We start from the raw sequence: 223,962 nt of genomic DNA on the forward strand, positions 1-223,962 counted from the left end.
TCCGCGGTATGCCCGTCTCGCAGCAATGGTGGCGGTGACACGGACGCAAAGCATTCCACCGCGAATAAAATTATGTGCTGCATTCCTAAATAATTTTTATATGATTTGCATAGTGGAATGCCGTACAAACTTATTATAATTACATTCATGAAAAATCAAATATTAGTTATAATAGTTAAGGTTTTGTTACTTAAGGCTACTGCACCTTTCAGCCAGCAGTTTTTGAAAAACCGTAGCGCTGTTTTAGATCACAATACGGTTGCCAAAAAATTTATTAGTAATCTTGAGGCCTTTCTCTAGTAACTTTATCGATTCGAAACCTGATTTCTTGACTTTTGCTCGATATAATCACGAACATAGATTTGTAACAATGTTTGCACAAAAGCAAAAAAATAGATAGTTGGCGGGTATAAAGCTGTAATTTTAAATGATAATTTCGGCAAAAGGTGATACTATTTCTTTTTTCAATTCCATTAATACATTTACCTATTTGTCGAAAAGCAGGTAGTGTTAGACCAAAAAAAGTCAGAAACGATTTTGATAGCATACGCGTTGCAGTGTTATTTATACGTCATAATTTCATAGAAGTTTGACCATGGAGACTATATAAAGGAGCCAAATCTCTATGTACGAAAAGTGTCCATCAAAACACAGTAATTAGGGGGCGCCACCATACACCGAAATACTACCAAAAACAACCTACGTAATTTGGTTATTTGTTGTCTTATATGGTTCATGTTATACTCATGTCCCAGAGCCTAACTATCGCCACCGGAGAGATTAAGAACTATTATTTACAGCTGAAAGCTGGTCACTTTTGCAATAGTTCTGCTGTAAGAGATTGTCGTCCTTTCTATACCGTCCATAAGTTTGACGTTTAAAATAACGCACTGCATGTGCTATCAAAATAGTTGCAGGCTTATCTTAGTCTAAACTCTACAAACAGATGTTAAATACAAGATACATAATTAAGTACTCCACTTTTTACACATATTTTAAACTTTATTTGTGAAAATTTGTATTTATTAAATACGAGTAAGTATTAATAGTGGGCGTGGTGTTATTTATGAAATTTAAAGAATTGTTAAATATGAAATGTCGTCATAGTACATTTTAGCTCTGCAGAAATTCTTAATTATTGTCACCCTACATACTTGTAAACAGGTATAACTAATGACAGTTAATTTGCGGTCTAGACACTGGACGCAACCACTTCACTAGTGGTTTTATTCCTTTCCTTTAAACCATCCGTGAGCATAACATGCTTCATTCAAGTTTGAAGTCGATTTCACAAAGTACCATATTTTATGGTTGTGTTGTGTGGTCCGGAGTTCGAATTCGGTTAAGAGAATTTATTTGTGTTTATATGCAAAAAGAATTGAAGATCTCTAAGTTGAGTAGATATTTGTATTTCTAAGATTTTTTGAAAATTCAACATGATACCTGGGGTATCCCAAAATGTGTGACAAATTTATTATCAAAATATTTAATATAAAGTAAACATTAAAAGTAATAATTTTGGTTGAGAGTTGTAACAAAATTAGTTAAATAATTTTTCGTAGATTGTTCGTGGCCCGCAGCATTACGGCTGTTCTAGATTTTGCAGCCACGTCTTTGGGCATACTAAATATTCCGTGAAAATTTGGTTTTTGTTACATTTTTTTGATTCTAAGTCACATATAACATTTTAAACTTTCGCGGTTTGAACACATATTAAATCACATTTACAAATTTTTTTCTAAGTCACATCTTTACGATTGCTTGAATAGAAATATTGTTTTTCAGGAACATTGTTGGGATCCGCTGGAATATCGAGAGTGTTAGGAGTCACAGGCTGATATGGCATTAAGACTACAGTCGAGAACGAAAAATTTCCTTCTTACTGCAGCGTCGCGATTAGCGGTGGTGTCGCACACTGCTAGAGTTCAAGCAGTGAAGTTGTTCAACAAGTTGCCTATCGAGTTTAAATCTATGAAATGTCACAAGAAATTTAAAGCGAAACTTAAATTATTTCTGTTGGAAAAAATTTATTACAGCGTTGACGAGTTTTAACTTTTATTATTTGAATTTTAATCATGATTCGACTATTGGCTATTTATTTTTGACATATTGTATTATTTTGACATTTTGTATAATTGTAAATGAAATTATTTGTAAATAGGCATGTTTTATTTAATAATGTAAACATTCAAACACAATGTATTATTGTATATGAGTTAAATGAAATGAAATGAAATGAAATAGAGCTGAAGTTTCATCGTCAACAAATGGTTGAGTACTTTCCTCAGTTGACTGTTAAACTTCGGCACCCTCGGGCTTTAACATGTTTTATGTAGGTACATTATACTTCAAAAAAAAATTGACATGTAATCTCTAATAATATTCTAAATATAATTGAAATATTATTATTTTTTTTATTATAAAATAAACCACGTAAGGTATCGAGTAGTACATATCATCATCATCATAATTTTAGAGCATGGCTCTTGTCGGTGGAGTAGGGTAAGCCGGTCTAAGAGCACGCATCCGATAAGAGTACGCTACACCAAAATCCACTTGCCGGCGACTTTATTTGCGTGGAATTAGTAATTTGGGTACCTTAATTATTTTTTTAAATCTGCTTTTTAATCTATCCTTTTTTTCACCCCCAAATTGATCCATTCTATAAATTTCCATCCCATTTTTTACACTCTTACGAGATGATTTTGAAATTATTCTATTCCTAAGCAAGCTCAAACTATCCCCGTACCAAGTTTCATCTAAATCGGTTCAGCGGTTATTGATTCCCTGTACAAATTTCCACCCCCCCTTTCACCCCCTTGAGGGGTGAGTTCTGGGATAAAAAGTATTCTATGTAAATTTGAACTAAATCGGTTTAGCGGTTTAAGCGTGAAGAGGTTACAGACAGACATACAGACACACTTTCGCATTTATAATATTAGTATGGATTGCAGTAACTGTGATTTAGGAAGTAAACGATCTGTTTGAAAAAAGAAAAATGTTGAGACTGTTAGTTTATTAAGCCCTTTGTTACTCCGTCATCTCGCAGCAATAAAGAATGTATTATCACACCGATGCGGATCTCCGGTGTGTGAGCGAGACAGCGCCATCGCTTTGCAAGTAAGTATAAAGCGATGTCCCGCTCGCACACCGGAGCGGCGTGCGGATCGCCATCCAATGTAAAGATCGGGGCATTAAGTATGGGGGATTAAGTAGCGGCAATAGCAGTAGTGTGACAAAGTAAAAAAAACAACGTCCAAGAGTCATAATATATTTAAACTTAACTAAATCAAATATCACAATTTCTCTAGAATGCTGGCGATGGAGGCAGCCACGCCGGACACCATGGCTACGGTTGCCAGCAGCACAATGATGGTGTTCTTCACGACGACCCAGTAGCAGCAACCCAGGTCCTTGCCCCAGCGCCAGACGGTCTCTGAGATGGCCGGCAGCATCAGCCCCATAAAGGAGAGGCATACGGCTCCCACCAGCTCCATAAACAACTCCAGGCGCGGAACTGCGCTGGCTAGTCCAACTGTTGACAATTAAAATGAGGATCAAATTTGGATCAAGTCAAGGAAGTGGAGTCAAGGTGCCTAGAAGGCGATTCTTTTTGCATTCAGAGAGGTAATTCGGCCATTCTTCGCTGAATGGCGATACTTATACGCTGTGTGAAATAGTGGCCACTGGCCAGCCCTCAAGGTCGCAAGGTTTCAAGGCCTTTATTAGGCGCGCTGACAAATCATTATATAGGTACAGCCGATGCGCACTTGGCCCCCATGGCCCTAAACTATCAACGCCAAACGCCGCAAATAAAACTTCTAACTAACAGAAAAATAAACCTAAAACTGAGGTCCTGGTTAAATGTGTCGCTTAACCTCAAACTGGGGTAATCCATCTGTTAGATTAGATTTTGGTATTAAGAAAAGGTAACAGGATTCATCGTAGTAGGTATGTTAAAATAAAATCTTTGAACTTTTAAAAATCTCCACTTAATTTAATATCCATTCTGCAAAACTAGCTTATATCCAGTAGTTAATTAAGCGCTCTTACTGAACAATTCAATTTAAATATTCCATGTTTTTTTTTTCTACTGTTTCTCATGGAATCCTCATTAGGATGGTGCATAGGAGAAGAATAAAATTATTCCGTATCTTTACTACTTGATGGCTTGCTACAAAATCGACGTCTACAAATGAAAACAGGAATATGGAAACAATATTTGGCATAACTTTAGTTCTAATATGCCGTTAAGCTCACAGCCAGTAACATAATCATTACAACATCAAAATACTTCATAATTGGCCGATGTACATTATCTCTATGTCTATGAAAATATGACGTTTATTCTCGCTCTTCTGTACTCTGGCGTACGTCACAGGCTAATTAGTACGTACATATATTGACATCAGAATGTTATCGGTTAGTTAAATCAAAGAGGATATAATAGGATAGAGTGGTACTGTCATAGTGAATTTTGTAACCACAGTAAATTCATTGCCATCTATCGACATACTTTAAAACTAAAAATTAAGATTTATAAAAATACGATAAAATGTATTTAAATATGGATAAATGATTTTTTTTATTTGCATTAATTATTTTTATATGATTTTGACCCATGTTCTTTCACTGATATGCGTTAAAATTGTTAAATACCAAACGAAACCGTCAACGCCCTCTATACGAGAGTCGACCAAAGGTAGTGGCGCCATCTGATCGAGAATCATATTTTCGTGATTTTCGAGGCACGTTTTTTCCTTACACTGTATCCATCTATTACGGAGTTATATCTGTCTTTGGTTAAATAGTATATTAGAATTGTACGATATCTGATTGAATCATTCAAATGTCATTCTGATATCAGTGTACGTTCGAATTGGCCTGTCAGTTGGTTCAGAGTAAGCTTATACGGACTGTATTTGGGGTTGAAACGGCCATGAGCAGAAGTTTTACTTGCAAAACTTCAACTCGCCCTATTTTTTTTGTATCACAATTTCTAGCCACGAATGAATATATCATACATAGCTGTATATGTTACTTTTATCTTCATGCCGAATGTTATATCAACATGTCGTTTTATAACTATTAAAATGTAAAAAATTAAGAACCCCCTATTCTATATGCAAAAAAAAACTTTGGAAAAGAGCTAATACTCTTCAAACTGCTGGCCCGATTCCTATCCAACACAGCTAAGAACCACTGCAAGGAAACTCACTATCACGCAAAAACCGCATCGAAATCGGTCCATCAGTTGGAGAACTACGAAGCCACAGACAGACATATATGTGGTATTTTCTATAAAAAGAGACCTTATTGTCGATGGCGCTTACGCCATTATAAACGATGCTCAGATATAAATACAATGCCGCGCGACGCTGTGCGGCGTAAGCGCCATCGACAATAAGGTCCCTTTTCATAGAAAATGCCCCATATTGCCGTCAAATATATAACACCCCTCTTTTTGCGCTGGGGATTAAAAATGCGAGTAATCTCTTAAGTCAACCCCACCTATGTTTAGTTGATATGTAGCCCTACCTATTAATAAGGTTCCAACGAGGCGGATCCCAGCGATCGCCCACCGGTGCGCCCGCGCCGGCACCTTGGGCTCCACGCGTCGCCACACCACGTCGAAGGGGACGTAGAAAATCAAGGCGAACGTCAGCAGCATCACGCACGCCACCAGGATCTTAGCCGATTGAGCCAGGCTGAAACGAATGGGGTTGGCAACTGTCAAAGGTTTGCAGAGATGACGCCATCATAGCTTGCCCCTTATTCTATGAGATTTGGCTTAAATGGCTGGCATTCAGGGTATTAAAAAAACAAAAAATTGACACAATTTTTAGGGATTGACAGGGCAAGCTATGCTGGCGCCATCTGCTAAATATTTCAACCGGCCAACCCCATTGAGTAAATGTGGTATTTTCTATAAAAAGGGACCTTATTTTCGATGGCGCTTACGCCATTATTTACGATGCTCCGATATAAATACAATGCCGCGTGACGCTGTGCGGCGTAAGCGCCATCGACAATAAGGTCCCTTTTCATAGAAAATGCCCCAAATATTTAAGGCCCCGTAGGTTCGTGTTTTCTTCTCACTCTCACTGAGCGTGAGCGAGATGTATGTGTATTCTCGGAACCGCGAATATCATGCTTTTCAATTTTAATTTTTAACAAAAAAAACGGTTGGTTCCCTCAAAAATGAAATCGCGCAGTTTTAGAAGCAATTTTCATACTTTTAGCTTTTGTGCATAAATCGTTACAAATTTTTAAATGACAACTGATATGATTCCAATATCATTCTAGTATGTCAGTGCACGCTCGAATTGGTCTGTTCACTAGTAAATTGCACTCAAATTGCAGAAAATTGCAGTCGCCTGAAGTGGTTTATCCATATTTCCGGTAGACTGCTTCTGTTTCAAATTTTAAGAGTAAATTAACAACTGTTTAAACTGGAGGCCACATTTATTACGAGTAGTAGCGCAGGCTGCACCTAGTTACGTTAAGGCACCGTGGGTTGAGGTCGCAGCTCGCTTAGCACAGAATTTTCATATTTGGCTTATGTGCAAAAATATTACAAATTTTTAATGGTGCGTTTTAGACCCAATTATACTCGTGATTTTTTTCTATCGAGCGAAAGTTGTTTAATCAGATTTCGAATCAATGAAGTTACTAGAGAAAGCGATAAAGCCGTAAACCTCAAACGTCGCAAGTTCGATAGTTTGCGGGGTTGAAATGAAACCCTGGCGCCGTGGGGGCCTAGCGCACGTCGCGTCGCCTCTATACTATGAGAAGCTATTTTATTATATATTATATTATAGAGGCTTCTGGTGACCAGAGGGCTGGCTAAATTTCGCTTAGCGGATCAGAATTGCTATCCAGCGGGGCAATGCGGTCAGCCTTCTGGGCAACCGAGCGACCACGGCTCATTATGTATTAATAACCAATAAACTTACCTCATTCTACTCAGCCGATGGGAAATTTTACAACTGTCAGAAATCATCTTAAAAAGAAGCTTTTTGCCATTTCTGGACCAAACTGTGTACGGAGCTACAGAGCGTAGCGTGGCGATATTACCCGAAATTCTCCTAATGTGATACCTAATTATCGCAAAGAAAATGGATATAGAGTCAGAAGATGCAAGCGGTGAATTCAACCTACTTGGTACTTACACCTTCTCTCTTGTGACCAGTGAAATCACGGTAGTGCCTAGAGGATTTATGTGAACATAACCAGAACGAAACTAAGTATAACTTCAACAATGTCGTATCTACTTGATCATTTGTCAGAAGGCATATTCTCAGCGAATATTGTTTCTTGACATTTTATGTCAGCCGGCTTACATTTCATCTTGAGGTAGGTTTAGTGTGAGACTTCCACGCACGTCATCCCCGTACTGCACATAGCCGGCGAATCCCACGCAGCCGTACAGTATTGACACGGTCACCATGGCGATGTTCAGCACCCCAGGACAGCCCAGGAACTGCGTCGGTTTCACCATCTCGTTCTCGACCGGCATCACCACGCCAATGCCTTCCATTGCAAATAAGCTCGTGCTGAAAAACAAAAAAACAATTATAGTTTGGCAAGAGTCACTTGTCAGTGGAGCATTGTGATGATAAGGAACCCTTAAAGTAAGATTTAACTCGTACTGACCGGTATTTTTTCATGCCATAGGAGTTCCAGTCCCGCTCGGCTAAATTACAAGACGAGCCATAAAATAGATAAAAAAATTAATTGACCTTTAGAATTCCCCCAGCCGTTGAAAGGGTGAAGAGTGCACACCCTTTTCACGTTGGGTAAATGCGTTTGCGCATTCCTCCTGGTCTGGGGGAACCAGGAGGAATGACGGACTAACCAGTGGTAGGGCTACCGTCTAGAACCAACAACGAATGCCGACTCCGCCATGTGGTGCGCCGCGGGGTCGCTATCAGCATTCGATCTCGTGCGCTCCGGCGGGCGGCCTATGGTCCGCAGACATTGTGGGAGCCGCCGGAGTCCTGCGCAGCCCACTACATAATGCATGGCTCTGAATAAAACCAGTGAAAACTCACCTTATAAAATTAGGAATCCCCGTTATAGGGGCAGCCAATTTTCTTTCCGATAGATCGGGCGGGTCCCTTAAGCAGTAGTAGACAGAGATGCCGATGGCCGCGGCCCACACTAAGTTGGCGAGAGCGGAGAACGGGACGAGGTACTTCAGCTTGTTGATTTGGGTGAGTGGAACCAGAACCACTAAAGTCAGCGCGCAGTAGACGGTGACAGACCAGGAAGGACCCCCGTATTCGTCTGATACCTAAAAATATATCGATGCTGTTCACCGGCATATAATAAGTAATAGTATTTCATATAATTATACGCGTATAGAGCGTGTACGTGCTCCATCCCGCCTTGAGTGGAATTACGTCAACCGCGGGAGAAGATTGTCTTAATATTGACAGCATCTTAGTTCCATCAGCAATGCTATAACCAAAGTGCAAAATGTTGTGCCACGAGTCATGTACCTATATGTCGCAGTCAAATTGTAAAAAGTCCGCATTTTGTAAAATATGAAATTAACAGCGCCGTTTGCAATTTGCCGCAGCATTTTGATCGAATTAATTTTTTAATCTACTAATGCGATATATATAGGTACATACATAACTATTACACACCCTGGCCCGGGGGCTGGGGTTTAAGGTGCGGGAATGATTTCGTGTATTTTTAATTTTATTTATTGTAAAATGGTTCATAATCAGGTAGTACTTACCTAAGCTTCAAATGTGCTTAGACATTATAAAATACATAGTTTCTGTTTTTGCAATTTTTACCAATTTTTTGGCTATTAACACATAGTTAAAACATTTCCGCACCCAAAACGCCGGAGTAGGTGTAGGTATGTTATCTATGTAAATTATTTATCCGCGCTTGTCAGTTTTAGCATGTTTCAGTAAATAACAACTGTTACTTCTACCACGTTGCCATGATTATGATTACAAGTGCCTACTTGTAAATACTTCGGCGTAATCATGGCAACGTGGTAGAAGTAACAGTTGTTATTTAGGGTAGTCACCTAAAGTAAAGGTAAAGAACTGAATTAGGCCTTCATTGATGCGTAAGTATACAAATATTTTATGTCGTGCGCACATTCCCTGATCGTATATTAGATGAAATAATGCAAATATTGACCTAGTTATTTATTTCCAGTTCCACCATATCATAAGAATAATAATAAGAAATATTTATTAGCACAAAATAGTAGACATTTCTGCCGAGGTAGTTTGGCACTCGAATGCAGTGCGTGCGCGTTGTGTGTGTGTGTGTGTGTGTGTGTGTGTGTGTGTGTGTGTGTGTGTGTGTGTGTGTGTGTGTGTGTGTGTGTGTGTGTGTGTGTGTGTGTGTGTGTGTGTATGTGTATGTGTATTTGTAGGCACGATTGCCTAAGTGCTACAATTTTTGTTTTTGTAGCAGAAAATTCCGGAGTTTAACTTTAAAAGAGGCGTTCCAGCACTGTGTGGCAGCAAAACGGAAGCTGCTACGAAAGGCACCCGTGCAGTGTGTAAGTCGTGTTGCATGTCTCATACCACGTTGGGAAAAGTTTATTTTTGTCATAAAGGTATGAGGGTTCTCTATTTTCTATAGAAACTTTTTGGAGTTATAACTCCAAAAAGTAAGATCGCTAAATGGAGAGATCTACGAGAGGCCATATTCATCAGATTGTATCATGTTGGGTCTCATCGTTAACATTGATATCAAAATCGTTAGAGATTCCTCCTAATTTATTTACTCACCTGTTTGAAGGATTCTGCCACTACCACAACATAGACACAACAAGCGCCTATGTGAGTTACGGCTAGAGCCCAGTCTGCTAACTCTCTGTAAATCAAAAGCCCCGAATCATTACATATCCTTCAAAAAATTCTTACGTTACCACTTATGGTTATTCTACTTATTTGAAAGTAGATAGGTACCTCGTTGAGGGTAATCTCGTGGTTTTGACGTTATCTTCTGAAGTAAGTACTGTAAATGCGATTTATTTGCTGTTTACTTCTCCAGTGATTATTTATTGTATTTATTAAACTTTACACACAAGTTCCAAAGCACTTATGTGGTATCAAGGTAACACGAGTCCGACGCGCACTTGGCCGGTTTTTTAAGCTCTAGTCAGGCTTTTATAGTTATTCTAGTTTGTTGAGTTGTAGCAACAGGTTACCTGGCAAACGAGGAGAACCTCCGCATGGGCTTGGGGCCCATCTGGAAGACCAGGTCACACGTGTCTGCGTACCCCAGAGCCGGCCTCTTGAGCTCCACGCACAGTTGCTGTGATGTCCTCACCTGTCCGATAGCAATAAGTTAGATGATATTGATATTTCAAAGACGGTTTCTATAAGAAAAGGTATTTGTAATGAAAATTAATACAATTAATGAAATCCTTAAGCGATATATGAATTATATGATCAAACAAATCACGCAGGATTGTCATAATGGCCGCTCCATTTTGTCATTTTCTAGAAAAATATCGTCAAATGATCTTTTTCTAGACAAAACAACAAGAAACTTGATAATGATAAATGTTACTCCCAGCCTCTCATCATCGGCTAAAGTCGCAAACCCCGTAACTCAACCTGACCAAATTTTACAGGAGGCACAAAAAACTTCACTAGGTACAAAAACAATTGTATGAAAACTTGCTTTGTTTTTTTTTTTTTACATAATATTAAGTTAAATGTAGCCGTCAGATTGTTCACATTCATTTAATAATCTTATCTGAACCCAGAAAAAACGGAGTAAAGAGTTTTTCTTAAGAAAATTGTACGGATATTGTTTGGTAAAAATGGGAGTTAGGAGTTTTGCTATAAAAAATAGACGAAAATCATTTAATCCGAATAACATATTGTAGACTTGTAAAATAATAAAAATACCTCAAATTTGTGGGTTTGCCACTTATTTTACACTCGGACCTCGGTTTTAGTGTTCCTTGTTTCCTCTTTGCTTTTACTATAATTCCATACATCGCGTTCCTTTTTCCCCTAGTTATTGTTGACCCTTTTCCTGCAATTATTTTTGTTTATTATTTTCTCAATCGCTTTTTTCTTTATTTTGATTTCTTTCGTCGTGGAATATCTTTTAAATCCTTATCCTCTTCTATACTAATCTTTCTGTAAAAGTGCTTAAACGACTTGGTTGCGTTGGACGCCATCGCCAACTCTAGGTACTGAGGGCCTACCGCGAACCACGTTCGACGTGTTGCTTCCCTTTCACACTTACGTACGAATTTACAAGTGCGACAGAGAGGCAACACGTCGAACGTGGTTTGCGGTAGGCCCTCTAAGCGGGGGGAGATACGTGATTTTACTTTAATAAAATTGCGGTCGGGAGTTGCGAGGTTTTTGCTTTTTAAATGTAAACGTTTCTCTTGGTATTTAAGTTTTGCCATTAATTGCGTTCAGAATAGTGCCATCTAAAAGTGTCAAAACATTATTTAAAAAAAATGGAGTTACGTCTCCTTTTCGTAACGTTGGAGTGCGGTGATATACCTACCGAGCAATAAATTTATTAAAAACTTATGTATCTACAAGCCAATTCGAACTGTCACGACTTTAAATACTACGTTCATGAATTTAATCATGAAGGGTATTAAGTTATCGTGCGTCTCGCTCGCGCTAATTGAACATTTACGGACAACAGAACTATGACCGATATGCACTATTTAACTGAATAGCATGATTCAAATTTATATCATTCTGATGTCAGTGTAAATTCGAATTGGCCTGTTAGTGCAGTAAAACAAACTAGAACCCAGTTGAGCAAACGCGTGGATCATTTGTACGTGACTTATCTAACGGGAAAATAAAGTAAAAAAGTAATTGGTAATTCTATTTCCTAATAGGTAATACAAGGTACATTTATGACGCAAAGCCAACAACGTAACAACGCGGTGAATTATTTTATTACTTGTCTATGATTCAATTTATACATACTAGTGTTAGGTATTCAAGATGAACGACCATATTTAAATAAAATATTTAATTGCCTCTTAGAAAAAAGTGAGTGTCCTCATCCTCAAAAAGTTAGTATATGTATAATAACGGTTAACGGTTATAGTATGTAATAACGGTTTATTAATTTATCAAAACTGCACTCAGCATATTATTATCAGCCTTCTATAGCCCACTGCTGAGCATAGGCCTATCTTCGAGAACGCCACTTATCCAGAAGTGACCCGCAACCTTCCGAATGTCGACCACCCAACAAGCCAACGCACTATTTTAAATTAACTATTAATGCATACAATGCAATATTCTGTGATTTGTGTGCGGTTTGTGTTTGTGGTTACGAATTTAGAAAGTTGTGTCTTTATTAACAATGCACGAAACGAAAACAAAACCTTATATATTGTTCTTAAAACTCACAATCGCTTGTGTCGTTAATTTTCTAGTTATGTATGTACCATTGTTTGTTTCCTCGTTTTGTGAGTGGCACAAGTTGGGCAGAAGTTTCACTTGTGAGCTTAATTTGACAATTAAGAAAAGAGGTCGTGACGTAATGCAAATCACGTGTAACTATAGGCATAATTGCAATCAGCTGATGTTATATCGGAGCAAACAAGGAATGGCACGTAACAATCATAAATATACCTCGATTTTTCTCTGGTAGAAACAAGTGCTTGACAAAACGAAACATCCATTTTACTATAGTCAAAGACAGATATAACTCCGTAATAGATGGATACAGTCTAAGGAAAAAACGTGCCTCGAAAATCAAGAAAATTTGACTCTCGATCAGAGGGCGCTACTAGCTTTGGCCTACTGTCGTATAGATGGCGTTGACGGTTTCGTTTGTTATTTAACAATTTTTACGCATATCAGTGAAATAACATGGGTCAAAATCATAAAAATAATTAATGCAAATAAAAAAAATCATTTATCCATATTTAAATACATTTTATCGTACTTTTATAAATCTTCATTTTTAGTTTTAAAGTGTGTCGATAGATGGCAGTGAATTTACTGTAGTTACAAATTTTACTATGACAGTACCGCTCTAGTATAAGTTACTCTATGCTATAGTCTAACGCATCTAAGAAGTCAATTTTGACAGTTATGAATTAACTCTTATAATAATAATTATGTGACACTTGCTACAAAATTTACTATCACAGTACCGCTCTAGTATAAGTTACTCTATGCTATAGTCTAACGCATCTAAGAAGTCAATTTTGACAGTTATGAATTAACCCTTATGATAATAATTATGTGACACTTGCTATCAGTTAAACGGTAAAGCTATAAGGGTAAATACTTAAATGTCAATATTGATTTCTTAACTTACCGCGACTATAGAGTGACACCGAAAAATGTCGTAATATTGTGTACTTCTTCGCTGTTTGCGTCGTCGATCCGAATGTATAGAGGCTTAAGGTACCGTTCGAATTCAGACAGAACACACCAACATCACTGCTGCAGTAGGTATTGCAGCAAGACATTACTGTAGACTGCATAGCTGCCGAAAATGTCAAATCTCCAGGCAGCAACATCGATCTTAACATTTGTGTCAGTAGGTAATGCAGTTGGCTGTAATATCCCGTTGCAGTTATGTTATATTGCCAGTTGGTTAGAGCGCTGGTGGCTCAGCGGTAAGAGCGTGCGACTTTCAATCTGGAGGTCGTGGGTTCAAACCCCGGCTCGTACCAATGAGTTTTTCAGAATTCGTGTACGAAATATCATTTGATAATTACCATTCGCTTTTCGGCGAAGAAAAACGTCGTGACGAAACCGGACTTAGCCCAATAAGGTCTAGTTTACCCTTTGGATTGGAAGGTCAGATGCGAGGCGCTTTCGTAAAAACTAGTGCCTACGCCATTTCTCCCCAGGCTCCCATGAGCCGTGGCAAAAATGCGCCGGGATAACGCGAGGAAGATGGAGTTATTATATTGTCGGTTGTAAATAAGATCGTTATTTACATGAACCTTTATTACAATGACGCCTTATTGACTACCATCAATAAGAACAGTCGGTCGCCGTAACGCAGCGTACTACGTAGGCGAACGACACGCGAACGCGAAGCGGCGCGGCACGACGCAGCGCGGGGTGAATCAATCCTATAGAAGTGTCCTACGTGGGCGATCTCGTTGCGAACGCGAACGCCATAGGCCCGCCGCGCTGCGCCGCGCCGTTTCCCTTCGCGTTCGCGTGTCGTTCGCTGCGGCGTTATTGAAGGTTCGATGTATTCTAACATTTAGATGCATCGAAGCGGCGTCGGTGCTTAATAATATCTGAATTATTTATTCTCTTTTAACGTCTTGATGAGGCTTTGTTCAGATATTTGTAAACACCTTGGTCGCTGGTTATACAAGTTATAAGGTAGACAATGAGATGAGGTAACGACTTTCTTGCGCTAATTCTTTTGTTACTCATACACTATTTATGACGTAAGGCTATCAAATGATACGAATTTCCTATTTGACCAGGCCACACATGAACACGTACCTATAGCTATTGCATACGTATTACATAATGCCAACTGATTAGTTAATATTATCGTAACAATCTTAAAAACGGAACTTACTCAAAACCTTCTCATTTAAATTTTTCGCAAGAATGCCTACGTCACAAATTGTTAAACTGCTTAAAGGATGACTCACGTTAGGCCGGGCCGTGTCCGGGCCGTGTCCGGGCCGGAGCTTCCGGCGCTTACTTTTCTATGACATGACAGGTGATCACGTGAAGCTTTCCATAGAAAACAAAGCGCCGGAAGCTCCGGCCCGGACACAGCCCAGTCTAACGTGAGTCATCCTTAAACAGTAAAATTTTGCATCTCGTCAAGTGGCATACGTCGTTTTTTAAGTTGTTGGAATTTTGATTTTAATTTTAATAATCAAATTTCAAATATAAATGACGTAATCGGTCGGGAGCCGACGGCCCGGCCTACCACTTGCATTTGCAATGACAAAGTCTGATAATGTCGTCATTAATGTCAAACTTCTATGAAAACATGAAGTTTATAACGCCACTCCCTCACTTTGTTCTGTTCCAATCGGTGCAAAGTTAGCTTAGACGGACATTACGTACATACGGCTTTATTTAATGTACATTTATGACACTGGGATATTTTACTTCGTTCTTTAAGCATTAGAAAAAGGGTAAACAATCTTAAGGGTCCCCGGTCCCCGGCAAGCTCCGTTCTCCATATACAAACGTAGTTACGCTCTCATTTTGCTTTGAAACTTTGTACTTACAATAGGGTAAGGTATATCTATGTCTGTAATTAGTTTATGTAGCTTCAGATACCATAGTTAAAAAAATATAGCGAATTTAAGTTTCTCATACAAAATTAGTTTTTGCTCTATTTCGTTTGTTTTATAAACTAATTACAAACATAGATATACCTTATGTCATTGTATGTGCAAAGTTTCATTACAATCCAACACGTAGTTTTAAAATGAGAACGAAACTCCGTTTGTATGGGAAGGTGAAATTCGGCCGAGCTTGCCGGGGACTCTTAACATGGCTTTTAATAGAAAAACGCTTTAAAGAAATAGTAAGTATCACACTTATGAAACCAAAAGAATATAAATATATATCTTTGCTGTATAATTGTTATATATATTTGCTGTAAATACCTTAATTACGACCCGATTATAACAATGCTTATAAGAAGTCACAGCGGTACGATACCGTATTACGATCAGTGACGTTTTTTTTGTTGAAGAAATTTAATGTCACTTTTGACACTGACAGATCGGCATCGTACCGCTGTGAACTATTACAAGTATTGTTCGAATCGGGCCGTTATTTTTCAAGCGTGTTTTTTATTAAGACACGTCAAGATTGTTTACCCTTTTTCTAATGCTAAATAAAAAACGAGGTACTTAATTTTAAAGAGAGGTATGGGCACTGTGAATGACATCTCGCTTTGTGTGGTAGGGCACAGGACAGCGGATGTCATTCCAGATCTAGAGCAGAGCCCAACTGGGGAGGTACCTCCACCTTACAGAAAACCGCAGCCAAATAACACTAGACCCTACTAATAGTGTTGTGTTCCTGCCGGTGAGTAAGGTTGCCAGAGCTCGAGGGAGAGAAGTGTTAGGGTCGGCAACGCGCATGTAACTCCTCTGGAGTTGCAGGCGTACATAGGCTATGGAGACTGCTTAACATCAGGCGGGCCGTATGCTTGTTTGCCACCGACGTAGTATAAAAAAAAAACTTAGTGTACAAAAATCTTTTTGTATTTTTTTCTTTTGACCTAACCTAAAGATATGTATGCAGGTTGAGACCGAGGTGAGTTGTGACAGAGGAGAGTTGTGACATCGTTGATTACCTACTAAATCGGATAAATTAGGTGATTCCTAATTAATTTATTGGCTTTCCCTGCTGCACCTCTGCAGCAGTATTGCTGCCACAGTTGCAATCGCACAGTCGAATGTAAACTTAAATATGATTTGAAAAAAAAAAAAAGGACGGATTGGAATTTCAGACGTGAATTCCTTAAATATAGGTTACTTACTGTGCCTAGGAATTATACTGTCATTGTTAAAAGCTTTCGCCGTAGAATGAATTTCAGAGATAAAAATATCGTGAAGAAATAGCAGATTTGTACATTCTTTTCTCGATATTCACGTTGTTGACAAAGGTCCCTCCATCGAGACTTAAAAAACTTTGATAGCTGGCTAACTTGATAAACGGTTGTTTGGATGTTAGGGTTCCGTAGTCGACTAGGAACCCTTATAATTGCATAACTTTTTTTTTCTTTAACCTAAAGTGGAGTGTTGTTGGATAAATAAGAGCAAAGATAGATATAACTCCGTAATAGATGGATACAGTCTAAGGAAAAAACGTGCCTCGTAAATAAAGAAAATTTGATTCTCGTTCAGAGGGCGCTACTAGTTTTGTCCTACTGTCGTATAGATGGCGTTGACGGTTTCGTTTGTTATTTAACAATTTTAACGCATATCAGTGAAAGAACATGGGTCAAAATCATAAAAATAATTAATCCAAATAAAAAATATAATTTATCTATATTTAAATACATTTTATCGTATTTTAATAAATCTTCATTTTTAGTTTTAAAGTGTGTCGACAGATGGCAGTGAATTTACTGGGGTTCAGGGCTCGGAACCGGTATTTTTTAAAAACTCCGATATAGCCCAATATTTTGCATTTTTTTATGCTCATTACGTAGGACTGAATCACGTATTTAGGAAACAATTTTGCATTATTAAAACGTCCCATTAAAATGAAATTATAAACAAAAGAACGAAAAAGAACGTTATTACGTTCTTTTACCGTTGTATTATTATACCGGTATTTTTGTATGGAGCAAATACCGGTTTCCGACCCCTGCTGGGGTTACAAAATTTACTATGACAGTACCGCTCTAGTATAAGTTACTCTATGATAAGAGTAAGTGTTTTCAATAAATGTAAATAATCGCTCAGATGTCTGTATGTGAAGATACCTACTTTTGCTTGTCATGTCCATAATTTCTACAAAAATATCTTTTTTTAGTCTGTCTATTGCGACAATGGATGGCAAGCGCGGGCGAGGAAAAGCACCCACGAGATGGTCTGATGGTGTGAAGAGGGTGGTTGGCGGCAACATGCAGTGCGTCTCATGTGGCTTATGACTGCACACTATGGAGACGGAGCATACATGGTCGCGATCCTTAGCAATGAGGGACCGAGGAAGAAGAAGAATATTGCGACCTGTGGTGATTTAAATACTTCACTCGAACTTTGTAATGAGTCACTGATTTAAACTTTCACGATTTCTACACATCAAATTGTAAAATGGGACTTAACCGCCATCATCACCATCGCGGGGTCATTAGTAAATGTAGGAAACGAATATCGACAGTCGATAAATCGAATATCGTTAGCGTTGTGTATCGACAGAGTAACATCCATAGTGTGCAAAACGTTCAAGCTGATAAACAAGACCAAGTGCTGGTAGTTTGAAAAACTCTTGCGGCTAGAAGATGTTGATGTCAACTTTAGCCAGTCTCCTCCGAGATCACAATCTAATAATTGTAATGAATCGTCTGCCATAAGCATTACAGACAGACAGACAACTACTTGATCCTACACTGAGAACGATCCTAAATGCTCTGGGCCTGTTTTTCTATTTTGACCACAATAAAGGTAGGTAAACATTTCAAACAACTTGACTTCGTTCTAACTTCACTCTTCGTTTTCCTCATGTTTTCCTCCGCAAATAATTTTTATTATTTAGACCACATTTCAAACTTTTTCTTTATTTTTATGGAAATAACGTTATGTTAGAATTGGTACACTGAACGCTTCTGACAGATCTTCGCTGTTGACTGCACCTTGTTTACGTTCTGTGATTTTTGTGTCAAACAAAAATAAGTATTGCTTTGGTAATCCGCGAAATACTCACGTACTAATCAAACGCAATCCTTTCTTGCGAACGTGTAAAATATTAAAAGAGTGATCCGCAGACAAAGTAGCAAATCAGTTTAATCGATTTCTAACATACATCGGTGTATTTTACGACTGTCTGACGTGTCTGTGACGACGATTTGGCATAAAAAGAACAAATCATATTTGGCATAAAAAACATCTATAAGTCAACATATAATTAAGTCTGGCCTTACAAGTATGTGTATGGCATGTGCGCATATGAAACCGATGAGCGCCATGCCGATGGAGCCGACGAGCAGCCCGGCGTTCTTGAACGCAAGAGGCATCGCCAGCACGCCGGAGCCCAGAGAAGCCTTTAGGAGGTGCGCCAGCGCACCCACGGTCCTGAAAGAGAGCGTAATTGAAAAGTAAGAAACCCAAGTAACATTCAGAGGACTGGTAGTAGCTGTTGCGCTATCCAATCCAACATCATACTGCTCCATCGATGCTATCGATGATTTGGCCAACGTCTAAGTGAGAACAAAGCAAATAGTTTAGACAGTTGTACGTGATACATAAATAATATTATTAATGATACAAACAATAACGGACTCTGGCTAGGGCCCTAACCAGAATCGGTTGGAGGCAGAGAACACCATACCTAATTAGAAAATTTAGAAATAAGAGAAATAATAGTCGAGTGCAACTTTACTGCTGCGGAATTCACGCGGGAGATGTCATTGACAATTTCTTTTATAAAATGAATGATGGATTAAACGTTCTAATCGCAACAGTAAAATAATGCAACGACATCAACACAATTTATCATGGAAATTAACATTGACATCTCCCGTTTCAACGCCGCAGCAGTAAGCTGCTGCATTTGTCATCCGAATGGCACCCTGTAATAGTAATTTATTGCACTTAAGTGATTTTGGTATAAATTAATTAGTTTGATACTTTATGGTACTTAATAAAAGCACGTGAAATTTAAAGTACGGTTAAAATTGTCGACATTATTTTCTAAAGGAACAGAAAAAATTTAAGAGTTATGTTGGAAATTCCAGTGAGTATAAATTAGCGCTGCCAAATTTTACGAGAATATTTAATTTTTGATTGGGAAATTGATCTGGAATACTATCAAGCGCCTATCATACTTTAATATGCGAAAACTCGTACGGAATTCTCATTATTTATTACGAGATCAGCAGAGGTTGGCCAACAAAAAGGTCCCGGGTACAAAGAGGGTCTGTTATACGGGTTTGTTTTCGTGTCCGGAGTTCCGGAGCACAGACTAAACAGACGCTGTATAATAAAATGTTAAAAACGACATTATAGACAGGTATAACTTCACATACAAAATGCTACGCTGCGAACAGTACCCAGACACAATGGCCACGCGCTCACAGAAAATAATCAATGGCTTTTATTTAACAGATTAGGGTCTTAGGCGTAAAAATCATTTGAGAAGATTCATACTATTACATAGGAACTTACGATCGACCTGATTTTACGATCGGCCGCTGACATATCCTCCATTTTATAGTTTAGGTGATCTGTGGCATGAAGTTTCCATGCCGACTTAATTGTAATCTGTGTCTAAAAGATGCGATTAAACTGGACTGAGTTGTTGTTTGACTTAACTTTTTGTGAATAAAGGTCCTTAAGGAAACGTACCCTTAATGGAAAATTAAAAGAGCATTCCATGAAATTGTATACCGTTGTCCCGTACAAATGCGTATTTTATGAAGATTCGCAAGTATGGGCCAATAACTTGTTTAGTATAAGTTAAGGTTATGCGACTTTCCTCAAGACACCATAAAATAAACTAACTTTAAAGCCAAATTTTGGTACTTTTTTCCCTTAAAGACATGTTTAAACCTTTTACTTCCTAAATTATGATAAAAGTCTTTGAAAAATGTATCCAAATAGTTAACTCTTGGAATGTCCACAGAAAAAACGTCGGTTTTCCCGAACGCTTTTGACCCGTGTAATGATACTTTTTCTGTGACAATGGACCAAAACTACGCTAAGAAAAATTATAATCGATTCGTATCCTTAAATATCAAAATAAATGTCGGCCTAAATCGCATACCTCGTAACTCCATTTTTTTTGAAAATCATGTTTTGACACTTTTAAATAGTACTATTCTGAACGCATCGAACGGCAAAACTTTTAAATACCAAAAATAAACCGTTTGCGTTTAAAAAGCAAAATAGAAAACCTCGCAACTCCCGACCGCCACTCCCTTCACAGTTTGCGATGGCGTTGTAGTATTTAGGAAGAAACGGGTGCTGAATACCAGGTAAGGTTTTACGATTTTACTGATTGTGTATTCTTGATAGATAGGTACCTATTTATGTATTTATCATATTTAAACACACACATTATTAGTGCCGTGGACAATTGGACATACGAGGTTTGCTTCGCGTGTATATGTACGTATGAAGATTAGTTACGTGGTTTTCTATGCAAATTATTTAATTTCTCTGTGACTTTGGTCGAGACTTCATATCGTGTGGCAATAATTAATTTATAAATCCCGACGTTTCTAATACGACGTTATGTCCGTAATGAAAGTAACCGATCCCGGTGGTTTTGCCGCTGAAAGTCATGAAAATGTATCTAGGCAAAAAACTTAAGTATGTAGTTGTGACTTGTTCAAATAGACATCTGTTTTGTTTTTGTCACTATTTTAATTCATGTTATATCTAGTCGAACTCGTCCCATACTTATCTATAAGTTTGTAATAAATATTATATTGGAACTTACGATGTGTTTGAGGCCAAAGGTCTGTGGTCTGCCGGTACGTAGGGATCCAAGTCTTCTCGTGAGCCATTGTATGCCAATTCTATTCTGTAACAAAAATTTTCAATATATCATAAATAAAAATAAGTAAGTAAATATTCTTTATTGCACCAAAATTATACATTTTACATACATGTAAAACTACAAAGAAATATAAAAATAAGATAAAGATAAAAGATAACTTATTGTCACACACAGACACAAAAGGAATAGGAAAAAATATTACAACTTTACACAAAACATTAATTGAATTTGAAATTACTAAATATAACCCTTAAATTAAATCGACAGAAAACGCGGAAGGTCGTGAGTTAAAACCTCCTCGGCGCTGAATAGTAGCAATAATTTTGGTTCAGAAAAAAATACAAAAAAGAGGGTCAAAGGTTATGTCAAGTATTTTGGATGTTACTGAATTAAGGGATGTCTTAATTACTTGACTTTGAGAACTAGGAAGTACTAAAGAAAATCCAACAAACGAGTCACGGTAACGGAGTAGTTTTAACCAAGTTTTTCATATTTTTTTTAAATTGTTGTAGGACCCATTTAAAATATCAAATAGTATAGTTTGTGAGAGTGATGGTTTAAACATAAAACTGAGAGGTAATTTAATATTTATTATACGACAAACGTTGCGCGTCTGTTGAATTCATAAAAATATTGTCGGGGACACAGTTTGTTGTGGATGTCATATTTTTACTGAGGCTGTCAAATCACCGTACAATTCTAGGCTGACAACTAAAAATAGAGTACGGAGAAGTTTTTCATTAGTCAGGTAACAAAACTATCAAGACCTCAAAACTTAGACAAGGTAAAACACCGGTGACCCCTCACATTGACATACTTGTGACATATTCTCTATTGCTTTGAATCGTCAAATTGTCGTTGTGAAGGTTTACTATCCGGTTGTCTTATTCGCAGCGATACAATATAAAAACGCGAATAGTTATGACCATGCTGCACGGATATGATGGCCGCCGGTTATCGACGTGATAGAGCAAATGTCACTTTTTAACACCGCGCTATTGGAAGAGACATTGTTTTTACCACGCTACTACGTAATATTCCCACTTTACTTCGTCGCATGTCGCCACGGTATTGCCTTTTTTTTTACTTTTTGCTTTAAAAATAATTAATCTTTTATTGCGTAAGTCATTTGGTCCCTGGCTTAATTGGAAAGGTTTGGTCTCAATTAAATTAAAGAAACGACTGTTGAAAAATGAATAATTGTAGTACCCGTATAGTTGTGGCATTAATTTCAAACCATTAGATTGAATCTTCGGCGTAAACTGATCCATCTTCAATAGGTTCGTATTTGTTTAATGTAAAATGAGTAGTTTCCCGATGTCGCTGTTCGATTTAACAAACGTGAAACCACACTGGACGTAACGCCGTATTGACGGGCACTTTAGTTAATTGATACCGATTGAACCCCAATATATACAATGAGTAAATTGTGATGAAACGCGTAGTTTTCATTGCATCATCTAATTTTATAAGCTTTCAATTATGATTCTAATAAGACATCGACTATGACACATATATATCAGAACTTAATTTTATATGGGAAGTAATTAAATGATCAGCGATTTTTAACATACAAATATGTTGCCGGCAATAAATAAAAATCGAGCTGCAACTCTTGTTCAGCAAATAATTCACAAACGGTCAACATTATAACCAATATCCATCTGCTTAATAAATAGTTGAGCTGCAAAATTATTATTTGGTCAGCAAGATTTAAAAATTGGTTGGCAGTTTAATTGAGACGTATGCATATTAAACAAATAGTAATCTGATATAATAAGATGGGTTGCGTTTTATTTGAAAAATCGGCAGGGTTGCAGGCGGAGCGGAATCGTGCGCGTGCATTTCATTCGATGATTATTAGTAGGTTAGGTTAGAACTGCGACATTCACAGAAACAAACTGCTACTAGAAAAGGGGGTTAGGTTAGGTTAGAACTGCGACCTTTACAGAAACCAACTGCTACTAGAAAAGTGGGTTAGGTTATGTTAGAACTAATTTTTGCGGATCAGTTAAATTGTAACCCAAAATGAAATAATCCGCTTACCCACCGACTGCTTAACAAAATTTGATTAATGGTGGATCACTTACTGCCGATCAAATAATTAATTTGCCAACCAAATTAATATTGAGCAGCTCAATAAGTTGCTGATCAAATATACATTTTGGCTGACCAAATATATATTTTTGTTCATCAAAATAGGAATATTTTGCAGATCGATTAAATAACACCCATTTTATATATCATCTAGTGTATATAATAATATGTATAAAATAACATCGTCAGGCCATTTTCGCGGTAGGGCTTCTGAAATTAATGTAGTACCTACATTCTAGAAACTGAAACTGGAGACATGTAGCTGCAAATAGGGATAGATGGAAGTCCTTGGAAGAGGCCTTCACCCGATGAGGGGTTCTTGTCCGCAAACTACATTTTCGTCATAAGATTATAATATCAAATTACTTAATAATATATGTGAAAAATTGACTTATTTAAATTGACATACTAAAAATACATAAAATTTATTTATAAATACTTTACTGTAACGAAACTGACTTATTTAATGTAATTAACTTGGACTCGAAATAAAAGGCTTTTTTATTTTTATTTTTTTATTTTTTATTTTTACATTCTATTAGCGACGTAAAATTGATTTCATAAATATGTATACATTTCTTCACCTTAATCCATTGCAATAAGGTGAAAAAATGTATACACATTAATAAACTCGACTGTACCTAGCTTAATTAAAACCGTAGGCAGGGCCGTAAATGAAGCTGTAAACTCTAATATAATTAATATTGATTAATCAAACTGGCAACGGATATGTTCAATCGAGCATGAAATGATGTAATGAAACCATTACATACTGCCCCATCACGTAACAGGGATTAAGAAATTCGTTGTTTTATTTTACCGTATTTGACTTATAAAAAGAAGGAAATACGAAATAAATTGGTTCGAACGAGATTCGCATTTGCGGCTTGATTAGCTTATCCGTCGGCTGCGAATAATTTCATCATATATAATTTTCATATGCGCCTTTCGTCTTATATCAGCACAGACGAAATCGTTTTAGTGTATAATATATAATTATTGTGCGCATGATACGTCTGTTTGTACGCATCAATGAGCCAGTTCGAACTTACATTTTGAGTTTTGACATCAAAAAAATTTAAGCTGTATGTGCACGTATGATATCCTTACAAGTATATACAAGTAGTTATAGACGCGCCACCGAGCGACCGGTGGTAAGAGAAAGAATTTATAGGAATCGCAATAAGACTATCTTTCTCTATCAAAGTGTCAGGCCCTTGTATAAAATTATATAGTCTGATTTTATTAAGCAGTATTCACACGATCATACACGACGGTCTTGTAAGAACGAGACATGTAAGGTCGTTTATCTTACTATCTCACTCTATCCTATAGATTTAAATGATAACTGACCGAGTGACCGGGTCGTGTAGACGCGGCCTGCGGCTATAATAATTGGCTGTTTGCATTTTTCTTAGTAATACATATTTTTAAAAAGTAAAAAAACAATACCGTAATATTTTCCCGTTCGCTAAAACAGGAATAATGGTTTGATTTTTTTAAATTTGAATTTGACCATAAAGGAGAACTCCCCGTACTATTTTTGCTAAAACAAAAAACAAATATTATAATGACGTGGTTAGGTTTTTATTGTCCACGACAATTGTCACAATTTAAAAGTTAAAAAGCTTTAGTCTTGTACTGTGAGTAAATAAACTATTAAGTAAACGTATTTTGTTTTACTGTTTGATCAACCTGCCTACTATGTATATGTAATAATGCTTTTTATGATTCCATAAATGTATTTCTAAATACATACAACTTTTAGGAAGTGGCACCCCACGCAATAACGCACGCAAAAGTTAAAACAATTTTCTTTTTACCCTATCTATCTAAAAGTTATAAAAAAACATTAAAAAGTTGTGTTCGCTATTTAGCAAACTTTCAAATGTGTGGGCGAATTGAGGTAAATATAGTAAACTTACAGCAGTTTGTCAAAACAAGGTGTGTACTAAACAGTTGTCATGACAAACTTTTGCATTGAAATATTTAATATTTATTAACAAGGTCTCGAGATATCTCTCAAAAACGAATTAAAACTTCAAAGTCGATTTTCTCCAAACAGGGTTCTTAGAAATACAGCAGATAGTCATAAGGTCATGACAATGACATGGAAAATGTGAGTTACGTCCTTTTGTCATTTGCATTTTCTCATAATATAAGAGATATTTTCACTTGTTTACTTTATTATACTTGGGGGGTATCAAATAAATGCCGTAGGACCTTGTTACCACTACAACAGACTGTACAACTTGTTGTTGTTGTTATTATGTATCTATAGTTACATCAATTAGTCATGACACGGCAGTGTGCTGTTTTGTTAAGTGTCTATATTAAATGAATTATTTTCTAGCTCTATTTTATTTGCCTCATTATGAATTACGGTATATACATGGTAATAATGCCCTAATAGAATTACATTGTTTTAACATAATAATATTCATCTTAGACTTGTCGGTACTGTCCGTAGTGACCAGCCGTCGTAGCACGGTACGCTTATCACCATGCCTGTCATGTTCTAACAAGTATGTGAGTGCGAAAGTGACGGACTTAGTGATAGGGGAACCATGCTGCGTGGGCTGGCCTACTAAGCTTGGAGGTCCTGGGTTCCAATCCCGGGAAGAGTATTTGTTTGTGTGTTTATGTGTTCTTTGGGCGAGGAAGCTACCAGCTCTACGATTGCCGGTCCGGTGACGTCTGATAACCTTTTGGAAAATTCTTCCATAAGTGTAAGCGCGTTCGGACCCCACGGGCCAAGGGTCTCGACGTCAAAAGGTACGAAATTGTATTCGGTGCCGAGACCCCTACATTCAGACATTTTAAATACTAACTTGGAGCTGTAGTTGTCCGCAACTTGGCGCGGTTCCAGCGGCGGCGCCGAATGCTTCTCAGTCTTCGCCATCTTGTGTTAGGAGAAAATGTCAGTGATTTCTTTTGATGTTTTTTGGGTTACATCGCCACGGTTCCTGGTATTTCGTCTGAGAAAAAAAAAATCTTATTTTAAAGGATGACTCACGTTAGACCGGGCCGTGACCGAGCCGGAGCTTCCGGCGCCTACTTTTCTATGACATGACAGGTGATCACGTGATGCTTTCCATGGAAAACGAAGCGCCGGAAGCTCCGGCCCGGTCACGGCCCGGTCTAAGGTGAGTCATCCTTAAACCAGCTTCTGCCTGGAACGAGGCGCAAATGATGGTTTATTTTAAGATAAGAATTTTATTTTAAGATACGAATTTACTCCATCAAGCCAAGGTAATCCGAAAGTTTTACCCCATACATTTTCCCAACTTACCACTTTTCTATTCCCTATAATCCCAACTAAGGGGTGAGGTGGGATTTCGCAATATTTTGTGCTTATCATCAAAATTATGAAATTAAACGACAGATAATCATTAAAAACCTAATCCACACGGCCGGACAATTTTTTTATTTTATGTAGGTATTAAATCAACGTGCCACATATAAAAATATTTTTATCGAGCTTTGAACGTCTGTTTTATCCTTACTCGCCCTATTTTACGGTACCTCATTACTCAGGGTTCAGGCCGTTTATGAAAACTACATTAATAAAATGATTTTTTGCAGTCAAAGTCGTTTTCGTCATAATATGAATCCACCTTCCAAGGTGCTTCGTTACCAGTTTTGTGCTATCACGTTTGAGGTTTTTTTACTAAAACGCTTTTTCTATACATGAATATTATACTTAACAATAAAAGCAAAGTTAATTTTGCCAGCCTATACGAAAAGTCGTGTCACAATTTGTAGTTTCTTAATTCCGTACTCATTTTAGCCCAAGCAAGTCTAAATCTCACACGATTAATTAAGTAAAGGCAAATAAAGATTTAATTACGAAATCAGCCAAACTGATTAAATTGGTTGATACGTATAGACGTACATTTTCCATAGCTACGGGTATCAGCCAATATAAGTTTTAGTTGTACTCATAATTTCAATGGAAATGGTGTTCAGTTTTATTGCATGTGTGCAGAGTTAAATTTTACTACTTTAATGGATTAAGCAATTTTGTTTATCCGTGTCTTTATGCTACAGGCATAAAATGTACAGTCGAGTTCATAAATATGTATAGGTAAATTTCTTCACCTTATTTATTGCAATGGATTAAGGTGAAGAAATGTATACATATTTATGAACTTGACTGTACTACAGTCAACAGCAGAATTAAGCATATTACACTAAAACCTAAGACAGATTTCCCAGCATCGAACCAAATCATACTCGAACTTGCGACCTTTCGGAACACCAGTCCGATCTCTCTTAACCAACTGAGCTACCGAAGCTTACTAGATGCGTGCGAATCTTTCCATTCCTTCCTTTTCCTTTCATACATTATGACGGTTGCAACAAGAGTATGACTTCACACTTAGGTATGTACAATTTTATTTTGTTATAGGCGTGTCAATTGGAAAGTACACAAATGTCAGGTTTTGAAACTTATTTCTTTTGTATCGCCTTAACGCAGTTTTATATATGTACATGTACATTTTACTCTCGTTAGAACTATAATAAATTGACATCATGAAGAAATCTACTCAACAATGTATAACGAGGCACTACCTCTGAATCTTTTCATAAAAGTTTGCCGACCCCTGATCTTGGATCTATACTTATTCTAAACTATGCAAATATTTCAAGGTGGCTGTAAAAGGCGCTTTAATTATGTACATAGGTACAAAGGTATTAAACGCACTATACTAGAAGTATGTAACTTCTTATACCTACATAATTGGCATTGCCATTTACACAGCGGCGGACCAGGCTGCTTCCTAATTTACTTGTTAAGCCAGAGGGAATATACTATATTTCCCTCAATGAACTTGAACTTTATTTCAAAGTGATAGGGTTCAATTAAGTATAATTTCTGACACCCTTATTCCCGTTAAAAAGGTTTAACCAGTCCATAAATCTAACATTCCGGATGTTCGCGTATAGGGAAAACAGAGGAGGGTTGATTTGCTTTTTATTTTCCCCTTCAAGTTTTTAGGGTTCTGTACCCAAAGGGTAAAAACGGGACTCTATTACTAAGACTCCGCTGTCCGTCTGCCCGTCTGTCCGTTTGTCAGTCACCAGGCTGTATCTCATGAACCGTGATAGCTAGGCAGTTGAAATTTTCACAGATGATGTATTTCTGTTGTCGCTATAGCAACAAATACTAAAAAGTACGCAATTTATTCTATTTAATAATAGGGATGTTACATGTATTTAAAATAAATTATTTCACACCATGCACGAAATAAAGCACCAGAAATATAAAAAAAACCTGGACCGCAGTTATTTTCAGAACCTACAATCTATATTTAATAAAACAAAAAAAAAACTATACAGAGTAGGTAACTTGACAGTGACGTCATTGTTCTGTTTTTCATATAAATTCCATAGTAGCTAATCGTTTTGAAAGCTCGAAAAAAGAAACTGATTTGACTAGTCAGTAAATTACCTTATTATGTCGAAATAAGCAGTTACCGATTATAATTCTGGCCTCGAAGTCCATACGGTCGGATCGGATGTCAAGAGAGCCAAAAAGTTGACACTTGATGCCAACAATTTAGATGCTTAGTCTCGAGTTACTTAAGAGGATAGTGGACGACCGATTCTCCATACGAACTTAGTCCTCATTTTCCTCTTTGGATATAAACATTATAGAAAATATTTTAAAGCAATTTCATGTACAAGTATATGTTTGTATCGAAAAGCGGTCGCCCCTTTTTGTTTTAACAGTAATAATATTAATAATAAGTATATAATATTATATACATATCCGTACAAGAACGAAAAACAATTGGGAGGCAAAATTATGGAAAAAGACGGATGTGACATTAATGCCAAAGATAGATATAACTCCGTAATAGATGGATACAGTCTAAGGAAAAAACGTGCCCCGAAAATCACGAAAATTTGATTCTCTATCAGATGGCGCCACTAGTTTTGGCCTACTCTCGTATAGAGGGCTTTGACGGTTTCGTTTGTTATTTATAATTTTAACGCATATCAGTCAAAGAACATGGGTCAAAATCATATAAAAATAATTAATGCAAATAAAAAAAATCATTTATCCATATTTAAATACATTTTAACGTATTTTTATAAATCTTCATTTTTAGTTTTAAAGTATGTCGATAGATGGCAGTGAATTTACAGTGGTTACAAAATTTACTATGACAGTACCGCTCTATCTTATTATATCCTTTTTGGTTTACACAAATAATGTCGACACACCTATCTTATGAATAGTGGCGTGATTTAAAAACACCGTTTCGTTTGTATACAGATTATCTAGACTAGTGAGATAATGCAATGATATCATGAATATGTTTCTTGTATGCCTCGTCATTTGATTTCTGTTACGAGGTGACATAATTATACCATAGAGTAACTTATACTAGAGCGGTACTGTCATAGTAAATTTTGTAACCCCAGTAAATTCACTGCCATCTGTCGACACACTTTAAAACTAAAATTGAAGATTTGTAAAAATACGATAAAATGTATTTAAATATAGATAAATGAGTTTTTTTATTTGCATTAATTATTTTGATGATTTTGACCCATGTTCTTTCACTGATATGCGTTAAAATTGTTAAATAACAAACGAAACCGTCAACGCCATCTATACGACTGTAGGCCAAAACTAGTAGCGCCCTCTGAACGAGAATCAAATTTTCTTGATTTTCGAGGCACGTTTTTTCCTTAGACTGTATCCCTATTACGGAGTTATATCTATCTTTGATTATACTTATTTATGGGTACAAATATAATGACCACCAAAAAATACTTTGGTACCTTAAATAAAATAAAAATCTCTTACCAAAAAATATATTAAAGAGCAAAAAAATAAGGTCTAAAATAACAAAAGTACCTGCCGTTTTAATCACAACTGCACTTCAAATTGTATTCAAACACCAAATAGTACGGAGTTCGCAGGCTTCCTCACCTACTAACAAATTATATAATCCGCAACAGGCTTTGCCAATCTTAAACACTAAAATAAACTAGACCAAGTCCCCACTTCGGACCGTAGCCGGCCCAAAAGCACCCATGACACTGGCATTATTCAAATTATTTAGTTACACAGCTGGTTACACAGCATTACATATATTATTTCATATTTCATTTATTGTATAGTCATGAACATAATTACCTACACAATAAGATGTTACAGATAAGTTAGTCAATTCATGACACCCTGTTAGGGCACAACAACAATGTTTAACTTACTATCTAATATCAAAGATAGATATAACTCCGTAATAGATGGATACAGTCTAAGGAAAAAACGTGCCTCGAAAATCAAGAAAATTTGATTCTCGTTCAGAGGGCGCTACTAGCTTTGGCCAACTGTCGTATAGATGGCGTTGACGTTTTCGTTTGTTATTTAACAATTTTAACGCATATCAGTGAAAGAACATGGGTCAAAATCATAAAAATAATTAATGCAAATAAAAAAATCATTTATCCATATTTAAATACATTTTATCGTATTTTTATAAATATTTATTTTTAGTTTTAAAGTGTGTCGACAGATGGCAGTGAATTTACTGGGGTTACAAAATTTACTATGACAGTACCGCTCTAGTATAAGTTACTCTATGCTAATATCTATTAAAACATTTCTTTTTAATATATCTACCAATTACATTACCAAGCCACAGCGAAACTACAAAATAAATGAAAATAGTAGGAAACAAAAAAAAAACAATACACATAGATACAAAACACTAGATGATATGTTTTTAATTAACAGACTAAACTAAATCTAACGGAACTGCCGGAGGGCAGCACTGGAGCTGGGTCTTCACATTAACCTTTTTATGCTCGTTTTATATTTTCAGGGTTCTCGGAATTAACTGTTAGTTTTATATTTAGAATGTAAAGGGGCCCACTGATTACCAGTCCGCCTGTAGTCTCTGGCCTGTCAGGTATTTATTCTTATTGTGTTGACAATCCTTATTAGAGCCATAGAGTAACATACTAGAGCGGTACTGTCATAGTAAATTTTGTAACCCCAGTAAATTTACTGCCATCTGTCGATTCGATACACTTTAAAACTAAAAATAAAGATTTATAAAAATACGATAGAATGTATTTAAATATAGATAAATGATTTTTTTTATTTGCATTAATTATTTTTATGATTTTGACCCATGTTATTTCACTGATATGCGTTAAAATTGTTAAATAACAAACGAAACCGTCTGCGCCATCTATACGACAGTAGGCCAAAACTAGTAGCGCCCTCTGAACGAGAATCAAATTTTCTTGATTTTCGAGGCACGTTTTTTCCTTAGACTGTATTCATCTATTACGGAGTTATATCTATCTTTGTTAGAGCTATAATTTTATTTCATTAGTATTGTTATTATTTTCATTTTTATTTTATTTTGACGATCATGATCATATTCTTATATTTTTGACATTAATGCATACTTATTATTTGTCATTCATGAAATAAATCATCTCATAAAGAGGATACATTTTTCTTATTTCACATTAAATCGGCCGTATTGTAGCGCCAACAAAACTCGTTTTTCTCTTGGGCAATTTGCAAAATATTCTAAGCATAATGCAACTATTTATTCAAATAGGTATTTGCTTTAATTTAAAAGCTACCTATTTGTTGAATATAGGATAGAAAAATAGGGTAGAAAGATACCACCTGGTAAATGATTATCGATACGGGGTTAACGGTTTAACCGCTTACCTCTGGGTTAGTGGAATTATGCAAGTGGCCCTTAGAAATAACTTACCTAATGAAAATATGACACAGCGGAACTACACGTATTTTCACAGCCTCATTATCAGTGGATCTTATCACACTACGCACCGGCGTCTCGCGTCAACTACAACTGTTCGACATCCATGCGAGAGTACGTTGCACTTCAGCGTGTTTTCTTTTGCAGCCATTTTCGAATTTAGAATTTGTAGTCGAATTTTAATCAGAAATTGATACTATATTTCAGTAGTTGAATAAAACTCTTACAGTATTTACTTTACTATTTTTCTAGGTTTTTATCTAGGTCTGTAATTAGGTTCAGATAAAATAGTTAAAAAAATACAGCGAATTTAAATTATTCATAGAAAACTTGTTTTTTTTTTTTTATACCACGTCGGTGGCAATCAAGCATACGGCCCGCCTGATGGTAAGCAGTTACCGTAGCCTATGGACGCCTGCAACACCGGAGATATTACACGCGCGTTGCCGACCCTTTAAAAACCTGTACACTCCTTTTTTGAAGAACCCCATACTGTAGCCCCTCGGGAAAACCTCGGCAGGGAGCTCATTCCACAGCCGTACGCGGGAGGAAATTCCTCTTAACCCGCACAGTACGCGACCATTTAGGTGCTAGGGTGTGAGGATGAACACCCTGCCGATGGCGAGCGGTGCGGTGATACAAAGCGGCCGTTGGCATCATTTCAAACAGTTCTTCAGAGCACAGCCCATTGTTTTTGCTCTATTTCATTTGTTTTATATACTAGAGCTTTATAAACTAATTACAGACCTAGATATCATTGTATGTGCCAAGTTTCATTACAATCCAACACGTAGTTTTAAAATGAGAACGAAACTCCTTTTGTATGGGAATTTGAAATTCGGCCGAGCTTGCCGGGGACTCTTAAAACCTTGACTTAATTTATGGTATTTAAATACACCAATAATGCATTTTTGAGGTAGGTAATCCATTTCCATAATGTGCCATCTGCTAAGTATGTTAGTAGAAGTAGAACGTGACACAGTTCTTCTAATAAACTGTGCCACTGTTTACCCCTGGGTCAGAATAGCAAAAAGAACTACGAGTAGCGAAATGCCCTGCGAGTAAAATATACCATTATTTCACGAAATGATAAGAATAAGTATTCAATGAATTTTTATTTACCTATTTTATTTTATTTATTAGGCACACAAAACAGATAACATTTATTACACGAAACATTATTTTCAGTAGGTACAGGTTTTGGTTGGGAATGCTATTCAAAGCATGTATGTTCAACATGAAAGGCATATTTAAAGAGAGAAAACTACAAATAAATTACGCAATAAAATACAATTAAACAATTTTAGCCACGAATTAATATTAAACGGGTATTGCAGTTGGTAGAACAGAGAGGTTGGTGTCCTGAGCTGTGAGGTCCGACAAGCACAACGGTTTTCCAAGTTTTTTTTAGTAGTTTTTTTTTTAGTTATCACAAAAAAACTTAAATGGTATTTACATGATTATAATCCGCCAAACTGAGGACAGTTTGTTGGCGGATAAAGCGCTCTCTATCCTCTTGTGTTCTACCCACTTATAACCTATTTTTTTATAACTTATACACTACTTAACTAAAGCGGTAGATATACTACAGTTATGCCATACAATCAATGTAAGTAAAGAATGCAAACCGGTTATTAATTGTATGGAAAACCGGTTAATAACCGGTTCTTAACCGAAATTTCATACGAATAAAAACCGGTTTGGATTCCGTAATTGTAAGGTAGATAGATTCTAGAGAACTGTACTATTGTTGCACATATTGTAAAGCTTACAACTTAAGAGCGTTCTTACAAGAAAAGTCGAAATAATGTAAAAATGATGATATTCCCGATAAGATTTAAGATTTTACGCTCATTATTAGAAATAAAGAGTACTTGTTCCAGTAAGAGCGTCTTCTTATCTTTAGGTATTTTGTTGTACATTTTAGAAAATTGTGACGTTCGCTTGGTAACTACAGCTCCGTTATTGTGACGAAATTGACACTTGACAATTATGAGTGACGGATTTATCATAATCGCGGCAGTGAGCGTCACTCATTTTAATATCGCAACAGTAATGCAGTTGTTATTCGAACATTACCTTTATCCATCATCGCGGAGCTCAAGTACCTACAAGTATTTAATGAATTATCAGGGATTGTTATCATACTACTCATACTCATCGCACGTCAATGACACTGTTTTACCGTCACGCGAAAATAATTACTCTACAGCGTGTTGTTTTTTAACGCCCATAAAACGATATTGGACCACCGTTTCTTCATACAAACATAGTTCCCTTTTTCTCCCTGGACATTGACATTATGGAAAATATTTTTTTACCACACGAGATCGGAAAGGCTCTCTTTGTATTACGAAAACTGATAAGAACGTTGCATTTTATCCACATGTAAGGTATAGTAATTTGTTGATGTAAACTTTGAGTTCTTGTCTCATTTCGGCTGATAGAATTGACTTTTGAATGATATTTTTGAATGATAAGTATTTAATAACGTTAATTTGGATTTGATTTGGTTTTATTTTGATGTTTACAGTTGTTATTTTCCTCGCGTTGGTGCGGTCAAAATATTGTTTTTCACTCGGTGGCAAAATTTGTTTAACCCTCGTGCCTTGAAACCCTCGCAACCCTTAACATTCCACTTTTAGAACCACTCGCTACGCTCGTGGTTCAATTTAGTTAATAGGACGGGGGCTAATGTAAGTACATCAAATGTATTTCTATAACGTTAATGCCCGGAGAGGAAAATCGGGACTACGTTTCCGTGGTAAAGCGATCACGTGACCCCTTCCCTCACCCCTTTTCTCATAATAGTGCACAATTATGCGATCTATTTCCTCTTCATTGACTGATACTGTTAATAAAAACGATGCTGAACGCCAGGAAATGCTTTTACATTTTTTATACACTATCGGCGGGCACCAACTTTAAAAGGTGAACTTATCTTGTAACTTTATTTAACTTAGGTACTAAATGTTCGTAGAGAAGCTAATATGTACCTAAGTTATGGCTATCTATAATCGGATAAGCATGAACCATGATTGTTAATTTTATACATTCCTTTAAAATGCAAAAAAAGAGAACCATATTTTGTACAGGATTAGAGGGTAATGTACTAATGTAATAAAATGAATTAAATTAAAATATATACATTAACTACCGCATCCGTAACTTTACCAGATTGATAATAAGTACTTAAGTAACAGGCCAATTCAAACGTACGACATCCCATTTCTACATCAACCTGTATACCTTCACTTACCAAGGTACTTATATATACGCTGCTATTACTTGGCATTGTTCTATCATTTTTCTGACCGTTCATTGTTATTTTAAGTCACCAGTTGAGACAAAATAAAAACTACAGTTGAAAGGAGATAATCTCTTTCCTTGACTACTACTACTACTTGACTCTAAAAGCATTTTCTTAAGAGGAAAGGTGACGGACGGTTTTCAAGAAAAAAATAGTCCCCATTTCCTTTCTGGATATTGACGGTATGAAAAATGTTTTGACAAAATTATTTGTTTATTAACTATGTATAACTTTGCCATTCGTTTGATTTTTTCGAATTTTTTAATTACCTACGGGGTGGCCAACTTGGAGGTAACATAGAACTTTTTATGCCGCCATTTTGTTTTGGCGGTAAATATGACAGTTGTTGCATGAAAATTACCTTGTGTAAGTACGGCAAATTTGTTATGGAGCGTTTTACGACGGAACAAAGTGTTTTAATTATTAAAACGTTTTACTCAACCCAATTCTGTATTGCGGAAACTAAGAAAATTGCGGCCATTTTTTAGTAGAAATTTTTGATTGGCCACCAAGATCGCCTAATTTAACAGCTCCTGTTTTTTTTCTGTGGGGTTATCTAAAGGGACGTGTCTACAGGCCAATAAACCTTCAGCAATTAAAACAAAATATTCGAGACACAGTCACTGAGATAACGCAGGAAATGTATGAAAATGTGATGAAAAGGGTTCACATCTGCCATGCTGCTAGAGGTGGGCATTTGTCTGACATTATTATCCATGTTTAACTGCCGGCCCTAAATACTATATTTAACAAGGAATACTTCACTCGTCACCCGTTCGGTTGACCACAAACGTTGTAAAGTAGAGGGTTCGAAACGTCGGGATGTATTATAAATTCAATATATGCGATATAATCCGTTTTCATAGTTTTATTTCATGAGTAACTATCGCGGTAACCGAAGACAATGTTAAGGAATACTTAATATTGTTTATATTTCATATAATAAAATTACAAAACTAAAGTATACACCTGTTATTTGGCCACCCTGTATTATAAGAGTTAGAAACGAAAACCAAATTCCATACAATTTTTTCCTATCTTTTTAAAACCTCCTCTTATAATTAAAAAAAATCGAAAAACATCAAACGAAGGCGCATAGCTATGGTACCTATACCATACCTATTTTATGTCAATACCTTAGGGAGGGAAATGGGGACCACGTTTGTATGGAGAAGCGGTCGTCCGCTATCGTCTTAATGATATAAGCTAACTTAAGGGGCCTGTCAGTTGGAACTGTCAATTTTTTGTTCTAACTGACAGGCCGATATCGTCCGGCGGACTGATAGTCAGTGGGCCCTTAACTGACAGGCCGATATCGTCCGGCGAACTGATAGTCAGTGGGCCTCTTTAGAAAGGAATTCGAATTTTAAAAATTCAAAAATTCAAATTCAAAATGTTTTAGAAAATATAGGTAGCACATACAGTGATGGTAATCTTACAATAAGTGATGTCTCTATATTTGACCAACAGGCATGCAAAAAACAGTTAGTCTTAAGTCTAAATAATAATAATTCTTAATAAGTCTTAATAATTTATTGTCGACCAATTGAGCGCGAAACGCGAGCGAAGCTTCAGCTTGGGAAAATACTTTAGTACTTCCGGATGTTCTCCTCCGCAGGTTTTATTTCTCAACCGATTCTCGTAAATTTATTTGTCGTCATAGTTTTTAGGGTTCCGTACCCACAGGGTAAAAACGGGACCCCGTTTTTAATAAGACTCCGCTGTCCGTCCGTCTGTTCGTCTGTCAGCAGGCTGTATCTCATGAACCGTGATAGTTGCAGCTATAACAACAAATACTGAAAACAGAATAAAGTAAATTATTTAAGTGGGGCTCCCATACAACAAACGTGATTTTTTTGCCGTTTTTGCGGAATGGTACGGTGGTAAAGCTCTTTGTGCGCGAGTCCGACTCGCACTTGGCCAGTTATTTTAAATCATGTTCAACATTTTCATGGGGGTTTATGAGCCCTAAAGCTCACAGATTCACTAGTGATTAGTAATTAATATGTTGTTAATCGCAGTCCATCTCACTTGCACCGATATAAGTGCTCGTATAGAGGCACGGGCAAATGATGACACAATGAGATGCAATTGACATCAATTTGTAAGATGTAATTGGCACAGTCAAGGTACTAGTAAGGTGAGTTACGGTCTAGGTCATACATATACTCAGTTTTGGCCTTAAGCTTCCGGAATAAGGTGAACAATTGGATACATGTTTATGAAATTCGTTGTACAAGAATCGACTATCGTTACGTGGGATTGTACTGCCCATTTCTATCCGTTCTTTAAATAAAGAACTATGTAGTTTTGGATTGTTTGGTTGAGTAAATTATTGCCTATTTTACTATAGCGGTAGACGGTTCAAAAAAAAACCAAATATTTATAAAAACGAATTATGCTTTGTACTTAGTTTCCTTAATTGTACTTTCCTATGCGAAGGAATTCCATAAAAACACATCCTGTATAGCGATGTCCCGCTCGCAAACCCGTGCGTCGCCGTCGTGCGGATCCGCGTCCAATGTAAACCGCCTTTAAAATACTTATAGGTAGGTACTTAGTTTTTATTGATCATTACCCATCAAGCGTGCGAGCCTTGTGCTACATAAAAGGTCACGCGCCGCAGAAAACAAAACAGGAGGCCCGCTTGCGGAATAATCGCTGGTTGACATTGAACATTTGAATTTTTTTAATGAATGAAAATAAATTCGAACATTATTATATAAATATATATATAATATATATAAACACGGTGGCTAAAAAATAAGTGCATTCCTGTTGCTAGGGAAGTTTCGGGATTATACTGAGCAACTTTTAGTCATAGTAATTTATTTTATAAAGCCAATTTACAAGTCAGTTGATAAATAACATCAAATTACTATACAGAAAAATTAATCGATTAAGTTACATCGTGTTAAAATAACAATAAAATGACTTTCATACTTATTAAAAATTACAATAATTCATTACATAAACAATCAAGTGACAAATTCATTGAAATTATTATAACATCCAATAATAGCAATATAAAAACAATAAAATTCAGCATAAAAGGACTAACTGCCCGTACATTAAAACTTCATTCTAATTATAGAACGGGCGCTCAATAAGCCAGTGTTTTAGACGGCGTTTAAAGCTGTGCAGACTTGCCTTGCTTGCTATTTGCTTGTTATTAAATATTTAGTCTCAACTGACAATGCTTGGTAACTTGTTGTAGACCGTGGGGCCCATCACGTGAGTTAACTTTAACGACTTCAAAAGTTTGCGGCTAATAGCCACGAGCTTGTTTGCGTTTCGCGTATTGTACTCGTGTACCATTGCGTTCGTTTTATAGGACGTAAGGTGTTCACGCACGTACACACTTGCATAATTACTACTGCGGGTAATGTGAGAATGCCCAGTTTTTTGGACAGTAGCTTCGCCGGCACTCGTGAGATGATGCGTATGGCACGTTTCTAGAGCCGAAAACTCTCTTCCACTCAGCGCAGCGCCCCCAGAGTTCCGCCCCGTACTGTATTAGCGAGTGGACTGTAGCAAAGTAGCATGTACGGGCAACCTCCGGAGTCACAGACCTGACGACTCGACTTAGGGCGACACGCGCTGCTTACTTTGCCGCACAGTTTGTTAACATGACGATCCCACTTTAAGCCCGAGTCTATTTCAGCTATGGGACAACTATTTTACTATGGGACCAACCCCGAAATCGCGAAAAAAAAATTGACTGTTTCATACATTTTGGCTGGTCCATTTTCTATGGGAGGGTAAATTTTTTTTTGTTGGTCCCATAATAAAAGTTGCTCAGTACTATTATCCCAAAACCTCCCTGGCAACGGGAATGCACTTATTTTTTAGCCAGCCTGTATAGGTATATTATATTAAATAAAATTATAGGTAGGTATAGTAGGTACTCTTATAATATATGTTTTAAGCCTTGTTACTATTTAACCTGTAGTCTGTGTATGATAAGGATTCTGACCGAATTTTTAGTCATCTTTTTCTATTTCTTTCGAGAACGATTTCGAACTGAGGTTTGAACCCATGATTTTTGAGCATTACACACATATGAAAGTTAACGGTGCAACATTGAAAGTTATTTTGTGAGAAAGTTTTTATTTGTTTGTTAATTGGGTATGTCAATTACCTACGGTACGAATACTGGTGATAATATGTTTTATATTAAGCTGTAAGTATACAAGGATTCAAAATAAAACCTTTCGACGAAAGTGGAGGATCCGCGCGAAATCGCCTTTTCATACGAACGTAGTCCTCATTTTTCTCTCTGGATATTAACATTATTGAAAATATTTTGACACAATTTGTTGTAGGTAAGTATATCAACCACAGCTATGCCCCTTCGTTAGAGGAAATTGGGGACTACGTTTGTATGGAGAAGCGGCCGTCCCCTTTCCTCTTAACCTCATAAGAAACATTTGTCATATCTGAATTATTGTACTTAGGTTCGTATGTACAGTCAGCAATACTATTCGCTTAGCAAGGTAACTTTTCTCTGCAGCTGACTGTACATATTACACGTTATTCACAGAGATATTCAAAGGGTAGCCGTGGTCGTGTGCTACTTTACTTTAAAACTTATGATCGTTTAGTTTAGCATAGGACCACGGCTGTTAACTGAATACTTATAAGTCTAACGACTACAGGCTTGACTGTGGAGTGCGCCAAGGTGGATTGACATCTCCGGACCTATTCAATTTATATGTCAACGACCTTATCGGGGAGCTGAGAGGCTCTAACGTCGGTTGCCATATTCGTAACATATTGTTAACAATCTGAGCTACGCAAACGATATGGTGCTACTCAGCCCCTCGATAAACGATCTTGTAAAGCTGCTTAAGATCTGCGAACACTATGCCAGTACGCATGGCCTAAAATATAATAATTAACGTGCTTAAGACCGAAATGCTCGTTTTAGGCCAGGAAAGGGTCCGGAGGTGACACCTACGGTGTTGTTTGAGTGGTGCGCCAATTCGGATTGTAACGAGTTTCAAGTACTTGGGACATATCCTGAACGAGTACTTGAAAGATGACGCCGATATGGAGAGGGAGCGCAGGGCTCTCGCGGTTCGATGTTGGCTCGTTTTGCGTGTTGTTCGAGTGAGGTAAAGGTGACCCTGTTCAAAACCTTTTGCCAATGTTTTTTTACTTGTTAGCTTTGGAATAGGTACACCAGGCACTCCTTCAACGCGCTAAGAGTACAGTACAACAACGCCTTTCGTATTTTGTTGAAATTACCGCGTTTCTGCAGTGCGAAGGGCATGTAAAATCCTAGTGGTTAGATTAGTGTGAAAAAGTAGTTATCATCGTCATATTATCAGGCAACGTCTTCAACTGGATAAAAGCTTCCGTTAGGGCCTCCACAATGACCGGTTGTGTGCAGGATACAGGCATGAGGGCGTTCGACTTTCAATATTGAACAGATCGTTCAGATTAGGGCCCTTCCTACGATGCGGCTTTACGCGTAACATGGTCGCTACTCAAGCACCTTTCCCTGTACCAAGTATCATCGGTTCTACAAGCAATGTTGCCGCTTAAGGGAGATTTATTTTGATTTTTTACAATTTATAATCAAGGTCAAATGCCACGAAAATAACTTCACGGACGCTAACTATATTTGCAAGGGCAGACACTAACGAAAACTTTAAGTTTAAAGTTGTAACGATAGAAAACAATCACGAAAACATGTCTTATTCTTAGTTGTTAATATATTGTTACCGTGCATACCATAGCAGTATAATTCCAATATAAAAAGCTAGTTATATGGCTGAGGGATCTGACCAGCAAAATATTAACAGAGTTAATTTCAGAGTTATTGAGGTAAAACGTTAAATAAAAAACCGCGGCATGGCGCCGCAAGATTCGCGCCGCGCGCCCTTTTAAGTCCACTTTACCATGTTTGCCTAAAAACTCTTAGTGTCTCATCATCATCAATGACGACGGGTTCTTTTGCGGATCGTCTTATTTTGTTGGCTCTACCACTTAACTCAGGCGGTCGGTAAAGTAGATACACGGTGGTTTTCTAGTAGGTATAAGCTTATTTTCAGGTCAAGTATTTCCTACTTTGTTAAGTACCTATCTTCATAAGTAAAGCATAGAGTAACTTATACTAGAGCGGTACTGTCATAGTAAATTTTGTAACCCCAGTAAATTCACTGCCATCTGTCGACACACTTTAAAACTAAAAATGAAAATTTATAAAAATACGATAAAGTGTATTTAAATATGGATAAATGATTTTTTTTATTTGCATTAATTATTTTTATGATTTTGACCCATGTTCTTTCACTGATATGTGTTAAAATTGTTAAATAACAAACGAAACCGTCAACGCCATCTATACGACAGTAGGCCAAAGCTAGTAGCGCCCTCTGAACGAGAATCAAATTTTCTTGATTTTCGAGGCACGTTTTTTCCTTAGACTGTATCCATCTATTACGGAGTTATATCTATCTTTGAGTAAAGTAAGTAGTTATCTACGTACTACTACGTTCTGCCGCGTGTACAGCAGTACACACTTGGCGATTGGTAATAACAGACTCCCGTACTAAGTTTTGATCCCTTTGAAAGTTTTAATTGGAACCCCATACCTAATAAGTTTCATAATTAAAAACAAAAAGTACCTTTAAAATTCTTATTTTACATGTACAAAAATCATCCAATCATTTGATTTAACTACGTTCTTACGTAGTTATTTAAATTGTTTAATCATCCAATCATTTGACTTACGTGAATGATGAATACGTTTGAGAGTTCCTCGTAGACGTCAGCGCCACTGTCAGAAGAAAAAAATGTTTTCCATTCCCTATAGTAGAACATGCTATGCACGACATGTATTTATAAGACGTGTTTGTAAACTTTTTAACGAAAATGAAAAACTTAATAATTTGGATTTGTTTAACTGTTCCATTAATTCATTAAAATGTGTTTTTCGGTAGTTAATTAATTATGTAAATTTTTCTTATGTATACTTATGTCACTTTCCGGAAATCATGTCATTACTTATTAATTCCTACATTACTTATTAACTTTATTACCTGTACCTACTCATGGGTCGATTCACGAGAATCGGCGAGGATTTTCTTTTAGATATAATTTACAGTTTCAGTACAAATCTTCCGCCGGCTCTCGTGAGTTTTACCTATTACTACCTAGTACCTACCTACTTTATGTTTTTGTTGTTTTATAGACTGCAATTTATATACAATAATGAAACTCCAGGTGTTAATTTAAGAAATATTTGTAAACTTGTTTGTAAACGACTGTTTGTTTCTTAAATAAAATAAATAAAAAATAAATAAATAAAATGATTGGATGATTTTTCTGCTGATGCATGATTAAGGCGTCATTAATTTATTACGTAAGACGATTTTTGCCAGTTTTTGACCCTCTCCCATATTATGTAAGAAAAATTAAGAATAGGCCGACCCCCTCCCCTCTATATTACGTAAGAACCGAAAGGAACAAATTATTATAGGTTTGGTTTGTTTTAGTGTTAATAAAAAAAAAAATTATTGGAACGCATTTGTTTCTATAAAGGTACCGTAGCCCGTCTAAGCTAACTTTGCACCATGTTTGATAGCATAGAGTGTGGAAGTATTACTTTAAACGTCATAATTTCATAGAAATTTTAAAATTTTCGCATCTTTGTGATCTTGCGTAAGAACTCTGTGTAAACCCCCTCCAACCCCCCCCCCCCCCCTAAATCGTCTTATGTTATTACATAAGACAATTAATGGCATCTGAACCAAAAGTTTAGTTTTGCGTAGTCAATCCACAATAACCTGTCGTTGGCGTATAAGGATATTTTATTTACATACTTATTACCTACACAAGTTACCTATTTAATATAATTTAGGGGATTTTGTAACCTAAATTAATTAATTAGGTACCTAAATTAATGTAAAGAGATAAAAATCGTAAATAGTAATGATGTTACTGTTACCTTTTTTAAATGGCTATATTTAAGAAAACATATGCTTAACTTTTGATAATAATCACAATCTTATTCATTTAATTTAAAAAAAGTTGCAATAAATAAAACGTTATTTACGTTTATCATGAAAACTGACAGAAAAAAATGCAAGTATTTTCAAAAAAAAAATTTTTATACCACGACGGTGGCAAACAAACATAAGTGGCTATGTTGATAAAACAAATTAATAACAATGAACAGTACAAATAAAAAAAATCACCCCCACCCTTGAGTTTTGGTAACAATCCCAAACTTAACTATTTAATACTCCGACTCAAAGAAATATTACTAACAAAATCGCTGTATTCTGTTAAAGAATACACAAACTTGAAACGCGATTAAAATGTTTAATATTTTTTCTATAATAATTTAATCTGACATTGTTATTTTTATGTTCTATTGTTGTTTTTTATTTCTTATTGTTTTAGTTGTTAATTAGAATTTTATTTTAATTTGACTTTGCAATACTATTATTAATTCTGACATTATATTAACTAGGGTGCCCTAGCAATATATATATTTTGACCGCTTATTTATACTCTGAAGAGATAATTTTTGACATTGTGTTTAGTATAACTATCATTACTTTCTGACATTTTATCTCACTGTATTTGACTTTTAATTTTTTTATTTTGTTATGATTTGTTTTTTTTTTTTTTATTATTTTACTGAATTATTATTTTTTACAATTTGACGATCTTTTTGTGAGTTCATGTTATTTAGATACATTGTGACATTGTTAAATATCATGTAATTCCCAATAAAATAAATTAATCTAATCTAATAAAAAAAATACTCACAATCTCCACCTCACTATATTTTTCACGCACTAAAAATCACAATCTACTGATTCACTGGGATTAGTGCAAAAACTTTAATCGCGATTATTTTTTCACACAAACGCGTGTATCAGTCGCCTGCTTAATTCATACATTAAGCACAATACAGCAGTTTGTTTGAACTCTTGAGATGAAGTGACCAGTATTGCGAAATGCCACTCAGGGAAAATCGCCTCTATTCCAAAGCCGTAGAGTCCTCTAATGACGTGTGACAGGTCTAGTATAACTGGTCACTACCTACAGTTTCCTTTCATTGGCCTTCGCATTGCGGCCAGCCTTCACTGACTGCTTTAGCACAGATGAAATAATACTATAGTAGATGCGCCACTCTCCAGACGATTATACTCGTAGGTTTTTAGGGTTCCGTACCCAAAGGGTAAAAACGGGACCCTATTACTAAGACTCCTCTGTCCGTGTCAGTCTGTCTGTTCGTCTGTCTGTCTGTCCGTCTGGTCGTCTGTCCGTGTGTCCGTCTGTTCGTCTGTCTGTCTGTATGTCCGTCTGTCTGTCAGTCACCAGGCTGTATCTCATGGCCCCTGATAGCTAGACAGTTTCCGACTTGAAATTTTCATAGATGATGACTTCTGGTTGCCGTTATAACAACAAATACTAAAAAGTACGGAACCCTCGGTAGGCGAGTCCGACTCCCACTTGTCCGGTTTTTTAACCTGATCCTAATGTAGGTTCCATTGTTAACATTAGTTATGTATTGGTGTTTTAACAATATATCTCTTGGATGCAAAAACATGCAAAGTCCAGAGTCGAAATAACTCTGTTGAATACGCTTCAAAGGCGAGCTAAATCAATGACAATGGAAAATTGGGTTAATGCTAAATGAAATGTGGCATATCTATATCTATATTATGTACTCTGTGATAAATCATGGTACATACTATACATAGTTAAATAACAAGAACATGATGTTATGTTATTTAATACTTGCATGTGCTTTACTTCATTGTCATTGTTTTTAATTGAATTGTAGTTTTATCTGGATCAGGATCTGGATCTATTTTTAAGCGAGCACAATTTTTATAGCGTTAAGGAATATTTAAATGTAGATTTTTATTAATATTGTGTCATTTTATTATTTATTAATTCTATTCTTGGCTCTGTTTTCATTGTAAATATTTAACAAATTATTGTAACTGATTATGTAAATATGTAATTTAATGTAATATAATGTAAATAGGTTTTAAAATATTTTTCATGCCTACTAGTATAAGGTATTGATATTATCTGGACATAATACTATTGACTCTACCATCTTATCTGTACATAATGTTAAGTAAATAAACGCATTTCATTTCATTACAGATATTACTCGTATCAATGATCACAAAATAAATTAGTATTAAACGTATATTTCATTCTTTCTCCTGTGCTTCTCTTCTTTATATTTTAAGACGGATAAACATCCGGTATAGGTATTTAAATTATTTATTTTATTTCAATTATTTATTTATTTTAATTATTTATTTTATATTTATTTTATTTCCTCAATATGTACTTAATTAGTAGTATTTTTTCGTAGTGCATGTTCTGTTTTTATTTTAGTGAGTATTGTTATTTGTGATTGTGTTTAAAAATTAACTTAAAAAACCGGACAAGTGCGAGTCGGACTCGTCCACCGAGGGTTCCGTACTTTTTAGTATTTGTTGTTATCACGCAACAGAAATACATCATCTGTGAAAAATTCAACTCTCTAGCTATTACGGTTCATGAGATGGTGACAGACAGACAGACAGACGGACAGAGGAGTTTTAGTAATAGGGTACCATTTTTACACATTGGGTACGGAACCCTAGAAAAGTAGATACTACTTGATACTACTCGCAGTCGCATTATTTGGTTAAACCAGTGGGGCTACCGCGAAAACCGATATACGCAAATTGCGGAGATCTTTCTCTGTTACTCCAATGAAGGCGTAATTAGTGACAGAGAAAATAGCCCGCAATTTGCGAATTTTGATTTTTGCAGTTATAGCCCTGGAAAGAGATTTCATATTCATTGACGTAAGATGAACGTAAGGTTATCAACAACCAGCGCCTGATACCTAAAACTTTTTATGGCAAAAACAAGGGATTTAAACTTTCACGATTTCATCACGTTATTAAATTGTAAAACGGGACTTTATCGCGTATTTAAGTTTTAAGATTTACAAGTTAAGTACCGTTTTACAATTTAATAATTAAGGGATTGTTAAAATTAAATATCGTTATAACTGTTATCGATACTTTATAGAAAATACTAAGAATATAAAAATATAGGACACGTTGGTTTTCTTTATTAGTATATTAGTGATTTTTCATGAATTTAGGGTTTTACTGTTAGTATGCAATGTTCTTAACTGTTATTGAATGTTCCATTTAAAATTTACGTCACTCATTCGCGTTTATTTCTACATAGTGTCATAAAAATCGAAACTGTAAGAAGGTTTGTTAACAAACGAGAAGAAAAATATATCAAGAACATTTTTATGGTACTTCTAAAATTCTTTTTGCCACATTGCTAAAGTTAGACCAAGAAAAGTGCAACGATTTTGATAACACACGCAGTACAAGTGAATAACGTCAAACTGTCATGTTATAACGTATAAATAACACTTGCACTGAGTGTGCTATCAAAATCGTTGCAGACTTCACTTGGTCTAACTCTATACTCTGATTTGTAATTAGATTCCATAAAACTAACCTCACTCAGATCCTTTTTCTTTCGTAATAATGGAAAATATGTAAAAAAGTAAACTCAAATATCTCTTTTGCATACTCTAGCATTTAAAATAAATATAGATGTATCCTTTTAGCTTTGTTTAGGTTCTTAAAACATACGGAAAAGAGAAAAAGTGAGGTTATTTTTTGGAATCTAATTACAAATCAGAGTATAGTCGGTAATAGTCGGTATACATAACTATTTGGTAATGACCTTGACGACCGGTCTGGCCTAGTGGGTAGTGACCCTGCCTGTGAAGCCGATGGTCCTGGGTTCGAATCCCGGTAAGGGCATTTATTTGTGTGATGAGCACAGATATTTGTTGCTGATTCATGAGTGTTTTCCATATTATATAATAAATATCGTTGTCTGAGTACCCATAACACAAGCCTCCTTGGACTTACCGTGGGACTTAGTCAATCTGTGTAAGAATGTCCTATAATATTTATTTATTTATTAGGTATGACACGCATGCTATATTATAATTTTTGGGGTTACAAAAGTTCCATGGTTTTGGCTCTAAAAACCGACTTGCACTCTTGGTAGGTATTAAAATTTAATATAACACATGCCATGCCCATATAACCTTCGTCATTCAATATCAAGACATTGACCCAAGATTTTATACTTGGAGCCTTTTTGCACTTCAATCCAAACTTGAATTACGAATAAAAAGTGCCATAAAAAACCGGCCAAGTGCGAGTCGGACTCGATAACAAAGGGCTTCCGTACCATTACGCAAAAAACGGCAAAAAAATCACGTTTGTTGTATGGGAGCCCCACTTAAATATTTATTTTATTTTGTTTTTAGTATTTGATGTTATAGCGGCAACAGAAATACATCATCTGTGTCAACTGTCTAACTATCACAGTTCATGAGATACAGAGCCTGGTGACAGACGGACAGACAGACAGACAGCGGAGTCTTAGTAATAGGGTCCCGTTTTACCCTTTGGGTACGGAACCCTAAAAATGGTTGCCGCACGGCCGCCGCGTAATGAGAGGATATGTTTGTCGAGATCAGTTTATTAATAGAATAATACATTGTAATAATTTAAAAGTAATAATACGTTGTAATTTAACACGTAATAAAAAACCGGCTAAGTTCGAGTCGGACTCGCGCACGAAGGGTTCCGTACCATTACGCAAAAAACGGTAAAAAAATCACGTTTGTTGTATGGGAGCCCCCCTGAAATATTTATTTTATTGTGTTTTTAGTATTTGTTGTTATAGCAGCAACAGAATACATCATCTGTGAAAATTTCAACTGTCTAGCTATCACGGTTCATGAGATACAGCCTGGTGACAGACTGACAGACAGACAAAGCGGTCTTAGTAAGAGGGTCCCGTATATCCCTTATTATTCTGAGGGGCCCACTGACTATCAGTCCGCCGGACGATATCGGCCTGTCAGTTAGAACAAAAACGAGCTGCGTCGTACAACATACAACTCACTCATTGCCTGTTGCCTGGTAAGTGGCCTGACCATGCGTGTGCGAAGATATGCATGTGCGCGTTGTAATATAGAGATCCTTATGAGTAAGAAAAAGTACGGAATCCTCGATGGGCGAGTCCGACTCGCACTTGTCCGGTTTTTCATGATGTGGCCAACCGAACATTCACATGAACTGATCAACTTTAACATCTGGCCCCGACATTACAAGTATATATTTACAATGGTAGCTTTGTTAAAGTTACAAATTACAACCTTTCCCAAGACAATGGTGAACTACAATTTCTGGACAAACAAGTACTGGGGAAATAAAACCACCATGTTGGTTAAATTGTATGTATTAGTTTGCCTTTTAAGTTTCCTTAAACTTTAAATTATTGATATCACATTTTAAACCTTAAAATAAATTTAACTTGTAAACTAGACCAACATTTTCGTTTTTTATTAATATCGCACAGTGTAAACTGAAACAGCTGTCATTAACTAAAAAAACCAAGTGGGCAAGCCCTCCAGTGGCGGAGATCACATTTCGAATCCTACCATTTATATTTTTCAGTTAAATTTTCTTCAGTTCTCTTCAATTCAAAGTCAAAGTCAAAGTCAAAATATTTTTTATTCAAATAGGCCTAGCAACAAGCACTTTTAAATTGTCAAGTTTTAAATATTACCTTAATCTAAATATCAGAGCAATTTATTGATGCAGTTATTATTATTCTTAAAAACATTGAATTATTAAAGATATGTCAAACTTAATAATAAGAATTCACAAAAGGATCGTCAAACACCAAAATTGTAAAAAAATACTAGTCTAGAAACTTTCTAGAATAAAAATCTAAATGTCAAAAAATACGGATTACCTAATATAGGTATTCATTGAATTATCAATTTCATCATTATTAACATAATAATAAATAATTAATTATTTTCAATCACAATCCCACGGTGTTTCATCATTCATGTAGTCTTGTGTGCTATAATAGGCTTTAGAGGTAAGTTTACGTTTTACATATTTTTTAAATTTATTAACAGATAATTCAGTGATGATATTTGGAAGTTTATTATAAAATCTTACACAGTTACCCATTAATGATTTTTAAATTTTATGGAGCCGATAGAAGGGTACTGCAAGCTTATGCTTATTTCTAGTATTCCTTGTTGATGGAGTTAACAACCTCGAATTTCAATGTAAAAATAAATTAAAATTATATTTGTTAATGTGTTTGTAGACTTTGTACGCAGATACTTTGTAAGAGCTCTTTCCCACTGACGTCCAGTTTTTTGCGGGTACGGTTTTCTGCAGGATCCCGTTTTAGTGGTGTACGGTGTAATACGTGCTAATATAGTCACGTTCGCACGAGAATTATGTTTGTTGGACACTGCATGCATACTACTAAAAATGGGATCCTGCAGAAAACCGTACCCACAAAAAACTGGACGTCAGTGGGAAAGAGCATAACAGTTACATATCAGTTAGAACAAGCGCTTAACGTGTGAAACTGGCAGTTTTTAAAACCCCTTTACAAACATTTGATTTAATCCGGCGGTTCTGACATTTTGATTGCTATATATTACTTTTAAATTCGCTTAACAATATGTGTGATTTTATCGATCACAAAATCAATATATACTTACGTTTTTTAACCTAGTCATTAAAATTGGCCTCAAAAATAACAGATTTTTTTACCAAAATTGAATCACCAAAAAAATAATAGTAAACAACACCACGTGGGTAGCGGGGTTTTCTGTTTCGTTTTTTTATTAATTTATGTCAAGCAGACATGATTAAGAATCAAATCTATTTATTTGGTGACAAAATATATCTACTAATTTGGTCAATTAATTATCTTTTGAGAACAGAAATTTACAGTATAATTATAGTGATTACCAATGTACCTACTGTTTTGACAAATTAACATTAATACTCTAAGAACAAATTAAATTATTTTCTATGAAAATATTAACATTAAGTTGAAATTAACATTAAGTTGGTTATTTACATTTAGAGACAGTTTGCATTAATACAATGGCCGATTTTTTAAATACATTCTATTTAACTCCGTAACAACTCCGTAACCCAGCAACCGAATAACACGTACCCATTGAAATCAAAATTTCCGAAAATATATTTTTATCTATTTCATCATTATACCTGCTGATATTTTGAATCAATCCAAGTAAAGAATTAATAGACAACATAATCTGATGTAATTTCTTCGCGGAGCCCGCACGACAGGCCGCAAACCCTGCCAAGAAGAAGCGCCGTAGCACGGCCGTGTGACATGACAAGATGTCAATAGAATATAAAATATCAACATGCATGTTTACATGATTTTCAGGATTACAATTGTTGTTCGCAAGTGATTTCCAGTGTGCTATTTGCGTGAGAGCCGTGCGCGGTTTTGTGTTCTGCCAAGGGCACGGCATCTTATCCTTCCACTATTTTTACAATTTTCTGTCAGCTGCTTTGGAAGTATTCGCAAGTGATTTGTAACGTGCTATTTATTAATACTCGCCGTGCGTGGTTTTGTGTACTGTCTAGAGGCATCTTATTCTTATCCCTCCACTATTTTTACAAATTTCTGCCAGCTACCACGCACAGAAACCGATTGCCAACCGTAACAAGCTTGTATAGTGAAACTTCAAACACGGAAGCATAATGATTATAGTCATCAGATTCCTGCAGCACACCGCTAGTATCGCGCAGTACCTCAAAGCCTGTGCCCTGTGAATTGCACCTATACAAGCGTCTTGTCCTATTTATATATTAATTTTTTATTATCCTTCACTTACTTAAGCCTTTAGTTGTAGCCTCAGTTTTACTTTTAGATTAATTGTAATTTAGGTATATTTTTAATTTGTATTTTTTTAAGATATAGTTGATGCCCCTTTCAACCCTTTCTTGTCCAACCCCAGCTGCTGCATCACCAGAAAACCGAGTACGCTGTCCTCAATGTCCGGAACCGCACTTTTTTAAAGGCTCCCGAGGGCTAAACATACACATCGGAAAGAAACATCGGCCATGTCACAGTCAACCCACTTGTCCCACGCTGTCTCAGCCTGCCTTCCCAGCGCCTCCTCGTTCGCAAGTATCTGACACACCGTTGTGGCAAATCCTAAGGGACCTAAAAAATACACGCCCAGTTCTAAAACGGATACCGCGTGGTGCCCGCGTTTCCGTCGCCAAATTCCTATCTAATACCATTAAAAAATTAATCTCATGTAACTCAATTCATAGCTGGGAAAATTTGTTAACTTTGACATTTAAAGTTCTCCATATTTCTAAATCATTAACGAAAATAGTCAAAGACAACTGTAGTGCTGACATTTCACATTCACCATCAGCACATGGTTTTAGGCATCTAACTAATAATTTGTACAAAAAAGTCGAAAGTAAGGTCTCAGATGGCGACATCAAAGGTGCCGCTCGGCTCCTTTTTTCTGATGATGCAGTGGCTCCCAACGATTCAAACACACTGTCAGCCCTTCTTGCTAAACATCCATCTCCAGACATGAACATTTGTCTGCCCGACCCACCACAGTCTAACGACCCCACGCTCATTGCTACCACTGAGGATGTTTTTGGCGCCATAATGTCCTTTCCTAATGGCTCCGCAGCCGGCCTTGACGGTCTTTCCCCACAACACCTGAAAGACATGCTGTTCTGCGGCTGCGGAGACACTAAGGAAATGCTTTTAAAAGATTTGACTGCTCTAGTAAATATAATGTTGGCAGGTGAAGTTCCTAGTGAAATTACAGGAATACTCTATGGAGCAAATTTGTGTGCGCTAACCAAAAAAGACGGTGGAATTCGCCCGATCGCAGTTGGCACTACCTTACGCCGTCTTACAGCCAAAATTGCTTGCCGCTCCGTCCATAAGGAACTTAGTTCACTACTACAACCTGTGCAACTAGGTTTCGGGTCTAAGAGCGGCTGCGAAGCCGCTGTCCACGCCGTCCGGACTTACATCGAGCACCAGGCAGGGGAGGTTCTGCTGAAGGTGGATGTCTCTAACGCTTTCAACTCAGTGGATAGGGTCGCCTTGTTGACACAAATAAAAGATAAAATTCCTATTACCTACAATTTTCTTTGGCAATGTTACAGTACTCTGTCTAAATTATTATTCCAATCCAACGTTTTGGCTTCTTCTGTTGGTTGTCAACAAGGCGACCCTCTCGGTCCAGCAATTTTTAGCCTTGCCATTCATCCCATAATCAAAGAACTAAATTCAAAATTAAATGTATGGTACCTAGATGACGGTACCCTAGGTGGTGAAGCGACTTCAGTTCTCAGTGACCTAGAAAAGTTAATAACAGACCTTAAATCAATCGGCCTTTCTCTTAACTTTTCCAAATGTGAACTGTTTATTACAGAGTCTTGCGCAAATGAAGAACGCGCAATAGAGCAGTTTAAGCAGTTAGCTCCAGGAATTAAAATTATTACAAAAGAGTCGCTTCACCTCCTCGGGTGTCCCATTTTGGACCAATCTTTTGAAAATTTCATAAATACTAAAATTCTAAATTTCAAAGCATCTTCACATCGTTTGCTAAAAATTAACATACATTCGGCGTATTGCATCATTAAGCATTGTCTTTTTGTGCCAAAATTTACATACATTCTTCGCGGATCACACTTTTGGAAACACCCTACTTTGATTTCAAATTTGGACGATTTAGTTTTGGAAACGCTCACATCCATTTTTAACATATCTTTTGGTGAAAGAACATGGTCCCAGGCTAGCCTACCCATTAGGTTAGGCGGCCTGGGCATCCGCAAAATTTCTAGCGTGGCGCTACCCGCATTCTTGGCTTCGGTACACGGCGCTCAAAGCCTCATTGGGAAAATTTTAGCCCCATCCGTTGGGGTCCTGGAGGCTGCGCACTCTACTGAAGCCAAGAATGTATGGTCTGTAACATGCCCCAACACGGACCCGCCTGCCAACCCGTGTTCACAGAGACAGTGGGATGAGCCGCTGTGTCGTCTAACAAAGACGGCGCTCTTAAACACGGCATTAAACGCAACAGATCGGGCTCGTCTCATTGTCACCGCGGAATGGGAGTCGGGTCTATGGTTGCAGGCACTCCCCTCCACAATCATAGGCACTTTGCTGGACAATACCACCTTCCGTCTAGCCATATCTTTAAGAATAGGGGCACCAACCAATGTACCTCACCGTTGCCAATGTGGAGTCACGGTGGATGGTCTCGGTCACCATGGCCTCTCATGCAGTCGAAGTGCTGGGAGAATCCCTCGGCACGCCAGCATCAACGATGTCATCCGAAGGGCCCTTGTTAGTGCCAAGGTGCCGGCAGTCCTCGAGCCCAATGGTCTGACCAGGGACGACGGCAAGAGGCCCTACGGAATGACTTTGGTGCCTTGGAGTATGGGTCGGCCCCTTGTCTGGGATGCTACTTGTGTAGACACCCTGGCGCCGTCCCACATTCCGGGCACCAAAGTTGATGCTGGTGCGGCTGCATCTTCAGCCGAAAACCTCAAACGTCGCAAGTATGCTGCCCTTGGCAGTAGCTACTTTTTTGCGGCGTTTGGGGTTGAAACCCTGGGGCCGTGGGGGCCAAGTGCGCGCCGACTCCACAAGGAGATATCGGCGCGTCTTATTGAGGCTTCCGGTGACCAGAGGGCTGGTCACTATTTCGCGCAGCGCATCAGCATAGCTATACAGCGCGGAAATGCGGCCAGCCTTTTGGGCACCCTACCACACGACCGAGACCTAGGTCAGATTTTTTATTTGTAAGTTTTTTAGTTTAGGTCATTATGTTTTTAGCTCACTTTATTGTTTTAATAGAAAATAAATCATTTTCTATTTAATAAATATATTAGGGGATATCACTTGGTGACAAATATAAATGTTGGCGATGGAAATTATAGTTGCCTTAATAATATTATTATATTGTTAAACCTTTTACCTGCTTTAAAATGCATTAAAATATTTTTCCAACTAGAGGCGTTATCGGATAATACCTATACCTAATTCCAAACACAGTGTGTTTTGTTTCTCCTCGGTAGATTAAAACGAGCGAAACGCATTGTGACTGAAATTGAATTGGTTCATATAAATCTTAAAATACTTATTGTGCTTGTAGACGTTATATTTTTATAGGTAGCTTAATGTCATAATTATGCCTTGGTAGATATTAAAACTTATTACACTACAAGTTGATTAGGGCTATTTGTACCAATAAAAAGGACACGGGTGGAACCCGAAGGAATTTAACAGTGTATTTCCGGCTATATTTAGTGACGTAACTTCCGTGTAAATGGATTTAGGGCCTGATTCGAACTTTAATATACGTCAAATATTAGGTCTAGATAGGATCGGATATGCCAGTGTCAAAAGTGGCGTTTTTGTTTGAAGAAACGTCATTTTTGACACTGATATATATCCGATCGATATCGTATCTAGACCTAATAAGTATTTAACGAATATTAAAGTTTGAATCAGGCCGTTAGTCCTTCGGGCTCCTCCTGAGCACATTGCGTTATTTATATAGTACAACATTAATAATATTATTATATTTCTCAGTAGATGTTATCCTTAAAACTATAAACAATCACAACCTTATTGTCATTTAGAGTCACTGCGACTTTCTGTGACTGAGAACAGTTATATGTTTGTCACAATCTTAATGTAATTAATAATATTGAAAAGTAATTCTTAAAAATACCTGCACAAGAGCTGGAATTAAATTGCCAATATAGGCCAATCAAATTAAATCCAAAAAAGCGTTTTGTGTAATTAATTCCCAGCAAGCTTATTTGGTCCTAAATGCTTGTAATCCGAGTTTGCTCAATCCCAGATTGTGTGCATAAACTTTGGGAGCCTTGGGAGATACATTTTTCCTTGGATTGCCAAACCACTTGATATAGAAGGAACCCACCATCAGTAACAATGTCACTATTAGCGAGATTTTGTAGATCAGACACTGGTGCAAAAAGAGTTTTCGTATTTTAAGTATTTTAACATGATTAAGCCAAAGAAGAGAAATTCAAAGTGGCGGCCATTTTTTTACAAACTTTGAGTACAAATTCATATTAAGGTACCTTTCGGATATCAGTTTTTACCATGATTAGAGCAAATTTTCCGTCAAACGTACCGTTTTCGAGCTACAAGCAAAAAACTAATAAAAAGCAAAAATGCACACCTCCTGAGATTAAGCAAATTCGGATTACACGCATTTAGGACGAACTGGATGTATGAAAACGATTTCCATCTTGCTGAGAATTAATTCTTCGAAAAATTATTATTTGATTGGCCTAAATAAAAAAATATTTTTGAACGGATTTTTCATTTAGGCTTTGATCGGAGTAATTTAATTAATTTAATTCCAGCATTGTTAGAATATAACAAAAAATATACAATTTTGTTTAATATTTTACAAAATCTACAATGACTGAATTATGGACGTATTTATAACTAAAAATCAGAAACGCTTAAATTAATTTTCACTAAAAATAAGAGACTTAAATATTTATTTAAATAATAATTGTACATCAAAAATACCTGTTTCCGAAAGAGTATTAGAACAGATTTTTAAAAATATAAAAAGTGCTTACTTGCGTGATAGAAAAATTACATAATTATATAAAATAAATGTACGTACTAATTATTTTGTTCTGTTGTAATAAAATAAAATTATATACCCTAATTGATAGGTAGTTTATAACTGTGCTATTAGATTTTTTTTAATAAATAAATAAACAAATATTATAGGGATATCCTTACACAAATATACGAAGTCCCACGGTAAGCTCAAAAAGGCAATGGGTGGTGGATTTTATTTGTGTTTATAATCATAATTATTTATTTTTTCTTTTTTTATTAGCCTGCTAGTGTGTCCCACTGCTGGGCAAAGGCCTCCCCAAAAAATAAAATAAGAAAATTATACTTTTATACAAACATAAATACTTGGTGGCATTCTGTGATAATGATAATTGCAATGTGTAAAATTCAAAATAAATAAAATGTTAGGCTAGAAATCAAGTCAATGTACTTATATTAATATGTGTGTCAATAGAAAGCTCAATAAACTTATCTACATGAATCAAAGTAAATATACATACAGGGTGACTTCAAATTGGTAATACAAAACACTTGATTGTGGCTCAGTTAATGCCCAATATTATACTACAGTAACTCCGTTGTTAAAATTAGCTGTATTTAATTATCGCTAATTTTCTAATAAAACAAATAATTAAAGTCCCGAAGTGTGGTTACCCCACGTTAAATACCTAACTGTCATACCTGTCACTCGATGTTTTCAATGTAAGTTAATAATGATCGATATCACCATTAGTGACACTCGTGTAACTAAAGTACAGTCCAGACGGACGGGAGAATTATGGTGACATTTAAGTGCTCTAAATTAAAAAATAATGCCCCTAAACGCGCATACTGGCGTCACAAACCTCCATTGTATCGGTCATAATCTTACAATCGAAGAAAAGGGGAATCGGCGAGCCAAATTGGCGTTTGCATCCACACCACCTGATTTGATCAGACAATTTAATTAGATTAGCACAAAACTGTTCCCGTCTGGACTGGCCTTAAGCTGTTTAGTCTTATGTACCCTGATACATTTATGGTAATAATAAGCGAATCAATTTAAATTAAATTATTTATTAATGTACGTAATCTACCGAATGCAAACGCGAATTTGGCTCGCCCTTCCCCTTTTCTTCGATTGTAAGATTATGACCGATACAATGGAGGTTTGTGACGTCAGTATGCGCGTTTAGGCGCATTCTTTTTTAATTTAGAGCACTTAAATGTCACCATAATTCTCCCGTCCGTCTGGACTGGGCTTTAGTTACACGAGTGTCACTAAAGGTGATATAGATAATTATTAACTTACATTGAAAACATCGAGTGACAGGTATGACAGTTAGGTATTTAACGTGGGGTAACCACACTTCGAGACTTTAATTATTTGTTTTATTAGAAAATTAGCGATAATTAAATACAGCTAATTTTAACAACGGAGTTACTGTAGTATAATATTGGGTATTAACTGAGCCACAATCAAGTGTTTTGTATTACCAATTTGAAGTCACCCTGTATATCATTAATGTGTTTAAATATTTACGCCTTTACAAATTTACTTATACGCTCGCTTCGCTTTATATTGCATTGAATTATGAAAATTAAGAGGTTATAACAAAATAAGCATAACAGACAGCGGATCATCTCTTCCAATTCATATCCATTCGATTTAATATAATGTAACCGTCTTAGTGTCGGTTAAACTTGGAAATTGTTAGCTCAGCGGGAAATGTGTTTTTAAAATAATCTACACACGCCCATATTATCTTTACATTTTCATCCACATCAAACAAATACAGTCAAGGAATTCAATTTATGTTTCATTTCGTACATTTTCACACTGAAAATAAATATGACAGGTGATAAGGATCGCATATTATTGTCACATGACAACATTCTTCGACCGTACCTACTTTTCATAGTTTTATGAGACCCAAGTCCCATTAACACTGGTCACATTTAAATTCATATTCATTTCCAAGTGCTCACTCTGTCCATATTTAGCGACCATATCGCTGATACTCTTATAAGAACCAGCGAACAAAGCCACTAGGGATATCATGCCAATGAAAATATTTTTCCATAACATCCAGTTGAATCTGCCAAGTCCTCGGTCCCAGTTGTGCACGGTGTCCACGATGGCTGGCGTCAGGAGACCGAGGGTAGACAGAAAGATGGCGCCGCAGAGGCTGATGAAGAGCTCCAGATTTGGGAAGGCTGCTGCTAAGGCAACTGTAAATAGGTAAGAAGCAGATTGTACAAGAAAAAAGAATTTTATAGTTAAATATTCACCCCTGAAACTTGAACGGAAGCAAAAACTTAATTGTATATAGTTAAATTAATTAACTACATAACTAATAAAAGGATAGTTTATTAGTTGTTGTTGATTAGGCGTTTCGCTTCCCCATAAAGATAACGAATTAGGATGCATTTTTTTTCAAATAAATTTATTAGATGTCATTTCTAAACTACTAACTACTAATAAAATAAACCATTTTTGACTCTGAATCTGTACTGTGACACGCAGTTTAAATAATATGGTTAGTATGTATATGTTTTTCACTCTATAGTTATCGAAATGACTAGATTTATTTACTTAACTATTAACATTCGATATTGTACCTGAGCCAACGACAGCAGCAGTCCGGATGAAGATTTGCGTGATGTTATGATATCTGACGGATATTTTGTTGTGGATCACTCTCCAGATCATCTCCATGGGTACATATAACTGAAGACTGTATGTGAAAAGGATAGCCAGAGCCATGAGGATCTTCGCGCTCTGTGCCAATCTGAAAAGATGAAGCAGTTTAAATTGTTTTTATTGTAAATGATTAAAATAAGTTTTATATCTACAACTAAATTTATTTAACGTTAGTATGTCTCACGACAGTTTAAATTCAACATTTTTTTTATCGACAATTGATAAATTATTGTATAAAGTTAAGTATTAAAGGTTTGCAGACAGCACGAGATGCTCTAAATATTTAAAGTATCTTTTTTAAGTGGTAGTGTGTAATGTAGTCCAACGTTATTATTTACGAAAAATTATCTACGTCTCTTTGGCACTCATAAAATGTTCATACTATCAGTTTTTAATTAAACGAATGGGTGAACGGCTCAAACCCGAGAACTGAGTTAAAACCGTGAGATCGTAAAGTTCGAGTAACTAACTCTGTCACTCTAATTACTCCATAATTGGAGTCAAAGATGCCCGTGCGAACTTCGCCGGTGTTCGTCGTAGGCCTTCTGATTTAAGTAATATGTTTGCATGCGAAATCGCCTTGTCATGAAGTTTTGACTTTCTTCCTATGACAGACATCAGGCACTTACACTTCATCCTGCGGCAAGTTCAACGTAATACTTCCTCTCACTTCGTCGCCATATTTGATGTAACCAAAGAACCCGACGATGCCGTACAGGGAAATGACAATAGTCATGGCAACATTGAGCACGCCCGGGCAGCCGAGGAACTGTTGCGGCTTCGCCATCTCGTTTTCTACGGGCATGACCACCCCGATGCCTTCCATCGCAAATATCACTGTACTGGAAAGTAATTTCAGGATAAAAATCAAATTAACTATAAGAATACCGAAACGAAAAAACTATAAGATGTCACAGCGATGCGATACAGATCTCTCAGTGTCTAAAGTGACGGTTTTGGTTAAACAAATTACACTTTTGACAGATCAGTATCGTATCGCTGTGACATCTTATAAGCATTGTTCGAATCGGGCCGTATTTGTAATGACCATAAGGCCAACTCAAATTTAAATTTTAACGTCGCAATGATATTTAAATGATGTTCTACCACCAAATTTACATTATAAATAAATATACCTACAGGTAGGTAGGTAGGTAGGTTACCGGAATGCTAGTTGAAAATCAGCTTGCAATAATTAAAAGTAGGTGCCGTTTAAGAATAAACCCTTAGGGAATGTGGCATTACATACAATCAACAAACATGGTGACGAGACAGTAAAAAAGTCGTTAAAATGAAGGTGATTTGCTTTACAAACGATTTGACGTAAATATTTGGCCGTTTACAATTTCAGCTTGACGGTTGTTTATTTTATATTATAGGCAGGTATAATCGTATATCGTAAATAAGAAGCACAACATACGAATCTTATTTTTATAACCGTGTGTAAATCAGTCTAGTAAATACAGAAGACTGACAACCCTTATAATAATAATAATAATAAAAGTTCTTTATTAAGATAACCAAGATCCACATATTGTTAGTTACATATTTTGTTTTACTAATAACTAAGGTTAGTAAGTTTATAATACAATAAAATAAAAAATAAATTGAAAATTAAATTAGATTACATGATTGTCCATTCATGGATCACCGCTGAACACCTCCACTTGAGACTGTGCAGTTGTGCTGTGTGTTATAAAACGCCGCGAGAATCGTCAATGTTGTAGATGACATTAAAATTTAAATAATACTTTTACATTTTAGTTATTTGCATATGAAAAACGCCCCCCTGATGCTATTTTAATTTCAAAATGTAACATTTGATTGGTTGACGGCAGATAGTCACAAAAGCATAAGTAAACCATTTTAAATCCTTAAAAAAAAGTTTAAAAATGTTTCAACCAGATAGTCGTGCCATTAAATAAGAATAAGCCTAAAATGCTTTTGTTACCTATGCTTGAATTGTACTTTTATGGATAATTATGACAGCTGCGATTAAAGTCGGATTTTAGGTTTAGAAGTCATAAAAGCAGTGGGGTACTTTATTCGTACCTATAGAGCTAAAATGAAAAAAAAAAAAAAAACAATAAAGAGTCACGCGAGGAACGCGGTGTAGTGTGTAGGTTGTCCGTCTTGAATATTTACTAGTCTCTGGCGTTAATGTAGAATACTTGATGAAATGATCATTATGCCATCGCCCTCGGTCATGGACAAGAAATTTCAAAGTTTCCTGAAGGGTTATTTATACAACAATAACTTTGGGTGAGTTTAATTTAACTGGTAATTACCAAAGAACTTCAAAACTGATTACTTTCTAAATGAACAGCGTAGTCGTGCCATTCACGTTGACATTTCAAAGCATTTGATTGAGGTTTTATATCAAACAATTTCTAAATGAACTTTATTAGTTTAGAAATTAGTTTGACTGACGCCTGTTGCAATCACATTCAAAATGTAATTAAAAGTTAAGGTATAGCTCACCTAATGAACAACGGCCACTGGGTAACCCTTGCTACCATGATCCGCTCCTTAGGGTTGGGCAGATCGCTGAAGATGTAGTACATAGTGATAGCAAAGCAGATGACCAGCAGCACGTTGGCGACGGCCGAGAAAGGTACCAGCCACTTCAGGTTCCTGATTTGGCAGATCAGGACTAAGGGGACGAGGGTCAGAGCGCAGTACGTTTCTACCGACAGCTTATAATCTGGCATGTACTCGTCTAGTACCTGAAATGTTTGAACAACGTTACGCGGGTATCACACTAAAGATTTGTAAACCATTACAAATCAAATCCGAGTGAAGGCCTCCAATCTAAATCATCACTTAAAAGTCAATTCTAACAGCCAATATAAGAAAACAACTCAAGATATATGCATGAAATTACTTTGCCACTTGTGCATATATAATATAACTTTTTTAACAGTTTTTAAAGAAAAAAGAGAGTCTTTAATTAAGAGCTGGAGTGGTAAAATGAAAGTTTATTTGTTCTATGTAAAGTGTTACGGGCAGGTTAGGTACCCTTACCTCTTTGAAATTTTCAGCAATAAACACAATGTAGACACAGAGCGCCGCAAGGTATGTCACAGTCAAGGCGTAGTCCACAACCGTCCTGAAACAAAATAAGATAAAAAATACTTAAATGGAACCCGTATCAACCTTCACCAGTAAAATTTTAGGGAGATAACAACATAAAGGATAGCGTTACAGCTGTGTTCGTCGATGCAGATCTGTTGGCCCATTGGATGGACCATCTGGACGCCGTACCGCCTGGGGTCCGAAACTCCTCCTTCCGGGTATTCTCGGCTCCGTTCAGCTCAGCATTGCTCCGAGCAATTATTAGGGTTGACAGAACTTGATGTCCCTTTGCGTGCACGACCACAGATAAGATAATGACTTGAATTTTGACAACCCTAAATAGCCGAAAGGGATACTGCCATATATTACAAGGGGACAGCTTGTTTCGCCCCTCAACCGCTGTCAAACTTCCGTTTTGTATGAAGTATCCTTTCTGTACGGTAGTACTATTATTTATTCTGTGGTACCGCTGGAGAGACGAAGTGTAAAAAGACCTTAGCGAACTCGACGCCGCCGGCTGGACAGAAACGGCTTTGGATAGAGAAGAATGGCGGTCTTTGCTGTAGGAGGCCAAAATCCACTTCAGGTCGTTGCGCCACAGCAGTAAGTAGTAGGTAGTAGTAGTAATTGGATGGCGACTAAGTGCTGTAAAAAATGGCATAGAAAATGTACATATGTACATATTGAGACGATCGGTGCGGCCTCGTACCACATGGAGGCGATCAGTTGAGAAGGAGGCTGGCTCAACTAGACTCGGCTGGAAAGAGCTGGAAGTCGCCGCTCAGGATCACGACAAATGGAAAGTTCTTCTGAGAGCCCTATGTCCCTAATGAGGGATAACAGGATTACATTATCATCATCATCGTCATTGAGAACACTCAAACACTGAAAATTGAAACAAAACACATTGCTTTCTATTGCAGGAGACCCATGTAATCCTATGTAAGTGAGAGCAAGTGAACTTTGACATTCATTGACTGGCGGTACGAAGTTCACCGTGACCGCTAGTTACCGTACTAGCTACCGTGCTAAATAATTAAGTGATGAGTTTCTGAATTCAGACTCTTGAATTGTATTCAGATGGCGATTCCAGCAGCGTTACTAATGCATCGTTACTGCTACAGCGTTGACGCGGACGATGTCCACGAGTAGTAGGTGGTGTGGTCGACGACCAAATTTAGTTTGAAAACCACCAAAGTCGTATTAGTTGGAAGCTTAATTGACAGCCGTGTAGTAGGTTCTTAACAAGGGCCTGACACTCTTTGATAGAGAAAGATAGTCTTATTGCGATTCCTATAAGAGAAAAGAGAAAATAGTGCCATGCTTTGTCTTTATCATTGACCGGGCGGTTATGGCATCATAGCAAGGCGATGGCGAAATACCGAAATTTATAAGGGTGAAAGAGAAAAATTATTATGCTGCCTTTTCTCTTACCCCTGCCCGCTCGGTTTCATGTCTATAACTACTTGTATATACTATGTCTATGGTTCTTAAAAATATTTGGAAATAACTTACTTGACGAAACCAGCCCACGGCCGCAACTTCTTCGGTCCGTATTGGAACGCGGCGCCGCACGTCTCCGCGAACCCCATGGAGGGCTTCTTTGCGTCCACGCATACTTCTTGAGACGTCCGCACCTGGAATTGTAAAAAAACAAATGTATCCGTCATCGAAATTCTTATCTTTCCTTCTATCGCACTTTTCAGTAGGTAGGTTCAGTAGGTATTCTCCAAGTATAAATAAAGAAATAAAAAACATTTTTATTTACAACGACAGGAGTTAAAAAACTTAATTTTACGCGAAGTCCCGCCGTTGTGATAAAATAAAAATCGTGAAAGTAAAAAAGCCCATACTTAGACACATACCTTGCAGACTAACATACATAATAATATAACCCCGAATCACAGACATTTCCGTGGTCCTTCGGGTGTTAGGCATTTGAATTCCATAAAATAAACAGTTTTAAATTTTCACATCGCCCAGGGTATGTATTTACCTCCCCTAAAAATAGAACTTAATCTTCAATAAAAGCGACTTAGCAAAGTGAAATGCCGTTAGAATGATTTACAATCATAGTATTCATAGTGCATCTCATAACAATTAAAGTTAGCCCAAAGTGGAAATGTGGTGGTGATGTAGAAGCTTGCTTTTTATTAAGTCAATAAAATCCTCAAGAAAGTGTGCGGGGCCCCTGTTATTCAACATCTAGTATGAATTGCCTGACGTGGTTCCATGCAAATCAGTTCTAATCGCAGATGACATCTCAATAATCATTACCGCAGAAATAAAAACAGAATTTAATAGTAAAATAAATAGAATTCTGGAATTATTAATTTATTGGTTAAAACAACAAAATGTAGAAATTAACATAATGCCGTACAATTTAATGTAAAAAAAGGAATAAAATAATGAATTGTGATCAAGAAGTAATTTAATGAAATTAATGATGTGAGATTTTCAGGTTTAAAACTTGATACTTCCTTAAATTGGGATTCTCAAATTGAAAGCGTTTGTAGAAAAGTCGATATAGATTTGTGTATGTGCTAAGTAGGTTAATACGCACTGCCACCCTGGAAGCGCTTTGGCTGCTTACTATGGTTATGTTAGTTGTCAACTAAGATACGGACTAATTCTGTGGGGTAACTGTACAAACTTTAAAAGGGCGTTCATAGCCCAAAATTAATGTATGAGGGAAATATGTGGTGTGGTCCCAGATGAATCTTGTAAACCCTGTAAAACAAAATATATTGCCCCTGCCTTGTTTATATATTTTAGAGGTTTGCTTCTTTGTTAAAAAACACATGAATGAATCTTTTTAAAACAGCTAAAAAAGTATACCCACGAAACACTAGAAACCCCGAAAGGCTGGCACACGATACCGTTCCAAGGTGTGTATAATTTTTGTTAACAAGTTGCCGCCGGAAATTCAACGGCTATCTTTTAACAACTTTCGAAAAAGTGTAGCATAACAACTGTTGCGGAAAAATCAGTATTATAAAGCAGGTACGTTTCTTTTAGAGAACATAAATTAAAGTAAATGTAATAAAAAAATTACATCAAGTTATTATTTCTTTTCATTAATTAATTATTATTTATATTTGACATTACATTTCAATAAAATTGTATATGCTGTAATTTAATTATGTTGTTGGTTTAGCCGGTATTGTATTGTCCTAGTCCTAGCTCTAAGAATATTGATTTGCATGATAGGTTTTAATTAATTGTACTATTTAACATAAGTATTTAAGTTTTTTGTTACTAACACTTCTATGCCTGAAAATAAATGATTATTTTGCTTATTTATTTAGCTATAATTGTAAAAAAAAGAAAAAAATAATCAAATATTTTATAAATAAATTTTTAACAAACAGAAACGTCTGCGAACGATGCTATTAAATTTAGAATAAATTTAAAAGTGGAAAAAGCAAGGCAGTAATATTTCCACTAAAAAAAAAAAAATTACATTTAGGCTAGTTTCTAAGATTTGCATGCTGTGCATGGACGTCTAAGAGGATGGACTTTCTTACAAATATAGTGTATCAACTTTTGTAACTCCTTTTTTGCAAATAAATCATTATGAATTATGACAAAAATCGCTATAACTATCCTTAAGATTTGGGAAGTTCCCTCAATTTCTCATCCAACACTTGTGACAAAATTTCCTTTGGCTAAAGATAAAACTTACCAATACATAAACACAGTGTGTACAGATGAACCCAACGATTATAGTGCCGAGGGCGCCAGCCGCCAGGCCCGCGTTTTTGAAAGCGTTCGGCATCGCCAGGATGCCGGAACCGAGGGAGGATTTCAGCAAATGCACCAAGGATCCAATGGTCCTGTGGAATTTCAACAATTTTATAAAATAATAGACGATATGGATGGTAATACATACATAATGTAATATGCAGTAATGTTTTACTTTGGTAAGGTGGTTGGAGCCTATGCCCAAAAATATTAAAAAATGAGTCACTCATTTCGTAAATTTCCTGTGTTTAGGTACTTGAGATGTATTGTAATCAAAATGTTTTTATTTTTCTCAAATAAACCACAAAAGTGCCTTTTGGAAAACTAGACAACTCACATACAGCAATCGCAGACTGCAGTTTGCGTCAATTTTAGAGCGAATTTTCGGCTTAAAACGTGACTGACCCGGTTCAATAAATTAGCTTTTGCCCGCAATTAAACATGATCAATAATAACACCTATATCCTTTCCTGGGCCTCAAATTATCTCCATACCAAATTTCATCTAAATCGTTTCAGTGGTATATTTAAGCGTGGAGAGCTAAGACAGACATAGTTACGTTCGCATTAATAATATTAGTGGGGATAGTAGGGATATCTGAGTTTTGATATTGAAACTAGACCACTAAAGAGAAAACCACTCCCGAGAAACTTATGTCTGTTACTAACAGGTAACCTACACTACCGCTCAAAAGGATTTAGGCACCCGCAATTTTCACCATGCAATTGTATACAGAAATTATTTTCAAAATTATACTGTTCGATCGCAGGCAAATGACTCTCTTACATTTTGGATTGAATTTTTATTTAGGTAAATATATTGAGCCTCAAATTGTTGCCAAAGACATCCTTTAAAGTTTCGAGTTTACTTTATGCAACGATTTAAAAAATACTAGTTCATACAAAATAAAACGATTTTGTACTGGAAAACGATTTATGGATTTTTTTACGCTTGCCATTTGCTAAATGGTAAATGGGCAATGTACACGAATATTCTGCACATCATTTTGAAGCTCGATATGTCTGTTAAATTAAAAAAGTAAACTCCACAAAAAACTGTTACCCGACTGCGATTTGGCGGAATAATCCTGAACGTCGATTTTGTATACAATTGTATGGAAGAAATTACGAGTGCCTAAATAGTTATGAGCGGTAGTGTAGGTACTCAACTCCCATTAGCAAAATATGATGTATTCAAACTATCTGAAATATGTCTGAAACTTTATATGTACTCGTATATAAACTATCTGAGAGACCGTGTTTTCTTCTTTAAATACTTACGAATTGGGATGCGCAACATTTCTGTGCTCAAAAGGGTTGTATTCCTTTTCATTTATGACTTCTTTTGAGCCCAAACTCAATGTAGACTGAAATCCTGGATTACCGGCTAGATCCGCCCTGAAAAACGCGATACGGAGTATAAAATAAATATTTTAGAAAAACATTATTAAACAAATTGACTGAGTCCCACCGTAAGCTAAATAAGGCTTGTACGAGTATTGTGGGTAGGTACTTAGACAACGCACGTACTTTATAAATACTTTAAACACACATGATGACATGATCCAGGAACAAATATTACCGGGATTTGAACCCAGGACCATCGGTTTCACATGCAGCGTCACAACTGACAAGACCATGCATAAATATCCAATTGCTGGACACTGTTCTGATAGTTGCCATTTCATGAACTAGAGGTATCAACGATCAGTCAACTATTGGAATTAAGCCCATTTAGACGGTTCGCATGCATGCATGCGGTTGTTTTGTTGGGCGGATGGAGTGGAGGCGGATCTCCGTGTAGTGAGCTCGGCGTCGGCGAAAGCTGGCGTGATATCGCACTGGAGCGGGCAAAGTGGCGTGGCTCTTGTGTTGGCGGCCAAGACTCATTTTGGGTCATCGCGCCAGTCAAGTAGTAGTAAGTAGTAGTCGTACATGCAAGTGATTTTCGTTACATTGCGGTATTTGGTCGTTCGACTGAATTCATTGTACTCTGTTGTGTTGTGTTATCAATATATCGAATATTGCATGCAAGTTCTTAAACAGTCTGAATAATAGGGCTTTAGGCTGCCAAGGCGTTTAGTTTACCTTAAAGTATTGTAATAATAATAAACTAATTGATATAATTTAAAATACAAAAAAGATTATTAATTACTAGTGTAAATAACTTTCGTTTCGCCAAGACAAAATGTGTCTATGTGTGTATGTTTGCAGAATTTTTGGGTTTCACGTGAAACTAATTATGTAGGAACTCGTTAAACTTACGTTGAATGAAAATTATCCAATATAATGGTGGATCTTTTTTCTTCTTTCCCCATTTTGAAGTTTCAATCTGGAACAAAGGACGGTTTAAAAATTTGTATTGTTTATACATTAGTATTTATTATGCGATGAAGGGAATAATTTCACCCTTTAAAACTAATAGGTAAATCTATCGCTTCTAATACTAATTTAAAGTTCTGCAACTTTATGTGGGGTGACTTTGTCATAGCGTCATGTATAAAGTCGTATGGGATAGGTACTATAGGTATTTTAATGTTTTGAACCATAACACACTGTAGCATTGCATTTATGTTAAAATCATACGTATTTTTAGTACCTACTATAGTATGTGATCTGCGTTTTGGAAACCGCAACGCGGTATATTAAATTGTTAAAGTACTGTATATCTTTTTAAATAAGACGTGTTTTGTTTTATAAACAAAAGGTTTTTTTTTCTTATTTTAGACGCCTTTTCACATTAAATAAGCAGTTAATTGAGGTCATTCAACCCGAGAGGCAACCAAAATGGCGATCACTGATCAATAGGCTTGATGGCAATTTTTTGTTCATGGTATCAATCGATCAGGTTTGTTAGGGTTCCGTACCTCAAAAGGAAAAAACGGAACCCTTATACGATCACTCGTGCGTCTATCTGTCTGTCTGTCTGTCCGTCTGTCACAGCCTATTTTCTCCGAAACTACTAGACCAATTAAGTTGAAATTTGGTATACATATGTAAGTTTGTGACCCAAAGACGAACATGTAACGTAAACAAAATAATTTTAATCATGGGGGCCACTTTTGGGGGGTAAATGAGAAAATTAAAAAATAAAGTTTTTCAAACTATATCGTGTTATATATCAAATGAAAGAGCTCATTGTGAGAATCTCAAATATATTTTTTTATAATTTTAGGATAAACAATTTAGAAGTTATTCAAGAAAATAGGCAAAAAATTACCATTCCCCCTTTATCTCCGAAACTACTGGGTCTAAAATTTTGAAAAAAATACATAAAATAGATCTTTACCTATAGATTACAGCAAAACCTATTAGAAATTGCAGTCAAGCGTGAGTCGGACTTAATTACGTAGTTTTTGATCCGACCCCTACGGGTTTTTAATGACATGTTACTGACGTTTCACATAAAAAACACATTGTTTAAATTGTGTAATGTACGGAACCCTTGGAACGTGAGTCCGACTCGCACTGTGCCGGTTTTTTTTTGGGATCAAATGTTTACATATATGGGAATGGGACCCAATTGCATTAAAACAATACAAAAGTCAGAAATGATAGTCAAAGTCCTACAGCCATATTTCTCGCGAAACGCTCCTAACAAAACGATAAGCGTGACGTCAAGGTCACTGAGAGCCCCTTTTAATTGTATGGAAAATAAATAAAATTGCGATTTTGTCGGTGAAATCGAATCATCGAATCGAATGGTATCTTTACTTTATTCCTTTTTGGAAGTTAAAAATAACTAATTTGTGAAATTTTAGATCCCGTATTTTTTTTATCATTTCCATATTTTATTTTAATATCCACATTATTGTGTTAAATTGCTCATTTGCTATCTATTTTACTAGATTTTGTTATAAAATTCAACATGTGTCATCATCCCTATTATATATGGATGTTTTTGTCAATTTTTTTTAAACGGCGGAGCCATACAGTCTACAGCAGCTCACAGAGCCATTAGTTTTTTACAATGGAATTTTCACTGAAATGAGTATATTCTAGTGCCGGTTCACATTATTCCAGTAACAGTAGTATTCTAGATTGCTGGATTCGATCACTGGAGTAGAATTCTATTGGACTAGATGTGAACGGGTCATAACTGTGTACAAACGTCATATTTTCATAGAAATTGGAGAAATTTCTACGTTGTTATTGCAAGTCTGGTTAGCCTGGTTCCACTCTACCCAATTTTCCATTTGTGCTAAATAAAATATTCGGGTTATATTTGTTGTTTTCATCATTTTAGCCTATTGTCGTCCACTGCTGCCTCTCTTCGTATGTACTCCACTTATTCGGGTCTTGGGATATTCTTGCCCCGCAATCTCCTGATGTCGTCCACGCAACGAGCTAATGGCCGGGCCTGAGGGAGGGCCTACCGCGGAGAATGAAAATCGAAATTTCGTTATCTGCCACTATATCGCTCTTCCATATATCGCGTATAGTAAATATCGCGGTAACCGAAGACAATATTAGAATTATTCATCAAAAATTAAGTGTTAAGCAGAATTATATTATTTCCTTGAGATGAAAGTATGGTAGGTAGGTACAGTGAGGTTCGAAATTGCATGGAGAAATTATAAATGAATTCCATTCACCTCACTGTAAGTACATCAACTCCACTTTAACTAAAATAATTATCACGTAAGATATTTTATTTAGTAAGAAAGAAAAATATTCTCATCGTTGTGATTGTATTGGAAAAATACAGGAGATTGATATCTTATATTTTTATTACCTTTAAGGGGCCCACTGACTATCAGTTAGAGCAAAAATTTGACAGTTCCGAACAACTGACAGGCCGATATCGTCCGGCGGACTGATAGTCAGTGGGCCCCTTTACATACACCACCAAATGTGTTTGTATTGCCACAAAGCTCGAATTTCAAGTTATATTAGCAACTTAAGTTTTTTTAGGTAGGCATAACAAATAAATATTTTTATTATTGCTGGCATTTTTTTACTTACACAATTTATATTACATTGATACCTACTGAGAGTAAGAGCGTGGGCCTTGCAATCCGGAGGTCGTGGGTTCAAACCCCGGCTCGTACCAATGAGTTTTTCGGAACTTATGTACGAAATAATATTTGATATTTACTACCAGTCGCTTAACGGTGAAGGAAAACATCGTGAGGAAACTGGACTAATCCCAACAAGGCCTAGTTTCCCCTCTGGGTTTGAAGGTCACATGGCAGTCGCTTTTGTAAATACTAGTGCCTACGACAATTCTTGGGATTAGTTGCCAAGCGAACCCAGAATCCCATAAGCCGTGGGTGGCCGGTAAAAATACCTATGATACCCACTGTCCCTTGGCAAGGTTCAGAACGGACGTCAGATGACGCCCGGCTAAAATAGGTCTCAATATTTGCGCTCCAGTGATATTAATGATGGAATGTTCAAAGTAAACCGATTCTTGTGTTACTACTCTCCTTATATTATCCACGTTTGGGTGTGGCATGTCGTCCCGTCGATAAATAGGGTGTCTCCTTTTTCGGCACGTTTTGAAATTATCGCATCAAAACATTCCTGGCGACCGGTCTCAACGTACGTCCACAAATTACACAAATTACGAGGAGCAGCATTCAGATTTTCAGTCTTATTTGATATTGAGTTGATATTACTCTTAGTGCATCTCGTTGCGCTTATTAATTGGTGCGAGTGCCATACATAAGTAAAGATTAATATCAAATCTAGCGCTACGTTTCACGCAAAATAGGCACAATTGTTGTCGAGTTGCGGAAAATGCCCAGAAGCACTAACTAACACTAATATCGAATCTATTTTTTTGACGGCCTCCTACTCGTAGCCTAGTCGGTAGTAACCCAGACTACGAAGCAGGAGGTCCCGGGTTCGAATCCTGGTAAGGACAATTATTTGTGTGTTTATCACAAATATTTGTTCCTGAGTTATGGATGTTTTCTATGTATACTAGTATTTATGTATAACTATATATTATATAGGTATATCGTCGTCTAGTACCCATAACACAAGCCTTATTGAGCTTACTGTGTGGGACTAGGTCGATCTGAGTAGAATTGTCCTATAATATAATATTTATTTATTTAATTTGAATGAGTTTGTGTGTTTGAGTTGTGTGTGTTCGATGTTCTAAAAGCACAACATTGCAAAAGTTGGTCTTAATAACTTGTAATATCTCCACGTTTTGCATGAAAAATATGGCACAGAGTTACACACCTACACCTACCCAATCGAAGATTAGAATAATGAAACGGAGGTCAATTCGAACTTTACATTCAGATATCAACTTTGATATATTTGTTTACAGTACAAAATCTTAAGAATCGTCAGGTGGCTACAAATGCAAATCAGCAACATGCACCGACACAAACACACCAATAATGATATCCGGAACGGATCCGGAATTAAAGTTAAGTAAAATTATCGTCACGAATCATACCTGGCTCAAATGTCCCGATTACGCTGGCATCGTTCACACGCTAAATGGCCACTAAGTTCTGTTGGATCAGGTACAAATGATATCATTTTGTTATCATTCACTCATATCAGTCTCACTTGCGTACACATGCACGAACAAGTGCGAACGAAAGGCGCCAATGATAACAAACTGACATAATTTTAATATCAAAATGTGACTTCGAATTGGCCGTGAGTTAATGAACAAAATACAATCGAGAATGAGTACAATTGCCTTATAGTATAAGGCTTATACAGTTACAATAATAACGCATCGTTATCGAAGTAACCTTACTTTAACTACTAAAGCTACTTTTTGGGTTCCGTACCTCAAAAGAAAAAAACGGAACCCTTATAGGATTGTTCACATATACGTAAGCTTGTAACCCAAAGACGAAAATGTAACGTAAACAATCGTTATTTGTTATACAAGGGTGCAAAGTTTTATTTTACCCGCGAGTGTTTCAATGCACGAGAAGTAAAATACATTTGCACCCGTGTGTAACACAAAACTTTTCCCCTCACTATTGCGAGGAAAGTGGAACATCCACAGGCGTTTAGATCATCTTCATCACTGGAATCACTAATTTTTTTACGATAATACGATAATGTAACAGAAAACTGTGAAAGTTGTGTGTTTTTAGATTTTTTTACATGTCGGGGTCGGTGAGAAAATTCTTGTTGACAATGTTGACATTTCTGACGATGCGTTTTGAAGTTGCATCGACTCAACTTGTGCATTCCGAATTACATTCAACATCATTTAAAAAAACAAATGTTTCTTATGGAATTCAAGGTTTATGACTTAAAATCATTAAATAAAGCTAACTTTGGTATTTTTTATTAAATTCTCAAACCATTCATTGAATGACAATTATTATCGAACGAACCATTATTATGAGTGTTTTACGTTTTGTTATCTGTCAAAAGCTACTTAAACACGCTCCATCCAAGGTCAAATTACTTTCCCCACTAGTGGATAAAATGCGTTTTTCCTTGCTTGTTTTAAAAGATAAAAGACGGCTTTCCGAGCTAGTGAGGGGAAAATGAATTTTAAACATGGGGGCCATAAATAGTTTAGAAGTTATCTAAGAAAATAGACAAAATGACCACCCCCCACCCCCCTTTATCTCCGAAACTATAGGGTCTAAAATTTTTAACAAAATACACAAAATAGTTCTTTACCACCAAACACCACACAGAACACACCACACAACAGAAAAACCTATAGATAACAGGAAAACCTATTAGAAATGTGAGGTCAAGCGTTAATCGGACTTAATTACATAGTTATTGATCCGACCCTATGGGTTTTCAAAGACTCACGTTTCACATAAAAAATTACATTGTTAAAAATTGTGTAATGTACGGAACCATTGGAACGCGAGTCCGACTCGAAATTGGCCAGTTTTTTTTAAAAGAGTAAAGGATGACTCACGCTAGATCGGGCCGGGGCCGGGCCGGAGCTTCCGGCACTTCGTTTTCTATGGAAGCACCACGTGATCACCAATCAGCCGTCATAGAAAATGACATCTCGGACGCCTCCGGACGGATCCGTATGCTTATAAATGATATCTGAAATTCCGTCCTCCAAATTTTTTATTCTTTATTAGATGGTAAAGAGGAATTTCCCCCCCGGACGCTTCGGCTGTGTAATGAACTCCCCTGCCGAGGGTTTCTACAATATTTAAAAGGTTACAAGTTTTATTTTTCCAATTACCTTTTATAGCATATAATAATATGCAAAAATATAATGCAATATGATACCTATGTCCTTCTACTTATATTTCAATGTATATTACGACTGATACTATTGTATACTGACTTATAACGATGTGTTATTAATAATAAATTTAACTACCCGTCTTTTACTAACTGTATGTATTAAAGGGGGACGGGTAGTCTATGTCGCGGCTAGATACTCTCGCGCCAATCATGTGCTAGCCCGGCTGCATCAAAAATTACAAAGCGAGACATGTTGCCAAGGGTCAACTTTTAACTGTTTTCGTTGCCATGGTTACGTTCCCGGACTACTCTTTAAAGATTTTATTTTTTGCCGTTTTTTGCATAATAGAACGGAAACGGAACGCTTCGTGCGCGAGTCCTGTATTGCATTATGTATTGACGTCAATAATTTACGGTTTTATTTCATGACACCTGCCGATACAACGTATTAACATTTCAATGCCGATTTGATACGCATCAGTTAAACGCATATAAATAAGTTATAAATTTATAAATATGCAATGTCAAGTAAATACCTAATAATCACATGTAATTACATATTAATATTCACTTGTGATGAAAATAGTCCTATTTACAAGACGATTTTTGATATAGGTATGTAAATACTACATTCATGTATTAATAAATTTAGAATCAATCAATCAATCAATCACATATCTATTTGCTATATAATAAGTAACCACAGTTACATGCATGCAAACACAGTTCAATTCACTTATAAATAATAAATGACAAAATAACACAAATAAAACAAACAATCAGAACAAAAATTGCAGTATACAATTTAAATATGGATGGAAACATGTTAATTTAATAATTAGCAAAGTATTCGTCGATAGAATAATATGGCCTATATAAAATATTCTTTCACTCATGTCAAATAGTTTCATATCGTCACAGTCCCTTAAAAACTTTGGTCAATTTATTATATACTTTAATTGCATTATTACTTAAACTTTTGTTGAAGTTTGCATAACTAGAGGCAGGTAGTGCTAGTTTGTCGTTGTTTCTTAAGTTATAATTCTGACGTTGGCCAACCATATACAATTTAGTAATGACCCGTGGCCATCGAAGAACACATCAATGGTAAATAAAGCAAGTCATTTCTAGTAGTACGGCTTTTAGTTTGCGGACAAATAAGTATTGCATTGCTTTATTTCATCGTCCAGTATATTGAACAGTCTGATTCCCATTACATGCATAGACTTCCTAGTTTTCGCGAGGCGACACGCGGGCACCACTAACCCTTCGACGAGAGCGACATGAACGAGCGACAACACAGGAGGCGCGCCCAGTAGCTAGCCGACACCTTCTGGCAGCGCCGCACGCTATCCCGGAGTTGGCTATGAGTCGTTAGCATGATTCTGTCCCAGTTATATAAGGCTTCCATCAGTTTGCCGCTGTCTCTGTCACATTTCGCAAGAAAGAACGGGAAAGGTCATGCGCGCCAAGTGTCAATTTTGATCGAATTTTGTCGATTTTTATTTATTTTAAAAACGTTACCCTACAATATCGAAATTCGAAAGCTATGAAATTACTATTTAAGTTAAGATTGTTTTTTCTTCTTTTTTTTTTGTTTATAGTATCAGATAATAAATAACCGAGTAAAGTTGGATTAAAAGTCCGAGTTACAGGTTACTTTGGGAATTAATTGTATCGAGCGAAGTGTCATAATTCGTGTATCGGAAGCTATGATATTAAAGATAATATAGTCAAGAACTACATATATTTTTTCCACGTCTACGAATATCAACGCCTCTTAGAAAAACAGGATCATATAAGGAGAATTTTCGCCTTCTGGCTCAGGGAACCGCCTACCAGATCCAGATACAGCACGAAGTTGTTTACATTTTGTGGTGAAAAAGTTCGTTTCAATACAATTTGATTGCAAGTTCTTTTGAATATTTATTTCTACATTTATGTACTGATGATCGGATATACACAATTCGGCAAAAGTGACATTTTTGTTCGTTTTAGTCAAATTAGTGTAGGCATGATCGATACAAGTCTCCGAGTGGTTTGTTATTCGGGTAGCAGTTTTAACGAACTGCCTATATCCGAATTGACTGATTGATTCCTTTGTAGTTTTACAGGTCTTTAAGTAGTCAATATTCATATCGCCTATAATTAATACCTCATACTTAATTTTGAAAGGAAAGTAAGCTTAAATCTGAATGTCACTATTTGGTGGTCTATATATGCATGCACTACGTCTAAGTTTACACATTCAACGGCACACATTTCAAACTACATCTCTTCGCACAAGGAATTTACTTCATTCCGTTCAATAGATAATAAATCCCACCTAACATAAATGCAAACACTTCCTCCTCGTCGCAACGCTCTGCAATAGTGGGCACGCAAATCGTAGTTCATTAAATTGACAGTTATTTAATTTCATTGGATCTTAGCCATGTCTCGGTCAGACAATTACATCGACTCGACCTTCCGCTTCAGCAGGAGTTCCGCTTCGAGTTCATATACGTTTTGTTGGGACGGCTACATATATTTTGATGCATTACTGCAATTGTTGAGTTCCGTTGTGTGTCATCATTGCGACGTCTCGGTGCAACTGCCGACCGGTTTTAATTTGATGAGCGCGCGCGCAGGCCCGGTCAGCAGCGGCGGCGGCGGGAGTATCGGCAGTCCGCACTCCCCGCGCCTTGCCAGCTCCCCTCCGAAACCACTCTGATATCTTAAATTGATGTCATGTCTATCTACAGTATCTACGTGCGCATAATGAATGACACTATAGTACATTGTGCAACGTGGGGGGTAAGTGAAGTATTGCACGATAGTCATATATTCACGACAGCCGCAGGTTGGAGTGAATTAAAGACTCGACGAGTACCAATATTCTTACCTCCGGAGTTACACACAATGTTTTCATCACAAATCATTCTTAAGTAGACCTACTTAAGAATGATTTCGGTATGGTACGGTGACATTTCAAATATTCGTCCGCCAATTTGAATTTTTTTTGGCAGTTTAGGCATCGAAGCCCATCGATATTCAGCCACAATTGAAAATTGTGTAAAAATATTTGAAACGGATATTAAATTAATCAAATTAAATATTTTAAAGCATAAACAAAAAAATTATAATTTATAAACGTCAGTATTTTCAAAGTAAAACTCATTTATACCTACTTGGTTCGGATGAATTTGTGAAATAATTAAAAAAAGCAATTTCCCCGCGGGAACAATATAGGCATTTATCCTCCAATAAACTTGCAAGAAATAAGATCTTTTTCGAGCAATGGTGATAAAAAAATTCCGTATGGTTGTGTAGTCCCGTGACTACATCCAAATCGAATTTCGTATGAAGTGCCTCTAGTTTATAAGAAAGAAGAGAAAGAGAGAAAGTCGAAAGAAGATAAGCAGCCTCTAAAATGTACTGGTCTCTGGTGTTGATAACTTGGCAGACATTATAATGAGTGTAATTTATTATCCCACGTAATTGGTTGCTTCAAGTTTTTGGTTCACTTAAGACGCTAGTCGGCCATTTGGCCTTGAGCGTCTGGCCAAATGTACCCGCTTCACCCGCATACCCCGCTCACTGCCATCGTACGTGAATTTTGTATCGCTGCACCGCCACGCGGTTCAAAGAATAAGATACAGCCTAGAGGCTCGCAGTTCGCGCCATACTCGTATTTGTGTATCTTTTGCAAATATTTTGCCGTTCAAGTATGAGTAGATCGTGCATTTAGTGGAGGTCGTAAATTATAGTAAAAATATATTCCCGCATTATACTTTATAAGCCTCAATTAGTTAAGTAATTTGTGTTTTATCCGTTTCTTACAAATAAATACCTAAGTCAATACGACAGATTAAGACTAATATCTAGAGCTAGGTACTAAATTGAGGCGTATAGTGCGTTTAAATACAGTCAGTTTAAATAAATATAAATAATGCCATTAATATTTAACTTATAAACGAATTAAGTTAATTACATATTTACAACTGTACGAATGTACATACATAAAAATAATAAATGTTTCAGCAGAGCAAAATTACAAGCACTATCAAACCAGTTATAACGTTCTCGTTACATTTATTTTCTCCAACTCGAAAGAAAATACATATTTAATTTAAATAGTACATTACTATTTTCTACATGGACCGGGAAAAAAAAAACACATTTTATAATATAAATAGTTCACTCTTTCGCGTCTTTCGGTAGGCGATAGTTAAGGTAATCTAAAGATACTTTCTTAGGGACCCTATTACTAAGAATCCGCTGTCCGTCCGTCCGTCTGGCACCAGGCTGTATCTCATGAACCGTAAAATGAAATTTCAACAGATGATATATTTGTGTCGCCGCTATAACAACAAATACTAAAAACAGAATAAAAGTCGGATTTAACCTACCATCTGAGGTTACCAGTTGATCTTATAGTTATATAATTAATTGCTTCTCAGTAAATTGTCAGTTATATATTAATGAATTAATGTTAGATTATTAGATGGAAAATTAGCAAGATTATCAAAATTTATTAAATAAACAATGCGTATTGTAGGTGCATACTTGTGTTTCTAGCCTAACATTCCGGAAATGTTAACAATGGTAAATTATACCGAGCACGTGTGCACCCGGACTTATGAGATAATATCACATATTACGACATTGACATAGACTGCCTCCTGTAGAGCTTGTTCCGCAGCGTACTACGTAGGCGAACAACAAGCGAACGCAAAGCGAAGCGGTGCGAGGTGAATCAATCCTTTGATACCTTTAGTGTCCTATTACGTGGGCGATCTCGTTGCGAACGCGAACGCCGTGGGCCCGCCGCGCCGCGCCGCGGCGCTTCGCTTCGCGTTAGCGAGTTGTTCGCTTACGTAAGACGCAGAGTTAAATAAAGGTGCCGTTCGAATCACCAGTAGTGCGGCGCGATATTACTGCTGACTGCATTGCTCCTAATATGCATAAATCCGGCAGCAACATTAATTTTGACATTTGCGGCAGCAATGTCGCGCCGTATTACTGCAACAGTAACGCTGGTGCAGTCTGAATCCAAATGGTACCTTAAACGGACTAGGAGAAGTTAGTTACTAAAAGGTGTAGTAAATACGTATTGACGACAAGTCTGGCCTAGGGGGTACTGTGGGTACCCTGCCTGTGAAGCCGATGGTCCTGGGTTCGAATCCCGGTAAGGGCATTTATTTGTGTGATGAGCACAGATATTTGTTCCTGAGTCATGGGTGTTTTCTATGTATTTAAGTATTTATATTATTATTTATTTATTTATTTTATTTATTTGGGGCATCAACAGCAATACAAAAATTAATACAAATCATAGTGAACAGAAAACATAGCCAATAACAGATGTCCACAAAAGTACAATTAACATGCAATAACTAAGTGGAAACACAAAAAAAAGAAGGGAGTAAAAAAGCATTATATACAAACTAGATATGGCTTGCATAACATGTGTACGTGTGTGTTTTGAGTGATTGTGTGTGCGTGTTCGTGTGTGTATTATATATATATATATCGTTGTCTGAGTATCCATAATACAAGCCTCCTTGGGCTTACCGTGGGACCTAGTCAATCTGTGTAAGAATGTCCTATAATATTTATTACTTACATTTATTATTACTAATACGAGTAGTAGATTTTTCATTTTAGTCACTGCGTTCGAGCGCCAATTATAGTCCGAGACTGCAATGGTGCCTTTCACCCGAGTTAAACACTACTTTTCATTTCGAATACGAGGGAAGTAAAATACATGTGTATTAAAAAAACATGATTATGTATAAACTTTTATTAAAGAAGAGGGACTTGATAGATTTTGAGAATGGAATAAAATAAATAACACAAGCAGATGACTGATTTGCACATTTTGCACCAGATTTAATAGCGAACTGTATATTCTATATTTACAAAAAAATATTAGAATAAATAAATAATAAATTAATCTACATGTAACCTCAACATTTATAGTATTTCTTGAGGGTACTTTGAATTCAAAATTTAGGTAAAAGTATCGTTAAATATTGACACGAATTCCATAACGTCGGATATGAACATCCGACCAAAATGACAATGATTTGTTTAAACCTCGAAAGAAATGCAACCTTGTTCGAATTATAAATAATATCAATTTTATTGAAGTTTAGTTACTAAGGACCGTGGTTTGTAGACTTTGTAGGATAGAGTTTTGGTATTGTAATGAATACTACTTACTATGCCTTATCTAGTGGGTGTCATCTGTGGACAATAACATTGACTACGACCCAAGAGAAAAAGGTCGTAAGTACAGTGTGCCCTCTACGGGCCACCGTTAACTTTGTCTCACCATCACAGTTTGACTGATGCGGATCCTTACGCCGTTCCAGTGTGAGCAAGATAGAGCTGCAGCTGCTATGCACGTATGTAGCGATGTCCCGCTCGCACAGAGGAGCGGCGTGCGGTTCGCATTATACAATGTGAATGCCGCCTTAGTGACCTCGTGGAATCATGCACTTGATTTCATTATATAGCATGCTTACCTACATATTTATTGGATTACTTGCAAAAAGGTTTTTATGACAATTGATCGTATTTCATTTGCAGACGTAAGTGAGACATAATCCTTACTAAAGTCCTTACTAATATTAAAAACGCAAAAGTAACTGTCTGTCTGTCTGATTGAGGTAATAGGCTTCACGCTTAAACAGCTAAACCAAAGTAAATGAATGCATGGTATGGAGATATTTTGAGGCCCGGGGAAGGACATAGGAGTTTTTATCAATCATCATCATCATTCGCAGACAAAGTCGTGGGCAGTAGCTAGTAGTAACATAATTTATACTACGTATACTCTGGTAAGCCCACTTTGTCAGTAGTTAGAAAGGCGCGAAATTCGACCGATCTCACGAGCCTGTTAAATGTGTCAAATTTGGCGCCTTTTTCTACTGACAACGCTGACTTGCCAGAGTATACACATTTTGGCTGGCTGATGTTGATATTTTGTATGGGAGAGTCTATTTTTTTCGCGATTTCGGGGTTGGTCTCACAGTAAAAGTTGCTCATTATGATACAATACAATACAAACAAATCTCTTTATTGCACACCTCATTACAGAAAACAATACAAATAATACAGAAAAGAATAGGTATGATCTATATATTCACCCCGTAAATTATTGCAGGTGACTAAATTAACATCCCGTATAATTAAGAAAGGTGCTTTGGGGTAATTTCGAAGAAGGCCGAAGGCCCAGAGCGTCCGGCATGAATGCTTTCTGCAAATTCCACAATCATCTCTATTGCGAAGGCCGTAGGCCCAGGGCTATAACCGCGAAAATCGAAGTTCGCAAATTGCGGGCATTTTTCTCTGTCACTCTAATTACGCCTTCATTAGAGTAAAAGAGAAAGATCCCCGCAATATTTTGCGAATTTCGGTTTTCGCGGTAGCTCCTCTGTACCACGTAGGTCCGAAGCATCCTAGAGAGCGCGCCTTTAGTGTTCAATAATATAAACCCTAGGAACCCTTGTAACGCGAGTCCGACTCGCACTTGGCCGGTTTTTTTTAAATTAAAAACATCCATTATACTTATAAAATTCAACATGCACTACTAAATGAATCAGGTTTTTTGCGACCTCCGATGTTTTAGCGCAACCGACCAAGGCCTTTTTAACGATGATGTCATTTGATGCCTTTGCCTTTATTTGTTAGCCGACATAAAAAAAAAGAATCCGGTTTGGTATTTTAAACATACTAGGTACACAATGTGTACATACATGTTTTACGCCAACGCAGACACCCCCGTAATCGAAATTTCGTTATCTTTCGTTAATTAATTAATTAAATAGGTACCCAAATTTCAGCGATAGCGAGACAGATAATATTATTTCACAATTATGTTCGCAGAAGGCCCTCAGAATTCGCAATAAGGAATTAAGCAGGTCTCATAAAATTAATCAGTACCATCGCCCACACTGTTAACTGTCCATTGCAGGCACCTTGTGCCTTTTGTAATAAAGTCCACGTACAGTTAAGAGTGTTGCCGTTTGTACAAGGTCGAATCCTGTAGATACAAACTACAAAATTGCTACAAAAGTCCTCACATGTAGAGTGCTTAACGAAATTCAACTTGGTAGGTACCTCGACATATGCTGTTACCACGTGACAAAAACGCGAATATATACTAATTAGGAATTATTTAACTGAACTTAAATAGTTACACCGTATAAAGTCGGGACTTCAAATCTATTAAAATAGCAGATATGGCAGTTTGCCGTGGATGTTGTATAAAAACTTGAATGAATCTTCATTCCACACCTAGTGGTGTTAGAAAACTAGCCTTGAAAGTGTGTGTAAGCTTTAAAGATTCGAGCGCTGAAGGATCGAAGGGTTATAAATAAATTTACTTGTAACCTGGGGGCGCGTGAGTTACTGAGAGCATTCTTTAAACAAGTTCTAACCCTGCAGTCACTATCTTATATATTTGAAATAATAATGTTTGCAAGAAAAAACTTACACAATTTCCTAACGAATGTTGATAAGCGAAAGATTACGAAAAATACAGGAAAGCTTAAAGTAACATCTTACAGACCGGCTAAAGCAAGAAAGTCTTCCTTGGCAATTTGTGTATAAAATTCTATAACAAGCTACCAAAAAATGTTACCCAGCTTACAGACTGAATTCAAAACTCAAAACTGTTGTAAAGCAACAAACATATTTCGCGAGCATATTACAAAATGAGCGATTATATCATGGATAAGGCTGTTTGTCAGTGATAACGTCCTGCCCTGCATAAGCAATCTAGTGCTTCAATATCCGACGACCGTATCGACGACGATGACGATTTATATTTGACGACCGGTCTGGCCTAGTGGATAGTGACCCTGCCTGTGAAGCCGATGGTCCTGTGTTCGAATCCCGGTAAGGGCATTTATTTGTGTGATGAACACAGATATTTGTTTCTGAGTCATGGATGTTTTCTATGTATTTTTAAGTATTTGTATAAATATTCACCAGGTGAAGGTCGCGGGAATTCGGTGGATGCGAGCGGCACAGGATCGGTCGGAGTGGCGAGCCTTGGGGGAGGCCTATGTCCAGCAGTGGACGTCTATCGGCTGACATGATGATGATGATGATGATGATGATGTATAAGTATGAGATATATATCGTTGTCTGAGTACCCACAACACAAGCCTTCTTGAGCTTACCGTGGGACTTAGTCAATTTGTTTAAGAATGTCCCTATATTATTTATTTATTTATATAAAGGAAAGTACCTACCTGATACTGTATGTTATTAGAATTCTATAGTAAAAGATGTGTCCCGCCAAAGTTTTTTGCCGGTACGGTCCTATATTAATTGCCCATTAGGATACGCTGCTACAATTTAGGAGGGATTTTAATCTTTTTGGGTCAGAGGTGTACCTAGGGTTAGAGCCGGCGTACTTAATAGCTATATATTTGACGTTCAAAGGCGCATTAGTCATCATCTTCCTCGCCTTGTCCCGGCATTTTGCCACGGCTCATGGGAGCCTGGGGTCAGCTTGGCAACTAATCGCAAGAATTAGCGTAGGCACTAGTTTTTACGAAAGCGACTGCCATCTGTCCTTTCAACCCAGAGGGGAAACTAGGCCTTTTTGGGATTAGTCCGGTTTTCTCACGTTGTTTTCCTTCACCGAAAAGCGACTGGTAAATATCAAATGATATTTCGTACATAAGTTCCGAAAAACTCATTGGTACGAGCCGGGGTTTGAACCCGCGACCTCCGGATTTGAAGTCGCATGCTGTTACCGCTAGGCGACCAGCGCTCTCATAAACGCATTAGTAATTTGTAATATTATGTCTGATGTCTACCTACTTATAAATAAATTTATCTAATCAAGTATATTCTTCTTTTTCACTTCTTTGACGTCCTTATCTTTATTTTTCAGGTGGACCATATGCATGTTTGCCACCACCGTGATATAAACAATTAAAAAAAAACAGAATTAGACCACTATTATATAGGTAGATAGGTAGGTACCTACTTAAGGTAGTTACTATTATCTATATATACTATGTTACTATGTATGTATAGTTAAATGTCGCTAATCTAATTTGGTCCTAGCGTTGACCTAATTAGATTGAAATATAGCGATAATGCTATTAGCAAGCTCAATATTTAGACATAGAAAAGATAAAGTTAATCAAATATTCTCGCATTCGCTTGTATAAATAAATAAGTGGCACAGTAGTCAGAATGCAACAAGTAAAACAAGATAACTTAGATAGGTAATCATCCGATGTTTTGTTTGCTAGAATATCATAAAATCCGTGGTAAAATGTAAAGATTCCTAGGCCCCATTTTTCATACTCTTTGGTATATATTATATGTGGCCTTTAACCGTCACGCGGGCGCCATATCGCTCACTTCGAATGACAACTGCAGCTGCATTACTGTTGCGGTATTACTGCTGCAGCATACGCGCTACTTATCTTACCTAAAACTACTACCAAACTACTGCCAAACTGTCACCTAAATATAAATCACCTAAGCGTTTATTACTTGGGGAGATGCTATTGGGACGTAAATGATCAAGAATATTGAAATCTATATAACAGTTTATTAAATTTACACTAATACTAATATTAATATCTTAGTTAAGCTGAAAGATAAGGTTCAATTTACTATATGTAAGTAGGAGATAAGAATTAAGTTTAAATTAAGTTAAATTAAGTAAATTTAAGTTAAATTAAGTTAAGTCAATGGTCTAATTTTTAAACATTCTACAAGGGCAAGTGGGTTCGAAGCCTAGATACTGGGTCTGTCTACTAGAGAGTAGTAGTAGTAGTAGTAGTAGAGAGTTAGTTATCACAATTTGTGGCTAGAAAACGTGGCTGATGGTAATAAGATACAGATGATGGGCTATTTATTAAACATGCGAAACATTTTAACGATTTCGTTATAAGCGATAGTGATTTTTGTTAAATTATATCGGTCGAGCACATATTAATCATGATTTTTTTCTTAATTTTACATGCAAATTACTTATATTTGACGTTATGAAACATTTGTGCCATTTTCAACCAAAAGGGTACTTATTTTAATAACAAAACTTCCGTGAGACACAGACCGTGCGATAGGGTACTTATTGTCGCTTATCAGTAATAAGGCGCTATTTCCATATAGATTCAATTAGAAATCTACCTTATCGACAAGCGACAATGTGGTACCTTTTGTTTTAAAACGTCACATTTATTTATTTGATTAAATAAATCTGTACTACATGTTTATTTAATAACTATAACCAGCGTTAGTTAATAAAATTATTACGTTACCTACTGTGTAATTTATTTGTTTACTGCGTCGCTAGGTGAACGTAAGGCAATTACGAAATAAGTGTCACAAATAAATAGTAGGTAACGATTAAGTGTGATTCACCAAGTGCCAGTTGCACCATTCGCACGACAGACTGATATAGGCACGCGGCGGTTTACTATGAAACTTTCCATACAATAAAATTTAGCGAACTCTTTAACGATGACAAACAGTTTGGTGCAACCGACCCTAAGTACGTTAAACTTATTAGTTAATCCATCGTATTTCTATGATGAGTCATAAGTACTCGTACTTACGCCATTCATTATACTGTACAGTCAGTCATTATACTGTACTGTACAGTGGAATTTGATCTATGATCTTTTAATTACTTATACTATAACAATTGGGTAGTTGACAATTTTTTTAATGGTATCAGTCGATCAGGTTTGTGTTGAGGATCAAATGGCTGTATGGGTGTGTGTTAAAGCAATATAAGTCACAAATGATGGTCTGGCACCCGCACTGTACTGACGAAACGCTCTAACAAAATGGCAAGCACATCGTGACGTCACTGTGTCATTTTGCTTAGAAGCCGTTCCGATGTATGGAAAACAAGGAAATTGCGATTTTGTCGGTGAAATGTTGCGTTTATGTATATTGTTGCCGTACAATATTTTTTTTAATATAATATAAAAAATCGAATGGTACTGGTATTTTTTTCCTATTTGAATGTAAAAAAAAAAGTTTTTTGTTTCGAAACTGAAGTCTTGTATTTTTTTATTATTCTCATATATTTTTTAAGTTTCCAAGTTATTGTGATAAATTGCTCATTTTCTATCTATTTAATTTTTTTATTATAGTTTTTTTTAATTCGACATTTTTAGAGACTGGATACATCTTTTACAAAATATCTTATATTGATTTGATTCCATATTTGTAATTGTATTTTGTAATTTTTGATTATTTTTATTGCTTGTAAAAATATTATTTGAAGCTCCTCATTTAATTCATAATTTTGGTAGCTTAAATTTGCGGCCAGTTTTTTAGTAATATCATGCTTCGAGGTAAGTAATTTAAATTTTTAGGCTCTAAATTCCCTATTTACTTCGCGTAATATAACTTGTAATTTATGATCAAGATTCACGCCATATCAAATTTAACTACTTAGTTCAAAGTTAAGTCGCAGGTTTTTACGTATGACTATGTCTGTCTTCCAGCGGGCTGTATCTCAAGAATAATCTTAAAATTTTCACTGAATGTGTTTGCCGCTATCGTTTCGGCTTACCTATAAGTGAAGTAGAAAACTTCCTGCTAAATAACTGATGATGCATTTTTTTTTTTTTTTTTTTTTTTAATCTTATTTATTTTATAAGCCATACTACACAGTAAGCTGATGCATTATTTATTCAAATAAAATTTATTTATAATGTATAACAACATAATACTTATAAATGTAAAACATACACGAATACATTATTTCAGTAATCATGCCCTTCTCTGACTTCTCAGCACAACGTATGCTGTTTCGCAATAACCTAGGCGTGTTTAGCGTGCGGAACCGATAAGGATCAAGGGCTTGGAGCTGCCTTTGTGGTGTCCTATTGACAATATTGTGAGTGTACTAGTAAATATTTAGAAATATCTCAAAGGCTGTTTCACCACGCTATCTGTCATCTGGGCCCTAGCAACAATTCACTGCACATTTCTGGTCATACTAGTAAATATTGACGCTAGGTACCGTCGTTACTATCGACCCAGAAATGTACAGGAAATCGTCTCAGTGTCGTGTGTCAATTGTCAGCGTGATTAAAAAGACCTTTGCAAGTATTAAAATTAAGGTTCCGTGATTCCCGGATACCCAGGATTTCTTGTTGGCTTGAAATTACCGGATATTTGGTATATCCTGATAAAGGTTACCGGGTGGAATGGAATTTGCTTCGTAAAAACGTGTAAAATTTCAATATAAAAAACAGTTTTCCGCTAGCCCCTATTAAAACGAAAGTAGAAGTGACTATTTATTAATCTGTTGGAGGACCCGCGCGAAATCGCCTTTTCATACAAACGTACAATTCGTTGTACATCAACCACAGCTATTTATGATATTTTTCGAATTTTTAATTAGGTATTATAGGAGTTAGGAGCATTTAACAATTTGTATGAAATTTGTTTTTCGCACCTAACTTTTCCAATAATCAGTAAATTTAAAAAAGTCAAACGTAGGGGCATAGCTATGGCTAACATACCTACATCAAATTATTTAAAAATATTTTCCATAAAGCCACTATCCAGAGAGGAAAATGGGGACTACGTTGGTATGGAGAAGCGGCCGTCCCCTTTCTTCTTAACGCCCATACAGGCATGTGAGTAGGCAGCAAAAGCCCAACCAGATTGAGCTGTGTATGAGCGTGCCTTTTGTAGGTATTCCTATCCACGTGACATTTCAAAGGTGGGTAGCACTACTATACTAAGGAGCTTAAAATAAATCAACCTCGGCTCCACCACGCGCCTTTACATAGTAACACCGGTACCTAGGTACTTATGTATGTTCAATTAGAAAACATTTTTAGAAACATCGTATCAAGAGGGGGCGTAAAGCCAAAAAATGAGAAATGAATAAACGGGTCATACACATTTTATAGCAAACTTGTTCGCGTCCTTCCTGTAGACATAGCAAAGTTAAGGGAATCTAAAGCAAATATTTACGCGGCACCTTTACAGGCGGGATAATGTTTTTCAGTACTTTAGACTCAAATAAGAAAAACGGGATATCCATGTATCAGAGACGTTAACTTTTATTGTGATGTCTACAGAAGTGACCTTTTTTACTTGTAAAAACCGACACCGGACACCTTGGTGTCCGGACTTTCTCGTGACTTTCCTGTAGATATCGCAAATTTAAGGGAATCTAAAACTAAGTTTTTACGCGTCATCTTTCTAGGCGGGATACATTTTTCCAGTACTTGAGACTCAAATAAGAAAAACGGGATAATTGTATTGTCCACAGAAGTGACTTTTTTTTAAAATGTGTTTGACCCAAACAATATGGCGCGCTGTCTAGACTCGTAGGTCTAGGTTCACACGGCGTTAATTTTTCCCGTATACCGCATACGGGATTTTATCGAATACCGTAGTGACAGCAAAATTTGTATGGCAACTATACGAGAAAAATTAACGCCGTGTGAAACCTAGCCTAAATAAATCTGGAAGTATATTTATGTTTACAGTTTTGCTTGTGCAATCCCTCTATGATGACTCACGCTAGACCGGGCCGGGGCCGGGCCGGAGCTTCCGGCGCTTCGTTTTGTATGGAAAGCACCACGTGATCACCGATCAGCTGTCATAGAAAATGACATGTCAGATGCCTCGGTCCGGGCCCGGCCCAGTTATGTTTAAAGTTAGCTTTATAGGAAAAAAATCACGGAAAAGTAAGACTTTTTTCCGTTATAGCGGAAGCCGCTCGATCCCAATTACAAAGAAAAACCGCAAATCGATATACCAAGTTTAGGCTCCTCCAGATACGATATGGATGATTATTTTTTGTACAATATACCACAAATGATACGTGATATCCTCATATTCAACCCCAAGAAAGCAATTTTGAAAATAATATCAATTACAATATTGAACATAATATTATTATTTTTAATTTTTCAATTTTACAAACTGACACAGTTCTACTTCAATACCTATTTTACGAGACTTATGGAACTGTACCGCAGATACGGTACATATTAATCATAAAATGATACGTAATATCCATATATCGAACGGAAAATACCTCTTTAACCCTTTAACTGCGCCTTTTCATCAGTTGGTATAGTTTGTTTAGTTTTTGACACAAAATATCAAGGTTCTATCCTTCATAATGATAGATATTCTTCAGATGGATATGAGGATATCACGTATCATTTGTGGTATATTGTAAAAAAAAATCAGCCATATCGTATCTGGAGGAGCCCAAACTTGGTATGTTTCGAAAATTCTTTTTGTTTTAAATTAAAAAAAGTGGCCGAAATGTAATGATGTGATATATTTTTAGAATCGCCTCAAAAAGCTATTTCGTACGATACCACACACGATAGGTTTAAAAAAATTTTTTTTCTCCATACAAAAAAAAATGTTTTACCACTCAAGGGGATTTTTTTTAGGAACTGCGGGTCAAAAATTTTGTATGCGTGTGCCAAACGGCTAACCTGTACATCGATTTGCGGTTTTTTAATTCGAGCGGCTTACACTATAATCTTTTCCTATAAAGCTAGCTTTAACCATTTCAGGTTTCGGTTGAAGTCTGCACTTGCAAATATAATTTTCGCATAAATTTTCTTACTGCATGATGGCATTTGCCCTTGATAAAAATGGGTATAAATTCAATATGAAAACTTCAATTTTGCGTTATTGTCGCCGTCTTTATAATACACTGAAATAGTTATTTCCGATACAAGTGCGGAAAAGAGGAAATTCGAAACGAGTGGCGAATTACCTATTCGCACGTGTATCGAACAACGTTTTACAGTACATTATGGCCCTTTAGACTTTCGACATATGCACGAAAAGTGCACTTTACGCACTAGTGCGAGAAAGTAGCACCATATGTACTGTAAATGACATTATCATAATCTGAAATGGCAGTATTGATCATAATTGATCAGCTTCGCTGTTTTCCTTCCGGTAACCTTTTTATTGTGAATAGTGATTGGACCATTGCTTTCGACCTTCGTGGCTCATCTATGTTCAATGAATACAATAGACTTATTAAATGTCACATTCGGATGGCGACTGCAGCAGGTTCGACGATGGGAATTTTATTGTCAATCTCATTGTTATAAGTGAAGGATTTAGCGAAACTGATGTTTAGTATGGTTTGCTATAAAATACGTTAAAATCGCGGCAGCAATGCGACAACCCAGCTGTTTAACGCAGCGTACTACGTAGACTAACAACACGCGAACGCGAAGTGAAGCGATGCCGCGCGGGGTAAATCAATCCTTTGATACCTATAGAAGTGTCCCACTTGGGCGATCTCGTTGCGAACGCGAACGCCGTGGGCCCGCCGCGCCGCTTCGCTTCACGTTCGCGAGCGTAAGTTCGCTCCATGATACCCTGGTACGCTTGGACTCACTGGCATCCATTCGCATGACCAGTGGAAGTGCGAGGCCCAAGCGCGGCCCCCGGTCTTGTATACTCCAATAAAGCTCAGGCATTTTTATTATACAGCGAATTTTTGCTTCCATTACTTTGTGAGGAGCTCATCATCATCCGCTTTTTGGGACCAATTGAAGCGCACTCGTATAAAAATCACGAACTGCAATTGACTAGTTGACTGCATTGAGTTATTATAGAGACGACATACTAAACAATGAAATTGTAGCAATCACAAACTGTACCACGCGACCAAAACGTCGCCATATAGGTCGCAAGATTCACGCTCCGCTTCTATGGTTTGATGCCAAAACGGCAGCAACTCATGGCGCTAAATACTGGTTCTTTGTGTCGGTTCTATACGTTAGTAATAATAGTTCAATGGTTGCCTGCAGTGTTTCACGAGCGCTTCTATCTAAAAACACGAATGTCAAACATACCTATCTTTTAATATACAAAAATTGTATGTGGAAATATTACCGCGGTTCAAAGCTCGGGTCAATTCGGTCATAGGGATGACCTTGGTTGGTACTTGAAGTATGGACCGTTCGAGCCTAAATAAATAAAACCCTCGTGAAAACAAATTTGTTCCATACGGCCCTATATTATTCCAAAATGTTCTATCATCACGCAAAGATGAGCTAAGTAATTATTTGTTTACGTGAGTTTGCTCGTAGATAAGAGTTAAGGTGACAGTCCGTTTCCAACTGCAGCTCAGCTGCACAACCGTTGTGACGTTACTGGTGCGACATTACTGCAGCGGTTAGTTCCTTATCGATGTATTCAATGTCAATAACACACGATAAGGATGAAGTTTTAAAACCGCGCTCCAACCTAATATAAACTCCATAGAACTCTACAGAACCAATTTTAATTTAAAGATAATCGAATTTAAACTATCGTCAGACATAAATTATTCACATTTATTTATTTATTTTTATTGATAATTGAATTCAGAGATTTTTTTATTACCATACCATTACTATAATATGATTATACCTATGGTATAAATAATTTATACCATAGGTATGCGGCCCGACCGCACGCAGTGCTACCGCTTTTTGAAAGTATTTCATAGCAAACCATACAAACCACCAGTTTCGCTGCGGTCGACCATGGCTGAAAGCCACAAATCGAAGAATACATTAAGGCGCTAGGTGCCCTTTTTGGGCCTAATTAATTCTTATGTAAGTAATTAAAGTTTTATATCCAGTTTTATGAATAAAAAAAAGGGAAAACCACATCATTACAACAGTCAACACAATATTGAAACAGTGAAAATAAACAGTATTTGTATCTTAAGAAGGCGTACACGTATGCTAATACTCCGTTTCTTGATAAAATAAAATTTTGCAAGAATTGAATTATGTCTAACCGGCCAAGTGCGAGTCGGACTCGCGCGCGAAGGGTTCCGTACCATTACGCAAATAACGGCAAAAAAATCACGTTTCTCGTATGGGAGCTTAATGGTGCTCGCGGAATGCAGTCAGTCAACTGATTCGCTCGCTCGCACTCATTCCATGCCTCCAGCATGCAGTTAAACTACTGTATAATTTTACTGCATTATGGGCCTTGGTCGAAATGTCAAGAACGCATGGCATGTTGCGTTCAACAACAAGACACACAAGTCTAAAGCTTAACAGGGGCATTCCAATGTCATAAAAAGGATCTTGCTTGCATCAATGGAAAAGTACAAGAAAGATAATCAGACTAATATTAAATTAAGATTACATCCTGCTCGCTCGCTAATACCCCGCGTTTCAATCGTCCCCACATATAACCAACTGAAAGTATGGTAGTATTTGTATCCTAGTGTATTTACGGTGGTTATAATTGAAACATTGTTATAATTGAAACAAGCTTTAGTATGAAACACATGCATTTCTGTGAAAATTCTTTATCGTACTAGTAATATCATATTGTTGCATTAAAACTAGTTTGATTAAGCGGTTTAGGCGGAGTATGTCACAGCTTTGGTTAATACACATCAACTTAAATAAAAATATTTTCCATAATGTCAATATCCAGAGGGGAAAATGGGGACTACGTTTGTTTGGAGAAGCGGCCGTCGCCTTTCCTCTTATAAGACGGATTTTCCACCTATATGAAGCGAAAGTTCGACTATCGTGACAACAGCTTCTATCGTTATGCATAAGATTGTTGAATAATTTGACATATTGTATATTTTACTAACCATAGACAAACCATACTTCGTTACAATAAGGTATACGAATGGTTAGTGTAGTAATTATTAAGTAAAGTGCGTCATCTATGAGATAATAGAAACGTCAAGAAAACGTTATTGAATACTTTCAATATGAGTAATGCAAACATCATTTCCCTGATTCTGTTTATTCATAAATAAAAACACAATTTTTCGCTACAGAATGACCAGTATAAGTCAGACCTTTGTTACTTTTAATTGATATCGAATACAGAATACGAAATAGATGTCACTAAAAATACTAAATTAATTATAATAACCAGGGCTTGTTCTATAGACATTTTTTCTTGTTCACGAATGACATATGTTTGAGTTTTTTAATAGTACGAGAATATTTTTATTGTCACAATAACGAGATGAGTATATTGATAGACTAGTCAAAACTGGCTGTTTGTCGACTGCATTTACAAGGTAAACTAGCGTTTTCCTCCTTATGATAATGATTCACACGGTAATGTCATCACACAGGGTCATATTACCTGACGTAACGTGAGAACAATTTCAAAAAGCAAAGTTTGATTTGGTTTGATCCAGAAGTACCCGCGCAAAGACGGTTTTGTGTTATGTACAAGAAAAGAGCGGACTGGTGCGGGTGTCCATGGGTGGCGGTAATCGCTTACCATCAGGTGATCCGTCTGCTCGTTTGCCTCCTATATCACCTCCTCCCTCCTTGCTTCGTTCTCCTCAGTGCTGAGGGTCGTGACTTCCTACGTGGAGCACATGATTCCGGATAGCAGATTTCCAGGCATTTCGATCTCTTGCGACTTCTAAGGCATCATGGACCTTGATGGATAGCGATTTGCTAACCTGGTGGGACCACCGCGTTGGACTGCGGCCCCTTCTCTTTCCTTCCACCGAACCAGTGACCATTAGTTTTTACAAACAAACAACAGGTAACCGGTTTCACCAAAAAAACCTTCAAACCTTATGGTTAATCTGCCACGATTAGCATAACAAATGTTTTTGAATTAGAAATCTAATTCAAAGCATAGAGGTACTTAATTGCGCGAGAAAGAGGTATTTAAAATTGAATGACTTTCAAATGCATAACAATATAGGTAGTACAATTCGTTTTAGGGCTATAGTGGATAATTAGCTAGTTCATAATACTGTTTTGTAGGTAATTAATTGCTAAATGATTACATAGCTTTTCATTGTATTGTATTATATTGTATTTTTTTTTTGTCATTTTTAGTACCCAAAGGGTAAAAACGGGACCCTATTACTAAGACTCCGCTGTCCGTCTGTCCGTCCGTCCGTCCGTCTGTCCGTCTGTCCGTCTGTCTGTCTGTCTGTCTGTCACCAGGCTGTGTATCTCATGAACCGTGATAGCTAGACAGACAAATTATAGCCTCCAGTCCAAGGTACACGTAAAAAACACACACAAAAAACATATCAGAAATTCTATAAGCTATAAACCCACTAATTAATAAACAAAATACGGTAGATATTGAAGTGAAGTTGAGGAGCAAATTTTGCTGGGCTGAGAGTATGTTATATAGATCCTCCTTGGAAGGTTCTCACAACAAGTTTCTAAAGTGTTTGGGAGCAATTCTGGTTATTAACAAACCTATTTAAAACATACACAACTTTGGGAACAAATCAAATTATTAAAGTTGTGTATAGATGGCAGCACCAGTCTCTCTCGCTATATCGTAATTCCGTAAGAAATTCGAATAGGATAGGAGGTGCAAGCGCGTACTGCTTGCCCTTAGAGTTGGTCAAAGACGCCTAGTCCTTAGTAAGATGGCATATAGTCGAGAAATTGGGACGGGTTCCGCCGTGGCGGATGACCTAGGGGTTCAAGGCGTAAGCCGGGACTGCTAAAGACGCCGGTTCGAATCCGGCCTTCATTACTGGAGGGCTTCGTTACTTTTTCTTTAATATATGACATCTATTTCAGTTTATATCTAAAACATGTACTATTCCAAGTATATTATTATCAGGCATGCGCTGTGAGGTGTCCGTAGGTCACATGTACATAATATATATCGGAACTATTGAGAGCACGTAGCTTTTATCGAACGACAAGACATGGCCCGGAGGCCGATCCAATTTTAACAATTTGATATAGTTTTAATCGTATTTGGATACGACCTTGAGTGGAGTCTTCAGGCATCTTACGCGCAGGCAGTTCAGGAGATGCTTAATGATATGACTCCTAATTGCATTTTGTGTAGGCCAATCAGCGTTAGCGGCTGACGCTGGTTGGTGCAGCGGCGCACGCTGACTGAAGGTCGTGTCAAAATAAGATGAAAACCATATCACATTGTGAAAAGAGAATCGGCCGACGTAGATACGCTACTTAAAAGCTGGATAACCGATGTACCGGCTGCACGTAGGTTGACACATTTGACACGTTTTAGCGTAATTGAGGAAAATGTTGTAATACGTGTCAAACTAAAACAGTGTTCGGAGCCTGAGGAAGCGGGAGGGTACTATGGGCTGAGGTTAAGTGGCACGTGAAGGTGACATCGCAATGCCTCAGACCACGTGTCAGAAGTGTAGTGTTGTCTCCCGGTGATACTGAGAGCGAGGGAATTTGCAAGCTGCCAATATAGTGAACGTCTATTAATTATATCTCGGGACCATGGGGTCCCGGACATTTGGAAGGCGTGCGTGGGGCTGAAGCCAACACGCAGAGGCTGCTTATATTAGACAATTTACTAAATGTGATGTGACACCAACCGACGATTACCCCTGTATGCACTATAGCAGTGCACCCAAGGATAAGCCCCGGTATGTGTTGTAAAATAAAAGGTACAAAAAGAAACAGGGCTATTGGGTGCAGATACTAGTGGATTGATTACCGGGACTATGGCACGTATGGATAAGACTATGGCACCTGCCGTAATCATTAAAAAAATGGGCAGGTGACTCGCCAACTTACAGTTCCCCGAAAATGGCCGCTCGTACGGACCGACAAGGGGACAACATTGCGTGAGTGGCACAGGATGAGGAGAGGTATGCACCGCTTTCACCGCTGTAAACAGCGACTGTGACTTCCACCCTGCGAGCATATAGCTCTGAAACCCTACTCTGGACGGCCGGTAAAGGCAAGCCAGAGGTGAGAGTGCTGCGGCCCCTACTAAGTGTTCACTTCAGCCCTGCCGGCCAATGAAGGCAAGCCGGAGAGAGGGGCCTGACCTTTTTTTTATAGGCTGGCGTTTGACCACGATCCCACCTGATGGTAAGTGATGATGCGGTTTACAGTGGAGCACGCTTACCTATGAGATACCTATTAACTCTTGCCTTGAAGAGCCCCAGATTGTACTCTCGGGACCCAAGGGACGTCACTTCCCATTCAGCTCGCCACAAGCTGCCCAGGGGGCTTATTATTATTATTATTATGAGCCCATATTGTATTGTTGGGCAAAGGCCTCCCCTTATTTTGCCACGTATCCCTAAACCCTGAAGTCTCCCACCAGTCTCCGTCAAGCTCTCCCACGAGGTCTACCGTGACGCCTTACAATTTGTGGGACCCAACAGGTGGTTGTTTTGGCCCACAAAGCATCCCGATACGGCAGACGTGTCCCGCCCAGTCCCATTTTAGCCTGGCGGCAATTTTAGCTATGTAGTGATTCGCGTTTTGGAGCGCAATATTGTATTTTAACGTCTATTTACCTTTAAATGGTAAGCATTTCTTTGTACCTATAAATTTTTCGTGAAATATATAAAACACTTTAACCACCCGCCTTGCAAACAATCCTGGAGTATGGCGAGTAAGAAGAAGAATGCAGTTGGTTTTATGGTATAAGATTTGGTTTAGATTGGATTTATATGTTATCACAAATCAGTTACACGCAGACAAACCTATTAGGACTACTTAATATCAACCGAGTTAATATAATGCAAAATGATCTAGAAAAATAACAAATGATATCTGATCAAAATGTCTAGACAAGCTTGCGCCTAAAACCGAAATAAATAGAGGAGCGCCGTTAAACAAATGATTCTGCCACACAGAACCACGACCCTCATCAATAAGAATGAATCTCATTGCGAGGAGCACTAAAGAACCTTTATGTAAACGTACAGTCACCAATAGAAGCTAAATGGGCGATATATTAAAGTAACATGACACGGCCCGCTTAGATATTTTTTCAGTGGAATGTTAATTTAATACGATTTTATGCAAGCAGACAGAACTCCGGTTCTGCGCACTATCAAATAAATCTGAAAATACGGGGTCATTCTACATCATTTTAATCAAAACAAATGATGTACCCTTACTTATGACAATTGTTTTTAATTGTAATTGTTTCCGTGGTTTTGTTTAAACGTAATGGGATCCAAATTGTTTCCGTGGTTGCTTTCTAATTTCCTTGGTTTTACCGGTTAAAACAAGAAATCGATATAAAATAAACCTTTTTATGGGATCACTTCGGTCTTGCAAATCGGTTAAATGTTTACAATCATAGCATGGTATAATAACTTATTACAAACAAGTTTTCGCAAAGCTGGCTCAAAATTATAGATAGATAAAATATCTTAATTAAGATATCCTTAAATATAAAAAAAGCAAACATAAATTACGAAGCTAAATGGCCGTAAGTCGGTCATTGTGTTTCACTCGGTGGCAAAATTTGTTTAACCCTCGTGTGCCTTTAATCCCTCGCAACGCTCAAGATTCCATTGTTCGAACCACTCGCTACTTTCGTGGTTCATTTTGGAATATTTTCGGGTATAAATATTAACCGAGAGGTTAAACAACAACTTTGCCCCCATGTAAAACAAATAACGATTGATGTCGACTAACCGATCGGATATAATTAACTACAATTATTAGATGTTTGTGAATCCCTGAAGAAAGAGAAGGAATATTCGTAATAGGTATATACCCAAGCCTATCACTTCCTTTGGGTTTGAGCGATAGAGATGGCAATTGACGTACTTACTTATAATTTCGATAATCGTAGTATCCTTCTAGTATCACACAAATTACCTAAGTTGTTGCTTTGAATTTAGAGAAAATTATCCTAGCCCTAATCAACTTCACAGACATGTATCACAGGCTGCTTGGCCGTGTTTTATGCAAATCTAAAGACGTTTAGATCCAGTCGGTTATCAAGCAAACGTGACTATTACTGACAAATACCCGACTTACAAAGACACTACTTATACATATTACGGCATTGGGTCATTTTTAGGGTTCCGTGCCCAAAGGGTAAAAACGGGACCCTATTACTAAGACTCCACTGTCCGTCTGTCTGTCTGTCTGTCTGTCTGTCTGTCTGTCTATGTGTCTGTCTGTCTGTCTGTCTGTCCGTCTGTCTGTCACCAGGCTGTATCTCATGAACCGTGATAGCTGGACAGTTGAAATTTTTACACATGATTTATTTCTGTTGCCGCTATAACATTAAATACTAAAAACAGAATAAAATAAATAGTTAAGTGGGGCGTACAACAAACGTGATTTTTTTGCCGTTTATTTGCGTAATGGTACGGATCCCTTCGTACGCGAGGCCGACTCGTTTTTTATTTATTTTGTTGTCGTTTTTACATTTTTCTCAGATTTTGATAAAATTTGGTGGATTTTGATAAAATGTCCTACAAAATCTTCCACTGAGTTGCGGAAAACGTATGGAATTTTCCGTAACTCAATGGGAATGTTCGTAATTTTTTTTTGTCGCAATTTTGGATTTCGTGTTTATTCCGACCAGAATAAGGAGCTTTTCAAACCTACCAATTTTATCAAAATCTGACAAAAAAATTATATATAGCACATATTACTTGGCATTGTTATAAAGATCGTATCAAAGTACAAGTAGGTGATTGATTTGACTAACGGTACCGTTACTAAGCTTATAATAAATTTAAAAGTGGAAAAATTACTGCCTTGGGTGAGATCTATTACTCCAGCGCTTTGCAAACTGAGCCACCAAGACCTCAAAAAAATGCTTCCTGCTTGTTAAAAAATTTGGTACCGTTACTAGTTCCGAGTCAAACTACGCCAGCATCTTTGCTGCAGTTATGCGGCGCGACATTGCTGCCGACTGCATTGCTGCCACAAATGTCAAAGATCTGGGCAGCAACATCGATTTTGACATAGTGACGTTAGCCGCCGCATTATTGCGGCGATTATGACGTTCAATCTGTCACTCATTTTATCAAAGAAAATTGACAAATACAACAGTGGGATAAATGCCGCAGCAGTATTGTCGCAAATGTATCCTCATGTCACCTTTACAACAGCATTTTGGAGTCCCCAAGCCAATGCGGATCAGGGGAGTTCTCATACACCTTGATTTGTTTCATAAAATCTTTCGTTGGTTGGCACGTCATCTTGGCAAATTACATCTTTGACCTCGTCGTCAGTTCATCGAACTTTGGGTGGGAGAAGAGGTAATCCCAAAACGAGTACCCAATAGGGAGGCTCAACATGATTCGTAACTCGTGACGTTGCATTGAGAACTCTGTAAGTACTTACACTAGGTACGGTATCAGCATCAAATAAGTATATACTCGTATTGTTATGACGGCCAAAAGTGGCCAAATATATCGGAACACATCTTTATTTCTGTTAAAGGTGTATTACTTTGTATTTGGCCACTTTAGTCATCACTATTTATGTGATGCTGTCTGACTACGCTACGTACAGAAAGCATTTTGTAAAGCTACCTACTTCACAAAAGTTTATTCTCTAATAAAGGGGTTAGGTAAGTATACAATTTCCATCGTATCGGCAATTGGTCACATGTACAGTCAGCTGCAGAGAAAAAGTATCCCTCCTGCATACAAACTTCTATAGTCAGAATTTTATTCTCACGGAACGAATGTAAACAAACAACTTTAATAACAAAACTTCCGTGAGACATAGACATATTAAATATATTAATGACGGGTCACTCACGTGTTTTAAGTCGAAAACGCTCGACATGTTTCACTCCGTACCGAGGAGCGTCATCAGGAGCTTGCGTCGACGGTGACGGACCGGCGCAGACTGCGGGCCGCAGCCCTCCGCGCCCGATGACTCGGCGCGGGCGCCGGTGGCGGCAGGGGGGGCGAGAAACTACCCTCGTTTACGGCATTATTGTCAAATGATGGGTTGCACACAACACTCACTACGTCATTCGCTAATGGTTCGTCCACACTGTCCACCGACGTAGTACCCAAAACAGTTTTCCAGCTCGGAGGCACTGACCAACCACAATCACGGTTAAAATTCGGATGACGACCAATTTCGATAGCCTCCCGTACTTTTCGCTGAATCACAAACTTTTCTTTCGCCAGCACAGTTACCTTATCGAAACGTATATAGTGAGTCGAATCCGAATCCAACACGTGTTCCGTCACCGCAGAACCCCGGCTCTCCCTGTTCTTCATACTACGTATGTGCTCGGACAATCTGGTGGAAATGTTTCGGCCCGTCTCTCCTATGTAGTTTTTCCCACAGGAGCAAGGAATCATGTATACACCCGGACTGTTCAAAGGCTCCCTATCCTTTGGCGAACGCAGCACCTGTCCTAGCTTCATATGAGGACGGAAAATCGTCTTAATGCAGTATCTCCGGCGTAATAAGTGTCCGATTTTATCCGTCACGCCCTTAATGTAAGGTAGGTATAGGGGCAATCTCTCTGCCGTAGTTAAACGGGGACGCGCTGATGCGTTCACAACACGATAACTCTGCCTCCAGTTATAGCCATTGCATTCCAATACCCGCCTCACGTGACCCAGCTCATGGTCCAAGTACTGTGGATCACAGAGGTTCAAGGCCCGATTAAACAGTGTTCTGGGCACAGAAGATAAGTGGCACGGATGATGGTGCGAATCTGCCCTCAGATATCGATCTGTATGTAAAGTACGGGAGGCTATCGAAATTGGTCGTCATCCGAATTTTAACCGTGATTGTGGTTGGTCAGTGCCTCCGAGCTGGAAAACTGTTTTGGGTACTACGTCGGTGGACAGTGTGGACGAACCATTAGCGAATGACGTAGTGAGTGTTGTGTGCAACCCATCATTTGACAATAATGCCGTAAACGAGGGTAGTTTCTCGCCCCCCCTGCCGCCACCGGCGCCCGCGCCGAGTCATCGGGCGCGGAGGGCTGCGGCCCGCAGTCTGCGCCGGTCCGTCACCGTCGACGCAAGCTCCTGATGACGCTCCTCGGTACGGAGTGAAACATGTCGAGCGTTTTCGACTTAAAACACGTGAGTGACCCGTCATTAATATAAACAAACAACTGTTACTGTCAGTGACACTTGCAGGCAAGTCAGGGGTTCTCAAAGTAAGGGCCCGCAGAAAAACCTAAAAATAAATGTAGGTAGAAAGAAATGACGGAGTTTTGCGGTAGCATATCCTACATAAATATGTACTTACAAAAAAACGATCAAATTGATAACCGCTATCCTTTTTTAAGGCGGTTTAAATTAAAGCCTAAAAGCGATTACGGGAGCACTCAATCACGAAGGTTAGTGAAAAATTATGTTAAGCGGCCCGCAACTTGATACCAGTGACATAGTGATACCAGTGCAATTAATAAACTACCCGATAAAAGCAGCTTTTTCTTTTCCATTAATATAAAAAATGTTTTATGTTAAAATTTAGTTTCCTTTTAACAAAGCCAATATTTCTGTAGTAGAATATAAAATAAATCTAATAAATATAGAATATATGCAGTTTTTTGTCACCGGCCACGCACCTTTGTTTATCTACATTAATTCCGTAAGAATAAAATTCAGACTTTATGCAGCGCGGTACCTTTTCTCTGCAGCTGGCTGTACTACGAGTGTATGTATTTATAGGCAATAAAGCCGGTTAGCATATCATTAGCAACGAAAACAAGCCGGCATAATAATCAGTACGTATTTGCATAATAGGTACGACGCCAATTAGGAAGGTCTTAATCATCAAGTAATCCTAATAAATTAATGATTGTCATTTCAATTCAGAAATCGCTCCGCTCATAAATATGTTTGATACAAACACAACGCATCTGCAATTTAAGGTATACATAGGTCGGCATAACATATGTTGTTTTTAATAATATTTTCATCACTTCGTACATACGATTTGACGACCGGTCTGGCTTAGTGGGTAGTGACCCTGCCTGTGAAGCCGATGGTCCTGGGTTCGAATCCCGGTAAGGGCATTTATTTTGTGTGATGAGCACAGATATTTGTTCCTGAGTCATGGGTGTTTTCTATGTATTTAAGTATTTATATATTATATATATCGTTGTCTGAGTACCCATAACACAAGCCTCCTTGGGCTTACCGTGGGACTTAGTCAATCTGTGTAAGAATGTCCTATAAAATTTATTTATTTATTTATTATACGTCGGCATCGCTTGTATTTCACCCACCAACTTCGCACATAGCCAATAGGGATCAATCTATTACATCAAGTCTAACGTTACTCCCGACTATTTAATAATTAGTAGTGGTGTTATCTATGGAATTTGTTTTATTTTTAGACTTCTACAGTGCTATCACAGCTTTTTTGAATGTGCACATTGACGAGGTATCTTTTGCTCATTTAACAAAGTATATACACAGTAGAACCTCGATAAGGCGAAATCCTAGTTAACACAAAAACAGATTTCAGTAAAATATGGTTCATATGACAATGTATGATTTAGACTCCTGACCATTATTTTGTAAGGGCATATGCAAAATTACAGTTCAGGGAGACCTGTCACTTGATTATTTTGTAATTTGATAAGTTCGAAAATTAATGATATCTTAGAATTTATTTATTTTCGCTGAACGTACATGGCCCATGGGGGTTAAATCCTCTGTCGCCTTCGTTTGATCCATATAGCATACATACTGAACGTAACACCGTGTATTTATTTGCTTATAAGCAATGTTTCCATTTTATACTCAAAACCGATTAACCAATATCCGATTAGCCTTATTTACCCTAATTTCGTTTTGATGATCAATAAGTCAAACAAAATAAACATTTGAAAAGAAGTAAAATAATTTAAAACTAATACGGGACTTAATCGCGTACAAACCGCGCGTTTATACGCGATTAAGTCCCGGATTAGTTTTAAATTATGAGTGAAAATCGTGTTAGTTTAAATCAGTAAGTAAAATAATGTTTAGTGTTTTTTTTTGAAAATTTAAACGTGTTTCGTTATAACATTGTTTTTTGTTAACGTTCATTAAAGTTTGATTTCGGTATAATATTATATTTTAGATGTTTATAGATTTTAAACAGAACTTATAAATATTACACTGCTGTGGAACTGCAAGTACCCCCAGTATAATATTATGCCAGCGTTTTGTCCAACAGGGTTATTTTTCAATTGGATATAAAATATCTACTAAGTAAAATACAAAACTGTAACATTTTTATACGAAGCGAACTTTGATTAACACAAAAACGACCTTTATAATCACTTAAAAAAACCCTAATAAAAGGTGCAAAGTACAATAGAAATTAAAGGTCCCGTATCGTTGAAAACATTACTTACTTACTTTTGTTTGTTTACTTAGGAAACCGTTGATTTAGGTATAGCCAACGGTTTCCTAAGTAAACAAACAAAAAAGACAAAACGCAACTGGCACAAATTATGCAACGAGCACATTACCTTTGTTGTTTAAGCCCTTTCGTGTATACACATCACTTTCGAAGGTTCAAAATTGCGCACAGCACTCAACGTGTTCACTCAATAGCAACCGTCACAACACTGCAAGATGTTTGCGAAACCTGCGCGAACGCAAGTCCTTGTCCAACGTGCCTGACCTCCGTCATGTATCAACCTTCCCCCTAAAACAACCGAAATCGCCCACTCAAAAGAGAGAGGGAAGGGTCACCGAAGTTGGTTGTACTTAAGTAATGATTGAACACTATCTGGCCATATGCAGGCTTCGATTGCTACGTGGTTCACTGACTTTCCCGAGTGGTGGGGAGTGATCTTATTTATCAGGAAAAGGGAAAATAATGTATGTAGGTAACCTTGATAGTGTGGGTTGCACTTGGTAAGCGAAACATATTGAATTGTCGCATTCACGCACGCCCGTCGAAGAACCTTTTACTTAAGAGGAAAGGGGACGTTCGCTTCTCCATACAAACGTAGTCCTCGTTTTCCTCTCTGGATATTGACATTATGGAAAATACTTTTACATAACTTGATATATATTAACCATAGCTATGCCCCTACGTTTGACTTTTTTAGATTTTTTTGATAATTGTAAAAAATTGGAAAAACAGATTTCATACAAATATTTTCAGTAATGTTAATATCCAGAGAGGAAAATGAGGACGACGTTTGTATGAAAAGGCGATTTCGCGCGGGTCCTCCACTTTCGTCATAATACGAAAAAAACTTGGTATTTATGAGAAATAGCCTGACCAGCGTTTGTGGACTTCCTTGCAGTTAAAAGTTTTTACCTCTACAGCAGACGGAAAGGCACATTGCATTAAAGGAAGATATCATTTTTGTATCAAGACAAATTCGGAACATCAGAGCCAAGTAGGCAAGTATATTCCGAGAGCAAAATCTCCACTCTTCTACGATCATCATTTTTTAGGGTCCCAAAGGGTAAAAACGGGACCCTATTACTAAGACCCCAAAATTTGCCTTTATAATGGTGATGAAGGAAAGACGAACAAACTGACTTATATAATTTATTCTTATAATATATTTGTGGAGCTCAGTCTCAACACTTGTACAGCGACGCCATCTTGGGTAGAAGAGAGAGTTGCCATAGATAACACTAAATGTCAAACTAAACTAGTGATGTTATTACCAACCTAACATCCCTTTCCTTAAGTTTATATTATAATTACATTGATGACCAGTCTCTTATTTAACTCATCTTTACAACATGTTATGTTAAAGTCTTTCAGTTACCTAAGTATTAACAATTAAATAATCTTCACATTTAAACATGACAGTCTGTTCCTTTAACTGGTCTCTATGGTCATTACTAAAATCAATGTATTTATGTTTATAGTTAACAATAAAATATTCTACAAATTATGATACAGTCTTTTCATTAACTGGTCTTTACAGTTACACAATTTAGTTTACATTTTATGAAATAGCTTAATTGCAAAACTACATTTACATTCAGTTGACTTAATTAAATTATATTATATCTAAATTTCCGTTATATAACGCTTTGGAGGTTTAACAACACGTCCTGATCTCGTCACTCTGTGATCAGTTATTACTGGTGCTGGAGTACCCGTCTCCTGTCTTGCCTCTGCCACTTCCATACTTCTTTCCCTTCGTGGTGAGCAAGATCGCATGGGAGACGATTGTGTCAAGTCACTATTCAAGATACTATAGTTATGAATAAGATGAATCCTATTTCTTACATAAGTTACATCATTACTAGTTTTTATCACATATGACCTATTATTACTTAACCGTTTAACAATTACAGCCTTTTCCCAAGTACTGTGTGGATTTTTCTTATAATAAACCTGGTCTCCTGGATACAAAATGGACATTGATTTAGCATTCCTATTATAATATCTAGACATATCTTCATTATTTTTAACAGCTGATTGTTTGTATTCCTTAAATGTCACAGCTTTAGGTCTGAGTTTGTTAAAGTTTACTGGTATCTTACTTCTTAATTTTCTAGACATTAATAACTCAGCCGGTGATAACATATGATTTTTAGCTGTATTTCTATACTGTAATAATGCTAAGTAAGGATCTGATCCATCTTCCTTACATTTTTTGAACATATTTTTTAAAATTTTCACAGCACTTTCAATTTGGCCATTAGAGTTTGAATGATAAGGAGCTGTTACTATATGTTCTATGTCCCATTCATATAGAAATGATTTAAATTCTGATGACTGAAAGGGAGGACCACCATCTGACACTAATGTCATAGGTATCCCATGTCTGGCAAATATTGACTTTAAATTTATTATGACATTTTGAGCCGTACTATTATTTTTTAACAATGCTGTCTCTATGTACTTTGAGTAATAATCAGTTACTACAATGTAGGTTAAGTTATCAAAGTGCATTAGATCAATGCCAACTCTTTGCCAAGGATATTTGCTAATTTCATAGTTTTTTAAGGGTTCCTTTTGATTACATGGCTTGAACTTGGCACAGGTGTCACATTGTTCCACTACATTTTTTATATCAGCAGACATGTTAGACCAATATAATGAATCTCTAGCTAATCTTAGACACTTATTTATCCCTTGATGACCTTCATGCAATTTATTTAATATTTCTTTTTGCATGGACTTTGGAACAATTAAATTTGACCCTTTGAACAATAAATCTCCTATGACATGAATTTCACCCTGCATGTTCCAATATGGCTTCACTAATAAATTGATTTTATCTTTACTACTTGGCCAACCTTCAAAATAATATTTTTTTAACAATTGAAGGGTTTCGTCATCAATGGTTGCCTGTTTTAATTTATTTTTGTACTCTTGACTGATCGCTAAATTTGACTCGACTAAATTGACATGGTAAGACATATCAGATTCATTTTCTGGAATAAAATGGTCTTTCATAGCTGCTCTAGACAAAGTATCAGATATATACATTTCTTTGCCAGGTATGTGAATAACTTCTAAATCATACTTCTGTAAAGTTAGCATCATACGCTGCAGTCTTGCTGGTACCTCATGCAAAGGCTTTTTAAACAGATAAACCAATGGTTTATGATCCGTGTGCACAATGACTTTACGTCCATAGACATATTGATTGAATTTACAACATCCGAACTGAATTGCAAATAGCTCTTTTTCAATTTGTGCAAAATTTTCTTGTGACTTAGTGTTTTTGAACTGTATGCAATTGGCTTATTATTCTGTAAAATTACAGCACCTATCGCTGACTTTGACGAGTCTACTGATAGAATCAGTGGCAAATTTACATCATAGTGTGCTAAAACTGGCGTGTTACATATTATTTCCTTTAATTCACAATATTCTTTTTCATAGTTACTGTCCCACTGCCAGGGCACGTCTTTTTTTAACAAAGTTCTCATGAGAGTGGTCTTTGCTGACAAATTATCAATGAAACATCCTACAAAATTTACCATCCCGAGAAATCTTTGTAATTCTTTAAGATTACTGGGACTTTGCATCTCTTTGATCGCCTTGACTCTTTCTTGACTGACTTTGACACCATCTCGGTTAAAAATATATCCTAAAAATTCTACCTCCGACACTCCAAATTTGCATTTCGACTTATTTAATTTTAAATTGACTTGTCTAGCCCTATCTAGCACTTTTTTAAGTCGTTGATTATGAATCTCTGGGGTCTCACCATAAACTAAAAAATCATCTACAAAAATGAGAACGCCCTCTATGTCACCAAATAACTCATTAATGACTCTATAAAAAATCTCTGTTGATGCATTTATGCCAAAAGGTAATCTAAGATATTTATATCTACCAAAGGGAGTTTGGAATGTGCAAAGTTCAGAACTCTCCTCATCAAGTTTCAAAGACCAAAAACCTGAGAACGCATCCAGATGTGAAAAACAAGTAGCACCTTTCAATTGCGACCTAATCTCATCAATATTTTTTAATGGATAATGTTCTCTCATAATATTTTTATTCAAATTTCTAGGATCTAGACATATTCTAAGCTGACCTGTTGACTTGACGGTGACCACTACAGAGTTGACCCATGCCGTTGGCTTGGTGACTTTTTCAATGACTTTCATGCTCTCCATGCGATCCAGCTCATCCCGTAGGTCCTTCAGTAGCGCAAATGGTACCTTCCTCGGAGGATCAATGCATGGCACAGCATCAGACTTCAGTTTCAGATGGCAGACAGGAGGTAGACACCCCAGACCCTGAAAAACATCATTATATTGTGTAAGAATTTGACAATTATTTTTTTCTATTACTTCCTCAGTTAGCTGATAAACACGTTTGACTATACCAATTCGATCACATGTATCTAGACCTAAAATGGTTTCACCATTTACAGTTGTCACTGCAAAGGTTATTTTCTCTACTCTGTTATTGAAATGACATTCCAATTCTGTTTCCCCTATTATTGGAAGTTCACACCTATATGCCTTAGCAGTAAGAGTGGTTTCAACTATATTGTTGAGCCCTAAAGTTTTGTAAGTTTGTAACGACATCAAATCAAGCTCGGCCCCAGTGTCTAAAAGGCAATTTATATCTCGACCATTGACATTGACATTTAAGTACCAAGACTTTTTATTTCTGTTTTTGTTCTGTACTTGCCCCACAAATAACCTCTCAGCGCAGTAAGCATTATCATCATCGAGGTTTTCTAGCTCTAATTGTCTTACATTTTTATTTTTAAAACAGAATTTTGCAAAGTGACCATAAGAGTTACATGACCTGCATTGTACGTTGACTGCTGGACACTTGAAGCGATGCACCTGCCCACAGCGCGTGCATGTAGACTGCTGACCTCTCTGCCATGGCCTCGACGGAGCTGACTGGTAGTGTGGTCGACCCGATGACTGATATTCTGATGTTGACTGATTTCTTGACGTTGACTGATTTCTTGATGCTGACTGACTTCTTGACGGTGACTGACTTGACGTTGAGTATCTTGACTTTGATCTGTGATGACTGTTACTGCGGTTGTTGCTTCTGCCCCTCAGTTGCAACACATTCTGTGTGCCGGTGCTCTCCTGTACTATTCTGTCCGAATCTTGTTGAGCCGCAATGACAGCTTTTGCAAGCTCACGCATCCTAGCATATGACAAATTGGGCTCTTGTAACAACCTTTGTCGAACATGTGACAGCTCAGAACTCATGTTTGCAATAAAAATATCCCTGATAAGAGACTCTCTCAGCTCTTTAAATTCACAATCTTTGCTCTTGTTCTCTAAATCAGTTAGGAAATCATCGATGTTTTCAGATTTACTCTGCTTCCGTGTGAAAAACATATAACGTGTCATGGTAAGATTTTTTTGAGGTTCAAAATGAGTGTCAAATTTCTTTTTGATTTCCTTTAATTGGCATTTGTCGAAGTCTACGTTGAAAGAATTAAAGATTTCCAAACCTTTAACGCCCATGGAGTGCAGCATGATTGCAATTTTTCTTTTGTCGTCCGCCTTGTCAAGTCCCGATGCCAATAAATATATGTCAAACCGCTGCCACCACCTCTTCCATTCTTCCGCATTATTATTTGTGGTGTCCGACGAAATCATGAGCTTCGGTAAAGATGTACCAAGTCCATGCGACTTGATTCCGACATCTTCACTTCCCTCCGCCATTTCCGTTGTTGGAGGTGCAAGTTCGGCGCGTGTGACTTTTTCTTGTTTCCGTTTGACTTCTGTCTGATCTTCTGAGTCACTCATCACGACACTTCTGACACCATGTTATAATGGTGATGAAGGAAAGACGAACAAACTGACTTATATAATTTATTCTTATAATATATTTGTGGAGCTCAGTCTCAACACTTGTACAGCGACGCCATCTTGGGTAGAAGAGAGAGTTGCCATAGATAACACTAAATGTCAAACTAAACTAGTGATGTTATTACCAACCTAACAGTACCTACAAAACTTCACCTTAACTAGCATTCAATCATAATTCAATAATTAATATTACTTGTATAATGGGATTCATAGGCATATTCAACATTAAATATTTGGAATAAGTTTTAGTATAATCTTTATAATACAAATTATTTCATAATATAAGGCGAAGTTGGGAACGGGTGGAAAAGATAGGTTATTTTGTAATTTTATTTTTTCTACTTTCATGCCATTTTTACGCAGCTTATTTTATTGTGGATTCAATGGATACCTATCTATTTCTTGGTAAAATTATATTTTTTATATTTTACTTGGGCAAAGTTAGGTACCAACGGCGAACTTAGGGTTCCTTACGGTAAGTACTTTTGACAACCCTGATTTTCAATGAATTAAAGAATAAGAATAAAGAATAAAGATCATTTATTTCAGCAAAAGGTTACAGACATTCCAGGGGTCTCCGCACTAGGCAGTGCCTGTATCGCGGGGAACCAATTATAATTTAAATATCAGACTTTGTTACAATTACAACTACAAACTAAGGCTTAATCTAGACACAATATTAAAACTAAATTTTGTTAAATATGGCTTCTGTCTCGGCATAATTTTGTGAGTGCAGCAGTTTGAAAAGCAGTTTTTTCGCTTCCATTTGTGTGCAATCCCTGAGGTTACATAGTTTATTTATAGCATTGTATGTAGACGCCCTGCTGCGTTCCCCAAAACGTTTGCCAAAAGCTGAATTTACTCTTGGAACGGGTAAATTGAAGACGCGTTTTTGTGATAATATATACTCCTTTGATACTTTAGACGATTTATGTGTTTGTAAGCAAATTTTGTGTATAAACAGTTGACGAACAGATAGAACTTTAGCCTGAGCAAAGAGATCAGCAGTTGGAAAACGAAAAGGTTTTTTGAACATTACTTTCAAGACTGAACGCTGCGCTCTTTCAATTTCTAACATGGTAGTCTTTGCTGCACTGCCCCACACTGCAATGCAGTAACAGATTATTGACTGGCACAGTGCGACGTAGACCAGTTTCAGCAAAGATTCATCTGCAGAATGACGAAGTTTCTTAAATATATAAATAGATTTTCTAATTCTACCAGAGAGTTTGTGAATGTGATGTTTAAAATTTAAGTTTTCATCAACAAACAGGCCAAGGTATTTTATTTTATAATGAATTGCAACAGCATTATGGGCACTTTTGCACCGGAAGCGACAAGGAATGGGTTTGACTAATGCCTAGTTACTATTATGTAATAATTTATAAAAAAAATATTTTGCTTAAAATTTCGTTTTTTCTTTGCAAGTGTGATGAAAAACGAATATTGCATACTCGGGACTTTAATTCCCTCAAGCCTGCACTCACTTACCCCTCACGTTGGACAACGTACTATTGTACTCATATTAATTTCTTATCTTTTATTTTCCTTATTAATTTATAAGAATGTTTTGGAACAATACCGAAGAAAATATTTATCAACGAACCTGGAATCACAGTCATTGTTTAATTATGAGGGAAACCTCACTATCCGGCATCTGGCGTAGACATTGAGACGCTATCAACGTATACAAGACCTGTCTTGCTCGCACGCTACCGCGTATACCAGAGAATGACAGAGAAAACGTAGTTATCGAGCGTCCATCCACTGATTGCCAATTACGCAGTTTTATGCAGAAAAGTGCCTTACCTACTTTACCGTCAATAGGACGGGAAATAATTTCCGACCACCTATTTTTATAGTAGAATCGTTCTTATTTTTCAGAAAATAAGAATATTGATAAACATACTTCTTTGAATTTTTAAGATAGATCTGTCATTAAAGTTTTTAATAGTTAAACTTTTAACATATCAAATAAGAAACTATAATAGATGTCATATATTAAAGAAAAAGTGACGAAGCCCTCCAGTGGTGAAGGCCGGATTCGAACCGGCGTCTTTAGCTATCGCGGCTAACGCCATGAAACCCTAGGCCACCCCGCCACCACTAGGGGTTCATGGCGTTAGCCGCGATAGCTAAAGACGCCGGTTCGAATCCGGCCTTCACCACTGGAGGGCTTCGTCACTTTTTCTTTCATATATGACATCTATTACAGTTTTTTAATTTATATATAGTAGTGTGACTACTTAAAAAAACACAAATCAAAATATTTAATAAAATAATTTGATTTGTTCCCAAACTTGTTCATATCAAATAAGGTTCAGGTGCGAGTCAATATAGTGAATTTATGATAAAAAGTGCATATATAAAAAAAAACATCAATTTAAAACACATGACACATAAACAAATTTGGTTGTTAGTCTGTTTTTAGGATTCCGTACCCAAAGGGTAAAAACGGGACCCTATTACTAAGACCTCTGTCCGTCTGTCTGTCTGTCACCAGGCTGTATCTCATGAACCGTGATAGCTAGAGTTGAAATTTTCATTAAAGATGTATTTCTGTTGCCGATATAACAACAAATACTAAAAAGTACGGAACCCTCGGTGGGTGAGTCCGACTCGCACTTGTCCGGTTTATTTTTAGATTCTATAATAGTATTTTTTATTAGAAATACTTGAAATCTAATTGTTAACTGATAAATTTTGATGATTGATAATAAGGATAATAGTATCTTGAACATCACAAAATTTATATTATGATAATCAACATTTAGTCACGTTTTCATTTATCCTACCGTAGGCGTACGCACGCTATTATACTTATACGTGAGAAATGTCCACACCGGCATTATGAGGCTTTTCTTATAATAACATTGATGCCCACAGCTCTGTTTGATTGCCGAAATTGTCCTTCCTCATTTCTAAATAGTTAAAAGTGGCCTTTTGTAGACAAAAAAATCTGATAGTTCACATTGCAGTGATAATAAAATAGAACTTAGATAATTTTTTGATTCCTAGAATTACTAATTTTGTTAGAATTACTAGGTTTCCTCACAATGTTTTCCTTCACCGAAAAGCTAGTGGTAAATATAAAATAATATTCCGTAGGTACATAATTTCCAAAAATATTGGTACGAGCCAGGATTTGAACTCGCGACCTCCGGATTGAAAGTCGGATGTGAGATCCAGTCGGCAACCACCGCTTTTTTAATAAAAAAAAATAATGCTTGGAGCTTTTGAAAGGAAAGGAATGAAAATAAATCTAAGTAAAACGAAAGTAATGGTATTTGAAAAGGAAGAATACATGACAAACTGTGAAATTTTGATTGGTCAAGAAAGAGTAGAACAAGTGAAAGAGTTTGTGTAACTGGGAACCTTGTTCACTATGGACGGTAAGCATGACAAAGATATTGAAAGGAGAGTGAATGCTGAAAATCGCGTTGGTGCCTACACTTATGTATGGTAGCGAAAGTTGGGTATGGCAGAAGAGGCATCAGAGCCAAGTGAATGCAGTGGAAATGAGAGCGTTGAGAAGTGTGTGTGATGTGAGATTACAAGACAGAATTAGGAACAGTGTGATAAGGGAAAAGTGTGGAGTGAACGAAGATGTAGTGACAAAAATTGAGAAAGGTATGTTGAGATGGTTTGGACACGTGGAAAGTGAGTGAAAGAAGGCTAACAAAGAGAGTGTGTAAGGGAGAGGTATAAACGGGAGTTGAAGGGGCAAACCTGGGCGGACCTTCTCTGATCAGATCGGGGAAATCCTGAAGAAAGGCCAGGTCAAGAGCACCCTAAACCGGCGAGCGTGTATGAGGAATGTTATGAAAGTGAAGGAAGCGAAAGAGGTATGTCAGGATCGTAGCAAGTGGAAATCCGTGGTCTCTGCCTACCCCTCCGGGAAATAGGCGTGATTATATGTGTGTATGTATGTGTATGTAAAAAAAATGTTTCATATGTTTCTACATTTTTACTTAGTTTCACTCCTTACGTTTTAGAATGATTTAAAGTAGTTTTTTGTGCAACAAGAGAGGAAAGTTTGTTTTTCTTGCGAGTATTTATTTTAAGTCCCGAGAAAGCGAAAGATTGTATAATTGAATCACGAGCGAAGCGAGTGATTTTAAGTTACAATCTTGAGCGTAGCGAGGGAATCAAAAACACGAGGATGTAAAATAACTTTGCTCTCGTGTTGCACACATAATTTTTCACCTCAGTAGTGAGAACATATTAAAGGTTAAAATGTATTTCGAATTACACAGAAAATACAGATACAGAAATAATACAGAGAAAAAAAAAAACAAAAACAAAAACAATTGTAATAAAAGTATGAAGTGGCAGTTCATGGCCTTCACTAAATTAAAAAGCTATACTTTGTTTCACTCCCTGGAGTGAGGAAAGTCGCACTTTCTTCACTCCAGAGAGTGACGAAAGAAGGCTTGTTCGAGCTGCTGAGGTGAAACAAAAAAAATTGCGTGATTTTTTCAAATCGTTCAAATCTTGTGCTTAATCAAGTTGGTTCGTTGCCGTGTCTTATGTATTCTCATTAGCAGTCAATAAAAATGTGTAATAATACTCCGTATTACGATAAAGAAACCTGTAATTTTAAAGGTCCCAAATTGACAAAATGTCATTACCACGATCGAAATTTTACCAATGAGCTAAATAAAAGTCAAATTAGCTGTACGTTTCGGTTTAAATCATCTAAGTTTTATGCTTCTATTTTCATATCGAATATTTAAAAAAAACCTAGTCGTTAAAATCTTAATACTATGGTTTACTGGTAAAAAAGTACCTATACCTCGTTTTTTTAGCATTAGAAAAATACTACGCGATTTTGACGTGTTTCTTTTGAAAAATAAATCATTTTCTATTTAATGCTAACAAAACGAGGTATGTAGTTAAAGCAGATGTCTTCTTTCAATGTGACATTTAGGTACCTTTTAAATGAAAGAAAATATTTTAAGGAAGCTCTTTGACACTTCAGATTGTCTCAAAAAGCCCTTTTAAAAAACCTACCTATTTACTTGTTTACGCCAAGTTAAAAATCTTGGCAGCTCCTTAAATAGAAAAACATCTTTCACTAAGAAATTAGGCTTTTACAAATACTATAGGTACTTTCAGTCGCTTTAGCAATTTAGTATTGTTTATAAAGTACTTAGGCAAATAAAATGGAAATGTAGTTAGTTCCAACTCGGTTCCTTCTCGCTTCGGCTCAGTATCGAAAATAAATGATTCAGCGCAACGAAATCATCGCAATCTGTCTCAAATTCGAACATTTATTTAGCATATTAGCTACAAGAGTTTTCTTACATGTCAAGATGCTAGATGCAGGTACCTACAAGCAATAAAAATAAATCATCAACAATTATGAAAAGTATTAAATATTTATTATTCAAAATCATCATTTAAAAGTCCCTTAATTAATTATGTGTAATAAATTAATATATGTGTTACATAATTGTTTACTTAACAATCAATTTGGTTATAACAGTCAATCTTTCATACTCTAAAAATTAAACTAAATTACAATAAATTAAATCAAATATACAATTATACATCACAACAACAAATTATGAAATACATATTAAATATCAATTTAATGAATTATTATTGTTAAATATCTTATTAAAGCCACTTTAGGCTCCAGCCGAGCAGGCCGGGCAGGCGAATTTGGGAAGCGTAGGTATAAAGAAAACCTTCCAAGATTTTCTTAATACGCTTCCCAAACTCGCACAAAGCTTCAGGTTTATGCTTGATGACAATAATATAATACTCTTCTTTTCTTTAAGTCACAACGGGATTAGGTATAAAGGATGACTCACACTAAATCGTGCCGGGACCGGGCCGGAGCTTCCGGCGCTTCGTTTTCTATGGAGAGCACCACGTGATCACCGATCAGCCGTCATAGAAAATGACGTGTCGGACGCCTCGGCCCAGGCCCGGCCCGGTCTAGCGTCACTAGCGTGAGTCATCCTTAAAAGGTATTTATTATATTGTATAGAATAAGTATTTTTATCATATGGGATTATATATCCTATCCTGCTGTTAGAGCGAGTGCAAAAGGCGTTTCTACGCTCCCTCTACAAAAAAATGTACGGATATTAAATTTACCCATTTTTATACCCAACAAATTTTTTGCAGGGTACATTAGGTTTTAGCTCACTTGAGGTGAGGCGAAATTACAGACTGTGTACTTTAGCCAGTAGAATTTTACGTGGGGATTCTGACTGCCCCGAACTACGAGTAGTAGCTCAGTTGCTGCGTCTATATGTTCCCTCACCGACTAGATTTCTGTTTCGACCGCGTTGTCGCCATTTGTTAGCGCTGCCACCAGTACGAACTGTGTCCCGCCGTAAATCACCGCTTGTTCAAGCCTTGCACCTGCTAAACTCGCTCCCCGAATCAGCACCAAACTGTGATGTGTTTGCGAGTGGATGGTTGGACGTGTGTTATGAATGCTTGAAGTTCTGCGAGACTAGGAATGAACGGCCTTCTTCTGTTATATGTTAACTTTGATTTGTGTACTATGTGTATGAAATGTCTATTGGTTTCACAGTGCTTTGGATCACTGTTATGCTGTGAAATGTAATGAATAAAAAATAAAATAAAAATATATCAAATATTAAGGTTACTAAAATGTGGGGATTTAGATTGAACTAGTGGGTACTTTATACATCAATTCTATGAAAATAACAAACAGATAAATCACTAAAATCCAATTTATAGGACTAACATTATGAAAGTCATTGACTATCACGTTTCGACTTCAATGAAGAGCAATATAACGTAGGACCGACCATACTCCTTTTACTACTCTGTTATGTGATGTCATAAATAATCACATTAAGTATCATACAAATGTTATATGAAATATCAAGATTACTATTATTTATAACAGTAAAATTTGTTATCATTAATATGATAAGGAATTCGAATTATAGATTACATTTTATTGATTTGGTTGCCAATAATTTGAAAAGTTTCATATTTTAAACTACTACTTACATCACTCACTGTGTAAAAGTGTGTGTAAAAGTCGAGAACCAAATTTTGATGAGAGATGAGAGATATAAATTGATAATTGATATAGACGGTAGAATAGCACTGATAGCAGTGATTTTGTTGAAGCAAAATGAAGAAATAAAAAAAATGCATTACTATACTAAACATTATAGTGAATAGTCATTGGTTTTGTGGCTAAAAGACGATCTTTTTCACGTTGAGTATCCAAAATAACAGAAATAAATAAAAAATACTGAAAAATTAATACATCTGTATAAGTTTATGGAAAAAAATACGTTCGTAGATTAGTACCCAAAAAAGTGTTTATTGAATGTGTGTTAGGTACCAACTTTGTGAGGAAATTGTTGTTAACTGAAAATGTTTTTTTTTTTTTGTACATTACCTTTTGCTAAAAAGGTATACATTGCAAATGGGGCGCAAGTGACGCCCTTCTTGAAAAACACTCACGTGTTTTGGCGTAAGGCGTAACGGACATCCTATTATCATAAATAAACATTGTATTATAAGTTCTACCAATCAGTTTAAAAAAGCTCAGAAAGCTAAGGACAAGCCATGAACAGGCATCATTATTTAAAATAAAGGTGATTTTCTTTCTCAAAACAAAAGTGTTTTTTGGCTCTCCTGAAAAATCGTGTAATGTCCGAGTTTCTTATCTATTACAGTAATAACATATAGTTATCTCTGAACACCACATTTTCCGTCTTGCCCCAAGGTTCATCTTGACCCGGTCTCCCCTACTTTTAAGTTATGAACTTGTTGGTAAACTTAATACTCGTATATTTCGCTTTGTTTTGTTTCATATTTTAGAAACAAATTACGCAACGAGTAGGTAAAATGCCAATCAAAAACTCAAACACCTTCCTAGCGTTGTTCCGCCTTTTTGCCACGGCTCAAGGGTTTGCAGCGCTTTCTACGACTTTTTACTAAGAAAAGAATATTTTTTGCAATAGGTAACTTAAAAACAACTGAACCGATCATGATCGCTATTGTTTTCATTAAAAGTTATTAAGCTTTTGCTTCACGATTTTATTTTCATTTTATTGGGCCCGTGGTGCAAAAGTTAGAGGGGGGGGGGGACATATTTTTTCTCTTTCATAGAATTTAAGTCATAAATAAATAACCGTAACCGTTTATTCAAGTTTCCAATAATCGGTTATGAATTTTTGTCAAAATAACCGATTATTTCGGTTACGGTTATAACCGATTTGCTTTCCCTAATGTCGTATCGTCACCGAATTTCATCCTAGTGAAGGCCTTTGTTAATTCATGTTACCAGTAACCAGATTATCGTTTCGCACAGGGAGGCCAATTCTAACTTACAGTTTGATATCAAAATTATATCTATATGATGTCCTATATTTCGCCCGTGCTTCTCGCTCGCGCCAATACATGTATATACAAGTAGGTACGAGCAAAATGCATTTGAGAATGATCACTAAATGACATCATTCAGATATCATTTTGATGTCAAAATGTACGTTCGGATTGGCCTCAGGGACTGACTCATTTACGGGTTACCTGCTGCTCGCGAGTCGCGAGGCGTGAAGTGTGACTCATTGTTGTGACAGCCATGACCCGAATCACTCGCAGTACCTACATAAAGTTACGCAGCGTCTTACGTAAGCGAACAACTCGCAAATGCGAAGAGAAGCGGCGCGGCGCGGCGGGCCCACGGCGTTCGCGTTCGCATAGTAGGACACTTCTATAGGTATCAAAGGATTGCTTCACCCCGCGCCGCATCGCTTCGCGTTCGCGTGTTGTTCGCATCGTAGTACGCTGCGTTAGTTGACCCTTGTAAAATTAGATAACTCTAAACTGTACTCAGTATACATTTCATTCTATGACGTACGCGTTTTTTTTTTATTAGTGTCATTTTGTATGGAATTTTGATTTTCCAAAACGTCCCGCTTGGCGCGCTGTTCGAATCCCATACAAAAATAGACATACCGTAAACGCGAACGCACGTCACGCTATCGAATGAAATTAACACTAGGGGTTCTGGAAGTTGACCCCTAACGTATACTTTTACATATGTTTACGAGAAAATGGTGACCATGGTATCTATCACTGACACAAACACAAGTCGAAACAGGCCCGTCGAATGGGTTTGGCCGGTCGAAATAATTACCAGATGGCGCAAGCATAGCTTGCCCCGTCAATCCCTAGAATTGTGTCAAATTTTTGTTTTTAGGGTTCCGTACCTCAAAAGAAAAGAACGGAACCCTTATAGGATCACTCGTGTGTCTGTCTGTCTGCCTGTCTGTCCGTCTGTCACAGCCTATTTTCTCCGAAACTACTGGACCAATGAAGTTGAAATTTGATACACATATGGAAGTATGTGACCCAAAGACGGACATGTAACGTAAACAAATGATTTTTTAAATATGGGGGCCACTTTTGTGATGTAAATGTCAAAATTAAAAAATTAAGTTTTTTAAACTATATCGTATACATATCAAATGAAAGAGCTCGTTGTGAGAATCTGAAATATATATATATTTTTGTAATTTGTTCGAACGTGAATTCTATTTCATCTTTCGACTTGACACCCATTTAGAATTATCTATACAAGAATTTCTCCGAAATTAACTATTTAGTGAACTTGCCTAATTTTGTACTTTCTACTCTTTTTTATTAGATTAAAATCTATTAAGTAAACGATACCAAAGGACGAAAAAATGTAAGAATCCAAACAGAACAGAAACGATGTGCCTTCAAAGATTTGAAACTTGTTTGCAAAGTATATTTAAAAAAACTAATACCTACAAAGATCAAAGGACCTAGGTACCTTTGTTATCTGTGTTTATTTTAGTATTTCAACATAATAAATTGTGGCAAAGATATATAGTGATAAATCGTGTAGAAAATCCCAAAAATAGACACGATAAATTAAACATAAATGTCCTGACAGGTAATCTGTATTATTTCGAACTCAGTCAGTGCCAAGACTTTGCAAACAGTTATTATCAGGCGTTAGGCAATTTCACTGTAGACTTCTTAGAGGTTGGATGTTCTCAATTAGGTAGTCTAATACTAAAATACACACTTATTTAGGTAAGCTAAATTTGGGTACGAATTAATTTGAACGACAATTCACTCTTAGCCGAGACTAAAATATTTATTCCTACGGAGTACCTATCATAATTTGAGGATAAAATTCTAAATAATTGTAATGGAGTTGGCAAATGTTTGCATAGATGGCGTCAGCATAACTTGCCCCTTTCTCTAGTTTGGTCTATGAGATTTGGCTTAAAGGGCTGGAATCCAGGCTATAAAATTCGAAAAAAAAAAGAAGAAATTGACAAAATTCTAGGGGTTGACAGTGCAAGCTATGCTGGGTCCATCTGTAAAATACTTCCTTATGCCCAATGCTTTATAGGTATGCCTTTGTCTTATGCCTTTGATAGGAAGCTTAAGGGTGCCCGGCGAGCTCGATTCTCCTTACAAACGTAGTTCTTACGTAGTTAACTCTTATTTTAAAACGACTAGCTAGATTGTTCTGAAACTTTGTACTTACAATAGGATAAGGTATATCTATGTATGTAATTAGTTTATGTAGCTTCAGATACCATAGTTGAAAAAAAAAGCGAATTTATGTTTCTCATACAAAACTTGTTTTTGCTATATTTCGTTTGTTTTATAAACTGGCGCTATATAAACTTATTACAGACCTAGATATACCTCATGTCATTGTATGTGCAAAGTTTCATTACAATCCAACATGTAGTTTTAAAATGAGAGCGGAACTACGTTTGTATGGGAAGGTGCAATTCGGCCGAGCTTGCCGGGGACTCTTAATATCACGATACGTAAGTACTGTTTCTCGCTGGATGCATAATGTTCCCTTTTAGCTCGTTTAAAGGATTATTAAATCACCTAGGCCCACTTGCACCATTCCACTAACCCGGGGTTAACCGGTTAAACCTGGAGTTACCATGGTTACCAGTAAAATTTGACACTGGGTTAACGGTTTACCGCTAAACCTTGGGTTAGTGGGATGGTGTAAGTAGGCCCTAGTCATTCGAAACAGTTATAAGTAGGTACTACTCGGAACTAGCACCATTACAAGCGAAGAAGAGCTGCAAAACGATGCGAAAGGACCAAAAACAGTAAAGGATGTTCTTCAAAAATTATTTATTATCACATTTTAACAATCGTTCACTTAGTTCTCTGAGAAATAGGTAATTACAATTAACTTTGTAACAGAAACATTCAAACGCGTATTTAGACTTTAGAAGCATTATAGGGTATTTGACTACTAGTCAAATCAAAACGATATGCTACTATGGAATTTATATAACTATAACAGTCCGTTAACTCTCAGAATGACATTCGTTTTTCGGGTAAAATCGGACGTAATCGCGTAATAGAAAATGACAGTGTCTTACTGGTTTAGTTGCAATCCAACACCCAAAGAGAGTCGTCTTTTCACCCTTAAACTATATAGAGTAGTTAATACCACCAATAACTAGTAGGTAAATATTTAATTTGATATTTTTCGGCAATTATTTTAATGGGGACTAATCTCAAAAAGGGTATTTCTGTAAATGGTCAATCACGAGAAATCTTATATAAAGTATATACATATTTTTGAAAAGAAGCGGGAATTAAAAAAAAGTGATAATTGTAAATATTTTAATAAAATTCAAGACCGGGTGATAGAAGTAACAGGAATTTCAAAAAATACATTAAGAAAAATATTAAGCGAAGCCGACCAAAAGCCTCCATCCATGCCCATTGAAACGCCACAGAAAAAGAGACCGAAAAAGGACTGTGTTATATCTGGATAGTTTTGATTACGGTGTAATCTGGAGGATGGTATATGATTTCCATAATAGATTCAAAGATCTCCCAAATTTGAAAAATTGTATAATTTTACCATATGAATTGAAAGGTGTGACTGGTATTAACAACTCTATTTTCCGACAGAAGTAGTAAATGACGGTGTGACGTTCTGATTTCAAATTATCCCGGACGAATTTCAAATTCTGATTCTATTTTATTTAGATTGTGACAAAAAAGTCAAATCGCAATATAGTCATCATCATCAACCGAATATTAAGCATAATGTCATTATAAATTAGGGCTTATTTTACATTGAGACAATATGTATCCTTAACTTTTTTCGGTAAGTTTAAAACTTTTTGTGAGTTAATAAGAAAGCAGAACAGCAGTATCACCTTCGGGTGTTCCCGCCGATACCCGATGTATCTTTCTAAAATCCGAAGGTCATTCTCAGAGTTAACGGACTGTACTATTTATATAACTCTTTATAGTTATAAACGGGTTTTAAAATAGATATTGTGTCTAAAGATGACTGCTGTCTATACGTTTCTCTATTAATCTTCTGGTGCTTTCTTTGTTGCATGGTGTAAAATAAGTTATTTTAAATACAGTCAAATACCCTATTGACAATTAAGACCTGATAACTATAATACATAAAAAAGACTAAGTTAAAGCAAGGTCATATATGGACTTATATCATTTTTAGGACAGTGTGTCGCCAATGACAGGAGCAGAGTTATTTATCTTAATATTTAATACAAAACAGTCGCGTTATACGGACTGACGACAAGTTTTCCTCAATAACAAGAAGCTTCTCATAGAAACTTCTACTGCGGGTCTCTATTGTTTCCCATAAAGTTTTAAGTCATAATGTATTGTTTGTCCGCATTTTCGTTAGTCATGTAACTCCTCTGGAGTTGCAGGCGTACATAGGGTACGGAGACTGCTTAACATCAGGCGGGCCGTATGCTTGTTTGCCACCGACGTAGTATAAAAAAAGTCATAATTTGGTTTTTCTCAGAAATGCGTAACTTTTCTGGATTGCCATAAAACAAACCTATTTATACGATGACCTTACGAAAATCCTGAAAAGTTAATGGTTTCAGAATGATGACTAATGATAATCTGACAATCATGATTTACATTACGACTTTCAATAATTATGATTATGTCAAACAAAGGGATCCGTTCTACTGCACACACACGCGTTGTTTAACCGACTTCGACTTCACGTTTTCCAACCTAAAAAACGTGATTAACACATTTTAATTTAATTAATATACGCACGAACTCCATTGAGTTTTAAGAGAGCTCTGCTTTCAGTGATTTTAAATAAATAAGTGATGTTTTTTTTTAACTGTACTAAATAATGTATATTGTACAATATAAATAATTATGTCTTTAAATAACTATCACAATTCTTAAAGCTTAAGCTGTGCTTACGTACAACTCTTAAAACAATGGTCTGTTTACTTGAATATTTAACGCCATATATTAAACTTCCAGTTAAAAATATTTTCCTCATATATATATAAATAAATAAATAAATAAATAAATAAATATTAACTCTGTGCTCGAATCGCAAGAAGCTCAAAAATATTACCATAGGTACTTATTAAAAAATGGTGTCTCATTATTATTTGTACAGTTTTTATTTAAATAGCTCCTAAGATTTAAAAGGAGATTGCCGTGTCATGCACGAAGGAATTGCGAGGCCCGTATTAAAAAAGTCATAGGTAGGTCAATTTTATTAAAAATTTGGATCTAATTTTGACGATTATAAATTGCGCAATGTATCTTCATTTTTAGATTACAGCGCAGAAAAACCTATTGTAACGAAATCTAAAGTAAAGTTTGCTCGTTAAAGTAAAGTTTATTTGATAACAATAGGATTATTTAGAATTCTGGTACCTAATTTGAAGTTAGAAAGGTGAACTTTTTCTAAAAATAGGTAATACCTATTTATCTTAATTTCTATTTCATTATAATAACATACAATAATTTCAAATATCTTCATGCTTTTTAAATCAACCTAAGTATAATTATGTATTTTTGTATACATAATTTTCGAACAAGTGGTACATTGTGTATAATGATTTGAGTTTCGACTAAATGTTTTTGATGACTTGTAGAAGAGTAGAAGGTAAAATTCCTAGCAAAAAAGGGGTTAATAACAATATATTTAATTGGTTACCTCTGGTTGAATCATCCTTGTTAGACTTCATAGCGATCATTTGTGGCTTTCGTCGCGGATATGGTCTGACATGAAAGATGCTATTTTAACCATTTTTAGGTTATATTTGCAAAGGCAGACTAACCAAATCCTTACTAGGTTAGAATTGACTTGATAAATAAATCACGAAAACATGTCTAATTTTAATTTCAATTGTATTTCGTTAACCAGTTACCGTGCATACCACAGCAGCATAATTTTAGTACATATAAATTATCTAATGATAATTATAGCCGAGGAAACATTTTTTAAACAGAATTATATTTTCAGTTATTGAGGTAAAATTCGTAAAACATGGGTGAAACGTTAAAACCCGCGCGGTGGCCATTATCTTATTTTTTGTTCCCTTCTATTATCCTGGCTACACGCCGCTCTTAAGAGCTATGCCCAGTCAATATTTCTGAGGGAGGAATAACTATCAATGGAACAAGCAAAATATTAAAGGCAATTTTAAATTTTACTGATAGATACTCTTTCAATAAAGCCTTACGTAATCGATGTTGAACACTGATGGTAAACATAGAAATGGGTTAAATAAAATCTCAAATCACGGCAATCTCCTTTACCTAAATACCTAAACAACAAATAGCCTACAGGCTGTAGGCTACAGCTGTATATCACGCGCACTTGGTCTAAAAGCGACTTGGTTTATTTACTCGTACATATATAACTACAAGTTGCCGACAAAAAAATCATTTCCAATGTGAGTTTTCTGCCTCCTACTCTTTTTTTACAGTCGAGAACGACCTACTACACCGTGCTTTTCCCATGTTTCTAGATGTATTGAGTATTCTTTATCTAGTATTCATGAAACTTAGCAGGAACATAGATCATAAAAATATGTATAATAGGCACCTATTTAAATTCTAATAAAAGAAACTGGAGGTTAGGGAGTTAGAAGAATCAAACTGTATATATCTGTCGTGAGGTCTCTCGTTTGCGAACCACTACAGAGTACCCTGTTTAAGTGTAAGGCCTAATTGGACGCTCGAGTTGAGCGTGCAGCGGGGCGGGGCGTGCAGCGTGCTTGTTAAACAAATGCAAACGTATAGGAGCGGCCTCAGTGCACGCTGCTCATCACTCGTGAGCCCGACGCCACGCTGCACGCCCCGCCGAACGCTCCGCTTTGAGCGTCCACTCAGGCCTTACACTAACGCGGCCTTAAACGCTAGCGACTGTGTCAACTCAAACGCAGTGCACCTCGCTTGCACCAATGTCAATACGAAGGAGATGCATTGTGAGTTAGTTAACGCACTCACTAACGAATATGTTAGTGTCAAACTCGTGGCAAGGACACTGAAGGCCAATGGGATAAATAATTGAACAAACTGACCATTACTGAGTTACAAGGCGCATAGCCAGCGATTATTATCTTTGTCCTTATACGCAATAGTGCCGTCAGTTGGTCGACAAAGGCTGTCGTTGTGTGTCCCTTGTACACGGAAGCTGTTACTAGAGAGAACATCATCACTTACGACGAGCAGTATCTTTCAGGTGTACTAACGATTTGGTGAAGGAGCGAAAGTCCTCCATTGAATGTCATTAACATGGAAAAAATTACGACATTGGTATGTATACATATATGTAATAGCAGTGCCTTCAAGCTGATGACTTAACGAGATGCTCAAGATATGTGTTATGAAGACGTCTTGGTCTTCAGCAGGAGGACCGGCCAGTACATGGTTACAAATAGGAGGAACAGCGCTGGAAACACAACCCGCGAGAGCTTGTCGATCTCCCTCCACAACACACGCTCCTGGCCCGTGTCCGCGTCCAGCCAAGCTACCTGCAAACAGTAAAACTGATTGTAATTAAATTTATTTTTTTAATTGATTAAAAAATAAACTACAATAATAGGGTATTTCCGGTAAACACCGGAACCGGTAAACATATTTACAAACCTCCAATGGCTCCAACTCAGTGTAAATATTGAATAAGTGAGAAAAATATAATTATGATATAAAAACAAAACGACAAATAATAATTAAAAAAACTATTCAAGCGTGAGTCTGAAATCGCTATAAACGGTTGCTCAATAGATCGGTTTTGCGATGAACGTTTGTTAGAAAGATCGGTATCGCGATTAACTGCTCTCTTAGGACTCTTTATGCTCGTGTTAAGTTGTTATCGCACTAAAAAGGTACCTATTAGTCACAGTATTATAGGGTCTAGAAGATTAGAAGAAAGAGTAGTACCTAGGTAATTGCTCTTTCATGAGAATCAGAGTGGCCTTTAGGATGCAAGAGAAATCTTTAGAACTCGATGGCCACGGATTGCACGCTCAGAGCGTGTGTCGCGTGACCAAGCCATAATATATTTATGTTTATTTTGATATTCATACTTGAAGAATGCTCTGACGGCGCTCAATCCCTATGAGGTGGGGGGTCGCAGCGGGCGCGGGGTGCACCGCGGGTGTCGCCGCCGCCGGGGACGTAGGCGACATGACGTCCACCTTGCGGCACCTGACGCCGCTGCCCTCCCAGGCTGCCACCGTGCCACATGAGCCCTTGTCGCCATTGAGACGCTGAAACAGATTAACGAATTAGGTAACTTTGGTAGTCCAAAGCCATATAGACCAGACCACAACTCACCGGCTGCGTGTGCTCTGCGGCCGCTGTGCACGCGCACGTCACGCAAGCGATGTGCCGTCTCTCATAAGGGTCTGTACATTACAATCATTCGGTGTGCTCAGGCCTTAATACGCCCCGAGCGTGCATGCTCGACGCTGACGCCGAACCCCATACATACTGTTTTAACCAATTTACTCGGAGCATGCGTTTCGTGATCGAGGCGTTAGTCATATTCATAAAATAAAAATCAATGAGAAGAATTATTGAACTTCAATATAAGACTAATAATATGTTAATATAGGTACTAATAATGTTATCTTTTTACATTAAATATTATTTTTAGCTTTAAGTAACAAATGTACGCCATTAAGATGGTAGGCTATGGTTTTAGTAACTATGAAATGTAACACCTTTTTTGTATTCCTATAGTCACAATACATATATTTTGATTATGATTATGACTAATAATTACATATTTATAAAAAAAAGAAAGACCCCTCTGACAAACCCGTTTGCCCTACCCCAGCCTAAAGCTTATAATCACAAAACTAATTTTGAGAATTTAGATGTCATACAAGATATATACAGTGGTACTACGTAAACGAAATTAATAACTAGCTTAAATCTAAAATAGGCCCTTGAGGCATTGTACCAAGGATGCTGTAACGGTTTGCTATAAAACCTCGTTCGTGTTTAGCCTTTTGAATAGCCTTTCAGCTCTTCGGTCACCAGTTACGTCAACCAGACGCTTCGCGATTTCTGCAAACAACTTATGCGCGCTGGGACCCCATGGACCTAGAGTTTCAACTCCAAATGGAACAAAATTATGCTCTCTACCGAGGCTCTTATATTTATTACGTTTTAAAATTTCGGCGCTTTCCGCCGCTCCGCCCGCTTTTACATTAGTCCGTTGGAGGTGGGACGGTGCCAGTGTGTCTACGCAGGTAGCATCCCACACCAACATCCGTCCCAAGCTCCAAGGAACCAAGGGCAACATCCCATCGGGCCTCTTGCCATCATCTCTGATAATGCCAGTCGGCTCTAGAAGAGCGGTTACATTGATGGTGGCAAGAGACGGACGGATTATGTCATTAAGCGACGCATGTCTTGAAAAACGGCCGGCACTTTTTTGACAAGAAGATTTCATATATAAAAAATATTTTCAGGTTATATTTATTCAAATAATAATCTTAGACATATTTCATTGGTTTTGAGCGTATTAAGATTTTGTATTTTTTTTAACAAGTGAGTTTTCTTTCAAGCGGATTTTACGTAAGCATTTGCTAAAACAAGAGTTCGAATAATATGTATCATTATTATATTTATAGTATATATTTTATAAATATGTGGTAGTTTATATATATTTAATTTATTTATGTAGTTTATAAGTATAGTTTGATTTTTTTAATTTCACTCAATATATTTCTCTCTCTGCACCAATTGTAGATATCTCTGTTTGGCCCTATGGTTGACTGGTAGAGAATGCCATTTGGCATTAATTCCGCCATTTGTACATTGTTGTATATATTTTGTGCAATAAAGTTTAAATAAATAAATAAATTACATTTGATTAAAAAAAAAAAAAAAACTAATTTTGCGTTAGCGCCCTTTTAATAATCTTTACGACGCCGTGTCAAACACAAAAGCTGTCATTCAGACGCCACGTCACCGAAGCGTCAAAACTAAAATTGGACTTTATGCATATGCATGTAGGTCTATTTTTATTTTTTATTTTTTTTTCAAAAAAGTATAACACATTTTAAACTTATACAAGTTTCGCCAAACTTGCGTTTAACGGCGAAATGGTGTACTCATTTTCAATGTAAGTACCTTAATCTAAATTTAATGATTATGGCAACTACAGCAATATTACTACGTTGACGCGTAGGATATCACTTTAAATTTATTTGATACAATGAGGTATGGATTTTTTTATATAGGTAGTCGGTGCAATAACGCAGCAACAACAGCAACACAATTTATTAAAATAAAAATAAATTGATCTTTTTTCAGGCAAGCATCCATATAAAACAAAGTGAAACACATAGAATTATAATATAGAAAATGAAACAAGTGTAAAAAGTAAAATAACTGAAAATCAATATATATATATATTAAATTACAATTTAAAATAATAAAAAAACTACTTCCGGTTCGCATCTCGATGCCCAGAGTCAGCCAAAACATACAGATTGGACTGTGTAAAATCCTCATTAATCGTGGCGAGGATACAGTTTTCAACGCTGCGCATCCTCCTCCAAAGGGATGCCACCTTAAACCGAATAACGGCAAAGAAATTGGAGACACGAGCCTCCGCAAACATACTCGCAGTCGCAGTCTGCTGCAGTCGCTATCTGGATAGATACTTAAAACTGTTAAAACTTACCACGGGTATGATTCTAGGCAACGATTCTTGCGCTTTATTTTTGTTCATCTGATACTGTTTATCCAGCACCTTAACCACGACGAACTCTCCCAGCGCTGCAAACACGAACATCATGCAGCCAGCCATCCATAAGTCCAAGGCCTGCAAATAAGTTTATTTTTACAGTATTTTATTTGCTTACGAACCACATGGACTGTAATTAATCATCTTTATAGGTATTCGTGGATGTTTTTTCTACTAGGGCTCTGAAATCCAGTCCTATTTGCATTGTAAAAAGGTTTACCATTTCTATCCAAAATAAAATAATATGTGACATACGTTTTGTGAAAAAGAGTGGAATAACTTTTTATAAGTTTTGGTTATTTCTTACCCAGCAGAAATGTTTGCAATTGCATGCAATTACAACACTGAATTATTATTACTATAGAGGCGACATACCAAACAATGAAATTGTCGCAAGCACAACCTGTACCACTCGACCAAAACGTCGTAAGCGCCGTAAAGTTCATGGCGCTTACGCGTTTAGTTAGGTCTCGAGATTCACGCTCCGCTTCTATGGTTTGATGCCAAAACGGCAGCAACTCATGGCGCAAAATACTAGTTCTCTGTGCCAGTTATATACCTTAGTAATAATAGTTTAATGAAAAAACAAAAGTAAAAGTAAAAAAGTAGCAAGTAGCAATAAGTAAGTTGAAAGTAGCAAGTAAAGTCGGGTAAAATATCAAATTATATCTCATGTTCTTATCTTCATACATAACGTACAAGAACGCATTTTATTAAGTTATGTGCTAACTTACAGATGTAGTGCATAATATTTTACCGTCGTATTTTCACGGAAATGCACGAACGTGTACGAAAGCTATTTCACTCAGTCTCAGTACAAAAAGTACTGAGGTTGACCGAAGCAACATGACAAACACGAACGTTTCCGAGAAAGTACGATGGCAAAGGATTATGCGCTACATCTGTACACATGCCTTTTAAATTTAAAATTATTAGTTATATGTTATGTACTTATGTATGTTACAAGAATAGTACGGAAAACAACATACTGTAAATGTATATGTATATACCTAAACTAAATTACAACCTATATGGTATGGTTAAGATAATGATGGTGATGATTGTATTCCGCATTTGATTGTATGGCATCAAAGTACTTATTTGTAATTGAATTTTAAAATGTTTTAGCCTTTAAAATGCTCAAAACATGAATGAATTATTAAACTTCATTTTTTAAGGACTTGGGAAATCTGTTAATGAACGTAGGCGCGATAGCTTTAAATTGTAGAATCCAATTTCGTCAGCCATTCAATGATGAGCGAGCGTTCAATTTAATTAACCAGAATTTCAACTCTTTTGTGAGTATTCGAGTTTACGATTAAATGTAAAATTCTGAGATTGCCTTAGGCATTGAAAAAATTGTCTCGATAAGTTTCTTACGCGGATTTTTTTATGGTATTTGTTTTTCACTTTCACAAACAACAGGCCGAAATTTAAGAATCTTCAGAGTAAAAAAACTGACGCGATGTGGCCTGTATTACGACTGCATTTTAGGCAAGTAAGTGATTAAGTACGAGTGACAAACTTTTTCACTTAAATTGCAGCGTTGCATTGTAGTTTAAAATACAACACAGCCTAATGCTTGATTGCCACCGACGTGGTATAAAAAAAAAACATCCTCATTAGTCATATAGTTAGGTGTTCATCCTCGATCACACCATAGAACCTAAATGGTCGTGCGCTGTGCGGTTTAAGAGGAATTTCCACCCGCGGAAGCTCCAGCTCTGCTGTGGAATGAGCTCCCTAGCGAGGTTTTCCCGAGCGTCTACAGTATGGGGTTCTTCAAAAAAGGAGTATACAGGTTTCCAAAGGGTCGGCAACGCGCATGTAACACCTCGGCGTTCCAGGCGTCCATAGGCTAAGGTGACTGCTTACCATCAAGTGGGCCTTGTGGGCCTTGTTTGCCTCCCACGTGGGATATATATATATATATAGGTTCACAAAAATGGGCCCGACGTAAAAGAATTGAAAACCCCTGGCGCAAAAGTGTAACGCATTTCAAAGTATTGGATTGATTTTGAATTTCATTATTTTAGTTGTCTGTAGATTTCCGTACATATTTATTCCAATACTTTATTCTTACCTTCACATAAGCCACAGGCGGTATATCAGCTCGAAGGCCAGTAAACATGGTAACCAGTGTCAACATGCACGTAACCAGCAAGGTCACTCGGCCAGGAATGGCGTCCAAGTCCAGCCAGAAACTGAACCATGACAGCATGACCACTAGGGACGATGGAGCAAACGTCTGGATCAGATGGTGACCGATCTGTCGCTCGAATCTGAAGTATACTACTAGTCTTGAGTAGTTACCTGAAATCAGAAAAGTTTATTATACAGTCGCCATCAGATATTATATCGGAGCGCCCAAGTTCCTCACAAATATCTGAACACGCCACTATTTTCAAGGCGCTAAAGTGCGTGTTCAGGTATTTTTACCGACTTCGATATATCTGATTTCGACTGTACAGGATTTTTTTTAAAGGTTGGACTAAGGACCTATGCTCCCTTCGAGCATGACCGCAACAAAGAAAAAAGACAAAGCGGTAGGGAAAGTATCTTAATCTTAGAAGACACATTGAAGACAGGTTTACTTAAGTCCTACCACTTATCACAAGTGTTGCCGGTGTGTGATCTACATATGGCCCTAAAATTAGCAATGTAAGGCAGACTACAAAGATTTTTAATTGTTATTTACGATACAAGTGCGAAAAATACGTGTATCGTACAACATTTTACAGTAAATATGGCCCTTTAAATTTTCGACTTAGTTACGCAATCTGCTTATTATAGCATCTGGTGTCATAATGTAGCACCAGATGTACTGTAAAATATATTAATATTTCGCACTGAAATATTTCGAAGTAATTTTCACACAACGAATTATTTTAATCACTGATCAACATTGTAAAACTCCATAAAGTTATGTATTAAGATTCTTCTTCAACCTAGCGTTTTCCTGGCCTAGTGCCAGGGTCCGCTTTCCCACGCAATCCTCCTCAGGTAGTATGGTGTGAGATTGTTCTCTCCCATATCCGCTGCTCTGTGCTTAGTTGCATACGTATGTCCTGACTAGTCAATAAATGAGCAATTTTATGAGTATAAATCTTAGTCTCCAAAAAATTCGTTGGCTGAGACTTCAGTGACTCCGGCCTTGTCCCATCTTACCGTCCTTATCAATCATGTATCCATTGGTCTCCTCAAGCCTCAGAGGCTCCCCGATATGGTACTGTAGCAGCTTTAACTCCGGGTTTATGGTGACTCCGGCCTCGCTCCAACGAAATCTCACCTTCTGGTTACTGTAGGAAACTATAAAGAAGACAGAGCGTAAAATTTAATGATTTAACTTAATCATAATTGTGTCTCAAAATTCGCAAATGAGGGATAAATATCCCTTTCGAAGACCTGCCAACATGCCCAGCATCGAAACATCTGAAATCGTTATCTGCCTCTCTATTACTTACATATTCCAGAACGATAGAGGAACGATTTCCGATTTAGGTTTCAAAATGGCTGTCACAATTAATGATGTATGTTCTCGTACAACAACATAGTTTAGTCCAACCACATGTGCGAATGGCAAAGCGAAAAAAGCGATTTCACTCTTTCTATGATTAGATTTTGGATTTCGCTATCCTACCTACCGAGGGACACGGAACGCACGCTCGACATCATACATACATGTCATTTGTTTTAAAATATGTACCTAACCAATGTATGATGATCGATGTCAGCGCCCAGCTCGTCGTTTTAATTATCAAAATTAATAAAATACATTAAAGACATCAAGCCACAACCCTTAATTTGGCAGAAATCTCGGAAGGTTGTGAGTTCAAACCTCCTCGGCGCTCAATAGTATCAATGATTTTGGTTACGAAAAAAATACAAAAAGAGGGTAAAAGATTTTCTACAGTATTTTGGACACTGCCAAATCAAGGGTTGCAAGGATTTTATTTGGGCACCTTGAATTATACAACTTCGACAAGAAACCAGGCCAATGTAATGTGAATACAAGTATCGACTTGAGCCTAAAATGGCTTTCGCTCTGTTAGTTATCTACGTATTTCAGAAACCTCATGGCTCTAGATGTTTTCAAATTTTTAATGCGCTGTATGAAGAGTCCGCAGCAAGCTCGGTTTTCCATACAAACGTAGTTACGGTCTCATTTTTAATCGACTAGCTTGATTGCTATAAAACTTTGTACTTACAACAGGATAAGGTATATCTATGCCTGTTATTAGTTTATGTAGCTTTAGATACCACAGTTAAAAAAAGACAGCGAATTTATTTATATTATAAGGGGAGCTATATAAACTATTTACAGGCATATGCCATTGTATGTGCAAAGTTTCGTTACAATTCAACAAGTAGTTTTAAAATGAGAACGAAACTCCGTTTGTACGGGAAGGTATAATTCGGCCGAGCTTGCTACGGACTCTTAAAATAAAGTTATCCTGGCGCCCTAGACAAAGAGATACCCGTATTGAGAAGCTACGGCACTCAAAAATCCCACGTAGGTAGGTTAACAAGTATCCTAGTTCAGGTATTATTTGGCTAATTATATTGTACTCACAGCTTTCGATGTAAATCGGACAGGACTGTATGTCCATGGGGTAGAGTTGAAATTCCATTTGGCAGGCGATAATGGCATGCATTCGTGCAGCGTAGCGCACTGTCTGATTCCGATAAAGAGTAACAGACGAGAACTTGTGCGTTAACTCTGCTATTTCTGAAAACGTAAATACAATTATAAAATATATTTTTATTTTTAGCATTTGTTTTTCATTAAGTGATCATTTTAAGTATAAATATTATTGCCCCGCGGTTGATAACACCCGTAACGGCCATTGTATTGGAAAACTCGTTCAATTGTTTGACGTATTTTAGTGCAACAAGTTCCAAATTGAAACTGGCGTTTTATTCATTTCAATGGCAGCTACCGCTATTATGCGTGGTTGGACAGAGTGCCTGGTATAAGAAGATGTTAAGAATTATAAAATGCATAACGGGATAAAGTTGAAGAAAGACTGTGACAATAAATAATTCAAGGGCGGTCACAGGCTAGCGTTTTATACGAGGGTACGCGTACGCGCGTGTGGCTCGTAACTCGTATAGACTAAATGTAGGGAAAAGTAACGTGCGTAAAAACCAAATGCAAGAAAATGTAACGCGCGTGTAAGCTCGTAACGCTGAAACGACTGTATACACGCAGAAAAATACTCTAGTCTGAAACCGCCCTTATGATATTTTTTTTTCACTTCTCATGCTCGTAAAGTTCTCCTTTGTGCTAGATGTAGGCTGCACAAAATTCTACTTTTATGCTCTAGTGCACAAAGTAATTTTTTTTAAAGACAAAGACAATCAAATACTGCCATAGTACACAATAAAACATAATCGGATAATATTGTTATTCCAATTAATTTGGCTCGTTTTTTTAATAATCCGTGTTTTATATATTACTAAATCATTAAAATCTTACAATACAGCATAGGTATTATAGAAATAAACTACAAAATGTAGTTATAATTTGGCAGTATGAATAAAGACTTAAAGGCCCCTCCACACGAATTGCGGCGCGAAGCCGTGAACGCGAGTGTGGACAGTTCGCTAATTCACGCACGAGTGTGCAGTGGACTTAAGATAAATATAACGTGTTAAAAATTAAAAAAAAAAAAGAAAAAAAATGTATTTTATTTGTTTGCCATTGTTTTATTTTACTCACAATCGAAGTGAAAAGCAGTGTGTATAACTCAGGCAGGCACAAAGCCTATTTTTATCCTCGGTTATATTGGTCCTCGCTGCCGCTCGGACCAATAAATTGCCTCATATGACAATAGATCGCTTTGTGCCCTTGTTGTACAATCTACTATGTTTACGAACTTAAAAATAAAGTACCTTATCAGTTACTTGAAAAATAATTATGTTATTTAATTGTGCAAAATATGAAAACGTTTCTCAATATTTTAGTCTAACAATAAAATTAAATGTAAACAAACGAATTAAAACTATGAAAACGGATTACGGAACGAAATGGAACGGATGGTTTTATTTCATAAGCAACTATCGCGGTAACCGAAGACAATATAAATGTAAACGTTTTAAAAAGACAAAATAAAATATTGATAAACATGTAACTTAATTAATTTTATTGCACGCTACGTCTAGCATAAAGTGTACTTTGAAAATATATTAAACCTATAAAAAAACGTAGCGATTGAAAGTGCACCCGTCCGAAAAGGTTTGATTGTAATAATTGGGAAAGAAACTGTAGAAAGCAATTGTCTGACTGAGTGCCACGAAAGTTTAACGAACTGGAACTTCATAATGAATTCAATAAAGTTATAAAATATACAACAGAATAAAAATTATATCGTGAATTGAAACACTATCTTAAATAATAATTATGAATAGAATCTATTCTGTACATCCTCGTGCTGTCGATTTAAAAGGTAAGGTTAGGGAGAGAATGGAACTTAATATGAAATTAAAGATTTTTATAATAATAATAAATACTTGTAGTGTTTACAGCGCTTTGAGCGTTTTTGTACCTATATTTATTTTTATAAAACGTTTTTTCGTTTCATGTTTGCTTTGATCTTAGATATGAAAGATATGCGCAACTCCACGTCACAATGGTATTTACTTATAATATTGTCAATGTTTTTTGTACAATATCTCCCAAACTTTGCTCGGAAAACATATAAAAACCCCAAAATGCGCGTTTTCCTAGAGATAAGACCTAGCTAGATTGATTTTTCGCTCCCGAAAACCCCCATATATACTATATATGCTATAGCAAGTTTCATTGAAATCGTAAGAGCCGTTTCCGAGATCCCCGAAATATATTATACAAGAATTGCTCGTTTAAAGATATGATTACCATACAAGTGCGAAAAGTAGGAAATTCGAAACGAGTGGCGATAAATTAAAACACGATCGAAGCGAGTAAAGCCGGTCAATGAACTTTAACGCTAATTCGTATTTTAATTTATACTATTTAAAGTGTAACAAAACTCTACGAGTAAGTGTAAGGCCTGAGTGGACGCTCGAAGTGGAGCGTTCGACGGTGCGTGGCGTCGGGCTCACAAAGTGAGCAGCTTGCACTAAGGCCGCTCCTATACGTTTGCATTTGTGTAACAGGCACGCCGCACGCCCCGCACCGCTGCACGCCCAACTTGAGCGTCCACTCAGGCCTTACACTAAGAAGAAAATTACCCTGCCTAATGAATAGTCAGTACACAATAATGAAAGTGAAAGCGTAATAGTCATACAGGTGGAAAATCGTGAAAATCCATACAGACAGTCTGATCTTAATTTATTTAAAATGTGTAAATCTGACGGCCATATTGTTCTCGTTTACGTAATCTTTTTTATCTTGGTAAAATGTTTTTATTCATATATTTTTTTTTGCATGGAAAACCAACAGCTATAAACATTTCTATGAGCTACAATAGAATTACAGAGCCAATTACAGGTTCTCACTTATAAAAATATTCTTGAATCAAATGCAAAAAAAATTGTCTTGAGCAGAATTCAATAGGGAATAAAAATCAAAGGAGCTTGGTCTTTTTTTTAAATCATTAATACATCTACAGTAGTCGAACTAATACACCTGAAAACTGCTCTAAAATACTAGGAGAGAAAAAAAAAGTATTTTTACTTATTACCGTTTTACTACGGAACCACTTGGTTTTTTCTTTTAATATTTTGTGTGTTACGTGTACTAGTTGTGAGTAAACTATATAAAAAAATCAAGCCAAAATAGCTTAAGGGCAGATGTTGTTCCCTTATCCAGCTACGACCTTTTAATATAATAGGTATGTTTCCATATGTATTTTTTGAAACATACCTATTATCATAGGCTCATAGGCTAGCCGTCAGATCTAGCACAAAAGAACAAGCGGTTCGTAGGATTTAAAACAATACAGTGTTCCCAATCTCTCCAACTGTTTGTGTTCTCTACAACTTATGGGGCAACATTACCAGCCGACTGATGACGGTAGTATATAGCTCCTCCTAAAATTGGACAAACCCGATTTTATTAATTTTGTAATTTTTTCATCCGTTAGGTTGGATTTCCACCAGTATTTACTTAGGGGTTAGTTTACTACAGACGAACATCCGATCTGTGTAAGGTAGTTGCATAACAATTTACAAGTTGTTAACACTTACAACCAGAAAGAAAGGTATAATAGAAAAATCTTTTGCTTTCGCTACTAGTTGTAAATTGTTATACCTATAATGCTCTTTTGGGTAAGTATCTAAAATTAGAAAGTTTACTCTTAAGCGATAAACCAGACCCAAAAAGTCCAAAACTTTTTTGCCCGAAAGCGTAATTCAACAAGTTTAATTTTCTACTGAAGGTGAATTTCCATCACATTATCGTCTACTTACCAACAGATATCAATTCATATTTATGTTACAAAAAAAAACTGAAAATCATGATGATGCTTTCGGACAAAATAAAAAAAGTTTCGGAACTATGCCATGTAGACTCACGGACTATAATTCTTAAGACATGCAGAGTTTCATTTATATTAGACATTTCATAGTGCATTCCCATATATGGCTCCACAATCATAGATCGTGATCGTAGATACCAACTTAACACACTATATTATTAACGATGTTTTGATATAAAGGAAAAAAAAAATAGTGTGTGCGTGTCAGCTGCGACGCATGACTGGAGTTTACTCCTTATACGGACGACTATAAAATAGGTACATTATACAATTTAGGATAAAACAAACTCCGCAATTGGCTCCATGCAGCCGTTGCTAGGGGTTGCGCGATACGAAACACAATATAACGTAACGTTTGATTTTACTCCTCATAAATTTTCATACCCTGGGCTTATATTTATATGAAAATCGATTCTTTCGGAGAAAACTCCAATAAACTCCAATAATCGAGACAATTACCCATGGACAGCGAATCTCGCCCGAGTGAGTGAGCTTTTTCGATCTTTCCTTTATTTCAAAACATTGTGGCCTTGGTAGCGTGGCTTGCTAAACACAAAATTTATTAACAACATTGTTTCGTCTGTTGCGTCTGCTTAATTAAAAATAAACTTCGCTGTTTTACTTATCAAATTGTTATCAAATAATTAGAAATAAGTAAGTAGGCATCGTAATCAAGAAAAGCGCGATCGAATATTGCATACTCGTAAATAAATAAAAGTTTGTAATCAAAGCGCTTTCTGTTCAAGTCCGAAATTATTATATTATACCTACTCGAACAAAACTGTTAATACTAGAAACTTTTCTCGTTTATTCATCTTTCATTGTCTAAGTTTTCATCGAACGAGTTTTCGGATGTTCACTATACACCAATACCAAACGAATAAATGTAGTATAGGCACGAAGAATTTAGATATAAATAATATGTTGGTATAAAGGATGACTCACGTTAGACCGAGCCGTGTCCGGGCCGGAGCTTCCGGCGCTTACTTTTCTATGACATGACAGGTGATCACATAGAAAACGAAGCGCCGGAAGCTCCGGCCCGGACACGGCCCGGTCTAACGTGAGTCATCCTTTATGGCTCCACTTAAGTTGAAACAAATTTCGTGCTATTTTAGACAATTGCCGGCTAAGTACTTAGGTACAACAAATTCGATCGATAGATCAAATACCTATACCGCAATGTAACGAAAATCGCATGCAATTATCGGGAACGTCTGTGGATACCTGTGTACAGTTGTAAAATTTTATTCGAAAGTCATATGGCATTTTTGTGCAATTTTCTTACCTGTGACTTTAGAATTGAGGAAGTACGGGTCGGGATGCCAAAGGTTGTCAAAGAACTCCGGCGGTAGAGTCACATGATCGTCACCCTCTTCGAAAATATCTTCTGGCAGTTGCAGTCGGCTCTCGATCCAAGTCTGTCTTATGAACATGTCCACTCTGAAATGTTAAACGATTTCTATAATTTGAGCACTTTACATACGTAGGTAGGTTGCACATAATAGTTTTGAGATTGAATGATCAGGTACGACGAAATTTAAAAACTATAAATAATATATAAAACATTTTGTGCAAAAAAAAAGCATCGCGAACACGCGTAACTGTGCGTAAATATTGCTGTGTCATGATTTTGTGTGGTAGGTCCTTTAATATCTCGTTATTCAGCAGCAGCACTGTTAGCATAGCATAGCAGCACAATTTTTTCAAATTCATCACACAATGTGGTTTCGGGCTTTTCTTTTTAATGTTTGAGTAGAATACCTCATGCAGGTAAGGTGATGCACCTTACCTGATGCAGGTAAGGTGATTACGAAAGATGAAGCGATAAAAGAACGTTGGAAAGTCTACTTCGAAAGGTTGATGAATGAAGAAAATGAATGGGGCAGGGTGCTAGAGCACAGGCTGATAAATATGGGTGCAGTGAAAGAAATATGTATGGATGAAGTAAGAACGGCTGTGAGAAGTATGAAAAATGGAAAATCTGTAGGACCAGATGATATACCAGGAGAGGTATGGAAGTTATTGCGTGAGGATGGATGTATGTGGCTGACTTTATTCTTCAATAAGTTGTTGCATGAAGAAACAATCCCCGACGAATGGTGTGACAGTTTGCTGGTGCCCATTTTTAAAAACAAAGGGGATGTACAGGAATGCAACAACTATAGAGGAATAAAGCTCATGTCACATAGCATGAAAATATGGGAAAAAGTGATAGAGAGACGCCTGAGAGATGAGAGTGATATAACACAAAACCAGTTCGGGTTTATGCCGGGGAGAGGTACAACAGACGCCATTTTTGCACTTCGCCAAATGTGCGAAAAATACAGACATGCTAAAAAGAACCTGCATATGGTGTTTGTTGACCTCGAAAAAGCATACGATCGAGTACCCCGAGAGGTTTTGTGGTGGGCTCTGAAAGAGAAATGCGTGCCTGGGAAGTATGTGGAGCTAATCCGGTCAATGTACAACCGATGTTGTACACGCGTCCGGTCAGCAGCTGGCACCACCGACAGGTTCAGTGTCACAGTAGGCTTGCACCAGGGATCGGCTTTAAGCCCTTACCTCTTCCTGCTAGTTATGGACGCACTGTCATCGGACATACAGGAGGAGGCACCTTGGTGTATGCTGTTTGCTGATGACATTGTGCTTGTAGGTGAAAACGAACTAGAGGTGCAGAGCAGACTTGAGAAATGGCGGCAAAAATTGGAGAATGTTGGCCTAAAGATCAGCAGATCTAAAACAGAACACATGTTCTGCGATTTTGGCGGTCTCTCCAGTTTTGCTGCCATAGAACTCGATAGCGTTACATTGCCGGTCTGCTCCGACTTCAAGTACCTCGGTTCGCTCGTACAGTGCGATGGCGATATTGACCGCGACGTGAAAAACCGGATTAGCACAGGATGGATGAAATGGCGACAGGTTACGGGAACCATTTGTGACGCCCGTATGCCCCTTCGGTTGAAGGGTAAAATTTATAAAACGATCATAAGACCTGTCGTCATGTATGGATCAGAGTGTTGGGCCCTAAAGGTGAAGGATGAAAAGAGATTGCATGTAGCGGAGATGAGAATGTTAAGGTGGATGTGTGGCGTGACGAGAATGGATAGGATAAGGAATGAGTATATAAGAGGAAGCCTGAAAGTTGCACCCATAACAGAAAAAGTAAGGGCAAATCGCCTAGCATGGTACGGGCATGTGATGCGGAGGGATGAAAGTCATGTGACGAGAAAGGTATTAAGAATGAATGTGGAGGGAAGTACGAGGAGAGGAAAACCGAGGAAAAGGTGGATGGACTGTGTGAAAGATGATATGAAACTAACGCAAGTGAATGATGAGATGACGGGTGACAGAGATGTATGGAAGAAAAAGACATGCTGCGCCGACCCCAAGTGAATGGGACAAGGGCAAGCGAATGATGTTTGAGTAGAATACCTACCTACAGCCTTAGTGACGTCAAGAATTGATTATTTTAAAAATAATTTTATGTAGATATGAATTGCTTAACCTGCTTGTGATTCTATAAAAAATGCAGTTATGAACACATTTCGCCACCTCGAGTTTGGTTTTAATTAGGTTTCTGTGAAATTAAATAAACAAACAAAGTAGGTTACCTTACTCTTTCAAATTAAAATCAAAACAATTTAGTTAGTTTTTGTAACAATTTTACGTAATTTTTAATTTTGTTTCCAAATAATATATGTCCCTATTCTATAATTAATTAAGGTACATTCTAGCCTTTAATCATCCACAATGGTAGAACATGTTGTTATTGATTTTACCTACTAGGTAGCTACTAGGTACATGGTCATGTTTAAACCATTAGGTTATTACGATCAGTATCAAGTTATCAACGTATTGCCAATTCCATAGATCACTGATACGAACTAAGTAAATTATTAGTCACTTGTTGTTTTAATCGAATAATTTATTTTAGTTGGTTATTCTATTAGGTTAGGGAAACTAGTATTTTTATTAAGGATACTCTTCTCTAATTAGCTGCTAGGTATTCGTAATTAAGAGTCCTCGGCAAGCTCGGCCGAATTGCACCTTCCCATACAAAGGTAGTTCCTCTCTCATTTTAAAACTACGGGTTGGATTGTAATAAAACTTTGCACATGCAATGACATGAAGTGTATCTAGGTCTGTAATTAGTTTATAGCTCCAGTTTATAAAACAAACGAAATAGAGCACAATTTTTGTATGAAAAACTAAAATTCGCTGTATTTTTTTAACCATGGTATCTAAAGCTACATGAACTAATTACAGACATAGACCTTATCCTATTGTATGTACAAAGTTTCAGAGAAATCTAGTTAATAGTTTTAAAATGAGAGCGAAACTACGTTTGTATGGAGAACCGAGCTTGCCGGGGACGCTTAATTAACGTAGACGGGGCTTTAAGGGGAAGGTTTTTTCTTGTAGTTTGTTCTTTCCATTATGGGTTAAACACATTATAAAATGTGAATCTCATTCTGTTATGCAGAAATCCTCAAAAATTCTTCATCATCGTGACGATTCTATCATGTTTATTATTTTTTAAATTGCAGGTAATAATTTTAGTTAAGTTAACATAAGCATTCTAAAGACAACAATAATTGTCAAATAACCCAAGAGAACGTAACAATTAAGAAAATATTTATTCCACGATGTAATACATATAAAAGTACCTCTAATACTTAAAAAAAAGTTAAACCCTTGCCTATCTCCTATACCTTTTGCAAGAAAAGAAAAATGTCTCCGACCTTTTCGTCCTTAATAAACCCTTTAACACCATTCCATACCTAATCATTATTCATTATGCTAAGTTTTCTTTTGGTAAAATCTCAGCATTATAATATGTTTGAATAGAAAATTCAGTTACATTTTGGTATAATATTTTTACTACTTTCAACAGTTTCAACCATCGAATAATTTCACGGATTAGACTTACTTGATTTCAGTTACTCGCGCGAGTGACTAAAAACAAGTGTCGAAACCGTGGAATTATTTAAATTATGTCTCACAACAGCTTAAATTAGATTAGTTTCAACTATTTACAGACTTTGAATGAATTACCTGTAAGTAAGATGGCTGTTTTGCTTGGTATAATTTATATAAGCATAATTGGAGCTGAAATTATTTTGAAATTATCAAAGGAACTATAATATAGCAATACTTCTTTTAAATAAATCCTTCTTTTGTATTTTTGGGCTTAAAACTTTTTTATCATTCTTTTGCAGTTAAAATAATGAATTTAAAACCTAATTTTCTTCCGTTTTTAGCTCTAATCAGGTCAGGCTTTTATAGTTATTCTAGTTCCTTTGGCTTACCTAAAATCCATGTCTTCAACGTTGATAGAGTTGACGTCCACTACGTATATGCTGAATTCTACTATCACAGGTTGGCCTTTTCGAGCAGGAGGTCGCACTTCTGTTAAATTAAATGATACCTTTAGTAAGTTTTGGCAAATATTTTATTTTTGGTACAAGCTTTTATCGTTGACTGTGCTTTTCTTTCCACAGGCAATTAATACTCATACTCAAAATTCTAAAAACCCCAAACACAATTAGGTTGCGTTATTTTATCCGTTTATCACAGAGTTCCTATGGCTACCTAGTGACCCTCGTGTCTCCATCATCAGATCAGCTCGATGGTACCATAATATTGCATTGTCACCCGACTTACATACATAATATATGTATGCGAATTTTCAGCTTCATTGGAAGTTGGGAAGTGAGTCAAATTTAACTTGCAAGATTTGACCCGTACAAAGTTACAAACATACATAGTTAGATACATTGCAAGTTAATAAAAAGCTTGTAAAAATAGTGTTGCGTTGTTTAGGTACAGTGTACAGTAGTAAAAGTCGTATAATATCAAGGTCACGTATTCTGTTCCACCAGGCATTACCAACCTTATTTAATTTATAAAATGAGTGACGGATCGAACGTTCTAACGTCATACGCTTGTCAACTTTAACATCGAAATCTCATTCAATTGTTTATGGTATTCCCGCGCAGTAAAGAATGAAGTTTAGAAAAAATATTTCACAAATAATTTGATATGTACCCTCGTTGGGTATGAAGTTTAACCTGTCAATTATTGACACCCTGATAATTTCCTGTACATTTCTTAGTCTTGATCGGTAAGTAACGACGGTAGGTACATAATATACATAGCATCATAGCATCATAATATACATAGCGTAATTTGTTGGACCTGCAATGTACAATGAATTGTTAATGACAGACGACAATAGGGTTGGCAACTGTCAAAGGTTTGCATAGATGGCGCCATCATAGCTTGCCCCTTTTTCTATGAGATTTGGCTTAAAGGGCTAGCATCCAGGGCATTAAAAAAACAAAAATTTGACACAATTCTAGGGATTGACAGGGCAAGCTATGCTAGCGCCATCTGCTAAGTATTTTGACCGGCCAACCCCATTGTCAGTGTGGTGAAACAAGTCTTGAGGGCTAGCCAATAATGCCAATCGTACATGGACAAACGAAAAGTAAAAATGTATCGAGATGACAGACGCTACGAAATGTCACTTTTTTTCACGATTAATTCCATTGGTACCATAGACATAGTATATACAAGTAGTTATAGACGCGCCACCGACCGACCGGGGGTAAGAGAAAGAATATTCATATAAAATTTGGGCAGCATAGGATTTTTTCTCTTTCACTGTTATAAATTTCGGTATTTCGCCATCGCCTCCTACCTATGATGCCACCCGGTCGATGATAAGGACAAATCATGGCACTATTTTCTCTTTCCTCTTATAGGAATCGCAATAAGGCTATCTTTCTCTATCAAAGAGTGCCAGGCCCTTGATTGGTACATTATTTAAGTTACGATTGGTGTTTTCTATCGACGATTGTCATCTTTGCAAGCCTAGAACCCCTGGTCTTCAAATGTCATATACGGTTGTTATTGTTGTTACGCTTGGTAGGGCAGAATCGAGTTCAATTTGTATCAGTATTTCTTTTATCTTCGAGCAAGATACAATGCAAAGTGGGTCGTGTAAGGCCAGTAATTTGTAAATACCTATATATACCTATTATAATGAAGTTATGTATACTTATATTGTACTATTCCTTTTCCTTGACACTGCACCTTGTTTACATTTTATCTATTATACACGGAATGCAAACATTTGAAACATTTTGTTTACAATAATCTAAGGGTCTCCCCAGATATATCGACGCGGAATCGACCAAACCCGATAGAAAAAAGCTTTATGCCTGCACAATAAGAGCGAAAAAGCCGGCGCCACGTCGGCAGGCGTCGGCCGATGCGAGCCGCGCCGAACGACTGTTTCGCTCTTATAGCGCAGACATAAAGCTTTTTCCTATCGGTTTTGCCGATTCCGCGTCGATATATCTGGGGAGACCCTAAGTCGTTATATTTATTCGTTAATCAAGGGAAGTGTACTTTGCCTGGCGCATCTAAATGTAGTACGAATATAAATGACTGATTCCGATTTAACTATTTGTTAGTTTTTACTTTGTTTTGACACGACCTGGAGTCGTATCATTATAACTCACTTTGAATAATGGTAGTCCTTATGGGACTCTCTACATATATCAACGCCGATTTGGCAAAAGCCGATAGAAAAAATCTTTATGTCTGCGCAATAAGAGCGAAAAAGTCGTCATTCGGCTCGGCTCGCATCGGCCGGCGCCTGCCGACGTGCCGACGTCTTTTTCGCTATTATTGCGTAGTAATAAAGGTTTTTTCTATCGGCTTAAGCCCATTCCGCGTCGATACATTTGGGGAGACCCTATGACAGTTCATTTTTATATGGAATAGCAGTCACGTAGTGTTTGTAGCCTTTTTTTTTTGTTTTGTAAGTTAGTTTAGCATATTATTTATTTATAAAAATACGGTAAAAACATATTTTCTCAATTTTTAGGATTCCGTACCTAAAGGGTAAAAACGGAATTACTAAGACTCCTCTGTCCGTCTTTCTGTCCATCTGTCTGTCCGTCTGTCTGTCTGTCTGTCACCATGTATCTCATGAACCGTGATAGCAAGATAGTTGACATTTTCACAGATGATGAATTTCTGTTGCCGCTATAACAACAAATACTAAATACATAATAAAATACACATACCACAAACGTCTTTTTTTTTGCCGTTTTGCGTAATGGTACGGAACCATTCGTGCCCGAGTACGACTCGCACTTGGCCGGTTTTTTATTACACCCTAGCACCCTACCAAAACAGACCTGAAGGAACTGTCATATTAGGGACCATCATTCACTGCAAGAGGTATAGAAATCTCAAGCGCATGCACCAATAAGCGAGATGACATGATTCAGATTCCTCGCGCAAATAAGTGTGCGAGAAATGTAATGTCATACATAATAATATCAAAAAACAAATAGTCCTATCAGATCATCCTCATTGATCATAATTTTTATATTAAAGGAAAAATTGAAAAATTTACGCTTCCGGCAAGCCTTGATTGAACCCTCTGCAATCCGTGCATCTCTCTTAACCAACTGAGCTACGGAAGCCTGATAGAAATACGCAAATCTTTCCATTCCTTCGTTTATGTATACACGCATTGAATGTACCTTTGACATAGTTCTCCGGAAGTACGACCCGTGGCTTAAGCGTGTGGTTTCTTTTTGACACAACGTCATTGCACAGCCTGAAACAATGGTACAAGCTAAATTAATATTCACATTCAGGCCAATTCGAACGTTCACCTGACATCAAACCGATATTTGAACCGTATCAGTTAGCTGTCATTCGCGCGGGTGTCTCGCTCACACTAATACATGTACGGATAAGTCAGAGCGAAATGAATGCGAGAAAATCAAATCTCGGTGTGATGTCAGGTGCATGTTCGGATTAGCCTGACAGACATGCGAAAGATAGGCGACACTTTAGATAACATTGGGATGGCGACTGCAACTGGATTACTGCAGCGGCGTTGAAGTCGCCGCTGTATCTGTCAATGTCCTTGATAAAAAGAGTGATGTTCGCCGCCGCATTATTGCAGCCAATATGACGTTCAATCTGTCACTCATTTTATTGACAGATATATTGGGATAACCCATAAGGTGAAACACATAATAATATGCAAAAATGCGAACCGAACCATCTGACGAAGCATTTGAACGCCAATGCAATCCTTGTTATTGGATAATCCATTATATTCTGTAAAAGAATAATATATATGGAAATGACGTCTAATATTATGAATAGATTCAATTAATTATATGATATGATATTGTTTATTTATTCTTTTTTACGCGGGAAAATGATTGGACACTTAATACGACACGACCACTTCTTTAAAACTATCCTGGAGAGGCGGATAGGAAGGAAGCGGAGAAGAGGAAAACCCAGACGCAGCTTATTAGATCAAGTGAAAGAAAAAGTAGGGGTCGAAGTCAAAGAGCTGGCGCGGGATAGGGAAAACTGGAAGATACTCCACCGACAAGAGAATAACTTAAGTTAATGATGATGATGATATTGTAATGCCTTGTTCCTTAATTTGACGACCATTACGAGATACTTAGCTATAAGTAGCCATATTGACATCTTTTTCGTAACCATGCTATTATTTGACATTGTATATTTATTTTCCAATATTTATTTGACTTTGTGATGAATTTATTTTGCTATTGATATTTGTTGATGACTTTTATCTGTATTGATATTTGTATATAATAGTTGACGATCATAATATAAATTCGTATAGGTTAGCTTAATATAATCTATACATATAATAAAGCGGAAGAGGGTCGAAAGTCTGTACATGGAAGATATTCGAAAAAGAAATGGCTGGGGATACTTAGAATCGATAACAGAACACATTCCAACAGTTTTTAGAATTTTTGTCTGTTTATCTGTTTGTCTGTTTATCTGTTTATCTGTTTATCTGTTTGTCTGTTTATTTGACCGCGCAACTAATGAAAACGGCTAAACGGATTTTGATGCAAACTTTACTAATCTGTCGAAAAAATCCACGGCCAGGTTATAGGCTATAAAAATTTGAGAAATTTTACCCCTAAGGGGGTTAAAAAGGGGATGAAAGTTTGTATGGGGTTCAAGATTTATTTTAAGTTAGCAATTTTAAACTTCGTAAGAAGATATATTATTGAAATACAAGAAAACTAATTTCAGCGTTTTTGAAAATTCATCCCCTAAGGAGGTGAAATAGAGGTTGAAAGTTTGTATGGAGATCAATTTTTTTTTGAGAGCGTTACTTGAAACTTTGTATAATGGGCATATTATTATAATACAGGAAAAGTGATTTTAGCGTTTTCAAGAATTCGTCCCCTAACAGGGTTAAAAGGGGGTTGAAAGTTTGAATCCATTACAAATGCTTTGAAACTTCTTAGAAAGGTATGATAGACGATTACAAAAAAACTAATTTGACGTTTTTGGAAATTTAACCCCTCAGGGGGTTGAAAAGGGGATGAAAGTTTGTCTTGGGGTGCAAATTTTATTTTAAGCTAGGAACTTAAAACTTTGCAAAACGTTATTATATTAAAAAGCAAGAAAATTACTTTCAGCGTTTTTAAAAATTCATCCCCCATGGTGGTGAAAAAGAAGTTAAAAACTTTATCTTGATAACTATATCATTTTAGCTACTAGGCCAAGTTAGGTATCGTTTTTGTATAAATCGGGTATGCCGAATTCATTTATGATATCAAAATGACACCATTCCCGAGTGAAAACACAAAAAATATGAAAAAACTTTTTTTAATTTCTCTTTACGCTTAAACCGCTAAACCGATTTAGATAAAATTTGGTATAGAGATAGTTTGAGTCCCGTGGAAGAACATAGGGTAGTTTTTAACCAAAAAAATGGACACTGCGTTTGCATGGAGAAGCGGCCGTGCGTGCCCTTTTCTCTTAATAATGGTCACGAAGGTGGGTACTTTAAAAAAAACATTTTTCAGTAAATGTCAAACGATTTGGGACTTAAACGCGTTACCATGCCTTTCCGAAAAAAATCGAATCTTTCGCGAAAGTCTCGCAATGCATTGCGGCCACAAGGGGCACGGTCTCAGGGGTCTGAGAAAAACCACGGTGAGAGACTCAGTGGCGCTCTAGCCAGGCAGGTCGCTTCGCTTTCGGCTGAAACGGCAAGCCAGCGCGAATTCGATTGTGATCCCAAATACATCGTACGTAATACATATGTAGGCGCAGATCCTGACGGAGTGTGGCGCCGGAGAAGCCGTGTTCATCCCGCGTATCCCCCTCATTCCGAGCAACTTCCCGTTCCGCTTCAAGCGCCTACAGGTCCCCGTGAGCATCTGCTTCGCTATGACCATCAACAAGTCGTAGGGGCAGATGCATTTCCCACTCCGAAAACAAAAAAAAAAGGGGCAGACGCTGCCCGCCGCCGGCGTCATGCTTAGACTGATTTGACTGGAGGACCGATTTGGATGACATGATTTTGATGGGAACACCCAAATATTCCGAAATACGTTTTTACGATTTTTATAACCACGACTTTCATAATCCCGATTATTTATAAGTCCGAAGTATCAAAATTACGATTTTTAATAAAATAATGGAATAAAATCACGAATGTGCTATTTCCGAAAACTTAAAATCCGATTGTCACTTGACTTGACAGAAAGCTTAAAGTTCCGATTTTACACTTTTCCGAAAATATTTTTTTTTTCCGAATTCCTAAATTCCGAAAAATCATTGTCCGATTGGAAATAAAATAATTCGGTATTTAGAAATTCGGTTTTTTACAAGATCGGAAAAATGAAAACCGTGATATTCAAATGAAGACTCACGTTTTAGTAATTATTACGGGTACCTGTCGTGCCGCATCATGTTAAATTCGGCATAAAATATTTTTGGCATAAAAATTCGGCATAAATAAATTAGACAGAACTGCGAACCTGCGAACCCGAACTGTTGCTAGAAGTGGGTTAGGTTAGGTTAGAACTGCGACCCCCAAGAAAACGAACTGTTGCCAGAAGTGGGTTAGGTTAGGTTAGAATTGCGACCCCCAAGAAAACGAACTGTTGCCAGAAAAGTGGAAATTAAAAAATTGGGATATTTAAAATAGGAATCACGTTAATTCGGAATAAGGGCAATTCCGAATTCGTGATTTTGAAAATCGTAAATGTTAAATTCGGTGTTTGCCACCATCGGAATTGTTATAGTCGGAATTATGTAGTTCGGAATTTACAATATTCGGTTTTTTGGGTTTTCGGAAATATAAATCTTCGTGATTTTCATCATTCGTAATTATGACAGTCGGAATTTTGATGGGTCGAGCATTTAAAAATCGGAATGATAAAATTCGACATTCTAAAATTCGGAATAAAAAATTTCGGAATTATGTAGTGCGATTTGCATAGGTACAGTCAAGGACGTAAAAATACAAAAATGGTACTGTATCGTTCGATATACACCTACTACTCTATGCCGTTTAAATCACGTCAAAAATTTGAATAAGGGCAAAAAAAATATTCATTTTGGAGTGTAATTTTATTTAGTGGTAGCAAAGAGGATATAATATTATAGAGCGGTACTGTCATAGTAAATTTTGTAACCACAGTAAATTCACTGCCATCTATCGACACACTTTAAAACTAAAAGTGAAGATTTATTAAAATACGATAAAATGTATTTAAATATGGATAAATGATTTTTTTATTTGTATTAATTATTTTTATATGATTTTTATTATTTTGACCCATGTTCTTTCACTGATATGCGTTAAAATTGTTAAATAATAACAAACGAAACCGTCAACGCCCTCTATACGAGGGTAGGCAAGAGGTAGTAGCGACATCTGATCGAGAATCAAATTTTCGTGATTTTCGAGGCACGTTTTTTCCTTAGACTGTATCCATCTATTACGGAGTTATATCTATCTTTGGTGGTAGGTACCTAATTGTAAAATATTTTATCTGGAGTACAGTCCTCTAGCGTATCCATCTGTCAAGATAAATTAGGGGTGAATTAGCCGCTTACTGACACAGACCGAATTCCACGCAGGCGAAGCCGCGGGCACAGCTAGTTTATAATGTAATTTAATATTATGAAATAAATAAATCTAAATCTATTGATATTACGTGGATAATCCCGTTCGTAAATACCTACAGTTAAATAACAAGAAGAAGTAATAGAAATATGTTAAGAATCCAATTGGAGTTTATAATTTGTTAAAAACTTTAAACAACCATTAATTTTTGTCTGCAAACTTCTTTGATTACTTTAGTCGGTAGATGTTAGGCAAAAAATCTACAATTCATAAACTTGAGTCTTATGAAATTAGGCTATTGTTGTAAGTAAAATAAAATACATGCCTATATTATTTATTTAGAGACCCGGTCAATTCGAACAACGTGATAATTACAGATACGGGATCAATACGAAATTTGACATGACGTTCTTAAATATTTCGTTATCGTTTCTGTTTCATATCTAGTGGATATCTAGTTCATATGATAATTGTTCAAATTGGCCCGAGAGTTTACTAGAAATGTCTTACCACTTACATTATGTATAATATATAGTGTGACGTTTGTTGCCGCACTTCAATCCGTCACTCATTTTATCAAGCAATTGACAGTGACAGCGCCCGTGTCAGCACCGCCGCTGATCAGAGGACCTACCGCGAGCCACGTTCGACGTGTTGCTTCTGTGTCGCACTTGTAAATTCGTACGTAAGTGAGACAGGGAGGCAACACGTCGAACGTGGTTCGCGGTAGGCCCTCAGTACCTAATGCAGCTGCAGGTGCCATCTGAATGTTACCGTAGTTTCATATGCCCGGCTGTATAGCAGCTGTCCGGATGTTCTCCACTACAAGGCGAATTTTTCAACCAATTATCATACAATTTTGGGAGCAGGTTCGATAATTAGATGCATAGAGTTAGACCAAGTAAAGTCTGCCACGATTTTGATAGCATACGCAATGCATGTGTTATTTGTACGACATAATTTCATAGAAGTTTGACGTTTAAATTAACACTTGCACTGCGTGTGTTATCAAAATCGTTGCAGACTTTTCTTGGTCTGACTAGAAACTTTTGTCCGTTTAAATTAGGATAATTTTCAAAATGACGGAGGCATGGGGATTACAGAGGTGCACACAGAGCCACTAGTATTCTGATATTATGACATAAAATTGTTCGCAGTTGTCAAGTTATGCTTAAACTCGCATGAAAACGACGTGGGAAATGTACTGCTTTCAGGCCAAGGCGACGGCGACGCAATCGATTATTTGGCTTGCACGCCATGTCACTATTTTCAGATCCGTTATACCAGAGTTAAAACACAAGAGTAACCAGGGTCATTTTATGTAAACTTGTAAACACCACTATTTTTAATTTGAAAGTTTCGTGTTATTTCGTTCAGTTTTGAGTTGTTTGAAAACATTTCAAGTGAACTTTCGAGCTTGAGTAAAAAAGTTTCCCATGATTTTTTTAATCCAGTCCCATGTTTCATAGACTTTGTATTATAAAGGTGACAAAATGAACGAAAGATGCCTGATCATATACAGTAGGTACGATACTGGCTTAAACTGGGATTTTCCAGTCAACAGGGACCGGACCCTTTTCCCTTAACCCTTTTCTCAATAAAAGCCTTTCAATGGGCATCCCTTTAAGACGGCTAACCCAGAAAAGGACTGGCCAGTTTGAACTGCTAGCCCATTCACTTGACTATCCCTGATCAAAACACTTACCAAACAATAAAGCTAGCCCTTTATAAGGGCTACCCTAACAAATTAGCGCTATTTAGGGTTCCGTACCCAAAGGGTAAAAATGGAACCCTATTACTAAGACTCCACTGTCCGTTTGTCTGTCAGCCCGTTTGTCCGTCTGTCTGTCTATCACCAGGCTGTATCTGACGAACCGCGATGGCTAGATAGTTGAAATTTTTACGATGGTTGATGATGTATTTATGTTGCCGCTTGCCGCTGTAAAAGCAAATACTAAAAACAGAATAAAATAAGTATTTAAGTAGGGCTCCCATACAACAAAAGTGATTTTTTTGCCGTTATTTGCGTAATAGTACGGAACTCTTCGGCCGGTTTTATAAAAAAATTCCTCATTATTTTAGTAAACTTTTGTAAGTGGCCAGTATTGATTGAAATTTATAAATATGAAATTTAAACCTTTTACAATCTCTAGTAAAATAGACACTGACAATTTCGAGTACGTCATATTATAATATATCATATAGTACCTATAAGATTGTTCGCTGTCAGATGCGTAGTAATGTGTGCTTTATGAACAAGGTAAATGGTAAACCATAATAACCGTAAATTGGCACGCTTATATGTTTAAAATTAATATAAGAATAACCAAGTAACCATTATAAGCAATATGCTTGTATTGGTGAGGTAATGATAAGGTTGTAAGGGTATTTAGATACCGCTTAAACATATGGGTTAGCGCTTAGATAAGGGCTTTAAAAGCAAAATGAAAGGGCTTTGTCGGGCAAAGGGTATGGTGAACACACACAAAACCCTTTAATAAGGGATAGCGGGCCGGTTCTTGTTCCAAACTAGTTTTTGCAAAATCTTTCTTGTCGTAGATGTTGGGATTCCGATATAATTCACAAAAAAATAGTTTTAACTAGTGAAACGCTATTTCACTAGTCAAACGTCAAACCTTGTGAACACACACAAAACCCTTTAATAAGGGATAGCGGGCCGGTTCTTGTTCAAAACTAGTTTTCGCAAAATCTTTCTTGTCATAGATGTTGGGATCCGATATAATTCACAAAAAAATAGTTTCGTAGTCAACTTAGGAACCCTTATAGTTTCGCCATGTCCGTCCGCCTGTCTGTCTGTCCATCCAAGGCTTTGCTCTGTGATCGTTAGTGCTGGAAAGCTGCAATTTGGCATGGATATATATAACTCAAAAAATTCTCCCCCCCCCCCCCCTACACGTAAAGTGGGGGTGTTTTTTTTTTTTTGCTTTAACCCTATAGTGTGGGGTATTGTTGGATAGGTCTTTCAAACGAATATGGGTCTTTAACAATAATTTTTGATAAAGTGCATATTTTCGAAAATAATTGGCTCCGAAAGAAAAAATGACCAAAAAATATGAAAAAAATCGTAGAAATAGAGCTTATTAAGAAAGACAACATGATCAATCTCGCCGTTTTTAAGTTATCGCAAAAATTGTCCCCTTTATAGTAAAAAGACGTACAGCTACAGTTATATAAAAGTTATTACGACATTAAATGGGCTTTTTAAAGATAGGTTAAATTGACATAATTATTGAAAGCCATAATGTAATGATTGTCATATTATTAATTCATTAGTCATGATTCTGAAACCGTTAACTTTTCAGGATTTTCCTCAGGTTATCCTATAGATATAGGTTGAGTTAGGTTAGGTTTGTTTTATGGCAATCCTGAAAAGTTACGCGTTTCTGAGAAAAACCAAATTATGACTACTTAACGAAAATGTGGACAAACAATACATTATGACTTAAAACTATAGGGGAAACAATAGAGACCCAGGTTAAATACACGACATCGCGCAAAAATTACATCCGTATCCGGCACATATCCGGCACACGCCAGTTAATACATTGACGTCATAAGTTAATGAGACCATAGTTTATATACATATTATGAGTTTTATTGAAACGTAGTAAAGAACGGATTTGTATTAATTTGGAAAGGTTTTAGCATGACATCTCATGTTTTTTTTGTAACTAAGTAGTTGTTAAGTATTTGAAGAGGTGCATACAAGTTCAAATTGTCACATTCCTGATAAAATGATTTGACATTGACCGTCAGTTTTGTGACGATTACTAACCGGCTGTTAATGGTACACAGTTAAGTGAAAATGCCCATAACAGTCATGATTCAATAACAAATAACCGTGTTCATCACACAAATAAATGCTCCTACCAGGATTTGAACCCGGGACCATCCGCTTCTCAGGTAGGCTCATTGCCCAATAGGCCAGACCGGCCGTCAAATGTCAGTACTGTCATCGTCTAAAATTTGATTTACAGTACATATGGTGCTTTCTTGCACTAGTGCGTAAAAGAGCACTTTTCGTGCATATGTCGAAAGTTTAAAGGGCCATATGTACTGTAAAACGTTGTACGATACACGTGCGAATAGGCAATTCGCAACTCGTGTCGATTGAAAACACTCCCTGCGGTCGTGTTTTAATTTATCGCCACTCATTTCGAATTTTCTCTTTTCCGCACTTGTATCGTAAATAACTATTGTATTCGTTCACGATGTATCGAAATCGAAGTTGTTTGTTGTAAAACTTCTCAGAAGAGGTTTAGAACCTCTGATTTTGTGATCTTCTAGAGTTTAATGTTACTTAGAATGAAGTCTAAACATTATTTAGCTAGCCAAAAGCGTGAATGTTAGTTCAAACAACCACAGCCGTAAAGGGCGAGCAATTTAAGTGCTCAGACAGGAAAGGTCTTGGCCGAGGCCTGCCCATGAATCAAAACGATTAGATACTATCGCTGCAAGGTGCCCACTGCAGTGTGGCCCTGGGTGTTTGCGTCATTGAACGAAGGTTTTGCGGAGTTCTTGATGTTAATTAGAAGATTTTACCCTTTTATTTTTTTGTCACTTGCCCTATTTGTCTGTGTGTTTGTTATCACTTCCCATTCGTTGGGTGACATTGAAATATTATCATACCATCGAGCTGATAATAATGATGGAGACCAGAGGGAGGTAGGTGTCCGTAAAAACTCTGTGATAAAACAACGAAACTTCTTTGTGTTTGCGTTTGTTAGATTTGTCTCGATGAGTATCAAATCAATTGGCTGTTGAAAGAAAAGTACGAAAGAAAAGTAAGTTAGCTATAAAATCTTGCATCAAAAATATTTTTTTGACAAAAAACTTGTTTTGCCTATTTACACAAGTTGTAATAAAAATAGTAAGGATTCGTTTAAGGACATATTTGGTATCGTGTTCTGATTAGGAAATAGTACAAGAAAAGTTTTTTGGACGCGATATTTTTTTTTTATGGGGCAGATATCCAAGTCGGCCAACCCTCCATACGAAAAAGGTCAAAAACATCTTCATTACACCTTTTTTATTACACCTTGTATATTATAATACATACTTATTTAACTTTTTAACTTTTTTCCATGTTTTAGAATTCACATTATTAAATGTTCTTGCAAGCATTACCAACAAAAATATGAGGACTTAAACAGGTAAGAGCCGATAAAGCAGACACCTGCCGCAATATTACTGGAATTTCAATTGTAGCAAATTTTCGACATCTATAATTAAATTCTGAACAGTCATTGACAGTGACTAAGTTTACCGTGTAATTAATTAGTGCTGAAATATCTCCGGAAGTGTTATGTTTTAGAACCCCAAATTAGTAATTTAATTAGTTATATAATGGGCGGGCAAAATTAATTTATTGTTATTGAATTACCTTAAAGGTACCTTATGGCGGTTGGCGCTTACGCTAATATTAACGCCGCTCCAATAATATTGCGGTGGTATGCGACGTAAGCGCCAGCCGGCATAAAGTACCTTTTCCCGTGGACCGTTACTTTATTTTAGCCTACCAAAACGCCCTTTAAGTACGGCTACAATAAACAGTAGACTGACTATAAACTGAATGTACACATTTAAAAGGACTGGCTTCGTTTGGATGATTTACCGTCTATAACCGACGAAATTTCGTTATTGTTCTAAGAACGACTTTTTGACTGCTATTTCGACTACCGCTTCGGCTCAAAACAATGGCATACAGAACCGAAATACAACGTTACTACCAATACTACCTACGCGTTAGTGCACGACTAAATTTGCCCTTCTGCGTATAAACGTTTCACTTAGACAGTGAAACTCCTGTTTTAAGTTCATCCATTGGATACTCTTAGTAAAACAAACGTAAGAAATAGTTATATGTCCACAGATTTTTTTCTGAAGGCGGTGGGGTCCATTAATGTCCGTGAACTACTATTAAATGCGTCTTGACCACTCATTGCGGCGTTGAAAAATTGTACTCATTTCCAGCTGAGTCATCAGAGTTATTTAATTAAATATACAAACGGGTCTCGGGTGTCCGCGATTTAATTTCATTGTTGCTGGTGCTATTGCTGTTGTTATTGTTGTTGCTGGGACGTCAGTCTTTCTGTGACCACAGCTGGTGCAACTCAGCTGAAACGTCGGAATTTAAACCCGTTCCCTGAGCCAGAAGGCGAAAAATCTCATTATATCATCATATTTTTCTAAGAGACGTTGATATTCGTAGATGTGGAAAAAATATTATGTAAGTACTTCTTGATTATATTATTTTTAATTTATAAGCTTCCGATACACGAATTATGACACTTCGCTCGATACAATTAATTAATTCCCAAAGTAAACTCTAACTCGGACTTTTAATCAAACTTTACTTGGTTATTTATTACGTGACACTATAAACAAAAAAAAAAGAAGTAAAAATAGTCAAAGTAAAAGTCAAAGTCAAAATATACTTTATTCAAATAGGCCTAGCAACAAGCACTTTTAAAATAATCTTAACTTAAATACACAATTGACAGCTTTCGAATTTCGATATTGTAAGGCAACGTTTTTAAAATAAGTATAAATCGACAAAATTCGATCAAAATTGACACTTGGCGCGCATGGTCTTTCCCATTCTTTCTTGCGAAATTTGACAGTGATAGCGGCAAACCGATGGTACCGCCAAGGTAAAAACAAAGAAATTAAATCGCGGTTGACACGACTGCGTTTGACGGCTGTCGACAAAATATCTTATTAAAATATATGCCTTTATGTCCCTCTATCATTTCATCCGAATTACTTTATCTAATATCTATGCTGGTCACTTCTAACCAGTCTCTTATATTTTTAGTGCATGGTGTCTTCTGCCACGGCCACGCTTCCCTTAAAATTTTCCTTCAATTATGAATTTCAGTGGGTTGTATTTATTGTTTCTGTGTGCTGCTTTTCTATCTTAATTGTTGATACTAATTGATATATTATGTGATTGCGTGAATTATTTCCTTCCAAACTACTTGTATAACTACCAACGATATCTCCTAAATACAGTTTTTTTGCATTTTCCAGTTCGCTGACGTTTTACTTTGGTACATTTAAGAAGACAGACTCTTTCCATCATCGGACATCCAGGCGCGGGGAGCGAATGCACCCGTTCGTGGTCCACATTCCATTCGTTCGGACGAAACGTTTTGCCTCCTCCTTTTTGGTACGGACGGCTAAGGAATGGAATGCGCTCCCGCCATCTGTATTCCCTGATCAATATGACCTCGGTCTCTTTAAAACAAGAGTGTATAGGCTGTTACTGAACCGGTGAGCTCCATCTTAGGCCCTGTCTTCACTTTCCATCAGGTGTGACTAGGGCCAATCGCCGATCAGTTTATAAAAAAAAGAGCACTAGCACATAGGACGCTTTTTGAATTTGTTCCCTGTGTCTTTGACGAAATGCTCATACACGTGACGTCTAATTATCCACACTTCAACTATTTTTGAACGTTAGCCACTTAGCCCTGTATTATATCCGTGGTTACTGCTGCACAGCAGCATTAACGCGGAAAATGTCATTGAGGCCAATTCGAACGTACATCAGAAAATAATAATATAATATTTCTAAACTATGTAATTTAGTTATCGTGCATTTCGCTCGTACTTATATCGTAATGTATTGGCTAGAGCAAAACGCACGACACCTAAATTACATCATTTAGATATCATTCTGAGGTCAGTGACGTTAGAATTGGCCTGACTGTGATTTTCATTTATAAATAGTGACGGATTGCGCTCTCAGGGGCCCACCCATTACCAGTCCGCCGGACTATATCGGCCTGTCAGTTGTTCGGAACTGTCAAATATTTGTTCTAACTGACAGGCCGATATCGTCCGGAACACTGGTAATGGGTGGGCCCCTTAATTGCGGCAGTAATACCGCAACGACGTCAACGCCGCAAATGTTCATGGAAATTGTCAGTTCAGCAGTAACAATGCAACAGTGATGCTGTTGCAGTCGTCATCCGAATGTCACCTTTACATGGACACAATAATTGAGAACGGAGGAGGAAGCAGTTCAAATGTGATTAGTTTGTATTAATGAAATGCTTGTAGGGTGAGTCCGGGGGACTCGCCCAGGTGAGAGACTTGGACCACGTGTGAAAAAAGTGCTAAAAAAGAATTGTAGTGCTGATGATTAAAAAAAATTGGCACTTTTTTAATAAATTGCCCCAAAATGGCACTTCATAATTCAGGTTCTTAGCTCAAAGTACGTTTCACGACAGCAAATAACATGATACATACTTAAAACGAATTTGGCTTAAAACAGTGTACAAAAAAAAGGTAGAAACAAGTTAAGTGTTTATGTTTCCTACTCTACTTTGGAGTCCCGATTTGCAGTTTGTGTAAATGTCCCGATAAAATGCCCTATTTGACGTTTCCTATAGAAATTCAGTCGGCAGAATTACTGCTGCGGTAATGTTGCGCTGCTGGTGCATTCTGAATCCAAACGTTAGGTACCTTTACGGCAGCGGCTAATGAACGGAGAAGGTAAATGTAAATAACAACACATTTTTAGGCGTTATCATACCAGGCTCGATTCTTAATTATAAACACTTCTTTTCTCGTTATGCATTTATGTATCAAATGTCAGAGGCTATTACAAAGTTTTAGAACTACTTAGAATTTTAAAAGGGTAAATATTCTTAAATATCAGAGACTAATAGTTACTCAAGACGGAAAACCTCCATACAACACCACGGTGCCCTCTCGCCTCATCTTTGTTGTAAGCGGCGCTTTGTATTATCATTTAATTTTAGCTTTATGCGTAAAAATCGATCACCTAGTACTATTTATGACTTCTAAACGTAAAATCTGACTTGCGTGGCCGCTGTCCTATGCACAAAAGTATTCTGAGAGAACAAAAAAAGCATTTTAGCCATATACTTACCTATTCTTATTTAAGGACGCCATCAAGTAGTGTTAACATTTACACTGATAGCGCCATTGAACAAGAATATGCTTTAAATGCTGTATTATGCTTTAAATCCCTTTCTTATAATAACTGCGGTCAGATATGTCCAATTTTACCCAGAAATATATAAGCACGAGGGTTAAACAAACTTTGCTACCGAGTAAAACACAAAAAATTTCACCACACCAACGCGGGGAAAATACGAATTACAAACATTACAAAATAAATCCAAACTAAGGCTCTTAAAGATACAAGATAGTTATAAGTAAGATAGCTATTATTAAATGTTTATCATTTAAAATCATCACTTAAAAGTCAATTCCAACAGCCAATATAAGGTATTTTACCAATCAACTCAAAATTTGCATTAAGTTACTTTGCCGCTCGTGCGGATAAAATGCAACTTTCTCATCAGTTTTTTTAGTACATTGTGCAACATGGGGCGTAAGCACAGAATAACTAATAGGCGTAAGTTAAATATTCCATACGAGAGTATAGTTAAATCGCGACGGCTTGCTGGAGCGATTTATAGACTCGATTTTGCAATATTATTACGCCCCGAGTTACACACAATGTTTTTCATCACACATGCGATACAAAAATGAAGTATATAGAGACAAAAACTGTTAATTATAATACTAGAAACTTCATAACTCCCAAAGAAAAACGATTTTTCTAAGTTCCCGCTAAGCCTGCGTGCAATTCCACATTTATTGAGCGAGTGTGATGAAAAATAATAAAGAGAGTCTTTACGAGCTGATGTGGTAATTTCAGCGTTAAAATTATATATCTCTCTCTTCTTAACCCGCTTACGGGTTAAGAGGAGGTTGAAAGTTTCTATAGAGAACAAATATTTTTGTAAGGAACGGAAATTTCGTTGAATGACATTGTGTTATGACAGACAAATGTTGTTAAACTACCAACTGCTTTTCTTTGCTGCACAATGTTCATATCATGTACATACTATAATTCCAACAACCAATATAAGAATTCACGGGAACGAAGTCGTGGGCAAACAGATAGTGCGCAAATAACTAAAATGTAAAAATAATATTTAGCGCCACATCCATGAGAATTTTCGCGGCGTTGTATAGAGTATAAAAGTCCTCTTTATTTACTTGCCTCTTTAAATACGCTGAGCACGATTTTGTCAGCTGTCGCACTAGATTGATACTTAAAGTTTGTTTTCTCAAAGTTGAATTCTTTGGTTGCTTTAGAGTAGACCTATTCAAGAAAGATATCTAAGACGTAATTGGAAACCACTTTTTTTGCGCACACGCGTTCATCACACTATGTGATCACCGCTCGAATGTCTTTCTAGCTTTTTACTATATAATTATTATAAGCGGGCTGACTTTTATTTGATTGTGGATTTTTTTTCGTTAGATTTAGACAAAATTTGGTAGGTTTGAAGAACTCATTGTGAGCGGAATAAATACGATACCAAAAATTGTCCCGAAAAATGTATGATGTTAATTATTCCTTCTTCTTCTTCAGCGTGCCATATCCTAACGGATGTCGGCGATCACCATTGGATAGTCCTCTCTGTGTTTCGCCACTCTGCCCAGTGGTAGCGTCCGTAATACCGGCCCAACTCCTTATATTGTCACACCATGATGTTCCGGGTCTTCCTCTACCTCTTTTTCCATCAATTTTTCCCTCAATAATGTTTTTTAGTAATGCATATTATTTGGTGTTCGTATCTGCGGGATAAAGTGTCCTAAAAATACCATACATATTTGAATATTTGATTAATGTTACCGCTATAAGTTTTATTTTCTATTGTGTTACCGGAAGTTGGTAACACAATAGAAAATAAAACTGAGACATTTTTCCTTAAAAATAACGTAAGAGCTCGTGATTCTGAGTAGAAAAAAAAACATAAAATTCACCATAAAAATCTAAAACTATAGGTACATTTTGTCAACTAAGTATAAATTAGTACCTACCACTTATGTACTAAATCCTCAAGTAATAAATACATTAATTTTTAACAAGCAGAAACGTCTGCGATCGATGCTATTAAGCTTAGAATAAATTTAAAAGTGGAAAAATTACCATATAGTGGGAAGATTTGCTGACTATGGATGAGGTCTTGGTGGTCAGTTGGCAGAGCGCTGGAGTATCGATCCAGAGGCCGTGAGTTCAAGTCTCACCCAAGGCAGTAATTTTTCCACTTTTAAATTTATTCTAAGCTTAATAGCATCGATCGCAGACGTTTCTGCTTGTTAAAAATTAATTTAGAATGGGTAGCACATCGTAACTGGTGAATTTCCAATATGACTTGGAACTCCGGTGGCCGTTTAAGAAGTGTAACACTCTTACGGTAGATATCGCTAGGGTCCCCTAGACCCATATAGTGGGAAGATTTGCTGACTATGGATGAGGTCTTGGTGGCTCAGTTGGCAGAGCGCTGGAGTATCGATCCAGAGGCCGTGAGTTCAAGTCTCACCCAAGGCAGTAATTTTTCCACTTTTAAATTTTAAATTAATAAATACATGCCAAAAATCTAATGTGAGGTCAACAGAAAGCATGATAGTTTTGTTTAATTCATAAATCTTTCTGTGTTTTGTACAAAGCATTTTATAAAAAGACTTAAGGCTCGGCCAAACACAAGGCGAGACGCAGCGCCGCGGTCGCGCGGCGCGACCGCCGCCCATGCTAACAGGTTAGCGACGTCAAACAGACTGAGTCCCGCCGGCATCGCGCCCCGCTTCTGTCGCGCCCCGTCGCGCACGTCCACGCGGCGCGGACGCGCGCGAACGCGGCGTGGACGCGGCGCCACGCTGGGTCACATCAGTCGGACGTGAATGAGAAACCTTCCGCGCGCGCATGCTGCTGTATCGGGTGCGACTGGCGCGAGTCACGCCCGCATCGCGCCGCGCCGCGTTCGCGCGCGCGATGAGGGCGTGTTGAGAGCGCGAGGCCGGCGCGATCCGCGCGCGACCTGTTTGAACAGGCATCACGCGGCGCGAACGCGGCGCGAACGCGGCGCTGCGTCGCGCCTTGTGTTTGGCCGAGCCTTTAGGTACTTTACATTCAGTATTCACAAACGAAATTCAATGAAAAGGTCTATTTTCCCTTTAAACGTAATTCTAGCGAATCAATGGTTTGAACACAAAATAAATGACCAGTCTACCCTATTTATCAAACAGGGTCCAAGGTGAGGATTTAGGTAAGTCAGGTCAGGAGATTGATGAAATAGGTGTTTCGGACAGTAAAACGTTTAGGCGATCCATGAAATTTACCCGCTATCCACGATACGTATAATTTGCAAAGTAGTTGTTAGCAGTTACGGTGAGGGAGTTATCGCCGTTATCCGATCGATGTTATTGTTAGGCCATTAGCATCACGGCTATTTTTATCTTATGAGTAAAATATATTTTATGATCAGGGTTTTACATTTACATTTATATCTTCTAGTCACCCATAATTCTAAACAGGCCAAAACATGTTCAATTATTATTTATCAATATAAACATTTAAAATGTTAGTATGTCTCACAATAGTTTAAACATTTAAAAGTAGAATAAGACGGGTTTTATAGGCCTCCTGGCGGCTAGAAGTTATGAGTTATGTTTGTATTTCTTCTAGTATATACTTTCTTGTAGTCAAGTACATACTAGAAAAAAAATATGTCCCACTTATGTCAGCGAATTAAGAACTATGTAACATATTTTTGAGTAAGTTATATGCAACCTTATTTTTAAACATGACTGTACTCACCCGTCAAAATTTAATGTACCTATTACTTAGTTAAATTTACAGATTTGCAAGCTTAAGTTAATGCGGACACAAAAACAAAACATAGGTACCTGTTTAAAACTTTATAATTATAAAACAAACGAGTGTTTCTTACCATATCAAAAAAAATATTGTGGTTGGCCAAGAAACTGGTCTCATTTTGAGGCTCGAGGGTCGGTTGCGTAGTGGAGGACATTCCAATGGTGTCCTCATACAGGGTATCTGAAAAAAAAATTAGGGAACTCACTGTAATTTCACATGACACCTGTATGCGCGTACGTAATATCTGCACACGCAACAACACGAGCCTCTTCCTGGATCCATGGGGGTTTGCGAGATCTACATCTCACAGAGCTACTAGTTTAAGAGTGTCAATATATAGGGAATTAGTTATATATTTTAAAGTAGGTATGTTCCTTAGGGCAGTCAGTTGAAAATAGTTTGGCTCAACCAACGTGCGACGTGGTAAATTGATAAGCACCCATATCTACATGGCGTTTCAAACTTTTTTTCGTCATCTCGTTGATTACAACTGAAATTATGTCAATCCAATCTGCCGCTGTGGGATGGGGTAATTTTATCCGGGGTCGGTGCGAGGAGATTTTGTATTAAATATTATTTAAGTACCTACTTATTCTGCGTAGTTTTCAAAAAAGAAAGATTAGTCGAATTGAAACTGGTGTGAGACATAGGTACAGTCGCCATCAGATATATCGGAGCGGCCGGGGTGCTCAAAAATATCTGAACACGCACTTAACGCCCTGACAATAGAGGCGTGTTCAGATATTTGTGAGCACCTTGGCCGCTCCGATATATCTGATGGCGACTGTACAAACATTAAATAATTCCACGGTCTAGACACTTGTTTATAGTTACTCGCACGAGTGACTAAAAACAAGTGAGTCTAATCGGTGAAATTATTTAAAGGAAGATTAGGTAGAACTTCTGTAGCGTTTTAGTATTTATAATTTATAGGCCTTTGTGGGTTACCTAAAGGCGAGGCCCTTATTGAGAGTTGGGTATATTTAAACAGTAGCTCAATATATCTTTATAAATAAAGCAAAGGGTATTGCGCGCCTTTGTCAATAGACCTCCATATTTGCCCGTCCTTTAAGGGGCCCATGACTATCAGTCCGCCGGACGATATCGGCCTGTCAGTTGTTCGGAACTGTAAAATTTTAGTTCTAAGTGACAGGCCGATATCTTTCGGCGGACTGATAGTCAGTGGGCCCCTTTATTGCGTGTAACTTTTCTTGCAAAAACGAGGAATTGACAAGATTAAATATTAAATTAACATAAGTGTTATGGATACCTAGATACCTCAACTATATAAAAATACTAACATTGTTAACCCTAAACTTGGCAGTGTGCATTCTTATGCACTTTTTAAAAATCTGTGCAAAAAGTTTAATATTATTTTTTGGCGCATATTTTTCGACTTTGTTTTATGTCGCTGGCAACACTGATATTGAGTGTAGTACGCAAAATGGCAGGCCGCAAGGCTGCGTCTACGCATCTTATGGGAAAATTTGTACTTTTTAGTGTTTTCCTTTTAGATTTGGGTCTATATTTATGATTGTTACATAACAAGTGAATATATAACATTTAAAACTTTCGCGGTTTGAACACATTAAATCACATTTAGAAACGGGTCTATCGCGAATTTATTTTGTTACCTTTATTTACCGACGTTTCGACACAGGTTTCACTGGTCGTGGTCGCGGCTAACTGACGTCCCAGCAAAATGTCAAAACAGAGATTTGTGTGACTACCCCACGAAAAGTGCATTTAAAGTTCGAGGTAGACATCACATTTTCAAATATGGGAGAGGGGGCACAGCTATTTGATAATTTTTAAGCAATTTATTTCGAAAATGGTTTTAACCATTATATATTTATAACGTTATTTTTACATTATACTTAATCAACGAAACACCACACCCTCCACTCTAATAGGATCGAAGCTGGTTAAAAGCCCTATCGCGCCTGCATAATATAGCTTTAATGTTGGGTCTTTAATATTATATCAAATATTTAGTTTAATAATTGTTCCAAGATAAAACCTACATTTTATTTAGATTCCATCAACTTCCGATAGTCCAGTTGTCTGCGTACGTCCCATCACGGGCCTTCGGCTCCGCGCACGCCTCCAAAATGTTCGGAACACCATTGTTCCGTGATGGGTAAATACATATTATTTAAATACATTTTCAAGTACCTATTCCATTACCTGTTTGTTACCTAACAGAAAGCCTGGTCTTAGATAATCTTACCGAAATAAGTTCAAGGCTTCGATAAAACTAAACTGCGCAGAATAATTTTACAACAAATTTCTCGATTACGTAAGCACACGCGATGGTAAACGTATAACTAAATACTGAATTTATCGAAGTAACCTTTGGGTAACTGTTCGGTAATAATAGTCTTTTCGTAGCAATTCCGAAGAAAATTATCTATTTTTTGCAATGATCTGTGTACACGTGAAGAGGGTTACATGTACTTACATAGTCGTAAGCACCTTTAGGCTTTAGCTGTTATTGAAAGTCATACAAACCCGCCACCAAAAAGCCGAATCGAAGTTGCTCTGATTTTAAAGTGACGTGCTTAAATTATATGAAACTTGACGTGATCATTTGTGTAATATATATCTATGTCTGGCACTAGTTTTCGTTGCTGAGCATTGTTAAACAAAGCAAATAGAGCCAGTAGAAGTCCAGTGACGCGTTACGCAGCGTACTACGCGAAGCGAAGCGATGCAGCTCGGGGTGAATCAATCCTTTGATACCTATAAAAGTGTCCTACGTGGGCGATCTCGTTGCGAACGCGAACGCTGTGGTGGGCCCGCCTTCGTTCGCTTACGTAAGAAGCAGCGTAAGTCATCTGCATGGAGACTATATAAAGGAGCCAAATCTCTATGTATGAAAAGTGTCCATCAAAAAACAGTAATTAGGCGGCGCCACCATACACCGAAATACTACCAAAAACAACCTACGTAATTTGGTCGGGTTATTTGTTGCCTTATATGGTTCATGTTATACTCATGTCCCAGAGCCTAACTAGCGCTAACGGAGAAATTAGGAACTATTATTTAAAGCTGAAAGCGGTCACTTTTGCAACAATTCTGCCATAAGAGATTAGCATCCTTTCTATACCATCCATAGTCATCTGTTTTATTTGAAAACATTGTGCTCAGTTCGAATGCCACGATAGCACCGCAAAAATCGTCACAACACACATAGATGTGGAAACTAGCCATTATTATATTTAATACCGATGCAAATCAGATAACGTCACGACAAACAATAGTTATTTGTTTTACAAGGGGGAAACTTGGTTTTTAACCTTTCGTGCTAATATTGATACCCGAGCAAGCGAGAGTCCAAAATTGAACCACAAGCGTAGCGAGTAGCGAGCGTTGAGATTATGTGTATTTAGATTTAAGGAATATGTATAGAAAGTAAAAAAAAACCGGGCAAGTGCGAGTCGGACGTGCGCACGAAGGGTTCCGTACCATTACGCAAAAAACGGCAAAAAAATCACGTTTGTTGTATGGGAGCCCCAGTTAAATATTTATTTAATTCTTTTTTTAGTATTTGTTGTTATAGCGGCAACAGATATACATCATCTGAAAATTTCAACTGTCTAGCTATCACGGTTTATGAGATACAGCCTGGTGACAGACGGACAGACGGACAGACAGACAGACATACATACAGACAGACAGACAAACAGCGGAGTTTTAGTGATAGGGTCCCGTTTTTACCCTTTGGGTAATTTTACGCCTATTGATTGTATTGGACAAAAACGAGGAATGCATTGTTTTTTACCCTATTTATAACACTATTATTTACTTAGTACGTTTCCAGGACTTTGGTCCCGGAAAGAAATGTTATCGCAAGGCAGTCTCCACTTGATGACTTTGTTCCACCAAGTTTAGGTATTTATACTCAGCCTATTCCGATTACTGGATATCACGTCTCTGGATGTCATGACCTGTTCAAAAATGCTAAATTGCGTCTCATCGTTGAGGACGGTCAGTAGGGCAGCGCATCGATTGAAAGTAATCAATGTAGATTACTTATTTATAAGCTAACGAACAGCGGCTGTCCGTTATAGCCGGAGTAACGTAAGAATTGATTATGACAGTTATATGTACCCCTTTATATACCTACAGGATGTAACAAAAATAGTGGGAATCCGTTTAACGGCATACCTATATCGTGTTCTGATTAGGAAAAACCGGACAAGTGCCAGTCGGACTCGCCCACCGAGGGTTCCGTACTTTTTAATATTTGTTGTTGTAGCGGCAACAGAAATACATCATCTGTGAAAATTTTAACTGTCTAGCTATCACGGTTCATGAAATACAGCCTGGTGACAGACAGACGGACAGCGGAATCTTAGTAATAGGGTTACGTTTTTATCCTTTGGGTACGGAACCCTAAAAGTAGAACAAAACTTTTTTGACTCGTAATATTTTTTTCTATGGTGGCAGGTCGTTTAAGCCAACTCTACAGTCCAAAAATGTTTGGCGTCAAAAAAATATCTTGTACTTTTTTCTAATCAGAACAAGATCTTACCGAATATGCCCTTAAGCGGATCCCCATTAGTTTTGTTACACCTTGTATATGCAGCAAAGACCTACGCCGTTTAACAGACAGTATTAGCGTATATTCAAAACTGTCAAAAATCTATTCTTACGTTGCTACAACTACAGGCATTTCGATTCGACTGCGTCTGTGCGTCTACGGCAGCGGCGAGAGGCCTATTGCCATGAGTAGGAGCTAGAAGTTGGATCCTGGTGTCTCATTCCAACATATAAAATCTTGCCATTCGGCGCTGCTATAGGTACTTCGTATTTTAGAGTTCCGTACCCAAAGGGTAAAAACGGGACCCTATTACTAAAACTCCATCACTGTCCTTCTGTGCGTCTGTATGTCTGTCTCTCTGTCCGTCTGTCCGTCTGTCCACATGTCACCTGCATATTTATAGTTGGTCAAGCAAATCTTGTCAAGTAAATAAAAACAAAAAAAAACTATACTCATCCTTAGAGTTTTGAATGATTTACGGTTAGTTTCACTAGACTTATACACCCGTGAACATGATGCATGTAACTGCGTCGAAATATCGGGAGCTCACAAATAATACAAAAGGTAATCACGGTCTATATCCCGGTCAATATAAGTATACTCATCCTTTTCTTTTGGGTGCTGGTACAACAAAGACAAAGATAGTATGATCTGTCTGTCCCTGTCTACGTTTAAGATGAGACAGTCCTTTGACAAACTATATGTACCTAAATTCCTCAATCCAACCTAGAGTCTGTTTACATTAGACTTATATTTAATTGACCGGTATATGGACTGTGATTACCTTTTCTATTGTTTTTGAGCTCCCGATCCACCCGAGTCCATCCGAGTATCCGTCTGTTTACATTTCTAAACAACTCATTACCTAAAATCTTATAGGCATGACGGGTTAGAATTAGAATCACAACGTATTGCGTCGGTGGGGACACCCGACGAGTCCGACGTGTGTGCCTATACAACAACAAATACTAAAAAGTACGTAACCCTCGGTGGACGAGTCCGACTCGCAGTTGGCCGGTTTTTTTAATGGTATCAGTCGATCAGGTTTGTTTTGAGGATCAAATGTCTGTATGGGACCCATTGTCTTAAAGCAATACAAAAGTCACAAATGATGGTCAAAGTCTGGCACCCGCACTTTACTTTGACGAAACGCTCGAACAAAATGGCAACACATCACATCACTGTGTCACTTTTCATAGAAGCCGATTTGCTTAGAAGTTAGAAGCCGTTTTGATTTATGGAAAACAAAGGAAATTGCGATTTTGTCGGTGAAATGTTGCGTTTATGTATATTGTTGCAGTACTGACAATTTTTTTTTTAATAAAATTAAGGAATCGAATTCCTTTCCTTTCCTATTTGAAAGTTAAAATAAAAGTTTAACAACTACCCTATTATTAATTAACTGAAAGTGGCATAATTGGAACAAGTAAAATTCGATTCCAATTACCACATAAATAAATTACAAAATAAAGATAAGCTGCTTAACTAACAAAAAACACTGTCAACGTGAAATAAACTTTATTCAATAGCGTTACGTAACATTTTTATATGTAGGTAAGTCTTGGTTAGAGTCGAGGGAATCCCATGAGACGAGTATCGCGTGGCAATATCCTTTGACACTTTACGTAAAGTGTATTTGTATGTATGTTCACAGAAAAAGTATGTTGCACGTCTACGCCCATATTTAGATAAGGGCGTAGACGTTTTTATTTTACTGTAGGTACATTATTTTGATTAGGTATTGCTAGCATTGACCGGATCACCGGACAAAACCCTTTAGCTAAGGAGATACCTACTTCTGCGAAAATGGCGCTGGATGGGACATGTTTTACGAAGGCCAAATAACCACCTATCCAAGCAAGGGCTGACTTGGAAAATTCCCGGAAAAAGGGGGGGCAAGGTCGCCCACGTTACGTGGGCCACCACGTACCACGGAAGCGCACAATGGAAAAAGAGGCTGCACCAGCTGGTCTCGGCTGGGCGGAGCTGGAGGAGGCCGCGCTGGACCGCGAAAAATGGAAATCCCTTCTGAGAGCCCTATGTCCCTGATGAGGGATAACAGGATACTATCATCATTATCATCATCATTTTTAGCATAACCTTCGCTCCTTCTTCTGATTATTACCATTCCAAGCGCAAGAATCGTTGCCTAGAATCATATCCGTGGTAAGTTTTATGTATTCGGACAGTGACTGCTGCAGCGTTACTGCAGCAACGTTACTGCGGCGTTGTCACTGTCAATTCCCTTGATAAATTGCTTTGCTGTTGTTGCCACAATACTTAGCGTAGTGATTAGAATGTTCAATCCGTCACTCACTTTATTAAGGAGTGGTTTGGAAAGAAGGTGGCAGCTGAGAACATTATGTGGATTTTTCATTATATTTTGTAATACTTATTTTTTAAGCAGTGCATTTTTTATAGTTATATGTAGATACTAAACATATAAAAATACAAAAAAATATAAAATCTAATACAATCGTATTTAAAATAAATGGGCGAATTCAAGTTTTCGCCTTTTATATGACATCTCTCCTAACACTTTTTGGACAGCGTCTTCTGAGAGAATTTATTAAATTAAATAGGCCAAGCAATAAGAAGGTATAGAGGGAAATGCAAGGAACACAATTTTTAACTTCGTAGCTTTGTTTGGACTAGTTAGGAGATGAACATATCAAAAGTCCCCATCCGCAACCCTGGTGCTGGGGGGGTGAGGGGGTTTGAAGGTTCCATTTTTCGGTTTTTCGGTTATATCTAGGAAACTATGCGTCTGAGCGACTTGGCCACTTATACAAAATGAAAAGCGATTTTATTTGTAACAAGTTTTATTCAGTCAAGTTTTTCGATATCTCTTATAGTTTTTGAGATATCCGCTCTTGAAGGTTTATTTAGGGTTCTCGTTTTTATCTTGATTATCTACATCAGTAAAGCTGCTAGGCCGGGTTTGGTAACCTTTTCGTGTAAATCGGGGGTGCTGAATTCATTTATGGTATCAACAATACACCTTTCCGAAGTAAAAACATATAAACTTTAAACAAATAACTTTTCCCCTCACTAGCTCGGAAAGTTGTCGTTTATCCTTCAATACAAGCGGGAAAAAAATGCGTTTTATCCACTAGTGGGGAAAGTAATTTGACCTTGGATGGAGCGTGTTTAAGTAGCTTGACAGATAACAAAACGCAAAACGCTCATGATAATGGTTCGTTCGATATTAATTATCATTAAATAAATGGTTTGAGAATCTAATAAAAAATACCAAATTTAGCTTTATTTAATGATTTTAAGTCACAAACCTTAAAATTCCATAAGAAACGTTTGTTTTTCTATAATGATGTTATATTCTGAACGCACAAGTTGAGTCGATGCAATTTCAAAACGCATCGTTGACATTTCATACATCAGAAATGTCAACGTTGTCAACAAATTTTTTAATTAAAACCTTTTCTCACCGACTCGCGTAAAAATACACAACTTCCAGAGTTTTCTGTTATAATATCGTAAAGAAATGTGTGATTCCAGTGATGAAGATGATCTAACGCCTGTGGATTTTGCACTTTCCTCGCTATAGTGAGGTGAAATTTTTGTGTTACACACGGGCGCAAATGTATTTTACTTCTCGTGTGTTGAAACACTCGCTACGCTCAGGATTCTATTTTAGAACCACTCGCTTCGCTCGTGGTTCACCTATCCACCTATCCTTTCGCTTGCTCGTGTTTCAATTCTACACTCACGGGTAAAATACAACTTTGCACCCTTGTATAACAAATAACTATTTTTTAAACTCCTTTTCACGCTTAAGCCGTTGAACCGATTTAGTTGAAATTTGGTAAATAAATGTTTTAAGTTTAAGACAGGATATAATATAGTTTTTATCTCAAAAATCATACTTTGAAGGTGTGAAATTTGGTGTGAGGGGAATTCAGCTTCTTCGCCGAAGTTGAATTCCTGAGGTTAATGCTGTTTAAATTTAGGTTTGAAGTTATGTTTAGTATCATTATCAACTAAATCAAACATGTAGACCATCCCAAATATTATTTAAATAGGTTCAGCGGTGTATCGTAGTGTACATTACGGGGCCTTAATATACTTATTAAAACCCAAAATTATATTTTTAAACTATTTAATTGACGATGAACGTCTTACATGGTAGACATGAAATGATGCAAGGGGTGGGTAGGTATATAAAATTATTAATGGCGGCGCTGTAAGCGCCTATCGAAAGTTGAAGGCAACGAATCTTCAATCGTAGTCCAGCTTCAGGGATCTGAACATCTTCCCGCCTCGTTGAAAGGAACAGCCTTTCAAAACTTCAAGTCCTCCGGTGATGGTAGCGGGCAGAGGCGAACGAGTGGTCGTCGTACGCATCCTTTTGTTGTGGTTACGTCTGCAACCCTGGCAACACCATCGGCTCCCGGGAACAAGCGCGTAACTCTTCCAAGGCGCCAGCATAGCGGCGGCACGTATTCTTCATGAAGCAGAACCAAGTCACCCACATTGAGTTTGGCAGTGTTTGTTCTCCATTTGGTTCTCTCTTGTAATTCGCATATATATTCTCGCTGCCATCTATTCCAAAAATGCTGGCGTATCTTTTCTATCCTAGCATAACGTTGAAGAGACATCTCCTGGCGGTTCTCCAGTGCAGGCGACGGCAGTGCAGTCAGTGGTCTTCCGATTAAGAAGTGCCCTGGAGAGAGGGAAAGGAGGTCGTCAGGGGACGTAGACATGGGGCACAAGGGACGACTGTTAAGAATAGCTTCCGCTTGCGCAAATAAAGTTCCTATCTCCTCAAATGTCAAATGACTATTGCCTATTACACGTTTTATATGGTGCTTTGCGGATTTTACTCCGGCCTCCCAGATACCGCCGAAGTGAGGTGCGTAAGTTGGAGTGAATATAAACTTTATGTATTCTTGATTTGCAAAATCAGACAAAGGTTCCTGATTAGCTTTTATAAATTGACCTATTTCTTTAGCCGCGGAGACGAAGTTTCGACCATTGTCACAGAATATTTCCGCAGGCTTGCCTCTTCGCGCAATGAACCTCCTAAGAGTCATTATGAAAGCATTTTTTGTTAGATCACTAACCGCTTCTAAGTGTAAACATTTATAGCGTAAACACACAAACAGACATAAATAGCATTTTATTAATTTAGCACCTCTACCCTTTCTACTTAAAATGTAAAAAGGTCCCGCAAAATCTAAACCTACTGATATAAACGGAAAGTCCGCATTTATTCTCTGAGCTGGGAGATTACCCATTTTTGGGGTCAGAGTCTGACCGCGAGCACGCCTGCATCGCATGCAATTGTTTACAGTGCGCTGAGCAAGGCGTCTTCCATTTATTGGCCATATAGTTTCCTTAACAAGGGACAGCAATAATTGAGGAGGCGCGTGCATATTTTTTATGTGCACATTAGCAAATATAAGTTTCGATAATCGATGAGACGCGTGAAGCAAAATTTGGTGCTTCTTTTCATACGGATAATCAGATGCATCGATTCGACCGCCAACCCTAATCACCTTATCGTTATCTAGAAAAGGTGAAAGCTTTAGTATTTTAGATTTAGAGCTCAACGGTTTAGACTTAGTAAGCATCTCGTTCTCATCTTGGAATGATTGTTTTTGAGCGACTAAACAGAGAAAGTTAAACGATTCTTTCAACTCGTCAACAGTTAAGACACCTACTCGCTTATTTTTAGGATTTTTTAGATTAAATATCATTCTTTTGACATATGCAAACGTTCTTTGCAATTTATTTAGTGTAGAATATTTTTCGAAGTCTACGATGGGAGTTTCTAAATTTACAACATAACATTTAGTTTCGGGCAAGTCATCAATTTTAAGATTATTTAAAATTGGCCATTTGGATTCATCTTCAGTTAAAAATGTGGGGCCAAACCACCACAGATCCAGCTTTGAAAGCTGGCAGGCATCCACTCCCCGCGAAATTAAGTCAGCTGGATTTGCAGAGGTAGGCACATACCTCCACGTTGATTCTTTAGTCTTTTCTAAAATTTCATTTATGCGATTAGCTACAAATACCTTTAGTTTAGCAGATTTATTGAGCAACCAGCACAACACGATACTTGAGTCGCACCAATGCACGACACGATCCGGTTTGTATCTTAGAGAGTCTAGGACTGCCCTGCTGAGCCTGGCAGCCAGCAGCGCAGCACCAAGCTCCTGCCTCGGCATGGTCGTAGGCGACAGTTGGGCGACTTTCGATTTAGAGCATAGCAGCCGTACAGTGACGTCACCGTTTTCAGACACAGACTTCATATAAATACAGGCACCAAGGGCCGACTGTGATGCGTCACTGAAAACGTGCATTTCAATCAATTTTGGTGAATCACATAAAACTCGCCTATCTATTTTGAGATTTTGTATGAATGGTAAGTTTTCGACAAATTTCTCCCACTCCTTTTTAATGAAATCAGGAACAGGTAAGTCCCAATCTATTTTGAGCTCCCATAATTTTTGTAGAAGCATTTTTGGTTTAATTATGCATAGACTTAAACAACCTAGTGGGTCAAAAATTTTAAATGAGTTTGACATAATGTATCTTTTAGTTATGACATCACTCGGAATGGGATCTTTTACAGGAAAGCTTAACTTATCATTAACTGGGCTCCATCCTAACCCGAGAGTGCTAGCTGATTCACTAATGATTAAATTTTCTTGTGTATTTATGTTAGAATCTTCAAACAAAGATGATAAGTTACTTTTGTATTTTCTTAAATTAAAACATCCTGTCTTTAGTGCCTCAGAAACAGATTTTTGTATATATTTTAGTTCGTGTTCAGTATTAGCTCCAGTGATCAGGTCATCAACATAGAAATCTCTTTGTATTATAGTTTTGGTGAGCTGATCACTCTGCTCCTCTCCGACTTGAAATAAACATCGCGTGCTCAAATAGCTCGCACTTCCGGTACCGTAAGTGAGAGTATTCAATCGCAGCGTTTTAAGGGGGCTGGACTCATCTTCTCTCCATACTATCAATTGCAGATTTCGGTCATCGTCGTGAACTTGAACCTGGCGGTACATTTTCTCGATATCACCAGAGAGAATGTACCGGTATTGTCGCGCTCTAACTAGAATGGAGAAGAGAGAGTCCTGGACATTAGGCCCCACCAAAAGAATGTCATTGAGTGATTTGCCAGAGGAGGAAGCAGCTGACGCGTCGTACACGACGCGAAGAGATGTAGATTCACTATTTTTAAAAACAGCATGATGGCACAAAAAATAGTTAGGATTTGGTTTGAGCAAGCTAGACTCAGACAGATGGCCTAGCTCTGCATATTCATTTATGAATGTAGTGTATTCGGATTTCAAGGTCGGATTTCGCTTGAATTTTCGTTCCAAATTTAAAAATCTTCTTTTAGCTAAGTTGTAGGAATCCCCAAGACATTCAGGTGATTCAGTTAACGGCAATTTAACGCAAAATCTACCGCTTTCTAGTCGTATAGTGTTAGTTAGGAAATGATCTTCACATTCCTGCTCATTTTGATTTAAAATATTTTTGTTAGGAACCTCTTCGGTCTCCCAGAATTTAGTTAGCATATTTTCAATATTTTGTTGTGATTTAGTGATAATTGCATGATTACAATTAATTTTATTTTGATTTTTGTTATTTTGATCGTTAGTATTTTGATTTTTAGTATTTTGATTTTTGTTATTTTGGTTGTTAGTATTAGTATTTATTCGTCCGCATATTAACCAACCCAATTTAGAATTTCGTAGTGTAGGCATAGAGGGACCCAGAGAACGCTTTTCGGTACCTAGGATGTCCCAGAATATGTCCGCGCCGATCAAAATCTCGACCTCGCCTGGTTGGTTAAAATCGGGATCCGCTAGCCGGATATGTTTAGGTATCCGTAGACTTTGGACATCTACTGGACGTTCACGTATGTTGCCTGTTAGCTCCTTTAGCACAAAGCACGATAAGGCAACTTTATATGGATTATTTAGTGAATCAATTTGCGTAGTACATCTTTCGACAATGTTGTCTACACATTTATTACCGGCTCCTATCAGATTTATGCAGTCGATAGGATTCGATTGTAATGACAATCTTTCTTTTAACGATTCTTTGATAAATGAGAGCTCACTTCCGTTATCTAAGAAAGCTCGTACTCTTTCTTTTTGATTTGTTTTAGGATTACACACTTCGATTATTGCAGTAGACAAAAGCCCTCGGCTATTGTCTAAGTCAAAAAAGTTTACCGCTGATGATGTGTTGCTGACCGTAGCAGCATTACTTATTATGCCCGAACTAGGCTCGTGAAGCAAGCTGTTGTGCCTCTGTTTACAATCCCGACAAGGACCTCCACGACACTCATTGACCGGATGGCCTTGCCTAAGGCAGTTGGCACACAACTTGTAATTCGCGACGTCGGCTAATTTGTCTTTCATACTTTTAGCAGCAAAAGTAGGGCAATCGTATATTCTATGGTTGTCGCTACATATTATACATACAGCAGTACCAGGTGTATAATGATTTTGTTGAAAATTTGGCTTTGATTTTTGATAAAAACCTGCAAATGATTTTATTTTGTTATTGTTGTAACTATTATTTTGGTGATTAGGTGCTGGCGGGCTTGGTCGCGACGTAGAAGGTAAAAATTTAGAAGTACCGGTCTCATGTTTGTTGCGATTTAGTGCCTCAAGGACGTCCGCGCGATTAATTAAAAATTTATGAAATTGATCTAAAGTAGGAACGTCATCGAGCGTGTTACGGTACTCTTCCCATTTTATTAGAGTTTGGCCGTCTAATTTAGACGTTAACATGAATATAACAAGCATATCCCACTTGTCGGTCGGCTGTCCCAAACTCGACAATGCTCTCAAATTTTTAGTGACATGATCGACTAAGAAACGAAGTGCCTTTTCGGACTCACGGGCGGGCGCTTGTATGTTAAACAGTGAACTTAAATGGTGGTTAACAAGCAACCTTTTATTATTGTAGCGATCACCCAGTAATTTCCAGGCTTCTTCATAGTTAGCAGAAGACACTTCTAAGTTAGAAATAATTCTAGCCGCATCCCCCTCCAAGTAGGATATGAGGTAGTGAAATTTATGTATAGGCTTTATACGTTCATTTTTGTGAATAAGATTTTCGAATGTATCACGAAACTCAAGCCAGCGGAAATAGGCACCATCGAATTTGGAAATTTGTATTTGTGGCAATTTAAAGCCTTGATCCTGATGATCGTGAGTACATTGAGCAGGCACAGGAACAGCGCCCGAATTGCGTCGTTCCATTTCGATCGTACTGAATTTTTCAATTAATGTTTTGGCTTTTGCAATGTTTGTAATAATATTTTGCTCAATCATCTCGCGTTCATCAAGCTCAGTCGATAATTGGTCAGCATTCAGGACCTCAATCTCATTCTGCACTGTGTCGAACTTGGATGACAAACCCTCAAGCTTGCTAAGCTTAAGACTTAGCTCAGCCAATTCAATATTAGAAATATCCTCCTTTGTACTCAACGTATTTATATAAATTTTAAATTTAGTAATTTGTCCTTTAATTGAACTTCGCGAAACAGTTAATTCTTTCAAGCGTTTTGCGGCCAAAGCCTTTTGTTTCTCATCCTCGCTCGACATTGTTATTTTTTAGTTTTACGACTTTTACGTAAATAATAATAATAATAATAAATTTCTTTATTTCAATAACACAACTAAAAGTTACATTAAGTACTTATAAATAGGTAAGGATGGAGGTACATACATCAGTCTGATTTAGGTACGTAAATAAACTAATTTAGTTGTAAAGTTATACATTATGAGAAGAATGAGTCCTTTACTCCCCGTACTAGTTAAAACTGTATCACGGTGAAGTAAGATTCGTCACCCGCAAACACAATATTATTGCATAGGATTTATGTTAACAGTAGTTACAAATGTGTAAGCAAAAATAAAATTAGAATCGTATACATTTATGAGACGAACAAATAATATCAGTTGACGGTATCTTGCATTATTTCTAACATGCCGGCATCAGCATGTTGCTAAGCGTTAACTTAATCGTAAACAAGTAGAGTATGCAACAATACAGATGCATTCTGTAATTACAAATAGATGTTTACTTAGTAAAATCGTACTACACAGTTAAATTAAATTAAGGGCTTAATTTTGAAAAACACTATGCACACCAGGTATAAATAATGTACGTACTGTGTATGTGGATGTATGTATGTATATAGTGTGTGTGTGTGTGAAGAAAAACACTTAACTATAAAAAAGATAACAAAAGGTTTATCTCACGCTCCTCACTACGGTGTACTTGCCGCTGGAAGTCCGGCTGTGCGAGCTCAGCTGACTGGTAGCTACTTGATATTTTAACTGGACTTGCTACGCTGAACCGCACCGTGACGATTCTGGAATATTCGGCGAAATACTTTAAATACAATGAAATTATTATTAAATGAGGTCAAAATGAGGGCTAATTGAAAAGATGAAACCAATTTGTAAAGTATTTGTGAATTGTAGGTTAAATTGTATTCGAAAAAATGGTAAAATTGTTTTTAAGTTTTAGCAATAATTTACGTTAATTTGTCTCGAAAGTAGTTTGTTTTTAATGAAATATGTAAATAATGTTTAGAATGAAACTAATTAAGCATGGGCCACCATATGATTTAGAGATTGTAATTGAAATATTAGGTTGAAAGTACGATATTACCAAAGAATGTAACTAGATATAAATTGATTTGTTTTGACGATATTTTTGTGTATTTGCGTAGGTGGAAGTATAATATACCTCTTTAAGAGTATCTAAAAGAAAATTGTTTACAATTTTGACTATTAGATGAAAAATTTGGGTGTTTGGAAGGACAAAGGAAGGGCACTTAGCTCTGGCAATTGCTTCGACGCGCAGGGTGAACTTTCGACGTAGCACTGCACTGCACTCCACAATCCAGCCAAGATTTACTCTTCAGTCTTCATCCAGGGACAGGAATCTTCTAGATGTTACTGCATACGCGCCCTTGCTGCATACGCGCCTTTGTACTATCGTACTTTCTTGATTTTTCTTGGTTTTTCTTGATTTTCGTAGGTTCCCCACATGGGCCAACAATTAATGTATCGTAGTGTACATTACGGGGCCTTAATATACTTATTAAAACCCAAAATTATATTTTTAAACTATTTAATTGACGATGAACGTCTTACATGGTAGACATGAAATGATGCAAGGGGTGGGTAGGTATATAAAATTATTAATGGCGGCGCTGTAAGCGCCTATCGAAAGTTGAAGGCAACGAATCTTCAATCGTAGTCCAGCTTCAGGGATCTGAACAAGCGGTTATTGATTCCCCATACAAATTTCCACCCCACTTTTCACACCCTTAAAAGATGATTTTGGTTATAAAAGCTATGTACTGTCCCGGGACTCAAACCATATCTGTACCAAATTTCAACGAAATCGGTTCGGCGGTTTAAGCGTAAAGAGGAGTTCTATAAAAAATCATTTTTTTTAATTTTGTTTTTACTTAGGAATGGTGTCAATGTTGATACCATAAATGAATTCAGCACCCCCGATTTATACGAAAACGATCCCAAACCCGGCCTAGCAGCTTCACCGATGTAGATAATCAAGATAAAAATGAGCCCTAAAAAAACCTTGACGAGCGGATATCTCAAAAACTATACAAGATATCGAAAAACTTGACTGAATAAAACTTGTAACAAATTAAATCTCTTTTCATTTTGTATAAGTGGCCAAGTCGCTGAGACGCATAGTTTCTGAGATATAATCGAAAAACCGAAAAATGGAACCTTCAAACCCCCCTCTCCCCCCCAGCACCAGGGTTATGGCCGGGGACTTTTGATATGTTCATCGAACTAGTCCAAACAAAGCTACGAAGTTAAAAATTGTGTTCCTTGCATTTCCCTGTATACCTTTTTTTGGGCATTTATTTCCTGGCCTAAAAATTAAAATTCATTTATTTCGAGTATCTGTGACTCATAAGTACATAATACAAACATTAAACCAACTGTATCGTAGTGTACATTACGGGGCCTTAATATACTTATTAAAACCCAAAATTATATTTTTAAACTATTTAATTGACGATGAACGTCTTACATGGTAGACATGAAAAGATGCAAGGGGTGGGTAGGTATATAAAATTATGAATGGCGGTGCTGTAAGCGCCTATCGAAAGTTGAAGGCAACGAATCTTCAATCGTAGTCCAGCTTCAGGGATCTGAACATCTTCCCGCCTCGTTGAAAGGAACAGCCTTTCAAAACTTCAAGTCCTCCGGTGATGGTAGCGGGCAGAGGCGAACGAGTGGTCGTCGTACGCATCCTTTTGTTGTGGTTACGTCTGCAACCCTGGCAACACCATCGGCTCCCGGGAACAAGCGCGTAACTCTTCCAAGGCGCCAGCATAGCGGCGGCACGTATTCTTCATGGAGCAGAACCAAGTCACCCACATTGAGTTTGGCAGTGTTTGTTCTCCATTTGGTTCTCTCTTGTAATTCGCATATATATTCTCGCTGCCATCTATTCCAAAAATGCTGGCGTATCTTTTCTATCCTAGCATAACGTTGAAGAGACATCTCCTGGCGGTTCTCCAGTGCAGGCGACGGCAGTGCAGTCAGTGGTCTTCCGATTAAGAAGTGCCCTGGAGAGAGGGAAAGGAGGTCGTCAGGGGACGTAGACATGGGGCACAAGGGACGACTGTTAAGAATAGCTTCCGCTTGCGCAAATAAAGTTCCTATCTCCTCAAATGTCAAATGACTATTGCCTATTACACGTTTTATATGGTGCTTTGCGGATTTTACTCCGGCCTCCCAGATACCGCCGAAGTGAGGTGCGTAAGTTGGAGTGAATATAAACTTTATGTATTCTTGATTTGCAAAATCAGACAAAGGTTCCTGATTAGCTTTTATAAATTGACCTATTTCTTTAGCCGCGGAGACGAAGTTTCGACCATTGTCACAGAATATTTCCGCAGGCTTGCCTCTTCGCGCAATGAACCTCCTAAGAGTCATTATGAAAGCATTTTTTGTTAGATCACTAACCGCTTCTAAGTGTAAACATTTATAGCGTAAACACACAAACAGACATAAATAGCATTTTATTAATTTAGCACCTCTACCCTTTCTACTTAAAATGTAAAAAGGTCCCGCAAAATCTAAACCTACTGATATAAACGGAAAGTCCGCATTTATTCTCTGAGCTGGGAGATTACCCATTTTTGGGGTCAGAGTCTGACCGCGAGCACGCCTGCATCGCATGCAATTGTTTACAGTGCGCTGAGCAAGGCGTCTTCCATTTATTGGCCATATAGTTTCCTTAACAAGGGACAGCAATAATTGAGGAGGCGCGTGCATATTTTTTATGTGCACATTAGCAAATATAAGTTTCGATAATCGATGAGACGCGTGAAGCAAAATTTGGTGCTTCTTTTCATACGGATAATCAGATGCATCGATTCGACCGCCAACCCTAATCACCTTATCGTTATCTAGAAAAGGTGAAAGCTTTAGTATTTTAGATTTAGAGCTCAACGGTTTAGACTTAGTAAGCATCTCGTTCTCATCTTGGAATGATTGTTTTTGAGCGACTAAACAGAGAAAGTTAAACGATTCTTTCAACTCGTCAACAGTTAAGACACCTACTCGCTTATTTTTAGGATTTTTTAGATTAAATATCATTCTTTTGACATATGCAAACGTTCTTTGCAATTTATTTAGTGTAGAATATTTTTCGAAGTCTACGATGGGAGTTTCTAAATTTACAACATAACATTTAGTTTCGGGCAAGTCATCAATTTTAAGATTATTTAAAATTGGCCATTTGGATTCATCTTCAGTTAAAAATGTGGGGCCAAACCACCACAGATCCAGCTTTGAAAGCTGGCAGGCATCCACTCCCCGCGAAATTAAGTCAGCTGGATTTGCAGAGGTAGGCACATACCTCCACGTTGATTCTTTAGTCTTTTCTAAAATTTCATTTATGCGATTAGCTACAAATACCTTTAGTTTAGCAGATTTATTGAGCAACCAGCACAACACGATACTTGAGTCGCACCAATGCACGACACGATCCGGTTTGTATCTTAGAGAGTCTAGGACTGCCCTGCTGAGCCTGGCAGCCAGCAGCGCAGCACCAAGCTCCTGCCTCGGCATGGTCGTAGGCGACAGTTGGGCGACTTTCGATTTAGAGCATAGCAGCCGTACAGTGACGTCACCGTTTTCAGACACAGACTTCATATAAATACAGGCACCAAGGGCCGACTGTGATGCGTCACTGAAAACGTGCATTTCAATCAATTTTGGTGAATCACATAAAACTCGCCTATCTATTTTGAGATTTTGTATGAATGGTAAGTTTTCGACAAATTTCTCCCACTCCTTTTTAATGAAATCAGGAACAGGTAAGTCCCAATCTATTTTGAGCTCCCATAATTTTTGTAGAAGCATTTTTGGTTTAATTATGCATAGACTTAAACAACCTAGTGGGTCAAAAATTTTAAATGAGTTTGACATAATGTATCTTTTAGTTATGACATCACTCGGAATGGGATCTTTTACAGGAAAGCTTAACTTATCATTAACTGGGCTCCATCCTAACCCGAGAGTGCTAGTTGATTCACTAATGATTAAATTTTCTTGTGTATTTATGTTAGAATCTTCAAACAAAGATGATAAGTTACTTTTGTATTTTCTTAAATTAAAACATCCTGTCTTTAGTGCCTCAGAAACAGATTTTTGTATATATTTTAGTTCGTGTTCAGTATTAGCTCCAGTGATCAGGTCATCAACATAGAAATCTCTTTGTATTATAGTTTTGGTGAGCTGATCACTCTGCTCCTCTCCGACTTGAAATAAACATCGCGTGCTCAAATAGCTCGCACTTCCGGTACCGTAAGTGAGAGTATTCAATCGCAGCGTTTTAAGGGGGCTGGACTCATCTTCTCTCCATACTATCAATTGCAGATTTCGGTCATCGTCGTGAACTTGAACCTGGCGGTACATTTTCTCGATATCACCAGAGAGAATGTACCGGTATTGTCGCGCTCTAACTAGAATGGAGAAGAGAGAGTCCTGGACATTAGGCCCCACCAAAAGAATGTCATTGAGTGATTTGCCAGAGGAGGAAGCAGCTGACGCGTCGTACACGACGCGAAGAGATGTAGATTCACTATTTTTAAAAACAGCATGATGGCACAAAAAATAGTTAGGATTTGGTTTGAGCAAGCTAGACTCAGACAGATGGCCTAGCTCTGCATATTCATTTATGAATGTAGTGTATTCGGATTTCAAGGTCGGATTTCGCTTGAATTTTCGTTCCAAATTTAAAAATCTTCTTTTAGCTAAGTTGTAGGAATCCCCAAGACATTCAGGTGATTCAGTTAACGGCAATTTAACGCAAAATCTACCGCTTTCTAGTCGTATAGTGTTAGTTAGGAAATGATCTTCACATTCCTGCTCATTTTGATTTAAAATATTTTTGTTAGGAACCTCTTCGGTCTCCCAGAATTTAGTTAGCATATTTTCAATATTTTGTTGTGATTTAGTGATAATTGCATGATTACAATTAATTTTATTTTGATTTTTGTTATTTTGATCGTTAGTATTTTGATTTTTAGTATTTTGATTTTTGTTATTTTGGTTGTTAGTATTAGTATTTATTCGTCCGCATATTAACCAACCCAATTTAGAATTTCGTAGTGTAGGCATAGAGGGACCCAGAGAACGCTTTTCGGTACCTAGGATGTCCCAGAATATGTCCGCGCCGATCAAAATCTCGACCTCGCCTGGTTGGTTAAAATCGGGATCCGCTAGCCGGATATGTTTAGGTATCCGTAGACTTTGGACATCTACTGGACGTTCACGTATGTTGCCTGTTAGCTCCTTTAGCACAAAGCACGATAAGGCAACTTTATATGGATTATTTAGTGAATGAATTTGCGTAGTACATCTTTCGACAATGTTGTCTACACATTTATTACCGGCTCCTATCAGATTTATGCAGTCGATAGGATTCGATTGTAATGACAATCTTTCTTTTAACGATTCTTTGATAAATGAGAGCTCACTTCCGTTATCTAAGAAAGCTCGTACTCTTTCTTTTTGATTTGTTTTAGGATTACACACTTCGATTATTGCAGTAGACAAAAGCCCTCGGCTATTGTCTAAGTCAAAAAAGTTTACCGCTGATGATGTGTTGCTGACCGTAGCAGCATTACTTATTATGCCCGAACTAGGCTCGTGAAGCAAGCTGTTGTGCCTCTGTTTACAATCCCGACAAGGACCTCCACGACACTCATTGACCGGATGGCCTTGCCTAAGGCAGTTGGCACACAACTTGTAATTCGCGACGTCGGCTAATTTGTCTTTCATACTTTTAGCAGCAAAAGTAGGGCAATCGTATATTCTATGGTTGTCGCTACATATTATACATACAGCAGTACCAGGTGTATAATGATTTTGTTGAAAATTTGGCTTTGATTTTTGATAAACACCTGCAAATGATTTTATTTTGTTATTGTTGTAACTATTATTTTGGTGATTAGGTGCTGGCGGGCTTGGTCGCGACGTAGAAGGTAAAAATTTAGAAGTACCGGTCTCATGTTTGTTGCGATTTAGTGCCTCAAGGACGTCCGCGCGATTAATTAAAAATTTATGAAATTGATCTAAAGTAGGAACGTCATCGAGCGTGTTACGGTACTCTTCCCATTTTATTAGAGTTTGGCCGTCTAATTTAGACGTTAACATGAATATAACAAGCATATCCCACTTGTCGGTCGGCTGTCCCAAACTCGACAATGCTCTCAAATTTTTAGTGACATGATCGACTAAGAAACGAAGTGCCTTTTCGGACTCACGGGCGGGCGCTTGTATGTTAAACAGTGAACTTAAATGGTGGTTAACGAGCAACCTTTTATTATTGTAGCGATCACCCAGTAATTTCCAGGCTTCTTCATAGTTAGCAGAAGACACTTCTAAGTTAGAAATAATTCTAGCCGCATCCCCCTCCAAGTAGGATATGAGGTAGTGAAATTTATGTATAGGCTTTATACGTTCATTTTTGTGAATAAGATTTTCGAATGTATCACGAAACTCAAGCCAGCGGAAATAGGCACCATCGAATTTGGAAATTTGTATTTGTGGCAATTTAAAGCCTTGATCCTGATGATCGTGAGTACATTGAGCAGGCACAGGAACAGCGCCCGAATTGCGTCGTTCCATTTCGATCGTACTGAATTTTTCAATTAATGTTTTGGCTTTTGCAATGTTTGTAATAATATTTTGCTCAATCATCTCGCGTTCATCAAGCTCAGTCGATAATTGGTCAGCATTCAGGACCTCAATCTCATTCTGCACTGTGTCGAACTTGGATGACAAACCCTCAAGCTTGCTAAGCTTAAGACTTAGCTCAGCCAATTCAATATTAGAAATATCCTCCTTTGTACTCAACGTATTTATATAAATTTTAAATTTAGTAATTTGTCCTTTAATTGAACTTCGCGAAACAGTTAATTCTTTCAAGCGTTTTGCGGCCAAAGCCTTTTGTTTCTCATCCTCGCTCGACATTGTTATTTTTTAGTTTTACGACTTTTACGTAAAGAAAAACACTTAACTATAAAAAAGATAACAATAGGTTTATCTCACGCTCCTCACTACGGTGTACTTGCCGCTGGAAGTCCGGCTGTGCGAGCTCAGCTGACTGGTAGCTTCTTGATATTTTAACTGGACTTGCTACGCTGAACCGCACCGTGACGATTCTGGAATATTCGGCGAAATACTTTAAATACAATGAAATTATTATTAAATGAGGTCAAAATGAGGGCTAATTGAAAAGATGAAACCAATTTGTAAAGTATTTGTGAATTGTAGGTTAAATTGTATTCGAAAAAATGGTAAAATTGTTTTTAAGTTTTAGCAATAATTTACGTTAATTTGTCTCGAAAGTAGTTTGTTTTTAATGAAATATGTAAATAATGTTTAGAATGAAACTAATTAAGCATGGGCCACCATATGATTTAGAGATTGTAATTGAAATATTAGGTTGAAAGTACGATATTACCAAAGAATGTAACTAGATATAAATTGATTTGTTTTGACGATATTTTTGTGTATTTGCGTAGGTGGAAGTATAATATACCTCTTTAAGAGTATCTAAAAGAAAATTGTTTACAATTTTGACTATTAGATGAAAAATTTGGGTGTTTGGAAGGACAAAGGAAGGGCACTTAGCTCTGGCAATTGCTTCGACGCGCAGGGTGAACTTTCGACGTAGCACTGCACTGCACTCCACAATCCAGCCAAGATTTACTCTTCAGTCTTCATCCAGGGACAGGAATCTTCTAGATGTTACTGCATACGCGCCCTTGCTGCATACGCGCCTTTGTACTATCGTACTTTCTTGATTTTTCTTGGTTTTTCTTGATTTTCGTAGGTTCCCCACATGGGCCAACAATTAATGTATCGTAGTGTACATTACGGGGCCTTAATATACTTATTAAAACCCAAAATTATATTTTTAAACTATTTAATTGACGATGAACGTCTTACATGGTAGACATGAAAAGATGCAAGGGGTGGGTAGGTATATAAAATTATGAATGGCGGTGCTGTAAGCGCCTATCGAAAGTTGAAGGCAACGAATCTTCAATCGTAGTCCAGCTTCAGGGATCTGAACACCAACATTTATGAGGTGTTTCTCATAAACATAGTTTTTTCTTCAAGTTTGATAAGCTAATTAATACCTTACTAAATTGTCGTTTGTTCAATATTTAACCTCTTGGATTTGACTTCACTTTGAGGTAGTTACATGGAATTTTTACTTTTGTATATTTGCTATTTTTACAGAAATTTGTCTCCCACAGATAAAACCACTGTCAGAGGTTGGATTGGAGAGACTTCCTGACTACCCAAGATAGAATCCATTTAATTCGTAAAACTTATTCGTAATATGATATTCTTAAAAGCATAAAACAAGTTGTGAAAATGGAAATGCAATTGTGACATTGTGGAAAACGGCAAGTGAAGATTATCAAATTTGTTCATAAGTTTTTTAAGTACAAAATGAGAAAAATCAAACAATCATATTTTTCTATATGATTTTATTTTTATTTTATATTATATACAGATTACTGTGAAAAAATGAACTGCTTCTTAATTAGCAAAAGTAAAAAAAAAAACCAGATAATTCACTGCTACTGTTTTACTGAACCACTCCTTATAGAAATTAACAGTGATTCGCTCGTGTCAACGCCGCAGCAGTAACATTGCAACAATATTACAGCTTTTAGGTTATCCGCGAGTGTTTTCGGCTTTATCTAGCTAGATCAAGATGGAATGCGCATACGTCAGTAATTTCGCGTCGCGAATGAATTACGTGGCACGTCAATTGTCCAGTTGAGCTCAATTGTTTCCCGGATGCACAAGTATTGCCGTGGCCAGAGATGGGTGGAAGACCATGAAAAATGGCGTGCTGATTAAGACATCTATACCCTACATTGGGTGAAAAAGGGTAAAAGAAGAGAAATGGGTGGGTCACCTTTTTTGTGTTTTTATTCTGTCCCTTTGTCCGAGGGACAAAGTGGCCAGTTTGTTAGAAGAAATGTTATGTCACGTTGTACTAGGTAACATGTGTAGTAGAAGTTTCTGATAACTACCACAGGAATGCATGTTTGGTAAATTGAAATAGAAATTGGTACCGTAAATTGAGGATGTAAAGAGTAGTTTTACCACTGGACAAGTAACAGCAACCACGTCAACGAAATGACACAAAAAATTTATTAACCCTAATAACGGTACTTGCAGAAGGCATCAAGTCATGACAGCAATAGTTACACTAGGGATTTTTGTGACGTTATTATCCACGTTCGATACTAGGACACAAGGGCTGCTAGTCCCTTAAATGATTACTTAGTCCAAGGCTTGCAGTGGACTAAAAGCGTGTGTTGTGAGACTTGTGAGTTGTTGGAAAATTGAATCGTCATTACTAATTTACTATTCACCAAGCTTATTATTACCGGAATGAATGGATAAACATATTTGGGTAAAGTTTTAACAGGGTGTTTTTTCCACATTTGTATGGCAATTTTTTATTTTTAGAAAATCAGATTATAATAATCGTTTTAGAAAGGGATTTCAACAATAAAAAATATAATGTACGAGGCACCACTCTACTTCTTATAGTTCTGGACGTTTAAATATCGCCATTTGTATGGCACTATCAGCCATTTTTAAGGCGCTTTTGGCATGTAAGTGGCATTTTTTCGACATTCTACGGGAGTATCAAAATTATTATGGCACTATTTATTATTTTTATGGCATTTGTAAGGCCCTGACGACATTTGTATGGCACTTTTTCGACATTTGTATGGCACTGTGTCGACATTTGTATGCCACATTCGACATTTGTATGGTCAAAGTAGCCATACAAATGTTTTCATACAAATGTCTACAAAAATGTTTTTTGTAGCCATCTTTCGTACATTACTTATGTAGGTAGGTACCCGATTGACGTATTTATTAATCAATATCATAATATTCTTACACCATATTGACAACTGTTATCATAAGAGTCCGTACAAATTTAATGTCGTAGCGATCGTACCAAAATACGTCGCTGAAGAAAATTAACTGTTCTTTGATCAAAAATACCGTCATTGCGTCCACTACCGTTGGAGATTGAAGCCCAAGTAATGTACTATTGTATCGTTAATTAAAATAGACAGCCCAGATTTAGGGAGGAACCCTTGAGTCATAACAAAAACAGTGCCGCTTGGGACAACCACAAAAATGCTTTCCCGGTTTTAATAAATAACGCAATATTTTTTATAAATAAGTAGATCGATTCTCTAAATAGTTAGCTACATAAAGGTTATAAGTATTTGATAAAACGTTGCATACATACAAACTTATTTTTTTTTTGCCGAACCAAACCGCATGTAGGACACGTGAAATAGCAGTAGATCACAAATGATACATACATAAGGAACATTAGTATATATTTTATTAATATTGTCTTCGGTTACCGCGATAGTTACTCATGAAATAAAACTATGAAAACGGATTATATCGCGTATATTGAATTTATAATACATCCCGACGTTTCGAACTCTTTACAGCGTTCGTGGTCAACGGGTGACGGGTGAATATACGCGATATAATCCGTTTTCATAGTTTTATTTCATATATTTTATTAGTTTTTAAATATGTAATGAAAATATGCCCATAGCAATACGGTTCGTTCAATGTATTTGTCCCATTTACAGTCGCATAGAGTAAACCCTCCAGTGAATGAACACCCCCCCGTGTATGAACAAATTCACGTTTTTTGTCTAAAATAAGAAATATAGCAAATTCTACCACTTGTCGCATTTTTGCTTATAACAACTTTATTTCCTATGCAATGGCAACCCGTGATAAATTTATTTTCAACCAGTTTGAATGTGACTGGCGTTTGAAGTTTACGTGTTTCTGGTTTTGAAGTTTTGTATGGAAAAATTTGATCCCAGATAAGAACAGTGTACGTTTGGGGCTAGGTTAATCTGTGTAATAATGTCCCCTAATAGAACTCGACAACGTTACATTGCCGGTCTGCTCCGACTTCAAGTACCTCGGTTCGCTCGTACAGTGCGATAGCGATATTGACCGTGACGTGAAAAACCGGATTAGCACAGGATGGATGAAATGGCGACAGGTTACGGGAACCATTTGCGACGCCCGTATGCCTCTTCGATTGAAGGGTAAAATTTATAAAACGATCATAAGACCTGTCGTCATGTATGGATCAGAGTGTTTGGCCCTAAAGGTGACGGATGAAAAGAGATTGCATGTAGCGGAGATGAGAATGTTGTGGTGGATGTGTGGCGTGACGAGAATAGATCGGATAAGGAATGAGTATATAAGAGGAAGCCTGAAAGTTGCACCCATAACAGAAAAAGTAAGGGCAAATCGCCTAGCGTGGTACGGGCATGTGATGCGGAGGGATGAGTCATGTGACGAGAAAGGTATTAAGAATGAATGTGGAGGGAGGTACGGGGAGAGGAAAACCGAGGAAAAGGTGGATGGACTGTGTGAAAGATGATATGAAACTAACGCAAGTGAATGATGAGATGACGGGTGACAGAGAGGTATGGAAGAAAAAGACATGCTGCGCCGACCCCAAGTGAATGGGACAAGGGCAAGCGAATGATGATGATATATTATATAATTTCGATATTATCATTCATCTTAATTTTTAGTTTTAATCCTATGTTTATGGCAGTAAATTTACTGTGACTACAAAATTTACTATGACAATAACCCTCTAAACACTCTATTCTCTTTAGTACAGACTAAAAACTTTGTAGAGACTTAATAATGGAGGTACGATCTTGTATTTAGTGTTCGTGTATAAAAATAAAACACCCGCGTTATCAACTAAACACCTAGGTACAGCTAGTTTCAGTCTATACAAATATAACTACTTAGAACTTTAGTTCTTTCACCCTTCTGGGTTGCAACGAGTGCCAAATAAACCGATTCAAACAACTACATAATTTACGTAGTACATATACATGTACATGTACATTAAAGGCGATTCGATATATTCAAATCTACAACTACTTAATATAAAAAAAATTCTTAACAAAAATTTATTCTTACCAGCACAATATCATCATAAAAACTGAACAATCCTCTTCAACACTTAACTAAAAATTCTTGATATCAGACACAATTAAAACTGAAATGTCAGTGAAATCATTATCACTCATTATTTTCATTACATGAATATTGTTTATGTTATGACCGACGCCAAAATTTAAAAACACATTATGAAGTCACGCACTTGAAAATGCTAATATTCTCACGCGACACAGGATTTTTTTTGTATCAGGCGCGCTTGGGGCCGCACGGTGGTTTTAACTGAACCCCGTTGCAAACCTTGCGTGTTAGTACACCCACCGCCCGACTTGACAGGAGTCGCCAACCTTTTTGAAACAGAGTTAAAAATATGGATATGATTTTAATTAACAATATTATTGGCACAGAGCAATAGTCCTGTGAAAACCAAAATAACTTCATTTTATATTTTATTTTTTGATCTTTTTAGCAAATTATTGTTCGATTGAGAGAGAATGACAAATGACGAAGAAGAACAAAAAACGGTAAAATTAAAAATCACAATTTTGTCTAAAAAAATTCTACTATTGTACAACTCAAATGTGTTTCCATGAAAATTAACAAATAAATGCTGATGTCATTGAATAGTTTCTATGGCAACGAGAACAGCAAACATTAAATAGAATATTCACAATAAAATAGAATATCCTCTCGAATGTCAATTAAACAGAATGTGAATGGATGTGAACCTCCTTTTTTGTATTCTTTGTATTGTTTTCTGTAATGAGGTGAGCAATAAAGAGTATTTGTATGGTAAAATATCTACGGATTGACAGAATTCCAGTATGATTAGCATTGCGAAAACATTGCAAAATGTCGGTGTATTGTGCCATGTACAGGTGCTTGTCAATTTCAAATGAGACTACACCAAATTTTTATTATCTCTGCCATAGGGAACATACACACGTTCATGTGTAATTACATATATGTCGAGCGCACATAGATGCTTAAACAATTTATGAACTAATACTATCACGTGTCCACCATTTGTCATACTTCAGAATTACAATTATTGAAATCTACTATTATAGTAGATTTCAATTACTTTTTAAGTGGACGACCGCTTTCCATACAAACGTAGTGCCCATTTTCTTCTATAGATTTGACATTATGGAAAATATTTTTACACAAGTTATTGTATATTAACCCGTGGAGCGCCCTAGTGACACACATGTGACACTAACAAAATTTGGCCTATAGCGCCCTAGTGAGACACGTGTGATAATACTTAACGGGTTCGCTCTCATTGTCCAAACCATTCTGTAGGATTTGTCAAGTTGCCACACGAAAACGAAATGAATTTAGTTTGCTTATGCACTATACCAACATGATAATGGCTATTATATTAAATCAATAGACAATTTTCTCTGCTTTCGAATGGTATAATTTGTTCAACATCTTAGCACTATTCCATCTATTATAACTAAGGTCGTAAATTTTTCTGTTTTTCAAAATTACGCCGGCGCTATTCGGTTTTTGAGTCGGTAGGTATCGATCGTTCGACGGGTTAACCATAGCTATCCGTTTTATTTTTTTGATTTTATTATTACTATAGAAGTTAGGAGCGAAAAACAAATTCCATAATTTTATTTTATAATAATTAAAAAAAAACTACAAAAATCAAACAGCTGTGATAAATATGCATCAAATTATGTAAAATTATTTACTTATCCAGAGAGGAAAATGGGGCTTAAGTTTGTACGGAGAAGCAGTCGTCCCCTTAACTCTTATTTTTTATTTTAAATTCGTATTATAGGTCTGTAGCTGCTACTCCACGAAATTCCGAATAAAAATATAGACTTAACATTTTAGGACATCATTTTAATAAAATAAAACTAGAATTCTTAAACAAAAGACCCCTAATGGAATTAAATGACTAGCGGGGTCAAGGTTTATTTAATTGGAAAACTGAACTTCTGAGCAATGAGCGGCGAATATTGTTTTTTTTTTTATTTCTCTTGTGGGAAAATTTTCTGTACATTATATGTAGATAGAAAATAGCTTTTCCTTCCCTAAGGAGTTTAAGGTTTCAAATGTATTTTTTTTATTATGACGATTAGCAACGCTGCCGTGTCAGACGTATCTCTGCTATCTTTAGATAGCAGAGATACGCCTAACCAGTGCAAAATGAAACTAGACACTATCCTTTATATAATACTTAAACAAAATTTCAAAAAATGTCTTTAGTTACTGAGATATTTCATGTTTTAAGATAGACGTTTTCGAATTTTTGGACATTGAGTTATGCGTATCTCTTCTAACTCAAGTTAGAATAATTATGCGTAACTCTTCGCAGTTTTTTTACGGCAAACTGGATATCTACTATCTCGAGTTATCATAGTTTCGCGTAACCACACGCAGGTAGTACGGCGATAGGCGGCTCGCGGTGAGGCGGGGGGTGGGGCGCGGAGGGAGCGGCTCGTCGCTCCTTGCCACGTGTATTTGTTTATTTGTGTCGTTTTCAAACAAAAGGTACCACATTGTCGCTTATCATAAGGACATTCTGACAGGTTTTTCGTATAAAGATACAAGCAATTTTCGTCCTTATGGTAAGCGACAATGTGGTACCTTTTGATTGAAAACGTCACATTTACATTTCATTACGTACGTAATATTGACCCGGTTAAGTTAGCGTTCCGGTGTTTTTTTATGTTGTTTGTTCAAAATATGATAAATTAGTCTTTGAAATGAGTTTTTTACGAAGTAAAGCCTTGTTACGAATGTGTAGTGATAGAAATGTGGTAGAAAACAAAGGTTGTGCGACTAATTATCTTAGCTAATTTCACTTTGTAATCATTGCTGAAAACCCTGTGAAAAACTAATCTATTTCGTTTTTTTTTAATCTTAAGATAACCTACATAGGTACTGAACTGTTTATCGTCGTCCGCTGTCTGTCATGAACTAGTCGTCAACTGGTCTTGTGATTGTCATGTCTAATTTTGAATTTAAATGTCGGTCGTTCCAAATGTTCTAATATTCCAAATATGTATGTCAGTCAGCCAGTCAGTCAGTCGGTCTATGTCAGGTCGCCACGGAGGTTAGAAGCCCCGACAGGTACCTACTTACAAAAATCTTAACGTAAATAAATAATGACAAACACAAAATTAATTGAAATAACTGACAATATAATATAAGTAATGCACGAGTACTATCTTGTTACATACTTATGTAGTAGTTTCTTTCTTCTGTAGATGATAACTAATAAATGCATAAAAAGTAAGTAAAGTTATGAACATAATTTATAAAACATATTTTTTTACTCTTCTTTTCATTTTTATTACTAAAAGCAAGAAAAAGTTTCAAACAGTGTCAGTAGAGGCAAAATATTAGTTTAAACATATATTTGGATCGCTGGAGTGTCTTATTTTGAAATACATAGAAACGTATAGTTAATGATTCTGATTCTGAATAAATTTTTTGGAGTAACTGACCTTAATATTTTTACTATATATCTTCTAATACCCACAATAAATTTACACCAAACCTGAACCAAAACCTGAGTTCCACTAGGTACAGCCGGGGTTCATCATCAGCTCTATCTTGGGTACTGCTCTCCCAAGTGCTCATCAAGGCGTGTCGGATGACCAAAACAGCGTTTGCCTACGTTGCACCAAACCTGAGTTCCACTAGGTACTACCAGGGTTCAGTATCAGCTTTATCTTGGGTACTGCTCTCCCAGTTGCTCATTAAGACGTGTTAGATGACCAAAACAGCGTGTGCCTATGTTACACCAAACCTGAGTTCCACTATTAGGTACAGCTCTCCCAAGTGCTCATCAAGGCGTGTCGGATGACCAAAAACGGCGTTTGCCTATGTTACACCAAACCTGAGTTCCAATAGGTACAGCCGGGGTTCAGCTTCAGCTCTATCTTGGGTACTGCTCTCCCAAGTGCTCATCAAGGCGTGTCGGATGACCAAAACAGCGTTTACCTACGTTGCACCAAACCTGAGTTCCACTAGGTACAGCCAGGGTTCAGCATCAGCTCTATCTTAGGTACTGCTCTCCCAGTTGCTCATTAAGACGTGTTAGATGACCAAAACAGCGTGTGCCTATGTTACACCAAACCTGAGTTTCACTAGGTACAGCCGGGGTTCAGCATCAGCTCTATCTTGGGTACTGCTTTCCCAAGTGCTCATCAAGGCGTGTCGGATGACCAAAACAGCGTTTGTCTACGTTGCACCAAACCTGAGTTCCACTAGTTACAGCCAGGGTTCAGCATCAGCTTTATCTTGGGTACTGCTCCCCCAACTACTCATTAAGACGTGTTGGATGACCAAAACAGCGTGTGCCTATGTTTCACCAAACCTGAGTTCCACTAGGTACAGCCAGGGTTCAGCATCAGCTCAGATCTATGTATGCTAAAACCTTCTCCAAAATGTAACAAACATTTTTCTGAATACCGCATCAAACTCGGTTCAGCCAAACGCGAGATAATCTCGGACAAACATACGGGTCAAACTGAGAACCTTTTTTTTAAGGCGGTTAAAAATTTTGGAGTAACTGACCTGCCGTTAATTCCGCCTTTTACACTTACTGGGATTAAATATTAAATAAAGTACATACAAACAAACACACACACACACACACACACACACACACACACACACATACATACATACATACAGACATACATACATACATACATACATACATACATACATACATACATACATACATACATACATACATACATACATACATACATACATGCATGCATACATGCATACATACATACATACATACATGCAATGCATACAAACGCTATTAAACATAAGGCTCTTTCCACCATACGATTGATCTACTTTATAACCAATGATGTAAGGACTGATGGAAATCGGGCTCCTTGTATGTACCTATAATGTGAGTTAGCACAATATAAAATGGATTATCTTGTGTAGTCTGGTTACGCGTTTTACTAGGAGCACTAATACAACGAACTCTTACAACTTAAGATAAAAGAACTACGCGTGACCACCTCAATATTCCCCATGCCCTGGTTACACGTTTTACTAGAAGTTGATACAATGTAGTCTTTTAACTTTAGATAAACGAAAACCGCAATAAGCCCGCGAGCCGTGGCCACGCGAAATAGTATGAGCGCTCATACAACGAACTCGTCTAACTTTAAGTTAACATAGTTACGCGCAACCACCAAATGTATGAAACAGTGGTTACGCCAAACTATGTTTATGCTTTTATTTCAAAAACTATGTACTTTTACAAAAAAAAAGTAAAGAAATATTATTCTTCACGTCTATTGAAACACAAAACACATATTAAAAATGACTTAACTCAATAAACTCACGAAATATATGAGTTTATTAGTTTTCACGCTCACCAAAAACTTTAAAGTCGATTTACTCAAAACTATGTTTTTTGAGATAGCAGAGATACGTCTGACACGGCAGAACGGCAATTTCCCCGACGGAAAAATCCCGGTCCCGACACAAACAATGAATTCTACAGGGTGGGCCAAAAAGGTGCTGGTAGTTTTAATCTTGAATTTCTCGTAACTGCTTGGCGGGGTGCGGCGGGGGGGCATTTTGATATACGTGTTCGTGGAAATTTATTCGGCATAGAGCAGCAGGCTTTAAATAAAGTAAAAATAAATCATTGAATTATTAGCTGTCGGTAACATGTAAAACTGTTGACGACCCATGTCATGAAGAACGTCGGCTAGTTACTAATATGACATACTACTGCGGCAGTCGGCTCGGAAGTTAGACAGCTGATGACCTTGACTTGGGAATCTTGGGATAATATCAGGAATGGGGTTGGCCGGTCGAAATAATTAGCAGATGGCGCCAGCATAGCTTGCCCTGTCAATCCCTAGAATTGTGTCAAATTTTTGTTTTTTTAATGCCCTGGATGCCAGCCCTATAAGCCAAATGTCATAGATAAAGGGGCAAGCTATGATGGCGCCATCTCTGCAAACCTTTGACAGTTGTCAACCCCAATAGAACCACGTTAAACCCCGCTTAAGAAGCGACAACGTCTAAAGCGCGTTTCAACCAGCGGGCGCAGCATGTTTCCATTTTTATCGCCTGTCACTATACTCACTATAGGCATGGTGACAAGCGATAAATGCGACGTCAATGCGACCGTGCTACCGTAGCAGGAAAGCGTATTTATTCCACGATAAAATCTATGAAAACAAGTTGCTACTTAGCTAGTGTGAAGTGACACACTTATAACGTGGGAAATCGTTTTAAGCGGGTTCAACTGTAATAGGACTAGTACGGAGTATGCCTAATCAGTTTGTACTGGTTTTAAATCTGCTAAGTGAAGTGTGTTAAATCGCCGGTTATGAGGTTTATTCATTTGTCCTTCCGTCTGTTTGCTACAAACGTGAACGAAATAGTACATTTAGTCCTATTTGTTATGGAAGGCACAGACCTATCCCTGCATTCAGCCACAATAGGGGATATTACTGCAATGTTCTGCCACCAGAGTGCAGGACTAGCCTTTTTAGTAAACCATAGTGTAACTTATACATACTGTACCATTAACAGGTTTTTGACAAGTTTTCAGAGATAATAAAATATGACATTGATGCATCAAGGCGGTTTCCTTACAGAGGACCCACCGACGTGACAGAGATGTTAGATAAAGAAATTTTCTTGTTTCACGATAGACCCTCAGATTGTGGTAGTGGCGCCCCCTACGCAGAGTTTCTCATAATATACCCTAGGTATTGAAAATTGTGTAAAATATTTAAAACGGCTATTAAATTAATCAAATTAAATATTTTTAAACATAAACAAAAATACTAAATTATTATATGCTGGCCATAATTTGCGGTTTTTTAACGCATTACCAATAGAGGGTTTCTTCTGTGCCTAGCCAACGTGCTAATCGTTTACGTTACGCTACGCTACGCTATCGTTTACGCCCGTTTACGCGTGCCAACGAAACGTACCTTAAGGCACATTGAATCTGATTGCTACTATACAGAGTGACCTTAGCCATTGGACCAACCCTGAAATACCACGTCGGGTTACTTCTGAGGAATGCTCTAACGTTATTTTTTTTAATTTATTTATCGTATGGCATCAATACACACACTTCTTAAATTAAACTTAACATCAAAATTTGATTTTTTTTTTAATTAGAAAAAAACAAATAAATAAATTTTCAAACAAAAATTAATTCCAATGATCGACAACAAAAAGAAACATACTGTAATAATCATTGACAGTGTTTTTGACAATTTGTTCGAAAATGTGTAGCAATGATGACATTTGTCAAAAGTCAGAATCTTATTAATGTCACAAATTAAAAAGATAATCAATAAGGTCGAAGAAGGTTTCGTACTATTTATTACCTCAGGAGCTACTAACACATACAGGTTACTCCAAAGTACAAAATCGTAATTTGTTAATTTCTTCATAACCGCTACACCGCTTGTTATGATATTTTGTATATTGATTCTAAATACCCTAATGCAAATGTACATTTCGGCTTTGTCCAATGGCTAAGGACACCCAGGACACCCTGTATACGTAACGGTGTGAAGTCTGTAGTCTGTCAAAAATCTGAAGAGTTTATTAATGAAGGTATCAGTTGAAATTATATTAAACTCTTATCTTTCTTGGTTCTACTTCAAGAGCTATGAAAAACAGAAATAAATTAAAAGCAATCTAAACTTCGTGAATCGTAAATTTCCAGTTACCTACATCACAAAACCAGACCAAGTTCTAATAGGTGCTTAAGCATTTTTAATGAGTTTTAAGTTAACAACTTTTATACAGATAAACATCAAGACATAGTAACTGAGGTCTATTTATAGTCGTCTACAACTTCAAAATGGTGAATAATAGAGATACTACTCCTAAAAATACATACGTGTGCATGATACCTCATTGGATTCGGAATGATGTAGGAAAAAATATTCGAAGCGTTTATTAGCACACGTAAAATTTAAACACACCAACCCCCCCCCACACACACACACACACACGCGCACGCACACGCACGCACGCACACACACACACACACATCCACTCCCACGCTTGCACAGTTTATACTTAACCGTAAGATTAAAATAATAAGATAGATTGTTTATTAGTTTTTAAAAGTAGTTTAATTTAGATTAGCTCATTTATATTTGTAAACTCGTATTTTATCTGTATCGCATCATCTTATTGATAAATCTACTGGAATTTCCTAGTCCTCAAGACACGGGCATGACCTAGTGTGAGGGCTACACTAACCACATTGTAATATTTGTAAGTGAAACTGATTTGTTTTATCCTATATTAATATTTTCATCTATGCATCGTAACGTAACAAATCTTTGTATTTTGTATTTTTTTTGTGTAAGAAAAGGCGGAGAAGGAAGATATTTCTTTTGTCGCCAATATCTCAAAAGGTATAAAAAAGGTAAAGGATATTTAAGCCATCTGAATAAAATATTATTAAAGAACAGGAAATTTTTGATAAAAAAGGCTTGACTAAGCATAAAATTGATGATTGATCACAAAACTTACTACTACTTTTTTTTTGTACTTTTTCTTGTGCAATAAAGTTTAAAATAAATAAAACTTAATCTTCACGAACACAAAAGGACAAAAAGAGGTATGAAATGCTTTGCCGCACGTCTCAGATAGTGGGAATAACTATATAAGTTATGGTATATATAATATTGTCTTCGGTTACCGCGATAGTTACTCATGAAATAAAACTATGAAAACGGATTATATCGCGTATATTGAATTTATAATACATCCCGACGTTTCGAACTCTTTACAGCGTTCGTGGTCAACGGGTGACTGAGGAAAAATTACAAAATGCAAAAATACCCACATACTAAAATAATGAACAATCATAGACTACAAACTTTAAGGCTGGTTGTACATGCAAAATCGGTTCATAAGGCTAGTTATACACTATAATTATTTTTCAAGTAAAGATATATATATATACGCGATAAAAAACTATGCCGGCTCCAACCCTACACCACGGACCCGAGAAGATTTAATTCCCTCCTAAATTGTAGGAGGGTATCCCAATATGGGACCGGCAACAAACTCGGCGGGACACATCTTTTCAAAACATCGGAATGTCCAGCATCATCCAACACTACGGTCTCACAGTCTATGTCTCGCTTGCTCCTTTATCAGGTGGACTACAGGATCCCAAGCTGGTGGTAGAGAAAAGCCATCTTCCCTATTAAAGTTTGGATATTTCTTAATCTCAATGGCCTCGCGCAGCATTCTGGGTATGTAACGCTTCTCCTTGGCAAGAACCAGAGGCTTATCAAACTTGATTGAGTGATTGGCTTTATCCATGACATGCTCACAGACAGCAGACCTAGGTCGACGGTGCTTGACATCAGCTATGTGTTCCTTCACCCGAGTGGAAATGCTCCGTTTCGTCTGCCCGACATATGATAGGCCACACTCACAGTCCAGCCTGTACACTCCTGCAGTCTGTAGAGGGGTATTGCATTTTACAGGCCTCAGGAATTGTGACATCTTCTTCATTGGCTTGAAATATGTTTTTATAGAAGCACGCTTCAAGATGTGGCTGATCCTGTCCGTGACCCCCCTGACAAAAGGCAGAATGGCAGGCCTGCGCTCAACTGTGGGGATCTTAATGTGGGACCTCTGGTTGACCCGCGGTATCCTGAGCTCGTTTGCCTGGAGCGCGCGCCTGGCATGCTGGAGCTCCGCGGCCAGATGCTGGTCATCACATATCCTCTGGGCTCTCTGAAACAAAGATTTGCCTACTGTAACAAGTTGACTGGGATGGTGATGCGATTTGCCATTTAAGTACCTATCAGTATGAGTAGGTTTCCTATACACAGTGCGACCTAGGGTGTTATCAGGATTTCTTTTTACCAATACATCCAAGAAGGGGAGAGAACAGTCTTTTTCCAACTCCATAGTAAATTTTATTTTGCTATGGATGGAATTTAGGTGATCCAAGAAAGTTGAAACTCTACTTTTTGGAAGTATAGTAAAAGTGTCATCTACGTATCTTTTAAATATCTTCGGTCGCACAGGAGCCAATGAGAGTGCCCTCTCCTCGAAGTCCTCCATAAAGATGTCAGCGACTACTGGAGACACCGGAGACCCCATGGCCACGCCGTCGACTTGAAGGTAGAATTCACCATTCCATAGCAAGTAGCCAGATGTAAGGCAATGTTCCAACAGCTTAGCATATTCCTCTGACATGTTCTGCTCACATAACCTCTTCTTGACAATTTCAATGCAGTCTTGTACCGGTAGGCTTGTAAATAGCGACTGGACGTCAAAACTGACCATGATCTCATCATCAGTCAATGTTAGGTCTTTAATCTCACCGATGAAATGGTAAGAATCCTTTGTATGCGTGCTAGTGTTACCACGTAATGCTGAGAGGGCTCCCGCGAGGTACTGAGCCAATTTATATGTGGGAGCATCTATCTGGCTCACTATGGGACGTAGTGGGGCACTAGGTTTGTGTATTTTTGGCAACCCATACAACTTTGGAGGCACGGGGCATTCAGGAACTAAACTTGCAACATTCAGATCAAGGCTGTCCGAGTAATCACTAATTAGTTCTTTAGTGGTTTTCAATACTTTCATAGTCGGGTCCGTCTTTACATGTTTGTAGGTTGTGGTTTGGAGGGCTTCAGAATAATGGCGCTAACGGAACGTCGCTGTCAGTGTCAAATCGGTCGGTTGTCAATCTATCCAGTAAACAATTGTCGACGTCTGAGTTTTCAGTATTAGAAAAAGGTCTTAATTATGTTGTGGCTCCGCGAAAGATCCCTTTTGAGGACATTATTGTTAGTGTAGAAGACTGTCTGGTGGAAAATCAGGTAAAGAAGGAAGATTTGGAGGCTATACGGCAGGATGTTTCGTCATTATTACGGAAAGCCAAGCCTCCGAAAAGGAATTTGCCTAGAGATGAATTGGCCGCGTTGAAAACGTTACGCGATGATCCAGACCTTACTATTCTTCGAGCGGATAAGGGAAATGCGACGGTTTTACTTAATACTTCAGATTATAACCAGAAAATTAGGGAATTATTAGCGGATACTACAACCTACAAACATGTAAAGACGGACCCGACTATGAAAGTATTGAAAACCACTAAAGAACTAATTAGTGATTACTCGGACAGCCTTGATCTGAATGTGGCAAGTTTAGTTCCTGACTGCCCCGTGCCTCCAAAGTTGTATGGGTTGCCAAAAATACACAAACCTAGTGCCCCACTACGTCCCATAGTGAGCCAGATAGATGCTCCCACATATAAATTGGCTCAGTACCTCGCGGGAGCCCTCTCAGCATTACGTGGTAACACTAGCACGCATACAAAGGATTCTTACCATTTCATCGGTGAGATTAAAGACCTAACATTGACTGATGATGAGATCATGGTCAGTTTTGACGTCCAGTCGCTATTTACAAGCCTACCGGTACAAGACTGCATTGAAATTGTCAAGAAGAGGTTATGTGAGCAGAACATGTCAGAGGAATATGCTAAGCTGTTGGAACATTGCCTTACATCTGGCTACTTGCTATGGAATGGTGAATTCTACCTTCAAGTCGACGGCGTGGCCATGGGGTCTCCGGTGTCTCCAGTAGTCGCTGACATCTTTATGGAGGACTTCGAGGAGAGGGCACTCTCATTGGCTCCTGTGCGACCGAAGATATTTAAAAGATACGTAGATGACACTTTTTACTATACTTCCAAAAAGTAGTGTTTCAACTTTCTTGGATCACCTAAATTCCATCCATAGCAAAATAAAATTTACTATGGAGTTGGAAAAAGACTGTTCTCTCCCCTTCTTGGATGTATTGGTAAAAAGAAATCCTGATAACACCCTAGGTCGCACTGTGTATAGGAAACCTACTCATACTGATAGGTACTTAAATGGCAAATCGCATCACCATCCCAGTCAACTTGTTACAGTAGGCAAATCTTTGTTTCAGAGAGCCCAGAGGATATGTGATGACCAGCATCTGGCCGCGGAGCTCCAGCATGCCAGGCGCGCGCTCCAGGCAAACGAGCTCAGGATACCGCGGGTCAACCAGAGGTCCCACATTAAGATCCCCACAGTTGAGCGCAGGCCTGCCATTCTGCCTTTTGTCAGGGGGGTCACGGACAGGATCAGCCACATCTTGAAGCGTGCTTCTATAAAAACATATTTCAAGCCAATGAAGAAGATGTCACAATTCCTGAGGCCTGTAAAATGCAATACCCCTCTACAGACTGCAGGAGTGTACAGGCTGGACTGTGAGTGTGGCCTATCATATGTCGGGCAGACGAAACGGAGCATTTCCACTCGGGTGAAGGAACACATAGCTGATGTCAAGCACCGTCGACCTAGGTCTGCTGTCTGTGAGCATGTCATGGATAAAGCCAATCACTCAATCAAGTTTGATAAGCCTCTGGTTCTTGCCAAGGAGAAGCGTTACATACCCAGAATGCTGCGCGAGGCCATTGAGATTAAGAAATATCCAAACTTTAATAGGGAAGATGGCTTTTCTCTACCACCAGCTTGGGATCCTGTAGTCCACCTGATAAAGGAGCAAGCGAGACATAGACTGTGAGACCGTAGTGTTGGATGATGCTGGACATTCCGATGTTTTGAAAAGATGTGTCCCGCCGAGTTTGTTGCCAGTCCCATATTGGGATACCCTCCTACAATTTAGGAGGGAATTAAATCTTCTCGGGTCCGTGGTGTAGGGTTGGAGCCGGCATAGTTTTTTATCGCGTATATATATATATCTTTACTTGAAAAATAATTATAGTGTATAACTAGCCTTATGAACCGATTTTGCATGTACAACCAGCCTTAAAGTTTGTAGTCTATGATTGTTCATTATTTTAGTATGTGGGTATTTTTGCATTTTGTAATTTTTCCTCAGTCACCCGTTGACCACGAACGCTGTAAAGAGTTCGAAACGTCGGGATGTATTATAAATTCAATATATGCGATATAATCCGTTTTCATAGTTTTATTTTATGGTATATAGTTATTACCAATAATAAGTTATGATAGGTACCTTGTGTTTCAGGGATAATATAGATATGAAACTTTTTTTTTTCGACAAATCGTATATAATTTGAAATTAATGTTTATTTACAAGACTTTTAATTACAGTCACGTAAAATAGGCGCCAGATGTCGTACTCGTCGTATTGCGGAAAATCGCCCGAAATACAATACAATACAATGATGATTCTTTTTATTTAAATAATAGACCACTTGAAAAGTTGGATTACTAGGAGAAACTTATAGAAATTAAAGAAAAGTAACTGGGATCAATATTGTTTAGCTCAAGTGTACTTTAAGCAGAATGGTGTGCTAATTTTAATAACAAAACTTCCGTGAGACACAAACATATTAAATATATGAATAACAATAAATAATGCAATAAATGGGGCATTCTCTTTGAAAAGGGACCTTATTGTCGATGGCGCTTACGCCGCACAGCGTCGCGCGGCATTGTATTTATATCGGAGCGCCATCGACAATAAGGTCCCTTTTTATAGAAAATACCACAAATAATTAATAATGTGCTATTGGAACTGGTGTGCTAATTGTTTTACCCTATTAAAAAAGTAAAAATAATATTTCCTCGACCATACTAACAGGGCAAGTTAAATAATAGCACAGAAATTTGTACATAGATATATTATACTTATTCTCTCGAATGCATATTTGCGTAAGTAGTGTGTGTAAATTCAATACGGGCGAATATTTAAACGGTGGTAAACATAGGATCTAAGAAGTATATTAAGTAAATTTTGCTTAGAAATACATTGAAAATATTAACCTTACAAAATAATTCGGCCCGCAATGTAAACCAATACACAAGTTACGAGATACGAGCTTTTTAAAGTAACTGCGTGTTGGCAGTTACTACTATAAAAAGCTCGTATCTCGTAATGTAATGTCATGTTATGTCTCGTAACGTTTGCAGTAAATTGCTGCTCGTTAAATTTTCACAAATTAATTATGGGGTCATAATTAAGTGTAACTTAAAATAAAACGTCTTAAGTAATGATTACACGGATAAATTCTATATCTGGTTTAATTTATGGCCCGTATTGGATTTACACACTGTATACTCGATGGATATCGATCGACTCCTTATTTGAGTATCGCTCGGTTCGGCAATCACATAATTCACATGTCTAATCATCATCATCATCATCATTCGCTTGCCCTTGTCCCATTCACTTGGGGTCGGCGCAGCATGTCTTTTTCTTCCATACCTCTCTGTCACCCGTCATCTCATCATTCACTTGCGTTAGTTTCATATCATCGTTCACGCAGTCCATCCACCTTTTCCTCGGTTTTCCTCTCCTCGTACCTCTCTCCACATTCATTCACATGTCTAATAACGATGCACAAAATACTCATATTGTATTGTATTAGCATAGGGTTTCCATTTAAGAATACGGCTTCTATCGGTAGAGCTTTGAGGGGGTATTATTTCAATCCTGATATCAGCGACCTTGGGAATTGATCTTAGACCATACATAACTGGACTAGCCTTAATGTCGTGTTCGCGTACAAACAATTCTGCCGATTTTTGCGGGAGGTGAGGAAATAACACATACAAAAGATTACTCACAAATGCAAATAAGATCTGTATCTGGATGCTGATAAGCAATAATGTGTTAACCCACATAAGCACCATTTTGAGAAAACGACGTCCAAAGATTTTTTCGTGGTTTTTGAGTGTTTGTTCTAAAAATTAAAGATTTTGTTCAAACTGTTGTATTTGTCAGTTCAAATATAATAAATACTAGTGATTCATAATTATAATATTCGAAATTAATTTAAATTTGTCGCAATAATTCCCTTTTTTAGGGTTCCGTAGCCAAATGGCAAAAAAAGGATCATTATAATTTTAAAAATAACATTGTTTTACGAATGTATATTTCAGAGAAATCGTCACTTGTTTTGAAGTAATTTCTGGAGAAAATTGATTTCGTCTAACTTTCATTTACACGTGGTGGGTACAGGATATGTGTAATACAAAATTTCCATTTTTAGCCGTCCAACCTTTATGAAATTTACAAATAAGACCGACAAAATCAGTGCTTTACGCGCGTTTACATAAACGTCCATCAAAAAAAACATTAAGTACTAATTTAGTGGGTCTGTTTTGAAAAAAAAAAGGTCTGTAAAACGGCAAGATGAGAAGACGTGCTAACAGAAAGTCATTAGAAACCAGTATTTGTTATTTCTATCACGTATCAAAAGGTGTACAATTTCAGCAACTAAATCTATCATTTAAACATTTTTGCGACTAAAATCGATAACGGGCTCTTAACTCGCATACTGACTGTCTTGCGTCTGTTGATATTACTGTGATATTAAATAATAATAATGCATTAAAAAATAAAGTCTTGATAGAGTGGATGAAGATTGGAAGATGAAAAGAGCATATCTGGGCCACCCAGCAGGAAGACGTCCTATCGGACGCCCCAGGTATAGCTGGTGCGACATGATGGAGGCGGATCTACGCGAACTTCCAGTCAACAATTGGCGAGAGGTCGCACAGGACCGAGAAAAGTGACGCTGTCTTGTGTCGGAGGCCAAATCTCATTTTGGGTCGCTGAGCCAACGGTGTAAGTAAAAAATAAAGTAGGTACTTACGTAATTATTTCTTCCAAAACACGAAAATCAAGTAAAAATGCCAATATTTATTATCGACTACTCGTATTTCAAATACCTTTAACCTTTAGATTAGGTATTTGTTACAAAGCATGAAGACGCAGTCTCGTGGGGATTGCTGTGTTATATCCACGTTCGAATTGAAATCGGTTGAATAATGGATTCATTTGACTGACTTGAGTCTGGTATCTTAGTGCCAGAGGGTACGAATGTATGTAGGTTAGTTGGGATGTGAAATTGTATTTACGTGACTTTGCACATTGTGCAAGTTTTTTTGGCAGAGTGGTAAGTTATTGAAAACCAACTCCAGTTGTTCTATGCTCTAAGGACTTGATCGATCGGCACCACTCGCCACCAGTTACTAAAGCTCCTTTAACATTTGCCTTCAAGTCATTTATCAGATATTACAAAGAATGAATATATATATATTACAAAGATTTTTTTTTGTTAGCCTGGTCTAGTGTCCCACTGCTGGGTAAAGGCCTCCTCTCCTTTCCTCCACTCAAGCCTGTCGTTTGTACTTTCCCGCCAATCCGGACAAACAGATCAGGCAGACCGAAAAGGAGACGGCGGGACGACTTGGACGCATTTTATCCGCAAAAAATTCTTATTAACAGGCCATAATTATGAACATTATGTTAGAATTTTTACCTATATACACACATACAGTCAGCGTTAGAAGTTGCTAAGCGGGCGAGGTGTTCAAAATTACCTTGACACGCTCTTATTATCAATAAAATCGCGTCAAGATCATTTTAAATACCTGGCCCGCTTAGCATAATGCTGATTTAAATTTCTGTAAATTTGTATGAACCTTTTCTTTATATATCGGAATAATAACGTCGATGTCGATTTAAATGACATTAAATTTTCGAACATCTGTAAAAAACAAAGGAATTTGATCTGACCTCATTTCTGCTATCAGTCGAGAGACGTTTTGAATTGAATTGTAAATTGCAAACTGTGTGATCAAATGCCGCAATGGTGGTCATAATGTACGGTTCCTGAACACATCATAGAGAGCTTACAATAATATGCGTATAAAGCAGTGTGTGGAACTAAAGTAGTTTCAGCTAGTTTCATAAACACACACTCGTATTTTAATGCCTTTTATTACGTAGCAGTCACATAAACTAAAATAATGTACATATCTCTATACAGAGTATCAAGATGCATTTTAGTTTAAAGGTGTAAGCTCGACAACAAAGTTCTTATGATCCTATTTCAACAACGAAATCACCTTTAAAAAAAACCGCTCAAAGTGCGTGTCAGACCACTTTAGTGTTTTTTTCTTTGCTTGTCTAGCCATTTTAAATTTATTACGCTTCCGTAATGGGGCATTGTTTCTAAATTATTAACACCTACTACGTATGTGAAACTATGTTGCCATCTTAAGGCTCGGATCGGAACTGAAGGTGGCAGGACCTGAGCTAATTCTACCTCTGCCTTATACCTGGCTCCGGGTCATGCTGCGACACAACACCAAGGTAAAAAACCAACATAGGCACTTACAGGCAGGCGAAGGAAGCCCTCCCGACAATCAACCCCGGTCTGTCACGGAGGCTGCGACAGATGAAGACGCCACAGGCTTTTAACTGGGGCCATAACTGGCAACGCCGGACCGACTCAAGGCCGCAGAACCTATAAAGATTCCTACAAAGAATACTGAGCGGGGTCAGGTTGAGGCGATGCCGACCTGGTGTTGAGCTTGTTGGTGTGCTAAACCTTGGTGTGGTGACCTTATATCGCATGACTGAAATTAAACCTGACGTCAAGTGGAGCCCAAGAAAAAAGTTTGTACGTCTTCCGCCTACTGCTCAATAATACTTTCAGAAAAAAAAGTTGTTTCACCAATTTCAAAATCAAAAGAAAAGAAACCCTCGAACTTTTTTTAGGATAAAACGTTTTTCACTCACATAAGTAATTATAAAGACGTCGGTTAGGTAGCATCTTGTTTATTATTACTTAGTCGCAACATCGAACCCTATTATATTTTTCATACAGGTTTATGACCCATCCAAAGAGGCATTTGCTGACAACTTCGATATATATATAAATACATAAATAAATATTATAAGACATTCTTACACAGATTGACTAAGTCCCACGGTAAGCCCACGGAGGCTTGAGTTATGGGTACTCAGACAATGATATAATATAATAATATAATAAATTGTTTATTGTACATAAGGGGTTACACACAAGGGTTTGTACAAACATGACAGTATGAGGAGGTCAGACTTTCGACCCCTAAACTAGGCAAGTAAGCACCTGTGCCATAGATATAATGACCTGTGCCTTAGCGGCTAAAGTTCGTCTAAATTCGATGTCGAAACAAAATAAAGGTCGTGTAACAGCAGTAAGATGGTAAAACATTAAACTAATTGCTTTAAATAGTTACTTAAGTTTTTTAAATTTATTTACACTTTAATTATGCATTAGCTAGTTGCCTTTGCCTATGTTATTATAACGAGGAGATTTTCAGTCTCATTGTATGTTAAATTTAGCAGCCACTCTTGTACTTTAATTTTGACTTCCCGCCTTGTCAAGCTATAAATTGCGATTAAATTATTGATTTTGTTATATAGACGTGCGCCCCGTGCTTTGATCTGTCGACGGTTATATAATATATAAAAATACTTAAATACATAGAAAACACCTATGACTCAGGAACAAGTATCTGTGCTCATCACACAAATAAATGCCCTTACCGGGATTCGAACCCGGGACCATTGGCTTCACAGGCAGGGTCACTACCAACTAGGCCAGACTGTCGTCAAAAAAATTGTGACAACTCTTCAAGTAGCTACAATATAATTATAACAGCTAAGAGCCGAACGTGTCTCTAATTCCTGGCTAATTTAATGTCAACAAGATCGCAATGTCAGTAACTTGACAACTGTTGCGATACAATTACCAACATAAAATTACGGTTTTCGCAGTTGTTACCTGTATAAAACTATAAATTAAGTGAGCGTGGGTTTACTTATCACATAATATGTGAAATATTATTTAGAATATTAGCGATTTGTTTTTACCAATAAATAAATAAATAAATAAGATCTTCATGGCGTGTTATCACGGTCAAAGTGGTATCCATTGCTTGTTTTGTGTGTTTACGAAAATTATTTCCGCGCAATGGACAGAAAACACGTGAAACATGACAGTGTAATATGGCAATTAGACCAGTGCTTAGCAGTAACTCACTGGTTTACTGTGTGACATAAACGCATATTGCTTGTATCAGCGCAATCTCCTGACACAGCGCTTACACGTTTAGGTCGCGAGATTCAACGCCCCTCTGTCGTAACGTCGTAAGCGCCATGAAAACGCCGGCGCTTAAGCCGTTTTGGTCGTGATGATGATCCCTACATAGATTTGACGCCGGCCAATAAGGATGCAAAAATGGTGGATGGTCCCGTTTTTACCCTTTGCGTGACCCGGAACCCTAAAAAACAATGAAAATTTGTAAATAAGCCTTTATACTAGTACACAAATTGGCAGGAAATTACAGCCAGGCACAGGCAGGCGCTTCATTTAAAAACCTTTCAACACCGGGAGTCGTCAATTTAAGCATAAATGATCATTTTGAGCCCTTAGAAAAGGCTAAAAAATCTTAAAACTAGATGGTACCATTAAGTAAAAATATTATTATTTTATTATGCTTTAATTATACTTCTGTGACATATACGAGCGGCCAGTAAATTCGAATTTTACGTTGAGAAGTCTTAAAAGCAGTAGCTGACATTTTTTTTTAAATGGAATAATAAAAAAGAACATATTGTTCCACGATATTATTCCTCTTGAATATTTATACATATTGACGCAATAAAATGAGGAGGTCGTATCCAAGGCAGCCCGGAGGACCTCTACCAATCTGACACCTGACGCGATCGCGCGTAGCCTCGATGTCGACTTATAATAAGATACTCATCATCTTCCTCGCGTTGTCCCGGCATTTTGCCACGGCTCATGGGAGCCTGGGGTCCGCTTGGCAACTAATCCCGAGAATTGGCGTAGGCACTAGTTTTTACGAAAGCGACTGCCATCTGACCTTCCAACCCAGAGGGGAAACTAGGCCTTGTTGGGATTAGTCCGGTTTCCTCACGATGTTTTCCTTCACCGAAAAGCGACTGGTAAATATCAAATGATATCTTATCTTATAGTTTCGGGGGCCCTTACGGATACACTTCGACCCATAGGGATCTTTTGTGCAGTTACATAAGTTCCGAAAAACTCATTGGTACGAGCCAGGGTTTGAACCTGCGACCTTCGGATTGCAAGTCGCACGCTCTTACCGCTAGGCCACCAGCGCCTCCTTACTTATAATAAGATACTATTAGCATATATTGCCTACAATGTTACGCCATACGCTTAAAAAACACGAGGTGAGGAAACCGTAGTTTTAAGTGGTCCGAGGATCCCCATCATGCACGGGACTCGTGTCGGCCCGATTAGCCAAACGTAATTGTCGTTTAACGAGCGCTGGACAAGTGGACATCCTTATTGGCCGGCGCTAGCCGCCATTGTAGTGGTTTACGTCATTACTGAGATCAGTATACGTAGATACTCATAGTTTCTATTTACCATGACGGTGGCAAACAACCGTACGGCAGGCCGTGGTGCCGTGGTGCCCATTTTTTTATGCATACCACCGGGCCCGGGGGAGCCAGGAGCGATAACGGACTAACCAGTGGTAGGACTACCGTCTAAAACGACCAACGAATGCCGACTCCGCCTTGTAGAGGAGCGCCGCAGGATCACTATCAGCATTCGACTGCGTACGCCCCCGGCAGCCGGCCCGTGGGCCGCAGACATTGTGGGCGCCAGTTGGTCAGGCACCCCAAGTCCTGTGAGCCTATAACCGCAGGGACTCCCCCCGGTGCCGTGGTGCCCAGCCGCTTAACATCAAGATGTTAGTTAAGCGGCTGGGCACTTGCAGTAGATACACGCGCGTTGTGGACCCTTTAAGTTACATATTATTCTGCATCTGGTTGAGCGTGCAGCACCAGAGGTTCATTAATCTCTCCAATACCCTGAAACAGTTCACCGTATTTTTTAGAAATTAAATTTTTATCCCATTGGGTTTTATCAATTGTGTTTATGTTTTTATTTGGAATGAAGTTCAGCTTAAACATATTAAGGTCACGCTGGTCGTGCCGAAGTGCAAAAAGATAAAATAATTATACAAGAATAAGATAGACTTTAGTGACGTGCTTAATAAAATGGGTAATTATATATATTTTGCTTAATAAAATTGAGTGACTTGTAAAATGTATTAATTTTACCAATAAAGATCTGTATATCTGTATATCTGTGGTCTGTGGTAATAGTATTCGAAACAAATGTATCCATCCGTATAGAACGTTTCCGAACGTATCTTTAAAAATTGATATGTAAATGTCAAATGGGTGACCACACCACTATTTTGCCTCAATCCTTCGCAACCATAAGAACTTGCAGTAAAACTAACCTAATATTCTAATAGAACATAAGTGTTTCTCTAAACCTTCGTTTTAATAATCATAAAGTCAAAAATCAAACGAAGGGGCATAGTTATGGTTAATGTACACACAATTTTGTAAAAAGTTATTATAATGTCAATATCCAGAGTTCCAGAGAGGAAAATGGGGCCTACGTTTGTATGAAGAAGCGGTCATCCACGATCATCTTAAGCTGATAGTCCACCACGTTGGAGGGTTGGAGGCAAATAGGCAAGTTCTGTTTCTGGTAAAAATTGGTAAAATCTACATTTATAATGAGATTACTTGCTCTCTGCTTGATAACTCTGTTTATAGTCTATGACAAATGATGAATAGTTACCTCGGTACCAAACAAGCACCTTCGATGACAATCTACCGCTTCACGGCAAACGACGCTACGACGAATTGTACGAGAACTGAGAAATTACGAATATTATAATAAAGGGTGTCCCAAAAAGGACGCAAGATTTGAAATTGATGAAAACCACTTTTTTTTCCGTTATAATACATTTGTATATAAAATATTGAAAAACATAAAATAGGGTTATTTGTGGAATAATACGTCAGGCAAATGTCCTCCTAGGCTTTGCTGGCACATACGCACTCTTTTGTCAAAATTTTCTATGACCATTTTGCATAGATGCGGCTGAATTGCTCCGATGCAGCGTCGAATTTTAATAAATGTTATAATTATAATAAATGTTATAATTACTTACAAAACTTGAGAGATATTATATATTTATCTACATCAATATCATAACCTCCCTATAATTTATCCAGACACGATAAACTAACGGCCTGCATTAACAAACCTGTATCTGTAGGTGCATCGTAATTTAAAGTTTACTTTATCGATAACTGATACCTTAATTACATTCAAATTTAGAACATCTCTGAGAAACAAAGAAATTTGATTTGGCCTCTATTCTAATATCAGTCGATATGACGTTTTATTCGAAATGAAGTGTTAGTTGCAAACAACTTTGTCATATTTCGCATGTTACTTCAGTTACTTGATGTCGAATGATATGGCAGTCGGCCCCAGACTCTAGTTTTTCTCTGAATTAAAAAACAACGGATGCGTGACATGCGCGAAAAAGTTTGCATTACCGCCTATTGACGTTTAATTAGTTTGTAAGTATAAACTTTGTTTTGTTGAAGCTTATGATATTGATATGATAAAGCATTGTGTGCAACTGTACATAATTAAGCATTAAAATAGTCGTGTGATCCTTTTAAGAAACTCATTACATTCGTTTCATAAACCCACACTCGTATTTTAATGTTTAATGCCTCATTATGTAGCATTCACATAAACTACTAATCCAGTATACTTTATATCCACCTAATGTTGTAGGTAAGTACGTACTTAATGCCAGACTCGCGCAATAGCATAAAAATACAGCACCGTAGGGAAAAAAAATGGGAATAACATTTACCTGATAATTTCTTAAAAACTACCCAAGCAAATAGTATTACGCTAAATTAGCACGATATATATACTGATTTAAACTAACACGAATTTCACTCATAATTACCTACGTCCTCCTCGCCAGTCTGCCTGTGACCACGAACGTAACGTCACGTTCGAAACGTCAGGCCATAAATAAACGTAAGTTTGTACGCGATTAAGTCCCGTTTTAGTTTTAAATAAGCACGATATAGTTTGTGTAAGTAGTTTTTATGAAATATTAAGATAAATATCATTCACAAGTTTTAGAGTTAGACCAAGATAAGACTGCAAAGATTTTTATAGCACACGCAGTGCAAGTGTTATTTTAAACGCCAAACTTATATGAAATTATGACATAGGATGCCAATCTCTTATGGCATAATTGTTGCAAAAGTGACCGCTTTCAGCTTTAAATAATAGTTCCTAATCTCTCCAGTGGCGCTAGTTAGGCTCTGGGACTTGAGTATAACATGAACCAACAAATAACCCGACCAAATTACGTAGGTTGTTTTTGGTAGTATTTCGGTGTATGGTGGCGCCGCCTAATTACTGTTTTTTGATGGACACTTTTCATACATAGAGATTTGGCTCCTTTATATAGTCTCCATGATATAAAATGACACTTGCACTGCGTATGCTATCAAAATCGTTGTAAACTTTTCTTGGTCTAACTCTATCTCTACTCGTATTCATTTCGTTATCCCTGTTCAGTGTTCACCCCGGTTAGCCGTCGTAACGTAAAATTGAATGTTGAAACTTAATACTCAAAATATTCTAAAAGTAGAAAAGTTCCTTTTTAATTCTAAGAGGCCGATTTAAAAAATATCCTTTGTTGAAAGTTTTAACGACTTACACGTGGACGAAACCATTAGCGAAGGCTAGAGGAAAGGGGACGACCGGTTCTCAATATAAACTAGTCTCCTTCTTCCTCTTTGGATTTTTTAAATTAAATTAGATTAGATGTTTATTTATTATATTTTTTGTTATTATAACAATAAGGAGCGAAAAAAATTCCATACACATTTTCAAAATTTCCTAACCTATATTAATTAAACATTCGAAAAAATCAAACGAAGCATACCTGTGGTCGATAAAATACATTAAATATTTTCTATAATATCAATACCCAGGGAGGAAAATGGGGACTACGTTTGTAAGAGAAGTGGTCGTCCACTATATGTCAATTGACTCATTCATAATGCGATTTGAAATCCCCGAAGAGCAATATTGTAAGAAACATGAAGATAAGGAAATAATAAATGGAATTTTCCTGCTCCGGTAAATATTAAACAAGCTGTTTACCCTCGTTTAAATAAACTGTGACAACTAGGGCAAACCTTGGCTTATCGGTGATACTTGGTAATACGATGATACTGCGCTGCGTTATTATCTTACACAGATCTCACCATAAGCAGGCGTGGCTCACACCGCGATTTCGTCGCGTCGCCTTTACATTTGTCAATTTACTGTGCTTTACATAACTGACAATTTAAATTGTTTTAGCAGTTTAAAAGTCTAAATTTTAGTTTATTAATTTAAGTCCAAATTGAAGGTTTGCCAGAGAGCAATGGAGCGCAGCATTCTAGGTGTCACAAGGATGGATCGCATCCGAAACACTACACTGCGCTCCAGAACAGGCATAGCTGACGTAGGGGAGAAGACCGCTAGGCTGAAGTGGGACTGGGCAGGTCACGTCTGCCGCATGCATCCGGATAGGTGGGCTAGTATACTGCCGTCCCAAGGAAAAAAACCATAACTGACAAAAAGTAAGTTTCGAGAAAAAGCCAAAAAACTTTGCGCTCCTGTTCAAATAGGTTAAATTCTAAGTACAAAGTTGAAATTTTGGTAATGAACAAAATAATAGTGTAGAATTTTTATGCATTATAAATTATTCGATTATCTATTTATTTAAATAAGTTATTTAGAAAAAATAGTTACTACCTCGTAAAACAAATAGAATAAAAATATCTTTACTAAGATTAAATGACATAAGTGCCTACTTATGCTTTTTGTGTTAGTTTTGCACTACGATGTCTAAGAAATAAAAGCACAAGTACACAGTTGTGCTTATGTTACTAATCGATCTAGAAGCTGAAAAAGCACAATTGGGTACTTTGTGGTTTTTTTTCTTAGTTAAAGTAATCAAATTATGATTTATTTCGTTAAAGGAATTCATAAAAATACGATGAAGAATCAAAATTGTTTAGATAAGATAAGATAAGATGTTTATTTGTAAAAGTCATGTACATGAGATGTTATTGAAGTTATACAGGAAGCTTCCATGACACCCTGTCAGGGCACACAAATTGTCTTATATCTAGCTTATTACTAAATTACATTTAAATTTCATTTACAGGCCATGCATGCTATTATTAATAATTGGTTAGAGAGATTTTTTGTATATGTATGAGGTATAAATAATTACAATAATAAATTCAATGTCAATATTTGATAGTTAATTTCTCTTACAGCGACTAGGTTTCCTCATTTAAAAGCTCCTCCACTGAGTAGTAACATTTCTGTATGAGAAAAGTTTTTAATTTTTTGTGAAACTGTTTGTCATTTGGTTCCAACTTGATCTCATCGGGTATTTTGTTTACTACTTGGATACACATAAAATGGGGCCCGTTTCTATAGATGGCTAATTTTGAGTTAGGTATTTTTAGTTTGTTTCTATACTGGCTTCTAGTTTTGTATGTATCCAGTTTAGCTTCAAATAGATCGGGGTTTTTCTAGCGAAGATAACGGTTTATGTATATTGCCGGAAGTGTAAGTAGCTCATATTGTCTGGAAAAGGGACGGGATTTATTAAAAGAAAACAAATAAGATACTTTTAGAGATCTTTGAGTAATAATGTAACACAAAACTAAAATTAACCACAATTTGATTGCACTAAGTAATAACTAATTCTTTGAGATACCCTTAATAATAGTAATAATGTAATACAAAGCTCAAATTTATTACAATTAGATTCCACTAAGTACAGATGCTTTAGAAATTTTTAGGTAATAATGTAATGAAAACGAGGTACAATATAAAGATCGATAATGTCACTACTAGAGGAATTTAAAATAAAAATTGCAAGTGCAACCCATAAAACAATTACGATCATCGCCAGACTCAAATCCGAGTATCGTCGACTTACGAAAACTGCTTCCAGAATAAGAAAAAACCAAAAACATTAAGATGTCACACCAGTCATGCTCCCTATTACGAGTTTAGAAAAGTTTAGTGGTGGAAATTGGAGGAGTTACGAGGAACAACTGAATTGTTATAATTACAAGTTATTACATGACATTTCGGAAGAAAAAAAGAGAGACCTTTTTTTCTTCCTTTTGATAACAAAATTAAATAGTAACGTTTATGACACATTGCCATTAGGTGCTCCAAATATACCCAACCCAAATTTCGTATTCTAGACAAGCTAAGGGGCTTGAATAAATGTGCCAATTTTCATATGTGCAAGTTATATAAAGGTTTCAAGTTATGAAGGGGTCAAAAGTAGCTCGAAATGGTTCGTGTAATATTACACACGGTTGCTGCTTTTTCTTTTAACTTGGCTGGACATGCTGCCGCGTGTCTAGATGTTCCAACTAAACAGCTAGGCGTATCTAGAGAAAATAAAAAAAGAGCTCTTTGGTATTTGAACCAGGCTGGGGTAGTTTTAAAAAGGCAAATATAACCCTGAAACTGAAACCAAATGCCAAGCCAAAATTTTTACCTGCAAAAATGTCCTTTTGTATTAAAATCTAAGGTTGAAACAGAATGCGGTACACCAATACACGTTAACACTTCTCATGTTTTTCAAAATAGGCAGGAGTATTAATACGTGCGTACTGGGTCGTACTCGCAACCTCTTCCAAAGGAAAAAACCGATCAAGCCGCGCGCGCCAAGTGAACCGCCCGAAATCTGTCTTTGAGGAGACCGGAGGGGGACTACCTACTAGCCTGATAAAGCATACCTGACAACAATGTTTAAGAAATAAACCACAAGTTCACTGTTTTTGAAAACTTTCTCAAAAAGGAACTAACTTTACCAAAATGGCGTGTAGTTATGCTTGTCTAAATCTTGACCTGTTAGAGATAAAGAAATAACTGCTAGATAGAAAAATCACATTTTTCTTCCTGATTTCGAGGGTGTCAATAACTCAATTTCGCAAAAATTGTCACTTATGGTTTTTCTCCTTAAGGCGGCAGAATAGCCACCAAGTGGATGCCGCAAAAGAAGCGCGGACGTGGCAGGCCCAGGCGGAGATGGCGGGACGACTTAGACACCTTCACTAATAACTGGCCGGAAACAGCTCAACAACGGGAGTCATAGAAATCAAAGGGAGAGGCCTTTGCCCAGCAGTGGGACACTACAGGCTATTAATAATATAATTTAAGTACATCCACATCGTTTATATTACATCTGTTTTATTATTATTAATAGTCTTCAAGTACTTCACCTGGTACAAAACGACAATTAATTAATTAAATTAATTAAATAGTTGTTTATTAATTAAATAAAGCCACTGAATATAGACGTGAGCAGGATCATGCTTGCGCATTCAGTTAGTTATGATTGTAAGCAACTGTTTCGTACCAGTATTTGTGTGATTAACGTTATTTTATTTTTTACTGTTAAAAAAAGATTTATTTTAGTTGGTCAACTACGACATTTTGAAGGGATCTCGCGTAATCCGTTAGAGCAGCGGTCGGTAACAGGCGGCCCGCGAGCCTCCCTGGCTATTTTGTATGTAATATTGACAATCTGTATGATAAATTCACAAATATTAAATAAAAATAAAATAAAATAAAAATTATTTAATTCAGACTTTCAAAAAATCCATATTTTGTTAGTGACACTTAATCTAGGGAACCTATAAACTAAGTGTTAGTCTAATTATAACATTTACAACATTTACATAATTAAGAGCTAGCCATAAAAACAAAAACAAATACAAACAAATACCTACTTACTTACTTACTTTATTAATTTGTACTGCCTATTACAATATTAGCCCAGTGCCTTAATATAGGGCAGTCGAGGCGTCCAGCTACCATCCTCAGGATGCTGTTACTGCTGCCTCTCACTCGTCTCAGCAAAGAGGCTACCCTCTTGCGTCTGATGGCATGGAAGCCATCCGTGTGCGCCTCGGCAAACATGCCTGACGCACTACAGCGGCGAGGCAGCTTTAGCAACATCCTGAAGATATTATTAAACTGAACACGAAGCGCGTTATAAACATGCTTCGTATGCTTCACCCATAGACTGCATGTATAAAAAGATGTACAATATGCTTTAAAGAGTGTGAGCTTAACTTCCCTTGAACATTTTGCAAATCTACGGATGAGCATGTTGCCTCTGATTGCTAAGGCTCTTCTTTCTCTTTCTATATCTAGGTCATCATCCAACTCCTCTGTTACTATGTGACCCAGATATTTAAACTTGCTAACTATTTTGAGAGGCACACTACTCAGCATGATCGTAGGCAGAGATGGGCATTAATCGATTAATATTTTAGTTAACTAATCAATCGATTAAAAATATCAATCGTCATTTTTTAATCGCGATTAATTTAGTTGCGATTAAATTAGTTGTGAGAATGTTCGACTAACAACTAAATTAGTTTTAGTTTCAATCGACTAAATTTCACGATTAAATCTATATTAAAACTACGTAGTCGCCGGTTTTTGCATTTTTTATCTTGCAATATGTAACTACAAGTACGTATGTATGTAACATACGGAGGTACTCGTATGTTGTAACTATGTTAGTTTGCGTAGAATTTTGCGACTTATTTTGAAGCAGATATCTTCATCCGATTGAGCTAAAATTATAGTTTAACTTTAGTTTAACTAAATACATATCATGGTTGCTTTTATATTTAATACTAGCTGTGCCCGCGGCTTCGCCTGCGTGGAATTCGGTCTGTGTCAGTAAGCGGCTAATTCACCCCTAATTTATCTCAATGTCCCCTGGAGACGGAACTTAAAGTAAAGTTGACAGATGGATACGCTAGAGGACTGTAGTCCAGATAAAATATTTTACAATTAGGTACCTACCGCCAAAGACAGATATTACTCCGTAATAGATGGATACAGTCTAAGGAAAAAACGTGCCTCGAAAATCACGAAAATTTGATTCTCGATCAGATGTCGCTACTACCTTTTGCCTACTCTCGTATAGAGGGCGTTGACGGTTTCGTTTGTTATTATTTAACAATTTTAACGCATATCAGTGAAAGAACATGGGTCAAAATAATAAAAAATAATTACCGCAAATAAAAAAAAATATTTATCCATATTTAAATACATTTTATCGTATTTTTATAAATCTTCATTTTTAGTTTTAAAGTGTGTCGATAGATGGCAGTGAATTTACTGTGGTTACAAATATTACTATGACAGTACCGCTCTATAATATTATATCCTCTTTGCTACCTCTAAATAAAATTACACTCCAAAATCAATATTTTTTTGCCCTTATTCAAATTTTTGACGTGATTTAAACGGCATAGAGTAGTAGGTATATATCAAACGATACAGTACCATTTTTGTATTTTTACGTCCTTGACTGTACCTAGCCAAATCGACTACATAATTCCGAAAAAAATTATTCCGAATTTTAGAATGTCGAATTTTATCATTCCGATTTTTAAATGCTCGACCCATCAAAATTCCGACTGTCATAATTACGAATGATGAAAATCACGAAGATTTATATTTCCGAAAACCCAAAAAGCCGTTTTTTTGTGGCAACAGTTCGTTTTCTTGGGGGTCGCAATTCTAACCTAACCTAATCCACTTCTGGCAACAGTTCGTTTTCTTGGGAGTCGCAGTTCTAACCTAACCTAACCCACTTCTAGCAACAGTTCGGGTTCGCAGGTTCGCAGTTCTGTCTAATTTATTTATGCCGAATTTTTATGCCAAAAATATTTTATGCCGAATTTAACATGACGCGGCACGACAGGTACCCGTAATAATTACTAAAACGTGAGTCTTCATTTGAATATCACGGATTTCATTTTTCCGATCTTGTAAAAAACCGAATTTCTGAATACCGAATTATTTTATTTCCGATCGGACAATGATTTTTCGGAATTTAAAAATTCGGAAAAATTTTTTTTTTCGGAAAAGTGTAAAATCGGAACTCTAAGCTTTCTGTCAAGTGACAATCGGCTTTAAAGTTTTCGGAAATAGCACATTCGTGATTTTATTCCATCGTGTTTTTAAAAATCGTAATTTTGATATTTCGGACTTAAAAATAATCGGGATTATGAAAGTCGTGGTTATAAAAATCGGAAAAACGTATTTCGGAATATTTGGGTGTTCCCATCAAAATCATGTCATCCATATCGGTCCTCCAGTGAAATCAGTCTAAGCATGATGCCGGCGGCCATTTTTTTTTGTTTTCGGAGTGGGAAATGCATCTGCGTAGCGTCTGCCCCTACGACTTGTTGATGGTCATAGCGAATCAGACTCTCACGGGGACCTGTAGGCGCTTGAAGCGGAACGGGAAGTTGCTCAGAATGAGGGGGATACGCAGGATGAACACGGCTTCTCCGTCGCCACACTCTGTCAGGATCTGCGCACACATATGTATTGCGTACGCTGTATTTGGGATCACAATCGAGACTCGCGCTGGCTTGCCGTTTCAGCCGAAAGCGAAGCGACCTGCCTGGCTAGAGCGCCACTGAGTCTCTCACCGTGGTTTTTCTCAGACTCCTGAGATCGTGCCCCTTGTGGCCGCAATACATTGCGAGACTCGAGAAAGATTCGATTTTTTCCGGGAGGGCATGGTAACGCGTATAAGTCCCAAATAGTTTGACATTTACTGAAAAAGGTTTTTTTTAAGTACCCACCTTCGTGACCATTATTAAGAGGAAAGAGCACGGCCGCTTCTCCATGCAAACGCAGTCTTCATTTTTTTTTGTTAAAAACTACCCTATGTTCTTCCACGGGACTCAAACTATCTCTATACAAAATTTTATCTAAATCGGTTTAGCGGTTTAAGCGTGAAGAGAAATTAAAAAAAGTTTTTTTCATATTTTTTGTGTTTTCACTCGGGAATGGTGTCATTTAGATATCATAAATGAATTCGGCATACCCGATTTATACAAAAACGATACCTAACTTAGCCTAGTAGCTAAAATGATATAGTTATCAAGATAAAGTTTTTAACCCCTTTTTCACCACCATGGGGGATGAATTTTTAAAAACGCTGAAAGTAATTTTCTTGCGTTTTAATATAATAATGATTTGCAAAGTTTTAAGTTCCTAGCTTAAAATAAAATTTGCACCCCAAGACAAACTTTCATCCCCTTTTCAACCCCCTGAGGGGTTAAATTTCCAAAAACGTCAAAATTAGTTTTTTTGTAATCGTCTATCATACCTTTCTAAGAATAAGAAGTTTCAAAGCATTTGTAATGGATTCAAACTTTCAACCCCCTTTTAACCCTGTTAGGGGACGAATTCTTGAAAACGCTAAAATCACTTTTCCTGTGTTATAATAATATGCCCATTATACAAAGTTTCAAGTAACGCACTCAAAAAAAATTGATCTCCATACAAACTTTCAACCTCTATTTCACCTCCTTAGGGGATGAATTTTCAAAAACGCTGAAATTAGTTTTCTTGTATTTCAATAATATATCTTCTTACGAAGTTTCAAATTGCTAGCTTAAAATAAATCTTGAACCCCATACAAACTTTCATCCCCTTTTTAACCCCCTTAGGGGTACAATTTCTCAAATTTTTATAGCCTATAACCTGGCCGTGGATTTTTTCGACAGATTAGTAAAGTTTGCATCAAAATCCGTTCAGCCGTTTTCATTAGTTGTGCGGTCAAATAAACAGATAAACGGATAAACAGACAAACAGATAAACAGACAAACAGATAAACAGACAAAAATTCTAAAAACTGTTGGAATGTGTTCTGTTATCGATTCTAAGTATCCCCAGCCAATTTTTTTTCGAATATCTTCCATGTACAGACTTTCGACCCTCTTCCGCTTTATTATATGTACCTATATAGATAGATACAAAGTTTGATTTATATAATTGTGTTTTTTTAAGTGTTATTTTACTAATGCACAAAGTACCCAGTTCTTATTTACCCTTAGATATGAGAAATTTAATCCAATTTCAGAGAGATGCACTACTTTAGTAGCAAAATAATAGTGAGAACAGATCTCACTCCTTAGAAACGGTCAAAATATCGTAAGTAATACATGACTATTTTATTTTTAAACATTCGTTAAGATGTCCTAATCAGTCTGTCAACATAGCCATACCGAGGTATTCTATTCAATTTGCTTCTAACATTAGTCGCGAGAAAATAGTCTAACTAATTAGTCGATTACAAAATTTAGTTGTCCGAAATCAATCGGCAACTAATTTAGTTGCAACTAAATTAGTTGCACTCTATACAACTAAGATTGATCAATCGTCGTTTTCAATCGTCAGTCGCAATTAATTCTTGTAATCTTAATCGTTAATCGTTAGTCGATTACATTTTGCCCATCTCTGATCGTAGGTATACTTTGAGGGTTGAATTTGCGAGCTTTAAAAACCATCATCTCACTTTTATTTGCGTTATACCTAAGACCATGCCGAGCAGCATAGGTCTCACATCTACAAACCAGTTTTCTAATGGAATTGATCGAGGGGCCGAGCAGCACCATGTCATCAGCATAACTTATGTTGTTTACACAAACACCGTCTATATGGCATCCGACATGCATGCTGCTCAACTCCTCAATCAACACACATTAACAACACACACATTAACAAAGTGCGGCCCGCCTTCAACTTCGTTACCTACTATGTGGCCCTTGGCTGCTAAAAGGTTGCCGGCCACTGCATTAGAGCAATGGAAACATGTTCTAATAATTCTTGTCCTTGAGCATTTACCCGTAATCAATGAGTTTTTTTGGAACTTATGTACGAAATATCATTTTATATTTACCAGTCGCTTTTCGGTGAAGAAAAACATCGTAAGAAAACCGGACTAATCCTAATAAGGACTAGTTTCCCCCTGGCTTGGAAGGTCAGATGGCAGTCGCTTTCGTAAAAACTAGACCCTACATCAATTCTTGGGATTAGTTGTCAAGCGGACCCCAGGCTCCCATGAACCGTGGCAAAATCCCGGTACAACGCGAGGAAGATGATGATACAGGGTGATTCATGAGACGTGAGCAGGACTAAGCCTACACAATCAGTAAATGTTAATAATTCGTTCACCATCATATATTATTTAAGCAAAATAATCACGCTTTCTTTTGTTATTTTGGTGAATCTTTTTTTTGTGTTTTAATCCTGTCCCGTTATCCAAGGGACAATACTGGCACATTTTGTTCGAAGATATGTTGTATGCCGTTCTATGAACATGCTTATTTATAGTATATGGCCCATTATGGAAATTGGTTATAACTACCACTAAAATTCATGTTTGATACATTTAAATACCATAAAATCAAGATATCAAGTCTTTTGTCCCCTGGACAACTAATCGTAACCATGGCAACGAGTGACACTAAAAAGTTGATTCGCTCATTTAACTTTTTGGTAACGACAAATTTGATTATTTACAATCATACCACTTAATTAACAAAGATAAAACCTCTTTAACCGGGTTGACAGCACTTTTATTATGAAGAAAATAAAATGTCACACCTAAATGAGATACGATTTTTCAAGAGTACCCAGACTCCGATAACATTCAATTTGTCACTTGTTATGGGTTATAGATAGGTTATGAACAGGTATCGTAAACTGCGAGTGAAATCCATTGAAGTACTAGGGTTGTTGTCAAGTCAAAGTACGTCACTTCAATGGATTTCGCTCGCAGTTTACGATGCCTGGTTATTAATAAAACATCCTCTTGGTGACCATAAATATCGTAAATAAAATAAAACTTTTTTGAGCAGTTGTTTGTTTGTTAAATTGTTAAAAAAATGTATCATCCTCCAGATATTCATAGACTTCATAGCAGATGCCTGCAGTTTCTTTTGCCGCAATGTTGCACATCATAAACAAAAATATAACTCAATTTCAGGATTTTTAATTGAAATCATCAGAACTTTGCGACACAAAACTAACAATTAAATAATAATAGTGTAATGCAATAGTTTGAAGCGCATTACTACATAAGTTGCTTTTAGGCAGGGTCACTACTATAACTATGGCCGCACGGCAGGCATATACACATATCAGTAGTATCAGTAGCAGACATAGAATTTTTTGAGGCAAAATAAAGTGATTGACAAAATGAAACATCGATAAATCTGTTATCGATAAGTAATAGATTAATATTTAAAAGATGTAACTAAGAAGCTACTTGCTGTAGGTAAGTTACCGAGAAATTTCAAGAATGCAAATCAATTACAAAGCGGTACATAATTTCTATATTACATATATATTTAGTACTTAAAAATTAAAACTTCATGTAATATACCGTGCCAAAAGAATAGAAAGCTACCTATATATCAAAAGAGAAGAAAATATCGAACGTGTTGTGTATAGCGATAACTAGCTTCTGTGTGTAACATCGATAACAGACATGTCGATATTTCATTTTGTCAATGAATGTCTGAATTACGCACTGAATTAGACACGTTAATTTAGTCTGTCTAAGCTAACTACGCCGACTTTGCCGTGACAAACAGGCCAATTCGAACTAAAGATTTTGATATGTCAATGTTAGTCAGAATAGGGTTGTTTCCATCTATAAATCTAAGGGCAGAATTGTGTCCAAATAAATTCTTATAAGAACATGTAAAACTACCTTTACTGCACCTTTAAATTCTTTAATGAGCATATTTTTGTAAATATTGAATTTAAAATACGAGATATCTTTTGACACACGTCACGTGACCCAAGTCGAAACGTCGTTAAAGATTTTGATGACGTCACAACAACTCTCGGCTTGACACTACGATCAACAACAAACAAATACAATAGCAAGAAGATACGACTAATATGAGAAATATCAGTCGTATCTTCTACGAGTGTGTTACGTGTGTATGTAGTTATGTGTCAAACCGTAAACTGTGACGTCACACAATTTTCAGAGCGTTTTGGGCGCTAAAGCATCTGTCAAAATATATTTTGTTAATTTAACATGTTTTTAGGGTAAAAGTTGAATTTGAGGGCAACTTTTGGTTAATATAGAACGTAATACATGCGTTTAAAAAAAATGGAAATAACCCTATTGGACAGGCCAATTCAAGTTTTAGTTATTAGATCTGTTTCCAATATGTTACACATGTCTTCAACCAAAAACGTCAATTTTGATACTGACAGATCAGAATCATATTGAAAACAGATCTGAAATAGCTAAAACTCGAATTGGCCTGCAAGGCCAATTCCTAGTTACATTGTGACATCAAAATGATGTCTAAATGATGTCAGTCGCGCGTGCATTTCGCTTTTCGTCCGTAGTTCCATACATGTATTGGTGCGAGCGAAACGCAGAGGCTACTGACGTAATTTAAATACATATATTTTTGATGTCAC

The 223,962-nt window shown here is 37.1% G+C and overlaps 5 protein-coding genes across 6 annotated transcripts; all 5 read right to left on the reverse strand.

Annotated features, from left to right (window-relative positions):
- Nucleotides 1-3,257: 3,257 nt before the first annotated feature.
- Nucleotides 3,258-44,261, reverse strand: LOC134741379 (proton-coupled amino acid transporter-like protein pathetic). Its single transcript, XM_063674141.1, has 10 exons — nt 44,136-44,261; nt 26,102-26,248; nt 21,114-21,197; nt 18,595-18,745; nt 10,193-10,314; nt 9,771-9,855; nt 8,055-8,296; nt 7,344-7,556; nt 5,539-5,708; nt 3,258-3,535 (listed from the first exon to the last, which is right to left on the reverse strand). Exons 2-10 carry the CDS (start codon nt 26,170-26,172, stop codon nt 3,297-3,299), a joined length of 1,377 nt encoding a protein of 458 aa, XP_063530211.1. The 5' UTR covers nt 26,173-26,248; nt 44,136-44,261; the 3' UTR covers nt 3,258-3,296.
- Nucleotides 44,262-57,271: 13,010 nt separating this feature from the next.
- LOC134741376 (proton-coupled amino acid transporter-like protein pathetic) lies at nt 57,272-102,873 on the reverse strand. Its single transcript, XM_063674137.1, has 10 exons — nt 102,747-102,873; nt 67,683-67,749; nt 66,699-66,815; nt 65,360-65,510; nt 63,190-63,311; nt 61,624-61,708; nt 61,081-61,325; nt 59,229-59,441; nt 58,518-58,687; nt 57,272-58,127 (listed from the first exon to the last, which is right to left on the reverse strand). The coding sequence occupies exons 2-10, from the start codon at nt 67,733-67,735 to the stop codon at nt 57,820-57,822; spliced, it is 1,464 nt and encodes a 487-aa protein (XP_063530207.1). The 5' UTR covers nt 67,736-67,749; nt 102,747-102,873; the 3' UTR covers nt 57,272-57,819.
- Nucleotides 102,874-123,059: 20,186 nt separating this feature from the next.
- On the reverse strand, nt 123,060-189,109 carry LOC134741377 (glycine receptor subunit alpha-1). Of its 2 annotated transcripts, XM_063674138.1 has the most exons (12): nt 188,880-189,109; nt 161,794-161,900; nt 144,594-144,670; nt 141,339-141,438; nt 137,315-137,469; nt 135,548-135,580; nt 132,138-132,293; nt 130,733-130,873; nt 129,648-129,877; nt 127,502-127,642; nt 124,887-125,069; nt 123,060-124,331 (listed from the first exon to the last, which is right to left on the reverse strand). In XM_063674138.1, the coding sequence occupies exons 2-12, from the start codon at nt 161,889-161,891 to the stop codon at nt 124,182-124,184; spliced, it is 1,464 nt and encodes a 487-aa protein (XP_063530208.1). In that variant the 5' UTR covers nt 161,892-161,900; nt 188,880-189,109; the 3' UTR covers nt 123,060-124,181. The 2 variants fall into 2 exon arrangements, with proteins under 2 accessions (XP_063530208.1, XP_063530209.1); XM_063674139.1 differs by lacking the exon at nt 135,548-135,580 and having other exon boundaries at nt 188,880-189,105.
- On the reverse strand, nt 170,414-175,881 carry LOC134741352 (uncharacterized). The gene has a single exon (XM_063674106.1). The coding sequence runs from the start codon at nt 175,866-175,868 to the stop codon at nt 170,565-170,567; it is 5,304 nt and encodes a 1,767-aa protein (XP_063530176.1). The 5' UTR covers nt 175,869-175,881; the 3' UTR covers nt 170,414-170,564.
- On the reverse strand, nt 178,468-183,816 carry LOC134741353 (uncharacterized). Its single transcript, XM_063674107.1, has one exon. The coding sequence runs from the start codon at nt 183,807-183,809 to the stop codon at nt 178,506-178,508; it is 5,304 nt and encodes a 1,767-aa protein (XP_063530177.1). The 5' UTR covers nt 183,810-183,816; the 3' UTR covers nt 178,468-178,505.
- Nucleotides 189,110-223,962: the final 34,853 nt, after the last annotated feature.

Source organism: Cydia strobilella, chromosome 5 (assembly GCF_947568885.1).
Source record: "Cydia strobilella chromosome 5, ilCydStro3.1, whole genome shotgun sequence".
NCBI lineage: Eukaryota > Metazoa > Arthropoda > Insecta > Lepidoptera > Tortricidae > Cydia > Cydia strobilella.

Excerpts from the sequence above, each read along its gene's own strand:
- LOC134741376 (XM_063674137.1), bottom strand. The coding sequence starts at position 67,735 with ATGGGGAAAGAAGAAAAAAGATCCACCATTATATTGGATAATTTTCAT. Across the intron at positions 63,312-65,359 it reads CACACTGTGTTTATGTATTG|GTGCGGACGTCTCAAGAAGT; the intron begins GTAAGTTTTATC and ends TTACAATTCCAG. Across the intron at positions 61,326-61,623 it reads TTGCTGAAAATTTCAAAGAG|GTACTAGACGAGTACATGCC; the intron begins GTAAGGGTACCT and ends CAAACATTTCAG.
- LOC134741379 (XM_063674141.1), bottom strand. The coding sequence starts at position 26,172 with ATGGCGAAGACTGAGAAGCATTCGGCGCCGCCGCTGGAACCGCGCCAA. Across the intron at positions 18,746-21,113 it reads CCTTTGGCCTCAAACACATC|GACCGTGGGTGCGCTGGCGC; the intron begins GTAAGTTCCAAT and ends GCTCTCTTTCAG. Across the intron at positions 5,709-7,343 it reads AACCTACCTCAAGATGAAAT|CCTGGCTCAATCGGCTAAGA; the intron begins GTAAGCCGGCTG and ends CATTCGTTTCAG.
- LOC134741352 (XM_063674106.1), bottom strand. The coding sequence starts at position 175,868 with ATGTCGAGCGAGGATGAGAAACAAAAGGCTTTGGCCGCAAAACGCTTG.
- LOC134741377 (XM_063674138.1), bottom strand. The coding sequence starts at position 161,891 with ATGAGGACACCATTGGAATGTCCTCCACTACGCAACCGACCCTCGAGC. Across the intron at positions 141,439-144,593 it reads TCCGGAGAACTATGTCAAAG|AAGTGCGACCTCCTGCTCGA; the intron begins GTACATTCAATG and ends TTAATTTAACAG. Across the intron at positions 130,874-132,137 it reads TCCGATTTACATCGAAAGCT|TTTCCTACAGTAACCAGAAG; the intron begins GTGAGTACAATA and ends TCTTCTTTATAG.
- LOC134741353 (XM_063674107.1), bottom strand. The coding sequence starts at position 183,809 with ATGTCGAGCGAGGATGAGAAACAAAAGGCTTTGGCCGCAAAACGCTTG.